General features: G+C 37.5%; 1 protein-coding gene and 1 pseudogene across 3 annotated transcripts; both read right to left on the bottom strand.

Annotated features, from left to right (window-relative positions):
- Nucleotides 1-8500: 8500 nt before the first annotated feature.
- LOC108713544 lies at nt 8501-19325 on the bottom strand (annotated as a pseudogene).
- A 63373-nt stretch (nt 19326-82698) lies between these two features.
- On the bottom strand, nt 82699-198569 carry tgfbr3.L (transforming growth factor beta receptor III L homeolog). 3 transcript variants are annotated; one of them, XM_018258580.2, is made up of 17 exons: nt 198425-198569; nt 197914-198059; nt 169062-169246; nt 151252-151389; nt 134018-134201; nt 132313-132478; nt 129503-129650; nt 124213-124405; nt 123388-123680; nt 120822-120974; nt 118085-118231; nt 116966-117142; nt 115329-115628; nt 112832-112952; nt 105659-105697; nt 103974-104081; nt 82699-86070 (listed from the first exon to the last, which is right to left on the bottom strand). In XM_018258580.2, the coding sequence occupies exons 2-17, from the start codon at nt 197969-197971 to the stop codon at nt 85952-85954; spliced, it is 2529 nt and encodes an 842-aa protein (XP_018114069.1). In that variant the 5' UTR covers nt 197972-198059; nt 198425-198569; the 3' UTR covers nt 82699-85951. The 3 variants fall into 3 exon arrangements, with proteins under 3 accessions (XP_018114069.1, XP_041446474.1, XP_018114070.1); XM_041590540.1 differs by lacking the exon at nt 198425-198569 and adding an exon at nt 198149-198386; XM_018258581.2 differs by lacking the exons at nt 118085-118231; nt 120822-120974 and having other exon boundaries at nt 198425-198568.
- Nucleotides 198570-211594: the final 13025 nt, after the last annotated feature.

The raw sequence follows: 211594 nt of genomic DNA, 5'->3' as shown, positions 1-211594 counted from the left end.
ATGCAGCCGCTGGCTGGGGAGATTTGGGGAGAAGTTTTTTTTGTGCAATATCGCTTTAAGAATACAACCCTGCTGTTGCTGGACTACAGCTAGCTAGCATGCCTCAACATTTATTATATGTTATATTGTTCTGGGATTTGTAGTCCAAAAACAATTAAGTTAAGTTTGGTTGAGCAACGCAACCGGGTTTACTACCCCTTTAATTCTTATATGGTTTTTGATATGCCCTATGGTACTTATTTACTCTTGTAAACAATACACTATCATGTCTATAGAAACATGGCAACTATTAAAACAATTAACTGTAAAATGCGCATAAAATAGCGCAACAACCCCACTTGATACAACCCCTGCACCTCTGTCCGCTATTGACAAAATTATGGGTATTAAGTGAACCCAAGCAACCCCCACCCAAAAAAAAAAAAAAGTCAAAGCAAATGTAAAACATACTATATACATATAGCCAGGGAGAGGCGTTTTGCCTGGTAGGGAACTGTCATTTAGAATAAACAAGTAAAGAGATGCATGGCTCTGTGTGTGTAACAGTTGGTTCAAGTCTAGAGTAAGAAAGATGTTTACTCTTAAGATTCTCTCCAATGTTTCCATATAAGGGGGGAAAGTGCTTTTTATCAGAGTTGTGGATGAAAAAGTGATTATTGCAGTATAATCACACTTATTTGGCTTGAAATCTTTACAAGAATTACTAAGTGTTGTTAATTAAGTACTTTTTTTTGGCATGAAATGCTAGAGACAAATGCTTGCAGATGTCAGTGTATTGATTGCATAAAATGTTGAAACCCACAATACCCTGAGGCCCATATCTTAGTAATTTCTGCTGTTTATGTAATTCAGTGCAGCACGTCACTGAGATTTTATTTATCTAAAGAAACTGTGGCCAGATTTGGCAGGATTTACTGTCTGCCAGTGCCTGCAGATGTATTGTTTCTCCTGCACTAACTTGCGCTGCCTGCGGTTTCTTGGACCTAAAATCCCAACTTTCCAGTTGTTTTTTTTTTTTTTGTACAAAGACCTTTTAAACCGTTTGGTTTTTTTCCATAGCTAGTGAGCACTTGTAACAGGTACAGCTGTATACAATATGGAATTTCCCTGAAATTATGTAAATTGTTGCATTTAAGTTAATTAGCATATTTTATGTAAAATGAAATCATCTTAATTGCAGAAGTATGTGCATATTACAAATGTTCTACACTTGGGTTTAACTCACACTCACCTGGTGCAATTAACCTTATCTTTACAATACTGTATAGAAGTTGAATTAATTAAAATCCCCAGCAGAACATGTTTGAATGATTTTTAGCATCATGAGCAAAGTATGTTTTTTGCAGCAATTACAATGCTTCGCTACAGAAGGGAATTTTTATTGCAGGCTTTTTGTTGCCTGCAATATCAGGCAGGCAACAAAACACCCGTGTTCCATAAGGGTAAGTCCACACGGCGTTTTGGGGAGATTTGGTTGCGTGGCACCTAATCGCCTCGCTTTTGCAGTGACCAATCTTCCCAAACGCCTTCCCTGAGTTTGCGCCGGCTAAGATGAAAAAACGCCAGCGCTAATCACACGCGACAGTTAGTTTAAAGCAATTCAGGAGACTTCGGAAAACGTATCGCCGTGTGTGATTGATTTTAGCCGGCACAGAGTCAGGGAAGGCATTTGGGGAGATTGGTCGCTGCAAAAACGAGGCGATTAGTCGCCAGGCGACCAAATCTCCCCAAAACACCCTGTGTGGCCTGACCCTAAAGGAAAATACACATTTTTAACATAAGCTCAGTAAAATGCTCAGGACAGGTGCTGTAATTAATGAGTCAGTACCTGAGAGTAGTGACTGTATATGAGTTCTCTGCATAGTAAGCAGGGAGTGAGAGAGTGTGCTTTGAATTTGGATAAATAGCATTGAGTGGCTGAGGTGCTGTCAAGAGCAGGTTGTGGATGTATACAGTCTGCCAATCAGTTTTGCTCTCAGAGGAATTAACTTTGTTGCATTTACAGGTATTTTATACAGGTATGGGACCTGTTATGCAGAATGCTCAGGACCTGTGGTTTTCCGGATAAAGGGTCTTTCTATCATTTGGATCTCCATACATTAGGTCTACTAAAAAATTATTTAAACATTCATGAAACCCCAATGGGATTGTTTTGCCTTCAATAAGGCTTAATTATATCTTAGTTAGGATCAAGTACAAGGTACAGTTGTATTATTATTACAGGGAAAATAGGAAAATAATTATATTGAATTATTTACTTAAAATTACTTCTATGGGAGATGGCCTTCCTGTAATTCTGAGCTTTCTGGATAATGAGTTTTTTGAAGGAAAGAAAAAAATGGTTTCGCCTTCCCACCCCTAATTTGCATATGCAAATTAGGATTCTGTTCAGTATTCGGCAGAGTCTTATGCGAAGGATTCAAGAGTTCGGCTTTTTTCTTTTTTGTAAAAAGTAGTTCCACATCTGACATTTGAGTGAATTTCCACAAAATGGATATATATACAGTCCTATGAAAAAGTTTGGAAACCCCAAACTGAGCTTATAAAGTAGCAACTTCCTTTTAATAAATAAAATGCCTTATGGAAACAGTAGTATTTCATCAGTGACATAAAGTTTATTGGATTAACAGAAAATATGCAATATGCACCATAATAAAATTAGACAGGTGCATACATTTGGGCACCCAAACAGAGATATTGCATCAATACTTAGTTGAGCCTCCTTTTGCAAATGTAACAGCCTCTAGATGCCTCTTATAGCCTTTGATGAGTGTCTGGATGTCAGTATTTTTGACCATTCGTCCATACAAAATCGCTCCAGTTCAGTTAAATTTGATGGCTGCCGAGCATGTACAGCCTGCTTCAAATCATCCCGTAGCTTTTCAATGATATTCAAGTCGGAGGACTGTGACGGCTATTCCAGAATATTGTACTTCTCTCTCTGCATAAATGCCTTTGTAGATTTCAAGTGTGTTTAGGGCCAATGTCTTGTGGGAATATCCAATACCTGCGTAACTAACTTTGTGACTGATGCTTGAACATTATCCTGGAGAATTTGTTGATATTGGGTTGAATTCATCCGACCATTGACTTTAACAAGTCCCTGAACTAGCCACACAGTCCCACAGCATGATGGAACCTCCACCAAATTTGGCAGTAGGTAGCAGGTATTTTTCTTGTAATGCGGTGTTCTTCTTCCGCCATTCAAATCGCTTTTTGTTGTGACCAAATAACTAAATTTTTGTCTCATCAGTCCAAAGCACTTTGTTCCAAAATGACTGTGGCTTGTCTAAATAAGCTTTTGCATATAACAAGCAACTCTGTTTGTGGCGTGAGTGCAGAAAGGGCTTCTTTCTCATCACTCTGCCATACAGATGTTCTTTGTGCAAATTGCGCTGATTTGTAGAACGATGTACAGATACTCCAACTGCAGCGAGGTATTTGGCTTTGAGGATCCCATGCTGTCACTCTTCAGAGGAGAGTCAAAAAAGCACAATTTGCAATTGGCCACCTTAAATGAGAAGGAAACCCCCTGGGCGCAAAAATCCCTCACATCTCCCTCCTCTCCCCTGGCCTACCTGTCCCCCCGGGCAAATGCCCCTAACTTTTTACTCACCCCTCTGTGTGCAGGTCCTGTCCACAGAGTTCATAGATGCCATCTACTCCCGAGCGGTCTTCTTCTTGGATTAATCGCCATCTTCTGGCGCAGTAGGAGTATTTACTGGTAAGGATCTACTGCGCATGTGCTGAAAGAAACTTTGTGACTTTCTGCGCAGTAGATCTGTACCGATAATGCTCCTACTGCTCATGCGCCAAAAACACCAGTCAAAGCAGGAAAAAGAACGCTCGGGAGAAGATGGCGCCTGTGAACTACGTGGACAGTCTCTATGCAGAGGGGAGAGTAACAAGTTAGGGGTATTTGCCCTGGGGTACAGGTAGGGCAGGAGGGAGGTGGGTCAACACAGGGGGGGAGGGATTTTTGCGCCCAAGGGGTTTCCTTCTCCTTTAAATACCTTTTCTCATGATTGGACACACCTGCCTATGAAGTTCAAGGCTTAACGAGCTAATCCAACCAATTTGGTTTTGCAAGTAATCAGTATTGAGCAGTTACATGCATTCAAATTAGCAAAATTACTAGGGTACCCAAATCATTGCACAACCATTTTTTCACATTTGATTTAAATTCATACAATTGAATACTGCTTCACCAAAAATCTTTGTTCAGAAAACACCCCAGTACTCAGATGTTCCTGGGAAATGAAAGACATACCACTGTTATCTTTTTTGTTGAAAGTGGAGTAAATTATTATGCAGGCTGACTTTTTCATATGACTGTATATACAGGTATGGGATCCGTTACCAGAAAGTTCAGAATCATGGAAAGGCTGTCTCCTATGGACTCCATTATAATCAAAAAATCTTAATTTTTAAAAATGATTTCCTTTTTCTCTGTAATAATAAAACAGAACCTTGTACTTGATCCAAACTAAGATATAATTAATCCTTACTGAAAGCAAAACCAGCCTATTGGGTTTATTTAATGTTCACATGATTTCCTAGTAGACTTAAGCTATGAAGATATAAATTACAGAAAAACCTGTTATCCGGCAAGCCCCAGATCCTATCTATCTATTTATATATTATATATATAGATATATATATATATAGATATATATATATATATATATATATATATTTATATATATATATATATATATTCCAGGCCCCCACAGAGACTTGCATTCTTTCCAGGGGTTTGCACTGCTTGTACCATTCCCTTTTGATGGCATATACTGAACACCTACTACGCATTCAGTTTTGAAGTACTCCATGTATATGACATTTCATTTATGCAGGGAGAGTGGCCAGCTGCATGTTGTAGCTCACACACTTCTGTTGTTTCCAGTGGTGTCCAGTAAATATAGCCATTGTTTGGGAGGTTGGATGACAGTTCAAGATAAAACTGAATCCTACAAAACAAGTCAAACGCTGTGCTGGAATTCTGAATGATTCAAGTTTATATAAATGACCACATAAGGGAATAAATTCATAGTTGGCCTTGTTCATATAATCTTAATTTTAAATAGTACAATGTGGTATCTTGTATTTACAGAATACATTGAAAATTAAGGCTTTATAAAAAAAGGATTAATTGCCTGTTTCTGTACCAGGTAACAATTTAAAAACAAATTGTTGCTCCTTGGCAGGTTTGGCTACTTGCCATAGGTATGTTTAAACCTCCTGCTATGAGTTTGCAAATGTTGTGCATTCAAATGAGAAGTGGGAGGTCAAAGCAATTGGCTTGTAACTTTGTAACTTCTAAGATTCCATACAGATTCAAGCAAAAGCTTCTGCAACAGAATACACGTGTTCTATATTATTCTATAACAAATGCACTGCAATTGGGTGACTGGATATATAAACAATACTGTTCAATTTGTTTAGGTAACCACCATGAGTTTCACTTCTTTAGTATGGCTAACCACACAGCAATTGAACAGGCCAAAACCAGCTGAAGTTGCCATGGTGAGAAAACCCAAACAAGAAGTCACTGTAAGTTAAACATATGTTTTTCATAAGCACATTTCTTTTAGTGTGCAGTTTGGGCAGAACATTAGTAGATCGAAAAGCGGAGAGAGAGAGAAAAAAACAAAGTGTAGCACAATTGTCGGTTCAACCAATCGTTCTCCGTTTTAGATTTGTGCACCTAGGTATAATTCAATAAAAGGTTCAGGCTATTCCATATTAATAATATAGAACGCGTGTATTTTCCTAGAAAATAGTTAATCGGCGGGATGGAAGACGCACTTACTTGAATCATCATATAAAGTGCTTTTTAGGCAGTACATAGTTCCTGCCTGGTTTAATAAGTTATCATATACATTTAGTACAATGTGCTGTTGGGGCTATGGGGAGGAAGACACAATATTTTATACAGTATATGGTGGAAATGGACTACAGTAACTAGATTCTGGTCAAGGGTCTATGCGCTAATCCAGACCGCTACCATGGTAAGTTTAAAGAGGAAGTATCGTTCCCTAAAATATTAGCAAATATCAACTGTTATACCATAATCCTAATAACTCATATTTATTGTAGCTAAAAAAAACATAACAAAGTCAAGTATCCTCTATTCCCTGCACAGCATTTCAAAAACAAACTTTGATACTGGTGAATGAAAAATTAACCAGTATCATAATCAATAAACAAGTTAAATTTAACGGAAGATGGGAATCATGCCTTCAACATATCGCTCCCCCAAGACTCTGGCTGTGCTATTCTCTCTCCAGGTTTAACCTCTGCTTAAACTTCGTTTCACAATGTAAGTTGTTTCCCCAGTATGATGAAGCTGAGAAATACATATTACTTTCCTTTATATAGCTCTTTACCTCCATTGCCCTACATTCCCCTATAAATCCCTACATTCCCCTATAAATCCCTACATTTGGGATATCCTGTTGGCCTGTAAATGTACCAACAACCTAGGTAAAGGCATATACTGGCCAGCCAATAAGTCATAGATAAAGCAACCAATGTGCTGAGGACGCCCTGCCAACAAGAGGCAAAACACACATCAACAAAAGTCTGGGTGAAAGCTGTGGATAGCAGTCAGATACAGAGAAGGGTGCCTTGAGGAGATAAGTATTAAAATTTCACTTTGATGATTTGATTTATCTGAGCTGAGAAATCTTTCCTTAAATACTGTTAACATTTAAAGACAGGGATGCCCTATGCTTGTGCAGCTGAAATGTGGATTGTCTCCCAGAGATGTGCTGTGAGGATCGCATTCCTAAGAATGCCTGTATAGCAAAGCTTACCCAGAACAACAATAGTAGAGGGCTTTGAGTGTATAAAATCATTTGGAGCAGAAAGCTAAGTTGGCAATATATGAGGGACTTTCATGTAATTTGAAAAGCACTATGAATTAATTGATACAAGAGCATAGTACTATGTCATCATATTTAAGAATTCACACAAAAGTCCCTAAAGGAAGTGTTGAACTACAACAACAACTTTAACACAAAACGGTACAATGTGCAACAAATAAGCCCCTCTAGAGTAAGCTGGCCTGAGATTGTTTTTTTTAAACAATCCTGGCAGCTGGGGTTGACCCAGAGCTCTCCACTTTGGAGTTACTCTTTTTTGGCTCCCCCCTATGTGAGACATGCTCTGCTGGGGCTAATACATCTAATTGAGCTATATAATACAGCTATATTCTTTTACTCTATTCAGGGTTCAGTGGCTGTCTCATATGCATATGCTGTTTCCCCAGCAACCTGGGGGCAGGTTCACTAAAGGGCAAAGTGGCCATTGCTCCTGACAATTTGACAAAAATTTCACCTGCAGGGACATCGCCAATTCACTAACAGACGTAGAGGACAATTACTGCAGCTAGCGAACGAGACCATCACTAGCTCGCACCCTATCGCCAGGTGACTTTTCGCTCTGGCAAATGGTCTTTTGTCCGTAAATTCACTATGATTCTAATTTTACGCAATGTTACCTCTTTCACCAGAGTTTACTTCGCCACCTCAGACCAGGCGAACTATTAAAACGAAGCTACTCAATCTTCCTCAATCTTATGTCAGTGACATCATATGCCGGAAATGCAGTAAAGTTGTAAAAAAACGCTGGCAACTTCAACTGTTCGAACTATTAAAGATTTATGTGTGAACAATTTTTTAAAACTAATTGGAGGGGCATGCCACATTTGTTTAAGGGGGACCATGTCTAAGGCATTAAAGGATCTCTTTTGTCTTTATTATGGCTTATTGGACATGTGTTTGAAAAAGTGGCCACTTCAAGAATTTGCACCAACTTTACTATTAAAGACTTTTAGGTACCTGCTCTATTCAAATGAAGCTAGGCGCAAGAGTGCTAGCAAAGTTTGGCTTAGCAGAAATTAACGCTAGTGAAAATTTACTAGGAAATGCTCGCCCGGTGCAGAGTGTGGCAAAGTGGTCACTGGTGAAAATTGCCCTTTAGTGAATTTTCCCCATGGTGTCTAACTCCCCTATAGGCTGGAAGGGCCTGGAATCAACATCTGATTCCTCATAATCATTTTTCAAGAGACAAAATAAGTCCTTACCTATCTATATCCCTTTTCTCTGGAAGTTTTTGATAAATGGGCTGCTCCTTCTGTTGATGCACGTGTCCAGTTTTTCCAAATATACCGCACTACTGGTTCCAGTGTTGTTCAAAGACTCAGTGGACAAGAAATTAGAGGGCTGTTTTGCATGAAATGATATGATGACATCAGCAGAAAAACTACAAAGCATTAGAAGAAGAAGAAAAAAGTTATAATTGGTTTTCGTTGCTAGACGAGGAAGGGAAGAAAAGAAATTTAAAAAGCAAAGTGAGAGAAACAGAGCTCCTAAGGTAACCATATTTGGTAGCAGAGTGGCACTCAGTAACTAAATATGTTAAGTTTGCTCCATTTCAGTTTTGGGGTGTTTTTATCAATGCATACGTAACAAACCTAGCTTGCTCTAACTTGTGGTTAACTGGTGACATAGTGCTTGGTGGCAGGCTGCCCATTCACCCTATAGAAGTCTTGGCAGCCATGCTGTTTGGAAGCAATAATCCATTCTCTGACAACAAGTCCTGGAAGTGACTGAGTTACTGAAGGGGTGGGGGGAAGAGGATGAGAGCATTCCTGGGAAGAGACTGTCCAGAGAAAGTGGCCAGACCTAGGGTAGGGCTGATGGCCACTATGGTTGGACACAGAGGAACAATAACAGTTGTCCACAGAGCAGACCAGAATCTTACGTCCTCCATACTGGGAGAGCACAGACTCTTAAGATGATGTGCTGTTGGGGAAATGCGATGGATTGAAGACAGAATTAGAGTGGACTGGCTGGGGGCCACTAGAAAATCCAACTATGTGCTGGGTGGAGCTGCAAGGCAACATGGGTTGTGCGGACTGGCGCTCACCAGAGGAAGAACCCTGGCTTATGTATAGGCCGCAAACAGTTCTCGATGCAGAGTCAAGGAAGTTGCCCTCTGGAAAGGCAGCTGAATGCTTGCGTTTCTCTGCACTGAGCTGCTCACACTGCAGGAGTACATTGGGATGCTCTGTAGAAACGGCACTGGGGTGTTGAAAGGACCTTCCAGCATCTTCCGCAACTGCTTCTCTTTCTTGGCAATCTCATTCAGGAAAAGCTTGGAGTTCAGGTGGCCAATTTTGGGAGGAGGAAGGCTACCTCCTGTAGCCATCAGGATTTTCACAGACTTTCTATTCTTCAAGAAGTTGATATCTTCTGTTTTGTCAAACATGACCTGCACAGAGCTTAGCAGCTTTTTGGCCTCTTGCATTCGCTCATTGAGATGGAGAACTTGTGCTGCGTTCTCATTGCAAAACTTGGCTTGTGCCTTGTCCAGAATATCCATTGTTTTCCGCAAATCCTTATCCAAAATCTGGTGCAGTTTATCGTACTGTTGGCGCACCTCGTCTTTCAGCTGGCTGACTTTTTCCTCAACCAGTCTCTTGTCAGATTTCAGTTTATACTGCTCCCTTTCTTGCAGTCGGTCCTGTTGCTTGATCAGCATCTTCCTTATTTCGTTCCGTTGTATCTCCACATCACATACAGAATGTCCCTGGTGGGCTCCACTGTAGTAATAGCAGAACTGTCATAATACCACCTGTTCTGAATCACAGTGGTACAGTCGATAGGTGTTGTGTTGGGGACAACTCCAGGCTCTGACATTCACATTGGTTTTCACTGTATCAGGCAAGTCTTTTCACCCTATCCTAGCATCTGCCTGGCTCAGCTGAGCACATCCAGACTAGCTGTGGTATGCAGACCTGTCTTCCAAAAAATCCATAACCCCTATTCCCTTCAAAGGGAAACTCCTTTTCGGACCTGAAGTGAACTAGTTAATCAGTCAGGCCACTGATGTGCAAAGCACCCAGCGTCCTCATCCATGGAACCATACATCCTTTTTCCTCAGCTGCTTTTTTCAATCTTTCAAGTCATCCAAGGCACTGATTGTAAGCAGGGATGTCTCCCCATCAACACTGCAGGATTAAGCCCAACTATCAGATCCGCTTAAAGCCTAACTAGCAGGCCTGACATTCCGATCCAAACCTACAAATAAGTCTCCCTGAGCATGACTCACTACCTACTGTAACCACACATTCTCAGTCAGGTGCACATCGGGCAGGCTTGGTTTTAGCTCACTCCAGATCCATAAATACATGAAATTGTATCTTCTGGATTCCACCTGGAGTTCAAACCATTCTTCCCCCTCGATTTTTCATGTCGCTGGTCCCTCAGGACCATTACCAATATTCAATAGATATTTGGCAATCAAGTATCAATCCAGTTCCCTTAGGTAAAAGATTTCAAGGAGTCTATTCCAATCTGTTTGTCATCCCCAATAAAGACATCTCTGTCTGTTTTACCAAGGTTCCCTTGCCTCTAAAGTCACAATCTTCCGGTGAGTTAGAGAAGCTATTTGCAGAGCATATGTGGCCAAGGGAAAGTCTATCCCTCTTTGTACCAGAGTGAATTCGACAAGAGGAGTCAGCACTTCCTGGGCTTTTCACAACGGAGCAAATTGTCTTCATATCATCATATTTACATTGTACTAAAAGTTAACTCAAAGTTGAATAACCCCTTTAAGCAATTATTAGAAAAAACGAGATAATTTCCCTTTATTTTTCCTCCATGCTGCATTATTCATTCCAGCATCCCAGAAGATTTGCGCAGTGTCCGTTATCAGCCCATCATTTGTCCAGGCGTAATGAATCTCTTTTACCTAGAGCAAACTGTACTGTACACTCTATGTTACATTGCGTAACTTTTCCATTCTTCAATAAATAACATATGTTGCTTTTCCAAGTCTATTGTAGAACGAGAAAACCCAGACATATGATCATTAACTTTTGTGTAAAAAATGTTGTTGCCGAATACATGACAGCTTTATTTTATTTTCTTGAACAGGCCCATCAATGTGTATTTTTAAGCAAATAACACACTGGTTAAAGCAAATAAATGGCTTCTGCAACATGTACTTAGTGTCAAATGCTTAATAAAAATATTACCTCTTAAGAAAATATTAATCATGCTTAAGAAAATATTTCTATTGCCGAAAGACATTTGCCTGAGTATTTTCTAAAGGGAAATTAGTTCAAACCTTAATATTTTGGTCCCAAAGCAGGTGGTTTTTAAGGGAATGTGTTCGTAATTGGAAGCACTGCAAATCAGAAACATGTTTCAGTCCCTTTCTGCAAAGCATAAATGATTCAGAAAAAGTTGGCATAGAACCTTAAACTTTAATGCATTATTATGTATAACTAGTCTTTACATATCACTGAATCATCTGTTCAATTACACTGGATTCAACTGCAATTTTCTGCAAATTCCATACTTTTTTATTCCATATGTTACATGTGTTTTTCTTAAACCCCTCTCTGTATTTCTTTGCCATAATCGTGTTTATGGTCGCATCTTACCTGCCCTTTCATAAGCTTGAATGCTTTTTAAAAGGAAACAACTACTTATGCTCAAATATTGATCAGGCAGAGATCCATTGAGCAGGCAGGGGTTCCTGTATGTGGGTCGATAAACTGCCAACTTGGTCTGGAGACATCAAGTGGGTAGGTCATCAGAGTTTAACTATCTGCAGACCTTTAGTAAGTTGGGGGTCTAAGTTCATGTTCTGTTCTTGCTGCACAACAGCCGGTGCATAGTCTCATGCGTTGGCTTGTAGACTGCATATGTCGTGTCTGGGGGGACAAAAAAGTCTACACAGGAGTAAAGTATGTTTACAAGGATATAATCAGCTTTTGTAAGCTTGCTGTGATTATCATCTCAATTAGCCAATAACTTTTGTAATGCTTCATATCGAAAGTACTACCCTGTAACTTTTACAGGGCTGAAAAAGTGAGTTTGTAGGTGCAGCACCAAGGAATCCAGGAAGTAGAAAAATTAAAAATATAAACCTTTATTCAAGCAATTTAAAATGGTAGTAGGAAAAAGCATGCCCCACACTAAACAATGGGCTGTTCACTCAACGCGTTTCATGGCTCTCGCCACTTCCTCAAGAGCCTGAGGAAGTGGCGAGAGCCATGAAACGCGTTGAGTGAACAGCCCATTGTTTAGTGTGGGGCATGCTTTTTCCTACTACCATTTTAAAATGCTTGAATAAAGGTTTATATTTTTAATTTTTCTACTTCCTGGATTCCTTGGTGCTGCACCTACAAACTCACTTTTTCTCTGGAAGCAACCGTTGGGATCTTTGGTTTTGTGACATGCACAGGTGAATCCTAGTACCTGGTAAGTGCTCCCACTATTTTTTGCAAGTTTTACAGGGCTGTAACTTCTTCACAACAGAGCTGTTATCGTTGTAGATTAGAAGATATTGTATGATGGTGTAACGTGTCCTTTAAATTGAATTATTACTTCAATGTTGTAGCTTACCCAAAAAAGAGTGTTCCAACTAACTATTTAGGGATTGGTAATTCCCAGCAATTAAAAATAAAACTGGGACGTACATAAGAGGTCATAAGTAGAACAGCAATCATTAGTATATTCCATCCTTTAGCTATGACTGATATAGTGTTAAAGAAGTGTTTACTTTTAATCTATGCTTTATTATGTAATATAATGTCCCACACTATTTTCAATCGTTTTTATTTGATCTTTGGCATATATAGAAGGTAAAACCTAGTCCCTTTGTAAAATGTATAATGAAGCAATAGAATTCTTAATGAATCAGATGAAAATTAAGCGTAGGACTGGCCAGATATGGGATGACTTTGACGTAGTTGGCCAGCTTAAATATATTGCAATATATGGACAAACAATCCCTGTTTTGTTTAAAGGGTAAGGCATTTTTTAGTAGCAGTATGCACAAAATGTCGCTGTCTTAAATATATTGAGAATGGGTTGAGTGCAGAGGACTCTTGTATGTGTCTATATGTATTTTGTGGTCACAGCCTCATTGCACCCCCGCCTAATGTTTTTAAAAAATAGTGGTGAGCACAACTTTCCCTTGTTTGTTATAGTTATACAAGAGCAGTGACCAGCTCTATGTTGTAGCTCCCACCCTTCCCAGCTATAGTCAGGTGATCCCACTGGTGTCTAATAAAAGGGCAGCCAAGTATGGAGGTTTACTTTGAAAGCAGCTAGTAAGTTGCAGGTAAAACCTAGTCCCTTTGTAAAATGTATAATGAAGCAATAGAATTCTTAATGAATCAGATGAAAATTAAGCGTAGGACTGGCCAGATATGGGATGACTTTGACGTAGTTGGCCAGCTTAAATATATTGCAATATATGGACAAACAATCCCTGTTTTGTTTAAAGGGTAAGGCATTTTTTAGTAGCAGTATGCACAAAATGTCGCTGTCTTAAATATATTGAGAATGGGTTGAGTGCAGAGGACTCTTGTATGTGTCTATATGTATTTTGTGGTCACAGCCTCATTGCACCCCCGCCTAATGTTTTTAAAAAATAGTGGTGAGCACAACTTTCCCTTGTTTGTTATATATAGAAGCTATAGAAGAAGCACCAAGTTATAACAATCATGCAGGGGCGTTTCTGCCATGAGGCAAGGTGAGTACAGTAAAACCAAGTTGGCAGTTTATCAACCCACATACAGGAACCCCTGCCTGCTCAATCGATCATGAGGCAAGGTGAGTAACTTGCCTCAGGCGGCATCTCCCCAGAAGTTACAAGGGGCAGCAAAAAGCCGCTCCTTGTAACTTTAAGAGCCGAATTTCTGTTTTTTAAACCGGAAATTCGTCTCTTCTAGCGCAGAGAGAGCAATTTCCTTATTTTAAGGTGGGCAGGGAAGGGCGTTTCAAAACGCAGCCACAGGCGGCAGAACAGCTTGGAGCGTGCCTGCAATCATGTAATAACATCAAGGGGCAGATTTATCAAGATTTTTCGGGTTCATGGGAGTTTTTTAAAAGAACTCAAAATTCACCCGAAATTTATTAAGAAAATTAAATTTTTCAAAGTCGGGTGAATAGGATCTACCCGCAAACTCTAATCAAACTCTCCCTGAAAATGTCAAGAAGGCTGCAAATAACTTTAAATTGATCCCAGGACATCTTCCACAGACTAAAACAGCAATTCGGGAAAGTTTAAGCTGGCGAATAGTCGAATTCTAGTTCTTCTAGGACCAGTGTATGATAAATCTATAAAGTCAAATTGGAATTTTTAAATAAACAAATTGAATTGAATTTTAATAATTCCCTAGTCGAATTTGGCAGTTTTGGCCATAAAAATTAATGTAGCTCAAGGGGATGGAGGGACCGATGACAGAAAGAAATACAGTGAAGAGCAGAAATACAATTTTGTATATTAGGAAAAATTGGTGTTAAACGGCGTTTACTCTTAGGCGATACCTGTGAGGTGAGGTCAGGGGCGCACCGCCAACGCCGGAGAGGTTTCCAGGAGCGGTTCCTTTTAAGAGCCGAATTTCCGTTTTTTAAACTGGAAATTCGGCTTTACTAATGCGAGAGAGCACAAAAGCCGGCAAGGGGGGCGGCATTGCAGTAGCTGCCTCAGGCGGCTATTAGCTTAGAATTGGTGCTGTGTGAGGTCCCTACTTGAATATGATAATAAGGGGCCGATTCACTATGGGTCGAATATCGAGGGTTAATTAACCCTCGATATTCGACTAGGAATTAAAATCCTTCGACTTCGAATATCGAAGTCGAAGGATTTAGCGCAGATAGTTTGATCGAACGATCGAAGGATAAGGATTTTAATCTAACGATCGAAGGAATAGCCTTCGATCAAAAAAAGTTAGCCAAGCCTATGGGGACCTTCCCCATAGGCTAACATTGACTTCGGTAGCTTTTAGATGGCAAACTAGGGGGTCGACGTTTTTTTTAAAGAGACAGTACTTCGACTATCGAATGGTCGAATAGTCGAACGATTTTTACTACGAATCCTTCGATTCGAAGTCGTAGTCGAAGTAGCCCATTCGATGGTCGAAGTTGCCCAAAAAAAACTTCGAAATTCAAAGTTTTTTACCTTCGAATCCTTCACTCGAAGTTAGTGAATCGGCCCCTAAAAGTAATTCAAGAGGCTAGCAGTTGTGGGAAAAAATTACTGAAGGATAATCTTAAGAATATAAGCTGTAGCAGCTTTGTAGAAAATAATACCATGAACAGTATATCAGATACAGATCTATAACAAAAAAACAAAGGGGTCCCTGTATTTGAAGATTAATAGATATACAATGGTTCCCATACTTTCCTGAATTTATCTTATTTATTTGTGAGCATGCTAGTTAGCCTTTCATTAATCATCACCCAATTCAGTTTGTCTTAGAAATGGGAATAAAGGTTGATTTCCAGTACTTTTTTAGCTTCCAAAAAAATATAAGTTATCAGTATTCTCATGTAGGTATTGACATTTGGTATCTTTGTATTTAATAAAGCAGTTTGAGGATCTTTATTGAGTTTAACTTGTGTTATCGAGTATATGATATATATTCAAGACCAAAACCTTCATACATTCGGTCAATCCCACCAGATATGCATCAGTGTAACTTTTTATTACTTATATTTCTATTCAGGACCTCTTCTATTCATATTATATTCTTTCATTCAAGTTAGACCCTAGAGACCAGATAGCTGCTAAATATCCATGATGGAGATCTGCTGAGCAGGATAATATAAAAATCAAAAGTATTTAAAAAGAAGACTGTTATAGAAAAAAAAAACAAATCCAAATTGTCTCAGAATATTACTATCACCATTTAACTAAAAGTTAGTTAAATGGTGAACTGCCTCTTTATTTAACTAAAAGTTAGTTAAATGGTGAACTGCCTCTTTATTTACTATGTCACATTTGGTTTCAGTGTTCAACAACTTCTCTATCAATCTGGCCACAATTGAACCATTTTGTTATTTTCCATCACACTGTGTGAACATCAGTCCATGCAGGCCCGGACTTGTGGAAAGGCCACCAAGGCCCGGGCCTAGGGCAGCAGGATTTTAGGAGGGCGGCATGCGGCCCAACCACATCCACATTGGTTCAAAAACACTGGGGATGCGCTGGAGATACAATAATTTTTTAAATTTCCCATGTGTCAATCACCATTTCTCCAGTCCAGATGATGAAAATTTGCACGAATAAAGGGGAGAGGACAGGGGTGACAAACGGCAGTGGGCCTAGGGAACCCCCTATGTAAATCGGGCCCTGAGTCCATGTGCGGGTTGTACTATACATATCCCTACTTTGCAGTGATTCTTGCACAGATGTACAGCACAAAGCCATGCTCCATCTAGATAAAGTGGTGTTGTGTAGGAGTTTATTTATGCTCTTTTGCTTTTTTTTTAGAAGAATAAGCAAAACTTTGCTATGTAAATATACAACCAGAAATATCAAAAGGATAATACAAATAAATTACAAATAGGAATAACTTTTTCCATCCCTAAAATCAATATTTCTATCTGTGGTTTACAGTAGACTGGATACAATTTATTACTTAAATTATATTTTACTCCCCCAAAATAGAAACCAGAGGTATAACCCGGGCCTCTTTAGCTAGTCATTCAAATAAGCACTGGAAATTACATGAGGTTCTAGAGCCAAGTTTGTGGTAAAAGGGTCATACCAGGACATTTGTTACAGAGCACCCTGCATGCAAAAACAGTCTGCTGTTGGTTTTATATATATTTCCAGTGGTTTTCCATTTACAACTTGGGAGTTGTTGATGTGACATAACTTACATTTACTCTGATCCAAAGCAGATTGACAATATCCTAGGCTAACTCAAATTACAGACTTTAACACTGGTTTTCTGCCAATGCTTCACCATGCAAACGGAAAGACTTGTAAATTTAATTGAGAAAGTACATATGGCTTTTGTACTGATATAGAAAACACACACACGCACACATATATATATGTGTGTATGTATAAAACCTTGCAAATCCAAAATGGACTGCTTTGTTTTCTTATCACAACTATTTATTCATTTTGTTTTGGTCCAAATCCGGGAGAAAGTTTTCCCCATTATTTTATGAACCTAGTCAAATTATGAGCTAGTCCAGTAACCCACAGAAATTAATGAGATGTTTGTTTTCGCTATTTTAATTGCACTAAAACCATTACAACTGAAGACTGGTTGCCATGCTTTAAAGGACTAACGCAAGCTTTACTTGCTGCGGTTATTGATTAACCTTAAAGTTTATCATAAGGTGTTCTTATGCTCTAAGCACATAGCAGGCGTACTTGTTTAATGGAAAGATGACAAAGATGACAATTATGGAACCCCATAATTGAAAGGAAATATGATATGGCTTTTCAGTACATCAGTATCTATGCAGAATGATTTATTTTATCAGTCTCACTTGCACATCATTTTTGCAAGACCTAAACCTCCACATAGGATTACGTTTTCTAAACCTATTTAAATAACAAATAAAAAAACAAACAAATACAAAAAGTATTGTAGAAGTGATATCTAGAGACAACCACCTAATCTGAGGAAAATCATTGTCAGAAGTGCTCTTCCTAAATCAACTAAAGCAGGTACATTTCCCTGCAACAGCAACAGATGTGAAACCTGCAAATACATCCTGTGCAAAGATCAAGTTGATATTCTACACCATTCTGGACCACTATTCATGTGCTTCATCCAATGTGACATACATGATTACATGTACTAGGTGCTCTACAGGAGGCATATACATTGGTGAAACAGGACAAAAATTGTGCACAAGGATGAATCATCACAGACATAAAATCAACACCAAATCATGTGATACACCAGTGGGGCAACATTTCTGTAGTCAAAATCACAGTCTTCAGGACATGCAGGTCTTAATTCTAAAACTGAACTTTAAAACTTAACGGGATAGGAAGATTTATGAATTCAAATGTATGGAGTTATTTAACGCATTAAGAAGGGCCTTAATTTAGGGTCAGGTTTCATGTCACACTATGTGACCTGACCGAATCCAGACTCCTGGACTATTTACAACCCACCCTAATTCATTGTATTATCTCTACAATTGATCTCTATCTGTCTGTAACTTCCTAATTTATTGCCCATGAATACCTTTCACTGATCTAACAGAATATATGCTGTGCCTTTCTAGTTTTCATTTGTATTTTGCTTGACGAAGGGGCCTTGGTGCTCTGAAAGCTTGCAATGTATTTTTATTGTTAGCCAATATAGGTATCACTTCTACAATACTTTTCATATTTGTTTGTTTCTTTTTTCTTTTTTTTTTGCTACTGTTTTGTGCTAAACCTATTTTAGAATTGGAATTTTGGATTCTGGTGCATGAAAAAAGCAAAGAAATTTCTTAGACAAAATGGATCATTTATTATGTGCTGTAACTACCAAGTCTCTTTGCTTATTCCAACAATGGTGGGTTAACCTTTTGACTAGCGTATATAAGATAATAACGCCATAAAGGTTATTTTTTACTGCAATACTAACATTTTATATCGGTATGCTTGGATGTTATTTAAAATGTGAATATACCGACATTGGTACTTGGTTTTCAAGAATGCCTTCATTAAGTCCATTCATAAAGCCCAACAGCATTCTGGGCCTCCCACCACTTGCATTTATAAGGGGCACATCCTTCTTCTCTGTACAGGTCCTTTTGTTCTTAATTTGCCCTAAGTTTATTTACTGTGCTACAGTAGCTTTGCAAGATATTTTCGAGGATTCAGCTGTGTGGGATCGCAGCATACATGCAGCACATTGGAGCTTTGTATGGATCGGTATGTGTGCCCACTCATATCAAAGTTTGGCTACAGTAGCTTTGTCATGATATCTACTGTGGCTCATTTCCCCAGGCTACACGTGATCAGATAATGCAAATTATCAGTCCTGAGCAGACCAAACTCAATCCAACTCATAAACCAAACTCAATCAACAGACTCATAAATATGATGCACAGCCCCTTTATACACTGGGGTTAGACCAAATTGTTAGCAGGTGTCTTGATTGTGTCAGTGGAGTTTCTCATAAAGGTCTCCTCTTTTTAAATCCTTTCTTTTCTGTCAGACAACTTCTGTCCCTACCATGAACTTGCAAGGTAAAAAGGCGCTCACCTCTCAACCGCCTTTGCTATTTATTCCTGCCTCTCTGGAAACTACTTAATAGGGTGCACCCAACCCAACAATCACTAAAGCAAAAAGGGCTACACAAGCAACTTATAAACTCTTCAGAATTAAGAAATCGTGGAACTTCTCCCTCTAGACTGGAAACTCAAAGCTGTCCAGCTGAGTACACACACAGTGTCTCTCTCTCTCTCACCCTCACCCTCCACAGATCTGGCACGGACTGCTGCAGCTGCATGGGCTCCTTTATCAGCTCTGTCTGTAACCCTGTGCATTTGGCTCCAAAGCAAGGTGCTCCCTGGGTCCTCTCCCAGGGATACACTGGGGCGCCCAGCCCATTGGATGACTCTCCAGCCTGTAGCCTCCCTCTTTTGCCTCTTTCCAGTTTGCTATTAATATGCTATCACAAACTATTGCTCTTTGGGGCTATGGTTTTATTGTTGTAGGGTAAATAGCTGCTGAAGAAAAATCTAATTCAAGATCCATAAACAATTTAAAATGAAGACCAAAGGCAAATTGTCTCTGAAATTCACTGTCATCATACTAAACTATATTTATTGAACTAACCCAATAATAATATGATTACGGTTAGGGTAAAAAGGCCTCAGAGGATTATCATTTCTTGAGCAAGCAGCATTTCTCTCAATAAAATGCAACTGTGTATGGAGGTTCCATACTATAACAATTGCACCATAGCTAAACAGCAATACCATAAGGGGCTTACTAGCTTTGTTCCATTTTGGTTGTTATATATTTTTATTTGGAGTGTGGCACATAGCTAGCTTACTGTATCTTTGCATTCAAACTCTATACAAATTTTCTATACCCCCTAACACATAGGGGGTCTTGTTGAGATACACAAGCTAGTATGCTTTAGGCCTCATTGCCACTATTAATGTACAAGTTTCAGAGCTACTTTATTATGCTATGTGAATAATATATGACTTAATTATTTCCATGAGAATATGTTGGGTAACAGAGAGAGTTTTATTTTTACAGTGCATCCTAAATATCGAAATTATATCTTTATTACCCTCCCCTAAAAGGACTAGTAGTACATATGGCCAGAAACCCATAGGGCATTTGTGAGATATCTGTGGAGATTCTAGAGATAAATTAACCAGATGTGGGACCAACCCAAAGAGGGAAACATGGTTCCTGCCAGACTGCCTTTAAATTGTGAGATGTGGCAAGCAGGCCCAGATTTGTGGCAAGGCTACAAAGGCCTGTGCCTAGGGCTGCAAAATGTGAGGGCGGCATGCCGCCCAGCTGCTTTCTGTGGAGCACTGGGGACACGCAGCTCCCCAGTGCTCCTGCGCTTGTGGGAAGAGGCGTAGTGTGGGCGATAGGACAGCGTGGAATAGGGACGTGGCCTATCTGCGGCAGTGAAGGAAATCCGGCCCTGAATTAAGCAGGGTTTTCTAATTTTGGTCTTTGAGTTATTTAGGGACCAAATTACCCAAACAACCATGCATTTATTTGAATGAGAGACTAGAATATAAAAAGAAGATGACCCAATTAGAAAGATGAGTAATAAAATGTAGCAAAAACAATGAATGTGTAGCCTAACAGAGCATTTGCTTTTTAGATGGGGTCAGTGACCTCCATTTGAAAGCTGGAAAAAGTCAAAAGAAGAAGGCAGATAATTAAAAAAAAAAGAAATAAAAAAATGAAGGCCAGTAGTGCCAAGCGGGGGCAGATACTTCCTAAGAAATGTTATCAGACAGGCCTGTCCGTGTATAAAGAGTGGTCATCACATTAAGAGACTTGGTATGCAAGCCAACAGAAAAAATTATTATGCTGTGACTCCCACATTGATTTATTATTTGTTTTCTAGGAGAAAGGGAAAATAGTACAAACAATCTTTCTTTATAATATTCTAAGTAATAACAGAGAGCAGTGAAGGAAGACAATTAACCACTTAAATCTATTCCTTTGGCCTGAAATGCATGCAGTATATGAAGCACAGTAGACTAATAAACAACACCTTCTCAGGTCTCTGGTAGAAAGTTCTTCAGTATAACTGAAAAATATATGTTAGCAAACATCTATGGACACACAATACAACATTTTAAACAATGCTGATACTGCAATTTCAGCGTAAGTACTTTTAAAGTTAAGGAGTGCCTTTTTGCAGCATAGGCGCTATTTGTCCACTGTATAATATAAGACAGCTGAATAAATATTGCTGGCAATGTGAACTGCGAGAGTCAGATTACACTGTATATAAGAAAGCATTTCCTTCAGTTTAAATGAAGACCATGCAAGTGCTTAAATAATAGTTAACTAGTGCAAAGCCTGCATTGAATAAGCCTTGTAAAAGCAGCTCAGATAACTCTGATAGTCGACAGATGCAGCAACAGAAAATTATTATTAATAATATAGTTATAAAGAGCTTTCATATTCTTCAATGTTGTTTAATAGAATATATACATAAAACAGATTACATAGAAATACAAGATCAATACAGGAAGTAGAGAAAAATATGCTGGCCAGCAAATTAGATGGGCAGCAGAACATAATTTTATGTCCCACAGATCAGCCTTATTAAAACATATAGATTATAGTTATATACTTTGATATTTTGTCCTGTATCTGTGAGTGGAAGGAGGGGATACATAATTACTAAGGAAACGTCACCGTTAAAATCTGCGTAGTAGCAAAGACATGGAATTAACTGCAAAATATAATCAAGGAAACAGTTCATTGCTCATCTATTGCTTATTATTTTTACATTAACCAGGAGGTAATTTCGATGATGTGTGTACTTAGCCTTGTATCCCCAAATCTTTTAAAAATGTCTTGTATAAGTTCCAAATGTAGTGTTTGACATTTAGGGTGGAAAAAGAATTACAATCTTATGCATTTGGTTTTGGATGGGAATCATGTTATATTATTTTTTTAAATTGATAGACAATGTTGGTGTTACATCAGTTAGACTATGCTTAAGGAATAATAATGCACCAAACTGAAACAAAGCAAGCAAAAGTTCATGTAAAATTCTGGATTGAGAAATCAGATAGAAGACCCAGTAACATGACTGTACAGTTCTGTAGAAGAAGTGAGTCCTGGTGCTTAATGAATTACTGTAAGTGAAGATAGAGATAACCTGCTAAAAAAAACACAAGGTCTAGAACTTGCAAGTCTTATCTAAAGATGTGAGATTTATAGGAGCTCATGTTAAGTGGTAAAGTGGGTCAACATTTTACAACATTGCAAAGACTGTATGCACAAAGTTTTTGAGCATTACTTAGGTGGATGCAATGAGGCAAAAGAAAAGTAGGCACCCAAGAGATTTTTTTAACACTTTTATTGTAACCAGACCTTTAATACCTGGGGGTAGATTCACTAACGGCCGAATTTTCGCCAGCGTCAGTTTCGCACAGCTCGCACCACTTTGCCAGGTGCAAATATGCAAAGTTTCATCATGGGCGCCGAACGCCGGCGACTTTTCGCTAGCGTAACTTTTCATAGTGAAGATGCACTAGCATTAGTTTATGCCTAGAGAAAATTTGCAAGTCAATTCACATAGGGCGGGTAATTTAAAGTTGTATGAAGATCTTTATTTTAAATTTTGTTGCAAATGCTCCACTTTTATTACAAATGTCTAGGGAACCTTAATAAAGACAAGAGAATTAATGTAATGCCCTACACATGAGCCCACTGTAAAATTAATAAAAAGTTAGGACTTTTGCAGGCAATTCCTCTTAAAAAAATGAAAAGTTCCAGCGTTTTTTTAACTTAATGTATTTTTGACACACAGGATATGATGTAAGTGACAGAAGATTGAGGAAGATTTAGCTTCTTTTTAGCACTTCGTGAAAGAGGTAACGTTCAGTAAAAAGAAAGAGCGAAAAGTCACCTGGCGATAGACTGGATACGAATACTAGCGACGGTTTATTTTGCTAGTGAATTGGCACCTGCGTCTGTTAGTGAATTGTCACTAGCATTAGCCACTTGGTCCTTTAGTGAATCTACCCCCTGGTCTCTACTAAAATAGCTTTTTCTTCATTTTGGAACTGTGTCTCCACCTCTATGTGAAGTCCAGTTTTGTGCTTCTCTTTTGCTTTTTTTCACCGTGGTAAAAAATTCTGGGGATATTTACTGCATATGCAAATTTTAAATGTAGAAGTATTACATTTTGCTTCCAAATCCCATATAGCAAATATTCCATTCCAGATGGAAAAATCTAGCCCTAACAGGAATGATTTAAAGTACATATTTAGGTGAGGAAGAGGGAACATTCTTGCAGGAGAGATAATGCTTTGATTTGAAAATGTAACCTCCATCAAAAGTAATATAATATCTTTATGCCACTGCACACCCAATTTAACACCACCAATGTAACATCCCACACTTTTTTTTCCCAACATGCCAAACAAACTAGTAGAATCACAGCTTTTTATAACCCATCAGTCCACTTATAGGGTCGACAAGACTCCTGACAGAATAACATTGCCAAAATACAAAATAATGATATTTACGGTAAAAGAAAAATGTAAAACATGGGATTAATTATGCTCACTTACAATAACTTTTTGTTATGATGTTATTGATTTTAAGATTTATGATCATCTTAAGACCCACAGAACCTTTTGTGAAAAAAGACACAGACATCATAATGTCATCTATTAATCACTTTGAACTAAAGCATTGAGCATTGAGTGATCATACTTTAATAGCACAGTTACAATAGCCCATATATAACATTATATCATACAATGTGAGGTATAGAAATCCAAATCACAGAAACATCCCTTATATGGAAAACTCCAGGTCCCTAGCATTCTGAATAATAGGTCCTATACCTGTACTTGAGGCAACTTTCAAACAAAATATATAATTGTTTTAAAATACAGTATATTGACTGGGACTGTCTACCCAACATAAACATATCAAAAATATTGAGTAGTCAATAGGGAATGGATTTAATGGGATTATATTTAGGCATGCCCTTAACTTTTTTTTTGTCAGTGTCATAACATACACTATAAAATGTACTTTTTTAAAATATCATAAATGTTGCTTTACAAAAATCTCATTGATTCATGTTCATGTACTTAAATGCAGCTCTAAGTAATGCTACATACGAGTGGGGAAAGGAAGACATTAAAGGAAATCTTTGCCCCCAAAATGAATATTTAAGCAACAGATTACAGTTTAAGCGGCATATTAAAGAATCTTACCAAACTGGAATATATATTTAAGTAAATATTGCCCTTTTACATCTCTTGCCTTGAACCACCATGTCATGATGGTCTGTGTGCTGCCTCAGAGGTCACCTGACCAGAAATAGTGCAACTCTGTAACAGGAAGAAGTGTCGAAGCAAAAGATAGAACTCTGTCTGTTAATTGGCTCATGTGACCTAACATGTTTGTGTGCACCGTGAATCCTACAATCCCAGAGGACGGCACTTACTTTTTAAAATGGAAATTTTCTATTTAGGATTATCCAATGGCACATCCTACTAAAAAAGTATATTATTATGAAAATGGTTTATTTACATGAAGCAGGGTTTTACATATGAGCTGTTTTATGCAATATATTTTTATAGAGACCTACATTGGGGGTATAGTTTTCCTTTAAGGGGGTTATTTATCAAAAGTTTTAGAGGTTTGTGAGGGTTTTTATACCTTGAATAAACTCACAACTCAAATGTTTTCTGATTTTTAAAAAAAAACTCGAATGGAAAAAACTCAAATCAGTGGGGTGAAAAACTCAAAACTCTAATTAAGTTGTTTGGTGAGTGAAAACTCGAATTACTTGAATTAATCACGTTTTTGAGCAAAAAAAGCTGAACATCATGAAGGCTGCAAACATCTTCAACTGTTTGAAGGGATCTCTGCCATTGACGTCTACATGACCTTGACAGGTTTAAAAGCTGGAGTATTTTCAGATTTGATTTCCAGCTTATAATAAATCTCAAAATATTCAAGTTTTTTTTACCCTAGAAAACTCGAATTCTTTGGGTAAAAATCAACTCGACCTTTGATAAATAACCCCTTAACTGCCAACATGGGTGCCCACTGCCATATTGGCTAGTGACATAATATACCTAATAGTGACATGCCTAATAAATCTTTGTTTATACAGTTTATGGTTTATGGTGAATATATTGGAGAGCTCAGTGAGGCACCAACATGGTTTATTTCAAAGTGGCATTCTTTCAATGACAAAAAAGGACAAAGAAGAAAAACAGGAGTAGGCAACCTCTCCCCAGGCACCACTGAAGGCATTCCTGGCCTCTAAAGCATAAACCTGTTTACTTCCAGTCTTAACTCTGTCTGTCTGGTCTTATATTTAAAAACGGTTAAAAAGGAATTAGGTGATGTGCAGCTCTGGTAAACTAATTTGCATCCTTTGAAGTTATTATTTTATTATACCATTTTCATTATTTACATTTTCATTATTTCATATATCATCCACACCCTTCACATAAGTTAGTAATTTTAACAGTAAACATTAGGGTGAGGAGTTACAAGAAGAAATTACAAGAAATATACCTCTACTCCCATAATAGAAACCAAACCTCTGAATATAAGTTTAAAAAAGGCCTACTTTATTAACCATGTTGAAAGGGTGGCATAGGTGGACAGTGGGAGACCAGCTCCCTTCTGCTCCCTACGTAGGTAGGCAGAATCACTCTGGGAATTGATGGAAGGGTGGTTTGGGAGGACTGGCTTTGGCTATGACCAGTTACTGACGCTTGGTCACTAAAAGGCATATTTTCACTCTGGCTAAAAGGAAATAGCTATCTGGCTAAAAGGAAAAGCCGTTTTTTGGTGGTCTTTTGGGTTTAATTTTTAACAACCAAAATATTGTTATACATAGATAATAGCAAAGATAAACTTATATATGCCTCATCACTGAATATATTTGTAGAGACAGTGGCTGATTGGATATCAGTGCACTAATATCCCACTTGTCCATCCTATGTGGTTTTAAGTTATGTGTATTTTTATGGACATTGTCCAGCTTCATTGTGGGTGATCCCCAATGATGTGTTTGTATAGCGTGTTCTTTTAATGAGATTAATAAAAGTTGAGTTTTAATTAATGAATTACCTCAGCACCTGAACTAGTTAACTGGAGGAATACAGGAGGGACACGGCAGTTATTGTGCGTTCCACCATGCTTTTCCTCAATAGATATATATGAACCATGTTGAAAGCCTCACAAATAGACCAAACATTATTCAAAAACATTTTTAAAAAACATTCACATGAGCACAATATTTCTAACCTCCATTAAGTAAATGAATAGAACAAGATGGTTTCATGTGAGAAATAATGTGTCTGAGAAGGCAATAGTAGAAGCACCTATTTGAACAACCATATTACATAAAAAATTTTAAAATTATGGTAACATATACACATTCACCAAAATACAAATGAATGTGGGAACAACCTTTATTGGTAATTAAGAAATATATGGTAACTGGGAAACCTCCTCCCATGATAACCCTGGTGTCCAGTACAGTCACCCAAGCCAAAGTAGATACTGACTTAATGCAGCCGGTAGAATAAAACTTGCATAAACATAAGCACATTATCACAGAAGCAAATACATTACGGAAAGTAGATTCTTTGTTAATAATGTTGCCAGTGTTGGACTGGGGTGCCAGGGGCCCTCCTGAAAACCTTAGACCATGGGCTCATTCTCCAAGCTATTTTTCTTGCACTTCTCACTCAATCTTTTTATTTTCTTAGTACTTTTCATTACATGGTATACTATATTCTCCATCTATCTGGCCCCTTTGCTTCCATAAAGAATTATAGAATAAACGTGAAATTGTTAAAAATGATTAGAAGCAGGAGGGCCCACTGACCCCTGGGCCCATCAGGAGTTTTCCTGGTATCCTGGTGGGCCAGTCCAACACTGATTGTTGCTATAGAGGAAGCTGAACCTGTGTTTCAGGCCCCCCTGTTCCCCACGGGATTCCTCTGTGACTGCAGGGTCTGCTTCCTCTATAATTATTCCACTGTGTTCAGTTAATTACTACCTATAGGTTGGCCAACAAAAGAAAAACGGCATAACGATGAGGCTCTGGATATCTTGAATTCTGCTTTTTAGGGCCTGTTGCCATCAAGAAGCAGGATGATGGATTGGGTATCAACTTCCTGTGTCTCCCTCCAAAACCTCCCTAACAATCTTGTTGTAAAAATGGAATAGCAATTCCTTGTAAATGTTTATTGATCGTCTTTGGTTAGGTTTCTAGAGATCAGGCAGCAAAAGGAAGATGGCACGACAATGAGGCTCTGGATATCTTGAATTCTGCTCCTGCAGCCTCTTCCTAGGGGATGTTGTCTTCAAGAAGAAGGGTAATGGAAGGAGTGTCCACCTCCTGCATCTCCCTCCAAATCCTACAATCTTGCTGTCAAAAGGGAATAGCAAGTCCTCCTAAATGTTTACTGGGCTTCTTTGGGGGCTTTAAAGAATCTGAAAATGTAGTAACATTATTAATATAAAATTATTTCATGTTTTTTCATTTCTGCTTTAAGAAAAACCAAACCCTTGAAGAGTGTGGAAAACATAGGGTAGGATGAGGTGCTAGAAGAAATACTGTATTTTTGGGTCCTGGAACCAGTATCGTCCACCCTTTTACTGAAGGTGTGAGATTTATAAGCACTAGGATTGCCATCTGGCTGTTATTTTACCAGGCTGGCCAGTAAAAATTATGCTTCATGCCAATGTTATTACAAGGGCTGAAGGTAAGGGGCTGGAGTAACAACTGAACTTATCATTTGATATAACTATGTCTGGCACATTCTAGTCATAATTCATCTTTAGACCAAAATGCAGCCACTTGCCAGTTGGTTTTATTCTATTGTTAGGGTTGACAGGTTAATATACAGTGTTTTGTGGATTTGTATGATTGTTGTATTTACATGAAAACATTTTTCTTTTGGATTTTTTACCACTATTGCCTCCCATAAACAGATCTCTGTTAATCTGACTGAATGTTTACATTTTTTGCAATTCTGATTCCAGACATTCAACAGGGATTACAAGTGATGTGTTGGGTACCAAAAATATATTTGTTCTGGTGGTAATAGTTACATAGTTAAATTGGGTTGAAAAAAGACAAAGTCCATCAAGTTCAACCCCTCCAAATGAAAACCCAGCATCCATACACACACCCCTCCCTACTTTTAATTAAATTCTATATACTCTAGTATCACAATAGCCTTTGATATTATGTCTGTCCAAGAAATCATCCAAGCCATTCTTAAAGGCATTAACAGAATCAGCCATCACAACATCACCCGGCAGTGCATTCCACAACCTCACTGTCCTGACTGTGAAGAACCCCCTCCGTTGCTTCAAATGAAAGTTCTTTTCTTCTAGTCTAAAGGGCTAATGGCATTTTCTTCACTCTGACTTTTGTTTGAAGATTCAGAACACTGCCAGTTTCATCAGAATTTTATATATATGTGTGTGTGTGTGTGTGTGTGTGTGTGTAAAAGAAAAATATGCAATTCAATTGCTTTATTGAACTTTTGCTTTATAAAGCTTTTAGGCCTGTGGCTTCTAAAGCTTATATTTTGTTAACAATGTAAACAAGCATACCGGAGATCATGAAGGGGGTGATAATAAAGATTTTAGTGATGTTATTATTATAATAATTTGTATTATTTTCAAACATTTGTAGACCTTACTGCAATTTCGCAAGTATGTTTTTGAATGGGCGAGTCATGGCGCTGACTAAAAGAAATCTGAAAGGCATTAGAGAAAAAAGATTGATAACAAGGCAGTTTATGTTCTGCTCCACCTGATACTTTTTGGGACTATATATTTTTTTAGGAGTCCTATATGAAAATAATCACAAATACACGGTAATTAAAAAAAAGAAATTCTGTTATATTATTATTTAAATTACACTGTTTACACTGCAAATAATTAACTCTACAATGTTATATTGAGTGTTGTTCTTTTATAGATACCAGGGAGCTGTTATCTGGTTACCTTCCCATTGTTCTGCTGATGGGCTGCTGGAAGGGAAAGGAAGGGTGTGATATCACTCCAACTTACAATGCAGCAGTAAAGAGTGACTAAAGTTTATCAGAGTAACATGACTGGGGGCACCTGGGAAAATGACAATATGTCCAGCCCCGTCAGATTTCAAAATTAAATATAAAAAAATATGTTTGCTCTTTAGAAAAACAGATTTCAGTACAGAATTCTGCTGAAGCAGCACTATTAACTAATGTGTTTTGAGAAAAAAAACATGTTTTCCCATGACAGTATCCCTTTAAAAACATTTCTTTACACCACAAAACCATTAAATTCACAGCTGCTCCTGAGCTGCCAAATATTGTTTTTTTTATTAGTAATTGTTTTTGCTATAGGCAAAATTAATTGTATTTAAGAATATAATGTTGGTCCTCAAATAAGGTTACACAAGGACATACATGCAATGTGGTTAAAGTACAACAGCAGATCATTCAAAAAGTATAATGCAAATCCAGACATATGGAATGCATCTATGCTTTTAAAACAGTTAGTGAAATTATAACTCGTTTGCAACTTTTATTTACTTATTCAAGTTTTTCAATTGTGCCTCTAAATTCTGAAGCAGTCTTTGTTTTTTATGTTATTATTTTTCATTGGCATGTTGCCACCTAATGCCATTGATACCAGCCAGTGAGGACATTCACATTATTTATCTGTATAGATCATGATATATGTAACCATGGGTTATTAGCAATAATGCAGCATGTACTGTATTTAAGGTATCTACCAATCAAGCATTTGGAGTATAATATGAAGCAGGTGTCAACAGGATCAAGTTGCTATACTAGTTGCAAGGAAACCTTTAGTGCACAAAACAAAAACAAATACATGCTAGTTTTCATCCATGCTAAGTTTTTAAAGGGGAAGGAAACCTAGTCCCCCCACCCCCCCCTCCCGTTTGTTGCCCACCCTCCCTCCTCCCCCCTGGCCTACCCGTCCCGCTGGGCAAATGCCCCTAACTTGTTACTTACCCTTCTGCGCAGGTCCAGTCCAGGGAGTTCACAGACGACATCTTCTTCCACGCGATCTTCTTCCTGCTTTGAACGGCGCATGCGCAGTAGGATCATTTCGCCGGTACGATCTACTGCGCATGCGCGTGACTTTTGGCGCATGCGCAGTAGATCCATACTGGCGAAATGATCCTACTGCGCATGCGCCAAAACGCCGTTCACAGCAGGAAGAAGATTGCGTGGAAGAAGATGTCGTCGGTGAACTCCCTGGACTGGACCTGCGCAGAAGGGTAAGTAACAAGTTAGGGGCATTTGCCCAGCGGGACGGGTAGGCCAGGGGGGAGGAGGGAGGGTGGGCAAGAAACGGGAGGGGGGGGGGGTGGGGGGTTTGCGCCGACTAGGTTTCCTTCCCCTTTAAAGGGACATGAAATCCCTAGTATTTATTTTGCTGGAATATCCTTCTATCAGAAAGCTTTATAGCTTCAGCTGGGAGCTTTATGAGTAAAATATAAAGAATTCTATATTTTCTCAGATGGGGCTACTAATTGACTGCACCACAGTATTTTAATTTGTTACACATGCTCCCTTCTCTGTATAACTTACAATCTAACTTTGATACTGCACCAGAAATCCAGTTAACTCCTCATCATTCTGACATGATTGAACTTGCATTGCTCTCTGCAGAAAAGACATGTAGAGGACTATGCATGTGACTTTAACTGTAAAACTCTTTACCTATAAATTTTGGTTCAAACTTTCAGAATCCTTAAAGGGGTTGTTCAACTTTAAATTAACTTTAAGTATGATTTAAAGAGTGCTATTCTGAGACAATTTGCCAGTTGTCTTCATTTTTTTAACATTTGCTGTTTTTGAATTATTTAGCAAAAACAGCAGCTCTCTACCTCCAGTGGAATCTCAGAGGCTATCTGGTGCTAGGGCCCAGTTTAAACCAGGCAGTAGTTTGAAAGAGAGCCATAAATATAAATAGAGGAGGACCTAAATAGAAAGATAAGTAATAAAAAGTAATAAAAAGTAATAAAAACAAAGTGTAGCCTTACAGGGCAATGGTATATTTTGGTTGCTTGGGCCAGTGATTGCAATTTAAAGAGATACTGACATCAGAAAATAATCATAACATTGTCTTTAAATGCTATTTATAATTTTGCCATAAAAGTATCTCCCTGATGCTTTTACATTTCCTTTCTTCCTACCCTGTTTCCTTTATGAGGGGGCTGCCATATTTGTCCATTAGCATTATAAACTCTAACTGACAGGTCAAGAAGGGACAGTCAGGTTGGCAAAACAGTCAGGTTTAGGAACTTCAAGTGACAATTACTTACAAAAGCAGAACTATAAACAAAAACGATCAACATGACCTATAGGTAACTTTTAATGTAGATCAATATTTTGAAAATAACATGTTTAGTGTCAGTATCAGTTTAAAAGCTGGAAAAAGGCAGACTAAGTAGGACATGCAAAATGTATAAAAAAAATAAAATAATTGAGACCAACTGCAAAGTTGCTAGGAATAGACCATTCTATAACATACTAAAAATTAACCTCAAGGTGAACCACTCATTTACAGGATGAGCTAGCTGGAGTTGGTGCTCCTAATATTCTTTAAGAGCTTATTCTATCCAAATTGACTGCAGGTTGAGGGACCATTTTCTGGAAAAGAATACTGTTGCTCAGCCCTCCTGGTTATTGCCCAAAGCTCCTTCTCATCTTACAGTTACTCATTCTACTTCACCTGAAGGTCTTGAGCCAATGCTTAAAAAAAGACTTTGTAGTAAATACCTGAATTGACACTTATGCTGCAGGAGGGTGGACATCTGCAAATCCACAAATGTTCTATTGTATTTTCTTCACCTCTAATTTCACCTTCAACTGCTGCTTATGTTGTTATTCCCTCTTTTTCTTTATTTGTATGTGGGCATACAAATAAATCAATGAAAGAAGCATGTCATTCAGTATAGCTTCTCTGTGGTTTCTGCTCCTGTTAAATACCTCCATTATATGCTAAAATCAGTAAGTGTGAATCTGAAAACTCTTCCATTGAATTCTATAGAATTTTTGTGATCCCTGACCAAGATATTCAGATGGACTGCAAGAAGACTGAAATAATCTATAACTTTTTCTTTTTTCTTTAGCTGTGACATAATTACGTTCTGTTGGACTCAAGCACCTCAACAAGATTTCAAATTGGCTCCAGTTCTTGTTTATTTGATCCCTGCTAAGCTATTTGTCCTTGGAGTTTATATGTCTGAAGTGGCTGTTGGAGCTATTCTTTCCCAGAGATCTGGAGTTGCCGTATTTTCTTAAAAGTTAAACCAAACAGAGCAAAATGATGACATGGGTGATCATGAACTTCTGCCAGTTAATTAAGCTCTTGAGGAATGGCTGTACTTACCTGAGGGTGCTATTAATCCTATTTTTAATATAGAATTATCACAAAATTATACAGAAAACTGTTTTAACACTTAACTAAATGGGCTCTAGCATTGCTGATTGGCCGATCATCGTGTCAATCAAAGAGAATTCTGCCCAGTTTTCCTAATTTTACTCGATCAGTCCTTCTGAAAACCAGCTGTCTGGGTCACAACTGGACAGGTGGCTACCCTACAACCTACCTTGCTAAATCATCAATATGGAGTCCTCTTCTTTAAAACTTAAATGATGGTCCCCAAATCTCTAATAAGAGATCTAAACCAGTGATCCCCAACCATTAGTTTGTGAGGACGTGTTGCTCTCCAACCCCTTGGATGTTGCTCTTAGGGTCCTCAAACAGGGGCTCATTTTTGAACTTCCAAGCTTGAAAGCAAGTTTTAATTGCATAAAAACTAAGTATAGTGCCAAGTAGAGCCTCTTGTAGGCTGCCAGTCCACATAGGGGCTACTTAATAGCCAATCACAGCCCTTATTTGGCACCCCAAGGGACTTTTCATGCTTGTGTTGCTCCCCAACTCTTTTTACATTTGAATGTGGCTCACAGGTAAAAAAGGTTGGGGACCACTTATCTAAACTCTCATGTAGTAAACCATTGGCTCTTCTTCTCCCTCTTTCTCCACCAGAAAAACCTTGAAATTCCATCGCTATAGATTTTATTATTATTATTGAATTTCCTCTTTACAAGAATATAATACAGTCTTTGTTATGGTTAACCAGTTGGCATAGATGGCAATTTTAATACCCTTTGTTATCTTCCTTTAACTCCTTCCATGGCAGAAAGGCATCAGCTTATCCTTATTACCACCAGTGGACAAACAGAAAAAAATTCAGACTCTTGGCACTCCTTTTAACTTTAATACAATTAATTCTACTTCCATTAGTTCTGTTATAATAACTCCTCATTCAGTAATACGAGAAATACTGTTCTTTTCTACCTATGAATCTATGAATTTCATCCTTCTGGCAACCTGTCTGTCTGGCCCCTCTGGCATATACCAGAGGGGCTGCAGTAAGATGCCACAGACAGTCACTAATTCTATTGGGCTGGTGGGGGCTGTTTGTGCTTCTGTGTACTTGAAATGAATCCCAGTCTGGGCCTGTCCTTAAATGCTTCCTGGAATTTCATCAAACTCTTCTCTTCCATCAGTCTAGACCGTTTCTTTGGGAGAAATTTCAAGTTAATTCAAGAATCTATTTTCCAGATAGGAAATAAGAATTTGAATTCTAAACAGGTGGTGTGTATCTTTCTATTAATATTTAATCAAATGAATCTTGTGTCTCTATTAACCTTCCTAAAAATTTGCACCCCAGTTTGTAGGACCTGTCAAGTTAAAGGCGTTGTTCATCTTTGAGCTAACTTTTAGCATGATGTAAAGAGTGATATTTTGAGACAATTTGCAATGGGTTTTCATTTTTATTATTTGTGGTTTTTGATGTATTTAGCGTTTTATACAGCAACTCTCCAGTTTGCAATTTCAGCAATCTGGTTGCTATGGTCCAAATTACCATAGCAACCATGCATTGATCTGAATAAGAGACTGAATATGAATAGGAGAGGGCCTCAATAGAAAGATGAGTATTAAAAAAGTAGCAATATAAATAAATTTGCAACCTTGCATTTGTTTTTAGATGGGGTATTACTTCCTCATTTGCCAACGCGTCAGCTTAAAGATACAATTAGTTTTAGACTCCAAATAGATAAATGGATCTACAACTGCCAAAATGACTATATTGTGAAGAAAGTACCGTGTGCGTGCGTGCGTGTGTGTGTCCACTTTTCACAAAAGCATTCACACCTGCAGTGTTATCAAACTAACTGACTGCTCTACATTAAAAAGCTATTTTGAAAATCTATGACTGAAGAATGTATAGATTTGGAGAACCTTTTGAAGAAGTGCAGCTATTGTTATTAATGGTTTGAGGAGCACAACAGCATCAACAAGGGCTTACACTGGATATATTGCTAGAGGAAGTTGACTTTAACATCAGTATGGTCACTCAGTAACAATACAACCGTAAGTATGTTATAAGTTGTGATATAAGCATAAGTCTTTTTATTATAACAAAATGACCACTTAAACATTTATAGGGTTAAAAGAATATTAGAAGAGTTGCTACATGTATTATAACTCTAAGGGGGTTATTTATCAAAGTCTAAATTTATCTCAGTATTTTCTGCTACAAACTCCCATCAAATCCGCTCGGGTTTTTTTACGCTTATTTATTATTACATTTTCCCGAAAATTTGCTTTGCAAGTAAAAATCCAATTTTCACTTTTTTTTTCCGGATTTTTTTTCATCTGATTTTCTCAAATTTCCTGTGTTTTTTTGGAATTTTCCAAAAAATATGTGGTATTGCACGAAACCCAGAGCACATCAAAAAATCATTGGGACTTCTCCCATTGACTTATATGCAACCGAGACAGGTCTGATATGCCGGATTTTCAGATTCAGACTTTTCCATCCTCAGGGTTTAATAAATTCCGAAAAATTCGTGATTTTTTAAAAATCTGATTTTATAAAAAAAAATCACAAATTTTTCGTGCTTTTTGGATTCAGAGTTTAGTAAATAACCCCCTTAGTCTCTGCCATCATGCTGGCATGTTTGTATTTGCAACAAGAATGAGTATTTTCTCTTATCAGCCTTAAATTCAAAGTACAGGTATAGGATCCCTTATCTGGAAACCCAATATCCAGAAAGCTCAGAATTACGGAATAGCTCCCATAGACCCAAATAATCCAAATTTTAAAAATGATTTCCTTTTTCTCTGTAATAATAAAACAGTACCTTGTACCCAGCCTATTGGGTTTATTTAATGTTTAAATTAATTTCTAGTAGACTTAAGGCATGAAGACCCAAATTAGGTAGCATTCTGGATAACAGGTCCCATACCTGTACTAGTAATGTATTAAAGGCTGTATTCTTAAATGGACATTTAAATATTGTAATAATTATTTTTTCATAGTAAAATGCTAAAAAGCATATTTACCCCGTGCATCTGAATGGTAATTGTTCCTTTTTGACAAAATAAATATCTCTTGATTCACAGAGTGTCATAAAAATCGTCAGACATCTTGGCTGCTACCATCATTCCCAAGCATCAGATACGCAGCTGTTGGATTTCATGAGTCTTTGACCATTTACTTGAAAAAAAGGGAAACAAAATTTCAAATTGGCAAGCATAATTTACTCCAAGAACGTAATGTATTTTTTTATTATAAATTCTTTTGTATCAAAACAGTTCCACAGATGTCACCATCATAAAGTATACCAAAGGAACAGATGTAATGTATGAGGTGAAAAGCAATTCTCCAATGATTTACACCATGTACTTTAAGATATCAAATTATTTGCTCCATTGTGGTGTAATTTATATGTCCATATTTTACAAACAAAGAAATCTTAAATCCGTCTTAATAAATAAATAAATTGTCTCGATTGGAATAGTCCGCAAACTAGCGGACTAGCAATGTTAAATTCAGACATTCACAGTTGGCAATTATTATACTCTGTGTCCTGCATCAGCAAATACACACAGGCATTCCCAAAAATGCTTCTGATGCCTCCATAAGTGAGCAATCCTCAGACCAAATACATCGCTGTCAGCCTGTAAGCCTGATAGCATTTAACATTCTGGAGACCAAAGTTCCACTGTACATTCTAGAGGCCTTACCATTTATTTGTAAAGGGGAAAATAACCCTCTCCTGCTGTGAATCTATACACCTTTTACTAAATAACTTGCTGCACTTCCTGACACTTCTGCTTAGATTATTCCTTATCCATCAACAGGTATAAAAGCATTGCATTCTTAGTGAATAACTTTACATATTTCATCATTGAATCTCATCTGCCTCTTACAGTAGCTACAAGGATGGAACATGAATTGCCCTGCATACTTTTGTGGCATTGGAACACTAATATTTGGCTCTAAGTTATTAATAAACAAGTTAAAGCAGAACTAAAGCCTAAAATGTATATTAGAGGATCTCTTCTGTCTTTATTATGGCTCATTCGACATGTGTTTGATAAAGTGGCTACTTCAAGCATTTGCACCAATATTACTATTTTTTTTTTCATTTGAACATTTTATTGATTTTCAAAGAATGATAGGTTAAACAGTCATAATACTGAAAACACAGTACAAATAAAAGTAGCACAGTGTCACTTTGTCCGTCACAATTATACAGAAGCTTACAGTTAGGCATTGAGATGTATATGATTCGGCAATGCGCACATTGGTAACATAATGTGCTACAGTTTAGCTCTTTCGTCAAACCAGTAAGGAAGGAGGGAGGGTTTAGGAGGAAAGAAGAGATAAGGGTGAGGGTACGAGTTTTAGTACAGGTTCCATAATGACTACTAAAACAGAGAAAAATACGTTCTTTATATCGAGCGCCCTAAGGGAGGTTAACAGGTCTCTGCTGTGTGTTTTCCAAATAATGGGTCCACGGAAGCCACTTCAGCTCTCCTTCATAGCTCCGCTCCAGTAGGTGGTCTCTGATTGACTCCATAGCTCTGAGCCATTTCACTTTTGTGATTAACATCTGTAGTCCTGGTATTTGTGTTTTTTTCCAGTGTGCTGCTACTAGTGATCTCGCTGCCGTGGGAATGTGAGTGGCTAGTTTGCGGGACTGTTTTGAATGTAAGGCTCCTATTTTCATGCCTAACAAGAATGAGTGAGGAGTTGCTGGTATTGTGCATTTTAGGACCTCGGAGAGCAGGGTCGCTACTGTATTCCAGAATGTTTGGGCTACTGTACAGGTCCACCATGTGTGTATGGCACCAACAATACTATTAAAGACGTCCATGAGACTTTTAGGTACCCGCCCTATTCAAATTAACCTACGAGCAAGAGTGCTAGGAAGTTTCACTAGGCAGAAATGAACGCTAAAGAAAATTCGCTAGGAAATGCTCGTACGGCCAAGGGAACTCTAGTGAAAATTCGCCTGTGTTCGGCTGCTGAGAAGCAACTTTGCATTTTAGAGAATTACATAGTGGTAACGAATTTGTGCCTTGCAAAGTGGAGTTGAGTGTGGCGAATTGGTCACTGGCGAAAATTTAACTTTATTTTTGTGGGTTTGTAGCACACCCCTCTAGTTAACTTGTATGTTGCCTTACAATGGAATGAAATGGAATAGAAAAGGTTGTAATAATGTGATGACAATATTTTTTACTTCACACCAGAATGTACTATAAAACATATTTAACATTACAAGTTCAGTTTCAAAACATTTTCATAATTGTTATTTATATCCAACCAGAAAGAATAGGGAATTGGACAGACATTTTATTTGCTTAAGTTCACACCATCCAACAGCTGCAAAATAAATAAAAATAAAGTACTTTACTGTTGAAATACCCAAATTAGAAAAAATGTTGATCTCTGACAGACATGGAAAACATTTTAATGGAAAACAAATGGAAAAATGCCAGACTACACAAGTAGCTAACAACAGTGAAACTGTGAAAGTACAGGCCACACATATAAAGCCAAAGAGCACACTTGATCTGCTGGTTCTGTTAGGTAAGACTTCTTTTTTTATTTATTACAGTTGTATTGCTATTATCATATAACAACATGAGGAATTTCAAATAACAAGTATGTAAAGAGTGAGCTAGAGGTAAAAAATCAAAGTCAGTTTCTCGTTAATCAAAATCATGATAACTTTTGCCTTCCATTGAAGGACTAAAAGGAAGGGCGTAAGCCACAATTTAGCAATCAGTAGCTGTAAATATAAAGGTAATAGGTTTTCTATCATTAGTATTGATATTAGGAATCCCAGAATGCAATAGTGTAATCCAGGGGTCCCTTCTGAGACAGATATGAATAATCATATTCTAGTGTTGATCTCTGAACCTGAGCAGATATACATGGCTCCATGATGGAAGAGACTTTAGGGCTCATTTATAAAGTAGTGTAAAGTACACAAAGCAGTTGTAAATCATTGCAGCAGAAAAACACAGAGAAGGTACATACTGTAGGAGATTCCAGCATCCTTGCATTTATGCTGCATAATCTGTCCAGTAGAACAACATGCTTTGTGGTGAGAAATCCACAATGTTGCGCAAGTAAATGGCGTGGCACAGTTTTTTAAAAGACAATTTGCATTTAGAATTTTTGACCACTTTCCCAAAACGCAGGCAGTGATAGTCACCAATGATATGCTTGTCTATCTGAAACATAATTTTTCCCATAAACTGCACTGGGTGCCTGATTTAATTGCTTTGTCAAACATTGCTACAAATTTCCACATGACATAGGTTGAATTGCTTTACTATAGGTCACTGGTTGCTCCCTGGAAACTTTTTAGCAGCAGAATGTTAAGTATTTTACAGATTTGAAGTTGGTTAAAGGAGATATATAGAATCCTATACTACAGTACCGTGTACTGAGGGCCACTGGCTCCTTTGCATAGCCTGGGAAAGGAGGCAACAGGAAGTGGAACAGATGGGCAGGATTAGTAGGGTTTTTGCAGAAATGCTCAATAAATCAGCCCAAAACAGTACTTTTTAAAGAACATTCAAAAGAGTATAATACACTGGTACATTCTTAGTTTCACATAGGGATGCACCGAATCCAGGGTTTGGTTCGGGATTCGGCCAGGATTCGGCCTTTTTCAGCAGGATTCGGATTCGGTCAATGCCTGGCCGAACTGAATCTGAATCCTAATTTGCATATGTAAATTAGGGGTGGGGAGGGAAATCACTTGACTTTTTGTCACAAAACAAGGAAGTAAAAAATGTTTTCCCCTTCCCACCCCTAATTTGCATATGCAAATTAGGGTTCAGTATTCAGCCGAATCTTTCGCAAAGGGTTCGGGGTTCGGCCGAATCCAAAAAAGTGGATTCGGTGCATCCCTAGTTTCACACAAAATGTCTCTGTTAATAAAAACCAGTAAATTTTAACGATCATCAAGAAGTTTTAATTTATGGCTAAAATGAAAATTGTTTCTCATATACAGTAAATATAGAGGGTTATTTACTAAAATCCATATGTATCTCAATATTTTAATAAAAAAAACGACAACCAAACTCCCATACCCAATTTGACCTTATGTATTATTTAAAAAGCGCTAATTAATAGGTTCGGGGAAAAACTGTAAAAAAGAATTATGAAAAATCGTATTGCGCGATTTCTTCGGCTTTTCCCCGAATCGTATGATTCAGGCTAAACCGAGCACAGGCCACGATAACTTCCAGTTAGGTTAGGGACCTCTTCCATTGATTTATACACAACTCCGGCAGGTCTGAGATGGCATATTTTCGGATTCTGGGTTTTTGCTGTATTGGGCTTTAATAAATCTCGAAAAAAGAATTTCCTTAGTAAAATCTGTGTAGACGACATGGTGGAACAAGATCACATGTGAGCATTATGTCATTGGCTTTAGAGAACAGTATAAGATGAAATAGAGGAGTGATTCTTCTTACAAGGATATAATAAGAGGCAGACAGTTAATTAGAGTTTTTAGTAGAATACAATGACTCACTTCCTGGTATATGCCAACAATAGGCGTACACAGAATAATGAAATACATATGCGCTTAACGCATAAACAGTACCACTGCAATAACTGCAATACTAATTGTCTCAAAATTGTAAGTGCAGAAAAATATGACTTGTCAAACCCGTATTGAAAAGAACTACAGAATACATAAACATGAGATGGGAAAATCTGGTATTAATATTCAAAGTTAAACAGCAATACGAAAATATACATGTAACCTTGAATGCAATCAATTTCATAGATGTATTTGTAAACAAATCTTCTAGCATTCATACATCAATTGAGCTGATAATTGAGCTGGCAATAAGTGCCAGTAATTGTAGTTCTACAGCATCTGGAGAACCCGAGCTTGCCTATCCATTCCTGTACAACTCCTTACAATGTTTGGCTATGCTATTGTTTTCTTCTAACATTGATGTGATTAATATCAGTCTTATATTGTTCTAGGTGCACCTACAGTATATTAGATGTTGGTTTCAGTTTAGAGTCAGTAACAATCTTTTCACAGCAATTCCTTTCAACCTTCTGTTATTTCCACCAAACACCAACAGAACACTAGTGAGTTTATTGAGTTTATGCAAACTCTGCTACAGGTCTAGTTAACTATAACAACCAATAAAACAACCAGCAGCTAGCTTTTACTGGAAACCTGTTTAAAATAAAACATCTTCTTGGTTGCAATGGTTTATTGCACCTTGGCACCTTTTATTATGTATTGGCATTATATAATTTTGCTAACTTATTGTACAGGTATGAAATCTATTATCTGGAAACCCAAAGACCTCTGAATTAAAGTCCATCACCCAAAGACTCCATTTTAATCAAATCATTGAAAATGTTAAATTTCATTTTATAATTGTCTTTTTTTTCTGAAGGCAAAACAATCCTATTTGGTTAGTTTAATATTTTTTTAATTATTCTTTAGTTTCTGAAGTATGGATATACAAATTACGGAAAGACCCCTTATCTGGAAAACTCCAGGTCCTGAGAATTCTATACTGTATATATAATGGGGGCTGGAGTTCTCTTATGCTATTTGGCCTCATGATTATGGCCTGGCAATCATTCGTAGAACATAATTATTCATAGAAAATAATTTGGAGTGATGATGTGCAGGCCGGCCCGAAACCCATGGGACCCGTCCGGCTGCCACATCAAGCCTTCAGGTCACGGGCGGGTTTGGGTTGAACGGTTCCTTCCAGCTCCTTCATTTATAGATTTGCACCTGCCCCTCCCTTTGGTGTTGCCACTGTGGGTCGGGTCCAGAAAATCTGGACCCACACATCGCTAATTTGGAGCTTTCTGGATATAAGGTATCCAGGTAAGAAATCCCCTATCATTACTGAATGAAGCAGTGTTTTAAAAAAAGGAGCACAAAGACCAAGACAAAGAATCAGTGCAAGAAAGCAGTGGAAAGGTACATTGTAGGCAAAATATTTGGCACATTGCTCTGATTTCTGTATTTTGGACCTAGTCGCCATTTAGTACGAGCCCTAATATATTTTGTAGCCTCTTCATAGAAAAACGTTGACCCTTTCTGAATGAACCCATATTCATTTATCAAACTCAATTGTTAGCTTTGATATACTCTGCTAAGCAGGACCTTAGTAATGTATTTGGCTAAACTATAGATACCAACTACACTGTCAAGTGTGAAAGATATCATTAATATTTAGACACAATATTTTAAATGGGCATAACATAAGTGCAAAAGTACAGGTGCACTCACTGCATCTTTATAAGAAGCAGGCACCCTGTTAAACTCATTTTCCACTTCTATAGAAAAGCAGATGCTCCACATGTGAAACAAACATGTGCGGACTTATTTTGAAGAAGCATTTGAATTCTTCTGTGAAGAGGAACTTTCATGTGGGATGCTGTCTGCAGTATCCTTGAAATATTTCATGGCTGTGGTAATGCACTAATTGCCATTTTGGGATCATGACATTCTGAAGCTAGACAAAATCACAACAAATTAAAGGCAGGCATGGTGAATACATTACTTGTATAATTTTTCCAGTGTTTTATTTTTTTCAGCGGTCCAGGGTGCTGGATGAATCTGGATTCAATAGTGTTGTCTACAACGAGCTGCTTTCCTATGGAGGAACGCATGCAAACACAGAAAACCTTAGTCAACGTCAGGCGATCACACACAGTACACATTCAACCACTTGTTTATTGTACTTAAATATGGAAATCTGAAAGTGATAAGTGATAACAATAAAGACTATTCAGAGTGTAAAATAACTGTTTTTGTTAACGCACCCAACCCTCCTATTTCAAGATTTTATAAACATTCTGCATTGCCTTTATACTGAGTTTGAATTTTATTTAGATACATGTTTCTGAACCCCTCCTTACATTGGGTCTCCCTCCCTCCTGTTCATTCTCTGAGGCGACTGACAAAGCTTCAAGCTAGTGATGGGTGCTACAACATTGTTTAACCAACAACATTCTTTAACCAACCTTGAGTCATGGGGAGACTTACAGCATGTGAGTTTGACCAAAACCAACTTTCATCGTAACATAGTAACTTTCAATCGTGTAACATTGAAAAAATGTAATCTTTTAAGTCTACATAAAACCTGCCTAACTGCTAGTTGATCCTGAGGAAGGCAAAAAAAAAAAACAACTCAATTCAAAGCCTCTCCAATTTGCCCCAGATTACTTATAGAAAGAGCCAGATGGACACTTGGGGAAGGAAACTATCCTGCATAGAGGAATCTGAATGTGTTCCCCTTTAGTCCGTTTGAAAATAAATTAAAGTAAAGTAATAGCAATTCTGGAACTGTACTGTTTGTGCTTAGCATGACACGTGGGGGGTGATTTATCAAAGTTCAAATTCACATTTTTTGTGAAAAAAGTTGTTATATTAAGACAAACCCTAAATCCATATGTCTCATCTTCCCCTCTGGATAAAACAGCACCTCTACAACACATGATTAAATACCTTCATTTTCAAATGCTAACAAACCACCAGAACAAATAGCAGGCTTATGTTCCACAGGCAGAGCAGTGCACACATTATGTTCCGCAGGCAGAGCAGGGCACACAGGGAGCATAGGGCAGGCTAGGACAGGTATAGTATAGGACACACAGGGAGCATAGTGCAGGCAGAGTATGGCACACCCAAGGAGAATAGGACAGGTATAGTATGGCACACCTACGGGAGCATAGGGCAGGCAGAGTATGACACACACAATGAGCATAGGACAGGCAGAGAATGGCAAAAAACGGAAACATAGGACAGGCAGTGACACAGTGCTGGTGCCCCATCAGCATTTTGTATAAGATGTGAACTAATGAACTGTGTGGGCAGTTTCAGTCTGGGTCTCAGGTGTTAACAGTACAGGGCTTTAGGGTGTGAACAATACAGGGGAGGATTACAGCAGTGGCCAGCTCTATGTTGTAGCTCCCACCCTTTCCAGCTATAGTCAGGTGATCCCACTGGTGGCCAATAAAAGGGCAACCAAGTTTGGGAGTTTTACTTTGAAAGCACACAAAGTAAGTTGCGGGTAAAACTTAGTCCCATTGTAAAATGTATAATGAAGCAATTGAATTCTTAATGAATCAGATGAAAGTTGAGTGTAGGATTGACCAGACCAGGGATGACTTTGATGTAGTTGGCCAGCTTAAAGGAACAGTAACATCAAAAAATGAAAGTGTTGTAAAGAAATACAAATATAATGCAATGTTGCCCTGCACTGGTAAAACTGCTGTGTTTGCTTCAGAAAAACTACTATTGTTTATATAAGTAAGCTGCTGTGTAGCAATGGGGTCAGCCATTCAAAAGAGAAAAGGGCCAGGTTACACAACAGATAAGCTCTGTAGAACATAATGGTGTTATCTGTTATCGAAAAATTAACCTGTGCCATATAGCCTTTTTTAATTTTTACAATTGCTACACAGCAGCTTGTTTATATGAACTATAGTAGTGTTTCTGAAGCAAATAGATCAGTTTTAGCAATGCAGGGCAATAGAACATGATTAAAATAAGAAATAGTTTGTACCAATTACACAATAAGTAGCCTGTGCCACTGCTTATGTCCCAACTAGAAGCACATGCCTATGCAAAACCTTTGAAAATTATGGACAAAACAGGCTCAAAAACCACAGATGCAGCACAGCAGCTGCAGGTTTTGAGCCTGTTTTGTCCACAATTGCCTGTTTTGTCCACAATTTTTAAAGATACATGATATTTTCATTACTTTAAAACACTTTCATTTTTTGGTGTTACTGTTCCTTTAAATATATTGCAATCTATGGACAAACAATCCCTGTTTTGTTTAAAGGGTAAGGCATTTTTAGTAGCTGAAGGCACAAAATGTTTCAATATCTTAAATATATTGATAATGGGTTGAGTGCAGAGGAGCTCTTGTAGTTGTCTATATGTATTTTGTGGTCACAGCCTCATTGCACCCCCACCTAATGGTTTTAAAAATTAGTGGTGAGCACAACTTTCCCTTGTTTGTTATAGTTTTACAGGAGCAGTGACCAGCTCCATATTGTTGCTCCCACCCTTCCCAGCTTCCCAGTGAGCCAAATGGTGGCCAATAAAAAGGCAACCAAGAACTCCCACTAAAGAGGTCATATTTTATCAATATAACTCTTCCAGCTTATAAGAATGCAGTACTTTAACTATATAAATTAGCAGCGAACAGTAGATATGTGTATTTGATTAATTTATTGGTGACAACAAATCACATCAGTAGACATGAGTTGTGAGTGCATGCAGACAGTGATGCAGTTCTGGAATGCTGCGCTGTAGAAGTGTTATTTTAGAAGTGTTTTGAAAGTGTGAAGACAAGTAGCATCAGCTACATTAAGGTGTTGAGAACTCCAGATATAAAGTGCAGTACAGGAAAAGGGTTGCAGCTGCGATAGCCATTACTTTCAGCCTAAGGGAACATATTTGCACTCATAGTGGGAGACTGTGTGATCACAACTGTTGCTGGATGCTGAGGTTTAACTTAATAGAAATAACAAACATTTTATATAAAAGTCTGAATTTTAAATAACATTTGTATTAACTCCATTTTCCAACTACTGTTTAATAATGGCATAATAATTGACATATGTGGATCTACACATCTTACATATTTCCATATCTCTGTTTATTAATTTGAAGAGTAAATAAAGCCTGGATTAACCATAAACCAACTCCTAAACCAACAAACCCTAACATATTTAAATATCACTTAACATAGAGCATTGCATTGGATACTTGAACAAACACTTTATTTACTCTAAGTTTTATACCCACGGTGCATGTCTCAATGGTCACCCACCTATAAAAATTGTATATATTTGCACAGCACTCCAAACTATCTTTTTATTAAAAAAAACCATACCATACCATACAGTAGATGAAAACTTTTAGGCCTTCCATGGCCCTTTATCGAAGAAGCTACTTAATATAGAGCACCCTCCTTTTGCAAACCATTGTTTGACCTTTTTGTACACTCCTCCACTGATCCCGTTAAATCCAGCCTTTGGTTGCCTTTTAAGTGAAATCAGTTATGATTCCCTTTGCAGTATGATGAAAACTCACCAGACTCTAACATAACAGTAATCTCCATGGGTAAAATTATCATTAAAAAAAAAAAAAAAAAAAAATATATATATATATATATATATATTTACAGGTATGGGACCTGTTATCCAGAATGCTTGAGACCTGCGGTTTTTCGGGTAAGGGATCTATCCGTAATTTGGATCACCATACTTAAGTCTACTAAAAAAAAACACATAAACATTAAGGGGCAGATTTATCAAGGGTCGAATTTTGAAGTGTAAAATACTTTGAAATTCCACCATCTAATTGAAATACTTTGGGGCCCATTTACTTGGTTCGAGTGAAGGAATAGAGGAAAAATAGGTTGAATTTCGAATGGTCGAATATGGCGAAGTACTGTCTCTTTAAAAATTTCTTCGACCCCCTAGTTCGCCACCTAAAACCTACCGAGGCCAATGTTAGCCTATGGGGAAGGTCCCCATAGGCTTCCTAACAATTTCCTGATCGAAGGAATATCCTTCGATCGATGGATTAAAATCCTTCGAATCGTTCGATTCGAAGGATTTAATTGTTCGATCGAACGATTATTCCTTCGATCGTTCGATCGTAGGAATATCGCAAAATTGAAGTCGAAGGATTTTACTTCGATGGTCGAATATCGAGGGTTAATTAACTCTCGATATTCGACCCTATGTAAATGTGCCCCTTTGACTTCGAATATCGAAGTATATTTCACTGAATTTGGCCATCGAACGATCAAAGTAAAATCATTCAAATCAACGATTCGAACGATTTTAGAGTGCGATCGAACGATTTTACTTCGATGCGTGAAGACTTAGAAAATGGTTGTAGGTCCCCATAGCCTAACCTAGCACTTCGGCAGGTTAAATTTGGCTTAATTTTAAGTTGAAGTTTTTTTAAAGAGACAGTACTTCGATTATCGAATGGTCGAATATTCAAACGATTTTTACTTTGAATCGGAGCCGAAGTAAATTCGAAGTCGTAGTATCCTATTTGATGGTCGAAGTAACCAAAAAATTACTTTGAATTTTTTTACTTCGAAAATTCCCTCGAATTCACTTCGACCCTTGATAAATCTGCTCCTAAATAAACCCAATAGGATTGTTTTGCCTCCAATAAGGATTAATTATATCTTAGTTGGGATCAAGTCCAAGGTACTGTTTTATTATTACAGAGAAAAAGAAAAACTGTTTTTGAAAATTTTAATTATTGATTAAAAAGGAGTCTATGGGAGATTGTCTTCCCATAATTGTGAGTTTTCTGGATAATTGATCCCATACCTGCTTCAATAATCTTTAACTAAGCATGTTCCATACATGGAAAAGATGTTGTTTTAATTAGCTAGAAAATTTTTTGTTGTATGACTTATTAATTGGTTATTGTTATGGCTATTCAAAAATGCTCAGTATGGGGGCACAGCTTATATTGAGACCAAAAGATTTTTTCTCTATGGGAGCTGTCTAATAGCCTTAGTCTCCCCAATATGATCATTGGAATTGTATTTAAATGCAGGTGCAAAAATTCCATCCAATTTAAAGGACTGATGCACTGCTGTGTAGAACTGTCACCAAGGGAGTCTGAACTCTGATCAAACCCTGTTAGGGTTGCACAAGTGAAATTCATACAGACACAGAGGAAGCAGCTGCATTCACAGCAATAAAAAACAAATCCAGAAACCAGAAAAAAAAATAAGATCTCCCCATGATGATTACTGTATTTTAGGTTTCTAAAAGTAGCATTTTTTTCTTATTGTTACTTATTTTAACATCCAGTTTATAGAAATGTTGAATATGTCTGTCCTGTATAAAGAACTAATAGCCTAGTCCGACATTCCCCTTTAAATCAGTACCATTATTAAAATTATAAAATTAAATACAGTAAGTATGGTGTTCAGAAATCCCCCTAGTGCTTTATATTCCCTTCTAATTTCCAAATCATATTCTGTAGGGTAACTAAGGACATATGGTGGCACTGAAATGCTTTCAGAACATGCACTGTGTATGTTATTATGCTGAAGGTGTTAGTATGTATTAAATTTTAAACCTTTTACTTGGGCAATAACTAACAAGTCACAATATTTGTGTATACAGTAGTATGCAATCAGTTTAAACCTTCTAAGTGTATTAAGTACAAATATATATACTCTGTAATTGGCAGTAGTCAAGCTTCTTCCACCAATAATTACAGCAGCGTACTCCAGGATTTTCCAAGAACGATTAAAGGTATAAAATAGCAATCTTTATTTCCATATTCAATTTAAAAGCAACATTGTCTGAGGTCCGACACGTTTCGTGTTCACTTCCTCAGAGACCTCAGTCTTTATTAACATACACATTATTTAAACCAACGGTAACCCACCCATCTAATTAATGTATTAACCCTTTTGGTATATTCCAACTCCATTCAATTTTAAAAAAGCTTTACATACAGAGCCAATTACATATGTTATAAAGATTCAATTCATGCATCTATGAAATTTCATATTTTAGTCCAGAAATCTATTTCATCATATCGTATTTCTTATTTTATATACTGCTCACAACTAGAAATGTTACAAATACATTCAGATAACAGATTCAAAATGTTGCAAATTCATTCTGATAACAAGTTACTTTGTAAAGATTACTGGGTAAATCAATCTAGCAAATCATTGTGTGACTTTTTTCCACTTAAAAAAGCAAATTATATTGAATACCAAATTTAACCCTTGGGCTTGCCTTGTGTGTTACCTATAAATCCACTTAACCTCTGCTCTCAACAATATGGCCTGTAGATCACCCCCTCTAGGGCCCAAGGTCACTCTCTCTATTCCTTGCACTGATGCTAAATGTATATTCCCACAGTTGCACTCCTTAGTGTCTCGATACTGATGTACCTTCACTCTTAGATTTTATAGTGTTAAGGTGTTCCCTTAGCCTATTCTTTAGACTTCTGATGGTACATCCAACATACTGTTTATGACATTTTAAACATATTATTAAATATACCAAAGATTAACAAATGGGTTCAAAAGGTGGAGATACTTACACGTGGCATATCTGACCACTCCCCTCTTCTGCTTACTATGTCGACCTCGCTACTGCCAGCTGATAGGATTTGGAGATTGAGTCCTTACTGGGCTAAACATGACCGGCTTCAGGAATCCATTCAAATTAGCATAGACAACTTTTTAACAATCAACAGGGAGGAAGTCTCTCCACAAATCACCTGGGACGCCTTTAAGGCTTTCATAAGGGGGGAATTTATCAGTAATATTAAGGCGGTGACGGATAGTTACCAAAAAGATCTGGTGCAAAAGACTGCTGAGATGCAGGAAGCCGAAATTTGTTATGTGGCACATCCAAATGACCAAACTCTAAAACTATGGCAGGATAAACAACAGGCGCTGAAGCTAGCCCAGGTTGAGCTCACAAAAAAACATCTGCTTTATCAAAGGTCCAATATTTTCGAATTTGGTGATAAAAATGGGAAGTTACTGGCTCTATTGTCCAAAGAAGTGGGTGGTTCTATGGCTATACCAGCAATAAAACTTTCAACGGGAGATATTGTTTCCACTCCAGAGGGTATTAATGAACGGTTTATGAGCTATTACGAGGATCTTTATCGATCCAAGGTGACAGTAACGGATGGGGAGGTGGATCAATACTTAACTGCCACAGATATACCAGAATTGGATGTAGGTACAGTAGTTCAGTTAGCTGAGCCGATTACACAGGAAGAAGTAGAGGTAGCGATAGGAGCTTTCCCAGGGGGGAAAACTCCAGGTTTGGATGGCCTTCCCATCGAGTGGTACAAGCAAAATGTTAAAAAAATAGCCCCTCTGTTAGTAAAATTGTATAATGATGTGAGGTCAGGGGCACCCCTACCAGCGTCTATGAGGGAAACGCTCATTATACTGATTTTAAAACCAGGCAAGGACCCATTAGAATGCTCCTCATATAGACCAATTTCGCTTATTAATGTGGATGCCAAGATACTGGCAAAGGTGCTTGGGACTAGGCTAGCACCTCACCTGGCCACAGTTATTTCACCGGATCAGACGGGCTTTATACCGGGTCGTACTACTGACATTAATATCCGACGGCTATTTACAAATATTTCGGTAGCGCATGATAATTGTGGGGAAAGAGTTGTGGCGTCCTTGGATAATGAGAAGGCGTTTGATTCGGTGGAATGGAGTTATTTATGGGCCACAATGAGGAGGGTGGGGGTGCCCATAGACTACATCAAATGGGTGCAGGCACTTTACTTCTTACCGGTGGGCAAGGTTAGAACCAATACCAAGGTGTCTCAGGCCTTAGCTATAGGAAGGGGCACAAGGCAAGGTTGCCCCCTATCCCCTCTTTTATTCGCTCTTGCCATGGAACCCTTGGCCTGTCGAATAAAACTTTCGCAGGAAGTGCAGGGTTTACACCTGGGCTCGTGTAGGGAAATTATCTCCATGTATGCTGATGACACCCTCCTTTATCTTCCTAACTCAAATCATGCTCTCACTGGGGCACTCGACATCATAAATATGCACACAAGGTACTCAGGGCTGAAGATCAATTGGTCAAAATCAGTGATTTTCCCCATTGACCCCCTACCATCGAACTTACCTCAGAATGTCCATGGTCTTCAGTGGGCAGACACCTTTAAGTACTTGGGGATTTGGGTACACTCGGACCTCCAGAAATATGTGGAGCTGAATGTGCAACCTATCCTCAAGTATATGCTGGAAAGACGGGAAGCCTGGGCTCATCTCCCCCTTACCCTCCTGGGTAGAATTAATTTGTTTAAGATGTTGATTCTTCCAAAACTAACATATGTATTCCGACAGTCACCGATTGGCATCCACAAGGCTATTTTTTCCAAACTAAAGGGTATAGTGTTGTCCCTGTTCTGGAACAATGCTCCTCCCAGGTTAGCATTGAGTACTCTGCAGCTCCCCATTACCCAGGGTGGTTTAGCGGCTCCTAACCTCTACTGGTACTACTTAGCGTCGCAACTGGTGGTGGCAAAAAGCTGGGTTACTCCTTCCCTCACTAACGCGGCAACGCTTCTGGAAGCACAAATAGTGGGCTCATGGGAAGGTCTCAAGAATCTGTTGTATAGAGGTACCTCCCTTACTAAGACTTTATCACCCTTAATGTCCACCACAATAGCGGTGTGGCGCACGGTTTTGCAATTTTATCCAAAAACCCAACCGCACTGTTCAGGTTTTTCCCCACTGTGGTGTAACCCCAGACTTCAACATCTCCGCACTATACCGGACCCTCAGTTGTGGGCTAGATACGGGGTTAAGTACCTCTCAGATGTTATGCCTGATGGTAACTTCAGCTCGTTTCAGGACTTGAAACAGAAATTCTCTCTCCCTAATCCAATGCTTTTTAGATATTTACAGCTGAGGCATGCTATAGAAAACCAATTTAAGTCTGGCCCACCAGACATTACCCCCAGGAAAATAGAGGTAGATATCCGCTCAGAGGCTATTCGGAAACCTCTTTCATACTTTTATAACCAATTGATTAGAGTTGGTAGCCCCTCACTTACCAAACTGTTAACTAGATGGCAGCAGGATATCCCTGAGCTTACTCTGGAAGACTGGGAGGAGATACTAGATTTGAGTTTAGATGGGATTATCTGCAGTAGAGATAAAATGACCCAGTTGAATTATTTGCACAGGGTATATCTTACTCCCTACAGATTAAAAAAAATGAACCAGGACTTGCGGGATGAATGCCCCAGATGTTCTCACTCGCCAGCGAACTATATGCATATGATTTGGGACTGCCCGGCTATGCTGAGATTCTGGGGAGAGGTCAATCAAATAATTAGTACAAAAACTGGTATCCCAGTGCCATTAAATCCTAAGGTGTTAATTTTGAATCTTCTGGGGGAGATCTCACACAGCAGGGCGCAGAGGACGCTTCTACTCACTCTATGTATGTATGCTAAGAAAGCCATAGCTTTGAAATGGAAGTCTAGTCGAGGCCCAACGGTACAGGAATGGGAGCAACTCATTAACAGTGCCCTCCCCCTACATAAGCTTACTTATATGAGAAGGGGCTGTCCGGAGAAATTTAATAAAATCTGGGCATCATGGACAGAGGAGGACATGGGTGTGGGTTAACCACAGTAGCAGTATGTACTTGTATGCTATGCTGTTTTGTTTTATGTATATTTCCTTGGAACATTCCTGAATAGAATGACCTGTAAGTGAATGATGACATCATGCTGGTTTAAGTTTGTAAGAACTGTTTAATTGGTTAGTGTAAAAGAAGACAATGATGCAATGCTATTATACAACTGTTTGTCTGTATTGTTATAATTGCACAATAAAAGAATTGTTAAAAAAAAATATACCAAAGATTCCCTGATCTATGTGATACCCACTGTTTCTCTCGTAGTTTACTTACGGTACATCCTTTTCTATCAACTCTTGGAACACATCTACCTTATCTCCCCGACTATTTATAGTATAAGAGATAGATTTTCTACCCAATTAGTTATTAACCATCTGTGTGTCAACACCTATCTTATCATCTTTATAATTACTGTCTCGGAGCAGGGATCCCCAATACATGAGCCGCTCTCTGCTCTACAAAAAGTGGGAATCTTTCCAACACCTCACGTGTTCCCCCTAAATCATGATCTAAATTACTAATAACATTCATATCATTTTTCCCCCCTGTTGTTAAATTGGAATCTTCAGAATCCAATGAATCAGTGCTCTTGCTCTTGCAAAAAATGTTTACGTAAAACGAACTTTCTAACAAATAAACATCAATAAGTGTGTCCAAAACATCAAAATGATATGTGGGACTAAATGGTAAGCCCTTTCCCAATAGTGATAATTATGCTTTAGTCAGAACTACATTTGATAAATATAATATATTACATTCCGCTTCTTGCTCACATGGTCCATTAATGCATATCTCCAATCCTCCTTGGTTTTCATCCCTCTCCTGATCGTTCCGGGTCTTTTCGCTTGAGATCCCAATGCCATTGTTTCAACTCTCCTCCTGTCTTTTCCATAGTTCTTGGCATACTTTGTTTTCTCCTGGAAAAAACCTATAAAGCTTTCCTATTCCAGTCAATCCAAATATTACTAGACACAGACAGTTACATAGTAACATAGTAAGTTGTAAAAAGGTAAGGTTGTAAAAAGACACATGTCCATCAAGTTCAACCTTTTAACTCTATTTTAACCTGCCTAACTGCTAGTTGATCAAGAGGAAGGCAAAAAACCCCAGTGACAGAGTATTTGGATTCTAGTTATAATACCCCTTACACCAGAGGGCACTAGACATTTGCAGTCTTGTGCTGAAATTCAGTAAATGTATTCTCAGATATAGTGACATGGAAAGTTAAACTAAAATAAGCTGTTAGTGTGCAACACTAGTTTCTACTTCCCACTACCTCAAAATCAACACTAGGGGGCCCATTTACTTAGTTCGAGTGAAGGAATAGAATAAAAAAAACTTTGAATTTTGAATGTTTTTTTGGCTACTTCGACCTTCGACTACGACTTCTACTTTGAATTGAACGATTCAAACAAAAAATGGTTTGGCTATTCGACCATTCGATAGTCAAAGTACTGTCTCTTTAAAAAAACTTCAATACACTAGTTCGCCACCTAAAACCTACCGAAGTCCCCATAGGCTTTGGAATAATTTTTAGGTCGAAGAAAAATCGTTCGATCGATGGATTCAAATCCTTCGAATCAAAGGATTTAATCGTTCGATCTAACGATTTTTCTTCGACCCAAGAATTGTTCCGAAGCCTATGGGCTTTTTTTCAAACTATATGCGGTAAATCCTTCAACGTCGAAGGATTTCAATTCGGCAGTCGAATATCGAGGGTTAATTAACCCTTTGTTATAACTTAAAGGGGCTGTTCAACTAAGAATTAACTTTTAGGGGGTTATTTATTAAGGGTCTACAAAAATTCGAGTGTTTGAGTTGATTTTTTGTTCAAAACTCAATTCTTCCTGTTAAAAACAAATTCTTATTTATTATACCCCAACCCTGGAAATAGCTTGAATCCGAAAATACACCTGCCGAGGTCATGTAAGAGTCAAAGGCAGAGGTCCTTTAAAACCATTTCAAGATGTTAGCGGTCTATATGATGTTCGAGTTTTTTTCAGAGGGGTTTGCTTGAAAACTCTAATAATTCGAGCGATTCAAGTTTTTCTCCCTCGGAAAACTCGATTCATTAGACTCTTTTCAGGTTTCGGAACTCGAACTTGCAGAATCGAGTTCTTTCCATTCAAGTTTTTTCTTAAATAAGAAACTATTCAAGTAGTGAGTTCAATTGAGCTCATTAGAGTTCATCTGAGGTATAAAGAAAACCTCATTGAGGTATAAAATACTCTAACATTCAACCTTTTCTTAAATAACCCCCTTAGTGTGATGAAGAGAGTGATATTTGTAATTGGTTTGATTTTTTTATTATTATTTGTGGTTTATGAGTTATTTGGCTATTTATTCAGCAGCTCTCCAGTTTGCAATTTCTGCTATCTAGTTGCTAGGGTCCAAACTACCCTAGAAACCGTGCACTCATTTGAATAAGACACGGTATATATATAATATAATATAAACAAGAGAGGGCCTGATTTGAAAGATGAGTAATAAAAAATAGCAATAACAATAAATTTGTAGCCTTACAAAGCATTTGATTTTTAGATGGGGTCAGTGATCCCCATTTAAAAGTTTGAAAGAGTCAGAAAAATAATTTAAAAACTATAAAAAAGAACAAATGAGGGCAAATTGCAAAGTTGCTGTACATTTAGCTGTTCTATAACATTCTAAAGGTTAATTTAAAGGTGAACTGTCCTTTATTCATCAGTATTACAGTTGTTATTCTCAAACATAGACTATACTAGTTTCCCATTTCCAAATTCTAAACTACATAGGAAATGACTGAGAATAAAATAAAGCATCACAATGAAACCCCTGCAGGACTAAATGCTAAGGTATTGCATTATTGCCAAACAGTCATTGTAGAAATGTTATGAGACTAGCAAGAAACTGGTTTTATATTGCTGCATCCCCTGTGTATCATACAGATGTTTATAAATGTTGAGTTCTTCGGATCTTATGTAACAATGCCCTGTAATTGATTAACAAAGTACAAGGGTGAGACCAAAGACTTTCTTATGTCCACTCCATGGTCACTGGGAAAGAGACTCTTTAATGAACGACTTTGACCTTCTGTGTTATTGTGTCTTTTTCTTTATTTTCACTTTTATACAATTATTAGACTCAGTATGTAATAACAACCACATGGAACTCTTATTTAGATTTGCATGCACATACACATCTAATTAGAACCATGCATGGAATGTCACTGGTATAACGCAAACCAACTGTTGTTTTCTTTCCTCTGAATCTCTAGTAGAAGGAAAATAAGGGAGATTATCCACAACAAATCAACAAATTAACTGTTTTAAGTCAAATGTAAGAATGTTGGTAGTGATAACTGGGTTGTTGTACATTTTAGTAGAATATAGACACATTGCAGTTGGTCTTAATTTTGTATGTTTTTTTTTTTATTTGAATGGCCTCTGAGGAAGTGGTTCTCTATTGCCAGGAAATGCGTTAGGCCGTGCCTCTCCCTGCCCATATACATGTGTTTAATGTTGAATGAAGAAAACGATGATTTAAGGAATAAATTAAATTCTACAATCTTCTTGCTCTGAAGAGGGAACCAAAGGCGCCTTTCAATGTACAGGTATGGGACCTGTTATCCAGAATGCTCGGGACCTGGGGTTTTCCAGATCTTTCCATAATTTGGATTTTCATACCTTGAATCTACTAGATTTGAGAGAGAGGCAGGCTGCTGACATATTTTCGGACACTAATGAGGGTATTTTTCCATGCTTTTTGGCGTCTGAGGACCCACTAGATTTATGCAAACAGCTTGAACGCAACATGATTAAGGAGATGCGTCTGTGGTGGGATATTTCCACATTAGAAAACTACATAAAAGTTGGCCGTATACCCAGGGGCCTCCGTATTAAGAAATTTCCAGCGTTTTCTGATGTATCACGCCAGTTTGTTGACTCATGGAATGATGTATTATCCTCATGTTCCTATAAATTGATGGAACTAATCATTGATTTCCACTCTAAACAACACAAGCTGGTCCAATCGAACATTAAAGAAATACAATCAAACCTTCTCCAACGGGAGGCTAATGTTGAGACAGCGGGCCGCTTGGAGAGTATCACCAAACATGTCAACAAATTAGAAACAGAGTTAAAACACATTAAGAGAGAGAAGTTCCTTCGAGATAAGAAGGATTATGAGCTTAATCGCATATATGATTGGAACTATCGTAATTCCTACCAGTCTTCCTTTAATAAATATCGCCCAAGGAACGCCAACCGTACTAACAAGAAAATGGAGAAGAAAGTTCGTTTTAAGGATACTGATCCCCAAACATCGGATAGCGAGGCATCATCCTCGTTTTTTTTATACACAGAAGGGGACTCTTCCCAGGGCGACACGGAGGGGGCTACGGGAGGGAAAACCCAGAAACAGTCCCAATTCAACAGAGAACGGGTAAAAACGAGGAGCCAACTGGACGTCGACGACTCACGGGATGTGGAGTGGATACGAAAAGAAAATGCGAACAAGGAAAACACCAGACGGGTCTAGTCCACAATGGAGGAGGGGTTGCTGCGAGTGAGGGTTCCATGCATGGGAATAATGTTATTAATTTGTCTAGTTATTTGTCTAGATCGAATTAAGAGTATTGAATCTTGGCCTGAATTTTGTTCCTGACAGAGGCATGCAAATATTTGACACCATCATTGACATTAACAAATTTGTTCGTAAACTTACCCTCATGAGACATTTTGAATCTCGGTCCTATGAGACTGATATGGCAGTGGATATGGATGGTAGTCATGACGCCACCGATTCCCATAATGAATATGACTCTCATATCATTGAATCTGAGGAAGGGTGTCCTTTATCTTCTATGTATGATCTATCTATGTTTACATTTGAGGACATATGTGCCATCACTATGTTACAAGATTTACAGGTAGGGATGTAGCGAACGTCGGAAAAAAAGTTCGCGAACATATTCGCGAACTTGCGCAAAAATGCGAGCGGTTCGCGAACGGTTCGCGAACCCCATAGACTTCAATGGGAAGGCGAACTTTAACATCTAGAAAAGACATTTCTGGCCAGAAAAATGATTTTAAAGTTGTTTAAAGGGTGCAACGACCTGGACAGTGGCATGCCAGAGGGGGATCAAGGGCAAAAATGTATCTGAAAAATCTGCCTGTGTGTGCTTGGAAGAGATAGTGTAGGGGGAGAGCTGTTAGTGATTTCAGGGACAGATGATAGTAAGTTTGCTGGCTAGTAATCTGCTTGATACTGCTCTGTATTGGAGGGACAGAAGTCTGCAGGGATTTGAGGGACATTTTAGCTTAGGTAGCTTTGCTGGCTAGTAATCTACTGTTCTCTTTAAACAACTGCCATACGTTGACCTTGTAGGCATTGTTTGCCCAGTTTTTTTGGACGCAGCCACTGAAGCACAGTTGCCATAAAAAATATGCCATATAAATGCTGAAAATAGTAATTTTTCGCCATACGTTGACCTTGTAGACATTGTTTGCCCAGTTTTTTTGGTTGCAGCCACTGAAGCACAGTTGCCAGAAAAAATATGCCATATAAATGCTGAAAATAGTCATTTTTTGCCATACGTTGACCTTGTAGGCATTGTTTGCCCAGTTTTTTTGGTCGCAGCCACTGAAGCACAGTTGCCAGAAAAAATATGCCATATAAATGCTGAAAATAGTAATTTTTTGCCATATACGTTGAGTCAACGTATGGCAAAAAATGACTATTTTCAGCATTTATATGGCATATTTTTTCTGGCCTCTGTGCTTCAGTGGCTGCGGCCAAAAAAACTGGGCAAACAATGCCTACAAGGTCAACGTCGTTGACCTTGTAGGCATTGTTTGCCCAGTTTTTTTGGCCGCAGCCACTGAAGCACAGAGGCCAGAAAAAATATGCCATATAAATGCTGAAAATAGTCATTTTTTTGGTCGCAGCCACTGAAGCACAGTTGCCAGAAAAATTATGCCATATAAATGCTGAAAATATGCATTTTTTTGGTTGCAGCCACTGAAGCACAGAGGCCAGAAAAATTATGCCATATAAATGCTGAAAATATAAATTTTTTTGGTTGCAGCCACTGAAGCACAGAGGCCAGAAAAATTATGCCATATAAATGCTGAAAATATGCATTTTTTTGGTCGCAGCCACTGAAGCACAGTTGCCAGAAAAATTATGCCATATAAATGCTGAAAATATGCATTTTTTTGGTTGCAGCCACTGAAGCACAGAGGCCAGAAAAATTATGCCATATAAATGCTGAAAATATAAATTTTTTTGGTTGCAGCCACTGAAGCACAGAGGCCAGAAAAATTATGCCATATAAATGCAGAAAATATGCATTTTTTTGGTCGCAGCCACTGAAGCACAGTTGCCAGAAAAATTATGCCATATAAATGCTGAAAATATAAATTTTTTGGTTGCAGCCACTGAAGCACAGAGGCCAGAAAAATTATGCCATATAAATGCTGAAAATATGCATTTTTTTGGACGCAGCCACTGAAGCACAGTTGCCAGAAAAAATATGCCATATAAATGCTGAAAATAGTCATTTTTTGCCATACGTTGACCTTGTAGACATTGTTTGCCCAGTTTTTTTGGTTGCAGCCACTGAAGCACAGAGGCCAGAAAAAATTAAACCAGTAGGGTTTGCACCCTAGTTTGTAACGGTGGCGGAGGGAGGAGGAGGACGCTAAAGGACAGCTGTGTGTGGAGTCATGAGGCTTGAAGAGAAGGACAGCTGCATAGAAGTCAGAACAAGTCTTCCGGCGTGCAGTAACCCTCCAAGATCCACCCCTCATTCATTTTAATAAAGGTCAGGTAATCGACACTTTTGTGACCTAGGCGAGTTCTCTTCTCAGTTACAATCCCTCCTGCTGCACTGAAGGTCCTTTCTGAGAGCACACTTGAGGCTGGGCAAGACAAGAGGTTCATGGCAAATTGTGACAGCTCTGGCCACAGATCAAGCCTGCGCACCCAGTAGTCCAGGGGTTCATCGCTCCTCAGAGTGTCGATATCTGCAGTTAATGCCAGGTAGTCCGCTACCTGCCGGTCGAGGCGTTCTTTTAGGGTGGATCCAGAAGGGTTGTGGCGCTGCCTTGGACAGAAAAACATTTGCATGTCTGACGTTACAGACTGGCCAAAGGGCTTTGTCCTTGCAGGTGTGCTCGTGGCAGGATTACTGGCACCTCTGCCCCTGGAATGTTGATGAGTTCCTGAAGTGACATCACCCTTAAAAGCATTGTACAACATGTTTTGCAGGCTGGTTTGTAAATGCCGCATCTTTTCGGACTTGTGGTATGTTGGTAACATTTCTGACACTTTATGCTTGTACCGAGGGTCTAGTAGCGTTGCGACCCAGTACAGGTCCTTCTCCTTAAGCCTCTTGATACGGGGGTCCTTCAACAGGCATGACAGCATGAAAGACCCCATTCTCACAAGGTTGGATGCAGAGCTATCCATCTCCGCTTCCTCATTATCAAGGACTGCATCATCCACGGTCTCCTCCCCCAGCCACGTACAAGACCAGGGGTCCCCAAAAGGTCACCACTAGCCCCCTGGGAAGCCTGCTCCTGTTGGTCCTCCTCCTCCTCCTCCACAAAGCCACCTTCCTCCTCTGACTCCACTTCTGGCACCTCTCCCTGCGTTGCAGCAGGTGCCTGGGTTCGTTCTGGTGATTCCGACCAGAAATCGTGCGCTTCCAGCTCCTCGTCACGCTGGTCTACAGCCTCATCTGTCACTCGTCGCACGGCACGCTCCAGGAAGAAAGCGAAGGGTATTAGGTCGCTGATGGTGCCTTCGGTGCGACTGACCATATTTGTCACCTCTTCAAAAGGTCGCATGAGCCTGCAGGCATCGCGCATAAGCACCCAGTAACGGGGGAAAAAAATCCCCAGCTGTGCAGATCCAGTCCTACCACCCAGTTCAAAAAGGTACTCGTTGACGGCCCTTTGTTGTTGCAGCAAACGTTCCAACATAAGGAGCGTTGAATTCCAGCGAGTCTGGCTGTCAGAAATCAAACGCCTGACTGGCATGTTGTAGCGCTGCTGAATGTCAGCAAGGCGTGCCATGGCTGTGTAGGAACGTCTGAAATGGGCCGACACCTTTCTGGACTGGGTGAGAACGTCCTGGAATCCTGGGTACTTGGAGACAAAACGTTGGACTATTAAATTTAACACATGTGCCATGCAGGGCACATGTGTTAAATTGCCTAGTCTCAACGCTGCCAACAGATTGCTTCCATTGTCACACACCACTTTTCCGATCTGCAGTTGGTGTGGGGTCAGCCACCGATCGGCCTGTGACTGCAGAGATGACAGGAGTACAGATCCGGTATGGTTTTTGCTTTCCAGGCACGTCATCCCCAAGACAGCGTGACAACGGCGTACCTGGCACGTCGAATAGCCTAGGGGGAGCTGGGGGTGCACAGGTGTGGAGGAGGAGAAGGAGGACCCAGCAGCAGAGTAAGAAGAAGAAGAAGACGAGGTAGAGAGCGATGGAGGAGTAGAGGTGGTGGCAGAACCGCGTGCAATCCGTGGCGGTGACACCAACTCCACTGTTGTTGTTGAGCTACCCATTCCTGCTTCCCAGCCATTACCAAGTTCACCCAGTGGGCAGTGTAGGTGACATACCTGCCCTGACCATGCTTGGAGGACCATGCGTCAGTAGTCATATGGACCTTTGGCCCAACACTAAGTGACAGAGATGCGGTAACTTGGCTCTGCACATGTTGGTACAGGTGTGGTATTCCCTTTTTAGAAAAAAAATTGCGGCTGGGTACCTTCCACTGCGGTGTCCCAATTGCTACAAATTTGCGGAAGGCCTCAGAGTCCACCAGCTGGTATGGTAAAAGCTGGCGGGCTAAGAGTGCAGACAAGCCAGCTGTCAGACGCCGGGCAAGGGGGTGACAGTCAGACATTGGCTTCTTACGCTCAAACATGGCCTTCACAGAAACTTGGCTGGTGGCAGATGACTGGGAATGGGAACAGGTGGTCAAGGTGGAAGGCGGAGTGGAGGGTGGTTCAGACGGGTCAAGGAGAGCAGAGGTAGAGCAGTAAGATGCTGGACCAGAAGGAGTGTGGCTTTTAGTTTGCCTGTTGCCTTTGAGGTGTTGCTCCCAAAGTGCTTTGTGCTTGCCGCTCATGTGCCTTCGCATAGAAGTTGTACCTATGTGGCTGTTGGGCTTACCAAGGCTCAGTTTCTGACTGCACTCATTGCAAATTACAATGCTTTTGTCAGAGGCACACACATTAAAAAAATCCCACACTGCTGACTTTTTGGAAGTGTGCGATCTGGCGGTAACAGTAGAAGTTGGCGGCATTGGCGGCAATGGCGGGTGCGTTGGCCGGCTGAACACAGGTGCCGATACATGTTGTTGCCCTACTGATCCCTGCGGGCTGTCCTCCCTGCTTCTTCTAAGTCTTATTCTCCTACTGCCTCTCTGACTCTCCGTCTCTCCATCTGAACTACCCTCCTCTTGCTCTCTTCTACTAGGCACCCACAAAACATCAATCTCCTCATCATCATTCTCCTCAGATGCATCAATTTCTTCTGACACATCACAGAAGGAAGCAGCAGCGGGGACCTCCTCCTCATCACTCATTATGTCCATCTCTATCGTGTTCTCTGCCAGAATTAAATCTGGTGTAAGGTCCTCATCTCCTTCATCTTCTTCTGGCAATAATGGTTGCGCATTACTCAGTTCAAGAAACTCATGGGAAAATAACTCCTCTGACCCCAGTCAAGAAGGGGCACCGGTGGTGGAGGAAGTGTTACGTGGGGTGGCCATAGCAGTGGAGGATGAGGAGGATGTTGTGGTAAAGTTAGAAACGGTAGAGGATGGGGTGTGCTGTGTAAGCCAGTCAACTACCTCTTCAGCATTTTGGGAGTTCAGGGTCATTGGCTTTTTAAAACTGGGCAATTTGCTAGGGCCACAGGATTGCATAGCAGCACGGCCCCTAGCACGGCCTCTGCGTGGCGGCCTGCCTTTGCCTGGCATTATTTTTAAAAAAACAACAACAACAACAAAAACTCAGTTGGTTTTTCTGGAAACGATAATACACACAGCTAGATGGCGGGTTGAAGAAAACAGTGTGCAAATAATGCCTACAAGGTCAACGTATACACTACTACAGCGGTGGATACGGATTACGTAAAATATATGAATGCTGCTTGAAAAAAAGTAACTCAAGTGGTTTTTCTAGAGACGATAATATTATCAATATTTAGACAAAATGTGAACAAGCTCACACAGCTAGATGGCGGGTTGAAGAAAACAGTGTGCAAATAATGCCTACAAGGTCAACGTATACACTACTACAGCGGTGGATACGGATTACGTAAAATATATGAATGCTGCTTGAAAAAAAGTAACTCAAGTGGTTTTTCTAGAGACGATAATATTATCAATATTTAGACAAAATGTGAACAAGCTCACACAGCTAGATGGCGGGTTGAAGAAAACAGTGTGCAAATAATGCCTACAAGGTCAACGTATACACTACTACAGCGGTGGATACGGATTACGTAAAATATATGAATGCTGCTTGAAAAAAAGTAACTCAAGTGGTTTTTCTAGAGACGATAATATTATCAATATTTAGACAAAATGTGAACAAGCTCACACAGCTAGATGGCGGGTTGAAGAAAACAGTGTGCAAATAATGCCTACAAGGTCAACGTATACACTACTACAGCGGTGGATACGGATTACGTAAAATATATGAATGCTGCTTGAAAAAAAGTAACTCAAGTGGTTTTTCTAGAGACGATAATATTATGGATATTTAGACAGAATGTGAACAAGGTCACACAGCTAGATGGCGGGTTGAAGAAAACAGTGTGCAAATAATGCCTACAAGGTCAACGTATACACTACTACAGCGGTGGATACGGATTACGTAAAATATATGAATGCTGCTTGAAAAAAGTAACTCAAGTGGTTTTTCTAGAGACGATAATATTATGGATATTTAGACAGAATGTGAACAAGGTCACACAGCTAGATGGCGGGTTGAAGAAAACAGTGTGCAAATAATGCCTACAAGGTCAACGTATACACTACTACAGCGGTGGATACGGATTACGTAAAATATATGAATGCTGCTTGAAAAAAAGTAACTCAAGTGGTTTTTCTAGAGACGATAATATTATCAATATTTAGACAAAATGTGAACAAGCTCACACAGCTAGATGGCGGGTTGAAGAAAACAGTGTGCAAATAATGCCTACAAGGTCAACGTATACACTACTACAGCGGTGGATACGGATTACGTAAAATATATGAATGCTGCTTGAAAAAAAGTAACTCAAGTGGTTTTTCTAGAGACGATAATATTATCAATATTTAGACAAAATGTGAACAAGCTCACACAGCTAGATGGCGGGTTGAAGAAAACAGTGTGCAAATAATGCCTACAAGGTCAACGTATACACTACTACAGCGGTGGATACGGATTACGTAAAATATATGAATGCTGCTTGAAAAAAAGTAACTCAAGTGGTTTTTCTAGAGACGATAATATTATGGATATTTAGACAGAATGTGAACAAGGTCACACAGCTAGATGGCGGGTTGAAGAAAACAGTGTGCAAATAATGCCTACAAGGTCAACGTATACACTACTACAGCGGTGGATACGGATTACGTAAAATATATGAATGCTGCTTGAAAAAAGTCACTCCGGTGTTTTTTCTGGAGACGGTAATATTATGGATATTTAGACAGAATGTGAACAAGGTCACACAGCTAGATGGCGGGTTGAAGAAAACAGTGTGCAAATAATGCCTACAAGGTCAACGTATACACTACAACAGCGGTGGATACGGATTACGTAAAATATATTATGGCTGCTTGAAAAAAGTCACTCCGGTGTTTTTTCTGGAGACGGTAATATTATGGATATTTAGACAGAATGTGAACAAGGTCACACAGCTAGATGGCGGGTTGAAGAAAACAGTGTGCAAATAATGCCTACAAGGTCAACGTATACACTACTACAGCGGTGGATACGGATTACGTAAAATATATGAATGCTGCTTGAAAAAAGTCACTCCGGTGTTTTTTCTGGAGACGGTAATATTATGGATATTTAGACAGAATGTGAACAAGGTCACACAGCTAGATGGCGGGTTGAAGAAAACAGTGTGCAAATAATGCCTACAAGGTCAACGTATACACTACTACAGCGGTGGATACGGATTACGTAAAATATATGAATGCTGCTTGAAAAAAGTCACTCCGGTGTTTTTTCTGGAGACGGTAATATTATGGATATTTAGACAGAATGTGAACAAGGTCACACAGCTAGATGGCGGGTTGAAGAAAACAGTGTGCAAATAATGCCTACAAGGTCAACGTATACACTACTACAGCGGTGGATACGGATTACGTAAAATATATGAATGCTGCTTGAAAAAAGTCACTCCGGTGTTTTTTCTGGAGACGGTAATATTATGGATATTTAGACAGAATGTGAACAAGGTCACACAGCTAGATGGCGGGTTGAAGAAAACAGTGTGCAAATAATGCCTACAAGGTCAACGTATACACTACAACAGCGGTGGATACGGATTACGTAAAATATATTATGGCTGCTTGAAAAAGTCACTCCGGTGTTTTTTCTGGAGACGGTAATATTATGGATATTTAGACAGAATGTGAACAAGGTCACACAGCTAGATGGCGGGTTGAAGAAAACAGTGTGCAAATAATGCCTACAAGGTCAACGTATACACTACAACAGCGGTGGATACGGATTACGTAAAATATATTATGGCTGCTTGAAAAAAGTCACTCCGGTGTTTTTTCTGGAGACGGTAATATTATGGATATTTAGACAGAATGTGAACAAGGTCACACAGCTAGATGGCGGGTTGAAGAAAACAGTGTGCAAATAATGCCTACAGGGCAAATAATGCCTAAAAGGTCAACTTATACACTACTACAGCGGTAGTAAAATAAAAAAAGTAAAATAAAAAAAAAATGAATATTAAAAAAAAAAAATTAAAGTTGGTGCTGCTGAACTACTAGGAGCAGCAGATTAGCACACCAGTCCCACTCCCCAACACTGCTAGACTAATAGCACTGGGCTCTTATAGTAGTAGTAGTAGTAGTAGTAAAACAACAAAAAAATAAATAAAAGCAGTCCTTACAAGGACTACTGTTATTGCAGCAGTCAGCAGATGAGATCAGAAGCAGGACAGCTGCCCACTGCAGCTACATACAGAGCACTGCAGTAGAAGGTAGATTACTAGCCAGCAAAGCTACCTAAGCTTAAATGTCCCTCAAACCCCTGCAGACTTCTGTCCCTCCAATAACAGAGCAGTATCAAAACGATTACTAGCCAGCAAACTTTCAACTGTCCCTGAAATCACTAACAGGCAGCAGCTCTCTCCCTACACTATCTCTTTAGCACACACAGGCAGAGTGAAAAAACGCTGCAGGGCTTCGGTTTTTATAGGGAAGGGGAGTGGTCCAGGGGAGAGCTTCCTGATTGGCTGCCATGTACCTGCTGGTCTGGGGTGAGAGGGAAAAAAAAAGCGCCAACAATGGCGAACCCAAAATGGCGAACGTCGCGCGACGTTCGCGAACTTCTGGCGAGCGCGAACACCCGATGTTCGCGCGAACAAGTTCGCCGGCGAACAGTTCGCGACATCTCTATTTACAGGAAGAACATTCCAGTGGGGGAGAATTGTTTCGGCCCATTAAACACACAGGTCTTAAAGATAAATCGGATTTTTATCCCATAGAGAGCAGGGGCCCCCATTTAGATCTTTTCCAAAAATTGGTTACCGCAGATATATGTAGGTTAAAAACCATTGAACAGAGCGATAGGGCCAATAATAATCTCAATAAACAAGAACGACAGGCATTGCTTGATTTGGCCGCTAACAAGTCCATAGTCATTAAGAATGCGGACAAGGGGGGCTCGGTGGTAGTATTGGATGCTGAATAGTACTTGACAGAATCCCTACGACAACTGCGTGATGACACAACTTATCGTGTTTTGGATCGTGATCCCACCAGGGAATTTCAGAACATACTTACCAATTTATTGGATTGGGCTAGATTTCATCACATCATTGATGAGAACGAGTTTACATACTTAAACAGATTGAGTCCCCGCATACCCATTTTTCATTGGCTACCTAAAGTCCATAAAAGCTTAGTGGATGTACGGGGCAGACCAATTGTATCAGGTATTGGTTCTCTCAATGAACCCCTCTCTGAATATGTGGACCGTCTGTTACTACCCATTGTTACCTCATTACCCAGTTATCTGAGAGACAGCACAGATTGTATCAATAAGATACAAGGGATAACTTGGCTTAACACCTATATTTGGGTTACCTTAGATGTAACCGCGTTATACTCCTCTATTGATCATGACAAGGGGATGTCGGCCATCCTGTTTTGGCTTAAACAATCCCGTCTTTATGGTGACCTGCAGAATGAGTTTCTGATTCAAGCGTTGGAATATTTGCTTAATACCAATTACTTCATGTTCAACTCCATTTTCCACCTACAGAAGCGGGGGGCGGCTATGGGGGCGCGGTTTGCACCCTCGTATGCCAATCTCTTTAAGGGCTTATGGGAACGCATGCACATATATGATGTCAAAAATCCTTTTCGCATGCATATCGTCAAATATTTCAGGTATATTGACGATCTCATCCTGGTGTGGGATGGAGATCCCAGTACCGTGCAGGACTTTGTCACCTACTGTAATGACACAGGCTGGGGAATTAAATTCACAATGGAGATGGATCCATTGTCGATCCCCTACCTGGATATTATTTTCACGGCCAAAAATAATAACGTATACACGGAGTTATACCGTAAACCCATTACTAGGAACACCCTCCTTCATGCAAACAGTAGTCACCCCAATCATGTGATCAGAGGGATACCCACTGGGCAGTTTCTGCGCCTGAGACGTATTTGCACTACATGGGACTCCTTTAATAAGGAGGCCATGTCCCTCTGGGATCGTTTCCTTGAGAGGGGTTATGCCCAAGCCGATATTAAAAAAGCGTATGATAGAGCCGTAGGTGCGAACCGTGTGGACCTATTGAATAGCAAACCCAGACATGCCAGTTCATATACTAAAACAGGACAGCGCACGGCTACCCACGATGGATTTAGATGCCCCCGTGTGATCACAACCTTTTCATCTGATACCCCACGCTTCCAGAAAATTATACGTAAATATTGGCGTGTCTTGAAACAAGATCCAGTTCTGAAAAAAACCCTACCTGCTCAACCAGGCTTTATATTTAGAAAAGGTAATAGTCTAGGCTCGCAACTGTCACCTAGTCTATTTGTAGAGACAAAGGACACTGCCAATTCTAATTGGCTGAGTGTCAAAGGATGCTACAGGTGTGGGAGGCCAAGGTGTAACTCATGCGGCATCATGAAACCCTCTAAGGAATTTTTTTGCCAATTGTGGTACCAAATATGTGATTTATCTTATCACATGTAGATGTGGTGTACAATATGTTGGCAAGACTATTAGACCCGTTAGGAAGCGAATCTCTGAACACATACGATGTGTTTCCAAAAGCGATAAGAGCTCAGCAGTGGCGAAGCATCTTTTGGAGAAACACGAGGGAAATACATGCATCTCATTTCAAATTATTGATCTAGTGAACCCGGGTGTCAGAAAGGGAGATATGGAAAAACGACTTCTCAAGAGAGAGGCATTCTGGATCTATACTTTAGATACGATTATGCCAAACGGCCTGAATAGGGAGTGGGAAGTTAGCCTCTTTGTAGATTGAACTGTGGTATAGTTATTTCCTGTGCAGGTGAATATATATCTTTCTCCCCCTTTCTTGACCACCTTTCTTCTTCTCTCCTTGAGATTGTACTTTAAGTGTGGGGATGTGTTGCTCATATTATCATAGCTTTATACAGTTTTTGTTTATAATTATTATTAATTGTTTATTTACACATTTGACTATTTTCTCAGTTTCTGACAACACACTTCCACACTATTACGATCTCTTCCAATACTGCGTTATGCCATGCCATACTATACTATACAACAGCACGTACTAGCAATTATTGTATATCTAGAGTCCTTACTTTTCAAATAATATCTTTAAATGATTACAAGTTCCTAAAAGTTCAGAATATTTTCTATTCGTAAGGTCCGTGTATTTACATTTATAAATTTATAAACTTATTTGTTATGGGCGATAGTAGTGACTGTGTTTTTAAGTACTCTTTTAAGTACTTCTGTATGTAGCGTTTAACTATATAATCGAACTATATGATTACATCACTTTTATATTACTTATGTTATTTAACATCAGTTCCCTAATTGAACAGTAGGGGGGAAGCTACATATATGGGTATTTGGCAGAATGCGCATTGGCTTCTTGAGGAAGTGACCAGTTTTGAGTCACGAAACGCGTCAAGCCATGCTCTCACCCTGCCTGCAACCTATTTTTGTGTGCACTATGTTTTTAATGCAACATCCTTGAATAAAATTTATATTTTTTACTATTTTTGCTTATGGATCCCATGTCTATGGCAGTCTATGTGCCTTTTCGTTTTGTTTTCTGGAATACCACGTGACTGGAGTGGAATGGCTGCCTAATAGATGCAATAGGATCACCACTCTACTCTCCCAAGATTGTCCTTTTCGGTGCACTCTGTTTACATGTGCCCACAGTATAGTTTATGTGCCATATGTTAGCAAATGTAGGGGGGAAGGAGGGTACCCCCAAAAAAATTACGAGTAGATAGGAACTCCTATCTACTCTATTGCACTTTGCCTGGTCTGAGGTGGCGAAGACAAGTCTGGCGATAGAGGCAACGGTCAGTAAAATCAAAAACTTAGTGAATTTGCGTAGTAATAGTTTTTCGCCAGACCAAAAATTCGCCTGGTGTTGGAGTGCGAAGTTGCGCCAGAGTCTATCAACTTGCCGAAATTTCTCTTTCCCTTGTTGAATTTACGCCAGCTACCGCTAGTAAATCGGTGAAGTGCCAAAATGACGCCACACTGGTGAATTTTGTATTTTGTATCCTGCCAACATATTGTAACTGACAGTTTCTTATCTGCCCATTCGGAATGATACAAGCAGGCTGTATTAGAATTGGTAATGTGACTGAAGTTAAAAGCATATCAATGAAAACATTCTTAAACAATGAGTTTTAAAGATCATTTTGCCAGATGCGTGCCTTGCATATTTTTGTTGGTAGGCGTTACAGGCTGAATGCAGACAGAAAAGGAATTTCTACAAAAGGAAAAAAAATCTGAATAAAGGAACAATCCCAGCTTTATAGTTTACTCATTCATTGGAAGCTTCTCTGGCACACGCAGGGTTTCATTTATTTACTACTGAGTAACGGAGCAGGGAACTTATTTCCAAAGGGTCAAATTAAAAAACAAATGCGGTGGTAAACTGTATTATTCAAATTACAGTGTCTGACCTCTTTATAGATTATATTGTTTATCTTGAAGCCATTTTGAGACATGGAATCCACAGACTGGACATCGACAAACCTGACCAGATTTCTCAGCAATTATAATACGTATTTGTCAAATTCATCCGAAAGTTTAGTAAAATATTATGCTTCATTATACAAAATATTTTCACTGCAAGGATATTTGTAACAGAGGCAAGTTTTGCCAGCAAAGATTTTAGCACCACACCCAAAATATTCCTTTTCTGTAAAATACTTTCCCCTGTAATTCTGATTGCTTGTTTTGAATATGAATCTGTGTGTTCCTTCTTCAGGAATTTGTTAATGCTAAGGCCGAACATGGAAACTGCAATGGCAAGTTTAGTATCATGATTAAATTTTACATTCTGTATTTTTTGATTTCTTTTATTTGTTCGTGGAAACTGCAGAACCAAATAAATATCTGTGGAAAGGAATCCTGCCAGAAGCACGCAACTCTGTATATATTGGCCTAAATGACATCACCTACCCAATGATATTATTTCAAATCAATTAAGTTTAGAAATGGACTTTATCCCAGATTCAATTAACTTCAGTATAATGAAAGTGAGCCTTTGGTATGATTTCAGCAGTAATGATCCAAGTAACAATGCAATGTATCTTAATCTTTTGTTTAAAACTTCCGCTTTATTGTCATTAAAGAGAATTATTGTGAAGATGAAAATGCAATAAAACTTCATCTGATAGAAATAGAAAACTTTCTAAATATAATCAATTACAAATTCTCGGCAGTTTCAAAAATAATCAAATTCATATTTTTATCCTTTCCCAAGAAATCTTTCTTCATGTGGGAGTCAGTCATATTTTTAACAGCTAAAATACATTGGTGTGTGCTCCCATTTTCCTAGAGATTGCATTAGAGCTGTCTTTCAAAATAACCGACTCCGACACAGAGTTGCATGTAGAGAGGCTGAGAGCTGAGAAAGGGAGAATAAAGAGTAGATTGTTTGAGAAATAGAAAGAGATATTTGTTTTTGTACCCCTAGTTTATTAAAACAAGTTCGATTTTCCGCCTCATGGAAAATAAATGGAGCAATGTGATTCTTGCTTGTGTGCAAGTTTCTCTCTGTAATAAAAACACAACAAAATATTCTGTTGCAGATTTTCTTAAATATGCTAGTGCTCAAGAAAAATAAGCTGTTTAAAAAAACACATATGGGATTGGTTGCATGGTTTCCTAGATAAGGCCAAACTTTAGACCTTTTATTATATTACCCTGTTAGCTATTCATTGTAAATAAAGCAAGCCACTATATATTTTTTTATAATTTGGTCGGTTTCTGTAGATACTATGGATAAAGAATTACATTTTCATCATCATGAACACTATTACTCATATAATCATATGGGTAAGCCCAAATATACAAAGAACAAGGGCTTCTTCTGCAGCATAACCAACTTCTATATGTTTTACTTTCATTTTCTTACCCCAGTCCATATGTGTTATAGGGAAAACTGTGCCAATCTTATCTTGGATGACAATAAATAAAAGCACAAAAAATCACATCAAATTTTTATTCTCTTGTTTTTTTGCTATGTTAAGATTTAGATTAGCAGAGAGCTGATCTGAACTGCATGTGCAGCATCTCTGTAAGAGACAGACACACCAACTTCTGTGTGAACAGTAACTTGATTGCTTTATTAGAACTCAGCATAACGTGTCTGCAACAGGAACTTTTCATAGAGAGCATAACCAGGAAGAGGAAGAAGAAAATCCCACAGGGTTACAGGTCAAACATGCCTCATAGTGTACAAACAACCATCTAAATACCCAGTGCACTTTGTTCCTTCTGTATAGCCACTCCTCTGAATCTCTGGCCATACAATATATTTTTGATGAGGGACCATAAATGGGGTACAATATGCTCCCTAAATCACTGCTTGCACTGCACCCCATCAGAATAAAGTATCAAATAGATGTAAATGTAAAAAATACTTTACAGATGTAATTCCATCTGCATGATCAATCACAGTACATAAGGTTTTGACATCTACCCTAAGATTATTTTTGCAGACAAAAGGATCATGTTTCTCTAACAAACAGAGAATATTCTCTTTTAAATGGATAAAGGGTCTGAACCAGAGTCGGACTGGGCCTGCGGGACACCGGGAGAAAACCCACCGACCCAAGCCGGCGTGTATAAACTTGGCACACGCAAGGTATGTGCTGGGGGGGGTAGTTTATAATTGGTGGTGATGGCACTTGCAACTGGGGTGGGGGCCCCCAAGCAGCAGCCCGGTGGGCCCCGGACACCCCAGTCTGACACTAGTCTGAACCACTGGCTCTGGGCACTGCTCTGTTGAATGGAAGCTTCACAATGGGCATTAAAGGAACCCTGTATATCTGCAATCTATAAACTGTGGAATGTGTTTATTATATACCGTAAAACTGTATGGTATGTACCAGTTTTATCACATTTCTACTTTTATTCCTATTTCAAAAAAAAAAAATCAAACAGAAATTACTGTTTTGGTCTACAAGTATTAATGGTCACTAATGTGGTGTTTGAAGAACTGGCATAAAAGGAATTGTGAGGAATTGAAATAATATGCTCTGTTTGTCCAGCAAAAACCTAGATTGGAAGGGTCCATTTTTTTATCTATGGATTGTAATAATTAAAGGGCATGATTTTGTAACTTTAATTTGTGTCTTCAAATCTTAGTCTGGACTATGGACTTTTCATGACCCGTTAGAACTGGCACGATTCCATTATACAATCTGTTTCAATTTTGTCTTCTTCTTTTTTTTTTCTTCTTGATTTCACTGGTGGAGGGCCTTTGTTGGATATTTGGTCATGTCTCTGAATTTTATTATACAGTACAGTACATACGTGGAGATTCTCCGAATAATCCCTAAGCGTTACTGAATATATGCATCATTTAACATCACCTCTTTGGTTATAGCTTAGACTGTTTAGTGATATACATCTGTTTCCTCTACATCTGAATGTTTCATCAGAGCTGTATTCATGATAAGGCTGCATAAAGCCTGGCTTCGTTCTGAGCAACAGTTAAATTAAAGTGCTTTGTACAAACAAAAGTGACCTGTAAATGCTTATTTTATTAGAGCTGGGAGCAACTTTCATGATAATCAAATTATAATAGAATCTACACCAGTGTTATTTTAGCAAGTCCAGTCTCTCACTAAGGACTTGAGAATTAAAACAGATGACTCATACATTGTATTAAAGGGAAACTAAAGCCTTATTAGAAATGGCCATGGGGGATTATTTTTCAATTTGTAATATCATGTACGTGGAATGATTTAGAGGAGTTATTGCGTAGTATCAATTAAGAAGGATACATGTGCTACTTGGAAATGTTTAATTATAGAGCCTGGCTATTCTCCCATTACTCAATAAAAGATGTCTACCAATGACATCAGCATCAGACTTCCCTGGACTCCTTTAAAAACTCATCTTTCTATTTCTGAAAGGGGTAGCTCACCTTTAATTATCAGCATAGCCAGTGATGATTTAGAATAAGTTGCAACCATTTTTCATTTCTTATTTATGTTTTTGGAATTATTTCACTTTTTGAAATGTGGAATTTCAGTGTTCAGTTGGTTTATGGGGTGCAATTATAGGGGTTTACCCTAGTCACCAGAAAGTGGTTTGAATGGTAAACTGCAAGATGAACAGGAGAGGGCCTAAAATAACAATATCAATAAAAAACAACTGTTATTTTTGGTTGGCAGTTGAGCACTGAGTCAGTGCAGGAAACAAACCCCAGGCCCAGATCTCTGCATTTAGAAAGGGAATGTAGAGGCCTGCTGCCAGTTACAAACAGCCAAATACAGCATGCAAAGTGCACAAAAAATATTGCCAATTTTGCACTTTTCACTCTAAATTCAGTTTTGCAAATGAGTACTCAGGTCTTTTAGTATGGATTTTGATTGGTATTTAGAATTTAAAATATTAATGTTATGCACTGACCATATTCTTTTGGTTTTCTTGCCTGAGATGATGTGACTCCAGTGAATATTTTCAAAGTGATGCAAATGTCTAGAAGTCCTGTAGTTCACCTCCTCAGCCGGTTCCTAAAATCAGTTCTCCCCTGGATGTAATAGTCAATGTAGGTTATAGAAATGGCTCTCTTTTTTTTAAAAAAGGAGGCCTTCATGTATTTTTAAGCTATTCCTATTTTTTGATGTTATGTGCGATAGGATTTATAGATATTTTGTAATTTTAAAAAACTGGCGGGTCCTGTATTTGATATTGTGGGGACATTGAGATATGCGATTTTAAAGTTATGAAAATGTGAGTGTAATCTTAAAATCAGTTAATAAAAAAGGTTCTACACTATCACAAGTATATTTTGTAGAGCTACTGGAAACCTGGTTATCCGAACATAGATACTATTTCAAAGCTTGTGAACCATTTAAACGTTTGTAAGTACCCACCGTAAACCCCAGTCTGAAGCTTGGCCAAAAGATACACAAACCCAAAAGGTGCAAGAAAAAAAAGAGCACTCCCCCCTTTTAGAGTGTGAGTTCACTTAAAGGTGTACAAGGGTTAAAAATACTGCACTACACAGTACTCCATAAAGTGATCAGTATGTTTGCATTTACTTTGTTCTACAAGTTTCCATTGCATTTCTATTATTTCTATTATTCAATAAGTTTAAAAGAGTAGTTTGCCTTGAAATTACATTTTTATTGTTTGATGTAGACGTTGGTATTGCAAGACAATTTGTAAAAACTCTGTAAGTAAACTGATCTTAATTTTCTTTTATTTTTTATGTGTTTATTTTTTTATTTAAAGTTTTTGTGGCTGTCACTGTTGGAATGTGGGTTGGCAAGGGCCTATGTACCTAGGGATCCAGTCAGTTGATTGGAAGTTGAAAGTGAGTCAAAGAGAGCCGAAAGAAAATATCATCAATAAACAAAATAACAATAATGATGAAATCAAAACCTTGCAGTCAATCTGTTTTGTTCCTGTGCCGGTAACCCAATAACCATATAGCATTTTCAGTTGCAAAACAATAAGAGGTAGAAACTATACTATTGTTGTTGACCGTTGAGGCTCTCTCATCCTAAGACACATCTGGGCGGTTATTGTGTTGGTTAATTGGTTCCAGCCAGTTTTAATTCTCCAGTGACCAGGCGTGTCCATTATCTTTTTCCTATATGTTTAGACGTTCTTTAGAGAGAAGTGCTAGAGGCTGAGCGGTGCTGGATGAATCATTTTGGAAGGAATTATTCACAGGTTATTGAAGGAATTCAACTTGAAGCGTAACAATGTGTGCCACAGTAGAGAAGCCTGGAATCTGTCTGCCTATTGTCTGGATAAATTAACTCCTGAATTTATACTCCCAAAACTCCAACTGTTTGTTCAATGCTTTCAAATGTAGAAGCCTCCTTTAACCTTCATTTTGGCTGTCCTTGTTTTTATTTTCATATCATTTCACCACTGTTTCTACATACTACAAAATCTGCCATAACAACTTCTTCCAATTCCTCTCCCTCTGCCTTCTGTTTTCCTTGCTGTAATATGCAATTTTTGCCAAAAATATTGGCACCTTTATACTTTACTTAAATAATGCAGACCAATGGAAGAACTGTCAAGATCTGGGGGAAAAGGGGTTCTGCAACTAGTAATATTTTCATTTACTTTTTGACCACAAGCAATACTATATCCTATAAGGAAAACATATGGGTCTTCTTCTAACAGGAATAGTAGTAAACTGGTAATACATTACTAATACCAGCATAATGGAAATGAACAATTTATGGCTAACTATAGATAAATTATTCTGCACACAGCTGACAAGAGCAAAACCACTCGGTCAATCAAATGACCCCTCTAAGCCAAGATAACTTAAACATTGGGGGAAGCTGAGTTAGTGAGTTTATGTTACAAGTGAGAGTGAGGTTTAATAAGTCTGAGATATCCTCCACAAAAACAAATATATACAAATTAAAGACTTGTTTTCCTGTCTCTTCTCTCCACATCTGTATTATGACTGAATTTGTCTACAGGCCTAATTAATTCTACCAGCCAGATATTCTAAACTTTGGAAAATGCTATAAATTTGTTTCCCTTCAATTAAAAATCTTCTATAAACAGGAAAGTGGATCCAAAATACAAATACAACAGGCAGTCCTGTTACGTGAATGAAGTAATCTCCAACAGTAAAATGAATTCTGTGGGAAGTTGTTTCTAGGACTTGGTGTCATCAATAGACTCTGTGAAAAAAACAATTGTTATGGCATCTTAGTGGCTGCAAAACTGGAGGCAGTTTTGGAGAAAAATGTCCTCTCTGGTTTGGTTACAGCTGGCAACAAAAGCATGAAGTGTGGAATTGCCTTATGATGTGATTAATGGAGAACTAAACCCACTTTCTAATAAAAAAAACCCTACTCCCTACCCTCCATAGTCCCCCATCCCTCCTCCCCCCCGCACAGGAGTTAACACAAGTAAATACCCCTAAGCCGGTAATTACTAGCTCATGGGGGCCATCTTTAGTTGCTTTGGTAATCTCAGTAAGGAAGCTCTGTTCAGAAAGAGCATTTTCCTGGTTCGCTACAACTGAGCATGCGCCGAAAGTTGCCGAAAATTACCAGAAGAAGACCTGAAGAAGACCTGAAGATTAACGAAGCGGCTGCAGATGGCTCCAGTGAGCTCCGATGAGCTGACTCTGCAACAAGGGGTAATTACGGCTTAGGGGTATTTACTTGTGTTGCCTCCAGAGCGGGAGGGGAGCAGGGAGGGGGGACTATGGAGGGTAGGGTTTTTTATTAGAAAGGGGGTTTAGTTCTCCTTTAAGTGCCAAAGCACCATCACCAACTAACTGGGGATTGAGCCGTTTCCAGCACTCGTCTTCAAAAATCGACTGTGCCTATAGATAAAGCAGACAGGACTGAAGTTAGAAATAGGCAGGATTCATTATCTTTCATCCTTGCAATGTACCCGAGAGTCTCAAAAGTTATAGCTTGTCACACAATGAAGCATTATTAAATAGTTGTTACAAATTGCCCATTGGGGTGCTCTCTGGAATCTGGGATTTTTCATTAAACTTTAGTTTGCTTTAGTATAATGACATATGGCAGGTTCCACCCTTTTGGAAGAAAATAATACTCAGCTTTATTGTCATCGCTTGAAATACAACTTAAAACAATATAATCTGTATACACTGAAACAGGATGTGCCCGGCGCAATTTTTCTAATATTTGTGTCCGGCATAAGAAAAGACTATTCTATATTTGCTAAAGTTCAGAGTGTTTTCTGGGGGACTTTAAAGCAAGTAACTTGCCAAAAGCATTGTCTTTAATAATGGAAATACAGCTTCAACATTATTGTTAAGATTTTGGTTCTTGCAGGAGAACTTGGCTTATGCTTATTCCGTAAGAAAAATAAATGCTACTTTAGTGAGAGCGGCATTGGCCATATGCTGCCTGTTACTTCATTCCAAAACTCATAATTCAAATACAGGGTGAACGACCTGCAGCGTAACGGCTGCTAGAAACCTATGGAAGGAATGAAAGCTTGCAATTATGCTGAGAAGAGCAGATCAACACAAAAACGCACATTATGTCAAATTTAGAATAAAGAATGATGGAAAATAGATTTGAGTTAATGCCATCAGTCTTGAACGAGTTTAAGTATTTGTATGAGGATTTTGAGTAATAACTCATTTCATTTTGCTTTTCTCCATGGTGGAAAAGGCCCGGACACTTCTGTTTAGTTTCCCCCGTGTGTTTGTTAAGAGAAAGAAAAAGCAATTTAGTTAAAAATCTCTTTACGATTTGGTGTTTTGTCACCAGCATGCGGATGAGGATAAGGAGTATTTTAATGAAATTCCAGTGATTACATTTATATTTTAACAAAAGTCACTATTTTTATTAACCCTTTTTTTTGGTACAATATTAAATCCAGTATTCTGCCAAGCATAATGCATAACTATAATTTGCAGATTTTTACATTTAAAATAAAACTAGGACATATATGACTTGTACAGACATTAGCGCATCTAGTCTTTGTCACAATGGGAGATGAGACTCTTTTATTGCTTTTGGATTTCTGCCCTCACTCAGCCGAACCCCTTGTAGCTCACAAATGTTCTTTTCAACGTCTGTGTTGTCTGTGTGCAACAGCTTGACACATTTTTAGCAATTACGGTTGGGCCATAAGGACTATTGCAAAACATTGGTTCTTCTTTTTACTGCATAGCTGTTGCCAGAAACAAAGGTGACAATCATAAATATTCACCTACTTGCCATTATTTTATTTGTCTATCATGAAATGTGTTTGGCAACAATCGCCCCACTCGTTGTCATAGTTCCTTTTCAATAAAAATAAGTTAATTTAGGGGCCGATTCACTAACTTTGAGTGAAGGATTCGAAGTAAAAAAACTTCGAATTTCGAAGTGTTTTTTGGGCTACTTCGACCATCGAATGGGCTACTTCGACTAAAAATCGTTCGACTATTCGACCATTCGATAGTCGAAGTACTGTCTCTTTAAGAAAAAACTTCGACCCCCTAGTTCGCCATCTGAAAGCTACTGAACTCAATGTTAGCCTATGGGGAAGGTCCCCATAGGCTTTCCTAAGTTTTTTTGATCGAAGGATATTCCTTCGATCGTTGGATTTAAATCCTTCGAATCGTTTGATTCGAAGGATTTAATCGTTCGATTAAAGGAATAATCCTTTGATCGTTCGATCGAACTATTTGCGCTAAAATCCTTCGACTTCGATATTCGAAGTCGACGGATTTTAATTCCCAGTCGAATATCGAGGGTTAATTAACCCTCGATATTCGACCCTTGGTGAATCGGCCCCTTAGACTTGTGCTCTTCCTGGGCCTTTTGAATTATTTAATGCTTTTTACTGACACTGAGATGGAAATAAAAAAGCACAGCATATCTGCCACCTTTCAACCAACATCCAAAATGTAAAGGCTATTGTGACCCATGTTTCCTACTGATGGAAATGGGAAGCAGTTTTGGGCAGGCAGCAGTGATTCTAACAATGGGCCAAAATCAATTCCGAGAGAAAAAGTTTTATCACATGAAACGTGATTCAATTTGAGATGCAATTCAATTCAGAAAAACATATCTCACAGTTTATCAGGTGAAAACTCTATTGAAGTATATGGAAAAAACTAACTGAATTTGGAGAAAAGTTTTTCCTCCCTGAAATGAATCTCGTCCATGAGTTTTCACGTGACAAACAATGAGATAACTTTACTGAATCTGGCCCATAATCACAAGCAGCATTGATAATAATGCCTTGTGCCAATGACCTAAGCAGAAACAAGGCTAAACCCCACCCAAAAAAACCAGACATGTTTTAAATATATATATATATATCTTTATTATGCACAAATAAAGAATATAAAACAAGACACATCCAACTTGCACAAAACAGGAGTGGGTTACAATACAAATACAAATATATTGTGCTTTAACTGGCCAGCGACAACACCTTCCGTTTCATTTGATATGATTATTGTAACAAGTTTTTGCTAACAATGAAGTGTCTAATAAATGGCTAATTCTGGACGGAACTACACAATATATATATCAATCACTTTTCCTCTATGAAGTAATGCTATTTGTTAGCAGGAATTAATTATTATCAGACCTTTAAATATTCCTTTCTCACAATGAGGTAGATAATATTGCAGAAAGCATAAATATAAACTGCAGACAGGTCCTAATTTTGAGAAAGCCGACTGTGTATATTCTGCCACACATACTGAAGTTAAAACAGGACCCTTTTACTGAAGAATAAACTCATAGGGGCAAATTCACTAACCTGCGGAGTTTCGCTAGCGCAGCCTTCGCCACACTTCGCCAGGCCGCCGCTAATTCACTAAAATCCGAAGTTGCGCTCAGGGAGGTGAAAGGTAGCGAAGTTGCGCTAGCGTTAATTCGTCAAGCAAAGCAAAGTTACGCTAGCGATGCCTAATTTGCATACGGCGCCAAGTTAAAGTACAATGGACGTATATGTAGCAGCAAATACATTACACTACACAAGCCTGGGAAAGCTTCATAAAATAAAATTGAGTTGTTATTTTGCCCTATACTTGTGCCCACTGTATAGTTTAGGTGCCATATGTTAGGATATATAGGGGAGGAAGAGTGCCCCCAAAAAAACTTTATGATCTTTTTCAGCCTATCACCCTTAAAAAAGGAAAAGACGCCAGCCTTTTTTGGGACTTAGAAAAGATGTCAACTTTTTTTGAAGCAATCCCTATCTACTCTATTGCACTTCGCCTGGTCTGAGGTGGCGAAGGCAAGTCTGACGCAAGAGGTAACATTCAGAAAAATGCGCAAGTTAGTGAATTGGCGTAGTTACGTCGTCCCTTCGCCATAGCGCAACTTCGTCTGGCGTAAGTGTGCGAAGTAGCGCTAGAGTAGGTCCACTTCACTAGCGAATTTATGCCAGCGCCCGTTAGTAAATTGGCGAAGTAACAAAATGACGTCACGCTGGTGAATTTGCACTAGCGTTAGCCGCTTCACCCTTTAGTAAATTTGCCCCAATGTATTTAATGCTTAAGGCCAGATGTACTAAACTTTTGGGGGAAGTGGGCAAGAGAAAAGGATCAGCAAAATACGGTATTTGTCCTCTGGGACCTGCTGAGTTAAATTGCTAAGTCTTAGAGATGGCTGTCTATCTTCAGGGGTAACACTCTAGGGAGCCTAAGTATTTTAAACTTGCTGCCAGGAGTTGAAAATATTGTGATTGTGCCGTAATGTCAGCAGATTTTGTACTGACTGGAACTAGTTCAGGTAAAAAAAAAAGAAACCCCTAATAACATTTATGATGCAGTTTGCCAATATTTTGCTGGCCAACGCCCCATCTCCATTCTGTGCTCCATTTAAAGGTAAATGTCACCACTGAGACTAGGTGAGAAAATATACATGACACCCATTTTAACAATACCATAACAATGAAATGGGATCGGCCTTGTTGGTGCCTTATGGTATAACACTTGAGAAACTCACCAAACCTATAAACATATGCACATGTCTGTCTGGAGGCAACAGAATCAGGCTTATGTCACACAGGAATATTTAGTTGTTGTTTATTTCACATTCAATAACGTGTTGGAAAAACAAGGGTGTTTAAAATATGCTCGAATAAAATTTCCATCCAGGAGAAATTGAGGGAAACAATGCAAATTGCATACAAATACAGCGACAATATAAATTGGAGCTTTGGGGGCAATATTTTGAAAGGGGTTGTTCACCTTTAAAATAACTTTCAGTATGATGCAGAAAGTGATATTCTGAGAAACTTTGCAACTGGTCTACATTTTTTATGGTTTTAATAAAATTTAGTTTTTTTACAAAAAAACCTGAAAATGTTGAGTATTTTTTTAAAAAAAAATTGAGTTTTGCCCCAAAAAGCCTGACCAGAATTTAGCAAATGACCCTCTTTTTTTACTAGCTGTGCACAAATCCAACGTTTAAAGCTGAACAACTTCCTGCCATAGACAGTAAGATGCCACCTCATCTCTTTAGAGCTTCAGAGCAACAACTAGGTGCATATAATAAGGCAGAGGCTTGAGCTGACAACCCTAATGACTGAGCTTTCTGCAGGGTGCATTTGGTTTTGATCTGGATAAAGCAATATTCAGAGGTTCTTGTCTAGATTTTATATTATCAGAAAACCAGAACCTATACACCCAACTTTTAAAAAATTCAGTTCTATTCTACTTGCCTATAAGCCTCAAGATATACTGTACAATTCTTTATATTGTATATTTAGTTTACAAAAAAAGTGCATTCCAATAATAATCAGTGGGCTGAATCAAGTGATTACTTACATTAATCCTTGTGCATCAGCACACATCACATTAGCAGGCTTAGAGCAGGTCACCTCTTATCCAGATTCCGGTGTGTAGTCATGTAAATTCATAAACTATGACAAGGACAGCAATCCCCTAGCATCCACCTCTCTACTGTCCCTGTTTAGGCAGGGCACCTGCATACTGGGAACCCAAATGAAATGCAGATTTTGGGTGGGCAGAATTTAACCATATCAGACCTGTGTAACAGCGTGGTTTTGCTGAACCAGGATGTGCCTTAATGTGATACTGACACTAAAAATCTACTTTTTAAAATATGAATGTACATTAAAATTTCTATTGCAGAGAGGTTTGTTTTTTAAAGTAATTGTTAGTTGAAGTTCCTACACCTGACTGTTTTGCCAATCTGACTGTCCCATCTCAGTCTGTCAGTTTCTAATGCTAACGGACTCCTGCTGCACAAATATGGCAGCCTCCTCATAGACGAACACAGGGAGTCAGATAGGTCATGAAAAAGCATTGGGCAAATACTTTACGGCAAAAAAAGTAGCATGCAAAGTCAATTTTATGGTAGATGTAAAAAAAAATGTTTACTTTCTGGTGTCAGTATCTCTTTAAAGAGGTGGTTCACCTTTAAGTTAACTATTAGTATGTTTTACAATGGCCTATGGCATACCTCCCAACATTTTGGAAGTAAAAAGAGGGACAAAAAAAAATTTCCCGCACGTAGCGCAGCAATTTTTTTGACCACACCCCTTTCTGTGGCCACACCCCCTAATTACCATGTTTGTTTTACAAAATTTGCCAGGTTATGAAAGTTTGAAAATATTTCTCCTTATCTAAACTGTGTTTTTGTGTCTCAAAATTGTTAAAAGTATCTTATTTGCACCTGTTAGCTGTTCTGGGCTCTCTGCTAAAAGCCAATTAAGTGAGAAACTTTGTTTCTTTTTCTGGCTGTTCAGTGCAGAGAAAAGAGGGACTTTCCAGCACAAATGAGGGACTGCGGGTTGAGCTGTCAAAAGAGGGACTGTCCCTCCGAAAAAGGGACAGTTGGGAGGTATGCTATGCTAAGCAATTTTTTACTTGTCTTCAATATTTTTTTTATATAGTTTTTTAATTATTTCTTTTTTTCTTCTGACTCTTTCCAACTTTCAAATGGGGGTCATTAACCCCATCTAAAACACTGTTGCTCTTTAAAGATGCAAATCTATTGTCATTGCTACTTTTTATTACTCAGCTTTCTGTTCAGGTTCTCTCCTCTCTCTTATTCAAATCAGTGCATGGTTGCTAGGGTTATTTGGACCCAAGCAACCAGATTGCTCAAATTGCAAACCGGAGAGCTGCTGACTAAAAAGCTAAATAACTAAAAAAACGCAAATAATAAAAAATGGAAACCAACTGTAAATTGTCTCGGAATATCACTCTCTAGATCATACTAAACGTTAACTGAAAGGTGAACAACCCCTTTAAAATGTCCCTGTTTTTGAAGTGGTATCGGAGCTCTGAACATTTGAGACAGAAAACCTTTGTTAGTCCTACTATTCCATAGGACCCTGATCTGAGCTGACATGTCAATACTGGGGATTGCACTTAGCACAAGGTTACCTGTGTTCAGAGCTTTACAATGAATTACAACCCAAACTAACAGATATATAATCAAATAATGAGATGTACAGTATAAATGACTCTGTAACAGCTGGCAGTTAAGCAATATAAACATAATCACACATATTCCAAACATATATTGATGTAATGGAGAAGAACAGCATTTCTCTTTCGTATGTTCCGACTTTAGTACAGACAAACAGTTTGCATTCATTATATGGCAATAAATTGAAAGTGACATTCTGTATAAAGAAATGTTTTTTTTTAATCTTTAAGTCTGTAAATATAGACATATATTTTTATAAAGTAAATTGATACAATACAAATATTTTTTTTCCTCAAACATATACATTTAAAGTGTTTACAAACATGTGCAGTCCAGCCCATATTTGGATTCAGGATTTTGGAGAATGCCAACTATGAGATGGACGTTAAGGCAGAGGGGATTTACAAGGGGATGTTAAAATTCACAGTAACTGACATTATCATTACAAAAAAATCTTATAGAGTAACATTTATCTTAAACATTTAAATATATTTTTTATATAGAATGTAGTAAAATATAGCTATATGAATAGTAAAGACTCTTGTCTTCTTTGAAGACATTTTTAAAGATTTTTTTTGTACAAAGAATATGCTTATAAAATACATTCAGCTGCAGGTTAGGCAAAGCGCATGATTGTCCAACAATACGGTTCTGTAGCTTATATTATTCCTCAGCCTGTCAGAGGCACTAATAGAACCATTGGCAAAGCTAAAAACCAAGGGGCACCACTGTAGTATTCTAATTTATGGGCCAAACTCTGCTCCACCTATCGGGTGTCACTCAGGGCTCCATAATGCTCCCAAGACTGTGACCTTTTCGGCCTCTCTCTACTAGATACAGGGGAAAGAGCTGGGACTACAGCGGTCCATACTCACTTGTATGTATGAGCACAGTGAGATTTACTGCAAGGCCTTTAGAAGAACAATGGGTTATTAATGTCTCTGATAGCAACATTTTGCTTTCCTAACTCTGAGCACAAGCTGAGAACAATGCTGTTGAGCAGCAAAGTTAAAGAGAGCAAGACATGGCAAAAAACCCACTATAATACTATATCACAACATACTAGCCCCACTCATGCAAGTGAATGAAATAAGTACACAGGCTTATCATGAATGAAGCATAAGGAGTACTGCAATACCACCAACGACCTCCACTGGAAGCCTCCAATGATCTATGCTGTAGAGAAAAGACAGACTGCATGCCTGCATTTGTTGCTAAGCTGCAACTCCATCATCCTTAATATTTGTTTTAGTAGAATGAGCATCCCCCAATATGCAGTTTGCATCCAGTTGTAGCATATCAGATGCAATCCTGCTATAATCCTTAGCAATGGCAACTGGGGTGCCTATTTCACAGTACATGTCACTGACCACTAAGTTCTCCTACTCCATTATCACATATTTCTTTTTGAAACCATATAACACTCAGTAAATGGGATTGTATAACCCATCCTGTAAATAAGGATATTAAAAATCACCAAGAAGATGTACAACTATGTAAAAGGATAAGGACACTATACACGCTTAGAAATTATACACTGAATTCAACCATTGGCCACATTATACCTTATTATACATAGACAGGGATTTTGGACAATTTAGGAGTCTGTATTGGAATGCTGTGATGTGTATTATTGCACTTCAGTCTTATGACTCAAACAAATAGGTTTTAGATGGCAAAACAGTATAGCTTATAATACAAGTGATATCACAATTATAAATATATAACAATAATTCAGTTATAATACTGTCACTGGGCATCACAGCTACAATTTTATATGATTAACAAGCTATTTTGTATGTATACACATTCATGGGGTAGTATATAGAATAAGGAACAGATGAAATACACATAATAAGAAGGGTTTCAAATAAAAAAAGTAATTAATCTATGGGCTTTGAGTCTGTGGTTTCATAAAGAGATACTGAAGAAGGGAGTGCAGGGGTTGCAGGAATAAAAATTCCAGATGGATCAGCTCAGGGCCCCATCAGCCAAAATACTGTTTTGTTTTTTGTCTGGCTAGGTAGTAGCACAGATTCACAAACTAAATCATTGTATTATCAAATCTGCAGAAGCCACAGAAGCATATTCCTGCCAACTACCTCTTGGTCACCAGTGAGATAAACTTCAGTCTTTAAATCATTCTATATAAGGTATATGATGAGATAATCCTACAGTATCCTTATAAATGAGAAATTCTGACATTAAAAGCTACCAAGCTCTTATTTTAGATAGCAGACCAGTACTTTTAATACATTACTTTCCTTATGGCCACAGAGAAAACAGTATCGTAAATAAAAAAGAGTTATTGCGAGTCGTTAGGCATCTAAACCTTCTGTTCTGATATAAAAGCTACTGGCAGCCATTATACAGTGTAACTTTTGGAATGAAACACAAATAAGAGTTCTTTCCCTCTTTTACTAGAGCTTACATGGCAGGATACTTTAATATAATCTATTCCACAATTCCCTTTTTTTTGGAAAAGTACTAGAAGCAATATAATATTTTTATCCAACTGTTCCAGGTTCTTGTATACATTCAATCAATCTTTCTCACAGGTAGTGTTAAAAACCCATTATCAGGTTACACAACAAGCTAAGGCGGCTAATGTCTGTTGCTCAGCAATAGACTTCAGCCACACTCAAGAACAATGAGGATCTCAGGGCCTCTGTCCTCGAAAACTGCCCTCACAAGATCCAAAGCCTCTCTATTGTATCATAACAACAAAAACTACAGAGACCTGGAAAAGCTCTCTCATGAAAAGGCACTTGGAGAGTAAAGTGTTTTTCCAAGTGCCGCAGGCAGACTCATTAAAGCTTTATCTATGTGGCCCTGTCTCTACAGTCACATTAAGAGAAGCTGTTGCTCATACTCTACATAAACAGATGCTTACTGAGACTGAACTTTGGGCAATATTGGTCCAGGAAGAAATGCATAGAGCTGAAGAGGTCAAAATAAACACAGAAAGTTGCATGAAGAGCAACAAAACAGCAATAAAGAACCATTAGAGAAAGTGCTGCTTTATAGTGGCTAAATATTGACACTGCATTAGAGCGCCCATGGCAGCTTCAGAATATACCATATGGGTGTTCTTTTTCTAATTTCAGCGGTATACAAAGCCATGGAGCTCAGATGCAGGTTGAAAGGACAGAAGCAGCATTATTTAAACTGGCACACACTTCACATTGAGAGCCAAGGAACCCATGTTGCAGGTTTACACACTGCATAATTAGTAGTATAACCACTCTTTGGCATGAAAAGCTTCGGACAGGTCCAAAGACTGCATCCAACCAGGAAAAAAACAAAAATCAGGCGATGTTACACTGAGATCTCTCTCTTCCCTTTAAGAAAGAAGCCAAATAAATCTTTCCAGCTTAGAAATGTAATATCAACAAACAGTGACTTTGAACTCCTGCCCTTCACGTTGATCTTCAGTCTTCCCTTCACTTGGGTTAGGCAGTGCTGTTACTGGAACAGGGGGTGCTTTGTGTGCTGCCAATGCTGTGTGCTGCACTGCTGTTCTCCGAAGCCGGTGGGGTCGTAGGGACTTGCTGCCTTTCTGCCTTTTCACCTGAGAAAGTGCAAAAGAAAAGTACAGAGATTTTAGATGAATCAAAAACAAACTCAACAACAGGTTGTTTCTAACACAGGCAGGGTAAATTTCCACGAAATATGTGTAAATGAAAGTTAACAAGCAAGCATCTATTCTATTCTATGTCCTCTCAAATATTTGGCTAGGAAAGGATTTATCGAAGTTGTGCTATTTTCAACTGGAGCAAGACAGCCACCTGGCATTTACTGTTCATTTCCTCTGTAAAAGTGATAAGTGCTCATTAATAAAACCAATTAACTGCTTGCTGAGGATAATAACCTAAATAAATAATTTATTGTTGTGTAATAGACTTCAAGCGTCCCTTACTAGCTATAGTCACTTTCCAGTATTTAGTGATTTTCATAGCGTATAATTATTTTTTTATCTTTCATAAATGTAGCCGTTGTTCGACATATTTAAACAACATAAAAACATTTCCCCTAGCCACTTGGAAAGGTAAATAAGAAATGCTTCAGGGCCTGCTCAGGCACTCCTCCTGTTTTGCAGTTTATGCAGATGTAGTTATGAGCAAAGATTTCAAAACAGTGTGCTGAATGTTTATCTCAGAATGACTTAGTACTGACCATTTACAGAAAAATTTTGGCTGGGTAAAACCAAATGAGCAAAGGATTCTAGTAATTTATAAGATTAGTTAATGTAGTTTATGGATGACATTTGTTTCATGGCAGCATAACATCATGTATAATACACGCATAGGATCTCTTATCCGGAAACCCGTTATCCAAAAAGCTCCAAATTATGGGAAGGCCGTCTCCCATAGACTCTATTTTAATCAATTAATTCACATTTTTAAAAATGATTTTCTTTTCCCCTGTAATAATAAAACAGTACCTAGCACTTGATCCCAGCTAAGATATAAATAATCCTTATGGGAAACAAAACAACCCTGATGGGTTTATGCCTTGTTTAAATTATTTTTCAGTAGGCTTAAAGTATGGAGATTCAAATAACAGAAAGACCCCTTATCCAGAAAGCCCCAGGTCCCAAGCATTCTGGGTAACAGGTCCCATACCTGTACCGGTATAAAATGATCTCTGGGCATAATGATTTCTAACAAAAGTGAAAATGTACCTATGTAGCTAGAATAGCCTTTTGCTATCATTTATAAGACAACCATAGTTATATGTATATGAATGTCTATATAAATCAGGGTCTCCAACCTGTGACTATCATTATACTGGTGAATACATTTTTGCATCACCCAATGGTCTGGAAGTTGCAACATAAGTGTTTGTTAGGTAGAGATGGCATTGTTCCATTGTCTAGCTGGAATGTTTCAGTAATAGCAAGCAACATAGCAATTTTGTTTTCAAAATAATAGACAGCACAACCTTTAAATAATGATTGCTTCTCTTTATCCATTGATTTTATATGTAAAATGTTTTTGTTGTTACAGAAAGGATGCCTAGTATGTATTGCAAATTGCTGAGTGTTCTCTACAAGTTTAGTGATTTTCGATATTGTGAGCACACATACATATGACATATATCAATATTGTTTGTTAGCTATAAGAATTTTTGAGTACAAAATAAAGTTTTGTACAGCTGTTAATCATGAGTTGATACAACCACATCAGCAGGTTTTAATATCTCTGTTGTGCCCCTTCTGTAGCAGCTAAGTGGATGCTGGCAACACCAAATGCTTGAAATCTAAAACCCTAAGCCCACACATAGGAAGCATACAGTATACGCTGCAGACATGTGGCCTGCATTAACTATTTACATGTTATTTTAACAACTGGTACATTTATGTTTTACTCTTTTTTCCTAGAACATACTTTTTTCCTTTTGGGAGTGAGGTTTACTCAAATTGTTTGGAAAATTGCAGTAGATAAGCCAAGAGTATCAATTTACCAATAAACAAGATATTTCCCCCAGCACTGGAAGACATATAGATATGTAATAACACACCAAGTTCTTCTTAATTAGACCTGCTAGTGGCAGAATGACCCCTAGAGCATTGCTCTATGCACATATACAAAAGAGGACAGTACTACTATCTAAATACATTAACCACTGCAAGTTTCAGTCCCCTTCCAGGGCCCCTGAAACATCTGTGCCAAGAAAGCAGAATGTAGGAACTGGCTAAGATTATTTGCATGACGGGTTTGTTACAACATTACTGTCAACCATTGTACAAACCAGGCAAACTCTGTAAATGGTTCAAGACCCGCACAAAATATCAAATATACACAATGGATACCAGGCTGCAACATTATAACATAAAGAGCTTGGGTTAGGAGGACAGATAACCTACTATAACTTATTCATTGCGTTCCAGAAATGTTTGACACTCACCACTGTTAATTTTTTTTTTGGAGGGGGGATGGAGGCGGTCAGTGAAACCTTAGCTATAACAGAGTAGTCTCAGCTAAGTGGATCACATTAATCACAACTGTACTGCAACTTGAGAACGGACCCAACATTCTCTGCTGAGCTGAAGGCAACAAACAGTGTATTTTTCTTATCCTCTCTGCTTGTTTTAGGTCCACTGCCTCCTATCACTAAAGCAACAATAACGCTTGCCGTAACATTCCTCTATGCTGAGCTGCTGGCTATAAAGCTGGGAAAATGTAAACAGTTCTATAGTTGCTGCTAAATCACAAAAAAATTAATTACAGTTGATACATTGATATGGTAATTACTGTATGTAGTGATCAGTATTGATTGATTTGTTGTAGATATGCTCCGAGAAGAAGCATTAGTGATAAACATAAGCAAATCATGTAGGGTGAAAACATCTATGCTCCTCTGCTTTAGGGTCTCTCTAACAGAAATGTACAGAAATGGCTAAAAAATTGGCAGCAGTATGCTCACATTTTAAGATAATAATTTTATTAAACATAAGGGAATTCTGAAAAGTTATAGGGCCATACTTATCCGTTTCATCTTAGTTTTTTGCAAATATGCGGGCAGATAAAAATAATGTAGAATTAATTTTGAAAATAAATTTTTGTGTTTAAATAGAAAAGCAGCAGTACTACCATGCTTTATGGATGACATTCCAACTGCCTTCATAACAGTATATTTGACCACAATGATCCTAAAACCTAACTGAACCCATTGTTTTTAACAGCTTTTCAAATTGATGATGGCTGTTTACTGCACTATTTTGCACTGGCCATGATTAAAAGGGCAGCCTAGCCCTTTTTTCAATATTTTTTTAATAAATATGGGTTGTGCTTATCATACTTTTTATCCACTGTTTTAATTAGGAAACGTCTATGGTTTTTAATATACCTTACAATTGAAACTGACACATATCAGCTGCTTAAAACATATTAGCAGTCCACTAAGAAGCCTCTCTATAAACAACCCCCTCCCTTCCCCCATCTGCAGCCTTTGTTAAGTGCTGAGATAATGAACAGTTTATTATACAGAGGGCTTCTCATAGTCATGTTTAATGCAAGAAATAACACCAATTGTTGATATTTCTAAATTAAACAGGAAAAATAGATGACCACAGAATGATTCTACAGAATGATTTTTTAGTAACATGGGAAACAAACCCATAGGAAAAAAAGTCAATTTTTATTGATCTACTGCAATTAGATGGGAAAAAATATCTGATCTGGGAGGTAGAAAATATTTTGCTCAATGTTACTAAATTAATAAACAGTGTAATTTATTGTAGTCATCAAAGGCTGCAGAACATGCAGGTACACTATAACAGACTGAACCATATTTAGAAATAACAGCACTGGAAACAGAAATCTACTGAAAGAAGGAGCATATTAGCATCATACAGATTTAGCATAGGCTGAATTAAATTGCCTTCTGCTTTTAAGGTCAAAGACTACATTAATGTCTTGGGCAGCATTATTATACTCAGAGTAAAAAGGACTGCTATTCCCCAATTCGCAATTGTGAATTCAAATTCACAAATAATAAATGGGATATTTTAGGATTATGAGTCCTCTGTAGCTAGTATCAGGCATTAGTATGTAAGATATTTAAATAAGTAAGCAAGCATAGAGGTAATACGGAATGCTTGCATGAAACAAAACACCCACCACAATATTGTGTCAATGCAGCACAGAGTGAATAGAGCGCCCATGTAAAAAGTATTAAAGAGGAACAAGAAATATTCTGAGCACATAATAAGTTAAAACCATACTAGATCCTTATCTTATGTAACTAATAAGGATTCATTAAGCACAATTAGCTGTACTACATTTAAGGCAGTTAAATCATAGTAAAGTCTAAGTAAGAAAACAAACATGTGATTTATAGGCGCTGTAAACAAGCTGGATGCAACTACATGTACTTTATTATTCATCATTTGGCACTTTCCTGATGTTACTCCCTGTCCAGGAAGTCTGAGCATTTGCTTTTCCATTTGCCAAACACAGACTGATGCCATGAGAGTATATTTAATCAGAAATTATAAAAACCTTCTTAGTCCATTCAGACTTCTGGAAAATATCCTTTAAGTACAAAGGCCAGTTCAACGCATTGGACATCTGGACGTCGTGAATAAATCTCATAAGGACCGTAGGCCACTAAGAACGTTCCTTTGGTTTAAGAACTAATGGCATTATTGATGGAGATGGTGAATTTGTTACTAATACTTTCATTACAGTGCACATATACAAGTGATAAATGAAGTTAAACAACCAGATGCCAAAGGGTTGCAAGAAGCTGAAAATTGCTTTTAGCCAATAGTTTTCAAACTCCCCTTTGGTTAATAAATTAACATTCATGAGTTATTTTATCAGATGTTCTTATTACATGGGGTGACTAAATACTATAAATGCAACACCCAGCCACCCCGATTCCTGCAATATACACACAAATATAACCTAATGTAACAGGGAGCATATAGCTGAGATATTCATGCCTCTCTTTCATCTTTTGTTTGAAATTTTGGTGCCAAAAAAGAAAATCTCAGTCCCCCTAGATCCCTAATCTTGGGTCCCCAGATGTAATCCCAGCATGCTTTAACCCTTTGAATATATGTAAAATAATTGTAGTCAAGCAAGATCTGGGGACCCAAGGTTAAGAAACAGAGTCCTAGATCATCTACATTTTTGTAACTAGTTTTCGAGGAAAAAAAGGCAGATTTTCTTTTCATCTTTGAGTATAATTGCAGTTTTTTTCTATTCCAATGGGGTTTTAGAAAAACGCTAATTTATTTCATGGAAAATCACCATTAGCTAAGAAAATAAACCACTGCATACCACAAATTACTCTGTACTGTATGCCAAATGATTATTGTTTCATTGTTTCAAAAATTGAACTCATATTTCACATTGAGCTTTTCTACTGTACAAGAAGTTTGCTTTGCTATTATAATATAAATAACCAAAATATGAATTTGCTTTACATACAATATTTGTAGTTGCTATGAGTCAGCATCACTGCTGTATTTATGTTCTTGGGTAACGAAATAAATACTGGTTAAGTTCACTCGTTGAGTACCAAGATTGATTTCTGCCACTAAAGGGCCAATTTAAAAATGCACGAGCCTTCAGGTCCAAAAACCAAGTGATTCTTGTATGGCTTCTTCCTTACCTTGGCTTCCTGCTGATCAGGGTTTTTTCCCAACATAAAATAGAGCTCAGCTCAGGGGGGAAATCCTGAATTGGCAGGAAGCCAAGGTATTCAAAGAAAGAAACACACAAGAGTTTAGGAACTCTTGCATGATTTTTGGACCCTAAGGCTCAAGCATTATTAAAGTGGGCCCTGTGTGTACCCTTTAGGGCACTGCCCTTACATTCCATGCTAACTGCTTGGACTTGAAGGTGTGGCTTGTTTTCAAGCACTAACGACCCTACTGGCCCAGATGTTAACTTTTCAAGTAAAAAAGTGTACCTATATTCATAAAACACCCTTACTGATGTGTTAAAAATTGTTATATTTTCCATGGGAATACAGCAAGTGGATATATTTGTACTGAAAATATAGGCTTTTTAAGGAGGGCGCTTTCATATCAGATACTATGGGCTCCTTGTAAAGAAGATAAGATTCCAATGGGAGTGCCAATATTTTGGTAAGGTTGTAAATTCCCTTTCCTCACACATGTTACATTAGGACTAACACACTAATTAAATCTTTATGAATTCTTAATATGCAGAACAATATCAAAATTCCCATAACTCATATCTGTGTCGTGGAACACTGTTGTATATTGCTAGAGAAAGGCTATTATACCTTATATACTCAGTCATACCTCAGCTCATAGTGAGCCACCCCCCCCCCCTTTTAGTTGCCCAAATAGGGACTTTCCTACAGGAATTTGAGAAGTACGAACTATATTGTTCAGTAATTTCATACCACTTGGATCAATTCCAATTTTCTCCTTATTTGTCTACCATTAACTTGCATCTTGGCTCCACAATAAATCTATTCTCCTATGACTCAATAACAATAAAGCCCTCTTTAACCATTCCCAACATTACATAGCAAGCTTTAACTAAGGACACATTCCACATTCACTGCGTTGTTCTCCTCCCCTTAGTTACACACAATGTGAAATATGCCCCTACCCTGCATGTTTATTTATTCCCTCAAAACCCACCCCTTTGCTAACATCTTAAAGGGACTTTATACATCCTCTTCCAACATGGGCTTTATTAATAAGGTTTGCGCTACAATAAATACAAGCCTTACTTATTGTGCACATGTTTAACAAATGTGTATAATGGAATATACTAGCCCTTTAATTACTACGAGTTTCCTTACAAAAGTTTATATCAACTGTTAAACTGAAAATATTCCATACCAAGTTAAGGTTATTTATAAATATGATCTTATATCATTGTGAAGTGCACAGCTGGAGAAGTGTCCGGCCAATGCATAACTGGATGCTAAAGTAATCTGGCTAAATAACTGGATGCTAAAGTAATCTGGCTGTCACACTTAAGATGAACGAGAGGTGATTTTACCATGGTTCTGATGATGTTTTTATTTCTGACTCTAACAGTAAACATATTTTCAGACGTGGAATTTCTTGCTGAACACAAAACTTAGTTTTGGACTTTCAAGACATGATGACATTTTACCTCTTGCCTATTTTAAAGTATTCACTGGAAGTTAAAAGCATGTTAGGTCATTTGTTTTGTTATCAAACAAACCTTTAGCTATTTGGATAAAGTCCACAAGTCGATCTTGCTTTTAGAGTAGATCATCTAGTTTGCACTTCAGACACTATGAAATAGTTGATATTTGCACAGAAGGTTGCAATGAGTGTCTGGACTACATGAGAGAAAAACAATTATGGAAATGTGTTACGTTAACTATCTAACAATATATCTATTTTACTCATAATGGGAATTAGCCAGCAACACTTTGCAAAGCAAAGGATGTAGCAAATGCTACATTTGATATATTTTGAAAATGTGTTCCCTAGGTAGAAGCAGGTGACTAATAGGCCTGGATTAAACCTGACTTCTGCCAGGGGCATTGCTGGGTCTACTACCGAATGAAGATCCACACCTGATACTGGTGTGCTGCTTGTGTAAAGCACAGAATATGTTAGCACTATATAAAGAATAACAGTGTTTAAATGACAGTAAAGCCCTTTTTGCACACGAGTACAAAAAAAGGATTTATCTATCTTTCAAGAACAAAACAGGGAGTGGTTTAATTTTGCCTGGTGCATTGTGGGCAAAAACACATGGCAGTCTTTTATACTTTCCACCTTGGCCTCCACTTTGCAAACAGCTCCTTTTTTCTCAATCTTGTTTACAACTGAAAACAGAACATTTTGTCACAGATGTCATAGATCCAACTTGTATCCCATTGTTTACAACACTGTATCCTTGAGACTGGGGCCAGATTCTTGTGGCATGTGTCAATTATAAGTTCCAGACAGCAAAGCTCACAAATAGGTTTCCCAGCTGTCACAAACCCATGTGGCTTTCTTACAAAACAACAGTAGACTTCCAAGGTCCTTATTTTGAAACACTGCTTGCAAACCTGATGTTTAGCCTCCTTTTGACAGCAGGCACTGCCCCAACAGAATTAAAAAAATACAAGAGGATGCTGCCATAAAGAATTCAAGCACATTTTTATTGTATCATTTTATATATTTTCCTTAAACTAATTCTCTTTTTGAAAAAATAACCTTCCCTGTCTACTCTTCTTATTATCCATCTCTACTTTGCCGCAGACTAAGAATCAGCTCCTATACTCGAATCAGCGCTCTTCTGTGCCTGCACCCGGAACCACTGCATCGGGCCGGGTACTGACACATGGAACGGATTTTGGCGCCGATATGCATACTCCTGCATTTTAATGCTGAAATCTGCTCCATGTGTCGGCAACCAGCCCGACGCAGTGGTTCCGGGTGCAGGAACAGAAGGGTGCTTATTCGAGCAAATGGTAAGGCTAGTTTTAGGCATCTCCCCATGAATGATCTTTTATTTTTTGCCTCTTTCATTTAATGATGCCAATGACATGAGTTCACACCCCTGTATAAAATAAACGGTTATATGCGTATACTGCTATTATTTTGCCAGTAAGTTACACATAAATAATCACAAATTTATCCACAACACATTAGTTTTTACTTACACGCACCAGCACCAGCTGAGAGAGAAGATAATCTTACATGAATTTTTTAAATTAAGGTGCTTTGTAAATATATGGTTTAGAACCATCCACTCGGTCATACAAGAAAATATACTTTATATAATACACAAGAGCCATGAATATCCTGTAAATGATATCCTTATAAACGGTGCTTAGTGATGTCATTGGTTATAATTAGAGTTTAGTGATGTCATTTCTGTCACATGACTCACAGAAACTTGTGTATTATAATAAATAAAGTACCCCCAGTTGCAAAATATGAGGATATTAGAAGTTACCTCAGAGTTCCATGACCTGTATAAAAGCACTCGGCATTCTGCCTCATGTTTTTATATGGTCATGGACAGGGCAGCCATCAGAAATCGCAGGGCCCCAAACGACAAAATTTCCTGGGAACCCAGCGCAAGCCCCTCCTACAGGTACGCCCTCCCCACCCCACAGGTCCACCCCCACCACACAGTAAAAAAAAAAAAACATTGGTGGTTAGGGTTCCCACATGTTAATAAAAAAATATTGGTGGTCAGGGCGCCCCATTAAAAAAAACATTTGTGGTCAGGGTCCCCCATTAAAAAATATTGGTGGCTAGGACCCCACATGGTAAAAAAATATTGGTGGAAGGCCCCCCCCCCACAGTTTTAGGAAAATAGTGGCCAGGGCCCCCCTTAAACGTAAAATGTAAAAAAAAACTAAAAAACTTGCCCCCCCAGAAGTTTAAAAAAAAATTGTTGCCCAGGGCCCCACCACACAGCAGGGACCACAAAGGGTTACCTTTAGGGGGTCCCTGCCATGTTACACTCACTTTATTAGCAGAGCCCATCTGCTGTAAGTGAGCTGCCAACTACAGAAGGGAGGAGAGGAGCACATGTGGCTGTATCTTCTTCCAGTGACAGCATCTTCTTCCCTTATTAGTCACAGAATTTCAAGTCATGGTGATTGGATGAGCTGGAGGGGAAGTTTAAACCTCAGCTATCCAATCCCCGAGTAGCTCAACCGGGACTTAAACTCTGTGACCAATAAGGGAAAGTAATGGACAAAAGATACCTCCCCCTGTGCTCCCGCCCTGCCTTCTGAAGTTAGCAGCTCTCAGAAAGCAAGGGGCCCTAATCAAGTAAGTGCTGCGTGGCCAGACCCCCCTTACCCTCGGGCCCTGGTCATGGAACTCCTCTGTAATATATAATCTCCTTATACTTTACAAGAGGGAGTTCTTTATTTACTATATATAATATATACAGTATTTATATCTTGTATCACTTTGTGGGTCCGTGGTCTAGATAAAAATGTCTGCTATATGCACTGGCATTGTGTACACATGCCCAAGCATGCAGCTTAAAATCCCAAAAGACACGCAACTGTTACCACTTTATCATCAAACAGGTGAATAGGATTCAATCCACTCACTACGGCTTTTCTTAAGAGTATATACAGTCAGTGCAGTCCTCTTTGAGGTCACCTTACTCAGCATGTACGATATTCAGAATAAAGAAATAAAAGGGATGCACACTTGTGACTGTGATGTTAGGGCCCACCAGTACTGTGACTTGAAAGGCCCTTCATACAAAATGATTTTCCCCCACCCAGCACCCATCCTCGCAGCAGTTTTGTACTCCACTAATGAACACTTGGAGGCTTGGAGGTACTTTTGGTACACCACAAATTGTAAGTTTGGATCCCTTTTAATTTCTTAATTATGGGTATTGTACCACTGTATCAACATTCAGAATCTCATAATAATTCACTTAAATATGGGAAAATGATAGAATATTTGACAAAAACACAGCCAGATAATATCATGTGGCCTAAGACCAGGGGAGGACTTGGGTGCTCTTAGCTGTAGGTCCGGCACTGCCTAGGTCAGTAGATATGGCAGCAACACTGGGGGACTGACACACTTTGCAATAAAACTCTGGTTGTACAATAATGACAGATTATTTCAAAGTTAGTGTCTAACATTATTCCTTAGAATCCTAAAAACCAATACTCTCTCTTTGAGTTTGCCAGTTGTGTTTATTTTTTATTTTGGATATTAATGTTTCTATACAAGAGAAACAAGCTTTTTAACATTAGTGTCCCTTTCGTCCTGATTCTGAGTCACACAGACACCATCTCCATGTTTAAGGAAACACCACCCATTAGTTTAATTAACAGATAGTTCATGTCATGACTCATATGCCATCTGTTAATGTGAATAACAGATTTTGGTTTCTAGCATTTAAGGATCCGCATTCATTCTAAACTATATGTTTGAACTAATTTGTTCATTTTTAACAAATATGTTAAGTTGTATTGTTCAGCTAGAGGGTGACTTGTCCTACAGACTAAAGGCCATACAACTATATTTGCTAGATGCTGATATAATCATTTCTTAAAAACAAAGCAACACACAGTAAAATCCAAATTCTCTCACTTTCTATCTAATACTATATGTGACCTATATGACTAAAAAGGTAGCTCTTTGTATTTCTTATTAAAATACATGGGAAAAAATGGAAAAAACAAAGAGCACAGTCAAAAAAGATACAAACACATCTTCATAATCCAATCATCCTTATACTTTATAAAAAGTTAAGCCTAGCATGCAAAATGTTAATTTTAAAAATGCCAATGGTATGAACAGTGTTTCATGCTAATTCTGATGGCATTTAACATATCCACCCACCATGTCATAGGCCTATTTAGAACATTTAGACATTACCAAACAGTCTCATGTTTTGAGAGAAAAATCCAGTTGTTTTCCTAAAACTCTGCAGTCTGGCAATATACCACTGCTACTTTATAAGAGGACAACAAACAATTAAGAGAGGTAAAACATCAATGTGATTTCAAACTCAAAACTGTGCTTATAAACACTACATCACACAGATTCTTGATGTTGTTTTTACCCTTTAAAGGAAGCTATGACCATTACTAAACATAGTGCAAATACGCCCCCACCATTTATTTCATCCTCCTCTGATTTTAAAGACTCAGAGAATGCCATCCACATAAACAGTCTTTAACTTTTAAGTTATAAATGGAATAATGCCACAACAGTTACTCTGCTATAGTGTTTTTCCACAGCATCCAGAACAGTTTGATTAGCTTTCACCCAAGTCCCATACCGATTACTGTTCATGCTGTAACCCCATTCGCTGCCACACTGCCCTAAAGGAAATTTAATGTAACAGACTTGTATGTGATAATACAAAAAGCAGCTGTTAAATCCCTACATAATCATATTTTTCTAACAATTGTTGTTGAACGGTATATATTCTTACTATAATCTCATCTCCATTCACTAAATCATTTTATAAAATGAGTCAAACTTTATGAAGCATATATTATCCCTTTGCACATCTCATTCAAGTTCCATTATCAAATACCAATATAATAATTAAACATTCTTCCTTTGTTCAACACTGCCCTTCACACCCTGATTTAAAGAGGAGGCCCCTCACTATAAATAAAATAGCAAAGTTATTTATCAGAGATTGAATGCTTAATAGACAACTAGTGAAGTAGTGCTTCACCACAGAAGATTGGCTGCCACTAAGACAATGGGGTTTTATAATAAAAGGCACTAAGTTTGCCCAGGAGCAGTAACCCATAACAACCAATCAGCTGATAGAATTTACTAGTCACCTGTTTAAAAGCAAACACCTTATTGGTTGCAATGGGTTACAGCTTTTGGTAAAATTTAGTGCCTTTTATGACATATGTGGGTATGGGTTTAAAGGGGAACACTATGGGGTTATTTACTAAACTCCGAATGCAAATTGTTTTTTTTTATTCGTGACTTTTAAAAAAAAATAAATCACACATTTTTCGGGAATTTATTAAACCCCGAGGATGGAAAAGTCAGAATCTGAAAATCCGGCATCTCAGACCTGTCGAGGTTGCACATAAGTCAATAGGAGAAGTCCCAATGATTTTTTTGGCAATACCCCGAAGTTTTCAGGCAAAATTCTCGGGTGAAAACTCTGAATAAATTGTGAAAATCGGATGAAAAATCTGAAAAAGTTGTTTTTTTCACTATTTTTTCCCGCATACTAAATTTTTGGGAAATTGTATTAATAAATAAGCCCAAAAACCCTGTGCGGATTTGGTCTGAGTTTTTTTCAGAAAAATATTGAGATAAATTCGGACTTTGGTAAATAACCCCCTATATTTCAATCCCCAGATTCCGCTCCCGCTCTTTCACGCAAAAATAACTATAAAATACAAAAACACTTGTTTCAGCTTAGCTTCCCATTGGTGCAGGTGACCTGCTGGTTTCCATCATTAAGCAATATAAACCCTAATGGTGATATCAAACTTTAATGTTGGTACAAACTGTCAGAATAAACAGCTACAGAAATAGATGTTGTTTCTTGACTTTATACCATCTAAAAAAAGGGCAGAAAAGCATCCTTTTATATTGCAATTATAACATTCACATATAACTTTACAAAATGTTGTGAGTTAAGGAAACAGAGTTTGAATAAAGCTGTGGAAGTATATCAGCAAACTCAAGCCTCGTGAATTCTATCTGTTTGAGTATGAATAAAAAAAAATAAAAAAAATAGATTGTAAGTATTGTTTGGGTCAGGATTGTCAACCCATCTGTGTACTAAGCACTTAAGCTTAGATTAATTTATTTTCACTGTCTAATTTTATAACAATAATAAATACATACATACAAAAATGGATATTTTTTTATTTACACTTAGCTGGTTAAAATAGGAGACCTACGGTTATTAAAAATGTTACATTTTTGGCTGGTACAAGAAACCGTTTACAGTAATACTGAATTCTTTATTGGCACAGCAGCACTTGGCAGACAGATTGCCTTTAAACTTCCCTTCAATACTGTAAACCACTTCATATCCTGCGGTGCCCTTCAAACTAGGATCCAGCACTCAGCACAATTAACAGAGTCACTCGCTTCTCCAGTCCCTGAGCTGTGGTGTAATGAAATGGAAATTTGAAACTCACATGTACTGCCCAGACTGACTCAAACTGTATTCCAGTAACATCTGCACAAGTTCCAAGTAAGCCCTTCTGAACAGATGTGAATGAGTTTAGATTTGGGGTTGGGAGAAGGGGGTTCAGAGTAGCAGAGAAGTGCAAAGGTTCATCTAAGTTGAAAGGAGAGGAGGATAATTTGATTGTATTGCATTTTTATTTGCATTTCTCTGCTATGTATTTTTTTTTTAAATCACCTTGCAATATCACAAAGCCTCTATGTAGGATTATCAATTAGCATATGCTAATGGTACTTATTATGCAAAAGCCTATTTACCATGCATTTGTTTTCTTCTGTGACTGATAACCTATTTTCATAAGATCAATGTGATGCTGGAGACTGAAAGGATAAGTATAATATACTATGGACATGGCAACTACAGAAAATGCAATTCCATGCAATATTTACTAGTAATAATATAACTAATAATAGAACAACAGTGGGTGAAATTCCTAAATTTGGCCACTATGCAACAAAAAAACATTTTCCAGCTACCCCTGCACAACCCCCCAGCGATCAACCGTATATTACAGACTTATGCAATTTCATATTTTCTTCCAAATTTTCTTTCTCTGAAAAAACAAATGAAATGAAGCCGAGGATGTCTGAAATTTCCGCCTCACATACACCAATGACATCACAAACCACAAATGCACCACTTTGGTGCTGTGGTCTGCATGAGGTTTGGAAGCAAAGCAGAGTGACTTGTTGTGAATGATTAAGCAGACCTGGGATTCGAGTTGACATGATTATCTTGTGCTCCTGCTTACAGCTGAATATTAAAGTGTAAGGATTCAAAGCCACAAAATAAGGTAGTAAGGCAAACTAAGGGGCATATTTATTACGCGGTGTAAAAAACAGCGAGCTTTGCCACACATCACCTTTTTTAAAATAAAGGCGGCAAAGTCATGTGACTTGTGCTCTGCTAAACTTCAATAACTCTTTACTGCTGTACTGCAAGTTGGAGTGATATCACCCCCTCCCTTTTCCCCCCAGCAGCCAAACAAAAGAACAATGGGAAGGTAACCAGATAGCAGCTCCCTAACACAAATAACAGCTGCCTGGTAGATCTAAGAACAACACTCAATAGTAAAAACCCATGTCCCACTGAGACACATTCAGTTACATTGAGAAGGAAAAACAGCAGCCTGCCAGAAAGCATTTCTCTCCTAAAGTTCAGGCACAAATCACATGATCAGGGGCAGCTGGGAAATTGACAAAATGTCTAGCCCCATGTCAGATTTCAAAATTGAATATAAAAAAATCTGTTTGCTCTTTTGAAAAATGGATTTCAGTGCAGAATTCTGCTGGAGTAGCACTATTAACTGATGCGTTTTGAAAAAAAACATGTTTTCCGATGTCAGGATCCCTTCAAGTTACAACATGCAAAAAAAACCCAAATCTGCTCTTTTTTCAGTTATATATCCAAACGAGTACACTGCAGATTTTCATCCCTGTTACTTCAATTTTCCAGGTGCCTACTCCCTAATTACTGCAGTCTCTTCCACACATCAGTGTGCTACAACTTACTACCAAATACCTTTACTTCAAACCATGGTATGCCAAAGGATATATTAAAATAGCTTGATATACCCTTAACACCTTGTCCATACCTCCCAACATTTTGGAAATAAAAAGAGGTACAAAAAAGTTGGTGCATGTAGTGGGGGGGGGTCATTTTGACCACGCCCATTTTGTGGCCACACACCCTAATTACCATGTTAATTTTTCCAAATATGGCAGGTTATAAAAGTTTGAAGATATTTCTGTGTTTTTTTCAGTTATTACAGTTTTGTTAATGAAGAAGCTGTGAGTCTAAATTCTTCCAAGAGACCTATTATCTTATCCTATTATATCTTATACTTATTTGCTTATCTCAAAATTGTTCAAAAGTATCTTATCTGCAGCTGTGGCTGTTCTGCGCTTTCTGCCAAAAGCCAATTTAATGAGAAACTTTGTTTCTTTTTCTCCCTGTTCAGTGCAGAGGAAAACAGGACTTTCCAGTACAAACGAGGGACTGTGGGTTGAGCTGTCAAAAGAGGGACTGTCCCACTAAGAACAGGACAATTGGGAGGTATGCCTTGGCACCTCAGGTGTCTAGCAATCACATGCGTTCTAGTACCCTCCCCAATTTTTACTGTAGTTGGTAAATGAAGCACTGTGCTCATGCCTCAATGTTGAATACATAAAACATTTATACAGTGTTCAACAACTTCTGTCCCTTGAGATAGTCTTGCCTTGGTCTACCACCCAGGGCAAGTAAATCAACACCTCCCCAAATGTTCTCTAACCTTCTTAGGCTGATACAGGCCTGGACTGAGATTGAAAACAGGCCCCTCTGGCATTTGCCACAACCCACAGATTGCCAGTCCGGGCCTGGGCTGATTGCAATCCTTTTTTTTTTTTTTTTTTAAAAATCAGTACATGACAGCATGCGTTTTGCACATGGTTCGGCAGGGCTAAGGTACAGTAAAGTGCTGGTCAAATTTGTAATTATTATTTAATAATAATTAATGAAGGTTACATTTTAAGAGTGCCTTGATCACCCTATGTGCGTTAATGTGAGTTAATATTATTCTACATGTAGCAGATAAGATATAAATAACAAATATTAGGGAGATGCATATTCTGTGCTCAGGAAACAGTTTTCTAAATGTGTACTGTAACACTTTATAAGAGTAAAAAAACAAATACACCAGTAATATTTTTTACTCTTTTGGGAATAATACCTGAACCATTAAAAAGCCTTTAACAACAAAGCAGAGGGAAGCAATGAGTATTGTAAGATAATTCAACTGGTTTATGAGGGATACACTCCCATAAACCACAAGGGTGGAACACATTTTGTTAGTTGCTGGGCTCAAGAATGTATAATATACATTATTCAACTGTTTATTTTGGTCCTGTTGGAAGTCTGCGTATGATGGTTTTCTTGGCAATGAAGAATCAGAGCTGGCTGTACAATATACTGAAGATTGCTCAGCATCACGAGACGAAGAGCGACAGCAGATTTTTCTTAATCTACAACTGTGTATGCAATAAGTGCAATATGAAAGGATGCAGATGTAAATTTGGATTAACAGATTACGTTTCTGTACACAGCACTGTTTCAGTGACTATGGATGAATCTGTTAATGTGAGGCTATGTGGCTACAGTGGGAAAAAAGCAAATGAAGGCATTTTGTTGTAAATATCATTTTGCAGCTGTTTTATAAAAGCAGATTAGAAAACAAAATATTTAGGCTTAGTTTTTATCTGCAATGAAGTGAGCCCAGTGCAAACTATAGAATCACAAAGTCTTCGGAAAAATAGAAGCTTGATATTGGCTCCTTCTTTAGCTATTTCCAGATGTAATACTGAGCCAAAATTATACAATAACTTGGATATAAAGTTCTTATTCTATATAAAGTCTGTTATCTGCATTATAATTCTGAAATGATCCCTCCTTTATATAAGGCAATATAAAGGAAAATTAAACATACACAATACAAAATGGCATATGGTTATTACATTTGGGATAATTCTATAACACAAATTCTCAAAAAGAATTTTGCACTTTATTATATAATTATAACTATTATTAACAATTACAGGCACTTTCCTGCTCTAAGGAATACTGCTTAAAAATCCACATGTTAGGAAGATTAACTTTACTTAAGGAATACTAACACTACTGTGTGTTGGCAATAATTTAAAGTCCTAAAACACATTGAACATCATGCCTTCTTTTATATGTGTTCCCTTTATGGTTTCTGTAATGGTTTTCTAAAATGGCCTGTATTCTGCACAGTCATTTTCACCACACCATACTCAGGTTCGGCCAAGGACTTAGGGATATCATAATCAGGTTTAGGGCAATGACTAAACCTGAACAACACAAGGTGAAAAGGTTTGTTAGCCAGTTTGGTAAGAATGAACACTGTTCATAATTCTCATTCAGGGCCCCTCCTATGGACCAGTGGTCACCCTATATGACTGAAATGGGTTGAATTGGATGATCTAGTAAAATAACGTTCTGCTAACAAGAAACCAGCATAGAGAGATCATTTTTTTTAACTGGCAAGAGGCATAGCCTAATGTTGGTAACTCTGTGACCAAAGACGAGCATGAGAGTTCTAATTTCAAATTCACACTCTTGGTTTTATAATGAGATGTTGCTTGTATAGTGGTTGCACTTTTTGTAATGCTCCAATGCTCATGTGTGTGATAATTTGGAAAGAAGAATATAATCACAGATTGGCCATTGCAGGAATCCCTAACAATCCAAACCAGGCAGTTTTCATTCTAATAAACTATAAATTGTTGTTACTGGACCAAAAAAATGAGTAAACCATTTCTTTACTTACCTGTGTGAGAATAGATGAACCATAATGCTCCAGTTAATAGTGCTCCAATAATAAATGCAGCAAATGCAATCCCTACAACTGTAGGAGTATCCAGGCCATAGAAAATCGCTTTAAAAAAAACAACAAAATACAAACATTTGAAAAGTTTTTAAATTTCATCTCTGTGCACAAGACAACCAATAACATTGTTATATTAATTATTTTACATAGAATTCAGTAAATAACATGTGCTGTACCTGCAGTTCCTTTGTTTTTATTGGTAAACTCCCTACCTATATCTCTTATAAACCATTGGTCTCATTGCATTAATAAGAAAAACTAATTCTTGTGGAGGAACCTAATAGCAATGGCCTTTGGATACTACACTGACAGTAATACTACAATTTAAGTAATTCTTTCATGTGTTCTGCCATGAAAGTCAACTCTATTCTGTAACCTACAAAACCTACTTGGCTTTGTTCCCATTTGTAGGTGGAGAGCGGAATTGCTTGTAAAATAAGTGATGTCAGGAAAGGACAGAAATCACAGAAATAGAATCCATTGTTCTTAAAATCTGGCATGTATATGCACAATTGAAATGAAATCCTACAATACTTCCTTTACAAAGAAAGTCAGAGACTCACTTTATTGATATCCAAAGCATGGAAATGTTTAAAAGGAAACAACATTTAAGTATGGATATACACTAGCAAGTATGGGATCTATATCTATTCTGAAATAAACTTCTTAATTTTTGTTTCCTTCTACTTGATGGAAACTAAGCTAGCAATTCTTTTTTTAATAAACGTACATGTTTTTTTTAAGTTGCTCAATAGTGAGTGATGGAAATACCCTTATCTTGAATCCCCAGATTTCAGGCACTAGGATATACTTCCACACTGATGAACAGTAGGAATGGGCAGAAGAAAGATGGATAACTAATCTCAATGCATAAAAGCATTTATTTTCTCAATCAGAGCAAAGGTTGTTCTTAAAATGAGAATATTTAAGATGATTTACTGGTACAGGTATGGGACCTGTTATCCACAATGCTCGGGACCTGGAGTTTTCCGGATAACGGATCTTTCCGTAATTTGGGTCTTCATGCCTTATGTCTAATAGAAATTCATTGAAACATTAAATAAACCCAATAGGCTGGTTTTGCTTCCAATAAGGATTAATTATAACTTAAGGTGGCCATACAAGGGCAGATAAAGCTGCCGATATCGGTTGTTTGGACCGATTTGACAGCTTATCTGGCCGTGTATGGGGGCTTCAGACGGGTCTTCCCGATCGATATCTGGCCACGATATCGATCGGGAAGGTTTGATTTTTAACCGACCGACCCGTCGGAGCCCCTTGGCGCATCGTAATTCGATCGTTCGGCCGTACGGCCGAACGTTCGAATTACCCCCGATATAGCCATGCCGTTAGTGGCATATCGGGGAAAGATACGCTCGTTTGGCGATGTCGCCAAACGAGCGGATCTTTGAGTCTATGGCCACCTTTAGTTGAGATCAAGTATAAGCTACTGTTTTATTATTACAGAGAAAAAGGAAATCATTTTTAAAAATTTGGATTATTTGGATAAAATGGAGTCTATGGGAGAGCTTTCTGGATATCAGGTTTCCTGATAAGGGATCCTATACCTGTATTGGAAACAAATAAAATACTAGTAGAAAAATAACAATCATAATGGAACTCACCTTGAGTAACATTTGGCCGGTTTGTATTTAAGGAAGGATCTGCATAAAGGGATAGACAGTGAATTAGTAATTAATGGGCAAAAATGATTTAGGTATCTGTGGGATATCCAACTTGAGACCCTTTCCTTGGTATGTTGTAGTTCAGCAGGGAAGGGCAGCAGGCTGGGTATACTAATATACACAATATATATTAGAGCAAAAGTCTTAAAAGGCTTGAAGTAAATCTTTTATGCACTATGGTAAAAAAATAACAACATAGCGGTGACTGAAACAAACAGTACATGGTGGAAAGACCAAATTCTACTTTTATACGTCTACCTTTTTTTTATATTTTTTCCTACACTGGGCATTGAATTGTATGAACATCATATTGTACTTTGCCTTTAGTCTTTAGAAGTACCTACCCAACATGTACAAGAGAAACATACAAAAATGTGTTTCCATTAAAGTAAAGAAAAATTCCTTTAGACATAGGTTTAGATTCGTAGTGCCCTCACTATCTTGTACATTCCTTTCTGCCCAGTGCTATCAGTGCTTGTCAGCCTTTGATCAGCAACACAGCTAATCTCAAGCCCCCCAGCAGAGTTATCTGATTGTTTGCACATAAAGGCTTCTAGGGATATACTAAAATGCCTATCATATTACAGACGCAGTATCACATAAGTTAGCCTGTTCCTCATAGAACCTTTAGCAAATATTACCCACAGCTCATATAGAAAAGGTCACAAAACAAACAGAAACAGCTTTTTTTATTTTGAAAATAAATAAATAATGATGATTTCAAAGGTATCAGATTGCCCTATTCACTTCCCCAGTGCTTCTTTCAACTAATAGCTCTGTATGCCTTAAATGTGGGGGTTCATTAAGCTTTTGCACAGAGTCTCTAGTTGTATTAGATGAAGCTTTATGAGAAAAAAAGAAAAGGGTGTCTAAAGATATGGGTATAAGATTGTGAATGCAGAATAAGCATGCAAAAACACAACCGCTTTTATCATCCATTAATGTTTTGCAATTACTGCATATGCTGTTTTGTCATCATCATTCCAGCTTTGCACATCTTTATAGCGGGGTTCATAGGAGAATAAATTCATCACTCACATACACACACTAGCCATTTAGATCTGGATACACCAGGTGTGGGGGTACAGAGCAAGTTATTCCACTAGTCACATACATAAAATATAAAAATGGTCTTTGGTATGTCAAGACTTACAGCAGTACTGTAAACACCCCAATAGACATACTTTTTGTCACTTAGTAGTTGTGCAGACTGTAATAGAGACTCTTAGGGCATAGTGTGGTAACGTGAATAATATGACCCATCTAGTGTTCTACAGCAAACAAGTACCTTTGCTTTTATGATTATTACAACATTTTTACATACACTGGTGTTCATAATCTTTAAAAAAATGGGGCACACCAACATATGGATTCCAAGTGGCATCAGTTACAGGCCCCTTGTGCTTATGCTATACATAGCCAGAAAATGCAAAGAAGGGACTGCTAAAAGTTTATATTCTGCACAATATCAAGCAGACCATTCACAGTTCTGTAACGTAAAATACAAGGGGCAAATTCACTAAAGGGCAAATTTTAGCCAGTGAACGATCTGCCACACCACTTCGCCAGATGAAAATTCGCTACCACTAAAATGCAAATTTGTGTCTGGGCAGCCAAATGCTTGCAAAGTTTCGCTAGTGTTAATTTATCAGCGCGATCATTTCATAGCGATCTTTCGCTAGCGTTCATTTCTGCGAAACTTTGTTAGTAATCTTACGCTTAGTTGAATTTGAGTAGGGCGGGTACATATAGGACTTACAGACATCTTTATTAGAGATGGTACAAATGCTTGAAGTGGCCACTTTTTATTACAAATGTCCAAAGAAGCATAATAAAGACAAAAGAGATCCTCTAATGTCCTAGACATGAGCCCACCCTAAACAAAATGTGGCATGCCCCTCAAATGGTTCGGAAAGAAATGTTAACACCAAGGCAATCCCACTTTAAAACATGAAAAAATGCCAGCGTTTTTTGCAACTTTTATGGCATATAGGATATGATGTCACTGACATAAAATTGAGGAGGATGTAGCCTCATTTTATTAATTTGCCAGGTCTAAGGTAGAGATGGAAACTCTGGCTAAAGAGGTAACGTTCAAACTGTTTGTTTGGGGATTCAGGCCCACCTTAGTTTCTAGGTGGACAAGGGCGGGGTAGTGGGACTTTCGGGACTGTCACTGCTTACTTCTATTTTTTCCTTTTCCTCCCATTTTTATCTCTCTCTCTCACTCTTGTGAGTGCTACTTCTCCACTTCTCTTCTTTGTTTCTCTTGAACCGTCATGACTATGCATATTACTATATTGTTGCATATGATGTTTTTTGGCATATGTGTTGCTTTGAAATGTGTTCTGGCTCAGTGGGTGGGTTCCCTGTATTTGGCTTCCCCCCTTCAATACTTCTACTGCCTCAGTGATGCAGTCTCTCACAATTGTCTCCTGGAACGTTAGGGGCTTGAATTCAAAGTTTAAGAGGGCCTTACTATTTAATTATCTTAAACAATACCGCCCTTCCTTGCTACTCCTGCAGGAAACACACCTTACGGGTCAGAAACTATTATCACTCAAGAAGCCCTGGGTGGCCCATGCCTATCACGCTCCATTCTCCACCCATTCAAGAGGAGTCTCTATTTTGGTCCGGAAGGGCATCTCGTTTGAATTGCAGATGATTCGGACAGATCATTACGGTAGATTCATCATTCTCCAATGCAAACTGAACAATACTCTTCTCACCCTGGTGAACATTTACCTCCCACCACCCTTCAAGACAACCATATTAGATCTTATTACGACGGGATTAGCCTCCTTCCCACCGGCACCAGTGTGCATCCTTGGAGACTTCAATGCCACCTTGGACCCAGTGCTCGATAGATTGCACCAGGGGGGTCCCCCTAACCAACAATTAGCTCATTGGGTGGAGGCCCTGGCCCTTAGAGAGATATGGAGGTGGAAACATCCGTTGGATCGGCAATACTCGTGCCACTCTGTGGCGTATGGTTCCCTTTCTAGGATAGACTTGGCATTGGCCTCAGCAGATTTCTGCCAGTTGGTGGAAGATGTCACGTACCTCCCCAGGGCCTTCTCTGATCATTCGCCTCTCATGCTTCGGATTCTGCCCCTCACTGCCTCCAATCGCACTACCTGGAGACTCTCCCCACTGTGGTTGACGGTACCCTTGATCGCGGAACAAGCCCAGACGAACTATCAAAATTATTGGGAGATTAACCAGACATCGGCTCCACAGGAAATGCTATGGGAAGCATCCAAGGCGGTAGCCCGTGGTGAACTTATATCGCTAATAGCAGCCGCCAGGCGGGACACTAAAGACAAAGTCACGGAAGCAGAGCATCGCCTGTCACAAGCTGAAGAACAACACAGGTCTTGCCCTACCTTGGAGACTAATGCCACTTTGTCCAATGCCCAGAGAGACTTGGAACTTGTCCACACTCAGTTGACTAAAAAGAACTTACTTTATGCGGACTATCGCATCTTCGACCAGGGAGATCGAGCTGGTAGGCTCTTGGCCTGGCTAGCAAAAACTAATGACTCACGAACTTGCATTCCTAGGGTTCGGAACGCAGCAGGGCAGTTAATCACTGTACCCCGAGAGATCCAGGAAGTGTTCCGCACTTACTACTCTCAGCTCTATGACTCTAAAGCTACATATACCCAACAACAATTGGGTGACTACCTAGACAATGTCGTGTTCCCTAGACTCCCGCAACATGAAGCGGCCGCCTTGGACGCGCCAATTACTCTTCAGGAGGTCCGAGAGGCAATAGCTGCTCTTCCGCAGGGAAAAACTCCGGGACCAGACGGATTTCCAGCGGCGTGGTATAAATTCCACACTGAACATATGCCGGGGCACTTACACCGCACTTTCCTGGCTGCAATAGAACATGGGGCCCTACCACCCTCATTCTACGAAGCAGTGATAGTTCTGATACACAAAGAAGGTAAAGACCCTGAAATCTGTGAGTCTTACCGGCCCATATCTTTGATTAACACCGACACCAAAATATTTGCCAAAATCCTGGCTACTAGGTTGGCGGCAGTAATAGAATCAATGATCCACCCTGACCAGTCTGGGTTCATCCCTAGCAAATCAACAACTATTAACTTACGGAGAGTATACACCCACCTACAGATTGAGCACGACAACCCAGGATCCAGAGTGTTGGTCTCCCTTGATGCCACCAAGGCTTTCGACTCTGTGGAGTGGCAATACTTGTGGGAAATTATGCGAAGATTTGGGTTTGGCCCCGGATTCATCGACTGGGTTAAGCTTCTATACTTACAACCGACAGCCAGAATCAAGACCGGTGGGTCCGTCTCGGATTCTTTTCCGCTTGCCAGAGGGACTAGGCAGGGCTGCCCCTTGTCTCCTCTCCTTTTCGCATTGGCCATAGAGCCTGTAGCAATTCTTCTTCGGCAGTCGGCTCGGGTGATGGGCCTGAGACGGGGGCCGTTGGAGGACAAGCTGGCTCTCTACGCTGATGACCTCCTACTATTCTTGGCGGACCCGTACGACTCCCTACAAACTGCACTTGATATCCTAGATCGCTTCGGTACCTACTCAGGCCTCACAATCAACAAGTCGAAGTCAGTCCTCCTGCCGATTGATCCGATCCCGGCTCCATCTCCTGAAGGGAATGTGATTCCTTGGGTCACGAGTTTCAAATACCTGGGCATAGTGATCTCCCTCCAGACTTCACGCTACTTGGCTGATAATTTAGAGCCCCTTCAACAACAACTCAAGCTGGCCCTAGCCAGATGGACCCCTCTACCAATCACTCTTTGGGGGAGAGTGAATCTCTACAAAATGATCTTCCTGCCGAAATTGCTGTACCGCTTGCATAATTCGCCAGTATGGGTTCCCCAAAAAATCTTTGTTCAGATTGTGTCCATGCTCTCGTCCTTCATCTGGGCAAATAAGGCGCCCCGTTTGTCTTGGAAAAGTCTGACGGCTACTGTGGAACACGGTGGCCTGGCTCTCCCACATCTGCAACTCTACTTTCTGGCTGGCCAGCTCTACCATATCCATACATGGTTCCATTTGCAGGAGGAGGACCCGGTGCAGTCCTACTGGCGCAGCTGGTGGGCTCTTGGGCTGGACTCCGCAATCTTCCTTATAGACGCCTGACTGACTACAACAAGCTGCCAACTACGATCACGACTCCCGTTAAGGCTTGGAGGGCTGCATCCAAGATACTGCAGTGTGACCCCCCAATCCTCTCCCCCTATCTGCCACTTTGGTTAAACAGCAACCTTGCCCACCTCAGAGACTTACAAGACTTTAGCTACTGGCCTCTACGGGGCGTTAAGCTGCTGGGGGAACTGTTGGTGGACATGCAGTTCCCCACCCTCTCTCAAATTAAAGACCAAACCGGGCATCGGGATGTTCAATTATACCGCTACATGCAACTTCGACACGCATTCCGATCCCAGTTTTCGGGGTTGACTATACAATATGTCACTCCCTCCTTCGAACTTGTCCTCCGAAACCCGCAGCGCAAGGGGCTGATCTCCAGGCTCTATAAAGCCCTGCTCAAAACAGGCACTACTCCCTTTGACAGGGCCTTGCCCAAATGGCAAACTATGCTTCCAGCACTAACAGACGAAACATGGGAGGAGGCCAAGGACTTGATCTACTCTGGCCTGATTGCTCTGAAAGATAAACTTGTCCAACTTAAATTTCTGCATCAAATATATATCACGCCAAGCAAATTGGAGAAAATGGGCAGGAACCCGGGAGCCATTTGCCCTAAATGTGGTGGGAGAGGAGCGGACTTTGCCCATATGACCTGGTCATGCCCTAGGATCAGATCCTTTTGGAACTCCATTATACTATACCTGTCTGAAGAACTGGCCTTCCCAGGACCATGTACGCCGGAAGTATGCCTCCTTGGGCTGATAGACGAAATTATTCCTCTCAATAAGTTCAGACTCTTGTTTCGTGCTCTGTTATTTTATGCGAAGAAACTGCTGATGACCAAATGGATGGCCCCCCAGCCACCTACGAAGCAGGCATGGATTCAGCAGACCAACAAAGCACTGCCCCTGATCAAGTTAACATACGAAGCCAGAGGGTGCCCGGGGAAGTTTACTCAGATATGGTCGCCCTGGCTGGAGGCAAACCCGGATCATGACCTGGTGCTTCCCCCCCTCCTGCAGGGACCCGAATAGGCCGTTAAGCCCCTGACTATTTCCTGTCCCACCCACTGAGCTACACTTGTTAAATGCCACTACTGATTTTATGATATATGTACTTCTGTATTACTGAGCGATGCAATGTGTGATGGTTCACTACTGCTGTTCTTACTCTCTGTTGTAAGTTAAAATGTATAAATAAACACTTTAAAAAAAAAAGAGGTAACGTTCTGTAAAATTCGCACTTTAGCGAGTTTGTAGAGTAATGTTAACCAAAGTGAAACTTTGCCAGGCGTTAGGGCGCAAAACTGCACGGCGGTCTCTTTCGCTAGCGAATTGACGTTTACGCCTGTTAGTGGTGATGTCCCTGCAGATGAGATTTCTGGTGAATTTTCGCTAGCGACGGCCACTTTGCCCTTTAGTCAATCTGCCCCAAACTGTCTTCTGCCATTTTACACTTGATCTGTGTGTATATCCATGTTTTATTTACTGAATTATACATATATGTTGCTGAATTAAGTCAGTTTGCAGAACATTAAGCAAATAAACAATTAGCTGTAATCTTTTTAAACGCATTGGTCCTCTCTTTATCATGAGGTAACAGCCCGACGCAGATGCTCACAGTTTTGTGCAAAATTTTAACATCCCCATTTAAGGATATCTTTGGTGCTGAAATGTTTATACCATGCTAAATCCTATGGCCCAAATATTTTAAGTAAGCTGCTGTGCCATGCTATAACTTCAGAAAAGATGTATACATTTGGCTGTAACCGAGCTATGAGATGTTAAAGCTATACCTCTTTTGCACACAAAAAACATAATGGCGAAATCATTGAATTAGACATGTTCAATTTTAGATTTAATCAAACATACTGAATGTGTACCGTTCCGGCAAAATAAATATAACAAATATAATGATAAGCTGATAAAATATGAACACTGGTTTTGTGATATATATAATGTTTACCTGGAGTTTTTACTACAGAAGTAATAACAGCCAATGGTTTAGTGAACGTCTTCTTGTTCTGCATCATCGCCACAATCATCTCAACATTGAGGGAAGTGCAGGCTTCATCAGGAGGAATACACTGAGACAGAAATAAGTAGGTGTGGGTCAAAGTATATACAGACAAAGGCACACAGAGATTAATAATAAGATCCTAATGGCTTCATTGGTCAGTAACAGTGAGCTAGCAAGGAACAAGTTGATATGTAACAAACAAAATATAACATCACATATTAAGCAGCTACACACAGTTGAACCTCTCTGGTGGTGAAGATGTAGCTTCTCAAAATAACAGAATGAGAGAACAGAAAAACAAAAGTGGCAGTTTAGTTTTCACAAACACAGATTACATTGTAAAGCGACATCTATATCATCAATAGAGAGACAGAGTTCAGCACAGTTAAGCATTACGGTTAGGCAGAGGAGCACAATTTCTTCTTCTAAACAGATGTTTAGACAGTCCCGTATCTTTTGGATACTTTTTACAGAAATGCCCAAGTAGAACGGTGCATTTAGTTTGCTGTGGTTTCTTTGTGATTTACAGCCTGAAGCTGAACTTGACCTCACTCTATATACACACAGCTAAAGGGTACTGTTTCATGTGTGCACTGGAGGTCTGCAATTCAGGCAACTTGAGATTAACCCAACAGTCTAGGGGACATTATATGACACATTTGCTCTTGAATAAAAACACAATTTTGTCATTGAGATAAACGCTGCAGGCAGTGTGTAAAGCTGGCCATAGACGCAAAGATCTGATTGTATGAATTGAGGATTCGTATGATTTTTGGACCATGTGTGGAGAGTCCCGACATTTTTCGTCCGGCGGAGATCGGTCGTTTGGTCGATCAGACAGGTTAAAAGATTTCGGCTGCGGGTAATATCTCTGCATGTATTGCCGATCGTACGATTTTCAGTGGGAGACTGTCACTAGCTTTGGTCGGACATAACTTTCGTACGATTGCTGTCAGGGGCAGAACATTGGCTGATCTGTTCTTTTACTACTTTATTTGATCGGAATGGTTAGTGGCAGGTCGGGAGATGGGGAAGTCCAAACGTACGTTGATTCGTATGATCGGATCTTTGCGTCTGTGGCCAGCTTTAGAGATACCTGCTTGTGTAGAACAATGCACAGCTGCTGATCTCCATTAGTGGCCACAGAAAACTATTGGAGGTAGTGTCAGACTCAGTAATAGCAGAGTTCAAAATACACAGCTAATTTGGGTTGAAAAACATGACTGTCCATGAAATTCCATTTGTATGATGCTTAGCAAGGACATCAGCTATGTTCTCATGGATGTCTGGCCTACTGACAGACTTTTAGTCCCTATTAATCACATTTGAATGCACTCATACTCCCTTCTGTATTGTACTCCAAAACAGAGCTGGGCACATCAAAGATGTCAGGTCAGTTCTGCTCCAAAAGTAAAGTCTTTGAAGTTATAGTTTGCATTACACAACCTTTTAGAATGTGCCTGCTTGACTTTGATGAACTAAAGAGATCTACTAAGTGCAATGCCACACAATTTGTTTAGATCACTGAGCTCCTCTGAGGGCCAACATCAGTTATCAAACTACTCTCTGAGCCACTGCAGCAAGATAACAGTTCTTGTTATGTGCCATATGTTCTTCCCCTTAAAGAAGCATCAATTAAGCCCATAAAACAACAATACCATATTCTATATGAGCATTTAAACCTTACTGCACTTTCAGAAAAACATGAATTTACCACCATTATCACCATTTACTGACTCAGTATTACAGTATCATCTAGAGCAGAATGAGCAACCCAACAACTTGTTCTTGAAGGAACAACACAAATACAACTTAAATATTTCTTGAATAATTCCCACCAACAGAAAATGTTGGTGAGCTGCATGTAATCACAAACATATAAAGAGATTAGATTTAAATGGTATATTCCTTAAAATATTCCATTACTATGCCATTAACAGTTACTGAGTTTGCGGCATTTGCAACAGGAAATTAACATTTTGCCTTTATCCTGGTAAATTATGTAATGTTTTAAAAACAGTATATCACCATATTCAGAATTTAGGGCAACATAATCATAGTTCAATTTTTGACTTTAAGGCCAGCCGCACAAGCCTATAAAGGAAGCCTATTTGAAGTAATCACTATATTTGAACAGTAAGAAAGAAGGTTAACCATGGCACAGAAACTTAGTCACACTGCTAGATTTCCTCATAGTAACGGGCAGTTAATAGTCTGTAGTGGAGATGGGGCCAAAATCAGCCTGATAAATTCTGCAGGACAATTTCAGATTGCTGCTAGCAGTATCTTCTTCTTGTTTTGAATCCGGAAGCCAATCAGCGAGAGGCTGAAATTGGCCTGCGGATTTCAGCAGGTTGATTTCGGGCCCATCGGGCCCAAGCATAAAGTATTTTTGTTCAGAAGTAAATAGTAGATAAAAAAACAGATAGGACTAAAAAGTTACCTTTGGCAGCCCTTCCATCTCTTTGCCATTATTGGTGCACAAGGTTAACTCACAGTGTAGGAACAGCAGTGAGTTATTAAACACAGATTTAAACATGAAGCTGAATCTCTTTTTATCCATTTGTTCCGGAAGAACAGGTAAGTTCATTTTCTTCACATTGTAAAATTTCACAGATTCATCTTTTGGACATATATTTTCTATTATTGTATATTCTGACATGATGTCTGGATTGGAGTGGGGTGAAATAAAGCATGTTTGAATAGCGAACCCCAAGTCTTTTTCCGCCTTTGTTACTGAAACCTGCAAAACAAAGAATTGGCTGTACTTCTTTAAAGACAAAATGATAATGTCTACAGAGCAGTCATCTGTGCTGATCCTGTGTTTTCAGACAGAGACAGCACTTCGCAATGGAATTGCTTTCAGATAAGCTATTGTTTCTTCTACTCAATGTAAATAAATGAGTCATGGTCAAAGTGTTATATTATTCAGTGCTATCACTATATCTACCACTAGGGAACATTTTTTGCAATGCAAGTATCAGGGAGCTGTTATCTTGTTCCCCTCCCATTGTTCTGCTAATAGACTGCTGGAGGGATAGGGTAAAGGTGGCCATACACGGGCATACTTTTATTGTTCTGCGATGAACGATCGCATCGTTAAACGATCGTCTGACAATTGATTTACCAAACGATATGCCATCCACGGAGAACGATTATATGAACAGATATAATCGTATAGTTTGCCAAAAGAAATGAAGGATTATACATCAACGTACGATGCGATATAAACTTGTGGTGGAAGCAGGATGTACAGCATACAGGAAGTCATGTAAAACATTAGTCATCGGTGGATGGTTTGTGGCCGAAAGTTCCTTCATGTATGGACGAATGTTGTTCAACAAACGATCTGTGGAATGGCTTCATTTATGGATTCAAAGCAAAGAGCCCTTCCGTATATTTTCGTTGGCTTGTGCTACAATCCTGACATGCGCAAAGAACGTTCTACGACAAATGTCTGTATTTCACACTCACTGGCCGATTTTATTCCTGAACGACTACAATTTTTAAACTCATCCGATCAATTTTGCGAACGATAATGTCGAGTTGATCGTTCGTCCGACGATCGTTCGTACACCATCAACTATCCGATAACTTACCGATATTATCGGAACGTTCTGAAATCGGTCATTTGGAAGTAAAAAATCTGCCCGTGTATGGCCACCTTAAGGTGTGATACCCAATTTACACTGCAGAATTAAAGAGTGACTAAAAGTTGAGAACACCTAGGAAATTAAGAACACGTCTAGTCTCACCTCAGATTTCAAATTAAATATGAAAATATAATATTGCTATTTTGAAAACAGATTTCAATGCAGGATTCTGCTGGAGCACTATTAACTAATGCATTTTGAAAGAAAAAAAAACTTTCCCTTGACTGAATCCCTTTAACGATTAATGTATCGAAGCTAAATCCTGCTTATTTTAACATCAATCATTCATAAATTTTTGACTAATTGGGATTACATAAAGCGATTTACAACATTAAAGGAAAGATGGAAAAATATGAGTCTTAGGTTTGGGAATATGGAAACTATTCACTCTTTTGTAGCTTAGCTACATATTCTGCTCTTTGTATACCTCCACATATACTTGTCCATTTTCGGCAACAGAGAAGAGCTTCTGAGAAGGAGTAAGGAACAAATCTGTTTTATAGAGATCCATGTTAAATGTAACATTGCTCATAGTTGATTCTGGAGGTACAAACACTATGACATCTTCAGAAGACATGGTCTCTTGTGGAACTGTGCAGTTGAACTAAAATGTACAAAAGATTGAAGTTAAACAGAAAATAAATGTTAAAATTAGTACAGGGTGATATTTGCATTTCTTTATCTGATATGATATGATTGCAAAAAGACACAAACTTTGTCCTGGTTTTGAATCTAAACACCGTACCGTGAAATAGGATTCAAAAAATAATAGGTTCAGTTGTCTATAAGGGAACAGTAAAAGGAAGACAAAAAGGGAAAATTAAATAAGAAGAATTTCCAAGAATAAGAGAAATGTAAGAAAGAAACAAAGAAAATAGATTGAAATTTGGGGTGGAAAGTAGAGAAAATTATTTCAAAAGGAAAAGAAGGAGAAAGAAAGGAAAAATAAATAAAACGTTTTAAAAGTAGGGAGTTAGAAAGAAAGCAAAGATGCAAAAAAATAAAGAGAAAAATAATATAAAATAACTTTTTGTGTGAAATGTTTATTAACCCTTTCATTTGATCCTGTATAAACAAAGAGTTATTTCACCAGCAACTTAGCAATGTACAATAATAAGAATGAGAATAAGAAGTCCCTCTCCATTCCAACCTGGTTTAAATAAAAATTTTTTTTTTTTTTAAAGTTTAGAAAAATGACATTGCATATACTTATTAAGAAGTGGTGTTTAATAAAGTTGTAAGCCATTTGCCATTTCTAAGATGATACTAGGAAATGGCAGCCATCATTGGATGTTTTTGGATGGGATGAAGAACACAGTGCAACACTGACAACTCAAAAAGGCATCAACTGTTTTAAGCACACCCTATATTTTTTGCAAAACCTGAAATATCTACTGATTAATGGAACAAAAGATTCTACTTTTTTGAGTTGAATTTATTCTAAAATGTATTTTTTTGTGAATGCTTTGTTACTGAATGACAGACAACATTCATGTTTTGACCATCTGCTAGCATTTAAAGTTCTTGCTTCCTGAAATGGACATACCACCACAATTTCAGGCCTCTTCAAGTAGGGAAGACCTATTTCAATTTCATCTGTGTCTCCTGGAAAACCGTTATCTCCAGATTCCAAATCCACGTAATCGCTAGACCAGCCACTTCCCTCAGTGGGTGGTGACAGCTGTATAACAATCTGGAACATCACAGGAAAAGCTGTCAGTGTTACTGCTTGGAACGGAGGTCTGACAAATCAGTTGCAGTGACCTGATCGCTTTTCCTTTGAGGGTATACATTTACAGAATTGAATTTAAAAAAAATCCAACAAAATGATAAAATAAAACCATTGGGCAACAGAAAATAAATCTATACTACAGAGAAAATCAGATATTTGGGAGCTAATGATAACAATATAACAGAAAAGGAAATGAGATACTGAGCTGTGCAGAGTCTGCTGCTGTACACTGTTAGGAAACCTTGTGCTGTGTTTGAAATTCTTATTTAGATAGCAGGACAGACTGATTTCAGAAAAGTGAAATTTCACTATGCCCTCTAGGTTATCACATGACTTGATACTGCAGCTTCATAAGTCTTTAAAGCAACTTATAGTAGAATGACTCATGCTGCTGTATTTGGAATATAGTTTCTTGAAACTGTAACACTATTTTAACATTAATTTGAAATAAAGGACTCTGATTTAATGAATATAATAAGTAAAAGATTAAGGGGGTTATTTATATCAAAGGTCTAATTTTAGAGTTTTATATATCTCGAATGAACTCAAATGGTTTCCAATTTAAAAAAAAAAAACCAATGGGAACAACTCGAATTAGTGAGTTAGGGTTTAACAACCCAAAAACTTGAATTGATCGAGTTTCCACAGAAAAAAACTAGAATTGCTTGAGTTTTCGGGCAAAACCCTCCTAAAAAAACTCGAACATTATGAAGGCCACATCTTCCAATGGTTCAAGGTACCTCTGCCACTGATTCCTACATGACCTTAACAGGTTTTAGATGGTGTATTTTTGGATTCTAGCTATTTCCAGAGTCGGAGTATAATAAATCTCAAAAAATGTTAGTTTTGAGTTTGAGTTTTTCTCACCAGAAAATTTGAATTTTGATAAAAAAACATAAACTTGAAAACTCAAATTTTCATGGGAAAACGCAACTCGAACCTTATCAAATCTTCCCCTAAGAGTATGTATATATGGATATGGGTATTTTTATACACACATATATAAATATATATATATAAAGAGAGCAATATTACTCTTAGTGGGTTGTTTACTAAACTCAATCTTTTCTGGTTAAAATTTTTTAGGCAAAAGGTGAACTTTTAGAGGAAAAAATATAGAATTTTTTGAGATTTATTATACCCAATCTGCAAAAAGTCAGAATCCGAAAAGATGCCATCTCAAACCTGTCAAGGTCATGTTTAAGTCAATGGGAGATGTCCCTTCTACAATTTGAAGATATCGTGATCTGCACTGGGTTTCGTCCGATAATACGGAAAATGCTGGGTTTTCGTGCCATAACCCGAAAAAATTGAGAATGAAAATAAACTGCAAATAAACAGTGAAGGGGGGTTCTTTGCATTTTTTGGCTTTGATGCATTGTTTTTGATGGATTATACACGAGTACATTTGCCTGTAAAATTTATATTTTTGAGATTGAGATTACACATCCTTTAATTAACTATACACTATATTAAAGGAAAACTATACCCCCAAAATGAATACTTAAGCAACAGATAGTTTATATCAAATTGAATGACATATTAAAGAATCTTACCAAACTGGAATATATATTTACATAAATATTGCCCTTTTACATCTCTTGCCTTGAACCACCATTTCGTGACTCTATCTGTGCTGCCTCAGAGATCACCTGACCAGAAATACTACAACACTAACTGTAACAGGAAGAAGTGAGGAAGCAAAAGGCAGAACTCTGTCTGTTAATTGGCTCATGTGACCTTACATGTGGTTTGTATGTGTGCACAGTGAATCGTACGATCTCAGGGGGCGGCCCTTATTTTTTAAAATGGCAATTTTCTATTTATGATTACCCAATGGCACATACTACTAAAAAAGTATATTATTATGATAATGGTTCATTTACATGAAGCAGGATTTTACATATGAGCTGTTTTATGCAATATCTTTTAATAGAGACCTACATTGATTGGGAGGTATAGTTTTCCTTTAAATGGTCAGAATACTTTCATTTATTACCTTGCCATTGGGTTTGTCTGAAATATGTATTAATTTTCCATTTGCTATACTTTCACCTCTCAAATGGGTGTGTTTATAATTTCTCCTGTATACAAAGGGAACTGTGCCCTTCAAATTTTAAAGTCACTTAGGACAGAGGGAGCAGAATACCTGACATAACTAAAACAAGACAAATATTGCTCCCCCAAGAAAAACACAATATTATGACTCTGGGACATTAACACAGCACAACAGAGTATCTAAGAATGAGTTACAACTTCACTCAAAACAGACAATGATCTGAATAACCCTAAAACTTCCTGCAGCCAGTCCACTCCATTTAACTCTTGTACCTCAAGCTGAGACCCTGGTATTTCAGTTATTCTGGGATTACAGTTCACATTTCTATTTAAATTATTTGCTGAAACCCTCTCATAAAACTTTTTGTTCAACTGCAATGCAAGTGTCAATAGAATCAACCATGTTTTTACATTTCGCTCATTTCATGAACCGATTTAATAAATGAATCATGTATGATTACATTGATTACTATTGGCTGGTTAATCTACTTACAGTGTTGTAGTAAACAATGTTTTTTAAGTCGTCAATGTTATGCTGTGTTCCACATCCAGTCAAAGAGGACTTTAAGATAAAATGAGTGGCATTTTCTGTTGCACGGCATGTTGGATCGAGGAGAGAAAGCTCAGTCCCTATGTATCCATATGCCTTAAAAATGATACAAGTAAACAGCTATAACACCATTTAGAGGCATAGTCTTAGTATTTTTAGTGTTGCCATGGATAGCAGCACCAAAATAACCATTGCATTTGCATAATAAATCATACAAATATATGAGGAGAAAATTCTGTGCTTATACTCCTTTTGTTCTTCACGGTAATCAATAAGAAATGTTTTCTCCAAAACAAAAGTGCATTGGCATCACAAAACCATTATTCTTCCTTTCTCAGTTGCCAAATTTAAGAACATTTTGCACTGTTTATAAGTAGAAAGGAGATCTGTGTCTATTATCACTCAATGAGGGTCAGATAATATAAATTGCAGAACTGTAATAATCATGGCTATATGATAAGTTGTATACAATAGACTCACTGGCCCATTAAGTGCACACCTCATGTAATGCATATTGGCCCATCTCATGTAAGGCACACTGACCCAGAAAAAGCTAAATAAAAAAAATATATAATGAAGACCAACTGAAAAGCTGCTTGGAAATGGCCATTTTATAACATACTAAACGTTAACTTAAAGGTGAACCAATGGCAAAACAGAAGCTATAAAAAAGTGTACACTGTGACACAGCACTGATGTGTGTGTGTGGGGGGTGTGGGTTTAAACTTCTGAGCTCATATGAGGTCAAAGCAATGTGGCTGGTGCAAATCTAACACTACCCACACCACAAGAACAACATAGCCACAGTGAAGTTAGGTGATGGTAGACTAATGCTGTGGGGGCTGCTTTTCATCAGCATGAACTAGGCATCTTGTTAATAAAGAAAGGATGGTATAAAATACTGGTAAATTCTGCACAAGAATTTGTTTCACTTTACTAAAAAATAAGCTTGACCAAAATTCATCACAGGACAATGACTCAAAATGTAAGGTCAAATAACATTGGAGTTGGTCAAAACAAAACCAGTGTGTCCTACAATGGTCAAGTTTTTATCTGAATCCTATTTAAAGCTGTTGCACAATTTAAAGATTGAGGAGCACAAGGGTTTTCCACTCAACCTAAACAAGCTGTTTGTAAGACTGGACCAAAATTCTCCCTAGAACAGTCTACAAAGGTGGTGTGTCATATTACTGATGCAAAACATGGCACACAATTAAATTTGAGTTTCAAAACTCTGAAATAAAAATATACCAGAGAATGAAATTTCAGAATAGGATCTGTATTTTTGTAAAATGTGAGAATTGGTTGAGGTATACTTTTCCAAGGTGTTGTGGCTTTATATTTTAGGATCCATGTGACCTTCAATGAAAGATTGCACAGGAAAGGAAAACATAATGATTATATTTTAGTTAATAAGACAATAAAAGTGTACAGATTTATCCCTCTAGGGTTGCAATGGGCTTCACTCCAACTTCTAGGCAGTAATAATTATTTGTACCTGAAAGCAAGAAGGCCAACTGTGGACTATAAATAATAGCTGGAATTTCCTTTTTTTTCCAGGGAAGTTAAAGGCACAGAACCTATATTTATGTGTCTTGCAAACCCATACCAAAAGCAAATGATAATGGTACAAGGCTACATTCTTTTTTAGCCAAGAAGAAAAATCATAGAATTTGTTTCTTGCTGAAACTTTTCTAAAATCAAAGTAAATCAAGAGTAATAATGAAACTGGACACTAAGGGGGTTATTTATCAAGGTTTGAAAATCCGAACCTCAAATAATTCATAGCTTTCAGAGCAAAAAAAAAAAAAAAGTCTGATGGTCTAAAAACTCTGAATCTGAAACCCCGGCATCTAAAAGCTTTCGAGGTCCTGTATAAGTCAATGGGGAAGGTCCCAGTGTCTGAGCTGATGTCCATACTGATATCCGATGATTTCTGGGTTTCAGCGCAAAAAGCTCAGAAAACGTAGTTTTCGGGGAAAGCTCCGCAGTTTGCCTGACCCTATTTTTTCTGGCTTTTTTCTTCATAAATAAGGTCCATTCGGGAATTAGGAGTTGCTCGAAGTTTGATATTAGAAATACTGAGATAAATTCGGACCATGATAAATAACACCCTAAAACATTGTCTTTATACTCATTTGCCGTTTGTTTGCCATTATGTTCAGCATAATGGAGACTGATTTTTCTTACACTAAACCACAATGCTTGAACAAGCCTTCATATGGTATTGTTGGTAAGGATAGATGTTTCGGAGTAAATCAGTACTAAGGCACTGCAATAAAGTAATGTTTCATCATTTGAATACAAAAGCATCTAGGTACTATTCTTTTTTGCTGCAGAGATTTTACAAATATATCAGCTGTGACTAAAACCTTTTAAATTAGGACATCTACGCTGTTCAATTTTTTTTGTATATATTGTATATTTTTTGAATAACAGGCCAATGGAATTTTTGGACTATAACTTGGAATATATCTCTACTGAGGTACAGTAAACTAAAGGTTAATACCTGTAGGCTCTCCTTTTCTATTGAAGCCTCCATCTTCTGGTTATCACATTTCACTGATAGGGCTATGTTTATATTCCCCTGAACTTCTTCAGGTTCCTTGTGTTCCGGAGAAAATTCTTCAATTCCAAGACTGTGAATTATTTTATCCAACATGTCTGTCGAGGAATGTACAGCCTCTCCCTCCTTACCATTCTTTCTGTCTATTGGGCTAAATTGTTCTGGTATAAATGGTTTATCTGTATCTAGCAGTATTGTTAGCTCTGGAGGAATATGTTCATCTTCATCATTCATTTCTATAAAAATAAAAATGTACAATCATCAAGGAAAACATTGATATATACAAGAGTAATCCATAGTGGCCCATATTAGCTATATATCTATATATCTATATTCTACCATAGATTTATACAGTTACATTACAAAACAATAACACAAAACAAATATTTGTGTATCTGCAAACTTTATGTAATAAATAATTGAATATGTGTGAATATGACAAAACTGTATCTTAAAATTATGGGGTTGTAAATGCTGTCACAATAACTCTGTTGGGCCAACAATGAGCATATGTTCAATGTATTAGTACCAGAAAGTAGAATCTACTGCACATTACCCAAAGCATGGCTAAAGAGTCTCTACGGTTACCTACCAGCACATCCATAAATTTATCTAATTCTGCTTTTCAACTTTTCTACCTTGTCATTCCACATTTCCAAAACCATCGACCTGACTTTCTTACTAATTCTTTCACAACTTTTCTTTTAGAACAGTGACACTCTGTTTTATCTAAAAAGAGACATGTGTTGTCCGGAATTTAGCACTCACCTATGTCATCAAAGAGCCTGATTTGGAATTGATTTGCAACTGGTGCATATGTGTAGGAAGTTACAGGGCTAAATCCCCTCTCAGATGCCAATTTCATTAAATTTGCTTTTGACGATGGCATGTTAGGGATCACTAATTTGCTTGTGGACAATGACTTATCTGCCTCTTTTCCAAAGCTGACTGTGTTACCAGCCTGTATATAAAACAGAAAATATTTAGATTAAATTCAAACTGAGCTAATACAACAGTTTTAGATTACAGTTGATGACAATATACTTCCAATTAATACTTTGCTTATTAAGCAGCCAGTAAAGTTTATTATGTGCACAGAATTCCCATTTACATTTTAGCATATGAATCAAAGCTGCTATTTCACATATGGCATTTTCAATAGATGCAATTGTAAAGATGACTATGGTGTTGTTCCTCTATATGGAGAATGCTTTATGAGGCGTGCAGTATGGCAGCCACAACACATACTGTATATGTCATATGCAGATATAAATTATTTCAAGGTCAAATTCATTTTAAACTTAACATTGCCACTTCTGTGGCTCTTCAAATGTAAAACACATAAGGGCATCCAATTCAATATCTATATCCAAAGGTTTAGCTTAAAGGGGTTGTTCACCTTTAGATTAACTTTTAGTATGATGTAGAGCAGGGGTCCCCAACCTTTTTAACCTGTGAGCCACATTCAAATGCAAAAAGAGTACAGGAGCAACACAAACATGAAAAAGTTCATGTAGATGACAAACAGGGCTGTGATTGGCTATTTGGTAGCCCCAATATGGACTGGCAGCCTACAGGAGGCTCTGCTTGGCAGTAAACCTGTTTTTTATACAACCAAAACTTTCCTAAAAACCAGGAATTCAAAACTAAGCTTCTGCTTTGAGGCCACTGAGAGCAACATCCAAGAGGTTGGTAACATGTTGTTCGTGAGCTACTGGTTGGGGATCACTGATGTAGAGAGTGATATTCTGAGACAATTTTCAATTGGTTTTCATTTTTTATTATTTGTGGTTTTTGAGTTATTTAGCTTTTTATTCAGCACCTCTCCCTAGCAACCTTGCATTGATTTGAATAAGATACTGGATTATGAATAGGAGAGGTCTCAATTGAAAGATGAGTAATAAAAGAAGCAATAACAGTCCATTTTTAGCCCTACAGAGCATTTGTTTTTAGATGGGGTCAGTGACCCCCATTTGAAATTTGGAAAGAGTCACAAGAAGAAGGCAAATGAAAAAACTATTTCCAATTGAATGGTTGCTTAGAACTGGCCATTCTCTAACATACCAAAAAGTAACTTAAAAGTGAAACACTCCTTTAAGAGCTGCCAACAGAATCTTATGAGGATCCATTACATTAGAAAATATTACAGAATAAACCTATAAACAAACATTTATTTTAAAATGGCACGCACTTTACCCCCATTTTATCTTGTTAAATTAAACCATTTACTTTCATTTTGTAGGGCTTTCTGGCCAAGTCATGAATATGTATCTGACCCTGAAATATTGGGAAATCTCTTATAATACATATGAAATATTTTAGTTACAAGTAGCAATGTCAGCGTACAGTGCAAAATAAAAAAAATGGTGAAAATACTAGTACAGGTATTAGGAATTCACTAAGTTTCTTATTGACAATAAAAAAAAAAATAGTCTTGTTTTTAAAAAATCTTCCTTTATTTAAATCACTATGGTAAGTTGTAGCAGCATTCTCCCTTCCTTCTATCAACCCGTTATTTCAGACTAACACAATGTTTCACAATATTACAGAAGCATTACATGTGCCTACTGCCCCTGCATAGCGTAGACTGTGATTAGATATAGCGTGAAGCATCTGATTATGAACACTTCTTTCAAATGAATAAATATGCCTCAATTACTAACATCTGTAAAAATATTTATGACCTTTTTCATCTGTTTTGGATTAAGAGACCAAAGTAGAATCAGATTTCAAGTCTGCTGGAGCGTGGATACTGCCAAGCCCTGCAGAATTAGATCATCAGGTACACAAATGAACACATCTCATCTCCAAGCCCACTGTTTTCTGCCATTTTCCATATTTTCCATATACTTTGTGCTAATTGAAGCATTTTCAAGTTATTTTGAAAGAACCTTAACTTATGTGTTTACCACCTATATAGGTATGGGATCCATTGTCCGGAAACTTGTTATCCAGAAAGCTCTGAATCAAGGGAAATACATCTACCATAGGTTCTATTTTAATCAAATAATTCAGATTTTTAAAATATATTTCCTTTTTCTCTGTAATTAAGAAACAGTACCTTGTACTTGACGGAAACTAAGATATAATTAATCCTTTTTAATCCATAATTTAAAGATCTAAATTATGGAAGCATCCATTATCTGGAAAACCTCAGGCCCTGAGCATTCTGGATAACAGGTCCCATACCTATATATATATATATATATATATTTTGGCTGAGGCTAATGTACCCATTTGTGCCAATGGTAGACTGGTAGTCATTTAAGCTGAAAGAAAACAACATGTGACAGATATTGAGCAGTTTGATTACTACTACAAGTGGTGCTGATTAAAATTCCTCATGTGAGATAGGTAAACATATAAGAAAATACCCTAGTTTCCAGCCTGCACAACCACACAAAATCACTAATGGTGAGACACATAGGTACAAGTAGATTCATTCATGACTTGAAATTAATTGAAAGTGTGCTGATCATTAACATCTAGTAAAAACAATTCTTTGAATCAATAAGCTAGGCAGAGATGAAAGGCTCTGAGTAATCAAGAGTAATGAAAGTAGTTTTTAAACACAACCAAAGTGAAACTCTCTTTCTAAAAAGTCAGGTTAGGCCATGGTTTACAAATACAGATCCAGGTTTATTTAATCTCTTGAAACAAAACTTTCATTCATAACAAATTTTATTCTCTCTCTCTCTCTCTCTCTCTCTCTCTCTCTCTCTCTCTCTCTCTCTGTGGAAATTGATCTTTAATGTCAAAACTGCAGATCATGATATGAAAAAGTATACCAATATGGGACCTGTTGTCTAGAATGCTTGGGACCTGGGGGTTTCCAGATACAGAGTATTTCCATAATATAAATCTCAATAACTTAAGTCTATTAAAAAATGTAAACTGTAAATTAAACCCAATATGATTGTTTTGCGTCCAATGATGATTAATTATATTTTTATTAGGAGTACTGGTTTAAAATTTTGAATTACTTCATTAAAATGAAGTCTATGGGAGATGGCCTTTCCATGACTTTGCTTTCTGGATAATGGGTTTCCAGATAACAGATCCCATACATGTACCTGACGATTCATACACCCTTTTTATTTCTATGTAGGCTACCATTTTTTTAGCTTATTGCGTGCATAGGACAGTCCTGAGGGAATATATTAATATAGGTATGAGGCCTATTATCTGAAAGCTCATTATACAAAAAACTTCCCAAATGAATACAAATCAAGCAAACATTTTTTTACAGATTTTATTTCTCTCTCTTATTATAAAACAGGACCAAGCCAGTGTCAAAACTTGTAAAACAATCCAATAGGGTTTTTAATGTTTACATTTTTTAAGTAGCGTTAAGGAATGGTGCTCCATTTTATAGAAAGGAAAGCCCATATGCCAATCAATCAAGATAATTGCTCACAATATTGTGATTTCCCTTCTCTGGTAATTTACTCAGTATTTTAATCTTTCAATATCTATAAAGCAGAATCAAGCACTGTAGGAGAGGACAGAGAATAGAAACACTGCAACCCATATGTATATGCATATCGTAAATCCTTCTTCTAGCAGAACCTAATCAAGACACAAGAAGGTCAAGAAGACCTAGATGTCAGTGTACCAGTTCTGAATGTGGAAACTAACGTAAGAGAAACATTTAGGTCAGTTCACGCTGCACCGAAAATCCTCAGATATGAAACTAAAAAAGACATTTTCGTGGCTTACACTAAGCAAGATAGTATTCCTGTTACATTATGAAACCCGCTCTTTGATGAGCAAACTGTATCTGTAGCAAACTACTAAGGAGTTACAGCAAGGTCAGACATCATCAAATGAAAGCATGTGTCTGTTTACTTAAGTACAACAGAGAGTGATATTGACAATATAACGTCAAAAAATGGTAGAACTGGTTTACTAAAATGAGATAACTTTTCTAATTGCAGATCTTTTGCCACATATGTATAACATATATGTTTTCACCTATTATATATACAACTTAAGCAGGTTCACAAGGTTTACTATGGTCTGGCACTAAAATGATCTCCTAACCATGTCAAAACTGATAGTGATTTCTCTTGCCACCCAAAAAAATGGTATTATGTAAAATATGAAATCCACTTAATAGTCCACAAGTTTACTTTAAGATGTCACAAACTACTATCAAGTTGTACCATAGCCTAAAAAACAATAGCTTTATCTTTGATATGTGCACCCCACATCACTAGACTCAATTAAAAATAAAATGCATTTTCTAAGGTAAATGAACTAGAAATGTTATGAGTAACCACGGTATTCATACCTATTGAAAATTCCAAACATCACAATATCAGAAACATTGTCGTATGTGTCGTTGCATTTCAAGTAATATTTCAGAAAAGAAAATGATTCATGAAAACAGCAAAGCATAACATTCTAAGATTTTTAAGAATTAGCAGCCGATAACAATAACACAGGATAATCTATATCCTATAAATACATTAAGACTAAATATAATACAACACTCAAGATAACTTTAGTCCAGAAAGGTGCTAGAATGTATGTTATTGTAAGTGAATTGATAAAAATCTGTCATCGGAAACAGGCTGCATGTTTCAAATGTGCAGACAATGCCCTGTTTATTTAAGCCTTTGAGGCATTAGCCAACCAAGCATCATATCTGGAATATATTCTTTGCATTAAAACCAAAGGGTGCTAATGTATGTATACTGCTAGGGATTTTACTGGATTCTCAAAGGACCAAAGGACCAGAAGCTGCTGCCTGCTGTAACTCTTTTAGAAACTTGCTGTCAGACTGCATGGTAAAATGAGACTTCTGCAAGCACTATAGAATTGTAACAGCTAGAGAATGCATGAGCAGTCAGTCTAGAATAAACTGAAGGCTTACGGTATTCAACAAAGTTTATGGTGATAAACATATGCATTGACTTTATTATAAAAATGGATATAGTACTTGGGTTACTATGTTTTAATAATGGCTAAGATGATACTTTAAAAGTCTTCCTAGAATCCTGTATCTCTAGTGAGACATTGCTATTTTACTCACAAGAGACTCAGAGAAACTTACCAGTACTTCCAGATTTCCCTCAACATCGTGTGTCTTGATAACCCAGTTGACAGCATTTCTGCACTTGAGGATAAGAACAAGATTTCTGGGAAGCTTGAAGCCTGAATGAAGTGGTCTGATGTCAATTATTATGTCCACCTGGAATGAACTGCGAATAAAGAATTAGAAGTAAGAAGAGAATTCCAAATATACTCCATTAGCATACTTGTTAGAGTTCATCATGTTCCACCATGTGGACATAGAATTAAAACACTGGAGCTTTCCCTTTAGTAAAGCACGTGTTTTGCAGACTGTTGGAAACAACAATTGTTTAAATATCAATTAAGAGTACAATCTTGTAAAATAAAAGAATTACAGGATATTTTTTGGCAAAAGAAGAACAGGATGATGAAACGAATAATTCAGTCAGGCCTGGATTTGTGGCAAATCCACATAGGCCCGGGCCTAGGACGGCGTCAACAGTTCACACGTGTGTGTGTTGGGGGAGGGGATGCAGTCGGCCTAGGGGAGTGTCATTTGGAAATCTGGCACTGAATTCAATAATGTCTACATGGGTCTTTTTGATTATTTTTCTATCACAGAGTGATCAACTGAATGAGCCTTGGCCCATCTCCAAGTAACAACACTTAAAATAAAAAATGGTTTTAGGCTCACTCAGTTCCCTTGTTACAATGGTTACAATTAGGTAAAACTACCACATATAATATCTGGGCCCCAATCATGGGCTGAGGACTTCTTAAAATACTTCCAGTTAATGTAAATTTCCATTACCACAAGAGCTATTTTTAAAAAAAAGCACAGAAACCCCTAACATATTCAGTCAAATCCATTTATAGGAAACTCATAATGCAGACAAACAACCCAAGCTGAATTTGCCTGGTATATTAAATCAAAAGAAACATGTTTGGTTACTAAAAAGAGTTAGATTGGAAAATATCCAAAATATACAGTGAATTATGCTGACCTTGGCATTGGAGCCTACTACAATTTTAGACAATTAGGGACAATTTCAACAAACAAAGTCATTAAAATCAATGTCCTATCTTGAAAATAAAGTTGTTGCTAGCAATTTGACCAATAATAAATTCTGATTTGAAGTAAAATATGTATTGGAGATTGTTCCTCAAGCTTTCCTGTGATCCCTCCACCTACTGCGCTCTGCTTGTCATAGCTGCATGTGACATCACAAGTGTGCAGTAAAATGTTAATACTGGCTAGTCCATAAGCATAAAAGAAACAACTTTTACATAAATACAAACATTAGCTAATCTAGTGCTGCAGTGGGTCAGGTACCTGTGGATTATCCACAAAAAAGCATGTAACCTGCAGGTTGTGGGTAGGATTTTGGGATGCAGGTATAGATGTGGGTTGGCAGTTCTGCAGGTTTGGAGGTCTTATTGATAGAAAGTTTTTGCCACTTCCGGTTTGCAGCAGCAGAATTCATATCATCATAATTGTTTAGGAGGGATATTAATATTTTAATGCCTACTATACCAATCTTTTATGCCTACTATAACATTCCACTGTTAATCTCATTTTTTTTACACGAGTAAGAATAAAAAAATACCAAAGCAAAGCTAGGAGAGCTAATGCCCAGATAAACAGAGAATGTCCTATAATTATGGGTACAGACTATAAGAAGATGAAACATAAACATCATTGCAATTAACTGGCCAGTATTGTCAAGTTTTAAAAATAATCTAAGGGGAAAAAAATGTGTTTTTTAACACATAGTAACACTAACAGCTCATGAGTGGATCTTCCAGTATAATCATAACCATGGCTCAACTACAGTATGTGTACTGTCAATTTAGGGTATACAGTATGTAACAGTATTAATGCCACAGTCTCAAGGACATTTTCACGTATGCTTATGACATTTGACATTCACAAGTGTACTGATGGTGGGAAAAAGTTAGTCTAGTGAATAGTTGTATCTACAGGCCTGTTCTTTCCTTCCAAATTTCACATTTAGATAAATTTGCTCCTAAACGTTAACTTGAAAGTAAACTACATCCCTACATTTTTTCTTCAGTGAAACAAACACTCACTAAAGCATGGAAAACTCCTACCCTGGATATACAGTTATTTAAAGCTAGACTGGACGACGTTCTCATCTTGGACAAACTGACAAGCAGCTACTCAGGGAAACAGAAATAATACAATAAGGTCTGTAATCCATGAATGACATACAGAAGTATACAAAATCATTTGCCCACTTACAGTATAAATTTTCTTTTCTTACCCCCCCCCTAATGTAAACGTAAAAACACAATAGGTCTTAATTTGACAGCATTCTAGAATCCATGTTTGTTTTTGTTTTTTTTTAGTAGTTTTTATGACTGTTGGTCAATGTTTTGACCTCAATGATTCTCAGGACCGGAACTAGGAGAAGGCAGAGTAGGCACTTGCCTAGGGCGCAAAGCTGGGGGGGGGGGCGCCAGGCACTTACCTTCTCTGCTTCCTACCCTTAATCTAGTTCTCATTTCTCCTCACGGCTGTGAGGGCGTGTGCATATTCACTCAGTGCTGAATAGGCTTGCGCAGTTATGACAGGCAAGGTTGCCTAGGGTGTCTGGCTGGCCAGGCCTCGGGCTAATGATTATACTCTTCCATAAGACTATAGTAATATACGGTTCTTTTGGAAAATCTGTTACTGCCCTTGCGGGCTGGGAAATGTCCAGTGACCACATTTTCCTGTAATGTGCATTGTTGGAATTAAAAATATTGAAAAAAGTGAACTACCTCTTTAATGTCAAATGCACATTGTGCAGCACAAACAATTTAAAAATGAACAGCAGATTAAATTACCTGTATTGTTTGGAGCTTGGAGCATCTAATTCAATTATGTGAACTTCCGTTTTTTCATTAGATGTTAATTTGCAACCCAGAGCAGGCTGAGGCTGAAGATAACGAGCAAGGTAATTCAGAGAAAGAAAATTCTTTTCTATTTTACATGTCGGAGGAAAAACTGGATCTATATTAAAGAAAAAGTGAAGTGGAATGAATATATACAAAATGTAATACATTTATTAGAATTGTTATTTTTCTGATAATATTTACTTTGCAAAGAAATGACTGGGATGCTAGCATCCTGTTATTGCCTCCTTTTATTACAAAACCAATAACATTTTACAAAAAGTTATATAGTGTTTTATATATTTGGCAATTAGAGGCTCAGATTTCATCTATTTATAACACTTTATAAATCAATACAACCATTTACATTGCCACAGGCATACCAAGCAGCAGTGCAGTGAAAGTTTAAGAAACATCTGAATAAAGGCTAGATAATCCTACTTTGGGGCAAATTCACTGAAAGGCGAATTTTCGCCAGCGACTGCTTTGCCACAGTCTGCACCACTTTGCCAGGCGCAAATACGTTACCACTATGCTAATTCACTAAAATGCTAAGTTAAGAATTTTCACTAGCGTTCATTCCTGCCTAGTGAAACTTCACTAGCACTCTTACACTGAGGTTCATTTGAATAGAGTGGGTACCTAAAGGTCGTATGGACATCTTTATCAGCAATGTTGGTGCAAATGCTTGAAGTGGCCACACATGTTCAGTAACCCACAATAAAGACAGAAGAGATCCTCTAATGCCCTAGACATGAGCCCATCTTAAACAATTGTGGCATGCCCCACAAATTAGTTTTAAAAAATTGTTCACACATAAATATTTCATAGTTGGACTTGTGAAGGCAATCCCGTTTTAAAAATAGAAAAGTAGCCAGCGTTTTTTACAACTTGGATGCATATCCGGCATACAGGATATGATGTCACTGACGTAAAATTGAGATTAGCAGTTCGCCTGGTCTGTGGTGGCGAAGTAAACTCTGAAAAGTCGCCTGGTGATAGAGTGCGAACAAACGCTAGTGATGGTCTCCTTCGCTAGCGAATTGTCCTCTATGCCTCTATGAATTGGCGATGTCCCTGCGGATGGGATTTCTGGCGATGTTTGCTAGCATCGGCCACTTCGCCCTTTACAGAATCTGCCCCTTTGTCTTGCGGAGCAATGGCTATGAGAATGAGACTATAGCGGTCATTTACAACATGGAAGGCAGAAAGCGCAGAGACCTGCTGTCGTCCCCATGTATATAGCTCTGCCTGTGCTTGGTATCACTGTATTCATGAGAGGCTGATGAGGGGATGCATGTAAGCTTTCCCCCTGCACAACCCCTAAATTTCTTCAGACGTCAGTTAGGAAGTGACAGTGATTAAAGGCTGCAATGGGGCCCCGTACTTACTGCCAGCTCTTTGGCATAATTATAGGATTTAAATGGGCCTATTGATCAATGTCAATGCAGGTATGGGATATATATTGTGTGCTGGACACCACACCACAGCATAATTCGGTATCTAACTATCACCTAATAGACGACACAGACTTACAATCAACTTTTGAGCTATGTAATGATAAATGCCAAGGTAGAGTCCATTAATATTTATATCTAGACACATACAAATACATATGCACATATCTGGAAAACTGCATCCACCTGGAAAAACATACCTTCACCAACTTTGATGTAAATATTTTTGGACATTTTAGCTTCGGTGAACGATGTCACTGCTCCATAATTCTCTTGGGCCCACTGTAACAGATCTCCATTTCCTTGAGGAAGATGTTTTTCGACTGTTTCTGAAAACAAGGACAAATGTCCTGCTTCGTATTTAACAGAGGAGCCTTGAGTAACCTGGAGGAAATATAAATTATATGACATATTTACTTCATGCATAATGGCAACAAGTGTTTTGTTCTGCTATTTTAATTTCATTTTATTTGGCCAAATTAAACAGTTGTAGTAAAAATTAAAGGATGAGGAGAGCACTTCTCAATAGCAAAACGCTATGGTTATGTTTATTAAAAGCTACTACACCTTTTTAAACAGTTCTAGTAATGGCTGCATCAATTTACTAACTTAACCCTAACTAAGGCCCCAAATAATTGCAAATGAATACAGCATATAATCTATGACAAATTCTGTAGCATTTCTGAAATAATTATGTTATACTTCACTATCCACCTCTCAGCAATCTGTCTCCACTTATACAGGAGATGGAGTCAGAATTTAATGAATATGTCGTTTTATTACATGTGCATGCTATTTTTGCCTAGACAATGTATTACAACTAACTGTTTTAAAATAATCGACTCTGAAATAAAGCTGCAATTATGATAGATGGGTTAGTTATAAGTAGTTTTTTCACTACATGTTTTTTAATTGATTATAATTGATTGAAAGTTTCTGATTTCCATGCATTAAAGGAACAGTTCAGCGTAAAAATATAACTTTGTAAATAGATAGGCTGTGCAAAATATATATATTTTTAATATAGTTAGTTAACCAAAAACGTAATGTATAAAGGCTGGAATGACTGGATGTCGAACATAATAGCCAGGACACTACTTCCTGCTTTGCAGCTCTCTAACTTCTTAGTTAGTCAGCGACGTCAAGGGGGGCCACATGGGACATAACTGTTAAGTGAGTTTGATTCGAGCCTTAGCACACAAGTCAGATTGAAAAGTAACAGTTTTGTCCCATATGGCCCTTTACCCATTACTGACTGCCAACAGGTTAAAGAGCTGAAAAGGGGAAGTAGTGTTCTAACTATTATATAAGACATCTTACTATAGGTTACAAGTTTGAATGTGAAGTCTGGGAATACATATGGACGCATACCAGACAGAGCATAAAGCTGAACATTTATTGCTAAAGCAAGCCCATTATGACTCCCACTCAGACCACACCCACTCAAGGTCATGTACAGAGATTTTTTTCTTTTATTTTAAAATTTGAATGGGGCACTGAGCAGTTTGAGGGAGCACAAACAATTTTGGGTGAAATGTTCCCACAGAATCTGCAACAAAATGCAAAATTTTAATGTATATTACTCCAGATAAAATAGTAATGCTGTTCCGGTCACATGCATATTTTTATTAATGGTTAAAATTCAGAAATACGTGTCCTACTTGAGTGGGCCATGTTTAAAATGCAAACACAGTTAAATACAAATGCAGTGCCAACGTGTTGTGTTAATGACCAGAATATATAACAGTAATAATTCAGCTTCATCCTTAATGCCTAAGAACACATCCGTATAATACAGTGCCAGTAAACTTCACATTCAAAGGCTCCACTGAATCTATATGAAGTGGCAACTTTACATTTAATGCCCAAGAACAACTAATGATCCAGAGCACATTGCTGGATAAATGCAGATCCAAATTCATGTTAATACTCCTAGAACACAAAGCAGTAGAAATGCCAGCCAGGCACTGTCAGTCAGGACAAATTCAGCAAGGTGCCATGACTCAGAAATAGGTTCAGTCTCTGACATGGGAAGACAGATGGGAACCTTATCTAAGCTGTAACAATTTAGATAAACTTGGAAACATAAATATATAAGGGGATCATCTAATAATCTCTCTAATGATTTATTTTCCAGTAGGTCTTTCCAGCTGACACAAGGTCACCCATTCTGATTAGAAGAAAGGAGGTTCCGCCTAAATAATCGAAAGGGTTTTTTACCCTGAATCAGTCATACAGGCTGATACATTAGATAGCTTTAACAAGGGGTTGGATGGATTTTTAGCAAGTGAGGGAAAACAGGGGTATGGGACATGACATAGCTCATAGTACAAGTTGATCCAGGGACTAGTCCGACTGCCATTTTGGAGTCAGGAAGGAATGTTTTCCTCATCTGAGGCAAATTGGAGAGACTTCAAATTGGAGTTTTGCCTTCCTCTGGATCAACTAACAGTTTGGCAGGTTAAAATAGTTAAACTTGATGGATGTGTATATTTTTTCAACCTAACTTGTTACTATGTTACCTTAGTTGTAAAATTACATGGAGTGCATCTTTGGGGTCAGGTGATCCTTCCCCTTGTTTCCATAGCTGAGGCTATTATCCATGCTCACAGTTTACAGTCAGACAAAATGCTAGTAGGCACCTCCTGCTTTGGACCAGGAAATAGTCACAGATGGTATTTTGCAACTGACAGATGTATTCCTTATACTGAATACTGTCAAAAGTGCGCGCTACCCCTCTCTCAACTTGGCACTCCAATCCAAAAGATGTTTTGCTGCCTTTAAATAAGATATAATTGGTATTGTATTTTTTGTCTTAGTCTCATTACCAAGATAGATGGCAACCATTAGATTACCATGATAAATTATAGGAGCAATTCATTATGATAGTTTACATGCTGAGCTGCTCAATTTTTGTCAATAAAACATCTTTAATTCCTGTTTGCACAAAAATGTGTGCATTTAAGTGCCCCTTATATATATGTCAAGGAAGTCTATGGCCATAGGGTCTCTCACACAGCACCTTCCCACCAAAGAATTGACATTGTCACTGACCACTTAATGAAACACCATTCTTCTTAGACTATTAAAGTTCAGTTTTCTTTGCTGTATTGCTGATGTAAATTGCTAATCCATCAGAGCTCATTTAATAAATAAGCAGAAACCTTCTTTGTAAGAAAGAGACTTCATTAATTCTGTATATTTTGTATTTAGATTGTGGTATCTAATCTCCAGTAGTATACAGATTAAACCAAAAGCCTAAGAAAACCGTCAAAACATTGAAAACTGTTCAAAAGCTTGCTCAGGTTTTCCTTTTTATTTGACAAATACAAAAGACAGACAAAGCAAATGGCCAAGCACAGCCAGTAAAACATGCCAGAACAACTTTTGGCCAAATTGTAGGTCTGTTATCCAAAAATAGCATTTTTTGAATTGAGTATGGTCTGTTTGTTATTTACAAGACTTTCCCTTTTCTCCTACTCAGATTGTTCTTATAGTAATTTAGAAGCACATAGTACTGCTGCATTTGTCAATTCTAAATATTTTATTACAGCAGCTTAAGGTGATGGCAAAACACCAAAGCCTATTATTTTTGGATATGACTCAACGTTTTGGCTCAAGGTAGCAAAAAAATTGAAAACAGCTTCTGCACCTGCCACTACGGGATAATTATTTTGACTTCTTCTAACAAAAAGTCTTATGACAGCAATGTGTTAAATATCGTCACACAGGAAATCAGAAGTGTAAAAAATAAATTATGATAGGATTAAAATGAGAAACTCTGTTAGGGTAGTGTTACTTCTGTGACTTTGTGGAGTAATCTCTCCTAGAATAAACTTTAAAATAAAAGAGGAAAGACACACAAGTATGGGCTCTGATGCTCCTTTCAGAATCCACAGAAAGAACTCTCACTCTTGGTAATGTTTTAGCTATCTCTGTCTGCATTTCTGTTTAATATTAGATAGTTAGAAAGACAGTTATTGGGTAATGCTGAGTACATATTGGGCACATCATTGATTACTTTGGCTGAACACAATGGTCCGACAGCAGTTTTAATGAACACTATATTTACCTCTAAATGTCATACACTGAACATATACTGATCAGTGGACTTCCTGTAGACATGAAAACAGAGTGATAGCAGGTATTATGGTCAAGTTAGGATCCTTACATTAAATATTTTACACATTATCTCAAACTGATATTCTGAGAAACATGGAGGAATATCTACCTCTACATATATAAGATATCATCTTCATTCATTTGTTTATATAGTACCAGCAAGTAACACAGCATGTTACATATATTTATAATGACAATAATTTAAAGGACATGCAACCCCGACACACACACAAATTTAATCAGTGAACAGCCTCTTAAAAATCTTTAGATACCTGCCACTCTGGTTGTTAAAGGGTTAACAGTAAGGCTGCAGCATCGCTTAATCACTTAGAATTGCTTCTCCACCGGTAACCCACTTTTCCCCCTCCCTCAGTAATTTACTTTGGCTGTTGGCTAATGAGCATGCTCAGTTCTTCTCAGTAATTTACTTTGGCTGTTGGCTAATGAGCATGCTCAGTTCTTCTCAGCCCAGATTACTAAACACACCCTTCAGTCAACAGCCAATGAAGAGGTTGTGTTGCTGGTTGCCATAGAAACTCTAGCTGTCTTTCCTGAGCTCAGCTCAACCCTAGCAGAATGTTTTTTATCAAAGTAGGTTGTGTCTGTGTAAACCTGCATTCTGCATTGCATGAACTTTACAGCATACATGTCCTGTTTGCACATGTCAATGTTACTGATGATGTGTCAGAGGGAAAATGGCCACCGGATGAAAGCTGCTATTTGTTTTAGGAAAATGTGATGGCGCTGGCAAACGGAGAGGGTATATGCATTACAAATTATGTGGCTTGGGTGGGGAAGATATGGCCAACTTATATACATGGTAGGAAAATGTCCTTTAACAAACAAGGAATACAGATGAAAAACTGGATCAGAGGTCCCTACTTACAAGTTAAAGGTACATTGCTACCTCCATTCCAATGCTATACAGAAACAGATGAAATACGACAACACAGATGAAACAAACAACAACAAATAAAACAGCTAAACCTACTACATTAAGGGGCACATTTACTCAGCTCGAGTGAAGGAATAGAATAAAAACGACTTCGAATTTTGAAGTATTTTTTTGGATACTTCGACCATCGAATTGGCTACTACGAATCGAACGATTTGAACTAAAAATCGTTTGACTATTCGACCATTCGATAGTCGAAGTACTGTCTCTTTTCAAAAAATTTGACCACCTACTTTGCCACTTAAAACCTACCGAGCATCAATGTTAGCCTATGGGGAAGGTCCCCATAGGCTTTCTAGCCAATTTCTGATCGAAGGAAAATCGTTTGATCAATGGATTAAAATCCTTCGAATCGTTGTAATTATTCGTTCGATCGAACGAATAGCGCTAAATCCTTCAACTTTGATATTTGAAGTCGAAGGATTTAACTTTTCGTGGTAAACACAACTTGAACCTTAATAAATAACCCCCTAAAAGTAAATAACAGGGCTAATAATTGCATGTAAACAGCGTTTGCAAGAAAGATCGTTATTTTTTTATATAGTGAAGCTTGTATACTTGTGCCGTGCATATAAAATACAATAATAGATTACACAGGAGAAACAATGCAATAAATAATGCATAATTAAAACATAAACGTGTTCAAAAACAAAGTACAAAGTAGCTTCCAGCCCTATTAAGCTTACTATCTAAGTGGGACAAAAGTTGGAGGGAACTAAATGTTGCCATTCATAGTGGCTGTGACATTGGCTCATAGGTGCCCAGACTGAATAAGACCCAGCACTAGGGCTCCAAGAGGCATGCTTTGAAGTTAGTTTTAAAGAGGCTAAGGGCAGATTTCCTTTGGTGGAGTAAACAAATATTTTGTTGAAGCATACCCCCCTCCAATTGTCCCTTTTGGCAGGACAATCCCCATTCACAGGCCAAAAGAACCAGATTTATTCATAACTGGACAGGGATTAGGATGGAGTGAGACATGTCAGGGCAGATCTTAAAAGCCATGATTTCCCAGATAAGAATGCTGGAAGGTATGTCATAGGAATTTATGAAGAATATTTCTAAAAATAACTGTTTATTATCTTGTTGTGTGACCGCCAAATGAAATATTTTCAAATGTGCTGGGGAGTAAAATTGTGAAATGTACGAGAATAGAGTTACTACTTTATGTTGGCTGCATCACAGAATACCCAATATTGCTTCAAACGTTTGTTTGTCTGCTGTGCAGACAGACCTTGCTACTGTTTCTGCTTTACAGCTGTTGTGTCTTCAGCAATAAACATTTATGTGATCGTCATATTCAATATACATATAGCCCATACAGGCAAGTAAACTATATATTCTAATGTACATCTAACACTAAATTATAAGTGGGGTCTACCACTTGCTTCACTGATAACCTTTCCTGAGATCTCAGCACAACTCCACATCACAGGTATTCGCATATATGACACAGCTCCATTCAAGATGATAATTTAAAAAGCCTTTATTAGCGTATGGCTTTTAGATCTGCAAAACGTTTCGGGCTCACCTGCAGCCCTTTTTCAAATGGGGAACAGCTTTGCAGAAGCAAGCATATGACATCTTCCACTAAACAAATGCATAATATATAAGGTCTGTAAGAAAAGGCCTTCTTCTAAACTGGGTAAATTCTACCTTTAATACTAAAAGGGTAAATGAGGTCTCCATACGTACAGCCAACCCAAAATATAAATATTGTGTGTGCACATGGATAGACGCCATACTATTTGGAATAAGCTTTGTGGAAAATGATTCATTTGACTAGGACATCTGGTTCATCTTTACTGAAGACATTTAAAAAAGGAAACAATAGGGATTGTTTGTTGATGTATAATGTTTATAAGCTGGTAAAAGGGCAACTGCAGCCTTAAATACATTTTCTTAAAACTAAAGCATTTGAAAGATCTGGTAAATCCTCCTAGTGTATATCCTCCTAGTAAGGCCTAGCTAGTGTCTCTCCCTTTCATCCTAATATCATATGTACAGTCAGCCTTCGCCCACATACAATCCAGTTTTATGCATATCCCATAAACCAGAAACAGCTGCACCTGGGCAAAAATGCAGTATATATATTTTACATTGTTCATTGTTTTACTCTAACGCAGGGTAAAGAATGAAGCTGAACCAACCAGTTTAAATGAGGAGGCAGTGTTCTGGGGAAGGGACCTTTACAATGTTATTTAATTTACAGACATTAAGGGGTTATTTATTAAAATTTCAATGTTAAAATCTCAAAAAAAATTCTCTAGAAAACTCTAATTTTTCAATACCTAGATGCTGCAAAAAGCCAGAATCCGAATATCTACCATCTTAGACCAGTCAAGGTCCTGTATAAGTCATAGGGAGAGGCACTTATCTCAATTTGAAATTTTCATGGTCTGAACTGAGTTTAGCCCAAAAATCTGACTTTTTCGGGGTTTTCTGGCAAAAACTCGAAAGAAATAGAGCAATTTGAGAAAAAAGAATGAAAAATGAAAGTAATTTGGGTAAAAGATGAAAAATTCGAGTGATTTGGTTTTCGAAATTTTTTCACAACCCAATTAATGAATTTCTTTATTAATAAATAAGCTAAAATCGGGCATGGGAGTTTGGTTGTGGCTTTTTTTTAAATAAAATATGAGATGAAATCGGATTTTAGTAAATTACCCCCTAAAAGTAAAGCATATTGCATTTCAAACATTTTATATTTTATATTTTATATTTTCATGAAAAAAAGAATCCAGCCAAAGAAAGGAAAAACTGTCACTACAAGTCTTACAGTAATATCTTTCAAATGCAATAACAAGGTTCCTCTTAGAAACAGCAGACCTGCACTTTTCATGTAATGTAAGAGCTCTATAGAAAATTATATTTAGACAACAAAAAGTTCCATAAGAGTTGATATAGCTACTGTAAACTTATTTTTCACAATTAATGTGCCTTTAAATGCCTTTTAAATTATTCTGTACATTTTTGGGGATCAAATGATCCATGAAGTTTACAGTATGTAGAGAAATCTGGATGTGACACAATTGCATCCATGTATGTCTTCAGGGAGCATTTAAAACACTGGAAGGAGTAAAGAGTGTGAAAACCATGAAAGGGAATTCCAGAAACAGACATTTAAGAGAAATCTTACAGTCAAGAAGAGGTATAAGGTTATACTGGGAGAAAAGACATGTAGGCATTAAACTTTATGCTACAGCACTTCACATGTCTAGCTAATGTTCCCTAGACTCACTCTCTCCACCCTTAACCAGCAAGGCAAAAAGATTTACCTATCTGATCCTCCATGTCACATGGGAGCTCTACTGACTTTTTACAGACAAGTAGGACTACAACAAGGTCACCAACTAATTCTACAGCAGAGAAATACTACTTCCCAGAGATGAACTGCACACTCCCTTTTCATAGGGGCACTCAACGTCCTGTAGTGATGTCAATGTAACTTCTGCTGATTTACTAGTGGGTGGTGCTTAGCCCCTTTGACGATATCTCCCTTTATTCCGGTCCTGGCAAAAAGTTTCCTTTTCTGTAACTGTTACTTCATTCAACTTCACAAACCAAAACAAGAAAAATAAGATATTTCTGTTAAAAAAAACTCTTGACAGTGGTATAGATTACTTAATGTAATGTTATTATCTTCAAATATTCCCAAATGGAAAAATGCGGATATTTTAGACTCCGCCCGTGACTCATCAGCAAGACACCTCTGCCGTAAACTCTGCAGATCTTAGCTGTTCAATTAAAATGTACACATTCCCCTGCTTATCATTGTTTTACTTTATCCTTTTGCTGGCTTTTCAAACTGGTTTGGTTAGTATTTCAATGCTTTTCTGGCATAGCAAGAGATGGTATGACCATCTCTGGTGATGGTCTCTGATGATTGTATTTTACTTCTTTTTTATCTAATGCATAGAGGGCTCTATGACTTTTTGGCAACTGTTGCTGTGTTTTTTTTTTACTTTTTTTGTTAAGAGTTATGTGCCCGAGTAATGGTGATGGTTACTTCGTAGTACATTCTGTTCTTTTGGATATTAAAATGACCATTTCAATATCTGGCAGTTGATGGTGTTTCATTGTTCCATTTTCCTGGCAAAAGAAGGTTGATATGTTTTACTAGATTGGCATTGACTGTGATTGCCCTCTCTTTATGATGAGCAACATACCCATGTTCAATTAAATCAGGTGGTTCTTTTCTTACCTACCTATTGACACTTGACATGTACAAACACTGAATCACAGGATTACAAAATGTACTATTCAGTCTATTGAATTAAAAAATGGAATTTTACATTCCCTGTACTGTTTGTTGCACTCTTGCCGCACACATTAGTGCAGCTTAATAAAAATGTATCTGAATACAGGCTTAAACTATATAACAGCAAACATCTGCACTCTAATCCCCAACAGAAATATAAATAACTGTTTTACGTCACTTAATACATTTCACATGCTGCATCAGAGTTGTTTTTGCATACTTTTTAAGCAGCTTTAAAGTCTGAAAATGCAATACACATTTCTTAGATTAGAGAATACAAAACATTTTAACGTTTGCTGTAACAATTTTGTACCTGACTAGTTCTGTCTTTATTTTACTCGCAGTCTTCAATTTCCTTGGTGACTGAGTGATGTAATGTATCCTGCTCTGTTTTGCCTGCCCTGTATCAGTGGGTAGGCCAAAGTTCAACTCTGTATTTTGATAACATCCCTGGGAAAAGTCCATCTACTGTATCTCATTGTATACGATGCTCTACTTTATTAAAGTTATTAGGGGAAGAGTTATTAGTGGAAGTAAGATTTTGAAGTAGAATAGAATACCAAAATATTATGTACAAATGTTTCTGTATTATTTTTAATATTCTTTATTTTATATAAATGGTATTATTGTATATATATATATATATATATATATATATATATATATATATATATATATATATATATATATATATATATTTGTTTTTGGCATATATATTTTATGCAGATGGTGACTTGGTCAGTACTGATCCTACTGCAAAGAAGCAGAAATGCTAAACCCCTATTCTCCATAGTAACAATAGAACAGGGCAAGTAGGCCCTTGAACAAAATAAAACTAAAAGAAGACCGGGAACTTGATCATCATGTTCTTATTAGTCATCTTTTTATTTAGGCCTCTCTTATTCAGTCTCTTATTCAAACAATACATGGCTACTAGGGTAATTTGGATCCTAGCAACCAGATCGCAAACTAGAGAGCTGACGAATAAAAAGCTAAATAACTCAAATAATAAAAAATTAAAACCAATTGTAAATTGTCTCAGACTATCACTCGCTACATCATACTAAAAGTTAATTTAAAGGTGAACAACCCCTTTAAGATGAATACAACAAAACAGGCATTGATAAAGATGAAGGTGTCCCTGGCAAAGCAGGAATGTTAGGGTATCTGGAGGTATAAATAAAGTAGAAATGTCCGATTTGCAGTGGCCAGCTGTCATAGGGTGCTAGGAATTTTAGTGCAACTACAGCTGGAGGGCTCAGAATTAGGTTTCATTGAATATATATACAAAATATCCACACTTTGAAGTACAAGGGAAGCCTATTTAACTGGGGGTGGTGTAGTCTTAGGTTTACTAGAGGTTTGCACCTTGTGATGAACCCACTGTTTTTACTGTCATGAAGTCTTCTTTTGATTGTAGACTTTCACAGTAATAGACCTTTCTCCTTGAAGGTGTTCTTGACTTGGCTAGACATAATGAAGGAGTTTTTATTTACCAATGACTTCTGCAATCATTTAGTACAGTTGTTTTCTGTTATCGGCCATGCCTTTTAGTGTTGTTGAGCTTACCAGTGTGCTTTTTAAAGAATGTACCAATTTGTTGATCTGGCCACTAATATTTCTGCTGTCTCTCTAATTTTTGAAGTCTGCTTCACTTGCACTGACAGCTCTTTGGACTTCATATTAAGGAATTTACAGCAAATTCAACACTTGAGGGAAAATTCACTAAAAGGTGAATTTTCGCCAGCAAATGCTTCGTGCCCCTTTGTCAGGCGCAAATACACTACTAAGCTAATTCACTAAAAGTTGTGTCTCAGCAGCAGAACGCTGGTAAATTTTATTTCTGCCTAGCGAAACTTCGTTAGTAGTCTTACGCTTAGGTCAGTTTGAATATGGTGAGTACATATATAGGTCATATATACAGTATGTCTTTATTAGAGATGTTGGTGCAAATGCTTGAAGTGGCCATTTATATAGGTCTGCAATAGACATGAACCCACCCTAAAACAAATGTGGCATGCCCCTCAAATTGGTTAACAGAAAAATCTTTGATAGTTAGAACATCACCAGGTCTAAGGTGGCAAAGGAAACTCTGGTGAAAGAGGTAACGTTCTGTAAAATTTGCACTTTAGTGAATTGTATTGGCCATTTGACAACAGTAAGATTATAACATGATAACATAATACAGGTATGGGACCTGTTATCCAGAATGCTCGAGACCCGGGTAACGGATCTTTCCGTAATTTGGATTATCATACCTTAAATCTACTAGTAAATCACTTAAACATTAAATAAACCCAATAGGCCTATGTTTCATTATTAAAGAGAAAAAGAAAATCATTTTTAAAAATTTGGATTATTTGGATAAAATGGAGTCTATGGGAGATGGCCTTTCTGTAATTCGGAGCTTTCTGGATAATGGATCCTATACATGTACTGTATAATGTATATTCTAAAATGAATAAGAAGCAGAGATTTGTGATCTATGTGACGAATGACAGAATTCCTCAGTGACTTTTAATATCATTACAACTTATAAAAGATCATTCTCCCATTTAGAGCTGTGTGCAGCAACAGATTATATATATATTTTATATGTTTTATTTTATAGTATGGGGAGGTGGCTCTCTCCTTAATGCTTGCTCTCCCAACCCCCATTCAATGGTGTTTTTGGAAGAGATCATGCTAAATAAAGAGAAAAGCAGGTATGGTCTTTCTCCCCCCAAAAATAACACTTTTTTCACTTAGGTAGGACTGACGCATGGACACTGCCTTGACGGGGCGCGTCAGCTTATGCGTATTTTGTACAAACTTTGTAACTAAAAGTGTCTTTTTTACTAGTTACAGTTCAGCTGTGCAAAAATAGGTTTCTCTTGGGGTTCTATATTGGAGTGCTGGGGTTAAACTTTGTGTAATATATATATATATATATATATATATATATATATATATATATTTTTTTTTTTTTTTTTTTATGCATGTTTCCATTACTTTCTTCTTATCATATCCACAGAATTATTAAAAAATACTTAGCAGTTATTTCATAAGCAATTTACACCTCTTAGTCTTTAAATGGCTTAGAGCACATTTATTTCCAACCAAGCTTGGCTCTGAGTGGAAAAATTAATAGCCGCTGTTCCTACAGGTTTTAACACTGGCAGAGCATTTCCTCTTGTGCCTCACTCCTCTCCTAGTGGGGCTCTAACCTCACATCTGGATATACTTAAAATGTGATTCTGGAAATTTATCCTCCTGATTTCCCGTTACAGGCTAAGCACAGGAAAACAAATGGCACTTGTTTTTCAGACAGTTTTGACAGCAATCCAGAAACCAGACCTGACCATTGCCTGGCTTGAGCTTGTTGGTAAAGATATCCTTTTAACAGCCTGGAACAAAACTACTTATTAATGGCATTTCTCTGGTATATTTATGATTGTACAGTATGAAATGAATACACAAGTTCATTACACATTAGCACAGTAATAAGAATAACCCAAGGTACAATAACTGGCAGAATATAACAATACATGCATGGAACTGGTTATCCATAATGCTCAAGTTTTGGAGTTTTCTGGATAACATATTTCCATAATTTGGATTTTCATAACTTAAGTCTACTAAAAAATCATGTAGCCATTAATTAAAACCTATAGGCTGGTTTTGCTTCCAATATGGAATAATTATTATATAAAAATTTGGATTATTTGGATAAAATGGAATCTGTGGAAGACGACCTTTCTGAAATTCAGAGCTTTATGGATAATAGGTTTCTGGATAACAGATCCCATACCTGTAATAGAGATTTGTTGACACTGGAAAAAGACAGAAGAATTTACAGCACTTCAGTCATTACAGAACTACAGGTCCAACATGTCCACTACCATCAGAACTTATTGTTAACATTTGCATTAACTGGACAGATAAGCATCCCCTGTGTGTACTGGACAGGTTCATGAGCAATCCAGTAAAGGTAACAAAAATATATATTACAGTGCATGTGCCTGCCCAGCACTACAATTTACGTTAAAGACAGTGACACAAGCACAGCTAAACTAATGGTAACATTGAATTTCTAAAATAAGAATGTTCCTAGTTTGGTTAGTTAGTCAAAGACCCCCAAAGACCCGACACTTTACTTACAGATCTGTCTACTCTACTCCAGAGATGTTAGCGTTTTAGATGGAGTTGGCTCACCTCTAACAGAAAAAAATTAATCTGAAAACTAAAATGCCTCCTTAATCTGAAAACTAAAATGCCTCCTGCTAGTTAGAATTAAGGACAACAACAGGTAATGGAGAAGAGAAAGGCAGTTTCCCCCAATTCTAAGGAGATTTACTGCATAAAAATGTAATTATAAGAATATAAACAGATAATTACAATGTAAGAAAGACAGGAGGCAAAAAGGAATAGTCTGTTTGCGCTCCCTTTTTTAATAATCTTGTAGCATTTCTCCAATAGTAATAGCTTAAGAGCCTCAGAAGATAGGATATATCTATATCTATCTATCTATCTATCTATCTATCTATCTATCTATCTATCTATCTATCTATCTATCTATCTATCTATCTATCTATCTACCCAACAGAATTATCTGGAGCATTCCTGCCATCTACAACCACAGACAGAGCTGTAACTTGAAGCTTAATAACTTATAAAATGTAGCTTTCATATAAGATAGACTATACTTAAAACAGTACATGAATGGGGAATGAGGCCTATTAGTTAACCAACAACTGCCAACCTGAAAATATTTCAAGTTACACTGTTCTGCTAACCTGGTATGCTATTGTGCCTTTTCTACATTCCAAATGGATATAACTACTAAATATTGCCTGATATTAAAGGTATGGGAAATATTATATGAACACAGATATAGGATCTGGTATCTGGAATGCTTGGGCCCTGACATTTCTTGAAGGTCTGTAATGATATGCACAACACAATTTGAACATTTTACACATTTATCAAATTTTATATTCAAGTCATATTTACATGCTGTTGCCTCTAGATGTCCTAGCATAATAAAAAAAGATGCAGACAATTAGAACCTTAGAGCTTTGGCCATACATTTAAGTGAATAAGAAATACTCAAGGGTTAAACAGAGGGAATCAAAAGCCACGTGCGGTAAACTGCATGATTATACACCAGTGACCAACTAGCAACAGTAAGGAAAAATCCTATGAAATTAGCAAGCAGAAGAAATCTGCAATGCCATTTATTTAATAGTGTCATGCTGAGTGCTACTGGAAGCTGACCTCAGATACATAAATTATTTCATTCGTTTAGCCTTTCAGTCTAATAACTAAGGTTCAGTTTCTATAATTTCTGGCAAAAGCCCTGTAGTATTCATAGACACTTCCTAAATAAAATATTTTGAAAAAGGATATATCCTACTGGCGCACGGTAAAATAGGGTCCCTGCCAAGGTCAGAAAATATTAAGTCACAAAGATAGGGAAACAACTCTACTTAGTCGTCTGGCCAAAATATCTTTGAGTTGCAAACGAAGCCTTTCAACAAGTCCATACTGTACCCTTAATGGAACACTAATTAAAAAGCAAGAAACTTAGCAATGGGTATAAAATAAACACAACTTGTATAGTGCACTGAAGATTAAAATACCATATATTATATACTACTGATCAAATCAATGCAGAGAATAAAGAAACATTACTGGTAACCATGTAGCAAAGGGATTTCTAATGTATAGATAGACTGCGGCTAAGGCAATAATATTTTGTATACTATCAAAAAAATAGCAGGGCTTGACACACTGTATCTTAAGCAGTGGTGACAAAAGGTAGACTGCATTGAAGTAACTATACAGGCAGAAGACCCTGTGCTCGAAAAGGCTCAGAATGCGGGGTCTGTTTCCACTATAGTTGAAAATAATACTCCAGCGCAGGGAGTAGGCTGTGTGGAGTGGGGAGTGGGAGGGCAGTTGAGGATTGCAGTATTCGGGTCCTTCCGAAGTATTTTTTTGCAGGGTGGCCCGGTGTACTCTAGTTATGCCACAAACACTAAGGGGCATATTTATTATGCAGTGTAAAATTAAATTTGGCAAAAAAAAAAAAAGCTGTGTAAAAGTATGCGTTATTTTCCACCACGTACATGCCAGATTTGCTGCTATTTTACATTGCTTCCGGAAGACGTCAATCTAACAAAAAACTTGAAAATTTTATAATTTTTGTTACACGGCGAAGCCTGGTGATGTGTGGGGTATTATCCTGCTGGGTTTTTTTTCACATCATAATATATATAAGCCCCCAACAGTAGATATTTACCATAGATCCCAGCAGCACCTATCAAATACCAAAGGATACAGTATACAAAATAGTCAACTATGAACAAGGACCAAGAGTAAGAAAAAACACTTTAGTGATGCCTGCAGTATAACCACAAAATGTCACAATAATTGATGGAGTATGATGATCTGCAGACTCCAACCTGAGAGTGATACCAGAAGCAAGCACAGATATGAAAAGGAATGGGCAAAACAGAAAATGGCCAGAAATGTCCCTGTTTGAACATCCGTTAGTCGTAGGCTGCTGCTCGCCAATCGGGCCACACAGAAATAAGCTGCAAGTATAAATGCTCTACCATAGTTTACTTTATATATATTGAAGACTTTACATATATCCCAATGAATGTGGTAAGTCATTGGTCCACCTTGTAATTGAATATTGTTTGGCTTTAAATTTATACTTGTGCATTACTGCTCCACAACAGTGGTGCAACCTACAGCAAAGAGCTTTCTGGTAAAGTCAATGTTCTGTTTGTCTACCAAAAGGAAAACCCTACTGATCAGAAGTCTCTAAATGCTGGTCTCCTTCCAATCAAGAGGAATATATTCATGTGAGAAGAGGGCATTAAATATGGTAAAGATGTCAACTCAATTGCTTGTCTAGCTCTGCTGTGGCCCAGGCAAATAACTCCAGCACATCATACTTATTACCATAAACACAGTAGTGGGTAGCAACATGCAAATAAAATAGTGAAAAAAAGATATTGTTTTGATCTGCTGAAAGAGAACACCGAACATTTTTATTAAATTTATAAAGATCCAAACTTGTTAATGTGACATTTCATTGAAAAGTTCATGACCAAAGACCATATTTAAGTCATTGATACCAAATTACCGGTGAAAGGAATCTCAGGATTGATTGTCACTGCCTTGGAGATAATGTGATATTTAATTAAATGTCACTCAGCTGACATCTTTATAATGAAAACTACCTTTACACTTCCTTGTCAACCTTTAATTTTCAAAAGAACAAGACCTTGCTTCTTAACCTCAAGTCCTGAAATAAAAACTGTTACACCCTTTACTCTAAAAAAATGTAGATGCCAGGTTATAGGTGCATTTTTTTAACAGGGGCAAAAGGTCATAGAGCTTAATCCAAACACTGCAAAATGTTTGGTTTTTTTTGGACGGAAGGTGTTGGACAGGAAAGTGATGGGAGGTTCAGACCTTCATGCATTTCTGGATCACACATTTCCCAACTATGGCTCTTCACAGTAACTTTGATGTTGTATTCTATCTATGCCTCAAGAAACCTAAATAGCAACTGAAGGTTAAACCATAATTTTAATTACTATTAATTAAAAAGCCATGTGAATAAACAAACCACTCCCTTTACTAAGAGGCTTTGTTAATTTTTTTTTAATATTGGCAGCTTATTATTCAAAGGCTTCACAGCTGATTTTGTGCTCGTAAGAACCTAAAGCATAAGGTGACTTTACTTTCAGTTTCAGAATTTGCCCAGCTTAGTGCCAGAAATAAGAACAAAAAAGTATATTTTCTAATTGAAACAGGACAAAAATAACCAGCCCTATTCATTGAACTAATGCTGCCCCTTTAACTAGAATAAGAAGCAATTCAAGAAAATTCCTGGAATTCTGTTTCAAAAACATTCCTGAGAAAAATGTAACAAGAAAACAATATGGGACAAATTTATTTGGTTTCTGATTTTACTATTTGCCACGATTTATATAAATGGTGGCAAAAAAATCGGGGTCTCTTAACAGCAACAACCACAAAAGAAAGATTTTACTGGGAAAAAATATGCTAAATTAATTCTCACTGATTCATATACTTACAAAAAAAAATCTTCGTACACCTGCTGCAAGTCCCTCTGTTTTAACATCCCAAATTAGGGGGATCGGAGAGTTTAGGATGAAGACCAGAGGCTTCTGATGCACTGAAATTGCAGATATTGGCGTCAAATGTAACGTGACCTAGAATAAAAGATCAGCATGTTAAATAAGTACAATTCATGTATGTGACAGCAAATATCTTACACAGTAACATAGTAAGTTAGTTTGAAAAAAAGACACACTTCCATTAAGTTCAATCTTTTAACTCTATTTTAACCTGCCTAACTGCTAGTTGATCCAGTGGAAAGCCAAAAAAAAACCCTATTTAAAGGCTTTCCAATTTGAGAGTAAAAAATCCTTTCGGACTCCAAATTGGCAGTCGGACAAGTCCCTGGATCAACTTGTGTGTGGTGATACCTCTGATTTTCTTAGACACGAGACACATGTCAAGCCGCTCAGCATTGTGGTGATGCATATGATTTTATCTGACACACGATACATGTCAAACTGCTCAACACAGACTGGTCAAATATTTTAAACTACAACTAAAAAAACATTTTGAAAACTTTTTTTTTGCCATTGTGTGAAGGCAGCTCCCTCTGGCTCTGCATGAGTAATTTAGACATTTGTCTGACATGGTCATGATTTCTAGGCTGTTAGTGGGATCTCACCAGCCAAACGTAAGGGGTATAACCTTAATAAAACAAAATATAAGCAAATTTGGGAAACTGATAACAGCAGAGGTTGTATCCAATATCTCAGTTCTTCACAGTACTGCTTTGTTAAACATACAAACAAAGTCAGAGAGTCTCAGCCACTTTCTATTATGTGGCCTAAAGATACTGATTTCAAAATGTTAGGATCGTAACCTGCTTTGGGGAAAAAAAAAAACATCATCTCACTATAGAGCCATAAAGGCAGATTTAATATAGGCCATAGGGTGTAGATGGCAGCAATAACAGTAAATGACCAATGCCCCACTGCGAAACAGATGTATAAATCAAACTGAAAAATCCCACTTCCATCTCTTGTGTTTTTTTACAGAAGTTTTTATATTCTATCTTTTATTTAATTGTATATTATATTGTATATTATGTGCTTCTCTTGCATTACACTGGATATGTCATTATACCCAAACAAATGTGTGTGTTTGTAGGTCTGTGTTTGTGTTTATGTACCTGAATATATAAAAATGTTGTTTATGACTATACACCTACTACGTAGCCTAATTAGCAGTTATTGGGCACAACATAATACATTCTACGGGGCCTTCCATCTCACAAACAATTTGAAAAAAAAATTGTAAGATTGAGCTTTTCACACATCTTAAAACTGTGCATTATGAATTTTCAAGTGTATGTTACAGCCTTACATAATACAATGAAAAGAAAAACCCACCAACCACATACATTTTTAATGCCTGGTTATCCTGTTCTCACCAAGAATAAAACATGTAATAATAAACCAAATGGTACACATCATTATGAGAGTGTACAAAAACCACAAAAAGAAAATCTGACATAGCTAAGGCTCTATCTTTCATACTATGCAAAAGCATGCACAAAAATGATGCAGAGAGATGTTGAGAAACATACAGTAATGTTTTATATAGCAATTTGCTCAAATTAGGAACAAGGCAGGGAGGCTGGAAGTGTGTAGGTTAGATTCTTTAGGTATATTCCTTGTGATGCTACTACAGCCACATTCCATTTGGGTGTAAAAAATATTATTTTGGCCGAAAAATGCTCCTGTGCAATATGCTGCCTACAAAAGCAGGCATGTGTGATACCGTGCTTGCGTTTATTCAGCAAGACACCTGGTTCACTCATTATGCCTACTTGTGTGATGTCAAATTCATGCACATAATAAAAAAGCTAGGACTTTCCTCATTATTCACATTCTTAGAGTCCCAAAATGGCGGCCCACAATAGGAGCTCTCCTGGAGCATTTTTGGGCCAAAATATTAGTTCCCCCAACTGGAATGTAGTGCACAACTCAGAGTTGGGAACAATTTTCCTAGGATATGTGCCCTTTGATAGAACTAAATCTAACTCAAATGCCAACTGCCTTTTTGATATTTTTTAGCAAATACCAACCTATCAAAATTGTTCATCATCTCTATAAACCATATGCTTTTGATAAAAGATATATGGGCAGTTTTTTCGTGTGTGTATGATAAATTCTTTCTGCTGTGTTTGCATGGCAACAAAATGCTTTACGCACAGAAATCAAGTGAAGTTAATGGGAAGAGAATGTCTGCCAAGAAGACAGATTAAACGCAGAATAATGTAAAATAAATATATACAGTGATGAATGAAATTTGAGAAGAAAAATAGATGTCTAGAGGTAAAATGTAGACTAAAAGAGAAAAAAACTCATCAATGCACAGTCTATTAACAAAAGAGTTCTAAATGATTGCACAGTTAGTATAACTGTACTAACCCCCTGGATGGAGGCGTTCACTAAAGTCGCCCCATTGTATTGGAACCTCTCACTGACACACCCATATACATACAAACCTATCAATACACTCGTATATATATATAAATATATATATATATATATATATATATATATATCATTATAGGCTTGGATTTTATACTTGTCCAAGAAGTCATACAACATTCATTAATAAGTATTTAGAGGTTTTCATGAAATTACAAAGGTTTTATGTTATGACAGCTCTCTAGCAGCCACCTCTGTTACTAACTCCTAGTTACAGACATAATTGTGTAAGTTTTTGAAACACAGCTGAAATATTTTTGAATACATTTTAAGCATTTTTCCCCATACATACAGTAATAAAAGGCATTAAAGTTTGCCCATAGGCAGTCATCCAATAACATGTTTGCTTTTAAACATGTAACCAGTAAATGCTACTTGCTGATTGGTTTCTATAGGTTAATGCACAAGGGCAAACTTTGTTTCCATAACCTGCCAAATTTTGTAAAATGTGGTATTTAGTGGGTGTGGCCATAAAATGGGCATGGTCAAAAACTTGGCACTCTATGTGCGCCAGATCTTTTTGTCCCTCTTTAAATTTTTCAATCATGGTTGTGAATAATTGTGAAGTGTTTTGGCGTATTCGTTTGAAACCAATTTCTCCAATACTAAAGCTAAGGCCCAATTGAGAGAGAGTTGCATGTTTTATGTGCACTGTCCAGAAAGAAGACAGAGGCCTATCATAAATTGTGTACATTCCCTTGATGCTAATAAGATTAAAATGAATTCAAAAACACAAAAAAAAATCAATACTACATATAAAAATCCACACCTGATGAAAACAACGCATATATTGTTTCTTACAAATCCCCCAAGAACAAAGCTCTTTTCTTGAGTCAGATAGCACTGGTTCTCACTTTTCATATTATATTCCCTTATGCGACAAACATCATGACTGCTACACTGTCAGGTTCTTAATCTCCTATTAACAAAGCACCAGATTCTCTCATCTGAACAAGAATTCATGCTCCAGTAATTGGGATCTTCCATGTCATTCACGATGAACCAGGCTATTGTGCCAGGATGCCCTGTAAGTTTACATCAAGTTTATCAACCACGTTGTTAGGCTGCTGTACAGAAGCCCCTAACTTTAAAACAGACTACAAGAAAGTAAAAAAAAATAATCCAGAGGAATACAAACAATTCTTAATTATCTACACTCTGCTAACAAAATTATTAATATATAAATACAGAAAGCAAGATCAACTAAAACCTGTGCGGTTTTCACTGGTATGTCCAGGTGAAAACTGCCTGTCTGGATTTCTGAAGTAGGAAACCCAAAAAAAAAAAAGAACAAAAACTGGCATTTCAATAAATTCCCAAAACTATCTGTCACAGGACTGGGGAAGATACGTACAGCGTCAACAAGGTTAAAACAGCTGCAAAACTTTTCTGCTTTCCCTAGAGATGATCACTTTCATGGAAGTCTGGATATCGCCATGGCAACCAGACTTGAGAAAACACTCTATGGACTGCTGCCCCATTACTCTGTTAAAGTAATTTGTACTAAGTGAAAGGGCCAGGGCAAAAAATGCAGAAAAATTATCAAAACAAATACCACTGCTGACGTCCCACTTTTTTTTTTCTAACTTCCAGCCACATAACCATACTCTATTATTATGAAATGATACGTTTATGCTCTGATGTGATATTTCTTCAAGGTTACTTCAGTACACCAGGTCGGAATTTCAAACTTTCTGTTTTCTCTTAAAAGTAATATTTCTTAAAAACAGAGCACAGTAGAAGCCCCATTTTACATTTTTTCAGGGGACCAGAGAAAAACTGTCAAGGTGCAACATTTGTTGCAGAGAAAAACTTCATTGTAATGAGAATCACATTGTTCCATTCATTTTTACAATTTAAAATGTGCATTTTTTGGAATTTAATTTTTTCTGTCTGTTAAAAACGTTTTTTTTGGCTGGAATTTTCTTGAATTGCAGAAAACATCATGAGTTTTAAAAAAAAAATGGGCCCCGAATGCTTCACATTGTGCTATATATATATATAATAGCATTTAATAACGTATAGCATTGTTTTTTCTTACAAGATACCCTGCAATCTCTTTTACCTCCTAGGTTTCCCCAGTTATTTATTGTTTTAATTATTTAACAGGAAGGAATATCCACACAGAATAGTTTAGGTTTTAAAAACTGGTTAGGAAATCTTTTGTTCTTATGGCCCTCAGGATGCAGTTTTATCAGATAAATGTCCTGTTTGTAGGCAAGCTAAGGCATTCTGTTTGTTCAGTATAGCTGATCCTATGAATTTTAGTACTCTGCATTGATATTTGCTATATGAGTGTAAGCTACACTAAGGGGCAGATTTATCAAGGGTCGAATTTCGAAGTACAAAAACTTTGAAATACGACCATCGAATTGAAAAACGTTGAATTCGAATATCGAATTCAAATTTTTTTCACCGAATTTGGGAATCCTACGATCGAATAAAAGTCGTTCGGATCTAATTTTAGCGTACGATCGAAGGATTTTTATTCGATGTGTAAAGACTTAGAAAAGTTTGTAGAAGGTCCCCATAGGCCAACATAGCAATTTGGCAGGTTTAATTTGGCGAAGTATTGAAGTCAAATTTTTTTTAAACAGACAGTACTTCGATTATTGAATGGTTGAATATTCGAAAGATTTTACTTCGAATCGAAGTCGAAGTAAATTCGAAGTCATAGTATCCTATTTGATGGTCGAAGTATACAAAAAATTACTTTGAAATTCGAACTTTTTGTACTTCGAAAATTCACTCGAATCTTAGTAAATCTGCCCCTTACAGTCATTGCCATGCCAGAGCAAAAATATCACAGGAAGAATTCTTTTTGTACATTTGGTACATCCAAGGGGTCATTTATTAAAGTCTGAATGCCAAGTACTCCAACTCAGACTTGCTCAGTCAATACATCAAACTTCAGGTCAGGCTGTCAATTTTAATACTATGAATTACCATTGGCCCATAAAAACACTTTTACACAACAAGACCCCTCATTGGATTCCGAAAGACTTACAACTGAATCCCAGTTCTTAAAATGAAGAGGCCACTATCAAATAGAGAAGGCTGCATACATGAAGGAACCAAACATAAAAGCCATTTGTTAGTTTATTATTTTGGACGCCACAATGCTACCTTCTCTCACTTGTACCACCACGTTTAGTGGGGACAATGACCCACTTTGTTAGGGGTACAATGGAGGAACATCTGCTACATATAGGAAAGCTGTATTTTGATGTTATACTTCTTTTTTGATACAAAAATGTAAAGTTTCTAATGGAATAATATCAATATACATTTGAAATGTATTAGGAGCACTCTGTGGTTCAAATGAAAGGCCTTCACTTAAAATAGTAAGAAAAACTTCTGAAAGTGTGAAATTAAATACAAAGCAATTGTCGCTAATTAGCTTGCCGATTTGTGTGTGCATGCATAATATAGAAAGTGCCAAAGAATTCCTGTACTGCACACGTTGAGAAGACGTACAATGGACACGGTGCACTCGATTTTTTGACCGCCATGTTGCTCTCAGGGGGAATTGTGGAAGTCAAAACCCTTAAAGGAGTGGTTCAATTTTAGTATTTTATAGAATAGCTAATTCTAATAACATTTTCAATTGGTCTTTATACATTATAGCGTTTTTTAATCATTTTAATAGGGATCACTGACCGAGACTAAAAAACAAATGCTCTGTTTTATCACTCATTTTTCCATTCAGGCCCTCTCCTATAGTCCAGTCCCTTATTCAAATCAATGCATGGTTACTAGGGTAATCTGGACCCTAGCAACTAGCTTACTGAAATTGTAGACTGGAGAGCTACTAAATAACTCAAAACCCCCAAAAAATAAAAAATGAAAATCAACTGCAAACTGTCTCAGAGTTTCATTCTCTACATCATACTAAAAGTTAACTCAAAGGTGAACAACTCCTGTCACTGTTTTCCCCATAAAGAAGTATGGGCATTGCTTTTCCTATAACAGACACTGGCAATAATAGGCACAACAAGCAAGAGAGCTTCCCATGCTTATTTAGGAGAAGCAGTCATTTTCTGTGAAGACCATTTCTCAACTGCTTCCTGACTGCTTCAACGACTCTTCAAGGTATTTAAAATGTTCCAACCCCAGCTATGAGTCTGATAGCAAATTGCTTTAGCAAAACAATGGAATTAAAAGGGATATGGACCTATTTTACTTTTGTTTTCACAGCTCTAAAATGAAATGCGTGTAATGTGCAATTGCAATACTTACACAGTTCTGTTATCTGTGAGCAGTAAGAACACCTATATTGTAATATACCTGTAATATACCATGGAGGGCCCTGTATGTAAAAACATAGACTTATATGCCGGATCTGTTATCCAGAAAGCTCAGAATTACAGAAAGGCCATCTCCAATAGGCTCCATTTTATCCAAATTTTTAAAAATGATTCCATTTTTCTCTGTAATAATAAAACAGTACCTTGTACTTGATCCCAACTAAGATATAATGAATCTTTTTTGGAAGCAAAACCAGCCTATTGGGGTTATTTAATGTTTGCATGATTTTCTAGTTGACTTAAAATGAAGATCCAAATTATGAAAAGATCTGTTATCCAGAAACCCCCAGGTCCCGAATATTCTGCATAACAGGTCCCATAACTATGTTCACCAAAGCTGCTAATGAGAGAGCCCTAGTCAGAAGTCTTTAGAGCCATGTTTCAACAAATTATTTAATGGACTTAAACCATAAAGGTAAGTGAACATGAATCAATTCTGCAGATATATGTTGCTTAACAATGGGCTGCCCCTTTTCACATATGTATATATTTATAATAAATAGAGCTTATTTAGAATTCATAAAATCCATGTACATTCCAATGCATGTTAAACAGAATATGCACCATAAATCACTGGCCTGCAGAAACATAAATGTTACTAAACTGACAGATCAGAAATGCCTCTTTAAAACACTATTAGTTAAAGAAGAAATATGTCAGCTGGTTAAGTCTGGATTTTGTTTTCAGCACCCTGTAGGCACATGCCTCTCTTCCGAGTAGTGATAAAAATTTTCCTAGCTGCCCTGTAGTAAAAAGAATTTGTACGCTCCTAAAAATCTATTGTGTGTAAAGCAAATCACACAGAAAAAACATTGGAAAACAATTTATAGAAGTTCAGACTCCTTATTAGAAAGTTTGTGAGCATCACAGACAGGACAAGAGTTGCCTGCACATAATTCTTCTCCTTTCTCTGGAAGAGAATATAAAGCTTGTGCTGCATAGTTCCAACTGGCTGGGATACACTGTCTGTTACAGCCCACAAAAAACACATCATCCAGATTTCAAAGTTATGTTTAAGCTCATTCCCTGGGATGTGTCGAAAATGTGATTGCTTCATGACCCTTTTAATTCATCAACTGTGTCTTGACTGATCCAAAGATAAAGTCAATTTCTCTTCAAGGCCATCACCAAACAAACAACAGGCTCATAGCCTTACATGCCGCATAAACATTAGAAAAAATATGAGACATCCAGTGGCGTAACTAGATGTTGCTGGGCCCCACAGCAAATTAATTTTAGGGCCCCCAACATATCCAGTGTTTGTCCTGTTTTACAAATATATGTTCAAATTGCTCATCAATGAGAGCCTCATGGGGCCCCCTGTACCTCCTGGGCCCCTCTGCAGCCGCAGGGTCTGCTTCCTCTGTAGTTACGCCCCTGGAGACATCAGAAAATGTGACCAGACAATTAGCCGCTTGGACATTAGACTTTTGTACACTGTATGTGCGAGAATGGAAGTAGCTGCATTTGTATAAAGGTGGCTGGTAAAATTGGTAGCCAACAACCTTTTATGGTTGTTAACATGACTGAAACTTAGGGTTGCCACTTGTTTGTTTATGTTCTGAACAGTTCTGTTTTTCTTTGGGCTGTTTGGGCCACTACTACCGGTTTGAGTTTCAGCTTTGTGAAACCTGAACAATAACCTGCCCAATAACCACCTCTGATGTCAAAACTCTGTCCACATGAGGTACAAACACCCCCCCAAATATCACAAGTCCATCCCCATATGTCACTGCTCAGCCCCTTATGCCATCATCCTACCCGCTTCAGTTTTTGTGGAAGTCAAAGGTGACAACCCTACTGAAAACTAGCAATAAGGCAGTGGTTTACATGTCTAGATGAAGAACAGAAGAATAGCTAAATAAAAAAAAACACATTAAAGGGCACCTAACACATAAAAATGTACCCCTTCCCCCCAGAGGTGTGGGTTAACAGAGCCTGCACTCAAGATGGGGGGGACAATAGTATTTTTTGAGAAGCTCCCTGGAACTTGTCACTCAATCAGACTTATTTTCCTTTTTCTCTATGTTTAAACAATGATATACACAAATAGCTTTGTGTACATACACAATGACAACCTGGAGAAAGGACTTCAGAGTCTAGAAAGTTTGCTATACAGTTCAGGAAATGTCCTTTATGTCATTCTCATTTTGTTTGCAAATAGAAAAGTTTCTTTTCGCACTAGGTATGCTCTAAACCATGATTTGCATATCCATATATGAGCAAATCCAAATAATTATGGCATCGTTGGAAAAAATTGCCATTCACTGCTTAAACTCTTTCCCCACCAGCTGCTGGAAACACTCTGAAACCCAACCTGCATTTCCAGTAATTTAAATTCAGAAAAGTATAATCTATGATTGTACCAGCCCTGTAGATTCTACACAAGAAAAAGGTTAAAGCTACATGGCATTAATGGTCGGATTTGGGTTGACCAAGCATTTAGAATGTAGACAAATCAGAATCCTTAAACAAAGTGGTGGGATGTTGCCCAATCCCAAACTGAATCCTGAATTCTGTGAATCCCTACGTTTTAATAGTTAATCACGTTTTAAAGGGGCAGTATACCACCTTTTCTATGAATACAACTTGTGCTAAACACAAGCTCTACACAAGCTCTATACATCACACTGCTATACATCTATACTGCTCCCCAGTGTTAGTTGGTGATTCATTGAGCTCTAAAATTGTAACCCTTTTAAACCCTTTCCACAGACAGAATAATAATACTAACCATACCTCCCAACATTTTAGAAATAGAAATAGAGATAAAAAGATTTGCAGTACAGATTGCATTGAAATGTTTGACCATGCCCATTTTTGTAGTCACACCCCCTAATTAATATCTTCATTTTACAAAATTTGTCAGGTTATGAAAGTCTGAACACGTTTATGTGGTTTATGTTTTATTACAGTTTTGCTAATGAAGGTGAAGCGCCCTTTAAGCTGCAAGTCAGTTTTCCTAAGACCTGCTTATCTTAAATTGTAACAAATGTATGTACGAGCACCAAAAGAAAATCTTTTTCTGCCTGTTCAGTGCAGGAGATCAAAGAGAAAGGCGAACATTTCAGTAACAATCCGGTACTGCAGATTGAGCTGTCAAAACCGGGACTGTCCCGCGAAAAACGAGACATTTGGGAGATATGTACTAACTTTGTTGAATTGAATGTAGTTAAGCATGGATATCAAGATTTTATGACTGTAATAACACTTTCACTTTTTGAGAGTAATATAAATAAATTAAGGACAATAAAACATTTTGTGGATAAAGCTACTACAAAATGCCCCATTTTGGCCATATATTTCATAATATTTAATATGGCCAACTGCATCAAAGTCATGCCTGGTCTGGCCTGTCCCAGACTCTCTTTCATCTGTTTTTCCAAGGTTAAAACTTCCCAAATGAATGCCATTTTTATTGGACAATTGAATATATTGGATATATGGAAAGCAATCACTGTCATTTTTAAATGGAAGAGCATTTTTAGCAGATTTATGCACAAAATGTCTTAAAGTACAAGAAATCCCAAATTCCCTGTGGAGTGGCAAAAATGTACACCCCCACTAAAGTATTTAACCTGGGCTGCTATAATTTTACTTACCGTCCCACTCATGCCTATGAACTAGCACGTGTGCACAATAGTAAAATCTGAAAATGTTACTTTGCTGCGCATGTGCCAGCCAAAGTCTGACAGGGGACTCCAGGGAGAGCTATGGAGGTGCAGTGCAAATGTCCCCCATGTGGCTTTCCTTAAATGGTGATTGTTTAGTCAAATATATTTCTTTAACATTTTTTTACACTGTTTGTCAGTGAGATATGACATCTGTTTTATAGGCTAAAATCATGCCAGTGCAAATAAATATTCTATTGGTGCTGTTCCGTTTTGTGTGAAAATTGTTGCTGATCATTTCTTATCTAAGAAATGTATTTTTCCCCTTACTTTAGTACACATATATACAACTACTCTAGATACTCAGACTTATACTCTCTGACAAACCAGCAAGTTCCCAGAATGACAAATAGGTTGCATTCCCCAATACTGCAGTTCCCACCCCTTAGTACTCCAGGATGTCATAGTAAATGAACCCTCTAGAATTATTTCTTATCATACAAAGCTGTTAATTTTTCATCACTCTTATCATTATTACGCAACTCTTTAGAGCACTCAAAACATATAATACTGGTACCCCAAGGTGAAACAATTCAAAACAATCCATGATGCACATCTGAATATATTATATTAAATATGGCAGTATAAAGCTGCAAAAGAAAATATCCAAACGCATTACAAGCTCTAAGTACCAGCTGTGAAACGTCAAGGAAAAAAAGCTTTAAAGTCCAGGGTTGTAGAAAGGCCCCCTTGCAGGACCTCATTTCCAAACAATCCCAAGGTCTACCATACTAAGAATCATATTCCCTAAAGAATGAGCTTCGTACTAGAGTTTCCAAAAAAGGGAAGGCCCAAAATCTGTAATTAACTTTTCCGCCACTGCTCTTGACACTCAGAAGTTTAACAGCTGTGAGCAGAGTAAAAAGGCAAGCACAAATTAACTGAAGAATGGGGTTTATGCAGTGCTTGAGGTATTTTTGATTGAGGGAATTAATTTGTCCTAAATATGACAAAAGAACGACTTTGCAAATATTTCTAATAAGCATGTTATTATTATTATTACTACCTGTTATTTATATAGCACCACATTTATGTAGCAATTTACTGAGATTATACATCATTCAAAATCAGTCATTGCTCCAGAGGATCTTACAATTTTATTTCTGATTACTGTACTTGCAAAAAAACAGTAGCAGATGTGTTTATGACAGTAATTGGGCTCATATGACAAGCAAAGTAAGTGTTTTTTATCTATTGCAGTAAGTACTAGTAAATATTTCTTTAACGCCACAAGCACAAAAGTGTGCATAATGATTCTAAAAGGATTGACTGGTCTCTTTTAGTTAATGTGTTGGGCTACTGCCCTTAAATCACAAGCCATGTGTAATAGATATGTTTGGCCCAATCAGACCTGGACTGGCAATCTGTGAGTTCTGGCTGAGAGGCTGCTGTAGATAGCACTGTGGAGTGGGCTGGTGGGGGGACTGGTTGGGCCTCTGTGTACTTGAAATGCCAGGGCTTGTTTTGACTCCCAGTCCAGACCTGGGTCCAATAATCTATAAAAACAAATTAATTTTGCTCCACCATAAGGTATGCATTCCCTTGTGTTTCATGGTTACTATTGATCTATAACACTTATTGGATATGCCACAATATCATATGGTCTTTGCTATAATGGAATTGCATTGTTATGTACCATGATAATTATTTCAATAAAATCATATTGTTAAAAAATAAAAAGATATGTTTGGCTCTGTAGTTTGTAGGATGCCTCACAAAAGGCTGTCTGGGAGGATCCTACATGCAACTTCGAGCATTCAGTGTCATAACTAATCACTAAGACCTACAGTATAGGCATAGGCTACAATGCCATTTTATCAGCTTCACAGTTGCAGGTATTCTGCTTCTTCTCCTGCACTTTGTTGCAAATAATTAAGATGCAAGAGGAGTTTCTCCATTGTCTCCATAGGTTTTCTGTTACCCTACGTCCACTATTTCAGAAATCACAGGAAAGAATGACAGCAAAAGCAAACAAGAAAAAAGTGTTGGAACTTTATTTACTTCAGTGGAAAGAAAAATCAGAGCTTTTTCACCAAAGGGGTTAATAAATATAGTCAGCATATTGAACAAGACTGTATACAAGGAATCTGGGCAAAGACAGTTAGGTAGAAACACGCCAAACATACAAAGCTGGACTTCATCCAGGTCAAAAGCAGCAAAGAGTCTAAGCTGATGGGACAGCTGAGACATTAACCTGCCACATCCATATTCCTTTATTTGGCACAAAACTTAAGAGATACAGAAAACATCCAAGAGAGTCTTTAAAAGAAAGATGAATGCATCTAGCATGAAACCAGATGTAAACAATACTTTCCCTATTTTCAACCAGCTAAGGATGAAACTGCCCAGCAGACATGTAATTTTCCTACTAAATCTAAGTATCCAGAAGAACAATCCCTCTAAAAAAAACTGAACTGATATTTTGTAACTCTTTACTACATTTGTGCAAGTTTATTGAGCACTGTCTAAACGTACAAGAGATCTAAAACGAAAACAATCTCTAGGGTGTTTCTGTTATCTTAGCCTATTCAACCCCACTAACAAGAACATTTTATCAAGAAAAGGGTTCGTTTGGGGCATATATAACAGAAACCAAGTCGTTGTTTTTTCGCGATTCAAGAAAATACATGATCGTAAATTTACACGCAAGTATTTTCAAAACCTCAAATAAATCGTTGGAAGAAAAAAAATGTAAACAGTCACCATAAAAAAAAACTGGCAAATAAAACCTGACAGGTTTTTATAGAACTCAATAAGAATTCACTTAGGTACCTATTATTTATTTTCACGGTTTATTAAAACATTCAAGAATGTAATTCTTGCTGGAGTGCAAATTATCTTCCACAAGACACAAGCACAACTATTCGCATACCTCCCAACATTTTGCAAATAAAAAGAGGGACAAAAAAGTATCTTTTGTTTTGACTACACCCATTTTTGTGGCCACACCCCCTAATTACCATGTTCATTTTACAAAATTTGGCAGGTTATGAAAGTTTGAACATATTTCGGTGTTTTTTTTCAGTTATTACAGTTTTGCTAATGAAGGTGAATTGCCCTTTAAGCTGTGAGTCTTAAGCTGGCCACAGACGCAAAGATCCGATCATACAAATCAATGTACGACCGGACTTTCCCATTTCCCGACCTGCCACTAACCATTCAGATCAAAGTCTTACCATTCCGATCAAATAAAGTAGTAAAAGAACAGATTAGCCAATGTTCTACCTCTGACAGCAATCGTACGATAGACAAAGCTAGTGACAGTTTCCCACTGAAAATCGTACGATCGGCAATACATGCAGAGATATTACCCGCAGCCGACAGAAATTTTCTAACCTGTCCAATCGACCAAACAACCGATCTCCACCGGACGAAAAATGTCGGGACTCTCCATACATGTTCCGAAAATCGTATGAATCCTCGATTCGTGCGATGATTTCTTCGCGTCTATGGCCAGCTTAACTTCTCCCAAGGGACCTCTTATCTTATATTGTTACAATTACTTATTTGCTTATCTCGAAATTGTTACAAAAGCACCTTATCTGAAGCTGTGGCTGTTCTGGGCTCTCTGCCAAAAGCCAATTAATTTAGAAACATTGTTTCTTTTTTTGGCTGTTCAGTGCAGAGAAAAACAGGACTTTCCAGTACAAACGAGGGACTGCGGGTTGAGCTGTCAAAAGAGGGACTGTCCCTCTAAAAAAACGGGATAGTTGGGAGGTATGCTATTCGGTTCAAGTTTTGACTTCTACATGACCTCTGCAGGGTTTAGCTGGAGTATTTTTGAATTTGGATTTTTAGCAGCTTTGGGGTATGATAAAGCTCTAAAAAAACCATTTTTTTTCAAGGTTTACCCGTAAAAAAATCCACCAAAAAAAAAATCAAGGCTTCATAAATAGGCCCCAAAATGTTGGTGGGATGAAACAGCAAAGTAAAGTGATTATTGTTAATGCTGTGCAATGCAAATATACATACAGTATGTATAACACATACAAGAGACCGGAATTCTGTAAATAAGATTTTTATAAATCATCATTAGCTGGCAGAGCATAGGACTGGCCAGATATGGGATGACTTTGACGTAATTGGCCATCTTAAATATATTGCAATATATGGACAAACAATCCCTGTTTTGTTTAAAGGGTAAGGCATTTTTCAGTGGCAGTATGCACAAAATGTTAAATATATTGATAATGGGTTGAGTGCAGAGGACTCTTGTATTTGTCTATATATATATAATATATATATAGTAATATCTTGGCTTTGAAACGGATTTTGCCTTATTTGGGAGCAGGTTGTAGGATTCCTGATGTTTTGGTTTTCATAGCTAAAACAAGCTGTTTGCATAGGTACTCAATCCCCACACCAATTCAAAGAATTGTTCTATGTTAAATGGGACTATAACGTTAAAATACATTTTTTAAGTGATTTTTTTCATAACTATGCAGCTTATAATGGATACCCTCAATGACAACAACAATAATATATTTTTAGTTATTAATTTGTAATATCATATTCAAATTTAAATATATCAAATTTAAAACACAGCTGTACTGTACTTGAGTATGCAGACTCTAAAGAACAATGTCATCCTACAATCAGAAAGCAAGAGGGATCTATTTTCAATCTGCAAACAGATCAAGGTATTTTGCTGTAAACACATGCATGTCCAAGATTCGAGTGCCAGCAGACATCGGAAAATCTGTTTTTAACATGAAGGGGATTGATTTCTTTCCAAGACAAAAGGTCACAGAGAGCATCAACTTTTGCAATGATAAGAAAGATAACTTTCACTCCGGTTTGTTTTTAAACTTTTTATTCATAAAGTCTCGTTCAGCTTTTCTTGTTTATAACCTTCTTTTTGTTTCTGTCATTAGACAATCTTTCTGTTGTTTCCTGGATGTTTTAACATTTTGCAAAGTATTGTATTTCAAGGAAAAGGAAGAGGTTGGGGTTTACAACATTTAATGACTGCTACTGTTGAGCACTAAAAGAATACCCTGATGAACCCAGGAAGAGGTAAATTTGGAGTGAAGTAGCGGCAAACAAATGTCTATTCTTTGCCAAATTGTGCTGCTAAGGTAAACTGTTGTACAGGAAAAGGGATATTGTATTGTTAGCAAGAAGCAAAAGCACTTCATTTATGAACAGCATTTAATACCTAAACAAGCAAAACAATATATATATCTATATATCTATATCTATATATATCTATATCTATATCTATATCTATATCTATATCTATATCTATATATATATATATATATATAGGGATGCACCGAATCCACTATTTTGGATTCGGCTGAACCCCTGAATCCTTCGTGAAAGATTCGGCCGAACAACGAACCGAATCCGAACCTTAATTTGCATGTGCAAATTAGGGGTTGGAAGGGGAAAACATTTTTTACTTCCTTGTTTTGTGACAAAAAGTCACACAATTTCCCTCCCTGCCCCTAATTTGCATATGCAAATTAGGATTCAGATTCAGTTCGGCCAGGCAGAAGGATTCAGCCAAATTCAAATCCTGCTGAAAAAGGCTGAATCCTGGCTGAATCCCGAACCGAATCCTGGATTCGGTGCATCCCTATTTGAACACTTGAAAACTTGGTGTGCTTGTCCATTCTGAAGGATATATATATATATATATATATATATCTCTATATATCAAGAAGGTTGCGGCCCTCACAGGGTTTGAGATGAAGAAACAAAAAGGTTTATTGGCATCTCAGCATTTCGATCCCCCACAGGAATCTTCGTCAGGAGCAGCAAACAAACAAACATGTGGGGGGATCGAAACATTGAGATGCCAATAAGCCTTTTTGTTTCTTCATCACAAATCCTGTGAGTGCCGCAACCTTCTTGTTGTTGTTTTTCCTTTGCTAGCACCCAGGTATTACTATTGTTAACGGAGTGCACCATTGCTGTTCACACACACATATATATATATATATATATATATATACATATATATATATATGCAGTCACAAGCAGCTGTACTCTCATCCGGATTATTTCTGTGAATATGGGTGCAGGGTCAAGTAATATACAAAAATCTTCTCATGGACCCGCACTCCAGTTTGTGGAAATCAAATTGCTTTTATTACATACATTTTATATATCCAACGTTTCGGCCCACACGTGAGCCGAAACATTGGATGTATAAGATGTATATAATAAAAGCAATTTGATTTACCACAAACTGGAGTGTGGGTCCACGACAAGATATATATATATATATATACGGTATATATATATATACGGTATATATATATAGACACAGGATTCTACCTGGGCTGACTTCTTAAAAATCACAGAGTACACTGTATACCACACAACATCTGGTCTCAAACTTTTAAAATTGCTGGACCCAATCACCATATGACCAATCTGACCTACCACAGTTTAATGAGGCACAACTCCAATTTAATTCTAGGGCTCTTAGGGTAATGCCATATGCAATGTACAATGATAACGCTGCAATCTGCCATATTTTTTCACTTTGCCCACTGCGTGGGGTGTTTTGAGAATAGCAGCAGATTAGTAGTCAGCACAACTGCAACTCACTTCTTTGGCTGGGTGCACGTCCTCCAGTGGCCACCTTCCACTGGCAATATTAGCGAAGAAAGTTAGTCCAGCACCCACTGTTTCATGAATAAAACGGCCTTTATTGGACCAAGGGCATTACAGCAACGTTTCAGACCAACTGGTCTTTTATCAAGCTTGATAAAAGACCAGTTGGTCTGAAACGTTGCTGTAATGCCCTTGGTCCAATAAAGGCTGTTTTGAGAATAGCCACAGGCCTCAGAGTGTAAGCAGTGGTAAGAATAGGGTTGAATTGCCTTTCCGGATACTGCTTCTGCACGGAGCACCAGATTTTTAATGTAGCACATCATGCAAAGAGCTGCAACTCTGGGAGACACAAATTCTGTTAAATTCTTTAGTGGACTTGCATCCCCCTGGGCTTGTAAATGAACCTTTTTGTTTGTGCCTGATAGCAGATAATAGTTGGGTATTAGGCCAGGGACAGGTACTTAGTATATTACAAAGGAAGTGGCTTAAGGATGAAGTAAGCATGTAAGGTTAGGGTCATGTAACCCAATGATGTAAATTCATACACATGTAAATTCACATTTTTTTCCTTGGTAAAATGCATTCGGTAAAACTAAAACAGGAATGTGCTCAAACTTTAAACCTAATACTTCTTGTGATGACTTATTCAGTGCACATAACCATTTAATTCTGAAACAAAGAACAATATATCATCTTGAGAAAATAACAGGGAAGGCACAACACAGGAAACATTGTTGAATAGTTGAAAAAGTTAACTGTTTACCTCGTTTTCATGCCGACAGTTTTCTTCCTCCACACATTTCAAATTTATTATGTGTACCTCTTGAGGGTGGATTGCTGTTCCTTTGCTTGCACAGCCAGATAAAACGGTAAAACTCTCCAGAAAAGCTTGGACAGGGTGGGATTCAGTAAGAGGTGACAGTGAACACTGAGCATCAAGCAGAGGACCTAAAGTGCAGAGATCAAATATATTGGTTTTAAAGTATGTCAGAAACATGCTGCTTTCTGGTATTAATGAAAATACTGAATTCTCATATTAATTGTATACAGATAAAGCAGGTGTCAATGGCTCAATATGACTTACATGGTGCTCTGGTCTACAACATTCACTACAGTAAGTACAGTATTGAGTCTGTTCACCAAGAACAGGCAACTTAACCATTAAACCCTGCTCCAACTGTATTTATATGTACAGGTATGGGAGCTGTTATCCAGAATGCTCGGGACCTGGGGCTTTTCGGATAATGGATCTCTCCATAAGTTGGATTGTCATACCTTAAGTCTACTAAAATATCATGAATGCATTAAATAAGCCCAATGGGCTGGTTCTTTTATTAATAGGGATTATTTATATCTTAGTTTGGATCAAGTACAAAAAGACAAAGGGGGGTGGCCTTTCTGTAATTTGGAACTTTCTGCATAAACAGTCCATGTTACAGAGTAGTTGTACAGAGGACACCCCCTACCTGCAGACTTTTGGTTTGCTGCTTATGTATGAGCACTTGCGATTCCCCCCAGCTTCAATACCACATGGGTGACATGATAGACCCACACATCACCCTAAAAGACCTTCCTTGCTATTGCTCAGCGGCCAGTCAGAAAACCATGTTTGTTTGCTTCTATAGTGATGCTTTGTTTTACATTTTATGGTTTAGGGTTATTGATATTATTTAAACTCTCCTTTAATTTGTTCATTAGTTACTCGAAGAAGGACATTGAAAGTAACATAGTCATCCCTGCAGGGTGTTCTTCAGAAACTGGTAAATTGGGTATTTAAGTTGCAAACCCAAGAGCTCATTCACAAACACAGGTACTACAGTGCATAAGTGCATTAGCTAATAGCAATCAATCATCAATATGCCTTATAGGCTTAAAACAAGTAAAAAAAAAGCAGAGATCTGATTGGTTGCTATGGGTAATGATTATTTATGGTTCAGGTGGCTAAAGAAGTTTGTACGAACCGATAAATTTTTTGGTTACAGATTCTGGGAGAGGTACCAATGCACTATTCAGTCATTGGCATACTGATAAACTTGCTTTTGTACAAATAGTTTTTAGGGGAAATTACAGTGTCCTTGCGAATTACTTTACATATGGCTATGATTATCGTAATATATTGTTTGATATGTAGATAACAATACTAAGTTTTAACAAAATATATCCTTTGACAATTTTTAATACCAGTGACGAAGATAGTCCCTTTACACTGATGGCATTTCAATTTATCTTAACCTCTGGTAACAGTGAATATAGCTAGCACAGACTTATCTAAAAGTAAATATTACAAAGTAAAGTCTATTTGAGATTACACAGTGATCAGTAACATCAATAATCTACCTTCACATAATCCAAAATAAACAACAAATGCAGCCATATGGCCCCTCAAACAACTTTAGTCCTCACTTTGTACCAGGCTTTAAAAAAAAAAATACCAAATGCCAATGGCACACAGGTTCCTAGCATACTAGGGTACATTTATACATTAAAGGGAAAGGTTTGGGGGTTTCTAAAACTAAGTGGAGTCCAGACATGCCTTCTAGAACTATGTTTTGCTAGTAATGCTTTCTTTGCAAATACATACTTTTCAAAAACAGGCATTTTAGAAACAATACCAGTCAAAGTAAACCCCATATGTTGATTCCCTAGTAATATTTGTCATAGCCTGGCACCACTGTGCTTGGTTGCATTTATTGGAAAAAGTATCTTCTAATGAAACCACAGGTCTCACAGGCTGATCCTCCAAGGTTGTTAGAGTCATTGTATGTATGTTGCCTTTTTAATATTTGAAGCACATTTGGATATGTCAATAATGGTTCTATTATACTTTACTTATGCTTCAATTACAATTGGGGTGCTCCAACAATCTCCTTTCTAGTTTGACATTTATTCAGCAGGAAATATGCACTGAACAATCTCTCTTTTTTGTGTTTGAAGTAAATCTGGCCACGTCAGTAGCCCTCACAGTGGCACCTGAAATGTTGTGAACCCTTTTGAATGTAATATGAACACAATTAAACAAATGAGTCAAAACCATTATACTTGTCTTTATTGAGAAAACTGAACCAAAAGTAAGAGTGGTAAAAATGTGGGAGGCCTGGCTCTTTACTATCCAATTCTGATCTTAACACATCTATTTTGGCAAAAGAGTTGAATATTTAGAAGACAATTTATATATAGTATGTGTGTTTGAGCATGATGAAGCTCTTGAAAGTCTTTTCATGTGTGTATAAATTGAATAAAACAATGCAAATTTGAAGGAGAAACTCCCAAGGACAAAAGTCTAATTACAAATTTTCATAAGTGTGCATGTAATTTATGTTGACAGATGCTTGAATGTAGAAGAGGGTGCCTGTGACAAATGTGTCATTACATAACAAAACCAGATTGCATTCTAGAAAGATAGATTGACAGAAAGAAATGTAGAGGATATAAAATAGTTAAGTTCCCCTACCATTTAAGAAGTCAATGGGTAGTAACCTGAGAGAGGAACATACTTCCCATTTGCTCAGGTGTAGTAAGGGTATTTTCTTTCAGTTTAAGGGAATACATGTTTTTTCTTTCTTTGGACTACATCTAATTAAGGAATGGATGAGGTAGGCCTCAGAAGTTTAAAGCCCTAAGGTAATCATCACCCTAGTGTAATTGTTGATACTGGGACCCAGTGAACAAGGCTGAGTGAACAAGTGACTACATCCTGTTACAATTCTATGCTCCAACAAAGAAAAATAGTGTGGGGTTAGTAATCATCAGGTAACAACCCCCCTAGGAACTCCAGCTGAAAATGTATCCAGGCAATTCATTTTCTCTGGATGTCTTCCATTGGAGGCAGTCAATAAGGTGCCACCCCTGTTGGTGAGGCTACATCTTTCATGTATTTCCTCTACCAGTGAGGTCATTGAGCACAAGGTGTGTCAATACAATACTTTGCCCATCACATTATATTTGGATGTACCACCTCATGATTTAGTGTACCAAGTAATACTTTATTTATTTGGTATTCGGTAAAGCCTTAGGGGGTTATTTACTAAACCTCGATTGTTCTGGTTGAGGTTTTTGGGAAAAAAATTGAATTTTTTTGGGAGGGGGAAAACTCCCATTTTTAGGGATTTATTATACCCTGAAGCTGCTAAAAGTCAAAATCTGAAATTCTGCCATCGCAAATCAGGGGTTTCGGGCCATAGCATGAAAAATAAACAAATTAGCAATTCAGAGGTCAAATACAAAAAAATTTGAACGATTTAAGTTTTCACTTGAATGTATCGTCTCTTTTCCCACACCGTCTTTTATTTTATTGATACATAAGTTAAAATTGTGGATGGCAGTTTGGTTGAGCTTGGTTTCATAAAAAAGATGAGATAAATTTGAGTTTTAGTAAATAACCCGCAAAAGCGCCAGCAATAGCAACATTTATCTGATAATTAAGTGACATGAAGTGGATACAAAAGAAAGACAGTAAAGCTTCTTTTTTTTATTAAAATGATTCAAAAAAATCTACACAAAATCAATCTTCAGCATTTTCAAAAACATATTCATATATACGTTTACAGTTATTAAGTATAGTTAAAGGGGTGGTTCACCTTTGAAATAACTTTTAGTATGATGTAGATAGTGATATTTGAAGACAATTTGCAATTGGTTTTCATTTTTTATTATTTGTGGTTATTTAGGTTTTTCTTCAGCAGCTCCCCAGTTTGCAATTTCAGCAAATGTGGCTGCTAGGATTCAAATTACCCTAGCAACCATGCAATGGTTTGAATAAGAGACTGGAATATGAATAGGAGAGGCCTGAAAAGAAAGATGAGTAATAAAAATTCGGAACAACAATACATTTGTAGCCATACAGAGCATTTGCTTTTTAGAAAAGGTCAGCGACGCCCGTTTGAAAGCTGCAAAAAGTCAGAAGAAAAAGGCAAATAATTATAAAACTGTAAAAAATAAACAATTAAAACCAGTTGAAAAGTTGCTTAGAATTGGCAATTCTGTAACATACTAAGGGGCCCATTCACTAAGTTCGAGTGATGGAATAGAGGAAAAATTGTTCGAATTTCGAATGTTTTTTTGGCTACTTCGACCATCGAATTGGCTACTTCGACCTTCGACTACAACATTCGAATCGAACGATTCAAACTAAAAATCGTTCGAATATTCGACCATTCGATAATCAAAGTACTGTCTCTTTAAAAATTTCTTCGACCCCCTAGTTCGCCACCTAAAACCTACCGAGGCCAATGTTAGCCTATGGGGAAGGTCCCCATAGGCTTGCTAACAATTTTCTGATCAAAGAATAATCCTTCGATCGATGGATTCAAATCCTTCGATTCAAAGGATTTAATTGTTCGATCGAATGATTATTCCTTTGATCGTTCGATCGAACGAATTGCGCAAAATCCTTCGACTTCGATATTCGAAGTCGAAGGATTTTAATTCGGCAGTCGAATATCAAGGGTTAATTAACCCTTGATATTCGACCCTTGATACATCTGCCCCTAAAAGTTACTTTAAAGGTGAACCACCCCTTTAAGCGTCAGCTGCTTGCTTTCTCTTTTTCCAACACAATATAGTTCTGCTGAATTTTGGATATAACTGTTTTCATTTCAGTCTTATTGCATATTAGAAAAAAGTTTAATATTTAGAACTGATGGCTTTTACAATGGCTCAGTGGTAAAGGCAGATCCTTTCTTACTGCTCCAAAAGTGAACTTTTAGGGCATTAAATTCTTCCACATCGCAAATTGTTCTGAATCATGCCACTAAAACTCAGTGTCTATTAACTTCTGTGATACAGTATGTGCAGATGGTTACCATATGCATAGTAAAGTAAGAGTTCTCAGAAAACAAGCTTGAAAACATATTACCACAAGAGGAAATATAGCAGATTCCTCTCTAATAGATATAACCTTTTACTTCTAGAAAAATCTCCTTAAATCCTGGGTAGCCTTGTTTACAACTAATCTTTCAGTGCAATATTTGTCTAAAATCCGTGAGAGATTATGGCAGAAAAAAAATTGGTAAAACGGCCCACCTTCCAGCTGCATTGGTTACATAATTTATTATTATGTATTTCCTTTATGCAAAAGTAATTTTTAGATATAGCAAATATGCAACAATTTGGTACCAACATGAATGAAAAGAAACAAAGTGTTCATCAAAATGTACCCAAAAACAAGTTTATTAATTTGCCTGTTTTATATCTTAAAGCAGTGCTGTCCAACTGGCGGCCCGCGGGCCGCATATATGGCCCTCCACATCAAAATCTGCCTGCTGTGTCTATTTACCATATGTAAAATTTAAAAGGTATCACTACAGAGAGTAACTGGCTCCTGCATTGTCTAAACCTCTAATTCACACTGCAATCCCCTGTATTGGTCACACCTGTGATCCCTCTGTATTGTTCACACTTGTGACACCTCTATTGTTCACACTCCCACAGCCCTGTACTATTCACACTTTAGACCCAGACTGAAACTGCCCACATTGTTCACCTGTTCACACTTTATTCAAAATGCTAATGGGGCACCAGCACTGTGTCACTGTATGTAGTACATATTAGACTGGTTCTGATTCCTGTCTCCTGCTCTGTTCTGCCTTCCCTATGCTCCCTGTGTATGTCATACTTTGGTATTCGTTCTGGGGGTTTGTTAGCATTTGAAAATTATTGTTAGTGGCCCCTAAGGTTTAATCATATGCTGGGGTACTGTATTATACACAGGGGAGGAGGAGGCATATGGATTTATGGGTATGTCTTATATGATTTAGCTTTTTTCACATATGAGTGACATCCTTGCCAGGGCAGGCACAAGGTAGTTTGGCACCCTAGGCAAGAGCTTTAATCAGCGCCCCCCTGTCCTGCATTACCATTTCCCTCCTTACCATGATGGTTTTTAAATAAAGAGAGCAAGAAAGTGTACAACATTTTTTAATTTATATTACTGCCCCCTGTACCTGTACTAGCAAGCTCAGCAGCCATCCATAATACACCCCACCCATACATGTGCAAGCAAGCTCAGTAGCCATTCATTATACATCCCTCCAGCAGCCATCATATTGCCCCCAATCTTTCACCTGTGCCAGCAGCAGCCAAAAATAAATCTGATCACATCATATTGCCCCCAAGTATTTATGTGCCAGCGCCCAGCCCAGCAGCAACAGCAAACATATGGGCCCCAAATCAGGAAGCTTCACACTTTACAGTAATATAAAGAATGTCTTCAGTTCAGTGCAACTGTGCAAGGCTGAGAGCAGCGAGAGCCACACCAAGCAGCCCGCCAGCTCTCTGCCTCTCTCTGCCACCCAACTGCATCAGTGACGTCATTGACGCTGGTACGCACATCGCGCTGCACTGCACAGAAGGAGCTATTACTTGCCGGCAAGAGGTAGAAGGTCAAGGAGGGGGATTCCACCCAACTGGGTGACCGTGATTACTGAAACAAATTATTAAATAAACGCTTGAAAAAAAAATCCCCTTAAAAGTGTGTAAAAACAGGGAGTGGCTAACACTGGCTTCCGTTATTGGCCCTCCACCATGTAGATTAGAAAAATTCCGGCCCTCGGTACCATAGAAGTTGGACAGCACTGTCTTAAAGTGTAGGCAATTAATGGTATTTGGGAGTCATTTATGATTGCAATTGCAGTTTCAGGACTGCTAACTTGGAAGCAGCTCCATGGTTCCTATGGCACCTGCGTCAATCACCGCAGAACAGCACCTAAACAATCATGCACACCTATTATTTTGACTGCAAACACTGGAAAATAAAATCCCAACAACAAAAATTTACAATTGTGTTCAATTCATACTGAAGTGTAAGCGCAGTTGCAAAACAGTACATCGTGGGTAAAAAACATGGTGATTGCACACTGAATTGCACTTTGCCCACTGCATTTGTGGTCACAAATCACCCCTCATATGTGCACGTTGATGTCCTGTATAAGTCACAGCTTTATTGCCAGCTCCGATGCTTTCAGGAATGTGTGTGGTCATTATAGCTCTAATTTCGATTTGTGAGTGTGCACAAAAATGTACTTTATATACATGGGTCTCATTCATGGATTAAACTGTTGTTCGGTGCTCCATAAATTATTTAGATGTATATAAATATAATATGCTACAATTCTCAGGGAGCATGGTTGCAAAAAAAGCCAGACCAGACAAAGAAGCTGTGCACAGACAAAAGTAGTCTCAAAAGTATATGAAAGCCTAAATAGTATCCACAGAGACAGGATACAAAACTAGACTTGAAGGGCCATCTCTGTACATATATCTTTAACAGGAGGCAATAAATGTCAGTTTTAATACCATAAATTACCAGGAAATATTCAAGCAATGGGTCAGTCCACCCACCTGTGAGGGCACATCTGTAAATGTAAACCTTCCTCCTCTGAAACTTGCTCTCCTCTTATTTTTATATTCTTTTATTACAACTTCCACTTTTAATGAAAAAATGCCATGAACACTTATGGGGTTATTTATCAAAGGTCGAATTTTAGAGCTTTGTGAGGTTTTTTTATACTTCGAATGAACTCATATTTTTTCAGATTCAAAAAAAACTTTGAATCAGTGAATTCAAGGTGAAATACCCGAAAACTCAAATTAATCAAGTTTTCCGTGGGAAAAAACTCAAATAGCCCCGAATTGATCAAGCAAAACCCACTGAAAAAACTCGAACATCATGAAGGCTATTAACATCTTCAAATGGTTCAAGGGACCTCTGCCATTGACTTCTTTATGACCTTGAAGAGTTTTGGCTGGAGTATTTTCAGATTGAAGCTATTTCCAGCTTCGGGGGGGGGTTTAACCCCCAAAAATGTTAGGTTTTTTTAACTGAAAATTTGAGTTTTTACTAAAAAAATACCCCTCAAATTTATTTGGTTTAAATACAACTCGACCTTTAATAAATCCACCACTTAAAATACAGTAAAGAACATAAGATTCTGTTAGTTATTATTAAATGACCAGATAGGGTGAACTGCAAATACAGTACTAAGCATGGTCTGTCTGTTTTGTTTAAATATGAACTGAAGCAAGATAGAAAACATTACAAATGTTTATATCCAAGTTTACAGAGCAGATAATCAGTTAGGAAGCAATAACTAGTTAATGTTCACCTGCAGTCTATTAAATACCACAAATACATGGTGTGTTTGCCTTTTAATAACATCATTGTTCATTGATATGGATTCAGCACCTTCCAGACTGTAGAGATCTATCCATCAGCTTAAAGGAAATCTACAGTTCAATATGTTCCAGAAGTGTAACACAGCACCTATATATATAATACAAGAACCCTGTAATTAAAGAAACCCTTGGGACCGTGGAAAGGGGGAATAATAATAACTGTAGTCCCTAGGTGCCTTCTAAATAGTGATGGGCGAATTTATTCGTCAGGCGCGAATTCGCTGCAAATTCCCGCGTTTCGCTGGCGAATAAATTTGTGAAATTGCCGTGAAAATTCGCCAGCATCCAAAAAAAACTGCTGTTTCGAGAATTTCACGGGCAATTCGTGAATTTTTTGTCGAAACGGGACAAATTCACCCATCACTACTTCTAAAGATTGAGGTGGGTTAGACAAAATGGTGAAATCAAGTGTATGCTCCACCAAGCACCCCTTTGCCAGAGGGCATAATGTTGCTGATGTCCTAGGTCTTCTGCATTCCGATTTCCTCCTTTATTGAAAGTGTTTTGCACCCTGCTGTTCCTTCTTGTGCCACCCTAGCTGAAAGTCAGAAGAGTCAGAATCTCCCCCAACCAAAAATGTAGCTACAAAAATATATCAGTGAATTCCGAGATACTCATTTTGCATTAAGAAAAAGGTGCAGTTCAATTAACCACTCTATCTATAATACATGAACTATTGCAATTCCAACAAAAGTAAATGCAAAGCAGCATAAAATAAGTCCTGGTTCTTTGTTGTCTTTGGAAAGTACTGGTACTTGTAACATTGTCCTGAGCACAGCAGGAAAACAAAACTGAATTGTCATTACGGTAAATAAATGAAGCAGTCAATTATCCACAGCTTCAGATATATATTACAGTAGATACAGTAAATATATTTTTTACTGGTTCCTTGCTAGGTACATTTTTTTCAGAGAATTTACTGGAAATTTTGTTTTCAACCGGTTCAACAAAAGAATGCCCCTATATATTCTTCTATCTCATTATTTGTTTACAAGATTGTTTTAGGAACTTTACAACAATTATGTACTTTGGAGCAATATATGAACAATCAACACAGGATCAAAATTCCAAGAACATAATTATCTTCTATTCCACAGGAGACCAATAAAACAAAGGAACACTTCACAGCTCTTGGGAGTAAGTTTTTTTTTCTTTTGGAACAACAGAATATGTCTTTGTCTAATGGGGGAACATAGCTCCAGGGAAGTTCCTGCTGCATTTTTGACATTTGTTATTCATAAAGGGAAGATTAGAAAAAAACTTCTTAATAGGATTTTAATAAAAAGCTATTCATAGCTAAATAATGAAGCAAGGTTTGTGCTGTAGGTTTTCTAAGAATTCGTATGTTTTTAATTCATAGTATATAGTGATGTCATTCAAAAATTACATCAGAATTACAAAGACAATTGGCTTTACAATTCATTTCTAAACCATGACAAATGTAACATATATCTATATATATCTATATATATCTATATATATATATATATATATCTATATATATAACAAACAAGGGAAAGTTGTGCTCACCACTAGTTTTTAAAAACATTAGGCGGGGGTGCAATGAGGGTGTGACCACAAAAGAACTTTTGTATCTTCATTATACAGTTTACACGTTCGAGTCAGTTGTCCCAGACATAGGGGCAGAAAAATACACCAGATAGTATCTTCCATAAACAAAATAAGCAACAAACTACAATTTATGACTTAAGAAAGCATACGCTGTGATTATGGCACGCATAGCTTTAACCCCCTCCAGTTTGGAGAGAGAGAGAGAAGTTTATATGTGTCCTTAGCACTACAGATGAAAGATATATATATATATATATATGTATATATATATATATATATATGTGTGTATGTATATATATATATATATATATATATATATATATATATATATATATATATATATATATATGTATATATGTATATGTAGTGTTGGCACTCACAGGATTTACACTACCATAGAAATATGTGTAAAAAGGAAAAGGTTTATTGAACCGACGTTTTGGTCCCAAGGAAAAAAATATATAAATAAATATATTTATATTATGTTTTCCCCCTCCACACAAAAAGCATTCACAAATGTCACATGAAGTATGAGATATATCTTGTGGCAATAACTATGCAATGCATGTTCCTGTCCAGGCAAGGATAAGTAGATAGTGGAAAATTAGGGAAAAGGTAAAAGTTTCAAAAGCAGTCAGGAACTCATAGCATCCCAAGGTCATTTGGCCACAGTATTAATGAACTACAAAGATGGGTTCACAAATGTTATTTTCGTAACGGTCCTGTACAATGTTATTATTCTCTATGGCTTCCCTCACCTCTTTTTCTGCCAGACAGGCCAAAGCATTTCAATGTGTTACAGACTGATCTGGGAGCAAAGACCTTAAACTTTATATATAAAAATGTACACAAGCCTGGTTAGAGACTATAAACAAGGTCAGTCCATGACTTGGTATTGCAATATTTTTGCAGTCTGATCTATTGATGCTTATGTCACAATTACTAATTTTTATCATTCAGACAGATAATTAAATGCAAGTTCAAGGACAACATTCCAGCTCCAAACAAATTTGCACAACTGGTGTTACCCAAAGTTAAAAAACAGTGCCATAGCCAGTTGGCTTTCTTCAGCTACATATGTTTGGTTCTATTGCAGGAAAAAGGAATTTCAGACAGATTTCACCCCAGGGGTGGAAAGCAATCATAAACAATATCAAAAAAATTATTTTTAAATAGTTTTTAATTGTTTGCAATAAAAGGATGGACACTGAGATATATCAAAATGTGGTTTCGTAAGATCCCTAGGAGTAAGAACACTCATTTAAGATTTGTCAAATACATTTAGCATAGCATTCCACAAAGTGTTTTTTTACATCAAACACAAGATAACAATGGCACTAGAAGAATGTCTACAAATAAGATACCCAGCAGAAAGAAGCCTTAAAAAGGTTCTATTTCACACAGTAAGAATCAACAACCCCAGGGAATGCACGCTATTTCACTTAATATTCATACATATGGATTGCTAACCTTTTTCCATAAGGCTACTCTTATCCTGGCGGAAGGTTGTTCTTCTTTAAATCAGCTTTAAGTATAATGTAGAGCAGGGGTCCCCAACCTTTTTTACCAGTGAGCCACATTCAAAAATAAAAAGAGTTGGGGAGCAAATCAGGCATGCAAAAACTTCATGGGGTGCCAAATTAGGACTATAATTGGCCCCTGTGTGCACTGGCAGACTACAGGAGGCTCTATTTGACAGTACACCTGGTTTTTAAGCAACCAAAACTTGCCTCCATGGCTGGAATTAAAAAATAAGCACCTGTTTTGAGGCCACTGGGAGCAACATCCAAGGGGTTGGTAAGCAATATGTTACTCGTGAATTACTGGTTGGGGATCACTGATGTAGAGACAAATAATTAAAAAATTATAAAAAATAAAGACCAATTGAAAAGTTGCCTAGAATTAGCCATTTTATAACACAATAAAAGTTACCTTAAAGGTGAACCACCCCCAGAGGTGGGATACATTTATACTAAGTCCCTATATACATTAGTATTAGAAGCAAGAGGTTTTTTTTTTATTTCCAAATGGAGTCTTCAGAGATTTTGCTATTCTTCTTATCTTTTTTCAGTTTTTTTGAATATGTATTTTCTTTCATTTAAAATGATTTAATTCTGTTGGCTATGATTTTCCCTTCCACTTTGTTTCATTCTCTTAATTTACGTGTTGATACACAATGTGATTTAAAAAGGCTTTCTTCATGATTGCATCTCTTAATGTACCATCATAGGAATATCAGTTTATGAAATAATTTTCAATATTATTCTAAGACAACGGGGAAAACATAATAAACCTCAAGTCACTAACTTGTCCAACTGAAAGATTAAATTCTGTGCCGCTACTATACAAGGCATGCCATTTCCCGTTTATTAAAATGTAATTATTATGATTTCTTTCTGTAAGTTTGCCATGATTCATATTAAAACCTACTGGAGATATGAAGAGTAATACAAAACAATAAAGCACAGTAGTATGGGTTTAAAAAACACTCATATGTAAGAGCCCTAACAAGGATGGTGAACCACTATAGGAGGCCCAGGCACAGACTTTTCTGACAATTTGTACACAATAGATGAGCAGTTATACTTTAAACTGAGACAGATTAAAATGCAAACTAATTTATCATCTGGCACAAGTGATCTGGTAGTTGGCTGGAGTTATAAAGTATAATTGACCCCAGAGATGACTAAATTAACTAAATAATTAATATAATGATTGTATCCCACATGGGAATTTTTATCTGGCATTGTAATACTAGATCATAAAATCATACAGTTCCATAGTTAATTTGGGTTAAAAAAAAGAAGATAACTCGCCATCAGGTTTAACTCTTCAGTATATCAACCAGCATCACTGACTTACATATAGGGCTAGATTTAAAAATGTGATTAACATCAAAAAACAGTGTGAAAAGTGCAGCACAATATATAATGAAAACAATCCATTCAATTGTGGTGTTTATAAAGCTTTGTCATTTACAGGGCTGCTAACTCCAGAGAATACGTTTTCAGGGGATCTGTGCTGCATGAAAAATTCAGGTGAAAACCAGAAGTAAAATCACTTGTTTGCGAACGCAGCAAGAAATGACATAAAGCTGCTAAATGTAACTAGCAAATCCTCCCTATAACAGAATGCTTACTGCGCATGAGCACACAGAAGTTAAAGAAATCCTTCAAAAAATTGGGAGGATGTAGTAGGGTGATGGGAAACCTGTGGAGGAAGCCAAAATTAGGTAACTTTATGCCAGACTTATACTACCTCAGACTAGGTATAACCCATTTAAAGGACATGTAAACCTCCATGAAAAAATTGAAACAGTGAACAGCCTCTTTGAAATAGTAAAGCTGCAGCTTCCGCTTAATCACCTAGGATTCCTTCTCCTCCTCCACTCACCCCCACCCTTAGGAATTTGCTTTGCTGTTGGCTATTGCACATGCTCAGTTGTTCCCAACTCAAATGACTAAACACGCCCTCCAGATTTGCAGCCAATTAAGAAATGCCATTGCTGGTTCCCATAGAAACTCTGCTTAAGTGGTCTGCTCCCAATGTTTACTCCTAACTTCCTCTCCTGAGCGCAGCTTAACCATTGAGTGAGTTATGCCTATGTAAGAATGCATTCTTGACTGCATGAACTTTACAGCGCACATGAGCTGTTTTCAGATGTAAATGTCACAGATGATGTGTCAGAGGGAAAAAGGCCTCATGGTGAAAGCTTCAAGCATTTTGCCAGTAAATTAGTAATACTGGCCCTAGCTGGTGATTTCCTGGCTGGGCTGGTCAAGTACCGGCTGGGTGGCAACCATAGTTTCCTCCCACACTCCAAAAACATACAGACAGGTTAGGGACTCTGTAAAGTACTGTGGAATGTGTCAAAGTTATATAAAAAAACAGGTAATAAATAAAACAAAATTCTATCAGAAGACATACCTCATCCAGGAAGCCATGGAATACAACTAAAAAATCCTTATAATCATTAAATCCCCTGACACGTTTAAAAATCATGGATATGCATTTGGCAACTGTTTTCTAATACTGTAATTCCGAGTGGTGTCTGATGCCAAAGTTTTTACTAAAAGAATAATAAAGGATTTTTATTTTTAATGGTTTTTAATGGTTTCCCAGATGGTATTGGTCTTCTGAGTTCTTTGGAAAGAACAGAAGGTGCCAGTGAGCATATATATATATGGGTCAGGAGATGTAGGTATCATAGCCAGAAGTGAGGTGAGCCACGGCCCAGTTACGTATCTGTTTTCGCATTCTAAATTTTGTCATAAACTGACCAAAACTATAAGAAAACCACAAGCAAACAGAGAAACTTTCAGATTTATATATATATATATATATATATATATATATATATATATATATATATATATATATATATATATATATATATATATATATATATATATACACAATTTCCATGTGTCAAATGACACAAGTGACATTTTTATAAACATATATTAAATATGCTAAAGTATCCAGGCCCTTGACCAATCTGTAAGTTTACTGATTAACAAAGCTTACCCCAATTTTTTGTTCTGAGATAATTTTATTAAAGCACTCAAAATGATTATTTTAATATTACAATTTTTTATATAATATACATTTGTCTATAATGTACTCTAACACATTTGTAATGAGTTTTACATCTCCTTGCAAGTGCATCATCCAGCCTTTTCCAGCTCATTGATATCATTCATGCATTCCTTTTAATACCTATAAGAAGTATCTTTTGTTTTGAAAATATGTCTAAATTGCATATGAAGAGCCAACCTGATTATAAACATATCTGTGGTGGCGGTTGGTTGCTGGATAAAACAAAAATATTCTTTACAGTAAAAGGAAATGAAATAAATAATGCGGGGGTTATGTACTAAAATCAGAATTTATCTCATTATTTCAATTAAAAAAACACGACCAAACTCCCCTACCCGATTTTAACTTATTTATTATTAAAAAGCTTGATTAAATCAGTTCAGGTAAAAACACGATAAAATCAAGTGAAAACCCCAATTGTATCATTTTCAGGGTTTTTTCGCTCAAATCCTTTGATTTTTGCCCAAAAGGCCCGAAATGGTTGGTTTTTCGGGCTAATTCAGCCACAGACAACAGAAACTTCCAAATAGGATAAGGACCTCTGCCATTGACTTATACACAATCTCGGCAGGTCTGAGATGGCAGATTTTCGGATTTGGGCTTTTTGCAGCATCTGGCTTTAATACATTTCAAAAAATTTGCAATTAAAAAAAGAAAAAAAAATGAAAAATTCAAGGTTTGCCCCAAAAAGCCCAACCAAATAAATTCGGAGTATAGCAAATAACCCCCTAAGAGTGTAAACTAATTTAACAAATAATTAAACGAATGATGTTTTTTCTATGCGTGGAATAGGGATTGTACCGTGTTGAAGATTATAATTTAAGATTAACTTCTGTGCTGAGAAACAACTGTAACCAGCCCCCAATTAATGTGGTGTGAATGACATTGCTCCTTACTATGAGTTTTGTTTTTTTTAGGAGTAGAAATACCAAGCTGTCAATATCCCACCCTAAAAGACTATATGAAATCACTCACTATGACACAAAAGGTTATTGCGAGGGATACATTTAAATTATTAAGTTCTGCTCAGGTCATATGTCATTGACAATTTTTCATGGCTTCAGATTGCAGAGAGCTGCCTACGCAATAATTTGACTTCCAGGCTTTGGGATCGCTTTAAAGAATGAAAACATAAGTTATATGTGCTTAGGTAGCTATATAGAGAATCTGCTCACATGTGCACATACCACCGTTTGCTGTCAATATATTTTCACCAACAGCAATATCACTGCTAAACATTTTAGGCCAAAATATGTGAAATTACCCTCCAAATGACTTAGCAACAGAAAACTCACAATACCAGCGTGAGGGCTAAGCTACACAGGTAACGTTCTCTTACAGCAGTATCCAATGCCGTAGCAGATGTTAGTCTATCTTAAATATACGTTTTCCAGATGTATAAGGTAAAAAAAACAAACAGCTATCAACTTTGGCCATCATCCTTAGACACCGACAGACTAATAATTTCACAAATCAGGCTGAATTCAACAAATCAGTCCATTACAGTTTAAGGCCTCAACTGCAGGCAATTCTTAAACAACAATATGAGAACTTTCTTAATGAATCAAATGAAAATTGAGCATAGGAAAAAAAAAAAAAAAAAACAATATGAGAACTGATTTATTCATTCAAAATGTATGAATAATGATATGAATAATGATATGAATAATTATATGAATAATGATATGACAGCTTCATTATTTTTAGAGAAGCACTGACTCCCTTTTTTACTGAATTGTTCCAATATTGAATCCAAATCCTAATTTGCATACGTACGTGATTTTAGGTTTCCAATTCAGTTCGGACAGGCACTCGGATTCTGCTGGATCCGAATTTTGTCAGAAATGGGAATGTTGCTGGGGCTTCCTCCTCATTTCCTCAAGTAAATATTCATCAGACTTAAATTCTTGCTTTGCATAAGAATAAGCACGGTGCATTTACATGCTTTACAATTTAAACATCCCCTTTCAATTAATTCATCCCCTTTATATATACTTGGGGGGAATGTAAAAAGTTTCGTTCATATTACAAAAATGCTCACAAAGATCATTAGGAACATTAGAACAAAGATTTTCATTGTTTGCATCCTTTTTGACCAATTTCAGACCTCAGCGACTTCCTGGCAAAGTTTGCAAACAAATGCGAGCATGCACAGTGTAGGTAATATAATTTAAATTTTGTAAAACCTTTTTTTGTGACAAAATATAACAAAACTCCAGAACACGTGTTAATGCGAATTATTTCACATTGCAAACCACAGGAAACATTCAAAAAACTGCCATTTTAAAAAATGCTTGTGATTTTAATTATGCTCCTCCTAAAGAGTTCAGTCCACAATACTAAAACCTCATTATATTAATAATGAATTACACCAAAATTATGTTTCTATTTCAAGGAGACATAATATGCAAAAACATGAATGTGCCAGTGTGTTAAACTCTTTTAAAAATACAAGGAATGTGCTTCAAAAGTTGTGTTTCTGGTTACTTTATTGAAAATTGCTGCAAAAATCCTACAGTCCCGCCCATCTGTACCAGTTCCTGCTGCCTCCTTTCCCAGGCTGGGCAGCACACTGTAGAGTAGACAGTATTCTCGTCACTATCGGCGCTGATCCAGGACACGGCACACAGACAACAGCGTCAATGCAAAAGGTTGGCTTTATTTGAACACACACATGCGGTTGTGGATTACAGCGGTGGATACACAAGGCTGTCTGACTTACGCGTTTCTTGCCGGATCCCCCGGCACTTCCTCAGAGTCAGTATAGATCACATGACTCGAGACTTAAATAGCTAAATCAATGGAACTCTGGGACAGACTTATAACAAGGGGCTATGAAACAGACTGTGTAAAAAAAGCCTATGAAAATGCAATAACAAGAAATAGAATGGATTTGTTAAAAACATCAAAAAATAGCAGAAATGAACAGAAAAACCGAAGGGTAAGATTTATAGCAACATTCAGTACAGAGGCAAAACAAATACAGAATATAATTTACAAACATTGGTCCATACTTGATAGTGACCCTATACTATCCAATCTGGACCTTAAAAGACCACAGATAGTATATCGACGTAGCCCTAATCTTAGGGACAAAGTGGCACCTAGTATGTTACCAGATATTAACAAGGTAGATAACAGCAATTGGATGAAAGTTGTGGGCACCTACAGGTGTGGAGCGAACATATGTAAGTGCTGCCGCTTTATTAACAAATCAGACCAATTTCAGAGTACTAATACAAAAAAATACTATAAAAATAAGATGTATGTAAATTGCAAAACTATGAATGTCATATATCTGGCCACGTGTAAGTGTGGACAACAATATGTAGGTAAAACTACTAGGAGATTGAAAGATCGTATATTAGAACATCTAGCCTGCATAAATAGAAGGGATATTTCATCAGCAATAGCCGAGCATGTAATAGAAAAACATCAGGCAAATGAGCAATATATAACTTTCCAAGCAATTGAGTGCATTAAACTAGGCAAGAGGAAAGGAGATTTAGAGGAAAAACTTACTAAGAGAGAATTCCATTGGATACTGACCCTGAATACTGTGAAACCGAAAGGACTTAACAAAGAAGGAGACATAAAGTATTTTTTAAGATGATAGTGTGTGCTTGGCTTTTATATATTGACTACTCTCTATAAGGAGTCGGTGTGTAATGGGTTTCTTTCACATATTATTATCTCATTGTGAACAACACCATATTTCCCAGATATTTTGACTAATCCAAATGAATCAATAAAAAATTAATCAATTTCTTAAAAATATTTTTCCATATTGTCTACCATATTGTAATACCGTTGGTTCAACTTATTCTAATGGTTTGACTGTTTGAAAATCAACATAATTAATAGAAATGGACTGAACGATATACAATATGATATACATTTGATCTTTTGTTCTAGCTTACTACAGGCTGATATATATATATATGTATGTGTATATGTATATATGTATATATATACATAGATATGTACAGTTAATAATTAACAAATTAATAACAATGAAAATTCATAGACATATAACTGGATATACATATACAAAAAGAGATTATAGTAGAACAACAAAAAATATAAGGATACTTTAATCAAATCAATAAAAAATTTTCCTGCTCTGCAAATGACTTTAGATACTAAAAAATAGTTAAGAAGTTACAATTGTTTCCTATTGCTCAATATGAGTGACAGCAACTAGATTAAATGGATACATTAATATAAACGAAAAATGTAACTCTATTCAATACAGTAACAAAATTAGTCCTCATAGGAAACATAATTATCTTTATAGTTATGTGTATATGTTTTTATAGCCATGCCAATGTGCATTTAGTGTTTTTAAATATTTAAATACACAGTTTACTATAACATCATTGATCCGAATAAGGCGATTGAGAAACACAGATATTTTCATTATGTTTTTATTTTCAACAAATAATTTATATCACTTGCTTTTGGTCATTATTTACTATTTTTATTCTCATTAAATATTAACATAATAATAATTTAATTGTTTGCCTTGAGATATTATACAAATATACAAAAGTAATATGCACTGTTTATAATAATGAATTTTTATACACCTGAATGTTAATTACACTGATAATTCAAATGCACTTGTACTTCTAACACGGATGTAAATCACTTTAGCTATTTAAGTCTCGAGTCATGTGATCTATACTGACTCTGAGGAAGTGCCGGGGGATCCGGCAAGAAACGCGTAAGTCAGACAGCCTTGTGTATCCACCGCTGTAATCCACAACCGCATGTGTGTGTTCAAATAAAGCCAACCTTTTGCATTGACGCTGTTGTCTGTGTGCCGTGTCCTGGATCAGCGCCGATAGTGACGAGAATACTGTCTACTCTACACTGAATACTGGCGGGAAGTGGCCGGCGTCTCGTACGGGCTGCGACCAGGAAAGCACAGCGCTACTGGGTGAGCTCCGATGCGGATCGCATCATTCTTTATATAATTATTGGGCAGCACACTGCACTGTAGGATAGGAACCAATCAGCAGCTACACTGACCTGATAGGAAACTGAAGCCTGTCTTTGCTCGTGTGACTGCAGGGCTGTGATTGGCTGTCCCCCTTCTACTGAGCTTCTGGCAGGGACCATTAGGACAAGCCCACCCTTCATTTGAAACTCTGGAAAGGGACTGGAGAACATCTCTAGGGAGCTCCAATAAAGGAGCCATTTTTAAAGATAATATTAATTTTTGCCCAAAGGTAAAACCAGCACCATATAGTATGCATTATTGCCTATAAAATTAGGGGTAGGGTTTCATTTATCCTACATGTTAGGAGACACTCACACTTTTTTTTCAAACAGTTTCATATTTTTTTAAATGGTTTTAAACTTTTTTCTCTTAATTCATAATTTGGTGTAATAAATTCTTATTATAAGGACATTTTAGTACTGAGCAATAATAATACTTAAAGAACACACACACACACAATGATAACATTTTTATCACATGCTTGTCATGAAGTACATAGCTTTTCAATGCAAAGTTGTTGTTTTTTTATTTAACTGTGTCCTAAAGAGCTGAACTGCAATGTTTTTGTTTACAAATATATTCAATATTTATTAAAATACCAACTTTATTTAGAATGACAGCCTGACCCATCCTTGTGTGACCAAGAAGAATATTTGTCCCTCTTTCAGATATACCATTTAAACTTCCTACAAAAATAATAAAAGAGTTGCAATAGCAGTATTTATGCTATAAAAAGTCCTGCTCTACTTAAGAAAGTGCCCTTTAAAAGAAGCAGACCAGTAGAAACCATAAATTCTGCCACTTGTAATTAGCTACAGAGCCTTCTGGCATCAATGGAGTTACAGAATCACAAGATTATTTTCCATCTACCTGGCAGCTCCATGAAAAAGATTTTATGAATTATCACACTGTAATAGAGGAAAAACAGCATTCACTAGGCATGTACTGGTTCCTCTAGCTGAACACTTTTTTTGTGCCTAACGTGACATCCAGCCCAAAGCTGAGGAATGTATATAATGTGTAACGTAGGGAAAGACTGCAGCTCATTTCTTCTGCATAGACTGTGCTTTTCCTTTAGGTCAATAAGCAATCAAGCAGTTTGGAATAATTTGGCAATGATTTCAGTCTAAACAAGATATTCCCATGCACAATAGTGCATATACATTCTTTCTTGTTGCATTTGCTTGGTCAGCAAGACACATAATAATATAATAGTCTGTAACTATATAGACTGTAAATGCTTACAGAGTGATAGGATACAACATTCAACAAAACAAAAGTAATGTTATTCATGATGCCTATGTTCTATGTTAGGTATTCCCTTCCCCTTCTTTTTTAATAGAGGTGACAGTCTCCTAACATTAGGGCTAACAATAGCTCTATTCCTAACATTCTCCTTCTCTGCTATCATTTGCATTTCACCATTATTCAATTTTCTTCTACATGCCATCATATACACCACATAGTATACCTTTTATCAACCATGTGTTGATGCCTCTCTGCAGTAAAGGCCAATGGAAATTGCTGGGAGTTCAGCAACATCTGGAGAGCTACAAGTTGCGCAAGGCTAGGAATGAAAAAGATATATGGTTTGACCCACTTTCACCATCCACAAATTGACATTTACATTGGGCATAGGAGCATAACTCTGTAGAGTTAATAATCTAGAATGGGCATTTTGCCTTTTGGCCATCCAAACAACACATTTCACAGATTTACAATTTGTTATTTTCATCAGTATACAAAAGTCAGTGGATGAGTTTTGCACAAAAAAATAAAGTTGGCTGAACATTATGTACACCAGTGGGAAAGTTTACTGTTGTACAGCATTGCCTGATCCATGAGATCATCAATGATTTTTACTTTATAAATGGTAAAAATCCTACGTTGTACATATAAAGCAAACATCCTTAAAATCTTCTGTCCAAAAGTTGATATAACATATTGGTCAATAATTGTTACACTGATTTCCTTATTTTTATGGATTTTTTTAGTCTGTAATAAAAATTGGCTCTATGCCCGGCAGAGCCACGTCATTGCCTGAACACATTCAGCCCAGCACTATCCAGAGACATGGGGGTGCAGGATTTGTGTGTCGACCCACTGAGCTCTGCCCACTGTATAATAATCACTTTTGTAGGTGTCAGGTACTTACATCTGGAAGAACCTTTTCATACCATAGGGTCACAGTAAAAATGTGTCAATGGGAGTAAATCAAATTACTGAGTGCTACGCCCTATTTTGGAACAAGTTTCAATATGTTAATAAGGCTCTTTAAGAATCGGTAAATTAGAAACAAAATCGAATTAACTCAATTAGACTTCACAAAATAAAACACGTGAGAGCTTTCCCGCTCCAGTACTGGATTGAGCACACCCTTCCATAAGACACACGTTTCCATTTAAAATATGTGTTATCTCAGGATATCCTGTATTTTGAATAGCTTGTATTTTTATACTAAACTTTCCACATTTCTGTGTCCTGTAGGATTTTGGAAAACTTTTACTCTACTAGAAAGTAAACTGGCACTGACTACCAAAACATCCCATACTCCAGAAGATGCCAAAGATGACCCCAAAAGGATTTAGTTACATAATAGCACTTGAGAGGTGTACAATATGCTGCTTGTGTGTAAATAAATTTTTCCTACATAAAATAAGATTTCTCTGCATGATCTTGCCAACCAAATGAAATGACCACTGAGGCAAGAGATGGAGTAGCATTTCTGCACTAACTTGTGGTGTCAGTCGATCATGGCCATACACAGGGCTGGACTGGGATTCTTATAGATACTGGCATTTCTTGTATACAGAGCCCCAAACAGTCCCCCACAGGCCAAAAAGATTATGACTGTCTATGGCATCTTACAGCATCCAATGATTGCCAATCCATATAATGATGAATTTGCTTGCAGCTCCCTCCAAAGAAAATCCCCCTCTTTATGGGCTCAAGATAATATAGATACTCGAAGGAAGCGCTGATGAACAACAAAGCGTAATACGTAAATCTAATGTGCAATAAAGTTCCAAAGCTATGGGTCATATGTGTTCAATATTAAAGTTGATAACAAAACTTTTAAGGGGTTATGTAATATAAGGCACTAAGTTTGCCTAGGGGCAGTAACCCATAGCAACCAATTAGCAGGTAGAATTTGCTGGTCACCTGTTTAAATGCAAACATCTTATTGGTTGCTATGGGTTACTGCTCCAGGGCAGAGTTAGTGCCTTAAATTACATATGGGGGTTAGTGTTAGCATAGCTCCCAACATTTTGGAAGTAAAAAGAGGGACAAAAAATTTTTTTCCGCATGTAGCGCAGCAATTTTTTGACCACACCCCTTTCTGTGGCCACACCCCCTAATTACCATGTTTGTTTTACAAAATTTGGCAGGTTATGAAAGTTTGAAAATATTTCTCCTTATCTAAACTGTGTTTTTGTGTCTCAAAATTGTTACAAAGTATCTTATTTGCACCTGTTAGCTGTTCTAGGCTCTCTGCTAAAAGCCAATTAAGTGAGAAACTTTGTTTCTTTTTCTGGCTGTTCAGTGCAGAGAAAAGAGGGACTTTCCAGTACAAATGAGGGACTGCGGGTTGAGCAGTCAAAAGAGGGACTCTCCCTCTGAAAAAGGGACAGTTGGGAGGTATGGTGTTAGTGTAAATCTATAGGAGTCACACTATGAGTCTATCTACTCACGTGACAAATGAATATGGGTTTGAAATATAACCAATTGAGACCATAGTCGGTTGTCACTGTAATGCAGATTACATTAAGGGAAAAGTGTGATAGTGTGACCAGTGAACTGGATCCAAATAGATTTACACTGAGCACCTAATGTGTTGCGATCACCTTTTATATTGAACACATGACACTTTATTGCACATTACGTTTACATATTACTCTTTGTTCATATGCGCTTCCTTTTAGTTTCTACATTATGTTGAAGGGAAAACTGCATATGCGACAGAATGCAACCTCTTCCTGAAAGAGACATATCCATATCGGTGCCAAAATCAGTGTATGGTAGTATAACCCCCTACAGTGCATTTTTTACTGGAGGAGGGGGTGAAATTACACACCAAAACGTCACTGTCTGCCTGCAGGTATCATTGTAGCAACTGATACAGTCTGTAGTTTCAAAGAAGAGACTTAACTCGGATAGGATATATTGTCTTCCCAAATACTATGAAATTGTGGGATTTATAGTTTAACAACAGTTTGAGGGTCACAGATTGGTGCACACTAAGGGGTCTTACAAATGGTCATGTTACCGAATGGTGGATCACTACTGTATTCCACCACTGCAGTGGAATGTAGGAGAGATCCACCATAGGGGAACATGGGGCAAAACACCAGTGTGCAAGAGCCCTAAATAATGGACATGGCACGGCTAAAGACAACCATGTCCAATGGAGATGGCTTTTATTGATGTGGCACTTAATTTCTTTTTGCATTGCACTGCCTATCTCTGCACAATTTCTATATTTACTAAAGATCTTACTTTCAGTTTACAGTCAATATGTATGTAACCAGAAACTATAACTTAAATATGTTGTGCCCTATTTAAACAAGATGAGCCTAGAATCTTTTTTTGATAAAACAGTCCCATCCCCCTGAATGTAATCCAGACCAGGAGATTAAGAATTCCATGTGCTGCTATTACTGATTTATAGCTCTTCATATGGATAAATGGATGGTGTACTGTAGAACCTGCAGATTAACCCAAATCAGTAAACACACAGCATACATCTTTGAGTCATAATTTAAAGGAAAAAATTCTGGTGTCACATTGAAACTGAGATGGTATTTTACAGTAAAAAACATTCAATGCAGCATTTCCATCTGTCATCACTGGTGGTTTCCATTAAAACTAATGATGGGCTTTGGATGCTTCTCTGTTGGATAAGAACCTGTCCCATGTGCCATGACTTTAAGACATGTGTGGCTGGGCCCTGTGACTTTGATGTGGGTAGCACACTTCACATACAGGTCTTTGAGTGGATCCCTACAGTAGGATGTATACACAATCACCAGCAATTACACCAATGTTTGGGCATTTTGCCAGAATGTTGTATTTGCATGGGACATAAACAAATTGGCGCATGGGCCATTTAACCAAACATACTAACTCCCAAGATAATATTTACTTTAATTTTTTAACTTTTTAAACTTTTTAATTTTAATGTTTTGACAAAATATTCAACATAATGAATTTTAAATTAAAAATGTATGCAATTACAATATGTATTACCTGTTAATACTACCTCGCAAATAAGCATTTAGGTGTTACTGATACACAGCCTACAGCTTTATTAATAATACTGCTCTTCCAGCACATGCATGAGGCTGAAGAAAAGCTTCACTAGCACTGGATGTGTTATGACATTTTCTGTGCTTTGGTTTAATCATTAACAATGCCTAGAAGAGGCACTGGAATGTTTCCAAAGTAGCACTGGAAACTGCTGTGTTCGGGTTCTCTCACAAAATTTAAATTTAACAATATCCCAATAACTACAATTGTTCATTAACCATAAAATAAAGCTACACTTTTGGTTCTGGATGAATATGACCTAATGCCAAATGTTTTATTAAACAGAACCTTCAAACCAAATTCAGACACAAGACAATGTACCATACAGTTACTAGATGTTTAATGTCCCCCATAACACACAGCCAGTATAAATGTGGTGCAATCCTCATCATTAATGTCCCAGAACACATAGTAGTATTAATACAGCGCGAACATCATGTTTAATGCCCCCAAAACACATATTTCCTCCTTTCACCAACAAAGTTAATTTCATACAGTACTTCGTACCTACTTTCTTTACACTTTTCCTCATCTCCACTTCTTCTTTTCCTCTAGTCAAAGGGTCACTAACATTTTTTAACCCGTGAGCCCTATTCAAATATAAAAAGAGTTGGGGAGCAACACAAGCATGAAAAATGTTCCTGGATTGCTAAATAAGGCAACCCCTATTTGGGAGCTCCTGTGTGGACTGATAGCTTACAGAAGATAGTGTTTGGCAGTAAACCTGTTTTTATGCAACCAAAACTTGCCCCCAAGCATTGAATTCAAAAATAAGCACCTGCTTTGAGGCCACTGGGAGCAACATCGAAGTGGTTGGGGAGCAACATGTTGCTCATGAGCCACTGGTTGGGGAGCACTACTCTAGTCTAAGTCATTTTACTAAGCTACATCTTATCCATCATAATTGATAATCATATTCATTTCTGCACAAGGCTCCCTCTGCACTGTTAAATTGAAACTATTTTTCATTTGTCTAAATTTCACTCTGCACTGTTCCATTAACTGTTATACAAATAATGATTTCTGAAGTGACAGAATTTAGGCAAATAAGATCTGCGTCCCCATCTAGAATCCCAGCAGGTATTCATGACATATATACACAAACAGCAGCACAGTATTCTAGAAAGGTATGCCAATCTGATATGTATTTCACAAATGCCCACACTTTATTATAGAAGTGGATGTGGAACTGATATATATATATATATATATATATATATATATATATATATATATATAGATATATAGATATATATATATATAGATATATATATATATAGATATATAGATATAGATATATAGATATATATATGTCATGAATGGCAGCACAGTATTCTAGTGGGGTATGAGGGTCAGATATGTTTGTCATACATGGCAGTACCTAGAGGCGGATGTTGATTTGATAAGACAAAACTATGTTACCAATTATATTATCATTTGCAAGTCAGTAGCTATAGTGCCACCCATATTCGGACCATACTAGGATGGAGGCAGTAGCCTGTCCAAATGAAAATGTTAGCCAAGGATTCAAACTGTGATACTTAGCCAGAACAGCATCCTCCCCTTGACACAAAGATATGGGCACCATGAGAACATGTAACACAAATCTTGGTGGGGGCACAAAACCTACCAGTAGTTGAGCAGCTATATTTTCATGTTTATCAACAGCAGAGTGGGACGGATGCTTTAGAAAGTTCCCCAGGCCGGCTCAATTTTTACCATGAAGGAGAACCAGCAGGGGAAAAAACATTTAGCGATTTAATTAATTGGGAGTGCTTATCATTTAGTGAATTAAGATTTCACATTTGTCCTTAAACTTGTTGTTGTTAATAATGCCAAAAAAATAGGTTTTGCGCCATTTCTGTCTGGAGTAATTTGGTACTCTAAATGTATTCAAGTGTCATCTGGAATGACAACACCAAAATTTAGAAAATCACCAATTTAACATAAAAACATTTCCACTATTGTGACTCCATAGTGTTGGATGATTGCTGGCTGTAAACAAACATTTACTTCACTTTAAAGGGCCCTTACACACTGGTGTTTCAGGATGTGTTCTTCTGTCATTGCTGCTCGGTCAGATCATTACTTTCTGTGTCGGTTGTACTGACAAGGCCACGCTGAACTGCTGAATGCAGATGATACATAACACAGAGATTTGTCAAAATGCTATATCTGCAATATTGGGCATGCTGCAAGGCTACAGCACGCATATAAACTAATTGCTAATTAAACATGTAGGATGTGAATTTAATATCTGGCCAGTAGTAAAGATGGCAACCCTACTGGTTTACTATTACAGACTAATAAAACAATCTATACATGCTGCCCATAATAAACCTAGCAGACATTATTGGCATTATTTCATGCTATCATTCCCTCTGAAGGACAAATGTCACAGACAAGCAATAAGTGCTGCTCACACAGCTAGCTAAAACTTACGTTACACATCCAATACGAGGCACAAATGAAAATAATAGTACAGTAGTTCGAAACAGCTGTGGATGCCCATGATAAACACAGGAACAGCTGAGTTGGTGTGAGCTGTATATTACATTGAACAGATGCCTTTAGCGCCAAGAATGTCCGCTCTTATTTGAAACAGGTGAGGCAACAGGTTACTTCAGTCATTCAGACTTTATGAACTTGTAAATGAACAGAAAGAAACTGCACAAGAGTAATACCAAGCTCTGTGTTTAGTTTTACTGTATCCAATGTGTATAAGAAACGGATCCGCACACACGCTGATTAATGCAGTCGGGGAATATCCCCTTTTATTCACCCCCGAAACGTTGATGTTCGGTGGCTGAATAAAAGGGGTTATTAATCAGCGTGTGTGCGGATCCGTTTCTTATACACATTGGTTGCTAAGGGACCCGGCCGGGTCAACGGAAGAAACGCACCACCAATTGCAGGATTGGTGAACTACAGGTGTGCGGTAGGAGAATTACATTGTAGTTTTACTGTATCCCATTATTAAGCAGTAATGCAGACAGCTAACACTAGAAGATATCAGTACACAGCTCAAATAGTGAAACCACCAGAGGAAATACAGATAAAAATGATTTAAACAACAAAACTTATCGACATACAGGATCTCGGACAAAGACAAAGCCAGGATCAGCAAGATATAAGCATAAATAGAAAACCCTGCAAGCTGCATTTTTTAAAAGACTGAATTCTCAGATGATCTGATCACCTTAATGAAGCACTGCCATATATTTTTATAAATGGAGGACACTGAAAGGACACATTCACAAACATTTATTTACCCTTTTCACGTAGGTAACAAAAAAGTTAAATTTTCCCCTTAGTTCAACTATTTTTTTCTATTTATGAAAACATGAATTCAGGAAAAAATATTTCTTGTCCTCTATGGTTTTTATTTCTAAAGTATGTGTATTTTTTTCGCAAAAGTGTTGTAGCCGAATTGGCATGCACAATTATAGGCCAAATGTTATAAGAAACATAATAGGTAGTAAGGTGATCTATGGAAATTCTCACTGACAATTTTTTGTATTTTATTGCGTTTGTAAATAATAGTAAATTGCAGAACAGTTATGTGGGGAAAAAGGAAACGATTGAGGGTTTTGCTTGGCTATTATTAAATATCTGAACATGTGCATGTAGATAAGCCATAATTATTGTTTAACTGATATTTCGGTTGTCTGATAAGGCTATCACCAGCGGCCTGTTTTGTGTTCACAGCATTGCATAAGCAATAATAATAATAGTACAAAACCAGAAAGAAAAAGCAAATCAGGAGAGAAATTATAATAAGAGTAAGGAAATTTGCAGGCATTAAAATCTGAGCCAGAAAGCAAGGAACAAGGAGACTTTATGTGCCCTCCATATGTCACAGTGTGCAGCCTGAAATCCACTAGGCTTTGGGCACTTCACAATCAGGTTACAATTATGACAGAGATAGTCTTGCAGAGATTGGTGCCAATGTATCACTTACCTAAGGATGCCAAGTGCAGGTTGAGGAGGAGGAATGCCAGGACACAAAGTGATGCCATTGCTCCCTTATAAGATAGTGCTCAGTATACCAGTCAGTCAGTATCCAGCTGTTAAAGGGCTCTTATCTGTACCAAAGCCGTGTCCTGCCTGGGAAGGAAAGAGAAAGAAATTTCAGCCCATGGCTTTGGAAAACATCCTGCTGACACTTCCCACCCCCAAGCCCTGAGGAACTTTACATGATGAACAGCAGCAGCAGCTCAGAGTGGGCACTAAAGGAAACAATCCCGGGCACTGCTCCTAGCGGGCACGACTTCAAGTGCGCAAATCTTACGCAAATCTTACTGACTAGTGAGTGAGTCCATACACAAACTCACACACTCACACACACACACAATGTGCAAAAAGTCCGCCAGATGTTCGCAGCTCCTTCTCCCATGCCCCGGAGACACCAGCTTACTCTCGTCCTGCAATTCGGGCAAGAACTAACGGGCATCTGCCAGTGTCACACTCACCCGGACTTTTTAGGGAGACACAAACAAGCCGGCGTCCGCTGTCAGTTCCCACTTGGGTACGCTCCATGCATCTCCCCCTGTAGGACGCTACAAGCTCGTAAAGGGGGTAAAGGAGGCGGCAGCTTGAGCGCTGCGGAGGCGCGGCCTGAGATCCGTCGGCTTTTGTTTCTTCCGTTGGTATCGTGTGGTTCCCTGCAGACTCATTTCAGTGCACACTGCGCCACCTACAGGTGCATTTGCTGTTGTTTTCACAGCTGTCAAAGTTCAAGGGAAAAAAGTTTTCCCAGAGCGCTTCACATACAGAATCTATTCTTGCCATTAAGCTACAATGTAGCTAGAATCAGTGGCATAGAGACATGTTACACACTGAATCATGCCATGCTTTAAGGTGGCCATACAAGGGCAGATAAAATCTGCTGACAGACAAAAGGTGACCATTCACTATAAGATCCACTGGTTAGGTCGCCAAATGAGCGGATCTTAACCCGATATGCCCTCTAACAGCTGGGCAATATCGGATGAATCCGAACATTCGGCCCTGGGGTACGAAAAATCAAACTTGACCAATCAATATCTGGCCGATTTTTGTCCTGATATCGATCAGGAGGACCCATCGGGAGCCCCCACACATTTGCAGATAAGCTGCCGAATCTGTCTAAAGGACCAATATCGGCATCTTTAATTTGCCCGTGTATGGCCACCTTAGGTTCAGAACACGATCTATGAACCTAAGAAGCTGACTTCTTTTAACTAAGCAGAGAAAATATATTCATATACAAATATATAGTAAAGTACCCCCTATTGTAAAATATAAGGATATTATAAGTTACTGAGGAGTTCAAGTTACTGAGTTCATATGGGTGACTTCTAATATCCTTATATTTTGCAACAGGAGGTACTTTATTTATTATAATACACAAGGTTCAGTGAGTCACGTGAAATGACATTACTAAGCCCCAGTTATAACTGTTGACATCACTAAGCAACGTTTAGCATATGATTTACAGGATATTCATTGATATTCTTGTGTATTATAAAGTGAATAAAGTGCTCTCTTGTAAAATATAAGGATATAATATCCTCATATTTTGCAACTGGGGGTACTTTATTTATTATAATACACAAGTTTTAGTGAGTCATGTGACAGAAATGACATCAGAACTCACCGTTTATAAGGATATAATTTACAAGATATTCATGGCTTTTGTGTATTATATAAATATATATAGTTATATACAATGTATACATTCTTCATCTCTTCCATTTTTAGTTCTGTTGTATGCTTTCTCTCAACTTTCAACTGATTTTTCAAAGCTAATGGCTTATTGGTTGCTACTAGTTATGTGACTGGGAAAGATTCAGATGATATTACTATAAATATCATTATATTATAAAGTATAATTCATGTAAGCCAAACTGCGCACTGCTCGCGACAAACATTAAACTGGACTGGTAAATGATGTCAGCAGGGAAATGTAAAAGGCAGTTGCAACACTTAGCATATGTTGGGAAAAATGTGCACACTCAGCATTCAGTAAACCACAGAGTGTGCATACATTGGCACAATAATCTCATTAATCATTTGACTATACCACAACATGCACAGGGCCTGGTTAACTCTGAATTCTGGATTATTTTATAGATGGTCTTAAAGCCCATCATTCATAAATTAGAGTGATGGCCCATATAATCAGTAACTTATTTAGAAAGCTGTCCCATTAGCTTACTCTGCTTAATATGCATTGAATCAAATCAGATTTTTTTTTTACATGTTTTTAAACTTTCTGAAGGATATCCAAAAGCAGTGGCATAACTAGATGATACTGGGCCCCACAGCAAATTCGTTTAAGGTCCCCCAACATATCCAGAGGTTTCCAATATATGTTGAAATTGCATATTAATTAGGGCTTCATGGGGCCCCCTGTACCTCCTGAGCTGCCCTGCTTTTGCTAGCTCTGTAGTTACGCCCCTGTCCAAATGGGTATATTTATTAATGTTGAAGAAAAAGTTCTCAACAAAATTCTCAAAGTGGTGCTCTAAAAGTCTAAACAAATGAGAGGGGGGGTCTGTGGTGATGTTTTCACCCGCCCAACCCGCACCGGCCAACCATGACCCTTCTATTTATAGACCCCCGCTTGCCCCGCCGCACAGTAATTTCACGAAAGGGACGGGCGTGTCGAATTTAGGGGCCTGGAAGCCAGCAGTGCTAGGTTGCGGGCTGGGAGAGCAGGAGAAGAGCTCAACCCGTACCTGAAGATTTTGTGGAGGAGCTGGTAAGAACCTGCCCGAACCAGTGGGTAAACCCGGGTCCCGTAGGTTTAGGGACAGCCCGCATATCACAATTGTACATTGCCTCATTACCCTTTAACCACTAGATATTTCCTCTAACTCTTTGTTAAGTTTGTGAATGTTCCATCATCACTGGCACCACTTTTGATCTTTAAAATAATTTTGAGTATTGTAAAATGTATCTGTCCATTGACTTGTGAGAAGTGAGAACTTATTGCTGTACACTACACCCACAATAGTCTTTCAATACTGACTAAAACTCAAGGCCATGACTGGCCATGAAGGATATCCAATATTTTTTTTTAAGCACCAGTAAAGACAGTACTTTGCTGCCCCTTTCAATCTGCCACCCAGCAAGAGGAATTCAGAGTATGTGTGTGACACTACAATATCTGCAGGGTTCTGAAGAATTCACAACCTTTAGCCGAAGTAGCAGGGGTCATGCATTTGCTTCTCTTCACCCTCTCTAGGAGTTTGGGAGTAACTATAATAAGAATTTCAACTTGAACCTTCTTGTTCCTCTTGGCAAATGTGTTACATCTTATTGCATGCCTTTATATCCCTCTAAAAGTTTACTTCTGGCCATCAAATAAAAGATCCTTAGAGACAGCATAGAAAAATGATTGATGGTAACAACTTCCTGGGTTCATACAATAGTCATTCAATTGCACCACTTTATTGCATTAAGCCTCGGTGCTTTGACTACCAAAAGGGGGAGCAGTTCACCTTAGACTATGAACTTTGCATTGACAATGAAAGTACCACTTTGAAGATATACTGCGTAGTGAATTTATTGCAGACTTATACAGCACAAAATGTGTCAGGTCCCTATGTGCACTTTATTTTTGGTTCAAGGTGATGTAAGGTTTATCGCTAGACTGTGCATTAGCTACAGTCTGCAAAGTCAAAAGCAAACAGATATAGTCTGCTGAATCAAAGTTTAAGCTGTTTCGTTTATTTAAAGGTCTTGTTACATTTGTACAAAAGGCCAAACATAATTGGTTTGATATAAACATTTAGCTACAGAGTTGAATTGTAGAATTATGACATTAAAGTTGACAGAGAAAAAGGAAAAACATGTTACTTGATATATACTGAAAATCAACGAGGGCAGAACAAACTGAATCAGAGAGAACAACTTGGAGGGAACATATTTCTCTCTGTACCAGAAAACCTGTCAAGTAAATTATAAAGAAAAGCAGATGCCTGATTATATACAACAATGTCAGGTGTATTAAGGACTCATTTAGGGGGCAGATTTATTAAAGCTCGAGTTATGTTTTCCACAAAAAGTCGAGTTTTCGAGTATTTATTGAAAACATTCCCATTTTCAGGTTCAAAAAATTAAAATTTTTCGAGTTTTTAAAATTTAATTTTTTCGAGTTTTAATAAAAAATTTAATTTTTTGAGATTTTTTTTTTAAAAGAAACTTGAATTTCTCATGATTTATTATACACCGACCCTGGAAATAGCATGGATCCAAAAATAAACCATCTAAAACCTGTCGAGGTCATGGAGGAGTCAATGGCAGAGGTCCCTCGAACCATTTGAAGATGTTATCAGCCTGCACGATGTTCGAGTTTTCTCTGGAGGTTGCCTGAAAACTAAAATAATTTGAGTGATTCATATTTTTTCATGCCAAAAACTCGAGTTCAATTCAAGTTTTCAAACTTGCAGAGTTTTTTTACCCATTCAAGTTTTTTCTTAAATAAGATACCATTCGAGATATAATAAACTCTAACACTCGATCTTTGATAAATAACCCCCTTAAATGTAGAACAGTGTAACCGATGGGTCCTAATCAATATCCTCATCGATTTAAAGAAATGTTTTCTCAAGCCTATATGGAGCGTATATATCCCAGCATTCCCTGATTGCTTCCAGTAGATACCATTCAGGCTCATTCATGAGTGTACTGGTTCAAGAATTTAACCTATGTTCTGCCTGTTATAAGTCAAAAAGGTCTTTTGTTAGTTCCAAAAATTGTTTCTGTTCTCATTCTCATCAATTATTGATATATGCAGTTGTCTTGTGACTACAGCATGCTTAAAGGGATTTTGAAACATTTTAAAATAATTTTGCTATATTAACCAAGACCAAATTACACTCACAGTTTCAAACTATACAGCCACCTAAACTTCAAGCTCCTTCCAGTAATAAGTCCAGCCTGGATTGTTGAGCAGCTGTAGCGAAGAAAATGAGCTGCCAATATTGCAATCTAAATGACATTTTCATTTGTTAGTGAGATTTTATATATAATTTCAATAACTTTTGTCTTATCTTAATTATGTCTTGTATCAATGTAAAAGTGACCTTTATTTATTCGAGCAATAAAATACAAACAAACACACTTAAGGACATGAAAATCCAAACCTCATTACATGAGGGGACTATAAAAAAGGCCTAAATATCATAGTACTATGCATAAACATATTATGCAGTATAACAACTTTATACCGGGTACAAAGGGGAAAGTTGTGCTGTGGGGAAGAGCCATTATTCAAAGAATATGATAAAAAAGATAATGTTACCAGTTGGATTACATATTGTGAACAAGATCAGTGGTCCAGATATTCAGAGCTAAAATTTTCACTTTTTTCTAAAAATCCAGAATCTGTGAAAGGTTCGGGTGACTAAACAAAGCAAAAAAGTAGAAATGAAACCCTGCAACTCGAAAAAAAAAAACCTCACTAAATCTGTTTCCCTAATGGGATTCCTGACAGTAAACAAAACATATCAATGACCTTAACCTTTGTAGTACAAAAGCAGCCACCTTCACCTTTTTAAGTTCTAGAAAAGCCTTTCATGCTCTGCAGACCATTTGAACATTACTGAGCTCTACTCTTTATTTAGATCTGTTAAGGGAGCTGCAACTGAAGATCTGCGGTAGTAGCCTACTATGCCCTGGAATTCTCTTGTATCTTCGTAACTATTTGGGATTTTCTTTCATCTCTATTGCACACTGTAAGGTTAGTAGTAACCCCAGCCTCTCAGAGTCTACAACAGCTTGCACTTTTGCTAAGTGAGATAACCACACTTACTTTTCTCACCGCCAGATAGGCCTCAACATCATCAGCTGGTGTCAACTTTTGAAGATGATTTTTACTGGGACTTGCACCAGGACAACACTATCTTGTAGTTTCTCAGACACAGCCTCGATTTCTTTTTGAAGGTGAATTTGATGTTATTGCTCAAAGACATACTTGCTTCTGTCTGTGCTAGTGCAGTAAGCAGCAGTTGATTTGCCACATTCAACTATATAGCCTGTTTTTTTTCACATTCAACTATATAGCCTGTTTTCTCCCTTTGTTCTCATGGGGTCTTGGTATATTTATTGCTGGTTTGCATTTGTTGGGTGCATAGGGTAAATACCGGGGTTTGAACACACCCAGACCTGCAACCCCTTGGGGCCAGCCAGAGCTGCAATAAAGCTTATTGTGGGTGGCACAGCAAATAAGTCTTTGCATGCATGCATTTGGTGCCTGGGGGGAGCGCAAGTCTGGAGAAAGGGGGGGGCCTAACCTTCACTAGTTAGTCCACTAGATGAGTTTGGAGCATGACCATTATCATTTCCTCCATTTTTATCTGTAATAGATGTAAACCTAATTTGGTTACTGTCAGATTACAGGCAGCTCTGCAGCAGAATACATTTCACCAGTGGCACCTTTTTCCTCCTTAGTCTCTAGCAGCTTGGCAGGGAACAGGATGGGCTCTCTCTGTACTTCCACAGATTGAACAGCTTGGACAGTTTCCCAAGACTTGGTTCTGGCTGGATCTTTCACCACACAACCCCTGTTAAACTCTGTCAGAGACCCTGTACAAAAGGCTCCAAAGTCAGGCACTCCCTCTCTCCCAAGGATACAATGGGGCGCCCTTTCAATCAGACAGCTCTCCAGATCTGGACAATTATTTGCCAGAGAAGAATGGTCCAAGAATGGTGGAAGCTGCCCGTGTGGTTTCTTTAACTCTTTTTATTACTGTATTAATATATACCACCTGGATAAAAGACTATTGAGGGAATGTAATATGATTTATTTGTGCATATAAAGTTTGCAAAGACCATTGTGAATATTAGTGCACAAGATTTTCATTGTCTGTGTCCTTTTTGACCAATTTCATACCACAACAACATCCTCGCAAATTTTGTGAAACAGGAGAAGGATTTCTCTGATCCCCTACATAGACATGTCCTTTTTGAATTTTTGGTTTTACCAGGTAAAACATAGGCAAATTTTTCACCAGGTTTCGCTGAAAACAAAAGCCCAATATGTGCTGAAAAAGTCACCGGAAAAAAAAATCCCAAAAAAGTGGACATTGACTTCAATGCGTTATGTGAATTATCGCCACTATAGGCACTTTCCGGTGAAGTGAAATGGGACCGTTTCAGTCATCACTAATGGACAGACAGTAATTTAAATATCCACTTTATTATGAAAATTCATCCTTGAGATGAAAGGGTACAAACAGCACTGATTTACGTTGCCATGGAAACTTATCTTTTTCAAGGATATCTTTTGATATTCCGTACTGGTCATGATTTCATTTTAAGTCAGAAAAACACCTGTTTTCCTGTATTCATGTAGTTGAGAACAAAGGCAGGTACAGTTAATAATGATCGGTGTGGAGGTTCTTAGTGATTGATTTTGGTTTTTTCTTCTTCATGAAACTATATAAAGGGATGTTATCCTAAATACTGCACTTTTGGGGGAATGTACTAAAAGTTGCAAAGAGCAAAACAATTTGCACAAATAAGAATAAAAATTCACATCTTGCAATGTAATACTCTTCCTTAAACTGTTATTGCATTGCGAATTTTAATTGAGCAATGCCCACATTTAAGAAGGCTTAAAAGCGCTGTTATGTTTTGGAGCAAACATAACATTAAGAAGTTTTATTACATTCACTGAGCACTGGCGCAAACTATAACATTCGCCTGTCAGAAGTGGTCGCTAAATGTTTTCCAGGTTGGCAAAAGCTATATTAAATTCGCACAAAGGCAAATTTGTTTTCACAAAGGCATAACTTTCTGCATTGCGAATATTTTTTTCATTACCTGCTATTATTATATTCCCCCAAATGTCTTTTAATTTTGATTAGCTATTTTATATGTTTCTTGGTATGTTCTTGCCAGCCTAGCATATATTTCTCATTGTTAGAATTATGAACTTCTGAAGTTCCTTACGTTTCAAATAAGAATTTAAAATTCTTATACTTAATTTTTGTGGTCATTGTACTTTCAGCTCTTGTACTTTCGGCAATTAAAAAAAAATGAATTGATGTCATCTTAATCAGAGTACTTTTTGGAGCACTTTTGAAATTTACATTACTTTACTATTTTCATTGATTAGATATTTCCAATGTTAGACTTCTAATACTAGGTTTTCAACTCAAAAGCTCTTTCATATGCCTTACGATTACTGACATTCAAAAAAAGCTGCTGAGCTGAAAGCCTGGTATTAGAAACTTAAAGGAGAAGGAAAGGCTAAAATTAAGTTAGCTTTATCAGAAAGGTCTACATAAATACACCAGTAAACTCTCAAAGTAATGCTGCTCTGAGTCCTCTGTCAAAAGAAACATCACATGTCTTTCCTTCTATTGTGTACACATGGGCTTTTGTATCAGACTTCCTGTTTTCAGCATAAACCTCCAGGGCAGGGCTTGAGCATGCTCAGTTTGATCCTCTCCCCCTCCCTCCTCCCATCCCTGCTGTAATCTGAGCTCAGAGCTGTAAGTGAGCAGGGAGAGACTCAGGCAGGAAGTGATGTCACAACAAGCTTATATGGTAGCTTCTATTCTAAACAAACAGAGACAGTGTCTAGAGCTGGTAACTAAGGTATTAAAGGATTCTGCAGAATAAATATAGGGTTCTAGCTTGCACTATTGTGGTTAATCTGTTGACAATAAACAATCTTGGAGCTTTCCTTCTCCTTTAAAACGGCAAATACCTTAGAAACAACTAAAAATAGAAAATGTATGTAAATATGTTCAGATTCCCTTTAACTTAAAAACCACTATGAAGTTTTTAGACAAAGATTAAGAACTTGAACAGAGAGGTGTTGTTATATTAACTAAGAGACACACACATGCGCATCTCAGAATATAAGTAATTATTACAGTACAGGTATTATACATTCCGAATTAAAATGCCTCAGTGGCAGTAGAAGCTGTATACCAATTGGTCTTTCACAATATTAATTATTACTAACCGCATCCTTTTTTGCTTTTTGGTGTCAACTGCAGCTTTAAAGGACAAGGAAAGTCTAAAATAGAATAAGGCTAGAAATGCTGTATTTTGTATACTAAACATGAGCATGAACTTACTGCACCACAAAGCCTAATCAAACAAATGATTTATGCTTTCAAAGTTGGCCACTGGGGGCTGTCATCTTGTAACTTTGTTATACATCTTTGCCTGACCCTGCACATGCTCAGTGTGGTCTGGGCTGCTTAGGGATCGTCATAAACAAAGCTGCTTGAATTCTGCATGGCTGGTAAGTAAGGCGGGGGCTCCCCCTGCTGTTCATAACTATGATTGTTTCCCTGCTCAACAGTAAGGGACCATCTGACAATTCCTATCCACTGCAGTAAATGAAGGGAGAATTTCTCTGCATACAGTCAGGTTTCTTATAAAAACGGTACACATTTTTTAATTAAAGTATATTGGAGATATTGGTTTCTTTTTCCATTAAAGAAAGTAAAAATTGGATTTTATTTGTTTGCCTTTCCTTGTCCTTTAAGCCTTGACTGTTGCCTTGCTTGTTGATTCATTACTTGGAGTATTATATTTCACTAGCTCTTATTTGAAAGCACAAGGTATTTGCATATATTGGCAAATTGTTATTCATATTTTAGGTATACCAACTACATTCATGATATTTTTGCAGGTGAGTGTAGTTTGCAATTCCACAAAAAAGTTTTTTTTTTAAAGCTTCACACTTTTTTAAATTTCAATGGAAAGCAACCAACAGCTTAAGCACAACTGTTCTCTTGGTAGGTTTTTCCTGTACAGTTTACCAAAAGGAAAAATAATAACCAATATCACAGATGTTTGGATCTATTTCTCTCTGCAGAGAGACTTTATAAATGTGATTTTCTTCCACAGTCAGTAAAGAATATGCCAAGGTCCAATAAATTTCTTATAAGAGCTGCTAAACTATGGTATATTTTATTTTCCAAGTGAGATTCTTGGCTTTATGTTAGTATTACATGCTTTGCATTTGCAAGTTATATCTGCAAAAGGAATCAAGGTCCTAAAACTTGAATTCGCAAATACATTTAATTTTTTTGGAAATCTGACTGCTGGGCATTTATAGGGAAGAATAATAAATTAACCCCATGTACAGCTTGGTAAAATTGATTTGCAAGTTATATCTGCAAAAGGAATCAAGGTCCTAAAACTTCAATTCGCAAATACATTTAATCTTTTTGGAAATCTGACTGCTGGGCATTTATAGGGAAGCATAATAAATTAACCCCATGTACAGCTTGGTAAAATTGATCTCCTGAAACATACAAATCTCATATACAAACTCAAGTGCAGTGTGCAATTTTAGACAAGTATTATTACCCACAATTCCAGCACCATTGTGTCCCACCTCTTATCAAAATCATTGCAATTGCTGTTGCGAGTCTTGACAAATTTGTGTAAAAGGTGTAAGGATTGTGTGATTTCTGGTGCTCACTATTAAAATAACATTTGTGTAAGTCTGATGATCCTACTTCTAGATTCTAGAACAGGGATCCCCAACCTTTAGAACCCGTGAGCAACATTTAGAAGTAAAAGGAGTTGGGGAGCAACACTAGAATGAAAAATGTTCCTGGGGTGCCAAATAAGTGCTGTGATTGGCCATTTAGTAGTCCCTATGTGGATTGTCAACCTACATTGAGGCTCTGTTAGGCATTACACCTGTTTTTTATGCAACTAAAACTTGCCTCCAAGCCTGGAATTCAAAAATAAGCTCCTGCTTTGAGGCCACTGGGAGCAACATCCAAGGGGTTGGAGAGCAACATGTTGCTCACAAGCTACTGGTTGGGGGGTCGCTGTTCTAGAAGATGGTGGTAGTTCCAAGTTTCCCCAGTGTCAATAGGTTCACTTGAACACAATTTAGAAGAGGAGGCAGTACAGATGTAATGGTGTCAAACACAACTATGGGGAATTGTAATTTAAATTAAGTGCTGTTAGTGGAGTACTGCAGGTGTTTGTCCTTGGACACCAATTGATAAATACGCCTCTAAAAATTCCACAGGAATCAATATAAAGTGGCATAATGTAACTGTAGTGAGCACTAATTTCATGGTAGTGTGTTGGGGGACTTATTAATTGAGAAGGATTTTTGTGGATTTTGGAGAAAGGACGCTGGCAGGGGGATAAAATTACTTTTTATAAGTACATTATAGAACATTATAGACAGATTGTGAGGGATCTTTTACATAAAAAAGAACAAGAAGGAGATGTCACCCCTTTAGACTAGAGTAAAAGAACTTTCACTTGAAGCTGTTTGCTGGTGTGAATCATAAATAAGTCAAGAGATGGGCCCACATTCAGGCTAGAGAACATTTTTCTAGAACTCAGGCTTTTAAACCATTCTAAAGGCAAAGGTACCAGTTCTTGACTGTAATTTTATTACAGGAAACTCCTGCATAGAAATTGCTGGTGTGGATCAAAAATTAATCAAGAGATGGGCTGACATTTAGGCAGGCAGCAGAAATCAGAAGTCGGTAGTCAGGACCAAGGATTGTTAACCAGGATAGTCAAAATCACAGGCAATGGTCAACAATAGAAGTCTATAGAGTATATACCACGTTGACACAGAACTATAAAAAGGGTCCTAAATACTAAACTGACCTATTGCCAGCCATACTGATATAATTCACTTGATGTTTACTGTTACCTATTTGTCAAAAGATTTTAAAATCTACATGAGATGATGCTTCAGATAAAGAAAGAGAGCCGGAGAATAATTCACCCTTATAAAAGTAAACTGTAAAATAGTTGAAGGTCTGTAATTCAGATTAGCTATTATTCATTTATTTCATCTGGAATAAAAGATGCAAATTCCAAAACAAAGTAGTGGCATTTGAGACTCAGCCATGTACATATGGTATCTAAATTAGGATTTTTTTTTTTACTTAAATTGATTTTACACGTTCCTGGTTTTATAGGATAAACCTAGCATAAACTTGGCATAAATCATATATGCTGAAACTAACACATTGCTACCCCTGGCTGTCATTTTGTAAGGTTGCAGCACGTCTCCAGGCTTAGGTGCTGCAGTGGTGTGGTAGGGCTTACAGGCAGAGCAAAAACAGAAAGGATAGACCATTTATGTAAATAGTGCATTCAGACTATTGATTACAGTGTCTTTACCTTGCCCACTAAGTTTAATGTAGGGGCTATTACATGGTCATGGCTGATGACAAAATACATATGCCAGATAGGCACTGTGGAGCATGATGCAGGTGAATTTCGGATACATCATCTTGTAATTATATGACCCAAATATCTGCACCTTTTGCTGTCTTTGCAGACTTGTTATTGACAGTTCTAGAACAGGCAGCTGCTACTGGGTCCTTTTTAGCTGTTGTTATCATGCAGTTTAATAAAACTGCATGCACATTTTAGTATGTAAACCACTAGCATTAAATCAGTGATTGTACATATGTGTCTGCATTGCACATTGTGTCCCTTGGTAAACCCCTAATGAGGGAATGTAATAAAAGTCGTAAAGAGCAAACAATTTGCACCAAATAAGAACACAAATTTGCATTGTGATACTCTTCCTTAAACAATTTTGATTGCACATTGCAAATTTTAATTGCGCACTGCCCACTTTTAAGAAGTGCTTGAAGGTGTCGTAATCTTTTGAAGCAAACATAACTTTTTCAGTAAGAAGTTTTATTACATACACTGCGAACTGGCACAAACTATGAAATTCGCAAACCTTCTTTCCCTGTCGGAAAGGGTCGGTAAACAGTTTCCAGGTTTGCAAAAGCTATATTAATTTTGCAACATTTAGTTGATACATTTTTCAACAGCATCTCTGGAGTATTAGCAACTATTGTATCAATTCTAACAGCTGCCTGTAATGAAAACCAGGGATTCTGCTCAGCAGGAACAAAGATAAGAAATGTGTCAACTAAATGTATCAATTTAGAACAGTTTACAGGGTCTTAAAAGGTGAAAAATTTAACTTTACACTTCAATATTAGAAAAAAGATCACACATAGAAAATAGAAAGAAATTGGAGTTCTGGTGAACTATCTGAAACCAACTGAACTGAAAAAAATGTCGGAAGGTGAACAACCCCTTTAAGAACCCTAGGTGTTTCAGCTTGTGGTGACCATATCTAAAATGCCTCCCATTGTAGGAGTCTTTGAGGTCATGTTTACCATTAACCTTTTCCAAAATTTGCCATCCTAATTGGCATATTCTAGTTTTTTTCTACATCACTAGATGGAGTGTCCTCCTAGTAGTAGTTGCATATTATGGATGTAACGACTCACCCTGGTGGTCTAGTGGGCCAGCAGGGACGCCCGCCGTGCCTCCGATGGGGACGCCCGCCATGTGGTGCTTCTAACTCTTTTCTGGTTTCTCCTATGGCGTTTGCTCTTACGGATTTTACATGCCGGGTGCGTAATGTCATCACGTTCGTTTGATGGGAAATTCTAATTTCAACCCCGGCCTGCCTGACTATACTTTTCGTCTACTCCCTGAACTGTTATCTTCTGTGCAACCTTGATAACATACGTCCCCTTTTGCCTGTTCAGAATATTTACTTGACTCCTCTCAAGTTTAAGACCTGCCAGCATCTGAGTAGCTGAGGGCTCCTCCCGAAGCCAAAGGCGGCTGCTAAAGGAAGAAGATTGAGCCGAGACCAGGGA

Source organism: Xenopus laevis, chromosome 4L (genome assembly GCF_017654675.1).
Source record: "Xenopus laevis strain J_2021 chromosome 4L, Xenopus_laevis_v10.1, whole genome shotgun sequence".
Taxonomy (NCBI): domain Eukaryota; kingdom Metazoa; phylum Chordata; class Amphibia; order Anura; family Pipidae; genus Xenopus; species Xenopus laevis.
The sequence above is the reverse complement of the archived record's forward strand: the minus strand, read 5'-3'. Positions and strand labels throughout refer to the sequence as shown.

Excerpts from the sequence above, each read along its gene's own strand:
- tgfbr3.L (XM_018258580.2), bottom strand. The coding sequence starts at position 197,971 with ATGGCATCACTTTGTGTCCTGGCATTCCTCCTCCTCAACCTGCACTTG. Across the intron at positions 134,202-151,251 it reads GTGTACGAAGATTTTTTTTT|GTTACTCAAGGCTCCTCTGT; the intron begins GTAAGTATATGA and ends TATTTCCTCCAG. Across the intron at positions 112,953-115,328 it reads AGATGGAAGGGCTGCCAAAG|TGTATTCCTCCTGATGAAGC; the intron begins GTAACTTTTTAG and ends TTTCTGTCTCAG.